At 40.3% G+C, this 225,015-nt stretch overlaps 1 protein-coding gene and 1 long non-coding RNA gene across 2 annotated transcripts; one reads left to right on the top strand and one right to left on the bottom strand.

Moving 5' to 3' along the window:
- Window positions 1–16,158: 16,158 nt before the first annotated feature.
- Window positions 16,159–18,065, bottom strand: LOC148102430 (uncharacterized). The gene is made up of 3 exons (XR_015719173.1): window positions 18,007–18,065; window positions 17,017–17,190; window positions 16,159–16,688 (listed from the first exon to the last, which is right to left on the bottom strand). It is a non-coding gene; the product is annotated as an uncharacterized LOC148102430 (long non-coding RNA).
- Window positions 18,066–32,195: 14,130 nt separating this feature from the next.
- LOC102785341 (voltage-dependent T-type calcium channel subunit alpha-1I-like) lies at window positions 32,196–213,028 on the top strand. The gene is made up of 36 exons (XM_087841530.1): window positions 32,196–32,302; window positions 35,833–35,966; window positions 66,535–66,632; window positions 78,914–79,073; window positions 92,004–92,346; window positions 93,694–93,786; window positions 105,284–105,623; window positions 105,705–106,105; window positions 118,221–118,372; window positions 120,546–120,731; window positions 121,827–121,944; window positions 122,917–123,072; window positions 126,664–126,751; window positions 129,565–129,731; window positions 135,049–135,119; window positions 135,381–135,879; window positions 137,882–137,982; window positions 139,768–139,891; window positions 141,057–141,125; window positions 148,855–149,033; window positions 151,488–151,614; window positions 152,131–152,256; window positions 153,015–153,104; window positions 155,746–155,938; window positions 158,023–158,174; window positions 160,807–160,916; window positions 164,614–164,747; window positions 170,756–170,826; window positions 174,970–175,048; window positions 175,333–175,454; window positions 176,565–177,014; window positions 190,661–190,801; window positions 196,942–197,076; window positions 204,625–204,799; window positions 207,544–207,761; window positions 209,422–213,028. Exons 1-36 carry the CDS (start codon window positions 32,210–32,212, stop codon window positions 210,082–210,084), a joined length of 6,558 nt encoding a protein of 2,185 aa, XP_087697656.1. The 5' UTR covers window positions 32,196–32,209; the 3' UTR covers window positions 210,085–213,028.
- The last annotated feature ends 11,987 nt before the right edge of the window (window positions 213,029–225,015 follow it).

The following is a 225,015-nucleotide window of genomic DNA, read 5'->3' as shown; positions in this document are numbered from 1 at the left end:
GTTACGGATGAGCTTCCCAATTCCCTTCCACTTTCTCCCTTTTTTTTCATTCACCTTAATACATACAAACTTGTGCCAGACATTTCTACTTTTTTCTATATTTACATCTTAACAGTAAAGTGGAATACAAACCCCCGCCCTGTAATAACTCCACGGCCGAGCCGTCCACGGTTTCATGCTTTTTAGCATCTTTATTATCACAGTTGCTGTTCTACAATCGGCTGCAGCTTTCCAGCTCGCAGTCACACACACTAACAACAACATCAGGGCCTAGTTCAATCTACTTAAGTGGTTGAGGCGTGATTGCCCATACCGTCCAGGTCTCTTTGGGGTTGTGTGAGGACAAACAAAACCTCCCAAATCAAACACATGGAGCTTCTTGGTGTGGTGACCCCTTGTGAAGAAGGGAGCAGCTTCTTTTAGTGTCTTTCTAACTAAAGCAAACAGTAGAGCTGGAGACTGTCTTGTCAGAGGGAACAAAAATGACTCATATTCTTCCTGTTTGGGACATGCTACACTTGTTTTTAAAAAATCATTGGGATGACGGTGCTGAAGCTGCCCACGGTTGTGATAATTTAACGTTGTGATAATTTAAAAGAAAACAACAACAACATTATTATCTTTCTTTATCCCTGTTGTTTCTTCTACATAATTACTGCTTTTTCTTGTGGTGCCCCACATTAGTTTTTTCCTCTCTCTTTCACTTGCTGTCTTACCATGTGTCTCTTTGGCTCTCCCCCTTGCTCTCACAGCCACAGCTCTTATGCTAATGCCAGTATTAATTATTATGCTAATGTGTCTCTTAATCACTATGCTAATGTCCCTGTACCTACCTGTCAAACTGGTGCTAACGCTGCATGCAAGGGTCTGTCTTTTCCTGCTTTCTCCAACTCCCTCCATCGCCTTGAATCTTCTTTTACATTTTTTATGTATTTAATCAGTCTTTAAATGTCTTTGCATTTGGTGGAAGTAGTTCATATTTCATATAGTTAGATTATTTGTCTCACCTTCGCTGCTTTCCCACTGAGCTTTTAAATGCGACTCTTCCTCCACTTTTCCTCCTTCTCTCACTGTTGTTTTCAGTTTCTTAGACACAACATTGCTGATGCTGTCCACAGGCTAAAAAATGCGCTCCTCCATATTCGCACCCATTTCATCTCATGAGACTTAAACACATTATATATCACTTCTTTGTTTCTTCTTTATCCCCCATTCATTTATTTGTGCTGCCAGATGCTCGTGGAGTGCAGTCAGCTTCTTCAGCCAGTAGGCGTGAACCATGTCAGGGCCTGGTGCTGTCCAACTCTTCATACTGGAGACCCTTTCTTTGATGTCTGCCACTGTGATGGTTACTGGACCCTGTTCAGGGAGGTTGCTGTGGTCTGCCCTCAGATCCACTAGCGTCCTTTTCCCGTATGCTCTTCCAGTATTGTTCCAGCTCCAGCCTTGGTGGTGCTGTTCTCATATTGTTCCCGTTTCCAAGGACTGCAACTCTGATAGTTGGCTAACCTCCCTCCGTGCTACCTTGATCTTAGCCTCTCCATGGAGGGTACTGCCCCTTGTGGCTGTTCAACTGGTAGCCAAGCATCTCACTGATCACTGCTGCCGTATTGTAGATCAGCTTGTTAGTCTCAGTAATGGTGGCTGTGGGTATCGTCCGTAGTGCTGCATTAACATCATCTAGCAGACCTTCTGAGGGTACTTGCGATCGTGGCTCAAGAGTTGGGTGTTCGTCTTGTAATCGGAAGGTTCCCAGTTCGAGCCCTGGCTCAGACAGTCTCAGTCGTTGTGTCCTTGGGCAAGACACTTCACCTACCGCCTACTGGTGTTGGCCAGAAGGGCCGATGGTGCGATATGGCAGCCTCGCTTCTGCCCCAGGGCAACTGTGGCTACAACTGTAGCTTGCCTCCACCAGTTTGTGAATGTGTGTGTGAATGGGTGGATGACTGGGTGTGTAAAGTGCTTTGGGGTCCCTAGGGGGGACTAGTAAAAGCGCTATACAAATACAGGCCATTTACCATTTACTTCATGTAGTGTTGGTAACCAGACCCCTTACTGGATACAGACACCCCAGGTGGGAATCCAACTTGTGCTCAACTGCACTATGCTATCCAGCTGCATATAATTTGGGAAAAGGTTTCAAAAATATATATATTTTACACACACACCATCTTTCAGCTCTGGCAGATCGCCTTTCATTCACAAGACAATTTGTGCTTTGGCAGAAGCTGCAATCCATTGAATGGTTAACCTTTTTCATAGTTAACCATACTGTTACATAAGTATAACTTAGTTCGAGCCAGCACTGGCAATGACATGGACAAATGAGATGGCTTAATGAAATGTCTAAAGGGCCAAAGAACAGAGCAAAAGTATTCTTTAGTTTAATGAACTTGATTCTCAGTGGTGTGAGTAGAGGATAAAATGTGGGAGAGAGACAGAGAGATATAAAATTCATTTGAAATTGGTAACCCTGAGCAGAAGCATATTCACACTGTCTAATTGACTTTAAATTAATGGCACAAAGTTTAGCATTTCGATCATTACTGTAACTGTGATGGCAGCCCTTTGGTTTTTATAGTGCATGCCATTGGGATGGATATACTGAGATGTCAGTTTGGTTGTTTGATGAACTGCACTCTAAATTACCACTGTTCTTTGAGCATAAATTAATACAAAGGGTAACTTTGTTACAGAGGGTGGCAAAGTAGAAAATGTATCTCAAATGAATGCCTTCATGGTTACAGGATTTTGGTGAGAGAACACTGGACTCCTTGTCTGTGACGGATATATAGAACGATGGCGGGCTCAAATTAGTCATGATACAGATGAAAATTAGAATCATTACAACACACTGGACAGTTATAAATCTGTTGCAAATACAAACATATTAAAAAAATGTTAAGAGATAAGATTAATGCCTTTTGCTGATATTTTCAAGCTAGTTTTCTTCAGACTCACAGGCGTTAGAATATCAGCGTGTAGCCTTCATTGGGTAGGAGCTCAGAAACCTTGGGTAGACAAGGACAGTACAGGGAACAGGATAAATCATTTAAGACATACCTGAATCAACCCTGCGCCTGATTTGGCAATAAATCATACCAATTAAGTGAAGCATCTTGAAGGACCAATATACAACTAATCTGCAGTTTTTAAACGTGTTCATGTCAATTTACTGCAACATTTGAATCAATTCCCTATCATTTGTTCTCTGCAGGCCACACAGTTCCTTTATCACGCTTGGCCCCTGTATTGTCTCATAGGTGAAGGAGAGCTGAGCAAAAACAGTTCTGTTCATCCCCATTTACTTTTCTTGGCTTGAGATTTCACCTACCTCAGCACCATTCCATGGATCAATTTTATGCTATTTTGGGCATAGCCTCTTTGAGATCAAGGGTCCTCTGTGGTGTAGCCTAGCAAATTCAATGCTGGATACCATGCTGTGTTTCAGCTGCTTGTTCAGAGGTGATCAATAATTCTACAGTCACACTGAGTTCTCTCTGACCTTGATTAAACATGAATCTTGATCTTATTCTTATACTTATACTGATAATTTATGGCAAAGGGGTGGGATTTAATAAGTGCTTACTTCTTCCCACTCCCTTTCAACATGTAAATTAATCAGAACGTTTTTTCTTTTTGTATAGTATTTTTTTCTTTCTTATTTTCTTTTCTAAATGTATTTGTATATTGTTCACATGTTGAAATAAATTACCAATCAAATCAATTCTTTTGATCACTATCCGCAAGTTAGTATATCGGCATCCATATTACTGCAAAACGCACTTTTCTTCACCAAATTTGGTGATACTCTCAAAAAGACAGTGTTATCCATTGTCGGGCTTTTTATACTGATTTCGTAGCAAAGATAACTTAAATAAATATTTGTCGATATTGCATAGATATGTATCAAAATTGAACTAAACATAGAAGTTTAACTTCTAAAAGTCGCATCATGCTGAGATATTGAGCCCCACAGATTTACTCATAGATCCTCACTGTGTGTTTTAATCCTCTTTGCATTTACCCCCTCTGCTCCAGACAGCCCCTTGCTGTTGATGCAATGTATTGCTGCACTGCTGTCATGCTGGTAGCTGCCAATATGCATTACTGTCAGAACAGCATCATCTGCTGAGCTCACAGACACTGAATTAACACACTTGCTCCCGTAGAGAGATGCCTAGGGGGTGTGCCACAGTTTTTGTGTGTGAGTGTGTGTGTGTTGACAGGTGTGGGATCATTCAAGGTGAGCTGAGGCCTTCAAAGTAACACAAAACCAGTGATTAGCACTCCAGGGTTTGTATGTAATGCTAGTTGAATATGTATGTGGGTGCCTATATCAGTGTTTCAGTATTACTATTATCACCTCTGTTGTTTTCCATTTTGTTTCCTCCTCCTCCATCCTTTCATCCCTCGCTTTTGCTTTCCCGCACTTCACAGCAATCTGTGTCGCCATGGTGATGTATAGAAGTCAGGTGGTTTGACCTGTGCTGGTTATGAGATCCCTCAGACTTGCGTGTGTGTGTTTGCATTTAATTATTTAGAACAGCCAGTCTGTCTATTATCAGAGGGAAAAATAATCTGAAATTAAGCTTTAAGATGACATAAGTTTATCAAAAAGCTGGTTTTGAGTGCTTTTCTATGGATGTTGCATAATGCAGTACTTGCAGCACCACAACCCCCAGAAAACAAGAAAAACAAACACAAAGTATTAAAACAAACAAAACATAGTTGTCTAGAACTCAGTACTCTTAGGCCACTTCAGCTTCAGATTCGATGTTCAGAGCCACCTTCATCTACAACTTGAAGTAATCATTTTCTGTATGACTTCATTAGTTTCTCACATTATTATGAAATTGTGGCTCAGTCTTCTTCTGATCATTGACGTTTGGTATTTAGTTATGTACAGCTTCCTTCCACACCCTTTCCATCTGGACGTTGGGCCACTGTAACATCTTGCTTCTTTTCTTCTTCAGGCATTCTGTTGAAGATCTGCTGCTGTGCTTGGACTCATTGTCCTGTTTCATGACACAATTTGAGCCAAGCTTTAGCTGTTGGACAGATTGGCTCACATTTGACTTTGGAATACTTTAGTATACAGAGAAGGTTGACTCGAACACTACATGGTGCCCAAGTCCTCTTGGTCCAAAACAAATCCAAATTATCACCTGTTGGGTCTGTGCTTCAGCAGGCCCACTAGTTCAGACTTATTCCCGTGAAGAAAGCACGACAGAACAGCGATCGATTGGTTTTACTTGCTAGCAAGGGAAGGCCGGACGGACCCTCAGAACAGCACTCTGACCTCGACCTCAGAAGACGCCGTCCTCGGCTCCCTCTGCAGCCTTTTTATTGAACACAGTTACAGTTTACACAACCACCACCCATCGTAAAACCCCATGTGGTGTGTCAGGCACTGTATTTGTGTGTATGCATGTGCGAGAGTGTGTGTGTGTGTGTGTGTGTGTGTGTGTGTGTGTGTGTGTGTGTATGCACGTGAGTGAGTGGTCATGTCCAAATTCATGGGCTGCATCCTCCTGAGGCCGCATTTGTAGACCGATTACGTCACAGCGACGCGCCGAAGGCTGTCCAAATTCGTAGACTCCGACAAATGCAGCCGACAAATGCGTCCTCCTTTTCCCCGAATTTGAAGGATGGGTCAGGTGTGTCCTTCGTGGCCTACCATATCCCAGAATTCATAGCGCGGCACAGCCAAACTCCAGTTTCCAACAATGGCGGCCGCTACTAAGTTTTAAAATTACTCCTACTAATCCTTCTGGGTCACAAAATAAACTTTTAACATATTTTTAGGCGAGAAAGTAGCGGTGTAAACTTCAAATATCTGCTCGGTTTATCACGATATCGCATATTTGCAAAAGTGCTTCGACGTTTTCGGAGACGTCTGTTACCCACCAATAGCAAGCCGGGAGCTCGAGGGTCACTGAAGCCGCAGAGAACGGCACAACTCCCGGCACATCATTTTCAGATCACCGCGAACTTTCGCTACTCGGGTTAAACGTAATATATAAGTCACTTAGACAACCTAAAAATGTTATTGTTGGGCTTTTTTCAGTGTTTTGTTTGTTCGTGAGTCAATCGGTTTGGCTGAGATTAAAGTTATTTGATTAGATTAGATAAAATAAAACTTTATTAAGCCCCCGGGTGGGTTCCTCCTTGGTTTTTACACAGCTGACTAAACGTCAAACAGAAAACTAATTAAACAGAAGTATGAGACGGTCGAGAATTTAGGCCAGTGTCCTGTTATATTTTAGATAGCAAGGAGCAGACGGCTGAGTTTATTAAACTCCACCGAGACAGCGGTGACGCTAATCAGAAGGCTAGACCGTCCAATTTCCCCAGCCGTTTACTTCCGACCTAGCCGACCTTCTGAGGACCCGGCCCACGTAGACCGCGAAGGCCGGGTCCTCAGGAGGATGCAGCCCATGAATTTGGACACGACCAGCGTGTGTGGATGGGGGTGCATTTGTGTGACTTCCTGCTGAGAATGTGCCTACACTATAGCCCCCCTCACCATTCAACAGGCTGGGGAGGAGAACAGAAACAGAAGAATGTCTTTGATCCGACAGTTTAAGGCAAAGCTTACAAATTTAAGTACAATATTGGCAACATTTAACAATTTCAACCTAACATCACCCCTCAACCACCGTGCTTGGTAGCTGGTATGAGGTGATTATGCTGATAATTTGGATTTGGTTGTTGTCAAATGTGGTTCTCATGTTCAGAGGTCATTGTTCCAGAAGTGGAAATAGAAAAACGGCTCTTGGGCTTTTTTTTTCTAGTATATTTGTCTCCACTGACATGCTTTTCAGGGATATGATATTCAGAATGCTAAAATGAGTCACCAAACTTACTCAGCCTGCTTAAGTGAACTCTATGTGGGAAACACTGAGGTTGCCCTCTTGTGCAGTCCTGTCATTGCTTCCAGGACTGCTGGTGTAGTATATGCGTGGAGCCCTTCCTACAAGTCCAGTTCTGACCACTTGAAGCTTGGACATGCTGTGACATTTACAGAGTGTTGTTCCTCATTCTCCTGATGCCTCAGGATATTACAGAAGTTGGCAGTGTTGACAGTCCCAGGAGATGGATTCACACTGCATAACCTTGTCAATATCACAAAAATGATGAGCATGCTCCTGTTTTTGCTCCTGACCTGATGCAATTTCTTCTAGCTTGCATTCTGTGGCCTCTTTCACTTGAAAGTAGTTTTTTCTCTCTACTTCTGACTCACTACAGAATCTCCAGACTTAGGATCTGAGGCAGTATTTTATTACTAGACAAGGGACGACAACCAAATAAAAATCAGGTAATTCACTTATTGGATGTTCTGCTTGTCAGAAAATTTATACCTTTGGCTTATTGTCAGCAACCAGACTGTAGTTCATCTAGTTTATCTAACTTGGGCCAATCAAGTTTTTTCTCTCTAACATTGATCCATCCCTCAGCTGCCTGTTCTATTGTGGTTTGAGAAGAAAGCACTTGCTATTGCATTAAAAAATCTGGCGTTCCATCAGGTGCCTTGTGAGCAATTATATTGTATGACTTGCCAAAAAAAGTAAAAAGTTTCTAAATATTTCATATATGATAATAATTGCTAACAAACACCAATAGGGAGGAGCAATTAACAAATACAGGGTTTTCTAGTGTCATCATTGAAACCACTGCATCAAAATCATTTATTTATTATTTTAACACATATGCTGCAAAATGCTCCTAATGAAGGCTGTCAACACTTTAGAGGGTTGCCATTTCGGTTGCTTTACTTCAGCCACTAACACGCCAGTGAATATTCACCAGTCTGCCCTAATATGAGGGCTTTATTAAATATGAACACAGCTTTGTAGGACTGTGACCACACATGTCACAGACCCTGCTACCAACTTGGGAGTCATTTACGACAAACCCTGCAACATGTAGATTAAAATAGCAAATTTAGGCGCTATTATGTTTTCCACCAAACATATCAAGCAAATGTTATACAGTGACACAAGAACATTATTGTGGAGAAGATCTATGCCATACTCATCCTAAGAAACACTTTATTGCTGGATTTGCAGGAAACAAGAATACAGGGAACTTAAACAAGGCAGTTACTTAGTACTAGTTAGGAAGTACTGAACAGATAGGACACACAGCGTAGAGGGAGAGCTCAACAAAGGACAGAAGGAAATGTAGACAATATATGCAGTGGAAGGAGATTAAGGGAAGGGGCGACACATGAACACACAGCTGAACTAAATCACAACCAGTGTTGGGAAAGTTACTTTTAAAATGTATTATTCCACTACAGATTACAGAATACATGCTCCAAAATGTATTTTGTAATGTATTCCGTTAAGTTACTCAATGAGAGCAATGTATTCTAAATACTTTGGATTACTTAATATATTATCATGCTTTTTGCAACTACACGAGTGTACTATTGCTGTGTGATTTATTACTATTTATTACTATTACTGAAGGTTACCAATACCAACTAGATTTTTAAATCTTAATATAAAATGAGTAATAGTAACTTTTTGCAGCGATCTCGTATAGAAAACTATTCCGCGCGTATAAACAGGTCCGCGGCTCCAAACCGTAGTAAAGGGACTTCTGACTAATACGTCGGGTTTCGTGTCAGGCTCGTAGCTGAAAACTAGCTTTACTTTGTTGTCTGGGTCAACTTTGCTAGCGAGAGACAGAGAGAGGCGTTGAAAGGCTGCTTCAACATAACTTATTGTTTTGGAGGAAAACACGAACACGGTGTACAGCCGAGTCTTAATAGCTTACTTACAACTGGGCTCATCAGGCACTGTTTTTGGCTGCAGTGGTTATTATTATATTTACATGCTTCCATCTCCCATTTCTGCTCGGTGACAGCTCGTACTTTTCCACTCTTTTTCTCCCTCCTCGCTCACAGACACATAACAGGTATGACAGTCCATTCTCCCTGCAGCACGGACTACACTGCCCATGAAGCTACATTCTTTAGGGCTATACCTGTAACACTCTGCCTATTGCCTTCATATTAAATAATTTTTTGAATAATTTTTAAAAATATTTCATCACGTCATTATGCGGGCTGCAAGTAGAGGTGACATGGCCCGCGAGATTGAGACACAGACGTTAGAGCCTCTTAATGCGTGTTTTGTTTGGGTTTCCACCGGCGTGGAATTACCAAAAATAGAAAGGGAACAGCCTAAAATATGAAACAAGAAAATACCACCTGTAATCCCTTAATTTCAACAAAGTAACTGTATTATGAACACCACCTTTTTAAATGGTAACTGTAACGGGATACAGTTACTCATATTTTGTATTTTAAATACGTAAAGCCGGTACATGTATTCTGTTACTCCCCAACACTGATCACAACTAACAAAACTGAACATTGCACACACAAGACAGGAGACTATCAAAATAAAATAGGCTGTAACACACACACACCGAGAATTTGTCGATGAGATTGGGGATAACCAGACATGGAGAGAGAACAGGAGTAAACACAGAAGATTATGGGAATTGACTATGTGCACGTTAGCATATGTTACTTCCGGTGCAGAAACTCCTGTGGGGAGTTTTGTTTCCGGTGTCGTATTCGTGCCTGGTTTACGGTCCAAAACAAGTTAAGCAAACGAATGAATGAAGCAGCGATTTACATTTCTATAGATGTCTTGGGCATTTACCCAATATATCTGTAAATGATGTTCATCGACTTGTCGATATTTTTTCCCCGCGCCTCAGAGCAAAAGAGAAAATGGATTCAAATGTTATATTTCTCAGCTGTCCCTCGTTTATCGCGGGTGTTATGTTCTAAAAATAACCAGCGATAAGTGAAATCAAGTAGCCAATTTTATTTTTTGACGGTGCAAAACGTTTCGTGGACATTGTGGACATACAGTACTGCACTTCAGAGTCACACTGCTAGCGATCGATGCAGCGTCAGGGAGAAGATTGTCTGCAGCGATCAGGACGCAGGACACAATGTGATGTAAAAAAAATAATAAGCACGCAAACTTGCACTAAAAATTTTGCAAAACAGCGAGGTGAAAGGTGAACCGCGTTATTAGCGAGGGACCACTGTAATTTTTAAGGTAAGTCACAACATACCCTTCATACATACCTTCATTCATACATAGAAACCGTTACCAGCAATCATTCATTTTTTGTGTGGCTTTTTTCACGGTTTGTTTACATGCTGTGTGAGTGTGTACTTGACTAGCTGATCTCGACATAATGGGGAAACATCTGGTTTGACTATTCTTCACCTGTAGTTTGAATGCTGAACATTTGCCTGTTTAAATCACAAGACCAGTCACTGTACAGAGATGTGCTTCTGAATGTGGACGATGTGTCTTCTGCTGCAGTAATGCAGTTCTGCTTGTGTTGAGTGATGTAAACAACTGATCGATCTCTTTAAACGTCAAAATTGATCATTCGATTTTTTTATGACACAACAGGGGCAGTACCCGTGGATTGGCAGACCGGGGTGGTGGTCCCCATCTTTAAGAAGGGGGACTGGAGGGTGTGTTCCAACTACAGGGGGATCACACTCCTCAGCCTCCCCGGGAAAGTCTATGCCAGGGTGCTGGAAAGGAGAGTTCGTCCGCTAGTCGAACCTCTGATGCAGGAGGAACAATGCGGTTTTCGTCCTGGTCGCGGAACACTGGACCAGCTCTTCATCCTCTCGAGGATACTTGAGGGTGCATGGGAGTTTGCCCAACCAGTCTACATGTGTTTTGTGGACTTGGAGAAGGCATTCGACCGTGTCCCTCGGGGTGTCCTGTGGGAGGTGTTGCGGGAGTATGGGGTGTCTGGCCCATTGCTACGGGCCATTCGATCCCTATACAACCGTTGCAAGAGCTTGGTTCGCATTGCCGGCAATAAGTCGGACTCGTTCCCGGTGGGTGATGGGCTCCGCCAGGGCTGCCCTTTGTCACCGGTTCTGTTCATAATTTTTATGGACAGGATTTCTAGGCGCAGCCAAGTGGCGGAGGGCTTTCGCTTTGGTGGCCTCAGGATCTCATCTCTGATTTTTGCGGATGATGTGGTTCTGTTGGCTTCATCGGGTGAGGGCCTCCAGCTCGCACTGGAGCGGTTCGCAGCCGAGTGTGAAGCAGCGGGAATGAGGATCAGCACCTCCAAATCTGAGGCCATGGTTCTCAGCCGGAAAAGGGTGGAGTGCCCACTCCGGGTCGGGGATGAGGTCCTGCCCCAAGTGGAGGAGTTCAAGTATCTCGGGGTCTTGTTCGCGAGTGATGGGAGAAGGGAGCCGGAGATCGACAGACGGATTGGGGCTGCAGCTGCAGTAATGCAGACGCTGCACCGGTCCGTCGTGGTGAAGAGGGAGCTGAGTGTAAAAGCGAAGCTCTCAATTTACCGGTCGATCTACGTCCCTACCCTCACCTATGGCCACGAGCTGTGGGTAGTGACCGAAAGGACGAGATCGCGGATACAAGCGGTGGAAATGAGCTTCCTCCGAAGGGTGGCTGGCATCTCCCTTAGAGATAGGGTGAGAAGTTCGGCCATCCGGGAGGGGCTCAGAGTAGAGCCGCTGCTTCTCCACATCAAAAGGAGCCAGCTGAGGTGGTTTGGGCATCTGGTAAGGATGCCCCCTGGGCGCCTCCTGGGTGAGGTGTTCCAGGCATGTCCCACCGGGAGGAGGCCCCGGGGCAGACCCAGGACACGCTGGAGAGATTATATCTCTCGGCTGGCCTGGGAACGCCTTGGTGTTCCCCCGGATGAGCTGGAGGAGGTGGCTGGGGAGAGGGAGGTCTGGGCCTCTTTGCTTAGGCTGCTGCCCCCGCGACCCGGCCCCGGATAAAGCGGATGAAGATGGATGGAACAGTGGTGAGTGTTCCCACCTTCTGCTCTTTGTAACTTAACGCGATCTTTCTGTTTTCGAGTTTTGGACATGATTTTGGAGTATATCTTCGCAGTAGCGATTGGCTGCAAAGTAAAGCTACCAAAAATGTACAACCCCACATCCGGTCTCAAACCAGGAAGTTAGCATTTTCTCGTGCACAGGGTCAATAGGAAAGGGGTAAATACAGGGACAGGGCTGCAGACCAGTGTTGCCAACTTAGCGACTTTGTCGCTATATTTAGTGAGTTTTCAGACCCCCTAGCGACTTTTTTTCTTAAAAAAGTCGCTAAAAAAAGACGTGAAAGACATTACAAAAAACAATAATTGCTAAAAGAAATTTAATTTGTAGTTCTAAATAAATTCTAAATGCATTTAGGACGTTTTTTGCTCACTTTATGTCTCGTCCACGATGTTATTTCTCTCTCCAGCAGCATACGTTACAAATACATTAGCATGACCAATTATGCAAATTAGGTGATGACGTCATTTAGCGACTTCTAGCGACTTTTAGGACAACCAATAGCGATTTTCCTTACTGAGGAGTTGGCAACACTGCTGCAGACAGCAAACATAGAACATAGAGAGAACATAAAGAGATGAGACAGACACAGGGACATGACCAGGGAGACAGAAAGGATAACAAAACAGATAGGCAAGACTAGGACAGACTGGACATGAAAGGAACAAACATAAACAAACCTGAAATCAGCTATTATAAGTAGAAAACTTACAAAGTGTAGAAATTAATATATTCAGAAACTAAAACAAACTTATACTTTCAAAGTGACAAATAGCAAAACCAAAAATCAAAATACGGGGTCAAAACCCAGGGATCCTAACATTTTTGTAGACAAAATAAGTTGGTGTGGTTTATTTTCTGAACCTTAGTTTTTAATTTATGAAAAATGTATTAGGTAAAAAAAAAAAAGTTGATATACTGCCAAATAAGCACAGAGTCAAAAACTGAGACACTCAAATGAAACAGTTCTTCCAAGTTTGGTAAATAGCAGTCATTAGCCCGTCATTAACACTGTCCTCCAATGATTGCTATCTGCACGCTGCTATCTTGGAAACTGTTGACTGGCATGTGCTAATGTGTTAATGTGTTGCATTTGTGTGCACACGTTTATGTTTTTGTTGTGCTGTGGACTGAAATAGAAAGCCTCTTTACCCCACTCAAAGTGACACTTGTCCCTACAGACGGCACACTCTGTTCCTCTTGTTAAGATAATGAATATTAATGTGTCACCTTGTTATGTCTCAGCCAAATTATGATGGCAAACAAAAGCAAAATGCAGAGCGTTTTCAAACACTCATTCTGACGCCCTACAGCTAATTGATCTCCATACATAAGCTGATGTTAGAGTGATGCTCGCAGACAGAGACGGCGAGAAAATACACCACTCGAAAAAAAAAAGAAAGAACTTGAACCGCTTTAGGTTTGATTTTTTAAATTTTGAATCCAGCTGTCAGCGAGGCGATGGATTTTATTTCCACTGACTCTGTTTATGTTATGTTCTGTCTCCATCTTCCAATCGATATCAGTAGATATTTTCAACTTGAATATTTCATTTATCAATATGTGATGTGTTCCCATAACTCTTCTGAGACTACATACGTATGTATATCTAAAGGGCCAAGGAGGACAAGATGTTTAGTGAAAATTAATGAAGAAATGTGGGTTGTAGGCAGTGTGGGCGAGATGAGTTATGTTAAACACTAATTAAAAAATGAAATGACAATCTATTCAACTTGGATATGGCAATAAAAGCAGACATCATACTCCTCTTAAAAATAATTTATAAGATAATTTGTAGATACGATTTTGCAGTGACATTTTGGCATCTTATTTTAATCGAATGTTTTCCGTTAATGGATTCAGCAGCGCAAAGAAATAATTGCAAACAAACCACTAAACTGTGGTTTGTTTAAGGGCTTTCTTATTGTGTTGTGTCTGATTCTGTTGTCCTTGAAGTTGTTAGACTGAACAAGCGTATGGAGGACCACAAGAGCCACGCGCATCGAAATAAAAAATCCTGTGCTTAATTGTAGAATAAAATCTGCATTTGTAAATTCATTTTTGAATTCCAATTTAATAAACTGATTTTTAAAATGCTTTTTAAGTCTTCATTTCAAAAAACATTTTCGAATTGCACTTTAATAAACTGCATTTCAAAAACCTTTTTCGAATTGCACTTTAATAAACTGCATTTCAAAAATCTTTTTCGAATTGCACTTTAATAAACTTCATTTCAAAAACCTTTTTCGAATTGCACTTTAATAAACTTCATTTCAAAAACCTTTTTCGAATTGCACTTTAATAAACTTCATTTCAAAAACCTTTTTTGAATTGCACTTTAATAAACTGCATTTCAAAAACCTTTTTTGAATTGCACTTTAATAAACTGCATTTCAAAAACCTTTTTCGAATTGCACTTTAATAAACTGCATTTCAAAAATCTTTTTTGAATTGCACTTTAATAAACTGCATTTCAAAATCCATTTCCCTTTCCTGTTCGCTCAGGGATTAACATGTGGATTAGCATTTGGATTAGCAGTTGGATTAACAACTTCATTTTAAAAAACCTGCTGCTATTCAAATGAGCCACACCGTGGGATGTAAGGAGCTCTCTGATTGGTTGGTCAGACACAGGCTGTCTGCCAGCCTGGATGTTTCTAGCTCATAGCTTCGCCCTGCTAAGAAGCCTGTGTGCTTGTACAAAGGCCGTTCGACCTCGGGATTTACACTCGGCTCGACACGGATATGTGAAGAATGAAGGGACCCTGCAGCGAAACGGAGAGCCCAACCTCTCACTGAGTGCCTGTTTACAAAGTCTGACCACCTGTGAAGGTAACGTGCTAACGTGGCTAACGCTAGCATCACCGCACGTAGCCCCATTATTTTAAGATCATCTTAGCTTATGAAAGTTTTACGTCGCAGCTGTACGAGCTAGCTACGTGTTTTGTAAGCTGCTGTGCTCTTCACAAATAAAGCTGGAAGCAGCTCAAACTATTAGAACCAGCACTGAGGCCTGTTACATTTATACAGTGTTAGAGCAACAGCTGCAGCCTACAGCCTTTAAACTAGCGATTAAAATGCTGACAGTAAACTCGTCAGTCCAGATGTTACCACATTACTTTGTGATACTTGTGAGTTAAAACAACTGAAACAGGCTGATTAAAATAACAGCTTTCAGTTCTCTCATTCCTTATATAAAGACTGGAGATCACACTACTGATTTCAGTTCATTTAATATGTGAGTGCACAGATTCATTCAACTGGACAGAAATGATGATCAAAAGTTGTATATATGATGAATTCATCAAATCCCAGCCTCTAACACAATGCGCTGAATCTTAGCTTTGAATGTCCAGTATATTCTAATCAGTGCAATCTAAGCATTCACTGAACCTACAGTATCTACACCTGTGTGGCAAATGTGTGGTAAAGCTACAGATAATGAAATGTAATTATTAATACACTATACGTCATGAGAAACGAAAGCTGAAATTGATTCAGTTTAGTACTTTTCTCTGTATGCTCTGTGATCATAAAGGCCTTAAATTCTGTGATATATACTGTAAATGATTTTCACAGAGGTCTTAAAGTACTTAAATCACTGCTGATAGTCTGGTTGTTTATATTTTCACATTTTTGTGTCTGTAGGGCTGTTTGATGACGATTTGGACTCCTCTGGGAGATGAGGACACACCCACACCTGTTCCATACTGCAGCCATTGATGGTGTTACAGCTCTGAGTCAGCTTTGGGCCATCAGACGCACACACTGGAAAACCAGCACCTGGACTTCATGCAGGAGAGACGGCCTCAGTGATGATGGACTCTGCATCGTCTATTTTACCTCCTAATCTCTTTCTCTTTAACACACAATTAAAATCTTAGTGAGGAAGTCTCTAACTTGTACACATTTGTACTTTTACTTGTTTTATTAGTTATTTTTAAGAAGAGTAAAGTTATTCACAAAGTTTTTATTCTTCTGTATTTATTCTTTTGTATCATGTACCACAGTCATACTGAACTATACAGACCTGGTGAATTGGAGAAAAAAAAAATCATATATGAATGAATCATTCAGCTTCAGCAGTATTTCTATTCATCTTATGAATTCCAGTCTAATGTCAATTCACTGTTTGAGTTCAGTCTTGGTCTTAAACTCCAGAGAATACCACCTGGTTCAATTTTTTCATCTGATTATTGGGAAAACTGTTTTCTTCTGAGAGATGCTGCTAGAGCTGAAATAGAGCCCAAAAAAACAACAAAGTTTAGTGCCTCTGGATTTTCCATGGAAAATTGTTTTATCACTCACTCAGGTGACTTCTCCAGTGTCACGGATGAGTGATGAAAATATCTCCCACTGGAAACCATTGTGTCCAGTTAAAGTCAATCGACTTTTTCAAGGAGAGTTGTTAGATGCTGTGCTCATGAGGACAATGGGTTTTAAACTTGCAGCACAACACAAAGCTGAAATACTGGATCAACGATCAAAACAGATTGAGCAGAATTAGGTCAAAATGTAATATCCTCATATGATGACACATCACACATGATCCAGCATTGTTCTAAGAATGCAAACTTTCTTATTGGAAGTTTCCACAGCTGCCAGAAAGGGACAGATTTCTGGCTGGTCTTAATGAGTGGTCGTTGCTCTCTTGTTTTCTCTGGAATTGCTGCACGGAGGATGTAACACCCATGATAAGCACTGAGGTGTATGTCCTTGTCAGAAATGAGCAATGCTCAGCTTCCAGGTAAGGAGAAGTCGAACCAGAAGATATTCAAATGCATCTCTCCACAGCTGCTGATGAATTCTACAAAAAACAAAGTTTGTTAAAAACATTTGCAGGTGAATCACCACTGATTTATCAATGACATCCATTTACTCAAAAATTACTGACAAGTGGACAACTAGAATATATAGTTTATAATTTCAACATTGTACTGTAAAAAATGGAGCTTTATATGACAAATGTGTGGTGCTTGTGGAATTTTTAACAAGGACCCTACAAAACTTTACAGTACTCATGCTGCCACACTTCTGATGGCTAGGTGTGCAGTTCCTGCTTTAAATGCATTCACTTTTAAGATTAAGAAATCTAAGTGATAATAGGCCAGAAATGTTTGAACTTGCTTATGAACCTAAAATCACTGAGGCCGTCTCTCCTGCATGAAGTCCAGGTGCTGGTTTTCCAGTGTGTGCGTCTGATGGCCCAAAGCTGACTCAGAGCCGTAACACCATCAATGGCTGCAGTATGGAACAGGTGTGGGTGTGTCCTCATCTCCCAGAGGAGTCCAAATTGTCATCAAACAGCCCTACAGACACAAAAATGTGAAAATATAAACAACCAGACTATCAGCAGTGATTTAAGTACTTTAAGACCTCTGTGAAAATCATTTACAGTATATATCACAGAATTTAAGGCCTTTATGATCACAGAGCATACAGAGAAAAGTACTAAACTGAATCAATTTCAGCTTTCGTTTCTCATGACGTATAGTGTATTAATAATTACATTTCATTATCTGTAGCTTTACCACACATTTGCCACACAGGTGTAGATACTGTAGGTTCAGTGAATGCTTAGATTGCACTGATTAGAATATACTGGACATTCAAAGCTAAGATTCAGCGCACTGTGTTAGAGGCTGGGATTTGATGAATTCATCATATATACAACTTTCGATCATCATTTCTGTCCAGTTGAATGAATCTGTGCACTCACATATTAAATGAACTGAAATCAGTAGTGTGATCTCCAGTCTTTATATAAGGAATGAGAGAACTGAAAGCTGTTATTTTAATCAGCCTGTTTCAGTTGTTTTAACTCACAAGTATCACAAAGTAATGTGGTAACATCTGGACTGACGAGTTTACTGTCAGCATTTTAATCGCTAGTTTAAAGGCTGTAGGCTGCAGCCGTTGCTCTAACACTGTATAAATGTAACAGGCCTCAGTGCTGGTTCTAATAGTTTGAGCTGCTTCCAGCTTTATTTGTGAAGAGCACAGCAGCTTACAAAACACGTAGCTAGCTCGTACAGCTGCGACGTAAAACTTTCATAAGCTAAGATGATCTTAAAATAACGGGGCTACGTGCGGTGATGCTAGCGTTAGCCACGTTAGCACGTTACCTTCACAGGTGGTCAGACTTTGTAAACAGGCACTCAGTGAGAGGTTGGGCTCTCCGTTTCGCTGCAGGGTCACTTCATTCTTCACATATCCTTGTCGAGCCGAGTGTAAATCCCGAGGTCGAACGGCCTTTGTACAAGCACACAGGCTTCTTAGCAGGGCGAAGCTATGAGCTAGAAAAATCCAGGCTGGCAGACAGCCTGTGTCTGACCAACCAATCAGAGAGCTCCTTACATCCCACGGTGTGGCTCATTTGAATAGCAGCAGGATTTTTAAAATGAAGTTGTTAATCCAACTGCTAATCCAAATGCTAATCCACATGTTAATCCCTGAGCGAACAGGAAAGGGAAATGGATTTTGAAATGCAGTTTATTAAAGTGCAATTCGAAAAAGGTTTTTGAAATGCAGTTTATTAAAGTGCAATTCGAAAAAGGTTTTTGAAATGAAGTTTATTAAAGTGCAATTCGAAAAAGATTTTTGAAATGAAGTTTATTAAAGTGCAATTCGAAAAAGGTTTTTGAAATGAAGTTTATTAAAGTGCAATTCGAAAAAGGTTTTTGAAATGAAGTTTATTAAAGTGCAATTCAAAAAAGATTTTTGAAATGAAGTTTATTAAAGTGCAATTCGAAAAAGATTTTTGAAATGAAGTTTATTAAAGTGCAATTCAAAAAAGATTTTTGAAATGAAGTTTATTAAAGTGCAATTCGAAAAAGGTTTTTGAAATGAAGTTTATTAAAGTGCAATTCGAAAATGTTTTTTGAAATGAAGACTTAAAAAGCATTTTAAAAATCAGTTTATTAAATTGGAATTCAAAAATGAATTTACAAATGCAGATTTTATTCTACAATTCATTAATCAAGCACAGGATTTTTTATTTCGATGCGCGTGGCTCTTGTGGTCCTCCATACAAGCGTGCCTTGTTTGGAACTGTTGCCATTAAAAAGACTCTTCTCTGTAAAACCAACACAGTTCAGATTTGCAAAGTTGCATCTGAACAAAACACAAGACAAATGAGATGAAAATGAGATGTTTGGTCATAATGCACAGCACCCAAAAACTGGGAAATCCTCTGGATTCCAAAGGATTCTAGGGCAGCGGTCACCAACCTGTTTTGCGCCACGGACCAATTTGATGTCAGACAGTATTTTCACAGACCGGCCTTTAAGGTGTCGTGGATAAATACAACAAAACAAAATGATAAGGCAAAAAGGCAAAAACTGTGGTATTTTGTAAATATAATAATAAATGTGAATTCACTGTGTAGCTTAGCAGTGTCCTCCTGAAATGCCCCAACAACATTGAGAGTAACATCCTCCTCTCTGCCCCTTAATACTCTCTGGTCGCTATGGTAATGCATAAATATTTATTTCAAAATAAGACACACAACTACAACACAGGAAAAGACCCAGGGAAACCAGTTAATGCTAAAAACCCTGAAAACCATAAATTTCACCCCCGAGCCTCAACTCTCGTGGCCCAGTACCAAACTACTCACAGACTGGTACCGGTTGGGGACTGCTGTTCTAGAGTCAAGTATGAGGCCATTTGCTCGACAATTAAAGCTTAGCCCAATTTGTGTAATGCAACTTAACAATGCAAAATTGACAAATGCCGAAAAAGGAAAACAATCAGAGTACTGCAATTAACCAGCCATAGTCCAGACCTCAACGCAACTGAAATGCTGCAGCATATCCTTAGGAGAGCTGCGAATCAACACGTAGACCCAGACCTCAAAGGACTGAAGGAATGTTGGAGGAAAAAAAGTGTGTGCACCAATTCTCCCACCATGATGAGGGAGACTGAAAGTCATATATAACATGATTAATCCAAGTTATCACTACTAGAGATGGTTCTACAAGCTAGGCGTGCTTAGTTTTTCACTGGTCCGCCCTCGGAGAACTTTATTTTTCCACCGGACTGTAGATGACAAAAAGAACAGAAAGCATTTTAATAACTGGATTATAGTAAACCAGTGGCCTTCTGTCAGGGCAAGGCAGGCAAGCAGTACCCAGTTATAAAACGGCACTAAAATTCTGTCATCTTAAACATGCATTCTTTACATTACTGCCATCCTGTGGCCACGATTCGCTATAGTCTGTGGAAGCAGGCTAACTCTGCTTGACTACCTATCAAAATGCTATCTGTGCATAGATTTTGATAGGTGTGTCTGTTTCTCATTAACAACGGCTGTAGCTGTAAAGCCTTGACTATAGCATGCGCGCTGGAGATCAGCTGACAGATACCTAATGGAAGACAAGTATAGCTCCGCTTTCACTGTAGAAATAGATCTAGTACAAGCAAATAAACAAGTCTTGTGTAATTTATAATTTTGAATGATACGTTTTTTCTTGCTAAATAACTTTGTTTTGATTAAATGTACTGATCTTAACCACCTTTTTTGCTAATATACTGCCATCATTTTACTACATACAGTTAACCATGTCACACTGCTCAAGCGTTTTAATAGCGCTGTGATTTAAAAAAAAAAAGTGATAAATATATTTAATTTACTTTTTTACATCAAGGTGTAGCCTTTTTCTCCTGAGCTAATGTAAAGCTATTTTCAGAGACGGTGTTCCCCACAGGCCAGACGCTTGAATCATAGTTATATAAAATATGATGCATTACAGTAGATTACATGTAAAATAGCCCATTTAAAATGAACTCATCCAGCAGCAATATTCATCCATATAACACTGATAGTGAACAATTTTCTGCAATATATTTACTTTTGATCCTTTATGTAGACTTTGGCCATAATACAGTTTTATGTATAGTGACGTGTTGTTGTAATGTTTTATTACTGCTTTTGCTAAACTATTAATCCTAAAAATAAATTTAAGCAATCATAGCCGTCAGCTAAAGATACTTCTGGCTTCTCCCTTGCCTGAAGGGGTCGCCACAGCAAGTGTTTGATTTGCCAGTGTTTTACCCTGTATGCCATCTCTGGCACAACTACCTGGAATTGAACCAACAACCCTTGTTTTGCCCAGCAAATATGTTAATACCATACAACACCACATAGAGTGCAGTAACCTGCAGGAGGCTGTCGGCTCGTATAAAAGACAGGAAAAAACAGTATTTTTTATTCTGGTCTTATTTGTTCTTTTAAACAGTGATGTCATCGACTCAAAACTTAAAACACTTCAAAGTCACTGCATGCCACTTTGCTAAACTTGTAATGCCATTATTCAGTCACATATTCAGTAATGCGCATACATTCTGATATTTGTATATACATCTATTTATTCTTATAAATCTCACATTCACACACTTATGTTTCTTGTATTTTGCACACCTCTGTTGCTTGTGAAGCTTGCACACAAGAATTTCACTCACATGTGCTGTACCAATGTGCCAGCACATGTGATGTGACAATAAAAGTGATTTGATTTGATTAATCAAAGTTTCAACAATTTAATAACAAAAATTGAGGAATTGTTTCATATTTTTAAAATTTTATTGATATCCTGATTTTAGCGAACTAGCCGTGCTGAGTTACTTGGTAGAAAGTACACCAGCCCTGCTACTGTTCTCTGTTCATTTCACATTCGCTATGAGAGAGTGTGTGTCTGTTATTTCCTTTAACTGGTAGACATCTCCAGTATTTTTAGCTCAATCAGTAGTTGCATTACGCAGTTGAGGGTCAGATTTTTTTTTCCATTAGTTACACAAGCCTGGCAACACTGGAGGACGGAAATAGCATGCAACAGTGGTTGTGGGCAGAAGAGGAAACCTACCTACACACTTAACACCCATATCATATTACCATCATACTACACCAGAAGAAAGCAAGGGAGTGGATGAGAGGAGGAACAAAAAGGAAAGCACAGAAAATCCCACTGCATGGTCCCAGTCAGGAACTGTGTGTGCTTGTTTGTGTCTCCCTGTTTTAACTGTACACTGAGTATTTTCTTGTTGCTTCCATTCCCCATATCTGGCCATCGCTGCAGAATGATACATTAGTTGGCAGCTGTTAAAAACCAGCAGAACTTCACCTGTCTGACCTCCACCCCTTTCCAGCTAAATGACTCACAGTAGACTGACAATTTCGCCACACTATAGATTCTGTGTGGACAAAGTTTGAGACCTGTCATATAAAGTGTGTTCAGTCTTAAGTGGTATCTTCTCACACAAGCAAGAGTGATAACACCTTATTAAGCCAAACCGTAGTCTTGTCAGATGAAATGCAACTAACTTAGACTTCCATTAACAAACTTTGGATCCTCAATTAAGATGTCAAATAATGGAACAAGGATTTAATTGGCCAGAGATCGTGTTATTCACGATATAAACGCATACGCACAAACCCACACACGACGTGCAAATATACGCACACACAACAGAGGGTTCCTAATGTTTTTGTAGGCGCTGGTTGCCACAGCAACAGGGCAGAGCTTATCTTAAGGAATCGTATGGCAGCTGTGCATTGGACAGAGGGGAGGGAAAAAAGTGGGAGGCACAGACAGAAAGAGACGTCAGATATTTCTGAAGGTGTAAAGTTCAAGTATAATTCTTTTAATCTTTTTATCGGTCTGTTAGTAGAAGAAAGTTGGCCTCACAAAGGTTACTCCTAATTTGGAAGAAAACAGTTTCTATTAAATTTCAGCATCTGTGCAGCTGCAGCTTTTACCTGATTCCTCATTGTAGTCATTAATTTTAAGACAAAACCTCCCACTGAGCTAGAGATGAAAGTTATTACACTTACAAATGCATGATAATTCAGCAATATAAATTACTTGGAGTAATATGATTTCGTACTCAATAATTCCAGCAACGTTCTATTACTTATCACGTATTTTTTATTGTTTTATTATATACTTCATAATCATATAATGAGAATTTTGGTTCTTTTTCCAGGGTGGAATGACTGTACAGCAAACATCGTTAATCACTTTAAAAAAGTACCAAAAATAATTGGTTAAATGTTCCTTAACAAGTTGCACCTTGATCAGATTGCATTCATAGCCATCAAGCTTCTAGCATACTCTTGGCTGGATGTTTGACCTCTCTTCTCGACACAATAGGGTTGAGGTCCTGGCTTTGGGAAAGCCACTTTCTGAAGCTTAATGTTGGCCTGCTTTATCATTTCTAAAACCAGGTTTATGTGTGACGGTCATCAACTGACTCTTGGAACCCAGTTGTTAGTTATTTTCAATCATGTAGCTGTTGATTTGACTTAACCTCCTAAGACCCGAACTCTTCCACTGCATGCATTTTTTATTTCTCTTTGATATTTGGCCATATTTGGGCCCGATGAATGTAAAAACAAAGAATTACCAGATTTTTTTTTTTTTTACATTATTTTAGTTTTTATGAAAAATAAGAGCCACATATGAGGATATTTGTTTAAAATTTTGATAGAACAGTAGCAGTATAATGTCCTCATAAGTGGATATCAAGCCCTTGTAGAGCAAAATTGAGTATTTTGGTCTAAATAACCCAAAATGTGATGTCCACATATGTGGACGCCAGGTCCTAGGAGGTTAAAGATGAAGAATTTAGAGGAAGTCCTTCTTCTTCATTATTCCATTCACTTTGTGAATTTATCACTAGTAAAACGCATGATTCTACCATCACCAAACAGCTCAATCTTTCTCTTGTCTGACCATAAAACCTTTCTTCTGAAGGCATTTGGCTTGTCTATATGGACAGCTGTTAATTTCAGTGGATCTTGAAGGTGTTGATTTTGGAGGAGGGGCTTCTTTCATAGTTGACAACCTGTCAGTCCTGCCTAAACTGATGCTTTTACGTAAACTCGGTAAATGTAATAACCATATCACCAACAGAATCCATAGTTTGTCCCACAGGGTGGTTGGCTCAGCTGTGATTCACTGATTCACAATATGTGAATCATTCTATTTCAAAGCTTACTGAAGCAATGCAAAAAACAAACAAACACATGAACAAATAGTAGCCTCCTGAACTATTAACGTTCAAAACTGTACAGATCTACTCTTGGCATGAATACTTAAAAATTCAAACCTATAATCGACAGAAGGCACGAGCAGAATCAGTGCTGTGTGTTGGCATGAACAGCTCGTATATCACACTTTAGTCAGACATCTCACTGAAATATTATGTTTACAGCAACATAATACAATAACTGTTTGTCATCCAAGTTCCAATCTCATCATATATAAAGGTTTCACAGTAATAAGTACGTATTCCCCAGAGTCTACAAGTGGATGGAGTGGTGAAGTCATCGAAACAGCATGCGCTGAATCCAAATAAGATCCCAAGTCTGACAAAAGTAGTGAATACAATGCTTTGTGAGACATTAGGTACCTGTTGTCATATCTGCAACGTGCTTTCAGTTTACACAGTGTTGTGTTTAATAGAATGAATCAGGATGTCTGTATTCTTTTATCAAGGCATCATGAATCCACCATGTCATGTCATGTCATTCAGTCTCTCACAGGGCAGAATGTTAATGAGCAATAAGAGCTTCATTGAATTAGCTGATAAGTAAATATTGTGCCTTTATGTGTCTGTGTTTCTGTGTGGAAATGCTCACTCCTCTGACCTGACAGCTGAAGGAAAAGAGAAGCTGACATGAGATGCTGTGAAGCATTACCATGTGATATCCCATGACATTTACTGCTGTCCAGCACACACACTGATATACCATCACACACAAACACACTTCGTTCTCCCTCTTTCCAGCCAGCTGTACTAGATCGAGGAACCCCCGATGGAAAATTCCAGGAAAGAAGAGACCTGCCAATGTCTGTGGATATTATGCAGTGAAAGAGGAGCACATGTGGAGAGTAAAAGGAGGAGAGTGAGTGAGTGAATGAAAAGGTGAGATGTAAAACTAGGAGCAAAAGAGCCACAAACAAGCTTGTGAAAATGTTTCTGTAGTTGTAGAATAAGTGGCTGTTCTGTATGTGCTCTATAAACACCTAGTGTTTATACACTTTCTGCTTTAAATCATTCGGGGTTTTTTTCCAGTCTATAGCTCCTTTGTCTTTTGTCCTGTTTTTCTCCCCTCACCACTTACTGTAGCATTGCATATGGCTACCCCTCCCTGAGCCTGGATCTGTTGGAGGTTTCTTGTTAAGAGACAGTTTTTCCTTCCCACTGTCACCAAGTGCATGCTAACAGGAGGTCTGATTGTTGGGGTTTCTCTGTAATATTGTAGGTTGACAGTTATTGTGTTTTGGCGCTACAGTTGACCCCGGGTTGTCGCGGGGGGGTTACCTTCCTCAGAGTGCTGAGGAAGGTAACCTGAAAAAACATACATTTTAGATGAGGGGAAAAAGAGCCTATAAATGCCCATTTTTATAGTTTAAACTTTTAAAAAAAATATGTCTTAGGGCTTTAAGAAGAATAAAATGAAAATCAATGACAACACTCAGGAAAACACTAAACTTAGCTATGCACAGCAAACTTTTATGATGTGCTCTTGGATTGGTTGCTTTCAAACCTTGACCTCTGAGTACAGGGATATTTCACCATCCAAAGCTGTGCTTTCCTTTAAAAGAAATTGCAGAGAATAGTTACGGTTCCTGTGAAATTGCTGGTTTACTGCAAGCAATTATTAGTTAGGTTCTAAAGTAAAAAAAACAACAACTGAGACTGAGAAATCTTGCGGGGGTGTGCTTATATAAATAAAATTGAATTGAACTGAACTGTATCCCAAATGTGATGAGAGCAGCACAGTTTGCATCACATAAGCATTTTAAGCAACAGGATTTCCCTTTTTGAGCCTACTAAACAACTTGGCAGATATCAGACTTTGATATCAATCTAGAATAACAGATTTAAAAAAGCAAACAAAAAAGAGAAAAAAACATCTGTTGTGTATTTCCTACTACCATCGAATGGTTTGAAGAGTTTATTTCACCACAGTACAGTTCTGAAATGTCTTAAAAAAACTATTCTGAACTAAATTAGTTTAATTCAGTTCATTTAAAGCAATTACTTCTTACTTTTCTGAAATATTCTCAACTTTCTCGCTGCGAATGAAATTAAATATTAGTCATACTGTAGCATGGGGGCGGGATCCTGTGAAGTTGGTGGGAGTCTTCGTCTTTATTACTGGGGTTTTCTTAATCTGCAGGAATGTAGACTTGTGTGGACGGGATTTCATGACAAATTAACTTTTACCAACCTGTCAGCACCTGTTTGGCTTTAGTGAGAAATGGCTAAGGAGAACTCCCACAGTTTTGCATGACTGTCTAATTACAGGACTTAAAGTTACAGCAATCTTTTTGCAACTCCGTTGTGTGCATTGTTCAGGGCTTAATAGTACACAGTGGAATATGTGAAGATAGACTAAAACAAACTTTTCTGACATTCAAAAATAAGATCTGTGCTATTTCTGGGGGTAAGCAGTTGTGAATATATTAATGATGAACATGCTGTCCTAAACGCAGCGTCACGTAACTATATCGCCGCTCTGTTTCTCAGAAGTTGTTGAACTAATCCACTATTTTAAACTCCACACCTCCAGAACCTCCAGAGATTCTTGTTTAGTGTCAGTTTTTCCATGAATCTAAATATCCAGCCTCTGTTTTAAAGCACAATCATTCTGTATTGAAGCTTTTTTATGAGGCAGAATATTTTATGTGGAAAGTGATGTTTGTGGCATATGAAAGAAAACCAACTTAAAGACACCAAGTTACAAAATGAAATAACCTCCCCATAAACCCACCTCTTTCTCCTCTTTATTTCCCTTTTTCTCTCCATCCTTTTGTGCCAGTTTACTTCATTTGATAGTCGATTGGTTTCCATGGAAACCAGAGGTCGTTTGCCTCCTGCGTGTCTCTTTGGGAACAATAAAAACAAGCGAGGAAAGCAAGAGAGAGAGAAGGCAGAGAGACACTGAGGAATGGGTAGACAGAGTGACGCCATGCAGTGAGGTATTAAGAATTCATTTATCCCCCGCTGCCGCACACTTTCTGCCTCTAAGCTCTTTCCAGCTCTGTCACGCTGATGCTTTTGGCACATCCAAATCTTCTCGGTAATGGTCTCCAGTGCCACTGCATTTTTATCTGGCCTTTTAAAAGAATCTTAGATTTGTTTCCTCCTGGCTGTATGATGTACTCTGCGTGTTTGGAAGAATGTAAACGGTTTAAGGGGCTGAAGACAGTCGATTTAATCAGTCAGTCTCAGAAGGACTATTTTGCAAGTAAATGCAAAATAGTGCAAAACTGGGGTGGCTGTAGCTCAAGTGGCAGAGCAGGTCAGCCACTAATCAGAAGATCGGTGGTTCGATCCCACGCTGCCTCCTGGCTGCATGCCAAATATCCTTGGGCAAGATACTAACCCCATGTTTGCCTACTGGTGGTGGTCAGAGGGCCCGGTGGCGCCTGTGTCCGGCAGCCTCGCCTCTGTCAGTGCGCCCCAGGGTGGCTGTGGCTACAACGTAGCTTGCCAGTGTGTGAATGGGTGAATGACTGAATGTAGTGTAAAGCGCTTTGGGGTCCTCAGAGACTGAGTAAAGTGCTATACAAATGCAGGCCATTTACCATTTATTTTGCAAGTGTTTCAAAATGAACTGATCAAGGACGCCTTTAATTTATAGGCTTAAACATTTCCATCCTTTTAACAGTAAACATGAAAGCACCTTCAAGTATGACCAGGCCATATGAGGACAATTCTATTTCACTTTTGTTTGTTTTTTTTAGTTTTTGCGATATCACGATGCGCAATATATATCGCAATATGTTTAAATAACCTGTTTAACCATTAGTGTTATATTTAACCACACGGAGTATATTCGATATATCGCCCATCCCTGTCTTCGAGCCAGTCAGTTGACAAGCACTGGGTAAGCATGTTAGTGTAATCACCTACTGTACAGTGCACATAATTGTGCTGTGTAATTGTACCTCCAGATCTTTTAATGGTGCTGTTTAGTGACCTGCATTGAATTACTGTAGGCGTTATAAGGAGCTTCTACTAGTGAGTGACAGCCGCTGGATGAATGCGAAGCAGACCTGTGCTGAAAGCAGCAGACGCTACTTTACAATTACTCCTGAAGAACCAAAAAAAATGAAGGTTAAAAAATTCAGAAGGTGAAAGAGTTCTAGGAAACTATTTCAGAGTTAATCTTCGAACACCCGGTCTGTAATAGAGCTTTGCGCTTTGAATTTCACCTCATTTTCCTTCCAGTGTTGATGTGCGTGTGCATGTCTGCGTGAGAGAGTAAAAAAAGATGGAGCCTCCTCCAAGGCACCTACACTAATTGACTCATTTTTCAGAAGTGGCGAGAGATAGACAGACACTCACACATTGTTAAAGGCAGCTCGTGTATAGGCGGAGTGAATTAGAAGCTAACTGGAAAGCTGGGCACTCCAGCAACACGCTACAGAATGCCTTTAGGAGTGAAAATGACCCCAGGATAATCCTAATCGTATTAGTCCAAAAGCTGCCATCATTACTTAGTGCGAGGAAAGAAGAAATGCTGACCTGCAATTTTGTCCAGCTATGCCTGGAAAGGCAGTCGTGTTTTGCTGTGGATTCACAGACACTGCCTGGAGGTTCTCACATAGGCTCAGTGACACCTGAGGATGATATCTCTGTCCTCATTAGGAAGGGCTAGCTACACAAAAAGCTGAAGTGGTAAAAGTGTGTGTGTGTCTCTGTATGTGTGTGCGTGCGCTTGTAGAATGGTGAAATAACTGGGTTATTTGTTTCGTTACTGCATTTCCAATTGATTTTACTACACCTCATCAATTATATTGATCCAAATATTGATAGCATCAATACCAACGCTGATATTATTATTGGATCGTGATAGGATTAATACTTCTAACTTCAGGATGCAGCTCACTGAGATGTATTAAATTCCAAATGTCAAAATGTTGCTGTGTTAACTCATCACAGTGATTTACTGGTCATTAAAATGTGTTCAGAATTTGAAAATTGATAATAATTCATCCCATAACTCATGACACACTGCTCTCCCCTACATACGCTGCCTACATGTTAAGCGTATTGATGCTGTTATCATACTGATCAGCATGCAGCAAAAGTTACAAAGCTCTATACAGAAAAGGGAAAAAAGTAAATGGAATGGGAAAACACAGAGGGGTCCATTAATCAGAGATATAATTATTAGTTCATGTTCAGAAGTAATCAGAATTCTAAAAGCAATACTTAACAAGTCGTCTCTGTTTACCCTGTAATGACCTGGAATTTCAAGGATGGATGGACGGATTTCCAGTTTCCAGTTAAAAATGTGAAATCTCTTGTTGAAAAAAAATTATAAAAGGATGAAGTTTGTTTTTTTTAATCCCTTTAACTTTTTACAATAATCTTATTATATTTGTTAGGCTTTTAAATTGTAAGAAGAGAAGGATTAAATTAGATTATCTTCAAAACAATCAAAGAAAACAGTTCAGTTGATACGGGAGTATGTGTTTGATTTATGACAATCGAGTAAATGTTAAACATCCACATACACTGTGAAGATCATCAAGTATTTTTTATGTATTTTCAAGCAAGTAGTGCATAAAGAGTGATTGAATCACAAAAGACCTAACCTATTACTGAGCCATTCTAATTGGTAGACACGGTACAAAGTTTGTATGTAATACTTGCCGTCATGTTGGAACGCATAATTTCAAATGTTTCTATTTATTTCCATATTAACAATGTAAAAATGACACATGCACATATAAGTGCCTATTTGTTACGCTGTTGTTGCTTTCAGCCCTGGCTATGCATATAATACTCAGAACTTTGCATACAGTTATTCAAATATCATTTTTTCTGTGTAACTCAATTTTAAAAAGCTGTCATGAAGTTAATTGATCCATGCATTTGATGGTCTATGACAGATCTTTCCTCTTAACCATGTGTCACGTCTGCTTTGCAGCTGTTAGCCTGTTGGATGTCGATAATAAACATGCCACCCTGCGGTGAAAATTTCTCTTTGCATGATCCCTGTCAGCTGACGCGTATTGACTTAATGTTTAATTTAATGTGAAAGCTAATGTGCCCAAGTGTGTGTGTGTGTACATGAATCTGTGCTAAAGTGTGGGCGGGTGATTTGAGTGTTATGTGTTTGAACCTGTTGGTTATTTTGCACGTGCATATGTGTGCGGCTTTCCGCTCATATGTGTTTGGAGAAGTGGGTGTTTGTGTGTGGCTCTCTGTCTTTGTGTTTATGTGTATGCATGTGTTTTGCCCACTCAAAGCCTATCTTTATCCATCCTGCGATATCTAAAGTGGTCCATCTTCTTGTGGGAAGGTTCAGGCAGGGCCAAGACGAGCGTGTTGAGAAGTTAATGTTTTCAGGAGACTCTCTGTGAGTCTTGCTGAAGCTGCACCTGTCCTGCTGACTGTGTATGTCAAGCTGCACGGGGAGTGTTTCAGCTTCCTTTTCTGTATAGCCTCCGGGAGCGATTGGACCTCCTGGGCTATTACAGCACATCGTCCTTCACATACTTGTTAGCTGATCATTGCATTCCCTCCACGAACACACGGTGAATAAATTTTGAATCACTTCCTCTTGCTCTTTCTTTGCCAATACAGTTTGATTTTTCCTCTTCATCCCGCTCCATTTAACTTTTCTCAGAACGAGTGTTGTTCAGGTTTTGGTTCACTCAAAATATTCAGCATCGTCACACATTTTCTGACATTTGCTATGCAGGATTTTGATTACTCACGTCATAGAGGATTTTCCTATTAGAAACCACTGAAACAGTAGGGCTCCAGCATCTTGCTGGCAGACAGTAGATGGTGCCGTTCAGTTCTATGAAATGTCTCTGCAGCATCTGATGCATCTCATTTGTCTTTGTGATTTAGATGGCTTTGGGGTGCATAAGTGAGTGTCAGCAGAGCGATGAAGTTAAATAAGAAAAGTGCATTTTTCTTAGAGTGTTTCATAGATATCGCGCATTACACTTTCTAATACTACCGCAGTCTCCTGTGTCAGTGAGGATTAACTTTTATGGAGTGATCAAAGAAAAGCTATGGCAGGTTTTTAAAATTGGATTTTCTTCTTCTTCTGTTATTGCCATAGTTTTCATAGCAGTTATAAAAAATAATGCCGACTCTGAGAACCCATCATAGAATATAAAAGCACTCTGCAGATATAAGAATGTTGGTTAAAAAAAAAACTATGGTAGGAATTGACTGCTGTTCTGTAACAGAAGATGGACTGAATTATAAATTATACTACATTTGCACATTTTGCATCTTGTACGTCTTCGTCCTGTCTCGTCTACAATATCATGACAATAACTTGAACCTGGTATTCAATACCTACTGCACTATCCATTTTGTATTGTTTCTGTCCTGTCTTTGTTTATTGTACAGTTATTGTACAGTTAACATTATAGTATTTCATAGTATTGTATAGTTAGTAATTAGTACCATTTTATCCCTTAATTTTACTGAAATTTTGCACATTATTTATTTGTAATTCCTAGTTTTAAATCTCTTGGAGATATGTTTTTTATATTCTTATAATTACATCAAGGGGTGCTTGGGTGAAGCAGCATTTCGGTACACGGTAAACTGTTGTATTGACAATAAAGCTCTTGTTCAGGGGTTCAGCTGCTGTCCTGCAGTTTTTAGATGTGTCCTTGATCCAACACAGCAGATTTAAATGGCTGAGGTACCTCCTCAACAAGTCTTGAAGTTCTCCAGAGGCCTGGTAATGAACTAATCATTTGATTCAGGTGTGTTGACCCAGGGTGGGATTTAAAACCTGCAGGACACCGGCCTTCGAGGCCTGGAGTTCGAGACCCCTGGTTTAGACCATATACCTCCTTTCCAGTCAGAAGCTGAACATGCTATTAGCCATTTAAAGCCTGAACCATGAAATGATTGCTGGAAAATTCTATTTTTTAAAATGGAGTGCTTATTAAACCTTTTGGCATTTTAAAAAATGTTTGGCTTTTCTGGGCAATTTGTTGGTTAAAAATTTATTCTGCAATTTATTTGTGTTTTTTTAGGGGGGAAAATCACACTGATCATGTAAAAGTAAAAACAAGTCATGTATGTACATGACACACTCGGCGTTAAGAGGTTAGTAGCTGGAGAACTGAGTTAGCAGAAAGGGTTACTTTTGTTATTTGTTTCTATTCTCTCATCATTTTTTAAATGAGGCATCTTCATAGAGTTTCTTTTGTTTAAAGTACGAACGACCCATTTTCCCTTCACTGGAACATAAAGTCTTGGCTTTCCCTTTGTGAGGAGTTCTCCTTAACCAGATGTGTGTCTACATGGTTCGAACGTGTGAGTATGATGGTGATCCTGTTGAACTGCGTTACCCTGGGAATGTACCAGCCCTGTGAGAACATCGACTGCTCCTCAGACCGATGCCAGATACTACAGGTACAACACAAACGTGCTCGAAATCCACCCCTAGCTTGTAGCAACATCCCATATAGTCTCAAAGGAACTGCATGTGTGCTCTTAACAGTGCCTTGTGTGTGTGCTGTTTTGTTTTTATGCAATTATTTCATATGAATTCTACTTCCTATGGACACATGAACATGTGATTCTGATAAAAATATGTTTGATCCCATAGATGTCTGTTAAGCAAAGCAATACAGACTCTTTTCTTTTGCTGCTTGGAGACGAGTTGTGTTTAGATGCATAGTCTCTCTCATGAGGTCCATTCTGAGCCAGGAAAATCCCTCTGATAACATAAATATTCCTTTTAAAGTGTTGTATGAGCTAGCAGGTGTTGAGGGACCTTTTTAAAGGGTCCTAAAAGTCAAAGGGACCAGTTAGACTGGTTTATGTTCTGTATATTTGATTAGAATCTCGACATACACGGTCATAGTGCAGAAAAGAAGATAGAAACACACACTGATACATCCAAACTCAGCTTCCCAACCTTACCTCATTTGCCCATCGTGCTCTTCTTCCCTCCATGCTGGGCACTGTAACTGCTTGCACTGACTCACTGCTAGCTTGCGGTCTTTATGCTGCAGCGAGCATGACTCTGTCATGTATGGCACCTCTGCAGCTTCACTTATCATTTGGCAGGACACCGAATCCCTTCTCACTTATGTCAAAGGTGGCTCGAGTGGGTATAACATCTGTGCTAGAGCCTGCGCACATATGCCTTCCGTCTGCCGGGGCAAAGAGCTTGCTGAATCACACGCAATGCACACGAGGCACTGCGCACATCATATAGCATAGCAGCAAACGTAGACGCACACAGTAGATTGATTCAAGTGTCTGTGGGGGGGTGGGGGGTTGTTGAGTTGGATCTAATAGAATTTCTCCTCCAAGTATCTATAGACCCTTTTCAGTATGAGCATGGATTAGTGGGCTACAGCCCCGCAGTCAATACGCTGCTCTCAGAAAATCTACTGTTCAATAACACGATCTCCATGCTGGCTCAGCAGCGAAATCTATAAGCTCTAACAAATGTGGGCTGAGAGACCTTTGGAGGCTTAGGAGGCCACTAGCAGACATTGTTGGATGATGGATGAGTGCAAGTCCATTGTTGTGCAAAAGTCTTGAGCTAACTCTCCTCTCTTTGGAATTTGCTTCCAAGGAGCAGAGTTTCTTCTGGTTTGGGGTAATAATTCTCCAGGTTTTCTGAAGTGTTTCAAAGTTTTTATTGTACCTGACCATTTCCAGAGGAATGTGTTTTGTTTGTTAGCCCACTTAACACTGACTGAATCGTTCAACGTTAAAGAGTTGAATAAGGTTCATTTATAAATGGTGTCATCTTTGCATCATTCTGCTCTTTAGCACATCCATTGCTCAGAACTGTTAATAAAACTATATGGGATTTTTTTAAACAATTCTAACAGTGTCTCAGACTGACAGTGCTCTCCAGTCGGTGGGTCCCAACCTTTGGTTCCTTGTGAAATATCTCCGTATCTAATTCACAGTTTTCCATGATATTGGCCTATTTTCGTAAAGCTTCTTAGTCACTCTAAGGCTACGTCCACACGTACACGGGTATTTTTGAAAATGCAGATTTTTCTATTCGCTTGGGCCTTTCATCCACACGTAAACAGCGTTATCGATCACTGAAAATGGAGATTTTTAAAAACTCCTGCCAGGGTGGAGATTTTCGAAAACTCGGTTTTTGCGTTTAAGTGTGGACGAGGAAACTGGGGATTTACTCACGCAGCATCAGCATCACCATTTGCTAAAGTCTGCCTTGGGTTAGCAAACTTTACCGAAGGTAGCACCTCATCCATCTTTCCAGCAAAGGTCAAGGTTGGAAAGCCCTCATTAGTAAGCTGGTCTGGCATACCTGCACTAAATAGGATGCATGTTTTCAGCAGCAAACAAGTCAAGAAACAAAGATCCACCTTAATGGTTCAGATTTGGATCACATCGCTTGCAGTACGTCGCTCTGAAAATCAAATTACAGGCAACACCGAGCGTGTCAGTTTGTCTCTAATCTCCCAGTATGAACAGAAAGGAGCTCCAGCTAATCTAGGCTTTTTGCACACAACAACAGTTGCATCGATCGACGAGCTGAATTCTTGGATTTGTTTAAGTGTGTTTTTCTTTTTTTTTAATTAGATGCTTGATAAAAGCTATGTGAGGTGTGAGGATTTCGACGTGAGGCTTACCTCTGATTACTGCGCAGAATAATTGTTTTCCATTACTTTACCTTTTAAGCAAACCTGTTGATTTGAGCTTGACGGCATTTGGATGATGTCATGGAAGAAGCGTCTTTGCTGCCATCAGTTTGCTTTTCACACAAAACATCATCAAAAGTCTTACTGTGTGCAGACAAACAGTCTGCCTCATTCATCAGGAAATCTGTTAAATTTGTGCTTGTACATTTGGCATGTTACATTTAAAAGAAATATGTATAATGGATCTTTAGAGCTGTTGCTAAAGCGAACCAAAAAACAACAAAATTCATTGATATTGAGTTTTACTGCCTGTTATGGTAAAAGTCATGGACCTGGAACCAATTAATGGAGGATTGTAGAAGAAGTGATAAATCATTTAGCACAAAATGAATAGATGAGTTTATTCAGTTGTAGACATAAAGCCTAAAAGGGTCTACGGCCACTCAGAAGATCTAAAAACTGTGTTTATAATTTGTGTCAAAATAAATCTAGTTGGAACCTTAACTTCAATTTTTCTACATGTAGTGTTGATAAACCGTATTTTCCACACTATAAGGCGCACTTAAGATCCTTAAATTTTCTCAAAAAACGACAGTGTGCCGTATGCATGAATTCTGGTTTCTTACTGACCTTGAACCGATTTTATGTGGACACGGCGCTCAAACATCTGTCAAAAAATGTTTTAGTACGATTTTGGTAAGCAAGAAGCTGCACCGCTTGATGGATTGTGGGAGCAGCTACTGTAGTCAGGAGGCTCGTGGAGTGATCTGGGTCCAAAACTCCGTCTGTTCAGGTCTCAAAGTCAAACGAACACTGCGACATCACTGAGAGTTAAAAACTGCCTAAATTCTTTCATCTTTAATAAAATGATCAGTGCTGCTGCTTCACCAGGTGTAACAAATAAGTTTAACATGCAGGCATCCATGAAAACAGAATTTCTTAAATTTAATAATTGCGAGGCCTTTTCACAGATGTGATTTCCTTTTCACAGACATGCATCATTTATTTAATGTAATCAGTTTTTCAGTGGTAAACCTGTAAAGAAATGACGATTCTCCTGGTCGCCGTTTCCATGAAACTTAAAAAACAAGCAAAAAAAATAGATAAATTGTGAGTTCAAACGATGATTAAAGTCAGTTAGTTTCACTTTTGCGCGCTACATTTAACCGACGTCTCTCTCTGTGATCTTTTTGTTTCCATCCCAACAATGATTCATCGTTCCTGCTGCCAAAAGCAGCCAGAAATGACATTTTTCCTTATGTTTTCCCTTATTAACACCTCGTATCTCTGTTTCTTTTCTGTCAGGCCTTCGATGCGTTCATCTATATCTTCTTTGCTATGGAGATGGTTGTAAAAATGATCGCTCTGGGGATCTTTGGTCGACGCTGTTACCTCGGGGACACGTGGAACAGGCTGGATTTCTTTATCGTCATGGCAGGGTGAGGACCTTCTGTTCCATTTATCTGACTCCTCTTTCCACATCAGGAGACTCACACGGGTGGGAGCGCTGAAGGGTTTTCTCCCAAACACATGTCTTGACAGCTATAACATCAACAACAAAAACAAATAAATAAAATGTAAAAAAATAATAAAGGGAAAGTATGAACTCATGCATTGTGGGTCAGTGTAATGCTAATTAAATACAGCCAAAGGGCTACACTTAAACATTAGCTGATTCTTTCTCAGTAATTTGTTCACTGTTCCTCTTCGGTCTGCTAATATAACTTGTAAATGTTTCATTCCACATTTAAACTGGAGCTCTCACACAGAGAGTGTTTGAATTATTCGAAAGTTCAAATATTTAATTATGATCAATTCTGTTTCGCTTCTGTTTAAAGGCCAGGTTCCAAATCCCTTTTTGGCTCATCCTTTTTTGTCTTCCTCTACAATCCCACAATCCACTGTGCTGCGATGCGTAGCCAATCAAGTCGGTGTTACAAATGTAACATGGCAGTGGGTATTAACGTGTGGATAGTAACTGGCTCTCACTTGGGACGTGACTGGCAGTAACACAGTGATGATGCGATTCAGCTGAGCTAATCATCTCAATGGAACTTATTGAATGAGCTGAAATTACCCAGCCACAAATTCTGTTTGTGTCAGGGTTACTGATGTCTCGAAGGGATACCTTTAAATGGTAAAAAAAAGGTATGAAATATTTTTCTTTAGACAAAGTCAGCCATTAAATGTGTGTGCGCTTTTTTTGTTAACTCTGCTGAGCTTTTGTGCAACTAAGGGATTACCGACTCCTGATGCTAATCCTAACCCACTCCAGTGTACCAAGTATAATTTTGTTCACTTGTCTCATTAGTAGTGATTTCCCACTCTCTGCAGCTTAGTAAAATCCCTTGTTATGACCATCTATAATGTTTCTCTTTTAATCGCAGTGAATTGCTCAGTTTCTTGGAGCACTGGTGGTAGAGGTGGGCCAGTCGATCCAGTAGTATTGATACCAACACTGATATTGGTATCGGATCAATACTAACGTGAAAGGATCGATACTTTGTGTCTGTCCTCTAAGTTCATGATGTCTTGCACCCTGATGAACCTTTTTGGATGTATACCCTGTAGCACATTTCAGTAACAGAAGTTGACCCAAAGTGCTTTAAAGACAGGAACATTTACAGTGGGGCAAAAAAGTATTTAGTCAGCCACCGATTGTGCAAGTTCCAACACTTAAAATGATGACAGAGGTCAGTAATTTGCACCAGAGGTACACTTCAACTGTGAGAGACAGAATGTGAAAAAAAAATCCATGAACTCACATGGTAGGATTTGTAAAGAATTTATTCGTAAATCAGGGTGGAAAATAAGTATTTGGTCACCTCAAACAAGGAAAATCCCTGGCTCTCACAGACCTGTAACGTCTTCTGTAAGAAGCTTTTCTGTCCCCCACTCGTTACCTGTATGAATGGCACCTGTTTGACCTCATCATCTGTATAAAAGACACCTGTCCACAGCCTCAACCAGTCAGACTCCAAACTCCGCCATGGCCAAGACCAAAGAGCTTTCGAAGGACACCAGGAAAAGAATTGTAGACCTGCACCAGACTGGGAAGAGTGAATCTACAATAGGCAAGCAGCTTGGTGTGAAAAAATCAACTGTGGGAGCAATCATCAGAAAATGGAAGACATACAAGACCACTGATAATCTCCCTCGATCTGGGGCTCCACGCAAGATCTCATCCCGTGGGGTCAAAATGATCATGAGAACGGTGAGCAAAGATCCCAGAACCACACGGGGGGACCTGGTGAATGACCTGCAGAGAGCTGGGACCAAAGTAACAAAGGTCACCATCAGTAACACACTACAACGGCAGGGAATCAAATCCCGCAGTGCCAGACGTGTTCCGCTGCTGAAGCCAGTGCATGTCCAGGCCCGTCTGAAGTTTGCCAGAGAGCACATGGATGATACAGCAGAGGATTGGGAGAATGTCATGTGGTCAGAAGAAACCAAAGTAGAACTTTTTGGTATAAACTCAACTCGTCGTGTTTGGAGGAAGAAGAATACTGAGTTGGATCCCAAGAACACCATACCTACTGTGAAGCATGGGGGTGGAAACATCATGCTATGGGGCTGTTTTTCTGCCAAGGGGACAGGACGACTGATCCGTGTTAAGGACAGAATGAATGGGGCCAAGTATCGTGAGATTTTGAGCCAAAACCTCCTTCCATCAGTGAGAACTTTGAAGATGAAACGAGGCTGGGTCTTCCAACATGACAATGATCCAAAACACACCGCCCGGGCAACAAAGGAGTGGCTCCGTAAGAAGCATTTGAAAGTCCTGGAGTGGCCTAGCCAGTCTCCAGACCTCAACCCCATAGAAAATCTGTGGCGGGAGTTGAAAGTCCGTGTTGCTCGGCGACAGCCCCAAAACATCACTGCTCTTGAGAAGATCTGCATGGAGGAATGGGCCAAAATACCAGCTACTGTGTGTGCAAACCTGGTAAAGACCTATAGTAAACGTTTGACCTCTGTTATTGCCAACAAAGGTTATGTTACAAAGTATTGAGTTGTATTTTTGTTATTGACCAAATACTTATTTTCCACCCTGATTTACGAATAAATTCTTTACAAATCCTACCATGTGAATTCATGGATTTTTTTTTCACATTCTGTCTCTCACAGTTGAAGTGTACCTCTGGTGCAAATTACTGACCTCTGTCATCATTTTAAGTGGGGGAACTTGCGCAATCGGTGGCTGACTAAATACTTTTTTGCCCCACTGTATATTTTACATCTCCAAAAAAACCCAGTTTAAAATATACACGAGAAGCTTAAAAGTTTGGTTTGTGATTGTGTTCAGAATTTGCAAATTGATGATGATGAATCACGAATGACACATTGTTCTCTCCTACATAAGCTGCCTTTACAGGTTAAAAATGTTGGTATTTCTATCGGCAATACAGGCTCTGTATTTACTTGGTAACAGATTTATACCAAAATTTGCAGTGTCGCACAATACTAGTAGGTTGTGGTTGGGGGCGTTTTGTTTTGTTTTTCTAATTATTTAATGTCTTTTTATTAATATGATCTGACTGAAATGCCAATTTTAGAATAAAAGTTTGCATTTGAAAGGACATGACAAGGACACTGCTTGTCTGAAAGTCACAGTTTGTAATGTTAACGTTGTCGCCTCTGTCAAAAATATTAAGGATGTTTTTAAAATCTGGTTCATTTAGTTAATTTGGTCTAGAACTGTGGAAGGGCTGTTGCATTTTACCTCTGGTCTGCTTCACACCAAACATTTAAGTGTGGTTATTATTTTCACCTATTAAAGGGTAATGAACAGTTTTTAAACACAAGGCAAGTAGCTGATTGGCTAGTCAGTGCTGTCGTATGATGAACAGAGTCAGAGCACATGGTGCAACAGCAGGAACTATAATGTTGCTGTACTTTTATGGTTTTAGAATTTAGCCACAAAGAGCTTGTAATGTCTACACTGCAAGTGCAGCTCATATTTAGAGAACAATGGTTGACGGAGACCAAATAGTGACATCTGTTGTTAAAGACGGATACGATAACGGCCAAAATGAAAATTATGATTATTTTGGACATTAGTGAGATCATGATTATTTATCTCAGTTATTGGTTGATTTGTTGAATTGTGCGTAAACATGACACTGCTTTGTTGTGCAAATCTTTGCACCAAAAGAAAATCAGCCCTGCTTTTTCACCTAAAGTCGGTGAAACTCATACAATAAAAATAAAAATAAAGGCAAATACAAAAATTAATTTTCTGCATTACTTTCACTTTCTACATTATGCTACACTCCTGTTAATTAAACCACCTCTCCACACAGAAGCCCTGATCACCTGGTCTCTTAGAAGCAAAATATAAAATCTCTCTCTCTCTTTTTCCCCTCTTTGTCATGTTGTATACAGCACAGCTATTGGAAAAGTAATTGCTTGAGGGGATAATATGGCTTTTGTCCAGTGACTATTTTTCCTGAAGCCTTTGCTACTGAGAGTATTTAGTGCATACTTATCTTTGGCCATTATGTTGGTGATTTCAGTACATCTTTGTGAGATGGATCAATATGCGGACGTGCCACACGGGCTCGCATTTGTGGAGTTCTGTGCTGATGTTGGGTAATTCCTGTTAGCAGCCATTGCATTGGTTTTCTTGGACTTGTGTTTGTAGTGTGCTTTCAGGTGGTAGGATAGCTCCAAACAATGAACGGTATTCCGAAGGACAAGCTCTTCCCCTTCAGCCGTATCTGTATCTGTCTTTTAATTTAGCATTAGTAGGACAGACTACAGCAGCAAACATGGTGCATAGTGCAGGTAACAGCTGTGATCGGCACATATAGTGCAGGCACATTGTCAGGCAGCGACTTAGGAACCAACTTGATGTGATGAAGCACACATTGTCACTATTGATCTATTGCGTTCATTTAATCATGGGAAGAATTGTGCAGATCTGTTTTCAGATATATAAAATAATATCTGCTTATTTCCTGACACAGTGGGACATAATGGTTTCTAAGTGACTGATGCTGTGATACATATTAAAAAATTGCTTTTAATAAACAGCTGTAGGTCAGGAGGTGGAACGTGGTTGTATACTAGCTAAAAGGTTGGTGGTTCAATCCCTGTTTTCTTGGGCAAGATATTAAAGCTAAAGATGCTCCCAGTATGAGTGTGAGTGCGTGTATGAAGGTTAGGAAGCACTTCGATAAAGAAACAGTCCTTGAATTAATATGTTTGTGTGTGTGTGTGGTAGAAAACCCTTTGAGTGCTCAGTCAGTTTACCATTTAATAACACGCTCAGATTTAATAGCTGTTACGCTATTCCATTTATGCTAAACTCACATCAGCGCTTGCATCTAAAGTTTCTATTGAGCAAAGCAAGATCTTTGTTTTCAGTTCAGCAGTTATAAGGCTCCGGCTCACATTTGACTTTATCAGTTCAAGTTACCATCAGTTAAATATGGGTTTGCTTACATTATTTCAGACAGTACAAACTTATACATTTGTTTCTGTATACACACAGAAAGACAAGCAGTTTATTTTTTTTACTGCATCTTTTACTGAGGCCGGGCTACGAAAACATACTATTACAAAATTGAGAAAAATCAAAACTCGGACAACATCGAAGCAACCAAGCAAACAAGGAAATTGACATAACACAAAATCCACTTGAGAGAATATTTACAAGGACAACTTCAAAGTTTCATAAATCAGTAACCTTCAGTATGTTATTAAGGTTAATTAACAACCAAAAAGAGGAGAAATGTGTCCTGGCCTGTAATGCAGCTATCCAAAGGAAAGAACAGCTGTTCCTGAGTGACAGGAGATTACAGCGGTAAATACAGAGTTTACCCAGCATGGCTTAGTATTTAAAAAAATAAATTAAAATAACAACCAGGCCAGGAAACTATACTAAAAATCGATAAATACTGGACATTTTATCACAAAAAGGAAACAAAAGACACGACATATGATGTTTATTAGTGCATCATTCTCCCAGATTTCAGGAATAATAATATTGGAGCCTAACATCGGAGTCTCTCAGACTCGCAGTTTCACTGGCAGTGTGAGTGGAAGGCAAGAAATTAGAGTTCATGGCAGAATAAGGAATAAAATAAGCTTTGGCAAGAAGAACGTTTCCAAAGCTGGAGTGCCACGCTATCACTTAGCACGTAAGAATTAAAGTAATTAACATGGTTTGAAGCAATTAAGTTGTATCCTATTATTTTTATGTTCTCAGGATTTGTAAATATACCATTAGTTTGCTGCATACTGCCTCCATGATCATTCCCATTCAAAAACAGAAACAGGTTTCATCCACAAACCTTAAGCTTTTGACAGATGCCTTAAGGGTGGAAAATGTCCAAACATCAAAACTAGATTTGACATCCTTGTTGCTGACCAACAAAAACACAATCATGTATCTGGGTAACCAATGTTTTTAGGGAGTGGAATGAATAGAAACACAACACTCACAGTGCTGAAATATGTTAAAATCAATGACTTTGTAGACATTGACAGATTGTATTAACATTAGTCTGTGTTCTTTTTCCAAAAACCAAGAACTTAGCGTTTATACTAACCGGTTAAATTAGCTGGAACCATGCCGTTGTCTGTAAGTTGGGGCCACTGCGTTTAGAGGCTGGAAATCAGCAAAGCAGCTCTGAAACATCTGCTTACTGCTGAATTTCACTGTGTAATCCACAAAGAGCAGCAGTTCACAACCTGTACTGGAGCTCGCATTAGAAATGATTGTGAGTTGTGATTCTTTTCTCCACGATTAGTCGTAGGGATTCCCCAACTGCAGAGTCTAATCCTAACCCTCTACAATGTAGGTATAGACTTGTACTTCAATGAGTACTTTTTAGTTTCTTACTAAGAATACATTTCATAGCCTGTACTTTTTAACATTTACTTGAGTAAAGACACTGCATTAGCACTTCAACTTTTAGTTGAGTATTTCAAACACAGTTATATTATACTTAAATGAAGCTACATCATTTCCTCAAATATTAATAAAGTAGCATTCTGATTCTGATAAAGAATGTCTGTATTTTTGGCACCACTGGCCACAGAACACTGAAGTATGCTTAATTACACTTTCCTGTCCACAGGGTGGTACATTCTAAATTACAGTATTCACACGGTACCAATGCTATATAATTAAGGATGCAGACTCCAAACTCTAAAAGTCCTCACTTCAGTAGATCCAGTCACTAAATAGGAAGTTTTCACAAAGGTATATAGCAGCTAGGTGCCCCTAACAGCTGCACGTGATTAAGTGTGATCAGAAATCTTGGCACTTTGCTGATCTGAAGCATTCAGGCCTCACAGTGGACCTGGTGCCGAATGTGACGAAACAGCAAACAAACAACAAACTGTTTGAAAAAAAAAAGGAAGAATCAAGGTTCCTGTGACCCAGTCAAAGTACAAATCTCAACGGGACTAAAATGATTTGGTGGGACCTTAAGAGATCTGCGAATAAATGAATGGCCGCCAGTGGGCCATAATTTTTGCATAGCGATGTGAGAGACTTATAAAGTCTTACAGGGAAGGATTCTTTCAACTTATTGCTGAGAAAGTGCTTCTACAAATTACTGAATCATGGGCTGTACTTGGTTTTTCCCAGGACCGCATGGAGTCCTGTTAAAAGTTTCTGTTTCACATCACTTTTGTAAAATGGGTTCCATCAGTTTGTCAGCTCCATTATGAGTAACTGTACCTGTTAGTCATACTTTGACAAGCTTCTCAAAATGTTACAATGAGTTAGGGCTGCGCGATTAATCGTTAGAAAATCGCGATCTCAATTCATACTTATGTGCGATCTCATTTCCAAATGACAACGATTTAAAAAAAAAAAAAAAAAAAAAAAAGACAACGACGATTGTACCGCATTTTGATCCGGGACGTAATCTGCATGAAAACAAGCACTCACTCTTCCTGCTCAACAAATGACAAGGGCGGAGCCTTATACCGCGTGATACAGAACCTGTGCCGTGTGATGCTAAAATTGGCAGGGAAAAAACAACGGAGAGCACGTCAGGGCTGACGAGGAAGTGACTGGAGAAAATCCGTCCCGGTCAACCACCCAAACATCAATAACGGGAACCTTATACAGCGCTTCCCTATACCCGTCGAACTTACGCAGGCACAAAGAAATTACGGAGGCTATTACTTATCACCTGACCGAAGATATGGCTCCATCAACACTGTGCAAAACGAGGGATTTAGGAAAATGATCAACACCCTAGACAAACGCTACACAGTGCCGTCCCGCAACTATTTTTCTATTGTTGCACTACCTGCTCTATACACGCAGTGTCGAGCAACGGTGGAGACGGAATTTCAAGCAGTACAACATTTTGCGGCAACGACAAAATGTGAGACATTTGTTGTTTTTATGTTCAGTCTCAACTGTTACGAAGTTGATGTGCAGTTAATAAATGCAATAAATATTTATATTAGAAAAGAAAATCGTGAGAGAAATCGTGATCTCAATTCTAAGCCAAAAAAAATCGTGATTCTCATTGTATGCAAAATCGTGCAGCCCTACAATGAGTACAGACCAGCTGTAAAAAAAATAGTTTTAAAACTAAGTAACCTGTACCTATACCCACTGCCTTTCTTATATTTTTTTGTTTCTGTGGGTCCCGAATTCTTTTTTTGTGACCGTCTTTATTTTTTAAAAGTCTTTCTCAAAAAATTAATAATCCAAAGAGCAAATGATTCAAAATACAAAAGATTTGTACAAAACAACAAAAAAGGTAATGTTGGAATCCATGCTTATATCGTTGAAAGTTACTATTACTAATGCATCCCAGTCTTCCTACTTACTTAATGTACTTTAGTTACACTATTATAGGAATTGTAAGTATTTTTTTTTTTTTTACAAATAATTGAAGATATTGTGCTCACTAATACTTTAAATTGCTAAATTCAGTCAAATTGCAGCTTTCTGCAATAAAGTTTCCTTTTGTTGCTTTTTAATTTCCTCTGCATTCATCCTCTCCTTTTTTGATTTTCACTTTCAGAGAATTGGGCCAATTTTTCATTCACTTTCACTGAAATAGTTTCTCCAGATTTTCCAGCTTTACAGTCACTGGCCCCGAGGCTACAGAAGATCCTACTTCCACCATCGAGCTTCCTTTTAATATTTGATCTAGTCCTTTTTTCCTCAAATCCCAAAAAAAAAATCAGCACACATGTTTTTCCTCATCATCATTTCTTTGCATCAGCCCGCAATGTTCATGCATGCATGGCATGGAAGAGATACTGCCATCATCACCAATTACTCCCTAGTCGTGCGTCCACCACATGCAGCGTGCTTAGCGACGAGGAGGAGGGGGGGCGTGATAAAACGTTGCACCCCTGGGAGCTAGTTTACTGCAAACACAAACAGTAGGCGAGCTGCAGGGAAGGGATTAGGAGCAGTGTGAGGCTCACACCAGGCTCAGCTTAGCTTGCCTTTAGAGCTGAACCCTGCACACAGTTAGTGAGGGAATATTGTGCTACATGTTTTTGTGTGTTGACTGCTCTTGGATTTGGTAGATGCCAAAATTTGTTTTTTATAAACTCTCTTTAATAACCCCTTGCTCCAACTACATGCCTCCATTAGTGATGTGAAAGGCTGCAGACAATCATCTTGTGTAAAAGATGTATTTTTATGATGTTCTGTACATTGATATAAAGCTAAAGAATAAGCTCCTCAAACACAAAATAGACTCTTAAAAGTGTCTAAAGTTAAGCTTGCAAACCTTTCTTCACTTGTAAAAACCAGTTGGCAGGCTTTGAAGGGCAAGTTGATAATAGATTGATTTGTGCACATGCATGCAGTGATGCCTCTTCTTTCACTCCTACTATGCCACATTTAAAACCTATTACTGTATATAATAGTGCTGAATACAGTGAAGTTTATGAAGCTAGCGTTGGTTTTTAGTCATTTGTCCATTCATCCTTATTCTTTGAGGCCTGGCAGAGCTGAAGTGGTGATGGAAGTCTGCGTATTAAGAGCACTGTATTTTATTTTTCAGTCTATCTGCTGAGAGACAGGAGAAGAAAATTAGCCAATAGCTAAATTTGGCACATTGTGTTTATTCTGATTAGGCTGGCTGATTAGAGGAATGGTTTATTTGAAGAGTTTTAGTCAGGATAGTGCAGAAATAGTACTGGTGAAGGTTATGATGTCGTGGCCTGATAGATTTGTGCATAGTGGGAGTCTTTTTCACACATAAACGTTAGTCATGGACAGTGTTGGGGAGTAACGGAATACATGTACCGTCGTTACGTATTTAAAATACAAAATATGAGTAACTGTATTCCGTTACAGTTACCGTTTAAAAAGGTGGTATTTAGAATACAGTTACTTTGTTGAAATAAATGGATTACACGGCGGTACTTCCCTGTTTCATATTGTGGCGGGTCAGGACTGTTTGGGTTTTGTTTGACAGCTACGTTCTGTTGTTCCAGGCGGTAGCGTTATGGTTGCCATGGTTACAGGGTACCGCTCTCTCTCTGCGTGTTTCCTGGGTGAGAGAGGCCTTTTTGTTGTTGTTGTGCTAAGCTAATAGGCAGAATGCTACAGGTATAGCTCTAAAGAATGTAGCATCATAGGCAGTGTAGTCCGTGCTGCAGGGAGAATGGACTGCCATACACGTTATGTGTCTGTGAGCGACGGAGGGAGAAAAGGGAGAGTGGAAAAGTACGAGCTGTCATGAGCAAAAACGGGAGCTGGAAGCATGTAAATATAATAATAACCACTGCAGAGGAGAGAAGAGTGCCTGACGAGCCCAGTTGTAAGTAAGCTATTAAGACTCGACTGTATGCTTTGTTCGTGTTTTCCTCCGAAACAATAAGTTCTGTTGAAGCAGCCTTTCAACGCCTTTCTCTGTCTCTCGCTAGCAAAGTTGACCCAGACAACAAAGTAAAGCTAGTTTTCGGCTACGAGCCCGACACGGAACCCACCGTATTAGCCAGAGGTCCTTTACTACGGTTCAGAGCCGCGGACCTTCAGTAACAGTAATAAATCACAGCAATAGTATATTCACGTAGTTGTAAAAAGCATGATAATATATTAAGTAATCCAAAGTATTCAGAATACGTTACTCTCATTGAGTAACGTAACGGAATACGTTACAGAATACATTTTGGGGCATGTATTCTGTAATCTGTAATGGAATACATTTTAAAAGTAACCTTCCCAACACTGGTCATGGATTATCTAATCCATACTTCCCTTAGGCAGTAGTTTTCCTTTTTCATTGCTATGCAGATGAAACCTAAATTTATCTCTAAAACCAGATAAAATAAATCAGTTGCCATCATGGAGATTTTTGTTCTCTGCTGTTAAATTCTGAGTTTATTGGAGTTTATTTGGCACTTTTTCTTCTTCATGTATGCTGTATAGTGTTTTATAGTTCATACCTGACAAGTTTTGTTGTTCAGTGTCCTTGTTTCTTGTTCTTGCTACCTGTGTAATGTGAGTTTAGTGTTTATATTTTGATCCCTTGCGTTGTAGTCTAGCTTTCCCAGCATCCTTTTGTGTTTTGTCAAGTCCCCAACTCTGTCAGTTACTTGCATTTGGTTATCTTTTCCCATCTTTTTTGTCTTGTGTTTGGTTTCAATTCCTTTAAAAGTTAATTTATTAGTTTCGGCTCCGTCTTTCCACTCTAGTGTGTCATCTATACCTAATTGCTTTCTATATCTATTTAAAGCCTCAAGTCGTCTTTGTTCCTTGTTGAGTTGTACTGTGTTCTCGCTTTGCTCATGTCAAGTGTGGTTCCCTGCATTGTTTTCACTCAAATCTCAGATCTTAAGTGTGGTGATAAAACATAGCTTGGCTCTTGGTGGCAGTAATAAAATTTCTTCCAATGAGTGACGCTGATCCTAATTCGTTGCAACGCTGCATTATTCCATTTGCCTAAAGCAGAGTGGACAGCGAGCGTTTGAGAGAATAAAAGAAATACACACTAAAGCAAATTAATGCATTAGCATTATACAAGGTTGTCTTTTCCTGTCTTTGCTGACTTAATGGCATCTGTCTCGTGTCTATTGTTCAGCATTAAAGCTTTTTTCCACCCACATGAGGAATGTGTTTGTCTGTAGAAAACTGAAGCTGGGTACATACCTCACAAATGTCAGACTGATCATGATTGTGATTTGAGTGTATTGACTGATTCGGCTGAGCTTGATTGGGTGTTTTCCAGGTTTAGTTGATGTTAGCAGTTGACAGGTTAAGGAATTGAGTGTGTGGTTTAAGTGTAAAATAATTTTTCTCCTCCTCAACTTAGCCCTCATTAATCAAGCTGGTGTTAGGGTCCCTGGGTCGTCGACCCAGTGTTTTGTGTTTTTGGTTCTTTGATTTTGTTATTTCATTATATTCTAGCTTTGCTTTATGGGTTTAAGGATTATTCTTAGTTTAGGTTCTCTGGGTGGGGTTTGGTTAGAGTTTTAGTGTTCTGGTTTTCTGTCTGTGTTCCATAGTTGCTGTCTCCCCTGTCTGCAGTATCCCCACGTCCAGTCAGTGTCTGTGTCTGCCCTGGTCTCACGTCTCTGTTCCCTTTGTTATAGTGCTTGCCTGTGAGTCTGTGTTTTGTTTCCTGTTTTACTTTGAAAGTCCATGTCTCATGTTAATGCGTCTGCTTTTGCTTCCCCTTGTCTCGTTAGGCCTGATTTGCCCCAGCTGTGTTTCCCTCCTGTTGCCCATTCCCTGATTGCTCCCTCTATGTATTTAAGCCCTGTGTTTCAGTTTGTCAGTGTTGCGATCTACTCTTATCTAGCTGTGTGTTTTGTCTGCCCGTGTAAGTTATTTGGATTCTTACTTTTGTTCTGTTTGAGTTCAGCATTAAAGCTGTTTGAGTTTACGTTTGTCTCTGGAGTCTGCACTTTGGGTCCTTTTCCTGCCTGCAAACAGCCGTCACATAACAGCTGGAGTTTCTAACCAAAATTGTTTAGATTTCTGCTTTAAATGTAACTGGATTACTAAAGCTGTAATTTTCTCCATCGCGGCCCATGTAAGAGAGGTGAAGTGTATGCTTCAGTGTGTGCGTATCCTTCTGCGATAATGTGTTTTTTAGGGAATAATGTTAGAGAGGTTATCGGTGAACGCAGGCTGAGCTTTGCACCTCCTCTCTCAGGATACATTTAGTCTCTCAGCCCCATGTCCTCTATCTGTCTCCAGCAGTCAGCCAAGGAAGCATGACAGGAGGTAAAAAACATGCTGTGTTTTGAGGATACGACAAGGGGAAAAAGAAGAGATATCAAAGCTAAATGTCAGGGTTCATAAACTTACACATTTTACACTTTAAAAGCATTTCTTTAAAACCCATCAGAGGAATGACAACCAGGAATTTACATTATGTTTCTCAGGCTCTTGCAGGTTTACTTGACTGTTGTTCCAAACTTAGTTGAAATGCTACTGTCAAGTCATCAGTTTGCTAATTGCTCAGTAGTGTGACTGTTGCTCAAGCTACAGATGTTTGCATGATTATCTCCTGATGTAAAAAGCTGCACACTTTCACTTGCTAAGACATTAGCCCTAGAAGTTTTAATGAGCCTATGTTCCAACTGACTGCCAAACTGCTTAGAGTTTGTCTGGTCTTTAAGGTAGAACTGGAAGATTAGTTTCTATAACTTTATGTGGTCTGATGTTTCACTTACACTGGACATGGCTGAGTTGTGGTGGTTCCTTGCCAATAACACCACTAACAGTTAATGGTGGAATATCTTAATGGTGGGGCGACCGTGGCTCAGGGGGTTGGGAAGCGTATCTGTAACCGGAAGGTTGCCGGTTTGATCCCTGGGCTCTCTGTCCTGGTCGTTGTGTCCTTGGGCAAGACATTTTACCCTACCGCCTACTAGAGATGGCACGATACCACTTTTTTATGACCGATACCGATATCATAAATTTGGATATCTGCCGATACCGATATAATTCCGATATAGTGTGTTTTTTAATCAATAAAACTTTTTTTAATATCTTGCTGCATTTTGTATAAGTTTATACTCAAGTTTAAATAAATAACAACACTAAAGCTATTCTGTTATACCTGTATGTAAAAAATACACTGCGCCCAAAACATTTCATAGTTCAGCAACACTGATCAATCTAATAAACTTAAACCTGCTCCATCCTCCCTATTCTGGTATTTTAAGAGTACTTAGCAGAAATATTAAGCAACCTAACTAATAGGGTTGCAAACTCCCAGCAAAAAAAAAAAAAATAGGGAACCACCCCACACCCTCCACCTCATGATGCTTAATCGATGTAATCAAATTTAATTTGATGCAGGGGGAAAATGCACAGAAATAAATAATTTTTCAAGAATAATTAAATAGATTCAACATCTTTCTTCAACAGAATTGCAGACTGCACAGATGGTATCTTCCCAAAGGAAAAAGTACTATAACTTACTAGGGTATATTAGACTTAACAGTTATTATATACAGTAATGGACTTCTATATATTTTACATCAGATTAAAACTTTGGGTGTAAGATTCAGATAATTATTTATTAAAAGCTAGACATTTTAAATGAGAATAAGAAAGAGAAGTATGTCTTTGTGCCCCCTTTTCCCTGTTCATGCCCTATCGGCCCCCCTGGCTAAACTTTGCTAGATCCGCCCCTGCACAGTTACCAGCCGTCAGCTACGTAGAAAACGATCCTGGTGTAGAAAGTAATATTAAATAAATTGTAACAACAGCTTATCAAGCTTAATAGTGCTGCTGTTGTTCAGCCGCTGGTTTCCTCTTTCTGGTGAGAAGTGGGCCAAAAACTAAGAAGAGAGACGTGTTCGCGACAGAAAAGCCGATCAGCTGATCATTAAGCAGTTTCCCGATTGAAGTAGCAGCAGGAGAGAGAGAGAGAGAGAGGCAGTCGCTCCATATATCTGTTGTTAAGCTTAACGTGGGAATGCTTTACAGACATTCAGAGATGAACTTACACACTTTCTTTACTTCTCTCTGGGATAACTTCCTTGGAGATGAAATGCTGGTTTGGTAGAGAGGCTACAAATACACACAGCCGCTCTATCACGTGATGCATACTGCTGTGATGTGCTATGGTTATGAGCCGAGTTACGCCGTGTAGCAAGTTTTGTGAGGTGCTTTTTTGATATTTAATGGATCGGATTACATTTTTTATTTCTCACCGATATCCGATCCAGTAATTTGGGTCAGTATCGGACCGATACCGATACGTAATATCGGATCGGTCCATCTCTACCGCCTACTGGTGTTGGCCAGAGGGGCCGATGGCGCGACTGACAGCCTCGCCTCTGTCAGTCTGCCCCAGGGCAGCTGTGGCTACAACCGTAGCTTGCCTCCACCAGTGTGTGAATGCAAGAGTGAATGAATAGTGGCATTGTAAAGCACTTTGGGTGCCTTGAAAAGCTCTATATAAATCCAATCCATTATTGTATCTAACAGGGAAGGAATTTCACAACCTGAGTTGCATCCTAATATATTACCACTCAAATTCGGTAGACCCTTTCCTGGCACGGTGCATGGCTATGTGCTTGATTTTATGCTGTTATGCAATTGGACGAAAACACCTAAATTCAAAGATTAGGAGGTGTGGCACAATACTTTTGTCCATATAGTGGACAAACCGCGCTGAATGAGCTTGTGAGGCCCCAAGGCTGGATTTTGTGTTTCCTACCTGTTGCAGTTTAGAGACTTCTCATAACCACCATACTGTGAAAGCAATCTGTACAACATAGCTATTTCATATGGTCAATAAAATGTATAATGTCTGTCTTACATAATAACACTAAAATAACACTTACATCTAGACAACATATTTGCTGTTGTTTATATGGTTTAGTGGTTGGTTTTAGTTGAAGGACTCTTCTTCTCAGGAGCTCCTGAGATACTTGCATCAGTCTCCATCTACAGTGACAGCTGTGTCACGATGGTCAGATTATACTTGTCTAAACAAAGTTTCCCATTCTTTGATCTTGCCATCTGTTTCTCACACTTCACATATTACAAATATGTGAAGCTTTTTTTTTGTACGCAGTAGATTTAGAAACTGTGTAACAAGCGTATGTTTGCATTATACATCAGCCGTCTCCCCTGTGACATACACTGAAAGGTGGCAAACCGTACACTGGTAAGCACAGCAGATGGGAGGCCATAATTGATTCTTTTTTGCATTAACATGACTATATTTATACATATAGTCATGCCATATATATCACATGTTCGCCCTCTCGTTTGACTGAAATATGAGCTGTCCACTGTTAACTTTTCTCTCTTAAAAATGACTTAGCTTTTTTTTTTTTTACAGTTACATAAACACAATAAAAACTTTATGATGTGATAGAACATCATGTCACCCAAGGAAGCAAGCATCTATTCTTCTAGTACAACAATCCATCAGTAAATCCAAAGACCGGCAAAGGTATAGCGTTCGGTGTTGTTGAAAGAATTTCAAAGTGAAAGTGCTGCAGAGAGATACTCATTCATCTATGTGTGCTTTTTGTTGTTGTTCATTTCTTCTTACAAGGATATTTCTATGGATGCAAACATGAGTCAGGTGGCTTAGTAATAGAAAAACCAGCAAGTATAAAGCAAAAAGCTGTTGGGTTGTGAGGTTCCATTAATCAGATAAAACTCATTGCAGACATCTACCAGACTGGGATATGTTGAGTTTGGAAGATGGGTTTAAGCTTTATGCCATGTCTCTTTTGAGCTGTGATGGGTTACATTGTGAGTGATTTTGCCAGGGCACTGTTATTTATTTATGTTTTAGTGTACAGCTCACACCGATGGAAAGAGATTCACCATAATCATTAAAACTCAAATCGCTTTTATCTGTATTATCAATATGTGTGCTTCCTACATTATATTTACCCGGTACAGCGTGCAAGCTTGAGCAGCTTTAGATGTTTAGATTCTTTTTCACCACACAGTATCATCAGGGAGGCGTCTAATCCCAAATCCTTTCTGCAGCATGACCCCAAACATAGAGCTAAAGTCATGAAGAACGATGTTCAGCATCAAGAAGTCCTGCGACAGATGGCCTGTCCCCCGCAGAGGCTTTATCTCCACATCATGGAGTCAGTCTGGGATTACATGAAGTGACGCAGGAACAGTTTTGGCAATGAACTGTCGCAATAAACAAGACCAGTTGATTGTTATTATTATTGTTGTTGTTGTCGCTGCTGTATTCATGTACGTAAGCTAACTGAAAGTCTTACTTTGGTGATGGTTGTTCTAATTAACATTAATATAACTAAGTTCAAAATCAATCATTTCTCTTTGATATCAGTTTGATTTCAGGGTAATCAGAATGTTTCTATTTCTAAATTGAAGGCTGCTGAGGAACAAAAATAATCTAGTTACTCTGTTCATGTTCATGCTGTTATGATCATATAATCAAGGCTTTGGCAATCCTGTGAAACAGTCTATTCCTCTTTACTGAATCTGCCTTCATGCTCTGCAGAGAAATAATTAGTATTTCTATGGTGGGACTCAAACATGAGGTGAACAGTCACTTGTTACAGAAATTATACATTCATTTATTTAGCATCTTTAGCTTGCTTCGCTAAGATATAGCTAGAATAAGGAGGTACGTAAGATCTTGTATGATCTTGCTTTAAACTTGACCTGAAAACTATCAAGAACTAGGTGGGACTTTGATGAGACATTCCAAAGCCAAAGGGGTGAAGGTGAACAGCTGAATGTGAGACTTAAACACCAAAACGTATTCCAGGCACAAAAAACTAGTTCATAAAGTTTAGACACCATAAATGACTTGGTTAGCTTTAGGTACCAACAGTATTTGGTTAGAGTTGGTCCCTGAAACTACTCAGAATGTTGTAAAATGATTGTTTTGTGAGTTTTCTAAACCCATATTTTATCCACAGTAGAACATGGAAATCTTTTTTGAGCCGTGCTTTATTGTTTCCTAGAATTGAACATTTTCTCAGTTTGAGGATTTTATTTAGTTCTGTGCTCTGTTGTGAAGAAAATATGGTTTTTCTGTTTTTATTGACACAACGTTTTTTTGTTTTTTTTTAAAAAATATGGTTGGAATTTACATTCGAAATGCTCTCACTCTGAGTAAAAACTGTATCAATGTTGCCACAGACTCAGCATATCATAGCATGAATTCCAAATATCCCACAGAATGAGAATGTACTGGAAAAAACCCCCACCATGGTCCTATAACTTAAGAGTCAAAGCTCTCATATACTGAGCACTATTACCTAGTTGCAGCCCATTAGTCAATAAAAGTGTTTTTTTTAAAGAATTAAGAAACAAAAGCAGCTATCTTTTATTTATTTTTAACACAAAGTATACATTGCAGCTTCTATTTTGTACCAATCATATAATAGACTAAGAAAAGCACACAAAGAAAATGACACAAGCTCAAATTAACATCAAATAATGTCATATGATATGACCTGACATAATTCAGTACATGTGCAATCTTTTCAGTGTACAAACAGGGGTACTGCTCTATACGTATTTTAATCAGGCACTTTCACATTAACACTGCACAGCTGGTGCTACAGGTGTCGTCAGATCAGTATACTGTAATTAGTTTAATTTGGAAATGATGGATGTGATTAGTGAGCTAATGATCCTCAATAGCTTTTGACACAAAGAGTACAGTAAATGAATCGTGTGAATCTTGTATCACAGAGCATCAACCCTCTAAACAGACATATGTATGTTCAGAGCTGATAGCATATCATTAATATATTTATAGTTTATGCTTTACAGTTGACTTTACTTTCATTTTACTGCTTCTGGACTGACATATTTAAATCCATAAGTATCATATGTTTCATGCATTTCGAGTGACCTATGTTTGCACAACTCTTTGTGGGGTTGAGTGAACAAACCTGTGCACAACTTTTCAGTCAACTGGTACTAAGAAGCAAAATATACAGAACCAGGTCAATGACTCTGTACACATTGACAGTTTTTGTAGTTTTGCCTCTGTGCAGCACCACAGTGGATTTTAAATCAAACAAGATGTAAGTGAAGTGCAGACCTTAAGCTTTAATCCAAGGGGTTTAACAAAAGTGTTTCACAGTTCTAATGATTTCAACACAAAGTCCTCCATTTTCACAGGTTGAATTGTAATTGGACAAATTAACTTAATTTTAAGTATAAGGATTATTTTTAATACTTGGATGAATATTTTTGTAATCAATAGAGTCTAGGTCACCCGATTTCACCCGATGTTGTGTTTCCTTCCTTGAGATACTCTGTCAGGCCTTCAGTTGTTGCTTGTTTGTGGCTCTCCCTGCCTTCAGTTTTCTCTTCAGTAACTGAAAAGCAAGCTCTACACGGTAGAGATCAGATGGCTGATTTAAGAAAGAACATTTCTTTGCCTTGAGAAACTCGTGGGCTGCTTTTGCAGCATGCTTGGGGTCATTATATATTTCCACTGTGACGTGCTGTCTGATCGGCTTTGCAGCATTTGGATGAATCTGAGCAGAGAGTGTCGGTCTGTACACTTCAGACAGCATCCTGCCGTCAATAAACTCTAATGACCTGCTTACATGGGCAGCCATACACTGAAAAAAAGGCCATGTTGGATTTACTTGATTCAATAGTGGACATTGGTTGCACACAAATGATTTGCTTTGGCAGAAACTTAAACAATTGAGTTCAATCAACACAACTTTTTCATATTCAGTAAACCTGTGCATTTTGTGTTCATAAAACGCGATTGAAACATGTTTAGAAGAAGTAAGTTGAGCTCTTGGAATATTTTAATTCTTTCATTTTATTTCACCGCTATTCAATAACTTTTACCCCAGTACTACTTGGCCACTTAAATACTACATGTTGTCTTCATATTACATAATGTTCAACAAAGTCTACAGTTTGGTTACCATAAATATTCAATGGATCTACAACAACTACCATCCTCCTACACTCAAAAAAATAACTCTTCAAATGAACATAAAAAAATCATGGAAAGAATTTCCACGTGATTAAATTGCTTTATTTTAGCACTATGCAATTCTGTTACTCCAACTTAATGCACTCAAGTTGGACCAACTTAATTAAAGATTGATGAATCAATGTATTTACTGCATTTTGATCCAATATATTTTAATAGTGTTGATCCAACTTAAAGAGTTTTGTTCCAACTCAATTCAGTAGGTTTTCTCCAACTAATTTACTAAATTTGGTCCCAGCTTAAGTTAATTGAGTTGAACCAACTCATACAAATTAAGTTATTCCAACACAAGTCTTTAATGCTAAAAGAAAGCAATTTAATCACGTGGAAATTCTTTCCATGATTATTTTAAGTTAATTTAAAGAGTAATTTTTTGGAGCCTTTAACAAAGTCTAGAGTCTAGTTAACATACATTTCACTATTACATCTAAAAGGTAAATAAAAATTTGTCACACACATCTTTTTGTTTTCTCCAATTTATTGAATTTATAGCAAATTTCACATAACGTATAAAGAATACATAAAATGCAAGTGCAAGTTACATAACAGAAAAATAGTAGTGGACAAAGCAGAAAGTTAACCTGTTAAAACAATTTTTTTTAACAACAATGAATGGCTGAATCAGGTGATTTTCTGATGACCAGTACAACTACTTTGAAGGTCAACAAATGCACTTTCAAAAAAGAAAGAGCACCAATTTTGTGTTTTCTCAAAATCAATAAAAAATGCATGGTATCATCTATCTGCAATTATTTTAGGTTCATGGTCCAGATACATGGTGTAGCTGTTGTAATGGGAACATTTCTCAACGAGAAAATAGTGTTTTGAGAACCTGTACTTTGTGTGCTGTTGGATAGTTCGTGTGCATCTAATTCCATAAGAATCTTCTGCAGGACCTCAAAGGTGTACCTGAGATCCAGAGGGTAGCTCAGGTTCAGTGAATAGACCAGGTCAAGCAACATTCTCACTGCAAAAACTACATTGCCCAACTCACCCATCACTTCGACCCCCTCTAGAACAATCATAACATCCTGAGGGTCATCGCCAGGCTCCGCACCCTCTGACCGAATGACAGATTCCAAAGACTGTCTCTGCTATGGCAGTGGCGATGCTTTTTATCAACTTCCTGTGACAATAAAAAAAAAAAAAAGATAAGGATTTCTCACTAATGTCCATTGCAAACAGTTTTAAAAGTACATATCTGTTTTACATTAATGTAAAATACCTAAAAGCTTTTTTCATTCAAGCTTTATAATAATGTAAATGTAATCAAAAATGACTGCCCAATATTTTTCCTGACTCAAGAGAAGTTCATTCAATACCTCAACAATGAGTTGTGATAGGGTTGGCTGTGGCACAGGAGGTAGAGCAAGTTGTCTACTGGTTTACTCCCTGGCTTCTCTAATCTGATACTAAAACTATCAATGGGTAACATACTGAACCCCAAGTTGCTCCTGATACATCCATTGAAGTGTAAATGTTACATAAAAATCTATGAATGTGTGTATGAATGAGGTTATTATAATGATATTATAATAAGGTTAGTATAAAACACTCAAGAATGGTGCGTGTAGTATCAAGTGAGAAACATAAAGCTCTTACTTTTCCTATTTTAAAAGGTATTTTTTACAGCCACCGGTAATTTACAGGAAACCCCATCCCCTGAAACTTTTTGTATGTAGTTCAAGCTTATCTTTGATCATCTCCTTAGTTAAGGACACAGGCAAGTTAACATACCAGATAATCCTTCACCAGCTTCTCAGGATCTTCATTCAGGTACACGCAAAGGCGATGTATTCTCTTCTGATTTCAACAGCATCAGTCTTTATACACAGAGGAAGAAAAAAAACAAATATATACGGAAATCCATCTTAACGACCTAGCAGTGGGATTAAAGAACTTTTAGTTGAATTACCAGGAATTTGTGAGAAATACAGAGGCTATTGTTTTACAGTCTTAATCTTTTCAAATAGTATTTATGCATTTTAGACAAGTCTGTCATTTTAATATTGTTTTTTACTTTGTGTATTAATTTAATCATGCCATACCTCCAATTAAAGAAAGTTTAGATGATGTGTACATAAAATCAGAATGCAATGTTTTCTTGGTCTCAAAACTATATGTCACTTACAAATGAATATATTAAACTTTTAACATGGGAATGTGATAATTTTTAAGAAAAATATTAGCTCACCTTGAATTTGATGAACTGGCCTGCCAGCTCTCCAGACCTTTCACCACCTGATAAGATTAAACATTTATTATCTTTACAGGAGGGAACTGCAAGTCTCCAAGTTTATTAAGTAGAAAAATATTTAATTTAAAAAAAATTAAAAAACAGGAAAACAAATCTGTTCATGTTTTGTCTTTCCTCCTCAGTGTACTAAAACACATAAATTGTTAAATAAACCACTGTCCATCAGTTGCAACTTACAAACTTACAAATTTCAACAACCCACACGTAAAATGTAAATTTATCACAACAGTCTCTGTGGTAGAGCCAAACTAGCTTATGTGCAGAGGTTAAGTTATAAACAATATCTATATTTGGAGTAGCTAAGTCTTTCATATTAGGCTATCATGCTAGCATGACATTGTGCTATATTCTTGCACTAATGTGTTAGCTAGCTAGAATGGCATAAACAAACAGATATTAAAAAAACAAAACAAATGTGAATAAATAGAACTTAAAAGAATCGACGAACTAATGATACCTATGTGCAAAAAGTATTTTCATCAAGATGGATGAAGATAGATTCACTCTTACCTTTCCAAGATGACCGAGAAGCAAACCATGTGCTTTCCTGCCTCCTGTTGTTTAAAATCTCGTGTGATCTTGTGATATCGCGAGTCTTTAAGGCAGCTAACCACTCTTGTTAGATTTTATCATATCATATCAACAAGAATAAATTTAAAAGGTGCTAAGTTGGTAAATTTCATGTAGATCTTATATGATTTGATTACGTTCACCTTAGAAACATAAATTCATTGTGTTCAAATTACATGTTAGAGTCTTGTAAATGCAATAACCACCAAATTTCACTTTTTTGAGTGTATCTTTATCCTGGTTGCAGGGAAATAACCCTGGAGTGATAGGTTACAAGACAGGGTACACCCTGGACAACTCACAAGTCTATCACAAACAACCATTTGCACTTACATTGACAGGTAATTTAGAATCACCAATTCACCTAACCTAACTCTAACAACTGCATGACTTTTAACTGTGGGAAGAAACCAGAATACCCAGAGAGAAACCAGTGCAAACTAGCCAGATTGTGGATTTGAACCCAAGATCTTCTTACTGTGAAGCAACAGCACTAACCACCATACCACCAATCCAGACTTAACAAAAGTAGGAAAGCTATGATTTCAAGGCTGAATTTTTTTGTAGGTTTTTGTTCTTGACAGGTTAAACCACAATAAATAGCAATAGCATACACGTGGTGTGTGTGTAGTTGTCTGCCTCTTATAACTCCAGTGATTTTCCTGTAGTTTATCATCTCGTGCGATCTTGTCAATTTCATGAGTTCAGCAACTAACCACTCTTCCTAGATTGTATCAGGTCATCTCAACAAGAACAAATGAAGTTGTTGAATTTCATACAGATCCTTCATGATTTAATTACGTTCATAGAAACATGAAATTATTGTTTAAATTACAAGTTAGACTTTTTTAATGTAACAACCACCCAATTTACTTTTTTCGGTATACCAAACAAAGTAGAGGTGGCTGCTCGACTTGACTGAGATGGATGCCTTCCTGAAACCACGATCCAAAGCACGCGAGACTGAAATCCCGTGCAGAAAGTTATTGACTTACTTCACTCGAACATGATATGAACAATTTAATCTAGCCTCTCTGCATATCATGTAGTTTCTACACTATATAGTTACACTTAACTTTAAAGCATGAGGCACTTATGTTAAATACACGCAAGATGCTTACGTAAATCCAAGAGTTGGCCAATCCCTTTTTGTCAGTGTACACGACCATGCCATTTCATTGCCTTCACCCTGCTGTCTTTTCTGCTTCAGATCATGATCCATTCCTTTTAAAGACTCTTTTTGAAAGTCTTTGGACAGTCTTTGGCTCTAGGTGTTTTCTGACAAACTCTAATCTGAACCTCCTGCCTACCTGCCTAAACCCTCTATATTTAAATTCTTGATGGTGCTTATTAATTGAAGGACTTGACAGTGATACATCACCTACTCAGGACTTTTCTTGACTTGACTACATGTTGTGAAGTTGTTTTTTGTTTTTTGCACAAATCCATTTTATGCATTTATTATGGTTTCATTTGCTTTGCAAAAGTAATATAAAATGCAAGTCCACCACTTAATGCCAGATTTAGTGAGTGAACAGGCCTCACTAAATGCAACACTTTTGTTGAACTAAAGCTGACGGTTGACACTTTAGTCGCACCTTGTTTGCCCAATTTAACATCTACCGATTTAACAGGCAACTCTACAAAAGAAGTACAAATGGTCCAAAAACATATGTAAAGCTAACTGTATCCTGAAGTGTATGAAGGTGTTAAACTTGGTTGAGTCAACACATGCTAACTTGTGCTAAACGAAGACATTAGCTTCTAATTTTAGATTTGCCAACTAAGTGTTTTTGCGCGAAATGTAACGTGTGAGACGTCTAACTGGAAAGAAAAACCAGTGAGAAATGGGTAATGTGTCCGCAAACAGCTTCAGCAGACAGCTGGCTTTTATCTTTGACAAGATATTCACATGTCTGAGCATATAACACACACATACGGACATGTGCGTGAGCATCTGTACTCTACTTGAGATGTAACAGTAGCTTATTAGAGCTCTGACGCCACATGGCACACTGTGGGAATGTGAGAAAGGAAAATAACGTGCGCACCGAGAAAGTGCACACACACACACACACACTGACGATGGAACAAAACTGATGAAGAGCAAACAAAGAGGAGTGGAGAGACAAACTAAGTGACACAAGAGGAAGAGACTGAGGAGAGACTTCACGAGGTGGATTGTTAGCAGAAAGGATCAAAGTAAAGGGCAGGAGGGAAAAGGTAAAGAAAGTGGAGTAAATTACAGCATTTGTAAATGGACGTGTCTGTTTTGTGCTCACGTCTGTGCGCTCCTCTATCTTTTTTGACTTGCAAACCACTTCTGGGACTAAAAATCTACTGCATCCATTAGTCTCATTTTAATAATTGATGCCATCTTACCCAGAAGGAGTTTGGCCTGGACTGTTGGCATAAAATGAGACATTTAGCATGTTCCGGTAATTGCCATATTAGTTTATCCTTGCCTATTAGACCATTGTACATTCAGTGAAATGTACAATTTCTGTTGAGCTGCGTTGCTGCTGTCCAAGGCGATCTACTGCCTGCATCACCAATTATAATTAATTATAGAGTTCTGCTTATATATGTTATACATGTTTCTTATGACTGTAACACGGGGAAAAAGAACTGTTGCTGAACTGCTGTTGATGCTGGTGTGCTGTAATATATGTCCATGAAGGAAACAGCTCTGAAACATAGTTGCTATACTACATGTGACTCGTGCAGGGTTACCTGCATGTACACGATATATTGCAGACTTTGACAAAATGCAGAAACTCATACAGAATTCAGTCAGTCTTAAGAGCTTTTTTCACACCTTGGCTCATCGGATTCAATTCATGTGAGTTAGCTTTGAGACACAATAGCTAACCCAAAAGATTGGCACTTACAAGATGCATACAGACAAGCAATGCTTGACAAAATGCTGTCAAAGAACAGAATGCTTAAATTTCACTTAGCAAGCATGTGTTGGCTTACTTTCTCCTGCCAGAACACCCATGATTTCTGACAAGTGTACAACTTGTCTTATTTGACGTAAAACACAAAACTAAGCTGTTAAAATCCAAATACTATGCAATTAAATATAGTAGATAACAATATACAGAAGTATTGAGTGGAGAAACCCTGACACCTTCTTAGAATAGGTCTTCCTTTTTAGGTTTCATATCTTGGGACTCTGTAACATCATGAATGAACTCTGTACTGTTGTTACAGTCAGTCCTATTTTTAAAGACGTGTTACTTAACACCACAAAATTACCCTAAATCATCCTTGATTGCTGTGCAGCGTTCTAACGTGTGCTTCTTAAATTATCTCCAATATTCGCAGACTTCCCCTCCGAACGAGAGGGAAAGCCTGAAGAAAATCACTCCCACTGTTCCACTCTGATGCCTCCTGAGAGAGTATTCCCCAATGCTAACTTAAACAGCAGAGACAGAGCACGTTTCTGAAGAGAAGAGAGACACCAAAAAACACAGAAAAATGGAATAAGAAATATGTTTAAGATTCGGTTAAAAAAATCCACATTCCCCCATCCAAGGCCAAACTTGGATGGGGGAATAACTAGAACAAAAGTAATCTAGTTACTCCACTGAAATATTCATGAAGCTATTTGGTTGGCGAGCGGTCCTAACTCAAACACAGACAGACACTAAATTTAGTTTGACTTGTGTGAGTGTATGCAAAGGTTTTGTGTGTCAGAGAGTGATGGCCAGTGTGTGCCTGTGTGTGCCTGTGTGTGCCTGTGTGTGTGTGTGCTACGAGTAAGAGTGCATGTGGATTCACAGCTTATGTAACTACATACTTCAGGACTGTGCGTGCGTGAGTGTGTTTCACTGTGCAAATGAAGTGTGTGGCCCAGTCTGATGACTTAACACAGCTTTACGAGAGCCAAGAATCTGCCCCGGGCATTTTCTCTACTTAGTGTGTGACTGTGTGTGTGTGTGATTTTATTTGGGTGTCAGACTGACTATACAAATGCTCAGTGTTGAAAAACCTAGGGTATACAGGCATAACGTTTACGTGTGTGTCTGTGTGTGAATTTCTATTGTCTGTTGTCTCTGGATATCATTCGTTGCACACGTACGATTGTTTGCCTGTATCTCACTCTCTTGTGTAACCACATGTGTGTGCCTTATCGGAAATTGCTGCAAAAAATTGCTGGAAAATGACAGATCACTATTATGTCCCCCACACCCCACTAGGGTTGGGTATCGTTTAGGTTTTATCCGATACCAGTACCAAACCGGTACTTTTGAAACGGTGCCAGTGCTTAAACGGTGCTCAAACCGGTGCTTAAAGAATGGAGAACACAAACTTTGTCCAAAAACCTCTCATGTTCAGCTGTTTTTTTGTAAAAAGATAACAATGTTAGCCTTTTCTGCAGCTATAGGGCATATATGGTATCACTCTTGGCTGGAAGCAGTGCTTAAACAATGGAAAAGACACAAACTTTGTCCAATAACCTCTCATGTTTAGCTGTTTTCCACTGGTCATTTTAGCCTTTTTGGCCAGGGTGAAGGGAGTATCTGCCATCAAACAAGAAGACAGCCGCATGTAACTACGACAGTGTTTGCTAGTTCACCTTACGTGCATTAATTTAATAACGTGGTTAGCCTACTCAACGCAAATTACACACGAACAACATTAAGTTACTCACGCAGAGAAGAACGGCTGCTGCTCCCATCATCATCCGTCATCATTTCTGCTACACTGGCAGGGCTGGGGGCCAGGACTCTCCTCTTCGGGTCGATAACAGGCACCACACCTGCAGTAGATGTGCTCGGTGTGAGGTCCTGCTGCAAGCTATCAAATACGATGCATTTCTAGGCTTTTAAAAAAACGCTATGCGTCGCCAGGTGTTTCATCAGATTTGAGGAGTTACCTACTTTGACAGTATCACAGTATCAGCTTAAAGCACTTGTTGCAGGCTGCTGAGTTTGCATCTTTTGCTGTGAAGTACAGCCAGACATTTGACCGCTTCGCTTTGGGCGTTTTTAATCTGTAGCTCTGCTCTAAAAGAACGTTCGTACCTGGACCCGCCTACTATCCTCGGAAAGGTAAAATGATTGGCTAGAATCCAAAGTGTGTCACAGCTCAGGAAAAAAAAGCACCGAAATAAAGCACCGAAATGTGCGCTGCTTTTCGGTCTGGTTACTACCGTTTATGTCAGAACTGGTACCCATCCCTACACCCCACACAATGTACACACTGAGACTCATGCCTTGTCAACACGCTGGAGCACAGTGATTAAAATAGCAGCTGTAGACATGAAACACTAAGTCCAGTTCATTTTGTCCCTTCTTTCCCACACGGTGCTAGCCATACTGTTAGGGTACATCTTACCATTACTCACACACAACAACAACAGCAGGCTAGGATGTGCCCACAGTGTGCAGACGATTATTTTTGATCATTTTCTTGAAAGAAAACAAAGACCCCCAGTTCAGACCTTATACCCCCACTGAATGACTGTTATCAGTCCCATGCAGATCACAGGTAGGTGGCCTCCACCTCCTCCCAGTGGGTAGTTCCTTCGTCCTTCGTTGTTTTCTCATAAACAGCAACATAATATATCCACCAGACATTTAACGAATGCACATGAGTTAGGCAGTTTTTGTTTGGGTATTTTGTTGAGGAGGAGTAGACTCAGTTTTTGCTTTTCCTTGAAATCTCTGTTAACTTTTGTTTTTCATGTATTTATTTTTTGGAGTAATTGGATGGGGTTAGGAAAAGATTGCGGTTTTGCCATATGGGGTAACACAAAAGCAAACTACAGCCACTATACACATTACAAAAAGATAGGGTAGTTAATAAGGTTGGACATCTGGAGCACATAGACTCTTTATTTTCAAGCTGAAAAACATTGAAATTTATGGATCTGGTAAGATTTAAATGACAGCATCGAGGAGTATGTGCTTAGCAATCTGTGGGGTGAGGATCTGAAAATATGCACAACATAAATCATTTATAACATATAAAGCAGGGTGTTAAATATTTATATGGTTGTACTGCACAATAAACACTGATACTTGTATATAATGACATATTTTAAAAAGCAATACCTCTGAAGAGGTGTAGTTAAATAATTACACCAGTACGTGTATATGAAATGGTCAGCATTTTTTCCCCGTGTCGATATGATGGCTTTCACTGATTTGTTTCTTTTCATTTTTGTTAGCACTCGTTCGTTATATGTTTGAAATAAAGATTTGATCAAGTGTTTATTCTGCTCCACTCCCCCCACGGGAAAATCCCCTGACAAATTGGATCACCAGCATGTGGTCCCACATAGATGCGCTTGTCTCCGAGTAGTTTGTGAACTCTGACCGTTATTTTCTTGGTCAGCGTGTTTTACGAGAGTATTTTTGCCTGATTTGTGCAGGGAGCTGACGCAGTCCTCCGCCGCCACCTGTCACTCGCCAAGGTTATGGTAATATAATGGCAACAAGAGAGATTCGTATTTCACGGCTCACCGGGTTAGATCCGTACCTAACGGATGCAATCAAGCGTGGGCAGAGGTTTGGTCACCGGAGAGAAGTTTGGTCGCTGGACCGCAAAGAATAAAAACAAACTGTTTTGCTCACTAGGTTCACCTTTGACCTAATGTGGGCTGAATGTGTCAATTTGAAAGCTCTGACCTGGTCAAGCTTTCCAGGCTTTAGGATGATAATTTTCCCCAGCTCGACATTTGATAGAAGTCAGCAGCGCTTACAGTTCTCTAATCCTGGCAGGACATCCAGGTTAGATCATTACAGTTTGAAACTTGTTTGAATTTTCCAACTTTAAGACCTCGCAAACATTTCAAACTGGGACACTCCCTCTGGAGCATCACTACATTCCTGCACTACCGTCAGTTTTCCGGTTATTGCACAGTCGTGCGTTAAAGGCTCTCCTCCAGGTGTGCAGGTCGAGAGGTCGAAAGTGAAAAATGTAATCTGGCTCTTTAATCACTTGAGAAAGCACCTGCTAGGCTCTCTGACTTATCCTTGAAACGAGGATGTTATCACGGAGCTTGAATATCTTAGCAGGAGCAGAATATTTGTGTCAAATACCTGAAACTTGCCTTAGTTTCTTTTACCACGCTCTCCTGCGTCTTGATAAGAGTCCACCCCCCCACCCCCACCCTTTCTCAGCCAAAGAGCAGCTTCCTTCTATTCAGTCAGGTGTATGCATATTGCTCTCTTCTCCCTGCTTCTCTGTTCCCAGCATTGTAATTATCTCAAACACTTGATAAAACCCTCAGGCTCTCTCTTTCTTCCTCTCTCAATCTCGCTTTATTGCCTTCATTATAATGCACTTAATCAACCCTTGGTGCTTTCCTCACGTTGGTTTCTGACCTATCCGTCACTTTCTCACGTTTTTTTCACCCCTGCCATCTCTTGCTTTCTGTCCTCTGCCCCCCACCCCCACGCACTCCATTCCTCAGGCAAAAATATATTTTCCAAGTGATGAATTTGTTAGGAACAGGTGAAATAGCAAAATTCTCGATCTTTTCTTCACCTTTCTCCGTCTCTTTTATGCCGTACCTAGTTTAACTCCAAGCCTGTTTACTTCCTCCACCTCCAGTCTTTGCTCCCTCGCCAGGCTCCGCTTTCATCTCAGGTGGTTGCACGTTTAATCTCGCGCACTTCATGCTTGTGTACACCTGCCAACCAACCGGTACGCACTTTGATGCATTCGCTATGTGTGCTAAAAGGTGTAACCAGTTTCCGGGGATGCTGAAGGTTTTCAGCCGTGGCTTAACATCTTTCTCCACCTCAGTCAAAAAACACAAAAAGTCTGTTTTTTACTGCTGGAGCAGGAATCTGCAACCTCTCCATGTTTAAAAAAAGGTATAAAGACTCCTACATTCATTATTATTATTAATGTTCGTCTGCAAACTAATGAATGTCTGTTTTGTAATTTCCAACACCGTTAAGATAATATTACAGTATTCCACTGACCCCGTTCTTTCTTTAAATGTCTTCCATTATTAGATACACATATTCCAGCTCATTAATTCATATTAGGCTCCGCACAGCAGGTGTCCAGCTGTGCGAGGATGTGAACAATCTTCTGTTTAGGCTTTTTTAATATTAAAAGCCCTGAAAGGAGGAGAACATTAAATCAACTTTAGCTGGAATTTCAGATGAAACGGCTTTTCTGTGAGGATCAGAGACTTTTTGCGGGGGGATTTTCGGTTGGTCTTGCAGCTGTAGAACTGCAGCTGTTTTGGGAATGTTGTAGTGTGGATTTTTAGTGTGTGTTTAATTTGGATGCTTTTTTTTCCCCATTTTCCAGGATGGTCGAGTACTCTCTGGACCTGCAGAACGTCAACTTCACGGCCATCAGAACAGTGAGGGTGCTGCGGCCACTCAAAGCAATTAACAGGGTGCCAAGTAAGTTGAGTCCAATAGACTGTGAACACATGATAGGCAGCCATGGCTGTATCTCCATCACTATTTTACACAAAAAGCTCTCACAACTCTTCTCCTCAACTACTCATTTCACTCTGGAAACAAACAAATTGTCGGATGACATCCATTCATGTTTTGCCATCTGTGGCTCTTATTCAGCACCATGGACAGCGGCCTGGTGAAGAAGGCTGCCCAGTAGCTGGAAAGTGTTAAACATGAGTCACTGAGCCAAAAATACCTTAACGGGGAACATGTTTGGGAGAACAAGCTATTTACTATTTATTAGCTACATTGATTAGGGCAACAATAAATTTTTACCAGTCAATAGCTTTCAAAAAAACATGACATGACATGAAAAAGGAGATGTATGGTTGGATCCCACTCCAGCTAAGTAGTGGTTATATTTAGATTTGAGAGTAAAGTTATCTGCTAAGGTTAGCAAGCGTAGGCATTAGGGCTGCGCGATTAATTGTTAGAAAATCGCGATCTCGATTCATACTTATGTGCGATCTCATTTCCAAATGACAACGATTAAAAAAAAAAAAAAAAAGACGATGACGATTGTACTGCATTTTGATCCGGGACATAATCTGCATGAAAACAAGCGCTCACTCTTCCTGCTCAACAAATGACAAGGGCGGAGCCTTATACCACGTGATACAGAAGCTGGCTGCTAAAATTGGCAGGAAAAAACAACGGAGAGCACGTCAGGGCTGACGAGAAAAAGACTGGAGAAAATCCGTCCCGGTCAACCACCCAAACATCAATAACGGGAACCTTATACAGCGCTTCCCCATACACGTCGAACTTACGCAGGCACAAAGAAATTACGGAGGCTATTACTTATCACCTGACCAAAGATATGGCTCCACCAACACTGTGCAAAACGAGGGATTTAGGAAAATGATCAACACCCTAGACAAACGCTACACAGTGCCGTCCCGCAACTATTTTTCTATTGTTGCACTACCTGCTCTATACACGCAGTGTCGAGTAACAGTACAACATTTTGCGGCAACGACAAAATGTGAGACATTTGTTGATTTTATGTTTATTTATTGTTTTTATGTTCAGTCTCAACTGTTACGAAGTTGATGTGCCGTTAATAAATGCAATAAATATTTATATTAGAAAAGAAAATTGTGAGAGAATCGTGATCTCAATTCTAAGCCAAAAAATCGTGATTCTCATTTTATGCAAAATCGTGCAGCCCTAGTAGGCATCCATAAACTGTACCCGTGTATTTTCAACACATTAAAGCATTACCTGTTATTTGGTTGTAAGACTAATAATGATACTAGGATGTGAGTCACCACAACTGGAGCACAGACTTGTTGGATTGGCTGTATTTCACAACAGGTCACAGCATTTGCCACACAAATCAGTTAAATTCCTCTAAAAGGCAACAAGAGCACCAACAAGGTGATGGTAGGGAAAACTCTCTATATAACACTGTCAGTGTACATGGTCTCCAAGGTTTGTGGCACAGATATTTATAAAAGCTCAAGGGAAGCTATCACATACTTTGATTTGAAACCCACTCTTTCTTCGGTTATAACTCATTAGTTTGTTTTGCCATGCGACCTCTACTTCATTGTTCATTCATCATCGTTCATTCAACATGCCCTGAATGTTTAAATAAAACACAGCTTCTGGGTGGGTGCGTTCGTCGCACACACCAAATCCTGCAGCGCTGAACACGTGCCACACCATTCTTCATTCTGGAGCAAATGAGCTACATGAGAGCAACAAAACTGCAACTGTGGCCCCATATATACAACACAAACCAGCCAAACGCCTCATTGTCTTGGCTGTAACTGTGCCATTTGGATCGTTTACCTGTTGTCTACGCAGCCAGGCCTTGCTGCACTACCTTTGAGAAGATGTCTCGTGCATTTTGAAACAGATTTGGACAACTGCATAAAGCAACGAAATAGAAGAGACGATTCCAAAAGGAGGGTGGGGTCATGTTTCATCTTTGTTTAGCTATTGGACAGCATAATAATATCTGCCTGTAAGTGCTTTCATCCTGTATGGAATTCGATTCCCGAGGACACCAAGTGTGCATGGCTATTTAAAATCCTAAAAAGTAATTTCATCCACACTCAGCTGTGCTAATCCCCCTCCCAGTCAAAGTCCTCAGCAACCCAACCCGTCAGGAAATCACCAGACATCACTGAAGTATTTTGAGTTACTAACCTTGTCACTTTGACTCTAAAAGTGCTGCTTAGTCCTTCTTGATGAGAGTAATCAGTTTGCTGCCGGTTGCTTCTGTGTCTAAATTGTGCCTAGCAGGCAATCATTTTCAGAAGCTATGAGTACTCTCTAAGTCAGATATGCTGGTGCTTGAAGTTAATGTTGTTCTGCTTCCTTTGTAATTGCTAAACCTCCCACTGCTCATAAATCTGCAACACAAACCATGCAATTAGTTTTTTTTCTTTAGTAAAAACAGGTGTAACCATCTTGGTTTGTTACTGAGAATGTATGTTGATTTCTATATTTGTCACCTAATATACATGAACATGAATAAGTCATTGCCACTCATTTTTAGTTATGACTATAGTTGTTTGATGTCTTTCTCCATCCTTCGCCCTCTCTCTCTGTCCTTTTGTCTGTCTTACTATATCACTTGAGGTAAAAAGGAGTTCTTAAATATCCCATTATTTTCTTTTTATCTTCTTTTCTCTGTGATCTCTCTGTCATGTCTCTGCTCTTAGCTCTTCCTTTATCACAATGTTCAGTCAGTTTCCTCCTCCTCAGTCAGTAGAGCGAGATCCCGTCTCACACCTCAGTCATTCCCCTTCCTCCTGCTCCTTCCGCTCTTCTTGCCTCCTCCTGTCATGTACTGTCTATTCTTTTCCATCATTTATACCTCCCTTTCTCCAAAAGCAGAAGTATGTCTTGTCCTTACATGTCTTTGGAAGCATTGTAAAACCCTGGGATTGCACAATAACCACCTTTGTTAAACTGAAACATGAAACGACAGAAATGTCAGTGAAAATCTAAGGCTGTCAATGTTAACGCTTTAACGTGGATTAATGCATCGTCACGATTAACGCGATTAAAATTTCCAACGCAATTAACCCACCTGAAGCACAGAATGACTCAGAATCCGTGAAATGTCCCTGTCAATTCATTTCGGGCAGCTTGTTCAAAGTTTATCCATTCTGCACTCCAGATGGGTTCATTGCGTTAAAAATTTGAATTGCGTCAATTGTGAAGCTGGATTAATCCAAGTTAACGCGTCAACGATGACAGAAAAAACAGATCCTTTGATCTCTTTTAAAAAGGTTTCACAGCAGGAACAACATAATCACAACTACTCTGTTATTTATGTGTGTTACAACTTTGTCTCCATGTTGGAATTGTTTGAGGTCATGGCTTAATTTTAATGACCCTGCTTTTGGCATCTTCCAAATTTTCTAAATTTTATGTTGATTTTAGTCCCAAGACATGGATGGATGGATGTTGACTTTTCTTAGAATAAGACTGAATAAGGCTATTCCAAATGGAATGAAAAGGAAATGGAAATGAAAAATAAGAAAACAAAACAACCATAAATCTAACATAGAGGTTGCTAAAAAGGGACCAAAGAAAAGTTAGAAAGAAAAATAATTTCAGGATGCGCTCTTAGAGAGTGGGTCTCTAAGGCTACGTTCACACTGCAGGTCTTAATGCTCAATTCCGATTTTTTGATCAAATCCGATTTTTTTGTCTGCTCGTTCACACTACAAATAAAATGTGACAGCAAACGCGCTCTAGTGTGAACCCTCAAAGCGGCCCGCATGCGCAAAAGAAGATGTCACACACAACGCGCTCTGTTTAGACCCAGAGCAAACAATATTGTTTGACTGATGGCCATTAATATAAAGACTTCGGACTTTACGTTTCCCAATTTTTGCTTTAAGTTATTTTGTTATTTACATAATAATGTAAATGACCTAATAATGATCCTTATTGCTGTTTCAGAGAGGACGGGGCTTCAAAGGATAGTTGCAGATTTCTGTCAGAATCTGCAGATTATACAGTACAAATAAAATGTTCACGTTTCTCCAACGTTGTCTTCCCAACAGTTTCACCGGATGGCCAGGAAGCGTTTGCGATGTCTTCTCGGGCGCTGATAATTGGCGTCTGTCTTGTGTCAGTGACGTAAAAGACGGATTTAATGCGACTTGACCGTTCACACAGCAGTCGCTTTCTGAAACATCAGATATGTATCGGATTCAGTACCACATACGAAAGTGACCCAGATCTGATTTGAAAATATCGGATTTGTGCCGTTCACACTGTCACACCATGATCGGATATGGGTCGCGTAGGGTCAAAAAAAATAGGATCTGATGCGCTTTCGCCTGCAGTGTGAACGTAGCCTAAGGCAAACTACCTCACTTGGTTGGCCTTTGCAAGTAATACTCTCTGTGTTTTCAGAGATACTGTATTAGTGAGTCCATAACTAGTGTTAGCTCACTAACAGCAAAATGAACTATTGTGTAAAATCTATTTCAAGTGTGTTAAAACTACAACTATGATGATTTCCTGACTATAATTATATTCTTATTATTGAAGTCCTGAAAATGAAAGTCTCTGACCTTTACAAAATTGTAAATTATAAACTAAACCATTTTTCCCGATCTACAATCAAGTTGTTCCTGACCTAAACAAACCTTACCCAAAGCACAGTCCCAGCAGGCAATTTTTTAAGAGTTTTGGGAGCTGCTGACAACACTGTTGTTCTTCCAACAGAGACGTCAACTCAGAGAACACTGTATTCTACCAGAAATGACTCAGACGTGTGTCAGAACACAATGATTCTTCTTTTTAATCAACGTCGGTGTCTGCGCCGGCTGTGCACAGTCATGCAATGAAGCTTCTTCATACATGTCACTTTTTCTTCCATCCATCAATCCACATTACTTTTTTGTTTTCTTTTTAAAATATTAACCACAGCCAAAGTCTTTGTCAGTTCTGTCTCAGTTTTTTTAGATTTATAGACATGGTGGATGTTATGAGTCACTGACACTAAAAATACAGTTTTTATGTGGAAGAACTTGTTGTTTCATGCCCATACTAAAAGTTGTCAACTTTGCACTTCCGCCCAACAAATTAAATGTCTTAAAATGACACATAAAGTTCCAAGCTTGATGTTTTGGTTTACCAAAGTTTGTGTTCTGAACTTTCATTGCATCCCTTAATGGCTAGCAGTCTGTTTGTGCAGGGTGGACTTAATTTGCCCGTGAATGCGTTTTTTGCTCTGTTGGCAGGGAACACAAACAATGATGAGTCACTGAAGTCTAAACCATGTTTGCAGCTGTAATCTGACATTTCTGTGAGCAGAGGGGACTTTTCTGTTCACTGAGCTTCTTTCTCTCTGTCACTCCAAAACAAAACAAAAATAAAAATAAAATAAAAAAAAAAAAAAAAGCAAATTGGTTCTTTCATGGTGAAATGTCTAGTTTGGACACAAAAAGAAAAGAGGCGGTATAGAAAAGTAACCCGACACTTTATACAATGTAGAGGATGTCAGAAAAATAAATCCCCTCACATCAGATTGATGCTCTTCTTGTGGTTTATTCTCCACCGTTTCAATAAGAACACTGCATTTGGGTTAAGCAAGGATAGGAAAGAAAGACAGGCAGGTGAGAGGAGAGGACAAAAAAGGCAGCGAGAGAGATAAATGAAGGAGGGAAGAGGGGATTATCCAGCTCCATAAAGGATAGTCGAAGATGGACGAGAGGAAGAGAGGGATGATGAGAGGAGAGATGCGGGGGGACTCAGATGAGCAGGCTATTATGATGATAGATACAGCTGAGGAAGTGCGAGCGATGGAGGGAGTTGCTGGAAGAATAAAGATAAAAACGAGGCAAGGGACGTGGAAGACAGGCACCTGGAGAGGGGAAGATAACATGAGAAAAGGGAGGTGATTACATAGAAAAGGAGAAGAAACAAAATTACCAACCCACTCGTTTTCAATAATTATAATGTAAAATGTTTTCTACAAAGTCTACATTTCTTCGGCAGGTAGAATTAGTAGGTGAGCAAACAGGGAGGTAAACAATATCCTAATAGCTCAGTCTGAAACCTGCACAATAACATGTCTTATGTCTGCGTTTGGATGGGTCAAAATGTATAATCATTTATAAATTATAATAATTTCATTTTGGGGAAAATATTTGAATATGATTGCATTTTACTGTTCATAAAGGTGGAAAAAAATCTCAATTTTTATTATACTTATCCCAGTAACATTTGTTTTTCTTGGTTGAATTGAGTCATTAAATTAAAGCCCAAGAAAATAAGACTTCTTATTACGTGCAGTATTTACTAAACTAAAGGTTATTCTTTGTTTAACCTGCAGCTGAATCATGAAAAGAGTAGCATCTATATGGAAAGTTTATATGGAAAGTTCAAATGTTTCAGTTGCTAACTGGTGGCTGTTCTTGTTAGTGGCACATAAACACCTGCAAGAGTCTGTGATTGGCTAACAGAGGTAAAATTACAGGCAGGATAAGCAGCGCATGTAAGCAAAAGTTGGCTATCAGCACAGTAGCCATGAACAGATGGACTCTCTTGAAAAAATATTTTTTGTAGTGGACAGATATACTTTACTTTAATTCAATTCAATATCAGTTCAGGTCAGTTCAGTTGAATTTATATAGCACCAAATCATAACAAGGCACCTCAAGGATCTTTATCTTGTACGGTAAAAACCCTACAAGTAGAGAGAAAACCCCCAAAATCAGATGGCCTTCTATGAGCAAGTACTTGGTGACAGTACTCACTTTTAACAGAAAGCAGACAAATAAAAGAGTTTTCCAGTTTCCATTTCCAAGCCCAAGAGTCAGACGTTCAAATGAATTGAAACTGTGTCTCGGTCTGGTTGATTTATAGGCTGCAGTAAAAGATTGCTTCCACTCCTCCTCCTCAACCTGTGCTTCGAGGATTGTGACAATTAGTATGACCTGATTCATGTCAACTAACATATTCATCCTCCCATCATTTACTAACAGGGACTTAGAGAGCCCTAATGTTTAATAATCCATATTTGACTCCAGAGCTTTATTTGTCATTAGACAAGACAGGAAGTGGTCAGTGGACAGCAGGCGACTTTGGGAGTTGGCTGCTATCCAGACTATCCAGCAAATCAGAAGATAGAATATATATTACTACTTTTTCTGTGGCTAAACATTTTATATTAACTTTTGATTATATGTGCAAGGATAGATCTGTGTCTGTGAAGGTTCTCAGTCACCCGGGTCATTGTAATCTAAGGAGCTGGAAAGAAAAGCGTCTGAATTTCTTTAAGTTTCCTTCTTTCAGACAAAAACTGGTTGATCCCACAGAAAAAAACTCCCAAACACAAACTTAACATAGTGTATGCTGTACAGTGTAGCGAGGAATGCTCAGACCTCTAAATCACCTCTACATCGGTGAGACCAAACAGCCACTTCATAAACGCATGGCACATAGAAGAGCCACGTCGACCAGGACACGACTCGGCTGTCCATCTTCATCTAAAGGACAAAGGTCGCTCCTTCGAGGACACCAATGTTCACATTTTTGGACAGAGAAGACAGATGATTTGAAAGAAGAGAGAAAGAAGCCATCTATGTCCACTGTGAACGACCATCTTTGAACAGACGTGGTGGTTTACGACACCAACTGTTTGCCATCTATAACCCAGTGTTGAGATCCCTTCCCAGACGCCTTAACGCCCACTCACATCCTGGGCCATTTCACCTCAGTAAATCACATGATAGGGTGGGGCTAGATTTCACAGTGGGTTCTCCCGAAACCTTAGCTGATTGTGACATACACCAAGTCCAGATGTTTTTCTTTCCCAGCTCCTTATGTTAGATCTACTACTTTTCATAGCTACAACCAATATGGAGGAACTCATATTACTTACAAAGGGGAATTTCTATCAGCCTCAGGGAAACTTTGGGTTTTCTTCTAATTGGCACAAATGTGCGTGGTCTTTGTACACATAGACTTTAATTAACATCAGCAAGTTAATATTTTTGTTACCACACATAAAAGCTTCCAGCATAATTTCAGCCTTTCCCTAACTCTTTATTATGTTTTTCAGTTCACTTTTTTAAATAAAAAAATTTATAAGATGTTGAAAGCACAGCATATTTTCAGTAGATTGAATAGATCTATTAATGCTCAAGTATTGGCAACACAATTGTCAACATTAACATTAAAGCATCAAGTTATTTTGTCAAGCACCAGCAACACTATCCAAAGAGTGAGAAGGCCAAGTTGTAACAGTGCCAGCATCGGCTGCCAAAAGCCAGTTATTTGACTCATTTTTATTTGTTGGATGATAAAGATGCAGTTCTGTGCTTTGAATAAAGACTATTTACCGGAAAGCTCTTCGCTCCACATTGTTGGCTTTATGAGTGCAGACACACCAGTAAATGCATATGTTGTGCAGGCAGTACACGAAATGTCACAAAAGTGCAACCAACACAAAGCCACTTTTGTGTACACACACTTTCAGGCACATAGTAACTAAGCGGACACTCTCGGAGGACGATGTGAGAACTGAACAGAGGAGTCACTTAATGGCGCTAATGGAAATTATCCATGTCGGGTTCCCACTGGTCACAGCTTAAAGGACTGGGCCTGTTTACTACATTACCCTCAACCCCTCTGGGAGACATCGTATTAGCTGCCAGGGTAACGGCCATCAGAGTATTCTATGTTGTTCCCTTTTCATTTACATTCTACTTGATTCAAATCATTAAAACTATGAAGGAAACACTGGTCCTTCAGTGTAGTCAAAACTTGTGTGTCTAGAACAAGTCCACTATTTTATTTTAGAATTTTTGTTATTTTGTATGTCTCGTTGTACATGTGACACATTCTCCTCTTTTCCTTTTAATTAGTTAACTGTTTTAAATGTTAATATATTCACATCAGGGTGCCTTATTTGATATTGCAGTGTTTTAAGCTTCTAGCAACTTCAAACAGACTTAATCAAACTGAAATGGGACGTCTGTTTCAATTTGCTCAAAGAAAATCAGATTCTCTGATTTTAGTTTGACTGCAGAATGTGCTTATAGTAACTTCATTTAAATAGCATTTTTCAGGGGTAGCTAAAGTCATTAATTACAAAGGCCAAAGAAAACCTTTTATTTTAAAAAAAGAAACATCTTATCAAACACCTTGTTGTCTGGTTGAGAGGAGAATGCTTGAATTTTTGAAGAATTCAGTACCCACAAATCATCAATTATTGACATCAAAAAACCAAACTCAGCCCAGACAGTTGTTCACCAAAGGTCATGTGTTGTGTTTAAACCCAAAGGATAAAAAGAGAAGGAGATTATATATATATATATATATATATATATATATATATTCCCACCAAAGCTAAAATCTCACCCGTTAAAAGGGGGATTTCAATTCTCATTAGAAATTAATAATATTTTCCATGTGTGACTTACCACTTCCTGCAGCTCTAAAGAAGATTTTATACAAGAAGATAAAACAAATTGAACTTTGTATCCATCACTAATAGGGAAGATTCTTTCATGGTCAGACAGAAAATATACATCAGATTCAAAACACAGCCTTATTTTAAAGGGAAATATCACCTTTACTGTAAATACACGGGTCAAGTTTCCAAGTCTTCTGCTTGTGTACAGCTGCACGCCTCCAGTGTATGTATTCATCAAGTAAGACATCCTTTTTACTACGTTATGTAATGAGACCCCTGGAAGAGGATCTATGGATGGGCTTCCCCCTGACTAATCACTTAAATGTTGTATCAATCTTCAATCCATTTTACAGATACAATTTAACCCATAGTTTAGTTTCCCCAAGTGTTTAGCCCCAAAGTAATTGGCTGTGGGATTACAATTAGTGAGGAGATTAGTGATTGATTAGCTAATTATGATAATACGACGGCTTATATAGAAATGGATGTGTAAATTTCTGCACCAACTAAAGAGTGGGAGGGATGGCAGAGAATGCTTTAAGACAGGGAAAGCGATAGGTGAGACGAGGATTTGGAGTCTGTGTGCACTAATTATACAGATCCAAAGATTTTTGTGTGTTTGTGCACGTCTTCCATTTTCCAGTGGAGCATAGGGGTATGTTGCTCATCCAATTTTAAAGCAGAACACAGAATTATCACAGTCAGCAGTGCAGCCTCTTATAAAGAGCTTAGTTTTCAAAATATAACAAAGTTAACAAGGTTTTGGTAACTGAATGACACTTTAAGCTGGCATCATTAGATCTTTTTCTAGAAAGTTGGAGATTGCTTAACCTCTGTTAGAATGAAACATTATAGTGAGAAACTGTTTGATTAGTTCTTACCAACCTTTTCGTTCCCACACTGTTGCTGTGCTTCCTAAAATGCTTCAGTCATACAGTACGGTGCAAACGCCTTGATTTTGTGATCAGTAATTTATTGGGATTTGGGTTAAAGTAAGGGTGTGTGGAATTCTAACGAGCATGAAAATCAATATTTGGTATGATCGCCTGAACTCTCTTATGCAAGATATCTTGTAATTTCCTTAAGTCACATACCTGTGGAGGCATGGAGATATCCAGGAGAGAGGGGAGTCGACTTATCGACAAGAGTGTTTAACACAAGCTGGGAGAGTGAGAGAATGCCTGAGGAACGGAGAAGAGGTGTACTGATACCAGAGGGATAAAGCTGATGAGCCATACACCGAAGCTGAGCGGGAAAGAGTTGTTGAAGTTTGTTGACAACAGGCGAAGAAGACAGATGATGATCAGTGAGCAGCAGTATGGCTTCGTAGCACTACAGATGTTTACTTTGAGTGTTAATAGAGAAATATAGAGACCATCAGAAGGAGCTGCACTGTGTTTTTGGAGCTGTGGCACTGCACGAGGAAGACATGAGTGGCAGAGAGGTATGTGAAGGTGGTGGGACATTTACAAGAACAACAAGACAGAGCTGAGGTATGAGGTGACAGATGAGGTCACGGTAGGGGTGGGATTACATCAGGGATCGGCTCTGAACCCCTTCTTGTTTGCGTTGGTGATGGACCGGTTGGCATATCAAGTCGGGCAGGAGTCTGCGTGGGTATGATGTTTGCAGATGACATTTTGTTGTGGGAGTAGGGGGCAGGTGGAAGAGAGCCTGGAGAGGTGGAGGTATGCTCTGGAGAGAAGATGAATGAAAGTCAGTAGAAACAAGACTGAATAAATGAGTGTGAATGAGAGGGAGACAGGTGTAACAATAAAGCTGCAAGGAGCAGAGGTGGTGAAGGTGTGCATGAGTTTAAATACCTGGGATCAGCCAAGCAATAAACAGAGTGTGCAAGAGAGGTGAAGGAGGGAGTGCAGGCAGGTTGGACTGAGGGGAAAAGAGGTTAATTGTAACAGAAGGATAGCAGTACTTGTCCAGTGTCCTTAAGTTTTTTAAAGACACAGTACAATGCTCACATGTGGCAAGTTTGCAGCTTACTTTGTTTGGGAATCACCTTGTTGGTTACTTGGTTGATAGTCCAAAAATACAAATTTATGCCAACATGTGTTATCTTTGGCATTTCTTTACAGGTCAGCTGAAAACATAGAAACAAATGATGTGGTTTTACAACAAGCTGTCAAAAACAAAGGTGGTTAAGGACACAATTTGTATGGACGTTTTTGCTGAGTTGTCTATCGTGAACAGAAACAACATGGGTTCATGCCCTGAGCTGCACTAAAAGTGGTCAGACACAAGGACTGGACTAAAAATGAGCAGCCAATGTCCAAAGAAATTCTTTGAAAGACTTTTGCAAGGTTTGAGATGAAAAATAATCTCTTGACTGTGAACAAAAAGGTTGTTTTGTGGGTTTTTTTTTTTTTACTGTTTTATTTAAGTCAAATAGGGATTTGGGGCAAGAGTAAAGTCGTTACTAGTAAATCAATAACAGAACTGCATCTATGCTTTCCAAGCTCGTAATGCTTTGTAGTGCTAATATTGCTGCTGTTCAGCTCACAACAGTTCACTAATTAAGGTCGGTTTATTACTGTATATGCATAAGTCAGTTTGATTCGGTGCTCTCCTGCTGGTGTGTAATTACTTATAGGTATTTTTTCTCTTCATGCTGCAAATATAAAATTAGTAAATGATTCCTCCTCTTTCCTCGTGTGTGCTGTTCTTTACCTGTACACAATTTTCCTATAAAGCTTCGTAGCAAGTGTATGGGAACGCCATTGCTCCGTTTAGATCATAAAGTAAAGTCAGCCATAGAGCTGTGCGGGATGTGTCATCACATAAGTATTTGTCTGTCTCTCTCCAGGCATGCGTATCCTGGTGAACCTGCTGCTCGACACGCTGCCCATGCTGGGTAACGTCCTTCTCCTCTGCTTTTTCGTCTTCTTCATCTTCGGCATCATAGGAGTGCAGCTGTGGGCGGGGCTGCTGAGAAACCGCTGCTACCCCGAGGAGAACTTCACACTGTGAGTCACCGCCTGCTCCGTCTGAGTGTGGAAAAGAGTGTGAGACCATCTAATGCACATTCTGTCTTCTTGAACATTAATCTCTCTGACAGGGCGTGTGTGAGTCTGACGTCTACACACTGTCACCTCTGTGTGTGTTTCTTTATTACGGTAATTGCGTCAATGATGTAACTTCTTGAATAGCACATGAATCAAAATACACACAGTACCCGCAATGTATATGTGTGTCCGTTTCTGTATGTGTAAATAGGTCTGTCACCTCTCCTCTCATTACCTGCCCTCCCTCTGCGTGACTCTAGAAGATTAATTACATCATCTATTCAATTCACTCACATTTCCATAGTGTGAGATTAAGCCTCCCTCTGGCCCCGTCTCTCAAGTGCTAATATAATGAGGCTGATGGCAAACTAAAATTTGCACAAAGCAAATATCATTACCTCATAATCAAATCTGCCACTTAATTAAAAAGCTGACACTCTTCTTCACTGCAACCTTTCTCTCTAACCCATTTTCTGCCAAGTCATCAAGATTATATCAGCGTTTCTGCAATAAACTGCAGAGACGTAGGATCGAGAAATTCCAGGTACTGTAGCTTAAACATGTTTGGCAAAATGAAATAGGTGGAGAAGGGGTGACTGAACGTAACTTTTTTAGGTTTCACAATGCTGTAATATTCAAATTCAAGGTTATAGAAGCATCTCTAAAGACTTCAGATTCCAACACACAACCACAATTCACAGAGATCGTCTATAAATGGAAGAAATTCAAAATCATGTTCACCTTCCACAGAAACGATCGACCAACAGAGATCACACAAGAGTGTGACATGTACTAGTCAATCCCAAACAACAAGACCACATTTGAACTTATTGGTTTAACCTCCTAGGACCCGAACTCTTCCACAGCATGCATTTTAATTTCTCTTTGATATTTGGGCATATTGGGGCCCGATGAATGTAAAAACAAAGAATTACCAGATTTTTTTTTTTTTACCTAATTTTTGTTTTTAAGAAAAATAAGAGCCACATATGAGGATATTCGTTTATAATTTTGATAGAACAGTAGCCGTATAATGCCCTTGTAAGTGGATATCGGGCCCTTGTAGAGCAAAATTGAGTATTTTGGTCTAAATAACGCAAAATGTGATGTCCACATATGTGGACGCCAGGTCCTAGGAGGTTAAATAAGATGTATTCTGTTTGAGGAAATAACACCAGTTGTCATGGAGCACTGAAATGAGATGAGATGAGATAGCCTTTATTTGTCAGTTGCAGGTCTTTTGCCCACAACCAAGATGACAGACCTTGCCCGACCGTACATAAAATACACAAACATCACATTGGGGAGACAGGTCAGGCTAGGTAGCAAGGAAAAAAAACATCGAAATGTGTAACACAGAAGGATAATACAGGAATGCACAGATATCAACACACCATAGCACAATAAACACAGACAAGCAACATGGGAAAGAGTTCCAGTGTGTACATCTGATCTGGGACCGCTGCAATCTTTCGACTGCGCCTCCAACTGACCCAATGTCCACATCAGAGGGGAGGTAAGCGTTGGAGGTGGCGTTGGATCCGGGGTAGGGAGGGTGATGCGTCAGTGAGTGCTTATCAGTATCAGTATATGTATGTGTGTGCGTGTCCATAGTTCAGCTGAGACAGTGTCCTTCGCCCTGCCAGGCTAAGTAAACAGTCTTCCAGCCAACCCAGGTGGCCTTGCATGGAAAGGGAAGGAACAGACTAAACACAGTCGTTATCAGGGTGTTTTGTTCAGCTCCGGCCTTGCAGCTGGCGCCGAGAGGGTATCCGCATGAAGTGATGGTATTTTTTACTTTAGTGCGAACAGCTCATATGAATTTCAAAGCAGTTCTACAGTCCAACACTGGTCTCTCAATCTCCTGTTGGAGAGCCGCGAGCTTCGCCATACTTGCGTTCTGTGATGTTGTCATTTCTTGTGCTCAAGGAGCCAATTTCTGAGAACTCACGGCAGTGTGCCTCCCCGAGATGTCATCCAATTTTGCGCCCAGAGATGTTATTCCGGGCTAGCCCTTCCGAGATGTATCCAGTCTGCAGTCAGAGATCTTATTCTGAGTATTCACAGCAGCCGTAGCCTCTCCAAGATCTTATCCGTGCTGACTCAATGAGCCCATTTTGAGAAACTCACACCTCTCCCATCATTCCAATCCCAGCGGGCAGCCTTGTTGGGGTTTGAACAGCCGGTTCTGCTTTCTTAATTCTTCGATAAGTCAGGGCCAAGCCAGCTCCAATCAGCCAGAACCCTGTTACCATGGTTCCGAATAGGTAGATATCTTCAGCACTCAGGCTCACCCAAGCCCAGACTTCTCGTTGAGAAAGGGGTGTCAATTGCATTTAGGGACCAGTTGATCCAATCCATAATTCCTCTTTTAGGTTTTAGAGAACAGACTGTGAGAGAATGTTCCAGGGAAAATACAAAAAAACCCACGAGACTAGACAAGGACATAAGCAGGGAAGATAAGGGAGAGGAGAAAAAGTGCGTCCACCTCCTCCGAGAGCCAAAGAAGAAGATGAAATCTGAGTTATACTAGAAAATGCTGAAGGAAATTTTTAGGACATGTGCCATGGGCAAGACAACAATTCTTAGCATATAAGTTGCACTTCAAAATCAAGTGTTAAAGTACAATATAGTTAAAGTTACAGTGTCTAAAATCTTACCATTAGATGTCAGTAGATTGCAGTCAACTGAAGTCTGTTCTTACCATTCCTAATTCTCACAGTAATTTTCTCACATTACTCACAAATAACTCTGTCCACCATTAATCTGTAGTGATGCTAGGCTGTAAGTCAGCTGTTTACATCAGCTGTCAATATTCTGGGTGTCCACATCTATTTACTGTAGATTTACTGTAGGAGGCTGTAACACTTTGTGAAAGGAAAGTGATGCTGAGGTTAGCTGTTGAGGATATCTTGAACTTTTCTGTCAGTAAGTGCTGCTGTTACCACTTGTTAGCTGCTGTTGGCATCTGTTAGTAGGTGTTAGCCTCTGTTCGCTGCTATTAGATGGTGTTAAACTGTCTTTGAAGTAGATCTAGCATTGCTGGTATGACATTTAGTGAATAAACTCTCATGTGAGAATGTAATCAAACTGTTTATCAGAGGGACAGCATAATGTTAGCTGCTGTTAGCTGTTGTTCAGACTTATTCTTGTTCTACTGACAAGTAATTGCAGCGATATCACGTTGTCACTTTTGTTAATGTTTTCACTTCTTAGGTGAAGGGGACCTTTCTCAGGTGAGAAATTACAGGTGTGATCTTTCATATCTTGAGAGTGAAGGTGCAGGCACGAATTCAAATTTGCCTCCAGTGCACATAAACACTTTCTCTTCTTCCCCATCTTTGGAGTAATAGATATGTGGCCGGTCTCTAGCCACATACATACATATTCATCACAGCCACTATATTCAAGGTGGTGAATAGCAAAAGACTGACTGTAACTGAACTTCAGAGTGACCGAGTCCAATTTTTGGCCTTTAACCAGCAGAAATCTCAAAGGAGATGAAGCAGTATAATTCCAGTAAAGTTATGAATCTGAAATCGGGAATGGGAGAGAAAGCTTATAAATACATTGCTTGCAAATATATAAACAAAATGACTGTGTATGTTGTGACAAATCACCCCCTGCTCTTTGCACCCTTATTCATATACTCATTCCTCTACTTTTTAAAAATCCAAACAAATATTAGAAAGGGTGCAAGAAGAAAACAAATAAAAAACTAAGAACTGATACATGCACACACCTCCTACCTGTACAGAGTACTGTATCTGAATTTCAGAAAAGGTCTAACCTTTAGGTGGACTGTGCCTTTATCCTTTTGCTGTTTTTTAGTTAACCTCTCTTACTATGGCGTTATTTTTGTGCCACTATTCTGAGCGCACGTAAAAACAAATTGCAGGTGCAAGTGTTGCATTTTGAGGAGAAATTTATTTTGAGCAAAGAAAAGCTAAATTTGAGTGAACAAAATTCATTGCTGCTTGCAAAAAATGTATTTCAGTGTTTGCTATTATCCACACACACTCAATAGCAGCCCCTGTCGCTCAGTTTTTGCATTTGCGCTCGCAATGTGTTGCTTGCGCGCTCAACATTTCTGCCTGTGCGTGCTCAACTCTTTCTGTACACCGTTATATTTGTGCCACAAAACCAGCCAATCACAGACTTGGATGCAAAGAAAAATCTGATTGGCTGTTTTGGTCTCCAATCAGCTCAAAATGATGAAATGCAATATCCCAGAATCCATTTCGTCCAAAACTCAAACGAGGCAGTGGCGGAAGAACACAGAGTGGCGGAGTTTGAAATATTACTCTTTCTGGGTCACAAAATAAACTTTTAAGATATTTTCATGCGAGAATGGTGCTGTGTAAACTTCAAATACCTGCTCGATTTATCAAGACATCACATATTTGCATAAGTGCTCTAACGTTTTCGGAGATGCCTGCACGCAATTTGTTTTTACGTGCGCTCAGAATAGTGGCACAAAAATAACGCCATATCTTACCTGTATAGTTTAATAGTATTGCACAGTTTATTGTATTTTTCGCATATACTTTTCATGAGTACTGTTCCGTGTCCCAGTGGCTGTGGGGTGTTTATTTTTGTTGGCGGTATCAGAAACTCAATTACTCTTCTGTCATGTTGCTTTAGTGAAGTGCAAATGCTTTGTAGTTCATTCTCTGCTCATGGAGTACTACTTGCTTTTTTGTATTTCTGGGCATTAGACTGTGTAATGCATGTGTCTGTGAATAGCAGCATAAACACCAGCTGTCACTTATATGTCAGCAACCTTCAGCTTCTACCCAAAATAAAAAGTTTGGTGATTTGAAAAAGCTTGACTTTCTTTAATTCAGCAATTTCACAGTTCTCATGCAAAAATGTTTAATAGTTTAATGATTTTAATCATGTGTCTTTTTAGTGTAATTTCTTGAGACTCACATGCAGACTTGATTTTATTTTTCTTTTACACTTTCCATTTGGGTAGATTTAAAAAGAGATCAGAATTAGGTTTAAGACATGCAAATGCATGGAGCAAGCATCCTCTCCATTTAATGCCACATCTGAGAACATCTGGCTGTGGTGCCATAGCATTTGTTCCAAACATTCAGGACCCTCTGTTTAAGTCACTGGACTACATCACATGTTGAAAAATGATTTTCGAGTGGTACAGAGTGCATTTACATGTGAGGGTGATGGGCACCGGGGCAGTTTGTTCTGTTCATCTGATGTGAAGGTCAAACAGCAGTCTTACAATGGTAACCTAGGCTATTGTCAGTATATTTTAATGCCTTTTGTTTTTGATAGTTGTTGTTATTTTAGAAAATTGATACTACTAATACTAGTAAGGAATATTCTTTAAATGTCATACTTTTTCTAGTTGTGAGAACCTCAAAAACAACATTTTGTGTGTTTGGCTCAAGATTTCTAATATGTGTTGTTTTAAAGTTGAATTTTAATTGGAGGCCAAATTGCCTAAAATTAATCTTAAATGCATTGGAATATTGTTAAAATCAGCTGTAAAGTATTTAAAATCAGTTAATTGTGCCTAAGTTTGTAAGCAGTTGTTGATTTCTTCCTTTCCAGTGGAAATAGCTCCCAGTTTGGCTTCAGGAGTCAGACACCGTCTCTACTTTAAAGATTTGAGTTAAAATCTATCTTTTGATTTATTTAATAGGCTTAATTCAGCAACTCTGAACCATTCCTTATTTATGTTGCTATTGAGGTTTTTCTCTTGATGTCATGCAACGTTTGTCATGCAAGTGTTGTCCCTTTGACATGATATAACCACCGGTTACTAGGGAAAAATGTGTGTTCCATGATTGGTTGGTAGTGATTCCTGGAGGTTGCGAGGTGAAAATGATTGCAAAGAAAGTGCTGTACCAAAAACTCCTGATGAGTGACAGACTGCCAGGATTGCCTGTACTGTTACTCCCTCAGCTGATGGGTGGGAGGCATGAAGATCTAAGTTGGTAATTAATGTGATGCGATGTAGGAGCTTCAAATTGATATCATAGGTGAAGTTGCTAAAAATATTGAAAGACTTTGATTCTCACTGACCTCAACTTCAAGGTTAGAGGTCATGTTTTCTGAAATTCTTGTCAATGCAATAACTAGTGGACAAGGCAACGTAGAAGATTCAAATTGATACCATAGGTGCAGTTACTAAAAATCACTGAGTTTGAAACTCAGTGATCTTGACTTTAATGTCAAGGTCAGAGTTCAAGGTTTCTGAAAATCTTCTGAATGTAATAACTCAAAAACACGGTGACCAAGGAGTTTGAAACTGACACCATAGGTGTGTGTACTACGAGGGAGGAAGCAAAACTGAGCACACTATACACAAGAAGAGCAACTACCAAAATAAAACAGGAAACATGACACACAGATTAAGATGCGGACTTGACACCGGAACTGGGGAAGAACAGACATGAGAACATAACTGACTGGATGTGAACATGGAAAACAAGGCACAGTAACAAAACCTAAAGACCAGAAACCACAAAATACTAAAGATGAAAAACACAAATGAAAAACACTAAATGAGACGAAATGCAAAAACCAGGAAACACAAACACTGGGTTCCTAGATCCAGGACACCTTGAGCTGAACTGCCATTATACTTAATTAGTTGAAATGAATTAGATCCTTTTTGTTCACTTTTTATATTGTCATGATATTTTTGTGATTTAAATGTTATCTCTTAATATTAATACTGTCTCGGAACGCTTGTATAGAAAAGAATGATAAAATAAAGTGGCCCAAAGGTAAAAAATGACCTAATACCAGCTGGCTTTTATTCATTATCTGCTCACTTGTATTTTTCACAGCAAAATTAAGAGATTTTAATAGTCAGCGCTTCTTAATTAGTCATAAATTATGACAGTTCATTTTCCCTGGAAGGAAATAGCAAATCAGAATTAGAAGCTTAAAGCTAAACAGGTGTTGTTTGTTCCTAACCATGTCTATGATTAAGAGTACAGCTAATACCACTGTGCAAACACAGAGCTCAGACAATAACTGGGATTCTGTTAGCGGTAAAGAAATGCCTGGGGAGACCAGATCTGAGGCCAAGCATTTGATTGGGCCAGTTTGGCTGCACAGAGTGGGCTGGACGACAGTTCGCACTTAGAAGCCCGGAAAGAAAATAATGATCTGATGAGAGGCTGTGGGGTAGGTCATCACCATAGTAACCAATTCTGAGATGAAATGGAGAGGGGATGTAATCATGGGATGCCCTGATCTCCCTGAGTAAATCTCAATAATGTCATCCAATTTTGGTAAAACATTCGCACAGGTACTCTTTTTCCACCCTTTTTTTGTCAACGAGCTGATGTAAACAGCGTGTGACGGTTGTAATTCACACTGCCAGGTTTCCAGAAACAAGAGCAAGAGGTATGAAACAGCTGCTTTAGCTGGTGCCTTTGCTGTCAGGAGTCCAACATCTCTTCAGCTGTGAAATGACTGCTGTCTGTCTGACACTCTCTGGTGACGAACATAATCACCTCGGTATACAGGATCACAAAGCTGATGTCCAAACTGATAATGAGCGAGGCTGTGATATCGGCTGTCAGTGGATGTTGGCTCAGTCGTGCACAGAGGTTGGGACTTGTGGATGGTTGGCTGTCTGTCACATTTTTCTCATATTTACTTGTTCTTCTCATACCTCCCAGTAAGGACTGTGAAAAGGATGAACAACACATGGGTCTATCTGGGAACACATGCTCATTTGTGCAGACAATACACTGCACATTTACATCCCTAAGAGGAACATGAGCATGGAAATACCCCCAGAAACTAATGTCTCTGGAGTGAGATGTCCAGAGAGAGTCAGTGAGATACTTCATATCAGTTTTATTTATATAATGGCAAATCACAATAGCACTAGCTTCAGGGTGCTGTATATTGTAAGATAAAGACCCTACAATAATATGGAGAGAGCCCCAACAATCAAACGACCCCCTTTGAGGAAGGACTTGCGAACAGTGGGAAGGAAAAACTTCCTTTTAATAGGAAGAAACCTCCAGACTCAGGGAGGGGCAGCCATCCTCTGACCAGTTGGGGATGAGGGAAGTAAGACAGGACAAAAGTAGGGATGGGTATCGTTTAGGTTTTATCCGATACCAGTACCAAACCGGTACTTTTGAAACGGTGCCGGTGCTTAAACGGTGCTCGAACCGGTGCTTAAAGAATGGAGAACACAAAATTGGTCCAAAAACCTCTCATGTTCAGCTGTTTTTTTGTAAAAAGATAACAATGTTAGCCTTTTCTGCAGCTATAGAGCATATATGGTATCACTCTGGGCTGGAAGCAGTGCTTAAACAATGGAAAAAACACCAATTTTGTCTAAAAACCTCTCATGTTTAGCTGTTTCCCATTTTTTCTTTGGTCATTTTAGCTTTTTTGGCCAGGGTGAAGGAAGTATCTGCCATCAAACAAGAAAACAGCCGCATGTAACTACGACGGTGTTTGCTAGTTCACCTTACATGCATTAATGTAATAACGTGGTTAGCCTACTCAACGTTGCTGCCATCATCATCCATCATCATTTCTGCTACACTGGCAGGGCTAGGGGCCAGGACTCTTGTCTTCGGGTTCTTGGGAGATGTTGCTAACTCCGGGTCCGATAACAGGCACCACACCCACAGTAGATGTGCTCGGTGTGAGGGCTCGCAGCAAGGTGTCAAATAAGGCGCATTTCTCGGCTTTTAACAAAATGCTATACGTCGCCAGGTGTTTCATCAGATTCGAGGTGTGACCTCCTTTGCACAGTATCACAGAATCAGCTTGAAGTACTTGTTGCAAGTTGCTGAGTTTGCATCTTTTGCTGTGAAGTACAGCCAGAATTTTGACCGCTTCGCCTTGGGCATTTTTAATCTGTAGCTCTGCTCTAAAAGAATGTACGTACCTGGGCCCGCCTACTATCCTTGGAAAGGTAAAATGATTGGCTAGAATCCAAAGTGTATGACATCTGAGGGGAAAAAAAGCACCGAAATGTGCGCTGCTTTTCGGTCTGGTTACTACCGTTTATGTCAGAACCGGTACCATCATGGCACCGGATACCGGTACCCATCCCTAGACAAAAGACACTGTCTCAATGCTGGTTTCATGTGAAACTAGTGTGCTAGTTTCATTGATTAATATTTTTGAGTGAGATAAAGCTGCCTCTTTTGTACTTTTAGATATCTAGCATGCATTTTCTTAGTTAAATAAACTAAACATTTTAAGTTATGTGAGGAGCACACAGCATAACAGGGAATTCAGCAGAAATGACACAATATTTGCTGTCCACTGACAAATCAATCGTTCTGATAGACAGCTTCAACATTCCTGTGCTACGATGTGTAAATGCATGGTATAAGTATATTTTGGTAACACTATATTGGGTACAGATTTATTGCGTTATTATCCAAGACAATATGAGGTGGCTAATATCTACTGATGATCTGATATTTGCTTAGGAGCATGCTAAAAGGATTTTCTGAACCTCTGCTGGTAAACCAGAGACTCTACAGTAAACTGAAGCTAAACTGAAACAAAGTTTAGCTTAAAACACATTAACAACGTTCAGTGGAAGGGCATAAGTGGTTAATACCTACCAGAGCTACTGTCTTAGCTTCAGACATTTGGGTTAAAAAATACCTGTTTCAACTAGAATCCGTGCACATGGACGAAAACCTGGTGAAAAATATCCAGTGTTATGCTGCAAACCTGCTGTTTCAGTTCATGTTTTTTGGCTTGTTAATAGCTTCTGTTGAGCCTGCAGTACGCAGGGACAGAGTCAGTGGAAGCAATACAAAGACCTACGAATACACAGAGTGTGTTAGACAGAGGGCACTTACTATGCTGCTTCTATTGAGTCATCATGAATAACAGGTCAATTGTAATTGCTAACCAGTATGTCGTTCTCTGGTCTGCCTTCTAAACAGCAACCCTTCCTCACACTGAAATAAAATCACACACAGCTTCGCTCTTTTTTTCAGCCTCTATCTTTTCATTTTCCTAATATTGCCAAAACGATCACATTTACTCTCTTCCTCCTCATGTTTGGTTTATTGTCTTCTCTTTTCATCATTTCAGCTTTACTTCTTTGTCAACTGCTTTTGTATCGTGTGTCTTACATTCTCTTGGTTTCATTAAACACAGACCTTTCTTTGACGCAGCTAATCAAGTCATAAATTGAGAAGTCGCATCAGCGTTCTATAACAGGCAGAGCAGACGGTCACGCTGAACCAGACAGCAGCCTGCTGCACAACACCAGCGCCAGACCGCATTAGCTTTTCTTTTAAAGTCTGCTTATCTAACGTCGTCTTGTCTGCATCTTCCTCATCTTGTCATGCACCCTGCTGGACGAGCTACCAAATTCAAATTAACTGAGGAACAAATGTGCTGCTGATGTCAGTTTGCAGGCTAGATCATGAATAACATGTTTAGATCATGAAAGGTGGTCGAAACATGGCCACAGTTTGGTCTGGTTAGGTCCTTTTTTATTAGTGACAGTAGCTGCTTGTGGACCACTAACAACATGCTGTCCCCACATTACACGTAGGCACTGTTTAGTACTTTGTATCTTTCCTTCATATCACTCAGAGGTATTAAGAGTATTGAGGTCATACAAATATTAATATATTACTCCCAGAAGAAAGTAATATATTACACTAGCCATTTACTTTTGCATTACTCTGTAACATAGACATATAAATAACACTCAGGTTATAAGCGCTGTGTTAGCGTGAAGAGATGTTTGAAGTTAAGTTTGCTGATCATAGCAAGAGGCGCGTTTAATGCAAGCTTGAAAGAAACCTTAGTAATGCAATGAATGGCATAATTGAAACTGTAATGTGATAAATGCGACTGTCGTACTCAAAATTGTAATCTGATTACCGTGCTTTTTTAAAGTTCTTGTACTTGTTTTTAAATCTGTAATCTCTTTGTGAACTTTGTGAACCCTGGTTTTGCTTTATAAATAAAGCTGGTGTGGTATGGTGCTTTGTTAGATTATATCCAGCACTGGTCATTGACATAATCCTTGCGCTGGCTGAGATAATAGAATAGAATAGAATTCAACTTTATTGTCATTGCACATGTCACAGGTACAGGGCAACAAAATGCAGTTTGCATCCATCCAGAAGTGCTTTAGCCATGATATAGATATATTACAATATATATTAGCAATAATATAGGAGTATGTTACAGAAATGGGTCTATTGTTTCTCCAAAAACTTTTTTCACGTCTATGACGGCGCATTTTGTTTTTTGCTTGTCTGGCTGTCTCGCTAAATCAGGAACTCTTTGAAAGAATTTCTTAAAATTTTGCACTTGAAGTCAAAGCAAAACTGATTCGATTTTAATTAAAGTCAAGGACACAGTTCCACACAAATGTTCAACGAGATAAAACAATACAGTGATGAAACTAGTGCATATTTTTTATGTGTAGACAGGCATGCATGTTTGCGAAGCACCACAACCACAATGGTGATTCTAGTTTCTTCCTTTTAAAAGGTACTTTCAGCTGCTCCCTTCACAAGGGGTTGCCGCAGTAGGTTGCTCCACAGTTTTGATTTGCTAGCTTTTTAAGCCCGATGCCCTTCCTGATGCAACCACCGGGGGATTTGTACTTCCTCCTGACATCAAACCAGCAATCTCTCGCTTCTTACGTATGTGTAAACTCTCCACTATTCGGTTTCGCCTATTTAAAAAAAGTATTTGCACTACATTATAAAATCCCGTCATACTCCTTGACAAAAATGGAGTTTAACACTTTAAAAGTCACGCTTTAGAAGGTGACACAAAATAAACTTGTCAGTCAAAAGATTTTCAGCGAAAAGCACTATAAATCACACTGCTGTGAAATGTTTTTAACAGGTTTGAGTCAGGCTTTGAACACATTGTTAAAATTCTGTTTGCATAGAAGACTTTAAAGCCTCCAATATTTTTGTGTTTCTGTAGTTTGCGAAACACGAAAAGAAAAAATCCAAAAGGAAAATTTCACATTCAGTGTGAGAAACACGCAGATCGCTGGACTGAACAGCGAGTCTGACGGTTTGTTCTCGGGCTGCCTTTGTAGCCAGTACATGATCAATCTTGCATCAAGAAAAATGTTCGTCACACGGAAACGGTGCGCTGACAACGGCTGTCAAACAGAGTCAGACCGCAGACTGTCAGCTAGATGTGTCAGGGTTAAAATGTCTCCATCACTACCCACCCTGCCTCTGTGTCTGTGTGCGTACGTCTGCTTGTGGTGTATTTCTCTCACTTTTACTGTTACACACATAATCATCTCTCTCTATCTCTGTCCTTTCATCCACTCATCTCTCCACTTGTGAGCACTCATATAACAAACTTAAATGCACCATTACACAGGAAGCTTTGATCTAGGCTCGTGTGCATCTCTTTGCATGCCACTATACTTGTAAAGAAACAGATGGATGAGAATGGCAAGGTTAGAGAGGATTTTGTTTTCTTCTTATCTGATCATTTATTAGATATTTATTAGATATCTTCATTAAAAAAAATACCTCAAAATGTTGCAAAATTCTCTTTCACCCATATAATATAATATGACTTCTGTTCTGCCTGGTTTAATTGCGAGACTTTGTTGATGAAACACACTATTCCTGTCTATAATACACACATTTTATGCTGATTTTACTATGACTGGATGTTTAAAACTGGATGTCTGACTCTGACAAGCAGATTTTTTCACCATTTGATTCATAAATATTTAAGACTGATTTCAGATTGTCTTTCTTCTGTATTTTTTCTTCAGTTTTTTCCTTCTCCCTCTTTTTTTGACCCATTTTAAAGTGTACTTATCATTTTTAACATTACGCTGTACAAGGAAATGCTTTGTTTTTAGGATACTGTTGTAATCATCGTCTCCTTCCTCGACTCTTCCAGCAGTAGCGGAGTCAGTCTCCCTCGGCCTTACTACATGGCTGATGAGGATGACGAGCGTCCTTTTATCTGCTCCCTTCCTGTTGACAATGGCATCATGTCTTGCTCCGATGTGCCGGCCCGCCGAGAAGGAGGCAAGACGTGCTGCCTGGACAAAGATGACATCCTGTATCGCCAGTCCATCGGTCTGAGCCCCGAGCCCCTGGCCAACGGCAGCGTCAGTGTAGCAGGGCTCTGTGTGAACTGGAACCAGTACTACACCAGGTGTCATACTGGGTACAGCAACCCCCACAAAGGAGCCATCAACTTTGACAACATTGCCTTTGCCTGGATTGTCATCTTTCAGGTGAGTTTTTTTGTTTTTAACCTGAGGCTGTACAAGTAAATCGAGTAATTAAAACACTGTTTAACTGTGTGATGATTCATCCTCTGTCATTTTTATAATTCATGATATCTGATGCTGTTAAATAATACAAGGGATACATATCCAGGTGGCAGTGAGTTGGAGTGATTAGCAATGTTGCCTCACCAAAATCAGGGTACTGGGTTTAAATTAGGCTGGGTGGGGGTTTATATATGGACTTCAGATGTCAGTGAAGGTTCTCCAGCTTCTCCCACAGGTTTAAAAATGTGTGGGTTTAGGTATTTAGGTAACTGATGATTGACCTCCTGCCATCCTGCCTCCAACCGTGTCACAGCTGAGATGGACCCCTGCAACCATGATTTGGCTAAGCAGAGGAGGATGCAACGATTATAATGCATATAAATACAAATAGATATAAATGAAAATAATGGAACTAATTATATTCTGTTCAAAAACAACGGCAGCAAAAATAACCAAGAAAACATTCAGAGTATTACATCAACACACTGAAACATACTGATGGCTGTGAAAGAGCTGATACCAGTTACCTCCCTGCCATTGTTTTCTTGGTCACATCTATATCTGAGCAGGAGTAATGAATTCAATTTAATCTACCTTACTTTTTAGAAATAAAAACTTGGGGAAAAAGTCTGTATGCTTTTTCTTAACAATTCACTCTCTTTCCCAGCTTAGTGCAAAGACCGGAAACAGAGAAGCTTGCATAGCTCTATCCAAACATAACAACACCTAATCAGCACTTGAATCAACATGTTTAAACTAGATTAAAATAGATTAATATCAAGTTGTAAAAACACATTGTCTCCATTTTACAGGGTTGGGTTGGGTTGTAGTGGGAGTGGATACTTCACTCTGCCTATCAAGGAGGCTCCTGACTACTTCCAGCAAGAATAACCCTGTTTAACATTTACAAATCATCATGTTTGCATTTAGAGCATACTGTATATACGTTTGTGAGCATTTGTGATGGATCATGGCACCCCAACCGGTCGCAGCAGGTGGCCGCCTGGTCCTGCTGGAGGTTTCTTCCTGTTAAAAGGGAGTTTTTCCTTTCACTGTTGCCAAAGTGCTTGCTGAAAGGGGGTCATATGATTATTGGGGTTTTCTCTGTTTTCTTTGTATTATTGTAAGGTCTTTTTATACAATATAAAGCACCTTGAGGCAACTGTTGTTGTAATTTGGTGCTATATAAATAAAGCTGAACTGATACCTTCAGATAGAGACCAGCCAGATGCTTCTTCTGGTTTCCAGTTTCCATTCAGTAATAAAAAACTAAATAACCGATACTGTCAAATGTCTTTCTGTTTGTAGGTGATCACTCTGGAGGGCTGGGTGGAGATCATGTACTACGTGATGGATGCTCATTCATTCTATAACTTCATCTACTTCATCCTGCTTATAATTGTAAGTAAGACATGGCTTTACTCGTATTTACGACAACAGAGTAAATGTGGACACGTTAGTGTCAGTGCTCAGGTGCTTCAGCATTTGCTTTAAGGAAACTTGCTTAAAATGTACTTGTTGAGGTTAATTGCTGATGTATTTGATTTTTGTGAGCATGATATATGACTGTGTTAAGATACCTTCCTTCTTTTTATACGACACACACACACACACACACACACACACACACACACACACACACACACACACACAGCTGTCAGTGACACAGTTGAAAGCTGAGCTGAAGAATCCATCATTTTTTCTGATAAAGTACTTTTTAATTTCAATCCTTTTGTTTCCCTCTGTGTATGTGTGCCGCAGTATATTCATGCTTTTTGTGTGTGAGCATTGGTGCATGTTGGTGCAATATATTTCTTCTTAGCCTGTCTCGTGTGTGTGTGTGTGTGTGTGTGTGAGTATTTGAAAGTCCCGACTACTTCCCCAACCCAGGGGCTGTCTTGTCTTTTTATTATACTTTTAATTGCCTGCCTTCAGATTCAGACAGGAGCTTTTCCTCTTTTCCAGTTTCCTCTTCGAGCCAGTGCGCCTTTCATTCTTTACCTCTTAATTTATTTTAAGATTACTTTCTACATCCTTCTATCGCCTTAAATCTGCCAATCTCTTCAAGCTGCACCCTGTGTTTCTTACCTTGTCCTGTCATAGATCAGTCCATGACTCAGTTTATTCTACCACTACCCCTCTCTACTTCATCCATCTTTCCTCACTCATTCCCTCTTTTTTTTTAACCTGCTTGCAACTATCCTTTCTTTTTCTGTTTTTTAAATCTCCTCCTCCTTTTAATACTCACCTGCTGCTTTCATTCGCTCTCCTCTTTCTCACTGATACTGGGCAATATTCATGTATCGGTCACTCTACTTGTTCTCATTTATGTAGAAACACACAGCCGAAAATTGCCTCACTACATCCAATTTGTGATGTAATGGTTGCCTTTTCAAAAAAATAATATATATATATAACTGATGAAGAGTGGAAGGAGGATGAAAGGAAGGAAGGAAATAACCAAAGGCTGGAGTGAGGGTTAGTAGATGATGAAATGTGAGAGAAGGGGCGGTGGGTGGATGAGGGCTGGGAGTTGTTAGACAGATGGAGTTGAGGTGTGGAAAGTGAGGAGAAGGACTGCGAGCAAGCTTAAGAGAGCAAGTGATGAAGGGGGAAGGAAGTGAAGGAAGGATGGGAAGAGGGTGGATGGATCGGCGACAGGGGGAGCAGGACTAGATGGACTAGAATGTCAGCATGAAATCAGAGAGAGGATTGGGGGACGGGCGAGAGGAAGCAACCACATGTTGGTGTCTCTCTTTGATCTTAGGTGAAATCCAGATAATTAGAGTGAGTCCCTCAGGGCTCACGTGTTGAGGGAGATCACAGTACAAGGTTTAACAGTGTGTCATATGACATGTCTGTCTGTCCCTCACCAGTGGAAATTAACATGACAAACTGCACAGCTCAGCTCAGAAATAGGAAGTTTAGTGAAAACACTACATAGAATATATAGAAAAAATACTCCAGTGAACTCTTAAGCAACATAAGCAAATATCATTCATACATGCAGTCCCGTGAAAAATGCCCCCCTGATTTGGTGGCGTGTAGAAGCATCCTTTAGCAGCAGTCATTATGAAGCAGTTGTTTTCTGTGTGACTTTGGCAGTCTCTCATGTCGTCGTGGGGGATTTTGGTCCGCTTTTCTGAAAACATTGCATCGTTGTGGTGCGCAAGCATTCATTTGTTCACAGCTCTCTTAAAGTCTAGACTTTGGACCTCTGCAACATCTTGATTCTTTTTTTCAGCCGTTCTGTTGTAGATTTAAGGTTTTAGCTGTTTGGCAGATGGCCTTAAATTTGACTTTAGAATACTTTGGTGTACAGAGACAAAAGAAGCCCAAATCATCTACACTGATTTTGTCCGTCTAAATGAAATGATTCAATTAGTCTTGTAATTTGTTCAGAAGCAGCTTTGCAAACCTAAGCTGTGCTGTCATAAACTTTAACATTTAATATTCTGGAAAGACTTACATAAGATGTGGCCTACTTCATATAGTGAATCATATAAGGTTTATATGATTTACTCATGAAAGTGGCCACTTTCTCATTACTTTCATATATTGTTTTAGTAAGTATCCAAAACATACACCTTTCATTTATATCATTTTTCAAGGGATCTTATATCTGTTTTCACTCTTGTATGCGTCTCATACAAGTTTCACACAAGACAGACAAACTTTATAAGATTTATATATATCTTTTCCATAGACTACAGGCTCGTAGAGTCTAAGATGTAGCTCAGATGGGTGTTTTGCATTTCGTACCTTGTGGTAAATTTGTTGGTATATCTTAAAAACATTGTGCATTATGTTTAAAACACCCCTGAATAGTCCAGACTTAAAAATTGCCAAAACCTCTGCTCTTATAGAGGTGGTCACACTTTCTAATGATTAACCAATCAAGTTGCTTTGTTTAGCAGCTCCTGACTCTTAATGGAAGCAGCATGAGTGTACAAAGGATGTGAAAACTTTTCATACGAGTGTATATTAGAGATATATTAGACTTATTTGTATCTGAGTCTAACATATTGGTTTTCTCTTAGTTGGTATTATTCTAAGCAGCATCTATTTAGAAGCAAACCTACAACTCAGGAGCTATCTTGGGTTGAATCCAGACTGTTATTTTGCAAGTTTTAAATTAATTAATGTCTTAATTTACGTATTTTTTTTCTTCCCCATTGGAAGTTATGCTCTTATTTTCCATGTATTCAGCATAGCTTCTGCAGCAGTTGTGAACCTCTGCTATGTGCATGTGACATCACGACATCATATTTATTTAACAGCTTTCCAGTTTCAACTGTTCATTGTCTCTTTGGGGCCAGTATTCAGTTTTTATTAGGCTGACATGTAAAGTGTAATAATTGTCACTTAAAACTGTAGTATTAGTACATTAGTGCAGTAACATATTAATATTTTATAGCACGTCAACCTGCTAATGTGCCTGTTGCTTTATAACAGTCAGTTCAATTTAGTTCAGTCCAGTTCACTTTAAAACAGTCGACTCAAGGTGCTTTATATTGTAAGGTTGTCAAGAGATTTATTCTAAAGACACTTCTTCAGCTAAGAATCTAAAGGTAGAAACACACAGACGCTGCAGCATTTACTTGCAAGGGAATGATCACAGAACGCTCACACCAGAGTGGGGGCCCTGTGATGTGCTCTCTGTTCTTGCACTTGTCTTTATTTATATACAAAAGTAATACAACAGTGAATACGTCTATTCATAGGCAGAGGAATGTTAGTGTGTAGGGAGTGAAGATAAGAGTGGTTCAGGTGTATGTGTGTGTGTTATGAGATTCAGAAGGACGCGGCCCCTCTTCTTGTTAGGGAGCGCAGATAAGTGTCCAGCTCTCCTCTTCCTGGCAGGAGTGAAATAATAACAGCTTGTTCAGCTGTTATCGCTGTGAGAAAGAATTTATAAAACAGTCTTGTAGTGGACAACAGTCTAAGTCATAAAAAGGTCATCATGCAGTATTCTATCATATGCAAACTTATATCATTAAAAGCTTATACTGACTAATAAGTACAATTTTATATTGACAAAGGTAAAGGATTATAATAATAGAGAGAAACCCCCAACAATATGATGACCTCCTGTCACCCATTGCTTGGCAACAGGGGTAAAGAAAAACTCCCTTTTAACAGGAAGAAACCTCCAGCAGAACCATGGTCAGGGAGGGGCGGACATCTGCTGCGACCAGTTAGGGGTAAGGGGAGAAAGACAGGATAAAAACACGCTGTGGAAGAGAGCCAGAGATTAATAATAACAAATGATTAAATGGAAACATGGAAAGGAAAAAGAAGTGAGTAAAGAGTGAAAAACACTCATCATGGGAAGTCCCCAGCAGGCCGGGCCTATTACACCGTAATAACAGAAGCATTAAGGGTCTTCTGATCCGGCCATGACTCTAAATGCACAAACTAGTTAATAATGTTAATAATAAGTTCTTATGCTGTTTCACACGCACACTGTAACCCTAAACTTTCCTCACCAGTACCTGGGGAAGCCGTATGTGAGAAATGAATTAACAGTCAGGCTCAGACAAGAAAGGCTTTTTACCCTGACAGCTCCATGTGATCTTTAATTCAACTGTGTAAAAATACAACCTGAGATGCTCCAGACAATTCCCAACGAGCTAATGGGTGTTATTGCTCCTGTCTCTTTTACATTCTGTCTCGGTACAGTAGTGCCCTCTTGTAACTTTAAAACCCCTATTAAAAAGAAAATTGAAAACTTGACCATCATCAAATGTTGTAACACAATTAACTTCACTGCTGGGACTGAAACTAAAATTCCTCCTTGCTTGTCCTCTTATGGATATACCAAAGCATAAATGCATCAAATATGATCTAAATGAGGATGCAAATCTCCATTAATTAAAGTTTCTCAAGATGAACGTGTTGTAATTCATCATGTTGTTGACTAAGCATCTCTGCTTGATTTTGCTCCCTGGATTTGTTGCATATGTCTTCCCTAGGGTTGGGTATCGTTTAGGTTTTATCCGATACCAGTAACAAACCGGTACTTTTGAAACGGTGCCGGTGCTTAAACGGTGCTCAAACCGGTGCTCAAACCGGTGCTTAAAGAATGGAGAACACAAAATTGGTCCAAAAACCTCTCATGTTCAGCTGTTTTTTGTAAAAAGATAACAATGTTAGCCTTTTCTGCAGATATAGGGGATTTATGGTATCACTCTTGGCTGGAAGCAGTGCTTAATCAATGGAAAAAACAAACTTTGTCCAAAAACCTGTCATGTTTAACTGTTTCCCACTTTTTCTTTGGTCATTTTAGCCTTTTTGGCCAGGGTGAAGGGAGCATCTGCCATCAAACAAGAAGACAGCCGCATGTAGCTATGATGATGTTTGCTAGTTCACCTTACATGCATTAATTTAATAACGTGGTTAGCCTACTCAACATAAATTACACACGGACAACATTAACCTCCTAGGCCCTGCCGTCCACATATGCGGACATCACATTTTGGGTTATTTAGACCAAAATACTCAATTTTGCTCTACAAGGGCCTGATATCCACTTATGGACCCACTCCGGGTCCGATAACAGGCACCACACCTGCAGTAGATGTGCTCGGTGTGAGGTCTCGCAGCAAGCTATCAAATACGGCGCATTTCTCGGCTTTTAACAAAATGCTATACGTCGCCAGGTGTTTCATCATATTCAAGGTGTTATCTCCTTTGCACAGTATCAGCTTAAAGCACTTGTTGCAGGCTGCTGAGTTTGCATCTTTTGCTGTGAAGTACAGCCAGACTTTGACTGCTTCGCCTTGGGCATTTTTAATCTGTAGCTCTCCGGTATCGATACCGGTACCCATCCCTAGTCTTCCCCCATAGAGAAAAGATTTAACTGCCAGTCTCTTGTTGGCTTTGTTTCGGCATGTTTCAAGGCTTGTTTCACAAACAGGCTTAGTGGAGGAAAGTGATTTACTATTTACATGTTAAAAGTTCTGCTCACATCGCAGGCATCTCGTCTCCCTGGGAAACAGATGAGGAGACTTTTCATCATTCTTTCTTTAATGCTGCATGACACCATGTGCTGAGAGAAGGAATGCAGCAAGCAACAGCAATCGAGACCGAGAAAGAGAGAGGTGCCAGCAAACGAGAGAGATATAAGTTCAGGTTGCGTTTAGATGCTTTGACGATTTCACTCACGTAACATGCATGCAGATTAAGTGTGCAAAATTGAATTGAACTGAGAGTGAGTACAAGTGAGTGCTAGAAGGAAGCTAGATGAAAACAGCCGTGAGAGAGAGAGATAGAGACCGAGTGACAGATGGAGAGACAGATGAAAAAAGTGAGATAAAGATGGAGAGAGTTAGAGAGATGCTTTGCAGTGATTACCATCATGTAGAGCAGTTTAGACAAGAGGACTCAGTGGAATTAAAGGCTTTGCATGGAAGATAGTTTGGCCCTGTGGAATTAAGCTTTAACATCTACAAATGCCATCCTCAACCTGTTTTGTTGCAAAACTGTAAAGCGTAGTAATCCTCCTGATTTGACACTTTTTAATCTCACCTTCTGCGTTCGTTTATACCTGCTGTTAACATCGAGCTCGTTTGCATATATGGACATGTGCCACAACACAACAAGAGAGGATGTCCTGTTACTGTATATTTTTAAGGAAAGTCCACAGAGTCATCAGCAAAACGTAGTTAAAATATTGTGTTTTTAGCAAAGGATAGGAGGAATCCACCAAAATCTGGGCTAAAAACATAGTTTGTAACGCCCACATATGCATATTGTGAGTTTAAAACAGTGTACATCATTTAATATACCTCATCTGTGTACCCTCTTCTTCTAACAGATACTTTCAGTGTCTGCAATAATCTGCTTCAGTCCACGCGCGTCCTGGCGATCCCTTTCGCATAAAAGAAAGCAAGAGACTGGTTGTTATATGTCATAACATATAATAATAATAATAATAATAATAACTTTATTTATAAAGCGCTTTCAAACAAAGTGCTGTACAACTATTTGAAACTAAAAAGATTAAAAAAATAAAAAAAATTAAAATAAAAGCGATACATAGCAATACAGGTAAAAGACACAATACAAGTTAAAAACAGTAAAAATTTAAAAACTAAAAGCCATAGAATTAAGACTTGTAAGATAAGGTGAACAAATGTGTCTTCAGCTTAGTTTTAAAAACCTCCACAGAGCATGCCTGCCTAACATCTTGAGGGAGGTTGTTCCACAGAAATGGGGCACGAAAAGAAAAAGCACACTCTCCAATTGTCTTTTTTCTGGCTCTAGGAACCTTTAGAAGGCCAGAGTCCTGAGATCAGAGAGCACAGGATGGAACGTAAAGATGTAAAAGGTTGGAGAGGTATGAAGATGCCAGTCCATTTAAAGCCTTGTAGGTGAGCAGCAGGACCTTAAAATCTGCTCGAACCTGACAAGGTAGCCAATGAAGAGAGTTTAGTACAGGGCTAATGTGCTCAAATTTCCCAGTTCTTGTTAAAATGCGAGCAGCTGCATTTTGCACCATCTGTAGACCTCTAAAACTTTTCTTTGGTAGCCCAGAAAGAAGAGCATTACAATAATCAATACGTGAAGACACAAATGCATGGACAAGAACCTCTGCAGTGTCGCTTGACAAAACTTGTCTGATTCTGGCTATGTTCCTCAAATGATGAAAGGCTCAAATATGCTCATGATATGCTCAAAAACAATAACTCCAGAGTTCAGCGCTACATTTCTGAATCACAATTGGACCTGAACGCCTTGCAGAAGTTGCTTTATTACACATCACAGCTTTTTTATCGTCGTGTTTGTTTTTCTGAAACCATTTGTGTGTGTTTACTTCCTGGGCACTGGAACTATCATTATGAGGTCCACAGAGATGTTGATGCAGAAAACCCCTCAAAGAGCCTCAAAAAACCTTGATACAAACAAATAATAAAAAGATTAATTTGTTTCAATATGAGAAGTTTAATAATCTGTCAAATATGACGCAATGCATTAATAAACACAAGTGACCAGTTAGCAGTTAGCAGATTCTGCAATTCTGCAGTGTGCAGGGTTGCACTCTGTGCACAGATTCATCCAAATGCTGCAAGCCTGATCTGATGAAGCTTTACAGTACAAATGCATAATGAGCCAAAGAAAACAGCCTCAGCTAATATGGACTTCACCATTTTTGTTGGTGGTCATTTGATTGTGTTCTTTTCGGGGATATCACTAAAAAAGAGTCTTTTTAGCACTGGCTTGATCTCGGTTAACACTGTGTCTTTAGCAACAGTACTACACATCTGAATATCGTTACTATTTAATCATTAGATTTGTCTGTCTGCACGTTGGTACTCGGTGTGCAGTGTGTGCTGGAACAATTGCAAACTGCACCATTAGAAAACTGCACTGTACCGAAAGTCCATTTTGCTGTGGCTACCATTTGGACTGAAAAAAGCACAAAACCCAAATAATAAATGTGATGCACTCCCAAAATAATGCCCTAAAAAAGGTTTACAAGCCTTTCACATGGTCTTGTTTTTTTGTCGAAAAATTTGTAGATTTTTGCAGCTTTCTTGTTTAGAAGGCAGCATAATTATTTCTTTCACTATTCTTCACACACTAGTTGCCTCTCACACCTAGCTGCTCTGCTGCAAACTCTAAAAGTGCACACACCGAGACACACAGACTAATCTAATTGTATTTCAGCCATTCCAGCAGAGTGTGAGCATAAATATTTGATGGGATCAGCGAGGGTGCTGAGCGGGTGCTGGGACCCACTGCCTCCCTTTTAGTACGCGAGTCCAGTGAACTGGCATGAACCAGTCTGACCACAAATCTCTGCTTTCAATCAATGAAAAGGCAGTCTCTACACTAAAACGGACACACACGTACATTCTGCTTTCTCCGTAGTCTTTGTCGCAGTGGTTTAGTGAGGTTATGAGGCTTACAATCTTTATTGATCACAGCCTGCAGAGCACTAGGCTTCATTTCCCTCCCCACCTTCTTGCTTTCCTCCTGTTTTCATTCCACACCAGCTTAGCGTTTCTTGGTGACCTTGACCTATTTTGTCATCTCCTTTTTTCCCCTTTTTTTCTTTAAATCTGTTTTACCAGTTGTGTCTCATGGAAAATGAGCCTAAAACATCTAAATAAAAGTGTCAACAGTGGCTGAATGATATCAGTGGTTAAGCAGGAAAACACAACCTAAAGTTTTAGTTAAAGGAGTGACGGTAAAAGAAACCTTTTTTTCCCTGGACTGACCTTTCTGCTCTCAGTTTTTCATGTATCACACCAGATATGTGTTTCATTATGAATCATGCCTTACAATGTTCAATGCCAGTTTTCAGTTGGGGGTAGACACCTTTTCCTAACAGTCTCAATACGCCTACAAGCATTTTATATATTGTGCTGTAGCTGTATGGAGGTAAGTTTGGTAGTTAGCCGACTGCTGAAAACACAAACATCTTAAGAGATTCCAAGTCAAGGTTAAACTAAGCTGAATATTCTGTTACCAGTTTTCTCCATAAACACCAGACTCTACTATTGTAAGTTCAGAAGATGTAAGTTTAGCCACAATACACCTCATCAGACTTCATGAACTCTCCTGTGATATTGTGTCTGCCTTTAGAACATGTTATGTCTTAGTATCAAGATTTTTCATTCCTATGTTCTGTCCTTGCATACTGTTCGGGTCATATCTGACATATTTTGACATTCAACAGCAGTAAAAAAAAATCTCTGAATGTTAAATATATATTCTTTGATGAGTTTGACGCATAAAAGTAAAAGAGATGCACTGGGGGAAAATGACACTGTAAGTTAATGCTAATGAAGAATGCACATGTTCAGTTGGGTTTGAACATGTTAGGGAAGAAGATGACCTAATCTGAAGACGGAGATGATTCCAGAGTAAACTGTGTGGTCACAATTGCTCCATAATATGGATGAATAAATGTGTAAACTTATTATTATTATTGCAGAAAACCCAAATTACAGAAAAAGTCTCTTTGCCGGGAAGATTCTGGCCCCCGGCTGCATGTTTGACACCCCTGTGCTTGAGGGTAACTCATCACAGGCTGGAGAGCTACACCTGGAATCACAAGCAGCTGTTTAAAAATATACTGAGAGCTAACTGAGATTAAAAGAGATCATAACAGGGGTTGGGTGGGGCTGGTCCCACATATGCAAGTTGTCCTAGCAGTGCTCTATAAGTGCAGAAACTAGTTTTCAACAAGCAGTTTTTTATTGCCATTTGTTGTAAATGTGTTTGTATAATAATAATAATAATAATAATACATTTTATTTATGAGCACCTTTCAAGTCACCCAAGGACACTACAATAGGATAAAACACTTAGTAAAACAGAATAAGAACAATAAAACAAAAGCACAAGATAAAATTAACAAACAGTGGATTCATAGTGAATATGCAGATTTGAACAGATGAGTTTTGAGTTGGGATTTAAACTGGAGGAGAGAACCAATGTTTCTTATTTCTGGGGGCAGAGCAGCTGAAAGCTCTGCTTCCCATGGTGGTGAGGCGGAAGGAAGGTACAGCAAGCTGGATAGAAGAAGAAGAACGAAGTGAACGGGCAGAACAGGTGGTGGTTAACAGGTCAGAAAGGTAAGGAGGAGCGAGGTCATGAATGGCCTTGAAGGTGAGCAGAAGAAGTTTGAATATTATCTGGAATTTCACAGGGAGCCAGTGAAGTTCCTGAAGAACAGGGGTGATGTGTTGGTAGGAGGGGGTTCTTGTGATAATGCGAGCAGCAGAGTTCTGAACCAGTTGAAGCTTATGGAGGGATTTATGGGGGAGACCATGCAAACGAGAATTGCAGTAGTCAATACGGGAGGTAACAAGACTGTGGACAAGAATGGACGTAGACTGGGTGGAAAGAGAAGGAAGCAATCTGTTAATGTTACGTAGATGGAAGTAGGCAGAACGGGGGAGATTATTGATGTGAGATTTATAGGAAAGTGAACTGTCTATGATTATTATTAATTATTATTATTATTATTATTATTATTATTATTATTATTAGTGTTAAATGATGTTGAACTGATACTGATACATGGTAGTTTTGCGGATTTTTTTGTGATAGAGCAGTGATGGTGATGATGGTGTTTAATAGTTGTAATAATTACATGTTTATATGAATAAAGTATCAGCATTACCAGAATGTTGTTGTCATTTTCATGCCTTAGGGTGAAAAAGGATAAGATACTGTGTAATTGTAGTTTTTGTTCTCAACAAATCAGTGTTGTAAAACCTAAAGATAGATAGATAATGCTCGTCTCATGTGATCATAGGTTTTTCTAAAAGAAAGTTGCTAATTATTGCAGCTACAACAGCATCAAGCCACCTAATATGTTAGCTCTCCTCTCTTAGTCATTGCTTGGTTTGCTGGTTGTAATACTAAAATGCTGGAAAAAAAGAAGCATTTTCAGGATGGCGCTGGAGCAGATTTGTTTGTGAACATATTGTATAATGTGTTATGTCTGGAGTTGTCCAGCCAAGTGGACTAACAAGCTAGAGGTAAGAACTACACTGCTCTGGCATAAGGCCATCATGCTGAGAGTTTTGTATTCAGCGTTATTAGCTGGCAGAAGCTGTCGACTAACAGACCAAATTAGGGCTCTCCAGTTTCATGCTGGAGATTCCAACTGTTGCAGATCATTATATTTAAGAATGATTTATTACCTTTTTATTGGATGGGAGTGTTTTAGGATTAATAATAGGCCTTTAAAAGGGTTCTTTTATTACGGATAAACAGACAAAAGCCCTGTGAAAATAATTACATCTCATTAGTTTGGATTCTCACAAGTAAACACTTTTTCAGCACTGGGCGGCGTGGGGAGGAGCGCGTGACAGTCAAGCAACACGCAGCTTTAAATTTTGTTTATATGATGTCCGCATGCCTGTCATCCTCCCAGGTCGGTTCCTTCTTCATGATCAACCTGTGCCTCGTGGTCATTGCCACCCAGTTCTCAGAGACCAAGCAGCGGGAGCATCAGCTGATGCAGGAGCAGCGAGCTCGGTGTTCATCCTCCTCCACCCTGGCCAGTGAACCTGGGGACTGCTACGAAGAGCTCTTCCAGCTGGTCTGCCATTTCCTCCGAAAGGCGAGGAGGCAAACTGTCGCCCTTTTTAACACCCTCCGGGGGAAACCTCGTGGCTTTCATGGTGTTGGAAGAGGAAGAGGAGGCGGGGAAGGAAGGGAGAGGAAGGCCAATGGACGTGAAGGACGTGACAGAAGAGCGGGGTTAAGACATGGTACGTAACTGTAAGAAAGTAGTATTTATCTATTTGATTTATATGATCAGCCTTTAATCTCTCCATCTTGCATTTTGTAAGGCCCGCCATGTCCCCATCACAACAAACTAGGCCATGCCTCATCCGCTGAGCCCGTGGCCCTCACTGCCGCCTCCGCCACAGACGGCTGCCCTCAGTGCGCGGCAGCGCTGGCGCTCTCTGACGGGGTGGGACCAGTTCGAAATGCAGCGAGTGACGAAACAGAAGAGGGAACTGTGGAGGAATCAGACAGGGATGGTGTACAGTCCGGTACTAAAGGGAAGGACAAACAAGGCCATGAAGGTGCAGAGTCCTGTTGTAGTCCGAAGAAGGGATGCAAGGAGCTGTGGTACGAGATCAGGATGAAACTGTGGGGCATCGTGGAGAGCAAGTATTTTAACCGAGGCATCATGATCGCCATTTTGATCAACACCATCAGCATGGGCATTGAGCACCACGAGCAGGTACAATTAGCTTTTTACATTTGTTCATGTTTCCTTATCCACTCCCCTCATTTATTTCATTATTTGGGAAATCTTTCATTGTTTAATTAAATATTTAAATATCTTAATTATCCCTCTCTGTCTTTCATATATTTGAGGGTTATGCACTGGTGTGCAAAAGTTGTCAGACAGTACTCATTTATTCATGTTGCTTTATACTATGTTCCCATTTCTTTATTATTAGATTCAGGTAAAGATAACACAGTTTTACAGGCATGAAGTATAACTTTTGCACCAACAGCGTGATTTCCAAACAGTTATTAGTTGCAAACTTGACATATCTCAGCACGGTGTGTCCTTTTGAAGAATTTAGGAAACTGGACATGGAGACGACAAAAGTTGACAGGACTACAAATCTATCTACAGCAGATGAACAGTATCTGAAAGTCACGCCCTTAAGAAATTGGGGAAAAAAGACCTGAGAGATGCAACTGGCCCTTCAGGTGGTCCATCTATTGTTCGCTGATGCCTCATCATAAATAGTCTGAGGTGGAAAGGTGACAAGGAGCCATTTTCAAGGAATGGAAACAGGAAGAAAAGATGGAAGTGTGTTGTGTATAGGTTTTCAGTCATCCAGGTTATGGTGGTCTTTATGTTTGCATGAGCTAAAGTCTTTAAAAAAAGGCGTGGGTGATACCTTCACCCTGTGTGACTCACATGGTCAACAATCCTCAGGACACTTTCCAAATAAGACAGCCCACACTAGGGGTTAAATAGCGCTCTTGAAGGTTCTGATAAAGTTTCGTAGATGAGAGCTGAAGCGTTTTTGCAAATATAAAAAAGTCGAGATGCCTTCTTTGTCAAGCCTTTAACACTGAGGTATGACAAATTACACAAGAGCAATGGGTCTTATGAAGTGATGAATCTATGTTTGATTCAAATTGTCATCAGCATTGTTCGCATCAGTGGGTCAGGAGAGACGTACAACACATACTTGCACATACTTCCCACTTTCCTATTAAAATGTAAAGATATAATGGGTGACTCAAGACTTTTGCACAGTACTGTATATAGATTTTTTGTTTCTATCAGCACGGACACTTAAATACTGTCAGCAAACAATTCAACAATAATAACTTTACAATCATTTATAACTTGGACAATTTTTGATGACTTCTAGAATTGCACAACAAAGTTATTTGTTAACATTTGTGTTTGTAACTGTTGTGTACGTATCATTTGACTGTTACGTTAGATGCTGTTGAGACGTTAGATGCACGTGCTGCAGATTTTCTCAGTAAGAGTTGTTATAGAAAGTAAAGACAGCCATGTTGGCTCCTTTGTAGATTACAAAGTCGCTTCTACCTCGTTCCTGTCATTGCCCTGCATGTCCACACTCCTGCAGTGTAAAGCTTTTCTCCCATTCGTACAGCTGTTGGCTTAATTTCGTCTTTATAGTGTGCTCCTCCAGTTTATGCAACAGATTGCATCTCGGATCATGACATCACATTATACGAGCGTGAACTTTTGTTTGGATCGCACTGATTAAACTCTCTCCAAGCAATGAAAATAAGGCACTTCCTGTTCTTTTTTAACTTTCACTGATTTTTCTTCTTTTCTTCTTCTTTCCTCTCTTTTTCTGATGCTCGGCTTTGTGAACTCTTTTTTTTTCCCCTATCAATATTTCTTGCTTTCGCTATACCATCGCCCACTCACGCCTGCCACCGCCGCAGTGGTGGGTCGTCTCTCATCTCAGGGGCTGCTAAAAATAGAGGCAGAACGAGAGAGGCAGAGAGAGAGAGAGTGTTTGCTGCTTCAATGGTGAGGAAATAGTGAGCTGAAATGTCTGTGGTTCCACTGCCTGTTTAGCAAACTGAAGTCATGCCTCCCTCTGTTTGAACAGTGAGTATCAGAGGCTTGATCTGCCTCATCACTGTGATTTTCCACCTGTAGAGAAGGGAGGTGCTTACACCTGTCCAAGGTTTTGTTGTTGCTCGGGGTGGTTTTTTTTTAAATATCCGACAGCCACTACGGCAGGAGACCAGATGTTATTCGGACAGTGTAATGTCCAAATGTCATCCTTTGATGCTATCAGTTCTGTAAATATGTGTTGTATAGGCTGTTTATAAATTCTATCAGAACATTCTAGGAATTCACAGACACTGAGAATGGAGAGGGAGAAAAAATGAGAATTAAGAACTAACAAAAGGGTATATTTCTAATAAAAAGGCTAAACAGGGGGCCATAAATGGGGTGGTTGCTATCTTATAGAGCAGGGGTGGGCAATCTCAGTCCACGAGGGCCAGTGTCCCTGCAGGTTTTAGATGTGTCCTCGAACCAACACAGCGGATTTAAATGGCTAAATTAGCTCCTCAACATGTCCTGAAGTTCTCCAGAGGCCTGGTAACGAACTAATCATGTGATTCAGGTGTGTTGACCCAAGGTGAGATCTAAAACCTGCAGGGACACCGGCCCTCGTGGACTGAGATTGCCCACCCCTGTTATAGACCATGTGAGAAGATAAGATAAGATAAGATAACCTTTATTAGTCCCACACGTGGGAAATTTGTTTTGTCACAGCAGGAAGTGGACAGTGCAAAAGTTATGAAGCAAAAATTAGAATACAATAAGAATAAATACAGTACACAACTGTACAGAATAGAATAAAATAAAATACTATATACAGTAGAATAAAATAGAATAAAATATACAATAAGATAAAAATAGAATACAAATGCTATATACAACTGAGTAAAAATACAACGATGCCAGAAAAGATTATTGCACATTAGTGTTATTGCACATGTGTGGATGTGTTTGATCAGTTAAAGTCTTTGTTGTGGAGTCTGACAGCAGTGGGGAGGAAAGACCTGCGAAATCTCTCCGTCCCACATAGCGGGTGCTGCAGCCACTGAAGGAGCTGCTCAGTGCTGTCAGAGTCTCCTGCATGGGGTGGGAGATGTTGTCCAACAGGGATGACAGCTTAGCCGCCATTCTCCTGTCACTCACCACCTCCACTGTGTCCAGAGGGCAATCTAGAACAGAGCTGGCCCTTCGGATCAGCCTGTTCAGTCTCTTCCTGTCCCCGGCAGAGATGTTGCCACCCCAGCAGACCACACCATAAAAGGTGGCTGAGGCCACCACAGAGTCATAGAAGGTCTTCAGGAGTGGGCCCTCCACTCCAAAAGACCTGAGTCTCTGCAGCAGGTACAGTCTGCTCTGCCCTTTCCTGTAGAGGGCGTCTGAGTTATGAGTCCAGTCCAGTCTGTTGTTCAGATGAACACCAAGGTACCTGTAGCTGTCCACAGCTTCAATGTCCATACCTTGGATGTTCAGTGGTTGCAGTGGAGAATGCTTGTGCCTGTGGAAGTCTACCACCAGCTCCTTGGTTTTACTGGCGTTGATCTGGAGGTAGTTCAGCTGGCACCAGTCCACAAAGTCTTGAGTCAGTCCTCTGTACTCCTTGTCGTCCCCATCAGTGATGAGGCCGACTAGACAAGAAGAAGATGTGTTTGCCTGGATGACATCTTCATTCAGGCACCCTTGTTGATGAATTTTTGATTTTTCATTTCCGTTGTATTTATATAGCCCTTTAAATCACAACAGGCAGCTCAAGGCTGTTTATATTGTAGTGTAAAGACCCAACAATCAGATCACCCCCTATGAGCAAGCACGTGGACAGTAGGAAGGAAAAACTCCCTTCTAACAGGAAGAAACCTCCAGCAAAACCAGGCTCAGGTTGGGGCAGGCATTTGCCATGACCGGTTGGGGGTGAGGAAAAGAAAACAGAAGGTTGGATCTTTGTCCAAAGTTGACATGCAATCTGTTTTAGTGCCAGTCCTCCATCAGCTCGTGGCATGTTGTCCTCTTTGTCTCTTGCACCACCTTTAAATCTCCTCATCTTTAGTTCTTTTGGCCTCAGATAGCAATGTTTAATACTCAAGCTCAGCGAGGAACAGAATTTTCAGCTGTTTTGGCCAGCTGTCATCACCGAGGTTTGTGGTGTGGAAAGCCTCTCAACAGAGCAGATTTGAATCTTTTTGCTGGCAGCTTTTCTTGACAAACAGTATCATCCTTAGTATGTGGTCTTGGGGACTTGGTAGTAAAACTGACAGGTTGTGCCTCTCGCTTCTAATCACTGTTAGTTCATGTGGACACCCTGTTCCTTTCATGATGGCCAGGATCCCGTCATCTTCCAGCCGCAAATTCAACCTTCCTCCTCTTTTGTGCCAGAGAACAAAGTAAAAGGCCTTTATCTACATAACGACGTATATATAGTAATTAGAATAGCGAGTCACTGCCCGGATTTGGCACTTGCAGATGATTCAGCCCTTTCACTCTCTTTCTTGTGGGCCAGGATTTGGGATGGAAGATGCCAGAGAAGGAAGCAGTGAGATAACCTCTGTGGCCCATCTCAGCTGAAACTCTCCATTATTTGTTCCCTTTGTGCAGTAGGACAGGTAGGCTAAGTTCACCTGGGACACTCCACTGGAGTAAAGTGGTGACTCGGGCATCTATTCCAGAAAGTGTTTGTTTGAAAGTGCCAAGCTCACTTTCTTGTTTTGCATCATTGCGGGTAGAAAACCTGAAGCTTTTCTTGTGTGTGACTGTTTTGGACTGACAGAGAATTAACTGAGGAACTGACTGTGAAACTAAATACAATGAACAAAGAACACACGACTCCTTCAAAATAAAACAGGAAACATGAGACAGACATGATAATACAAACTTGATAACATAAGACACGCAGCATGAAACACAAAGGGTGAGGGAAACTTAAATACAGGGGAAGAAAACACAAGGAGTCTAATAACCAGATGAACTTCGCTAATCTAATGAACTTAAACATAAACAACATCCAAATAAACTAAAACTTAAAACGCTGGGTCAACAGACCCAGGAACATGACAGTATTATAAATTGCATTAGGTTTGTTTTCAATCAGTGTCCAGGGTGTTCGGTCTTAAATGTGCAAACACTCTTTGTGTACTTCGCATTTAAAATGAATCGGCCTTACATGTCAGGGAAACCTGGCCGGCACCCCAGAAGAAGACTCCCTTGTTGAGCGTCCTTGGCTAAGCAAACCATCACGATACCACTGCCAAATCTTTTACCCACCAGTGTACGCACCCAATAATGTCAGTCCATCTACTTTTTTAGCCAGTTAATATCCACCGCTGAGCTTGATGAACGGCCCAAGTGAGATAACACATCAGAGAATAATAACTGCTATTTGAGAATTAATGATGCATCAGCATGATAGACGGGGGAATGATGAGGGAGGGGGGTGCATAGCACTGCTATATGATATATGTTATTTAAATTGTTATTAATTATTTCAATCAATCAATCAATCTTTATTTATAAAGCACTTTTCATACAAAAAGAAAATGTAGCACAAAGTGCTTTACATGGTTAAAAGCAGCCCCCCCCCCTCCCCCCCCCCCCACACACACACACACACACACACACGCACACGCACACACTTAAAAAGTAAAATTGGACTGGGTACGCATGAGCCAAGTGAGGAAACACTATCATGGGGAGCCGTCTGCACCGGAAGCCGGTCACAGACCGCAGCCTCCAGGCTGGGCACACAGCAGGAGGGAGGCAAAGAAGCCCCCCAGCCAGGCTGAGAGGACCCCCAGAGCCCCAGCAGCCACGGTCGATCACAGCCCCGGTGCAGAGAGCGCCCTCTGAGGAAACACTGGAGATATGACCTAATAAGAGTATATACTGGGTAAAAAGATAAAATAAATAAGAACGGGATACAATATAAATATAATTATAAATATAAATAGAGTAAGAAGATTAAAAAATGAATAAGAATAAAATCAATAAATATTAGGTAAAACCTAAATTTAAGACAACACAAGGTCCTGGATTAGTGACAGGCCCCACATGTCAGTCTGAAAAACGTACTCACATTTCTGACCAACTTGGTAACTAGAAGAGCTTATTGTAGCCAGTAATGTTATATTTAGCTCCAGCCCGGTAAACAAGAATAATACTAGAATACTAGAATAATAAATAAGTTACTTTGTCCATGCCATCTCTGCAGATTTCACTCAAATTGATCCTTTTTTTCAACAAACCTGAAATTTAAAATCCTGTTTACACATGAGCTAAATGCAATTCCAATTGCAGTTCCACAATTGATGATTTATCAAGTCAGACTGCTGCAGGGTGTCCTCCGATGTCTGTCTGTAGCAGATGTGGGTGAGGTCAAGCTTGCAGAGAATGCATGCTGGTATTCTTAGTAAAGGGAATTATTAATGAATCACCCTCCATGCAATGCAGAAAAGATACATAAATTGAAAAAGACACCCCAAAAAGCATATTTAATAAATGTAATAAATCATGTTTTCAGGGACCCTGTGTCTTATTAAGAGGAGATGAGCTCTTTCTGGCTCCCCTGTAGTTCGCACCGTGCTGAAATGGCATTCCTGATCCCTGAGAATGCAACCACTGCTACTCCGGCATCATCAGATTGGATCCTTTCTGTTTGCCTTTAATTCTAACATTCAGGCAAAGACAGACAATCATAGAGCAGCGCTGTTTGATCTCTGTCCGTAAACTTCTGAATTATTAAATAAAGTAATTACCAAGAGAAAACACATGTTGGTATCTTGAGATAACGAGACAAATGAAAGATCATTGTGGCCATGGATGTTTTTAGCTTCTCTACTTTAGTTCATGAAAGTGGGCCCGAGAATAGATGCGGTCTTAATAATACAGTACATAATAATACAGAGCATTTGGAAAGTGTTAACAGAGTTTCAGTTGTTCTACATTTTTCCATGTTACAACCAATGTTCCCTCAAATTGTTCATGTGTCTGAGCGAACACACAAACTTCCTGATCGGTCCCTTGGACCACTGTGAGCACCAGCAGACGTGTGCACTCTGGTCACGCCAGCATCGAATCCATCCAAGTTACATGGTTTATTAAAAGAATCAAATTGCAGTATTTACATGTCTGTTAGAATACTTTTAATGAAGTGCTTTAGCCCACTTATAATGACAATTACAAAAATCTTGTACTTGTCACTTGTACTGTGTAGTATGTTAACGCTATTGAAAGTCTAAATATTTAATTTTAATTATGGCAAAACATGAACTGCCAACCAAACCAAGCCAGCTATAAACTCCAATTTTGAAAGCACACTTCACACTTTTACTTTAAAGCTCTGACTTGTATTATGAGTGTGAGCCAGAGTGTGAAGCTCCTGGTGTGCACTGCCTGAGAGGTTCGTACTGAGGTCTGGGAGAGATTCCTGTAAAGGTCCTCTGTTCTGGTGCAAGGGTGCTCTGGAAGAAATGAGACATGTAGACCTTTTAGAGATAAAATTTTGTCATGATAAAATAAAACTTTCCCATTTTGCACAAGGACATGTGTGCTGTAGCAAAAGCATGTGGTTCTGTGAAAATTCCATTAACTCTGTAAAATATTTAATTACACAGTAACATTTCTGCTACTCATAGTAATAGCATTTAATGATTATTGACCATTATAGATGAAAATTCTTATAAATGACACTAGGGCTGCCACGATTAGTCGACTAGTCACGATTACGTCGACTATCAAAATCGTCGACGACTGATTTAATTGAAGCTTTGTAAGATCACAAAAGACAGGAATAAGTAGTAGGATTTAAGAGTGTAATAACGGACTGAAACAGAAGATGGCAGCACTGCATGTACAAGGATGCCAGCTGGTGTTAAACCCCGAAGAAGAAGAAGAATTCATAGCGCAGCCCAGCTCAGTTTCCAACAATGGCGGCAGCTAGTTAGTTTTAATATTACTCTTATTATTCTTTCTGGGTCACAAAATAAACGTTTAACATATTTTCAGGCGAGAATGTAACTGTATAAACCTCAAATATCTGCTCAGTTTATCAAGACACCACATATTTTCAAAAGCTCTCCGACGTTTTCGAAGACGTCTGTTACCCCCTAGCTCGATAGCTAGCCGGGGGCAAGGCTCACTAGAGCCGTGAGAACACCGGACTCCCGGCAAGTTGTTTTCAAACCCACTGCTGTCTTTCGCTACTCAGGTTAAATATATATAAGTCACTTAGATAACTTCAAAATGTTATTGTTTGGCTTTTTTTTTTTTTTGTATTTTATTTGTTCCTGAGTAAATCGGTTTGGCTGATATTAAAGTTATAGTTTTTCCACAGCTGAATAAACGTCAAGCAGACAACTGATTATCAGAAGTGTGAGATGCTTGAGAGTATACAGTGTCCTGTTATATTTTAGATAGCAAGGAGTTTATTAAACTTCACCAAAACAATCTGCAAATTTCATTAAAATTTAATAAACTATCATCTTGTCTTTATTTTTAGTTAGCACATACCTTAAACACTTAAAGCTGTAAGCTAATGACAGTTATATGAGAGCAGATGCATGCTGCTGCAATAAGCTGTACATTTTATGTCTAATGGATGCATGATCTGATTAGTCAACTAATCGCAAAAATAATCAGTGAGTAGTCAACTATCAAAATAATCGTTTGTGGCAGCCCTAAATTACACTAGAATAAGCACAAAACTGATTAAGAACTTAAATTTCACCTAAATGTTTCCGTCTGTCGTCACATCTCCAATGGGTGTACATGTTGTCATTAGCGTGTCTTCACTCCTCATCAGCCACACTGTTTTGCTAGCTAAAACACCAGCCGGCACTGCTGGCTGACTTCTGGCATGGTAAGTGGTATGTCATCCAGATATGGGTGAGGCCTGGTGTAGATGGCACTGTCTATGTGATGGCATGCCACATCTGGCCCGATTGTGGTTTGGTGTATGTGGCCCAGGCTCATAGAAAACAGGTCTGGCCCAGATCCAGCATCAAGCTAGCACTTCTGACTGACTGGTGTCATGGCAGGGTGTATGTCAACCAGATGTGGGTCAGGTTTGGCAATGATGGCACTATTTATGTTCTTATTTTCCTATTTTAGTTAGAAGATCCAAATGTCATGTTGCAATACTATACTGCTATGGTAGCCAACGTTTCAGATGCAGGTTTGACAGGTTTGTGAGTTTACACTTTATCCAAAACCTAGTGAGGGTTTACTCATATTTACCACCGGGGGGTTGTAGCTCAGGAGGTACAGCGGGTCGCCTACTGAAGGTTAGTGGTTCGATCCCTGGCTCCTCCAGTCTGCATGTCAGGAGTGTGAATGTGTGTGAATGTAGTTAGGAAGCACTCAGTTTAGAGAAAGTGTGTGATTGGGTGAATGTGGCATGTTGTATAGAGCATTTTGAGTAATTCGCGAGAGGCGAGGAGAGGAGAGTAATCCTGGCGCCTCTGTCAGTGCGCCCCAGGGTGGCTGTGGCTACAGTGTAGCTTGCCATCACCGGTGTGTGAGTGTGTGTGTGAATGGGTGGATGACTGGATGTGTAAAAGCACTTTGGGGTCCTTAGGGACTAGTAAAGCGCTATACGAATACACGCCATTTTAGAAAAGCGCTATATAAGAATCAGTCCATTCACAGTCTGAACAGTTTTGTCATGTTACTTTTGCACTATTATGCTCCGGCACATGTTGTTATTACATGGCTTGATTAAGGTACACATTAGGCTGACATCTGGGGCCAGAGCTGAAACTGTTCTGGCACAGCACAGTGTGTCTGCAACTGGCCCGTGTGTTGGTTGCCTCTGGCAAACCTGATCTGGGCCACCAAACAGCCGTCCTTCTTTGCGGTATGTGGGCCATGTGTAAGCACATTGTGTGGGCCAGATCCGGTCCATACCAATGTCGCTATGTGGAAATGTGCTGTTTACTGGGGAGTGACTTCTGGCCACTGTACCATACAAGACTTAAGATTGTTGTCCAGTTGGATATTTTGAGATCAAGTCACTGGATGGTGAACTCTAGGAAAAGTCTGAGGGCTTCCAAATTTCTCCTATTCACAGATGATGGAGACCGCTGTGCTCGTTGATTCATATCATTGATTCTCAGATAATGGAGATTCTCTGAAGTTCAGTCGTTCTGAGTTCAGATCTCAGATCTCAGATCAGAGTACTTCTTCAGATGTTATTTATGCAGAATTGACCAGCTCATTTCAACAAGAAGAACCCACTAAGAGCTGGACAAATTAGATTAGGATGGCACACACAGGCCTAAAGACGATGGGAGTCAGCAGCACCATCTGACAAAGCTAATTGCGTATAAGCATCCAATTTATGTGCGTCTCTCTTTTTAAGCCAAAATCAGAAAGAAGTTCAATAGGCTGCAAGAATTTGTGATGCACTGAGTTATTGCATGACCTCATTTAGTTGAAGATTCAAGGACAAGTGCTTTGGTATTTTGCCATTTCAAATAAATTGGCTCAAATGGTGAAAATTTCCTTTCTTTTTACCCTCTTGTTTGTTGCATTATTTGCTAAGAAAGTTACTACTACGAACCTTGGTCTAACTGCAGTGTATGATTGATTTGAACACCTTTCCTTGACAAATTTAGATTTGACTGCCTGATTACAGGTATTTTTAGAGCCCAAGTGAATTCTGCTTACTTTTCTAAGTCAACCTGGAAGTCCTCAGTATGATAGAAAATCCCTGCTTTTCTAATTTGATTCCATGTATCAGCTAACAAAAAATCTCAAGTCTTTAGATCTGTTCCCAGGTCTGCAGTAATGAGACAGCAGTAATGGATCTCCAGGGACTGCCAGCACTGTTTGGCTGGTCGGGACACTGATGGGCATACATCATTAGCCCATGTTTTCACACTGCAAACAGCCATTAGGGGTGACAAACACACACAGTATATAGGGGTAACAAAAAGCTGCACACATGCGCACAGACATGTAAATATGATAAACACAGTGCTCATTGATTCTGGGATGTTGAAATGTCATTGCTGAAGTTGCAGAGGAGCTCTGTGGAATAGAGATGTGCTGGAAATCACGAGTGTGCCAGATTTAGTGCTTTGCATGTGTGTCTGTGTGTATATATATGGCTGTTCTTCATCGTATTGAACAAATCTATACAAAAAGCCAGAAAGAGAGAGATGTGTTCAAATGAAATAGAACAACATTAGACGACAAACAAATGTGTGTATATATATATATATATATATATATATATAGATAGATAGATAGATAGATAGATAGATGTTGCAACGGCATATGGAGGATTGAAAATGAAATAAATAAAACAACAAAAAAGAAATAACCAAATGATTGTGCTAGTGTGTTAATATGTTGACTTATTATGATTAATTATGGCTAGTGCAGTTACTATGATGGTAAACTGACAACTGAAGACCAAAAAGATACTATATATGAAATCTGAGCTCTTAAAGGCATTTTTTGGATATAAATGTGGTCTTTCAGCAGTCTTCAGTGTGGACTGAGTAAATTCTGTTTCTATAATTAATATCTGCAAAATGTATTGATGAGCTTTATAATTGGCTTAACTGTTGCCTGCTGCTGTTTGGGATTGGTGCAGACAGCAGATTACAGACTATTTGAACATGCCGACTATATTTTATTGATTGTCAAACAAACTGAGACCTTCAGAAGAGAGCTCTTTATTATCTTTAAACCTTTTCTAATCAAGCATAATCACACTTTCTTTTTAGCTAGTAACTAGGAGCTTGACTGTTTTGAATGTCTCTGCCTGTCATCCTTATACACAGGGGTGCACATAAGTGGTCGCAGGTGCGCATTCACTCTCAAAATAATAGACGCGCACCAGATAAGAAGTTGCAACGCGCGTTTGCGTACATAAGATTTTCTGGAGGAGGACAGACATTTGTTTAGAGCTCTTAAAGATGTCGAAGAAGCTCCTTTAAGCAATTACGTTGGTGTTCCTCCACCTCCAAAGAAATGTCAGGAGTCTGAACCGCAGAAGAAGCGCATATTCTCGGAAAAGTGGTTGCAGGAGGTGAGCTGGTTTCAAACAAATGATGACCGTGCAGAGATGTGGTACAGAATATGCCGTGAAAATCCCACGCTAGCGGACAAAAACAGTGCCTTTTATAAGTACGCGAACGCGCGTTGCAACTTCTTATCTGGTGCGCGTCTTTTATTTTGACAGCGAATGCGCACCTGCGGACCACTTATGTGCACCCTGCTTATATACCTCTCTTTCATTTCTAATTTCTCTTCCTTTTATTTGTCTCTATGCTAACAGCCAGAGGAGCTCACCAATGTTCTGGAGATCTGCAACATCGTCTTTACAAGCATGTTCTCCTTGGAGATGATCCTCAAGCTCACAGCTTTTGGCTCTTTCAACTACCTGAGAAACCCTTACAACGTCTTTGATGGAATCATTGTCATCATAAGGTACCAAAACACTGATCGCAGTTGTTACGTACAGCTTTTAAAGGTTACCCTTATGCGTGGACAGCCATAGATATGTCAGAGCTAAATCACACAAAGCTAAAGGTAATTTTAGAGTTTGAATGTCCTCAATAGCACAAGAAGACGCAAGTAGGCTTCGGAGAGTAAAAAAAACAGTTTCTAATATAGTAACTGATGTCATTTAGATATCGGCTTTTTTTTTCATTTGTCCAGACGATTCTGGAAAGAGAGCCTGCAGTTTAATTATTCATACTTTGTCAATTTGTCACGTGCGTTCTATCTTGTTCAAATGTACCACCTGTATGGATTTAGATGCCAAAGCGTCAGAAAGCGGCAAACAGATTGTGTCTTTTGTTTTGTGTGCCTGGAAGCTTCAGGTGAGTGGCAGTGCCTTTGATCTGCTGGCGTTTTTTCCCCCCATTTCATCTGGTTAGGCGCCTTTGTGTGTGATCCCCATTATAACCCCGAGATCAAATACACATCAAAGCAACTAAAACTGAACAAGATCAAATGTGCAACCCATCACAGAAGATACACGGTGATTGAACATATCTGCATCTGTCTTCTTATCTCTTGCCCCGCTACCCATTTCCATCTCTTTTTCTATCTGAACGTCCTCAGCTATTTATACTGAGCTGCTATGCAAGGGTCCCTATTCGGTCTTTGTCAATTCAAAGCCAACGCTATTTTGATGTGCTGAGTGAGGCCTTTGAAAGCTACCAACCCGAGGAGACGTGTTTCTTTAAAGGCATATTTTTCACGAGAGAACGGCTCTCTGTTCCCGTTAAATATCCGTCAGAATGAGAAAGAAAATAGAAAGCAAAACTTCAGCCATCACGTTTTGTGAACTCATGTACAAATAAAAGCTTTTAGAGCTTCACTTGCGATCTCAAGAACCTTGGTAACCTGCTAGTGGACAAATTAATTACTTGAAGATTAAAAAGTGACCACAAATTTAACACGGATCAGTTACTACACTTGAGTTGATGGGAAAAGAAATGAGAAATTAGAATCAGTACTGATTCCCTTAAAGGTTAGGGACTTGAAGGAGATGAAGATTAACATTTTTGGCCTTGTGCTGCAGCAATAATTATCTGCAATATTACTTGAAAAAATGATCTTGAGCAATATTTCTCCAGTCTTTCAGAAGGTCTTCCAAAATCTTCCTTTGGCCATTGGATTCAAGATTTTCAATTCATTGCATGTACGGGGTTTGCAGGAGAACTAAAGTACGGTTTCTCTCTCGGTCTAGTATAGAAAGAGATAATTATGAAAAGATAAAAGGGAATATAAAATAAATCAAGCCTATATGCATTAGTGCAGTAGTGCAAATACAATAGCAAAGATGTGTTGTGTTGAGTCCTTGTGTGCGACCAGCTAAGATAAACCTCTTGAATGTGTTACAGTCGAGTGCTAGTGTGTGTTGAAAATGGACGCTTTCTCATTGATTTTCAATGCAGTCCTTGTACTTGACTATTTTCAGAGGAATTTTGTTAAGGCACTTAACATTGACCTTTGAATCATTCATGCTTTAAAATAAGGCACCTAATGCAAGTGATGAACCAGGGCTGTGTGTGCACACGACGGACTACAGAGCGAAGAAGCAGTTAGAAGTTGTTTTTTTAGGCATAAAATATGTTCACATTTCTTTAGTTCCCATGAGCCAAAATGTTTCAGACAGTTTTTTCTACTCTTTGCCGTGTGTGATGTCAGTGAGAGTGGATATTCATCATATGGTTATCTCAGGCAGAGCAGGTGTAGTTGCAATTATAGCCACTGTTGAAACGTGTTTGCAAGAAATGAGCAAAATACAAAACAAAACAATTATTCTTCGTCCTCATAGACTCGCAGTAAAACATAAGTCCTATTAAAAATATTTATATTAACTATTAGAAAAAAGATTTGTTTATTTATATAATTAATTGAGGAAAATATGCTCTGTATGAACTGAATGCATCATGAAATTTAAATTTTTTATTGTAGTTATGTAATACAACCAAAATGTAAATGTTATTGTAGTTACGTGTAAAAGTACTTAAAAGCTAGCACTTTGGGCATTTTTTCTTTTATGCTTTATGTACATATGTAAGTGTTTTTTTATGTACATGCTATGTTAAAATGGACATTTAGCAGCATTTTGTGCTTCACCCCTCAGTGTGTGTGAGATCATCGGCCAGTCGGACGGTGGTTTGTCTGTTTTGAGGACCTTCAGGCTGCTGAGGGTGCTGAAACTGGTGAGGTTCATGCCAGCTCTCAGGAGACAGCTGGTGGTCCTGATGAAGACCATGGACAACGTGGCCACCTTCTGCATGCTACTAATGCTCTTCATCTTCATCTTTAGGTAAGGTGTACACACTGTGTGATCATAACAAAAGAAGAAGAATGTAAACGGCTCGTTTGATCCGTTTCTTTCAACTGTGTTTTTAGTTGGTGTCAGGAACAGTACTGTGAGACAGATCTCTGTTTACCCTCTACTTTCATGGTGTGGCACGTATTGGCTTTAGATCTGCACAGCTGCTTACCAGCAACCAGCACAGAGGGTCACAACATTCCACAGCAGCTATTAACCCTGGGTACAAAATAACAAGCAGACCCTTGATGGTTAGATTTTAACAAGCATACACTTAAGTGAGTAGAGCAACAAGGGCACATTTGTGATGCTCAAGCACTGCCACAGAACTGCTTTGAGAGTTAAAAGGTCCTTTAGTGGGTGTTCAGTGTACACAGTATTTGTTGTCTTTATTTATATACTGTTTACAGATTTGCATGCCACTCACGTCCCTGTAATTTTGTGTGAGGAAAATGACCCTGAGATCTCAGTGTGCTTTAAAAAATCCTCTGTGTGTCTGTTCAGACTCATATACAGGGTTAATGTAAAAGGAAGTAATTGTTAAATTAGATGTTATTTTGCATACAGTGTTAAAAAAAAAGTAATTAGACAACTTCATTTTTAACAGCAAATTTAAAACTTTTCTTTATAACGCCACATTTAATACCCATAATGGCAACGTGAATGCTTTTTTCCTTCAGAAATGTTACTAAATGAAACGTTTGAGACTGTTGGTGAATGTTTAGTTTGGTACTTTACATTTTACATGGTCACTGGAGCGGATTAGATCTCATGTAGCCGTTCCCCAGCGTCCGACAGCACTCAGGCATTTACAGCCATCTAATTTATTTCAGCTCGGAAAGTCACACAGTACAAAACAAATGATGACACTTAAAAATGCATAAATAAATAAAACTGAATTTACACAGTTAGGAACTGTTAGGATACAGATACAGCTTAATCATCTGAAGCTTCTTTGTGTGTGATTCTAAAAAAGACGATTGTATTTGTATCATGCTTCAATGGATTTAACAAAGATCTGCATTTAATTATTAGTCAGGTACATCAGATGACCCCATGTATGTTGTGTGGTATATTGTATTGCAGTATCCTTGGGATGCACATTTTTGGATGCAAATTCAGTCTTAAGACGGAGACGGGAGACACCGTACCAGACAGGAAGAACTTTGATTCCTTGCTGTGGGCCATTGTCACCGTTTTTCAGGTATTCAACATATCATAGCTTTGATTTATATGAGCACAACATGCCTCAAACTACAGTCACACTAGGGTCTTTAAACAGGGTCAGGTTGACAACTACATGCCATCACTTTGTGATAATTCATCAGTTAACTGTGATAAATCCAAGCAAATCACAAACATTTTGCTGTCTGCTTACACAAAACTTCACATTGAAACAGTCACATCAACGTTTTAAATTCAGAGTACAGCCAGAACCTGATATATTTAAAACAGAAACTCTGAAATGTTTCTACAAATAGTGACGTAGTTGCTGCCGGGAAGAAGTTTCTTGCTGTTGGCAAAGTTAGCAACCAGTTGAGTTGACTCCCTCAAAGAGATGTAGTGGTGACTGACTAAAATTGGTTGCAAACGGGGATCCAGTGCAGTCACCTTGCAACCCAAAGTGGTCACCCATAGCTTAACCCTTTTATCCATGAGTTATGACAACCTGGATATTTTTATTCATCTTTAGGCATGAAAAAACCACAGGCATGAATTTTGAACTTCATTTTTTAAACATGTACTTTTCAAAGAGTTTTTTACACGTCCACTTAGGTGGACAACGCTGGCTGCCCAGTGGGTGGCAGGGTATGGAGTGACACATCAGTGTCCAATGTAGTGGTTTATGTGCAAGTATACCATCAACACTGACACAAATACAAGAAAGCAGCCTTCAGTGGAATAGCTGTCCACTGTAGTGACCACTATGCGTGAGAGGGTTAAGGGTGCTGCATCCTCAACCTCTGGCCAACCAGCTGGTCACCGTAACTACTTCCAGTTGGTCAGTAAAAGTGAAAAAATTCTGTTTAACCAACCAGCCAAATTGTTTTATTGGTCACAAGGATGTTGCAGTTCTATTTTTACTCTAGCCTGACTAGAGTTGTTTAGCGTTTAACAATCAGTCGGTCCTTTTTCTGTTACTAACCTCCTACATCTGTCTATGCAAATCTCAAAGATTCTGACCCAAGAGGACTGGAACGCAGTTTTGTACAATGGTATGGCGGCGACCTCACCGCTTGCTGCTCTGTACTTTGTGGCCCTCATGACATTTGGAAACTACGTCCTCTTCAACCTGCTGGTCGCCATCCTGGTTGAAGGCTTTCAGGCGGAGGTAAGGAGTATAGGTCAACCCGATGCTGACTGCTGCCACATTTCAAACTGCACGATGTAAGCTTGTTAATCTTTTAATTGTTACTCATCTAAAATTATTCATCCAATTCTGTGTTCATCAGTAGTGAAATATTTCTAATTATTATTGTTGTATTGGCCTCTAGCAGCCACCAGAGAAACTTTTATTAGTTTAAATAAGTCCAAATTATACCATGACTCAATGGAATAATCGTATAAATTGATGGAGGAGCACTTAGCTTACAGATATTTGGAAACATCCACCAAATAAGTGCCACATCTCTAATATCGTAAAAAGCACGGCCTCGTAAGCTGTTTGGCCGCCTGTGATTTAGATGCATTTCCAAACTTTGGCACTTCTCCTCTATTTAACCCGATGCTTGCACTCCCTGCAGAGTAATCTCTTGTGTGGTCCACTGATATCAGTCTGTCTGTGTCTCTCAAACTGAAGAATTTAACCTTTGGCAAAGACCTTGACAGCTAAAATAAACCGAGCTGTTGCCCTCTGTTGATTTCCATAATCACTGAATTGAGCAGATTTACATGTTTCCAGCATGTCTACACGGTCAACAGTGTTTTTCAGCCATCCATCTTATGGCATTTGACAAAATGGATTAAATTCTATTTAAATCAGACTGTCTGCACAGTCCATGTAACATATGTAATGTATTGCTTCCATTTGAACACAGCTCAAAATGTATTTTTGGGCTTTAAGTCTGTTTTTTTCCGTTTTATGCATACAGCTGCAATGACTGTGTATTGAGCTGCCAAAACTCGGGTGACCTACAATCTAATGCGCCTCAAGTGCAGTATGGATATTATGCCGCATCATCTTTTATCATTCCTGTTACATAATCAACTCAGCAGAGGGGCTTTGTATGCTAGCTTCTTTACATAAATGTGTAAAACCTCATATATACAGTTTTAAAGTTGACTGTATCATCAGTCAGGCAAGGATAGACAAACGTTACACACATAATGTTCAGAGTATTTGCTCTGTGCACTAAATATGGTGACTTCTATCAACATTAAAGCCATTACATCCATTAAAAACGTATTTCCTGCAATACTTCTTTTGAATGTCCAACTGTTATCACAGTACAAGCAGGAACTGAAATGATGTTCAGTGGGCGAAACAAATATTTGACACGCTGATAAAGAAAGAAATAATCTGTGTTTTTTTGGTAGGTTAATTTTAATGGAAAGACACCAAATTTCAATCAAAAATCCAGAAAATACACATTAGTTTTAAATTGATTTACACACCACTGAGTGAAATAAATCTTTAAACCAAAAGATGACTTAGCGCTTGATGGAGAAACCCTTGTTGGTAAGCAGAGGCGTATGATGTTTCTTATAGTTTTTCAAAAGATTTTTTACTTGTAGGCCTCGAAAGCCTATACTGGTGTTTTTATAAGTCATGTTTGACTCTATACTTTTCTGAATAGTTTCTGGGATGCTTAGAACTCGGATTGCACTGCTGGAAATAGTTTATTGTGCATGCTGTTTTCTTTCCAAATTTGCATCATAGGATTGTTTTTCGTTTTTCGTGCAGTGTAAAAAATTGGTGTATCTCAAAAATAAAACTATGAAGACACTCAAAATAAATTTCCTGTTGTTGTAAACTATTTTTTTGCAACTTTCTTGTATTTAAAGTTTTGAGGGATAAACCTCTTAAATTTCTCCAAGTAGAAATATATGTAAAAAAAACCAAAAACGATTTTCAATTTTGTAGTTTATTGCACTTTTTTGCAATTAGTGTAGTTACTATGGACATAATGCATACATATTATTAAAATATGGGCTATAACAGTTGTATTGATGTATAGCAACTTGAAATGCTCCCAAAAATGGCACTACAGCATGTAAAAATATAAAGTAAGCTCTGGCGGCTTTGGTCTATGGTAGGTCTTAAAGGGTTAATTTTCTTCACCTTTGTTGCCTCGGTTGTATGTTTTGTGTTATCGTCATGTTGGAAGACCAATCAATGATCCATCTTCAGGATGGAAGAAAGGAGAGCAGAGGGAGGGAAGGAGGTTCTCATCCAAGACTTTATAGTACATGGCCCCATCGATTGGCCCCTCAATACGGTGAAGTTGTCCTGTATCTATACCGGCCCCGAGGCATAGTTTTCATCTTTGTGCTTGACTGTGGGGTAGGCCTTCGTTATGTCATTCTCAGCATTTTTCTTCCTCTGAAGATGGCGGGTCAAGTTTATGCCAAAGAGCTCAATCTTGCATCAAGCTCCAGACTGAGGAAGGTTGATGGTCATTTCATATTTCTTCCATGTCTGACTAATCGTACCAGCAGCTGTCAGCTTCAAGCTTCTTGCTGAAGGTCTTGTAGCCCGCTCCAGCCTGGTGCAGCTCCACAATTTTGTCCCCGATGTCCTTTGACAGCTCTTTGGTCTTGCCCGTGGTGGAGCAGAGGCTAAAATGGAAGGAATTGACTCTGTGGACAGCTGTGCTTTATACACATAAGTTGAGATCAGGAGTGTCTGTAATTCATTGATTAATGATTACTTGATTGTAATACGTGTGCCACATGGACACACAGCTAAAGAGGGAGCCAGAAGTATAAATAAAACTGAATTGAATTGAAATGAGAATTCTGGCTTGGTTGTAGGGGATCAAATACGTATTTCACTGAGTGACAAATGTCTAAATCTTTGGTTGATATTCTGTCTCTTTTCATTAAAACCAAACTACAGTGAAAATTCAGACTGTGCATTTGTTTGTAGGTGAGCAAACTTGAGGTTTGAGAACATGAGGATCTAAATATAGTAAAAGAAATGAAAATCCAACAAAAATCAAGTTTAAAATATGTTTTCTGCTGTAGAAAAAACGAGTGATGATATATATTATAGTATTGGTCCTACATAATAATAATTAAATACAGCAGAATTTCTGAAGCCATCCCTCTCAGTGGAAAACACTGCAGAAATGATGCTGTCAATCTGCCCTCAGCTGTCAAACGATGTCAGATGATATCATTGGAAAATTGTAGTGTGGTTGAGTAACCCAGTTGAGTTTTCATACACAGATCAAAGCATTACCATATTCATGGCATGTAGCTATGATGTGTGAGTTGGGAGGGAAACATTGACACAAATCACGCGGCTCTTGATTGATCTTTCTGAAATGCCAAAACAAAACCCTGCCATCAGTCATTCAGTCTGTCTCTCTTCCTGCCTTTTATTCTCTCCTTTTCTCCTCCAGCTCTCTCCCCTTCCTCCACTCATCTGTTCTGGGTCTACAACTGCGACACACTAGGGATTATTGAGCCAATTTACTCCCTCAGTGAAGACTGTAGGGGAAATCCCATTGGTCTTAACCAAGTCTGAGAGGACTCCTGGAGTAGTGTGTCAGTACTTTGAGGGTTTTACAGACTTATCCTTGAGGAGGGGCGTCGATCTAAGATTGTCTGATAGTATGTTTCAATACGTCTGATAGCTGTTGTGAGGGAGCACTGTTTTGCCCTGGAGATTAAAGGTCTGGCGTATGACAAAAAAAAGTCTGTGACAAAAAATCTTTTAGACCACGAGTCCTGTCTGATAGATTTTTTTTATCTACAGGGTGATGCAAATCGTTCATATTCAGATGATGATCACTCCTCCTCCAACTTTGACGAGAGTGAAAAACGCGACTCCATCAAGTTGTCTGGTAAGAGTAACATCCAAGCTTTCTGATTACACTCAGCTGCCATGTTATTAGCACCGCTCAGCTAAAAAAGGCCTGGAATAAGATCGACATGCATGAGGTCAGAATGTTTGGTTTTGTTAAAAATGTTTATTTTTAAGGATTTAATGCTAATACCTCAATTCACATACTGCATCATTTATCTCAAAATGGAACAACATGCTCGAGAATCTGCCTGCTCATCGAATTTTAGCTCTTTGTTTTTCACTGAGGCTTATCCAAATGTGCTCAACTCAAACTAAGACGGAAGCGTTTGCCAAAAGCTTAAAAACTTGTAAAATTGCAGAAAATAGCCGGTAGTCAACAAAGATGAATGGGATCTGTCTATATCCAGCCTCACAGTAAAATTGTTGAAGCAGTACAGACTTCCTTAACAGATCCAACAAACAATGCAGTTCAGAGAGGATTAAATATGAGTTCAGAGGCTGGAGGATCGCTTTTATACCATCTGAGTGGGCTAAGGCTGCACGGAAGATCTGGTCTCTGCACTGCGGTGTAAGCAAAAAGGGAAGCTTGTAGACTCCGTCTTCATAGATGGGAAAAATGCAAGATTAAAAAAGTATACCTCTATCATAGAGGTATACTTTTTCTTTGTTTGGCTTCAGCCTGTTCATATGGATACATCAAGTTTTCTAATGCATCTGTTTCCTGTTTGTCTGTCCCTGTCTGTCCATCCATCCAACCAGTTCCTATGAATCTATATAACTCTTGAAAACTCATTAAAAGTTCAGTGTACCACTGTCGTAGGCTCCGATGATTCATAAATGTCACTAAAGAGGGTTTATAAAAAGACATGAGATAGTTTTCCATCACAGGGAAACAAAAGCTCCAGAGCAGTGCTAACAACGTAGCCACGTCATCAACCACTAAAGACTATTTTTGTCATGGTCCCGGGTCATTTTGGCCCAGCCGTTTAAGTTTCCTTTGTTTGTTGTCATTTTTTGCATTATGTTAAGGATTATCTTGGTTTCCTACATTATTCTGTCCATTGTTGTGTATTAGATTTCCCCTGTGTTGTTGCCTTCTGTGTCTCCCCCTGGGTGTCTGCGTTTACATGGTTGTGTGAGTTCTTGTGCCATCTTGTTTTCCCCAGCCTGTCATGTCTGCCTCTCTCCCTCGTGCTCCTCATGTTCTCTCTCCCTCTCCAGTCTGTGTACTTCCTGTTTTACTTTGATAGTCTCCGTCTGTGTCCGTCATGTTGTGTTGCTCTTCCTCCGTCTCATTATTATCATTATTCGTGTCAGCTGTGTTCCCTGTGTGCTCCTCGTTTTCTGTGTATTTATGTCAGGCTATGTTCACACGTACCCGGGTATTTTTGAAAACGCAGATTTTTCTATGCGTTTGCACCTTTCATCCACACGTAAACGGCATTTTCGGTCACTGAAAACGGAGATTTTAAAAACTCCGGCCAGGGTGGATATTTTTGAAAACTCAGTTTTTGCATTTACGTGTGGACGAGAAAAACGCAGAAAACGCAGCGTCAAAGGTGTGCGCCTTTTTTGACGTCACACTGTGCGCCACGTTATTGTTTCGGTGAAATGAATTTCTACAATACTGTTACTGTTAATTGTTCTCTCTGCAGTGTTTAAATGCTTACATATACACACACAGTTACTGTCCCTCCACACATACGACTCAGTTCTGCTTCTATGCCCCATCTTTGTTTACTATTTCCCACCGAGGCTTCTAGACTTCTGATTGGCCAACATTTCTACAGGTTAGGAATATAGCGCCACCTGTTGCTTTGGCATGTTCCTAGCAGCGTTTTCCTTCATTTCTGCCTTTACGCGTGGACGGGATTATTTTTTAAAACGAAAACGGAAAATCTCAGTTTTCAAAAATACCCATGTACGTGTGGACGTAGCCTCAGAGTCTCCCGCAGTTTCGCGGTGTGTCGCGTCGTCCCTCGTGGTTGTGTGGAATTCTCTGTGTGTTTCTCGAGTGTTTAGCTAACTAGTTTTTCCCAGCTTAGTTTTGTATTGTTTGTTTCCCCTTCTGTAAATAAAGCTGTTTTTGAGTTACGTCCCATTTCTGTGAGTCTGCTTCTGGGTCCTCTCCTGCCTGCACGCAGCCATTTTCATGACAATTTTGCTTTGGGATCACAACACAGACCTAGCTAAATGTGCAGGTGCCAGTTAAAAGCTAATCAGTAGAATTTACCACACTTGTGTTCAGACTGGGCCTTCATTTTTAACCCAGCTGTGCACCTGCAAATTGAATATGAATATGCCTCCAAAACCACCCCTATATCACCCATAACCAACTTAAGAGTGTTGATAGTAACTTTCTAACTTATTTAGGACAGGGTTGGAGCACAAATCAGAGCCTATTTGTAACATCTGCTATTATCCCCAGCAGTTTATAAAGAGATCAAATTAATATTGAGCAGAACTAAGTTCAGCTTGTTGGTTACAGCCGTCACAGTAGTACCAGTATCTCATGTTGCCTTGTAGGGAAATGAATGAAATTAATTTAGGCTTTCTCCAGACACTCATATGATTTTTACCCTCCATTTTTTCTTTATTATTATTTTTTTGTTATGTGTCTCCATCCCTGGAGGTTTTCAAATGGAAATTTAGTAAATGTAAGGCACCCAGAGACAGCTTGAAAAGAAATGTGTGGGAAATTGCAGTCTTATGACTGAATCCCAGAAATCAACTGAAATTGGATATGAGAATAGCTTCTCACGTCTTAGCAGTCAGGCATTAAACTATGACTGAGGGAAGTTTGGATTGCTATCACAACACTTTTAACCCATCTGCTATTTTCCATTCCAGACCCGAGGATCTGCACCCTGACACCAAACGGCCACCTGGAGCTGGGTGCCCTTTCAGCACCCAGGGGATCCTACTCCTCGGAGAGGCGGAGCTTCACCATGGAGTCTAGAAAGAGCAGCGTTATGAGCCTGGGCAAGAGCAGCCTGGAGAGACGCTCCCTCTCCCTGGTACTTTATCACACTGTCATACCACAGACGGCCGTGCACACACGTAAACACAACTTCTCAGCCTATTCACAACAAATCATGTGTACTTTATGGTTTACCTTGCCTCCGAGCACTTTTCAACCATTCCTGTTATGACTCTATGAGCTGTTTGCGGCTTTATACAATGACAAATATGTTTCCCTCTTTAGCAGAACGCCTTGGTGTCAAGTTTATATTTAGAGTCGACGATGTCTTTTTACAGATTTTAAACTGGCCCAAAATATGCAATCCATCACTGTGAATGTGTAGTTCAATTCATTTGAAATGTATTTCATTATGTCAGGTTACGGACACAGATGCTTGTAATGAATATTAAAATACTGACTATAATATAATGTAATATAATATAATATAATATAATAATACTGAGATGTCTCGGTTCACCCTGTATAATGACATTATTCTATGTATGTATATGTCTGGATGAACCTTATTTCCTCCTTAACAGGTGGACCAGGGTGAATGAAACTTTGCATGACCGTCATCATTCATTCAGCAATTAATAACATTTACATGTTTTTAAAAAGATTATTATAAATTCCGCTTCCCTTCATTTTCATAGATCTAATGTTCAGTATTTCAGTATTGATGTTAGGCTCTCCGTTTTCATCTCTTTCACATGTCATGTTTTGCATGAGTCACCCATCTGTAAGTATGATGCACATGTTAACACTCCACTCCCCACCCCTTTAAGGAGATCATCCCTTGACCGTGGATGCTATTTTTAGATTGATCTTGAAGTCCTTTTCTGAGCACTTCAAGGATCAAGGATGAATGATCTTAATTAACCCCGAGGGGCAATTTGTTGTACGGTCAGCAGAAACCACAAAAGCATCAAGCCAACAATAAAATCATGATAATTATACCACTAAGAACACACTAAATAATACGTCCAGAATAAAATAGCACCATTAAAAACAATTATTTATTTAAAAGAATAATAGCAGCTGAGCCAAATGAGACCCGGCCTGCAGGCTAGCAAGCAGCTTGAACTACTTGGATGATGTTGGCTGGGAGTGACTGGGCCTAACCTAACCTTACACAAGAGAGGGAGGTCATTCAGGGTCACACCTTCCAGTCCGTTCTTGGTTTTGAGGTTTAGTGACTTGTGCCGCCTGACCAACCAGAATCTAAAAAATGAGAATAAAACAAACTCAGAGATTCTGCCGACATAACAACCACGAAGCTCGCAATAAAAGTACATGTGTTGGTCAGCTTTTCTTTAGACAGCATCCACCTGAAGCTCAAATGGTGGAAAGGTGTTTACTCTGCTGTACAAACGCCATCTCTTTAGTTTCTGATGCATTCGTGTCCAAGAAGGACAGCTTACCCACTCTGTGAAATCCCCCACTGCAGGGTCATCACAACTCGGAAGAGACGCAGTGCCTGTTTTGTCTGCAAACTTAACAAATATGGCCCACCGTGTATTGGATTTGACCTCTTTTGGTAAAGAGCAAGAAAATAAAAAGAGGCAAAAGAACTCTAGTGTGTCAAAATAGCAACTCTTGAACTTTAATTTCATTTTTTGGAAGTTGAAAGGATCTAAATCTGGCCACGAGGGCACATGATGAACGATGTCAGTGTGCTGTTAGCAGGGGGCGCACGCCATAGCGGGGCTCATTTTTTTTGCCAAATGTTCATCCTCAAATGACTGAGCACAACAGGAGAACTCAGTACTGAGTGCTTGAATGTTGAAAAGGTATTAGGAGCAATAACCTTTCTAACAGGTCACAGTTAGGGCTGGATCAGGTGAACCTTAGTCATGCTGCTTCCCATGATTGCACTGAGCACTTCCTGTCTTTTGCAGCACTAGTTTTGTCCTCTTTAATTTTCACGCTGTCTCTGTGTTCTCTTTTTGTTGTTTCTCATCCCTTTCCCCCTCACCACCCGAGACAATATTAAGTGGCTCCAGACAACCGCTGCTGTGAATTGGCTCTATATCGATAAAATTGAACTGAATTGAAATGAATTGAATTCACTGTGCACAACCCCTTGAAAGTCAATAAACCAGTGTGCATGCTGCTTGCACTCTTGACCTGATGTATCTGAAGCACCAATAGTAATAGCATCCATGCTGCAAGCAGACTTTATGACCACACCTCATGCAGTAGGCACATTCTTGCAAATATTATTATATGGCATCTGACATTATATTTCATAGCACTCTTTTGCTATTTATTCATGGGTGGCATTTATGTGTGAAAAAAGCTTGCAATTATTGCTAATAAACGACAATTTATTTGCATCGTACAGTAAACATTCAGTAATATATATAGGCCAAATGCTCCTGGTGCGACCTAGATCTCGGCTCAAGACCAGAGGTGACCGCGCATTCGCCGCTGTCGCACCCTACCTCTGGAATAACCTCCCTCTAGGTATTCGGGCGTCTGATTCAATTCAATCTTTTAAATCTCGATTAAAAACGTATTTGTTTAGCCTTGCTTTCCCCGCCTCCGAGAGCCCGCATTTTTGGTGTACTGTAAGTTATCTTTTTCGCTTTATTAATAATTATAATGTTTTAACCTTCAGCCTTTCGGGTTGTGCCTACTATGCCTGGTGTATTATTGGTTAGCTATGTAACTCGCCTGTTAGTATATTTTATTTGTATTTTATGTTTTCTATTTGTATTTATTATTGCTCTAACTGTGAAGCACTGTGGTTTTTTAAATGTGCTGTATAAATAAAATTGTATTGTATAGAGGTGGGAATCACCATACATCCCACGATACGATATTATCACAATACTTAACACACGATACGATATTGTTGCAATTTTTAAAAATATTTTGCGATATTCAGATTCTGTACATAAAGGTAAACTTTATCAATATTCATTTTATCTAATATCAAAGTCTCGCACTCAGTCTTTCTCTCATTTCAGTTTTATTGTTGACAAACTGAACGGTTTGTATTACAGTCTAGTCCAACTTAACTGAACGCAACCATCTGGTACAATTATAGCTATTCTGAACTATGCAATTTATGAAAACTATGCAGCCCATTCAGCAACTGAAGAATTTGAAAGTAAATTAAAACAAAATATAATTTTACATTAAATAAAAAAGTTTTAAACTTAATTAAAATAAAACATGTCTTATAAGTAAACTGTCATGTTTTTTGCTGCCATAAAAAAAGTTAAACACATTTGGACAGTGAAGGAATGTCAGGATTCTTGCTCAGAAAAAGGATCAACATGCTCTGAAGTCAGAGCACAAAAACCTTTTTTGTAGCAAAATATCGATTTCTGCTGTCCCTGTATCGATAAATTATTAGCAAACAAAATATCACGATACTACACAGTATCGATTTTTTCCCCCACCCCTAGTATTGTATATAGTGTACATAAATCCACAGCAGGAATTCCCCTATTGTTGTGTCCACTGAACCAGAACTGAAGAAAAACTGAAACAGTTCTACAAGGGCTGGCTCGGCATACAGTTGCCATGGTAACTTCTATTAATTGACTGTTCCCTTCTTCTGTTCATCCGCAGAGAAACTGTGGGAGAAAGAAGGGAAAAAAGGCGACAGGGAGAAGTAGAGGGGAGGAAAAAAAAGACGGAACAGAGAGAGAGATGGTGATGGAGACAAACAGGAAGGATGATTCAGTAATAAAAAAAAAAAAGAGGGCAGTGAAAACATGTGAGATGAAAGTCTGTGGTTTAGCAACCGCAGAGGTTACGATGTTAAACACGGTGGGTGTGCGAGATCCACTTCACTGTGAAGTCTCCTCCTCTTCTCTCAGAGCACTCCAGGTTTATTGATATCAGTAGGCACCGGTTACATCACTCAACTAATAAGCGTTCGAGAGAGCTGTGTATAAATTTTGTGTTTTTGGTTGAAGTTTTGTGAGGAACCACTTTTTATCTATTTTCTTCCCCCATGAAATGACACTCAGACTATGAGATGATGTGTTTGTCGGCTGTGATTGAAATTCATCACTCTAACGTTGCATATTGCTAAAAAAGAATGAGCCTCAACACGAACGTTCCTGTAGAGTGTTTGCATGTTGTTTAACTGTGGCGTAGATGTTTGTAATCTAATGTGTGTGATATAAATGTATTGTTCATGAGGTTATTTGTTTGCTTTGATGACAACTATCTATAGCCAGTGACCTTTAGATCAGATTTACATCGCAGAAAGTTGTAACTGCTACGATATGCTTGCAAGTGAAGGCAGCAGCTGTTGTCTGTCACTCGCCGCTTCCCTTCGGCGATCTGCAGTGCAGCTCTGTGTGGACTCAAGTGTTACTTAACATTTAGCTTTCATGCTTCGCTACAGTTTATTTAGAGGACGATGCATAGATTCTCTGGCTCGGGTTTTGATTGGCAACATGTACATTTCCGAGGGTAAAACATATAATTAGAACCATCAGGCTCAGAGGATTAGACATGCGGAAACAAAAAGAACTGTTGGTGTTCCTTTAAGTGGAACTGGCACTCTGGGGTTTGTATATTAAAGTAGATGACAACCTGCAGTGCACTGCAATCCTATTTTTAAAAAGCTCAATAGATACTCCGTTTGTTCAGCTGTTTTATATTTGTTGTTTAATTTGTGGATAATTGACATACACTAACAGCCACGCTCTTGTTTCCGTTCCGTTTTCCTTTTAACCAGTGTTTTAGTGACATTAGTCTGTGGCTGGAATACTGTAACCCCCGAGGGGTCTAGGCGGTGAGGGGGAAGTAACAAAAGGTGTCCGGGTCAGAAAAAGGAGTCAAGGAGGCAAAAGGGTTAAATTAAAGAGTTTTATTAAAGTAGCTCAACTAAAAGAGACGGACAAGCCGCTATCACCATTTAAGAAAACAAACAAAACTCAGGCGTTGGTCAATAAAGTCACACGTAAGCCAAAAAGAAAGAGAGCAGCTCACTAGCTGCAAACACCACAAACACACACAGCTCACCAGCTGTAACCACTCACATGGCACTCTGGCCCAGAGCTCACCTTTCCCTGGGCTTAAATCTCCTTGATTACTGCTGAGAGTCAGCTGCACAAAAGGGAAAGTTGGCACCTCAGGCAAACGAGGTGGTGGGACACGCCCACACAGGCACCTTCAGGAGGAGGCCCTGCTAGGGCCGTAACAGTGCCGAAAAAGTCAAATCACTCTAGCGGTGATACAATCATCCATTGAATTAAAAATATTAAATTCTAGGAGTGAACAATTTTTTAGGACTTTTTTATTTGTCATTGCTAATTTTGGGGTGTTTGGGTCTTTGACACCTCACTGAGAGACATTCAGTGGATCAGAAACTTCTCTGAAATGCTGCGTTTCTGTTTTAGCACCACAGTCGCAGTTCCAACTACCACAACTGGGGGCGTCCGTTCCCTCCGCAGTCTGGATGGAGTCGCAGGTACACAGTTAAATTCAGTTGCAACCACTGATTCCAGCTGTTGCCTTAATGAACTTCCAGAACCATTAAGCCGTAATTACCTCCTTGGAAACATCAGAAATTTGATGTTATTTTATTTTCCTATTAGCTTCGAGTCTAAATGCTTAGCACATAAAACAGTATTGATCGCCTTCTGTTGATACAGTTCTACTGACATTTTACAAACCGTTCATGAATATGTATGACCTTTTAATTGTACCTTTAATCACTTGTGCTCTGCAGGTCTAGCTCAAACAGCCTAGGTCGAAGGAGCTATGGGTTCAGCGGATTTCCTCCAGTGGGAGGCAGCCTCCGCTTGCACAGCACCCGCTCGCCCCACTCCTACACCTATGCGCCAGAGCAGGAGTCCCTTCTTTCCCACCCAGCCCACTCCCATCATCCTCTGCCCCCTCATCATCCACCTCCGCCCCCATTTTTCCTCTCCAGGCATTTTGCTGCAAGGAGAGATCGGCGGGCTCTTTCCCTCGAACTCCCTGAATTGTTTCGGGCAGGTGGACAGCCGCCAGGCCTTCCTCCCATCCACCCAGACGCTGGCAAAAGGAGTGGGTCTGGAGCGGGGGGCTCCATTACAGGAGGGTCTGTGGCCGGCAGCGGTTTAGGAGTGGATCACCGGGACTGTAATGGCAAGGCACCAGGTCCCCACACTCAGCTTATGGTTGAGGTTTTCCCTCAAGTCAATGCACGCAAGGACAGAACAGACCTTGATGAAGAAACAGACTATGTAAGTGGTTTACTACCAACTCTCTGAAGCGCAGTGGTTCATTTACTGTGATCGATTTTCAATGATAAGCAGCAGGTTCTTGTTATAGCTGTATTGATAAACAGGAATAACCATAGAAACTCCCTTAATTCTTCTTTATCTCATTATTACTCAGAAATCCAGGCATTAGGGAAGATGCATGGTTGTTGGTGAAGGAAAGATCTAGCTAAATGGCAAACTGTAGACTGTAATGATATGAGGTGACTATAGTAACTTTTTTCCAACTTCTGTTGTGCTCCAGTATTTATAATATTGTCATGTTAGTGGATGGGTCAAGTTCAGAAACAGCAGCTCATGGTGCTGAACCCATCATTAGCACTTTAACCATCTAACTTCAACGTTTGCTGCTTAGTTCACACAAACTTTAAGATAATATGGTGCTGTGGAGGTAAGCATCAACGACACAGAGCTCTCAGTTCTCACTCCTTCTTTATTCGTCTCCAACATCAACTGCACATATCGCGCCACAAAACACAGGAACACACTTCCTCAACACTGGGTGTGAGTGGAGCCTTCTAGTGGTCCACCACACATGCCCCCCCGAACACCCAGCAGAACTAGTCCAGGACCCGGGGCTTAAGCAAACGGCCGGAACGGCTGAACCGGGGGGGTGGGGAACTGACAGAGGGCAACCCAGCCCGGGAGCGAGGCTGGCATTGGCGGTCAGAAAAAGCTGCAGACGACTCGGACTCCGTTGATTTTGGGTCGAAAAAACAAAATCCATCAGCCCGGTGGCAGGTGGGCGGCCGCGGCGAGGGGCCTGGGCCGGGACCACCTGATCCTCTTGCATAACATGTGCAGACTTAAGTCTGTCAACAGAGACAACCTCCTGCCGACCGCCAAAGTCCAAAATAAAATGTTTGTTGCCTGGTTTAAGAACCCTGTATGGCCCGTCATATGGTGGACGCAGCGGAGTCCTATGAGCATCGTGCCTGACGAAAACGAAACGAGCAGAGTCCAACGAACTCGGAACAAAAGTGTCAGGCAGGCAGTGGTGCACATGACCAGGAACAGGAAATGAGTCTCTTGGGGGGCGAAAAGGCAACAAAGAGGTATTGAAACATGGGGGTGGGCTCTCAGGTAAGAATTCCCCGGGGACCCGGAGAGGCTGGCCGAGGACCAGTTCAGCCGGGGAAACCCCGAGGTCTTCTTTAACCGCGCTACGCAATCCCAGCAAAACCCACGGAAGACGGTCGACCCAGTCGCCACCTGTTAAGGAAGCCCGGTGCGCGGCCTTAAGTGACCGGTGAAACCATTCGCACATCCCGTTAGCTTGCGGGTGGTATGCTGTGGTGCGGTGGACCTTGATCCCCAGGCCGTCAGCCATAGCAGACCAAAGCTCAGAAACAAACTGGGGGCCCCTGTCCGAGGTAATGTCAGCAGGGGGGCTGAAACGTGAAACCCACGTTGACAAAAATGCCCTGGCCACCGTCACCGCTGTCGTGGACACCAGGGGTACCACCTCGGGCCACCTGGTCGTGCGGTCCACCACAGTGCCACTTTATTTTGGTAATGCTATAGGTGGTGCAGAAGGTGTCAGGTAGAGATGAGAAACGAAGGAGTCGAGAATGTGTTTGTTGTTGTTGTTTCTGCAGTGAAATAAGAGAGGGCCTTTGGGGCTTTGCTCAGTGATGCTGCTTGTGGTTGATAAATAGAGATTCTTTATATAAATCGAGGTTTTCCCAAAATACCCTGATTATACTGAAAACCAAAACAAGACATAAATCAACATTATTTTAGGATTTGGTGCAGGAATTTGTGGCAGCAGTGACTTTGCACTTACTGCTACTTTGTCTACAAACACACTGAAGCCATCTCAGAGAGAGTAATTCATGTATTCTACTTTGGTTGATATTCCTGATAGAATAAGGCAAAAATTCTGACCAGAAAAGTATCAATATTCTAATAATTCAGAGATTCAATGCTAATTCTACTTCTGTATTTTCCCTCCTCTCCAATGAAGAGTTTGTGCTTCCGTATCCAGAAGATGATGGAGGTGTATAAGCCAGACTGGTGTGAAACCAGAGAGGAATGGTCAGTCTACATGTTCTCCCCTCAGAATAAGTGAGTGCAACACAGATTTAAGTGCAAATTCAAATCTAATGACAAGGTTGTTTGCATGTGCTGCCAAACCAGTGTCGGTCACGCAGATCGAACGCTGTCCTGATGATGTGTTTTTTTTTCAGTTTTTTATATTTAAACTGAGAAAAGAAATCTCCCCAAATGAACTTCTTTAAATGACTGTAGAATTCAAAACATTCTGTATGTGGGCTTTGAAATGTACAACAAATGCAACCTTTTAGCGAGAGACATACAAAGAGACAAGCATGTCTCTTAATGTGCTAATACTTGTAATTGTTTGCTCTGGCAAAGTGGTTTTACCAAGGCTCTATGGAGACAAAGAGGGTGTGGGGAAAAAGGCTCATCAAGCAAGACCAATGGCCCTGAAAAATAAACGTCTGCGAATGTTTTCAGCTCTAGCTGGATAATGTGGAAGAACAACAAGATGCATAGCCAGAGTGTTGTTTCCACAGAGAAAACTCCTGGTTTCTGGTTTCACAAATAGCTTGTTAAAGTGATGTCGCCGTGTTATTCTCCTCCTAAAGCATTTCTTTTTTCTGAAGACAGAGCGGTAGTCTGGGCTGTGTTTTCCGTCAGAATTCAATTCATCGCCGGTAGAAACTTCCCTGAAAGCAACATGAAAGAAAAATCACTCAGTCTTCCACTCGCTCACTCACTCGATTCCCTGCGTGCTGATAGCCACTTAAGGGAAGCCGGGCCCCAGGGCTGTGTTTTGGCATCCTGGCAGGTGCCATCTGTCAAGCAAAGGCTACGTGTGTATGTGTGTGAGGATGGCGTCAGACCGTATCGCCGGTAAAGTCTTGTTGCTTGGTTGTACATGTGTTTGGATGACTTTGCATATGTCCGTGTGGGAGCGTGTAAGCGTGTGTATGTGTGTGAGTGCATATGTGTTGTCAAGATCATTTGTGTTCGCTCTAACAAGCAATAGAGGCAAACATACTGAAGGAGAAAGAAACCAACATTAAAAGTTGTGTCTCAGGTAGGGTAAGTGCTTACGCCAACGCAGCCGCTGGTGATGATCAATACCGGGGGGACAGAGTTGCCAGATTTGAATCAATAGATAAAGAGACAGAGTTGCCAGGTCTTGAGGAAAAGCATTCAGATTAGCACATCGATCTCCTCGCCAAGAGCACGAGTGCAGCAGTCGGTGTATTCAGTTCCCATCAGAGCATGCAGATGACGTGAGATTGGGTGTTTTCTTTACTGGTTCTAAAGCTGACAGTTTGACAACCCGGCACCCTTCCTGTACCCTTTTTGTCTTGCAAATACTTGTCAAACAAATGTGCAGTGCAAGTCCCCTGAATACTGGTCAGGCTAATTAAACAACTGCTAGTACTCAAGATACTGAAGATATAACAAGTGAACTAGTGCTAAATAACTACTATAAAGTCTGGTAACTCCTGGTATTTTCCCCCAGATCATGAGGCCAAACTTATTTTTTTACTTTGTTCTTCATTCTAGTTTCATTCACGCTAATATATCTACATAAAAAATAACCTACACTGGTTAATAAGATCCGTAGTAGTTGGAAGGAACTTTGCAGCTTTTTATGAGGGTTAAGATGTTGACCAATGAAAAAAACCCCAGATGATTTCAATGTGATGAAATTGTGTTATGGATGAGTTCTCTTGCTAGATTTGCATCACATGAAATACTGCAAAAAGATAAAATTGTGTTTTCTTTCACTCATAAAATAATTTCCTTTGGGATTTCTTATATGTGACATATGTTAACAAAGGAACACAAACTTTTCTTTCCTTTTGTTAGGTTCAGACTGCTCTGCCAATCTATTATTGCCCATAAACTCTTTGACTACGTGGTGCTGGCCTTCATATTCCTCAATTGCATCACAGTGGCTCTGGAGAGGCCAAAGATTCTTCAAGGTAGCCTGGTAAGAGGAATCGCTTTGAATTCATGTTGGATATTTCAAAATACTACTACTCAACATGTACTAAACAGAGCAAGAAGCATGCTGTGTATGTGTGTGTCTGTAGATTTATATGTGCATGTGGTTGTTTCATTTTAATGGAGAGAGACAGATCAACCAAAAATGCAGAAAAAGATACTTTACATAGAAATTCTTAAACGATTTGCATGTCATTGAGTGAAAGAAGTATTTGATCCCAGAACAAAACATGACTTGTGCTTGGTGGAGAGACGTTGTTAGCAAGCACAGCAGTAACACATTTCTTGTAGTTGGTCACCAGATTTGAAGCATCTGAGGATGGCCCACTCCTCTTTACAGAACTCTCTAAATCATTTAGGTTTTTGACCTTAGCGTGCTGCTTCTTTGTTGCTGGGGTGGTGTGTTTTAGGTCATGCTGGAAGATCTATCTACAGTCTAGCGTTAATGTTGTGGCTGAGAGCAGCCAGTTCTCATCCAGGATTTTATGGCACTTGGACCCTCAGTGCAGTGAAATCATTTTGTACCCTTATCAGAAAAACAGGCCCAAAGCATAATGATTCCTCCTCCGTGCTTCACCATAGGGATGTGTAACTTTATGTAGTGTGGGACTTAGGGTTAGGGTTCCATTGAAATGAAACCGTCATAAAAATGAGAGACTGCTCGCTTACAAATAAAGCAGGGGAATTGTTACCATCCAGGTAAAAAATACCTTTCACTCCTTCGTTGACAATAAGCATTTAAATATAGAAGAATCAGTATCAGAATCCCTCTTACTTTAAGTTCTTACTGCATTCTGGCCTCAAGCCACCTCCTATAATTAAGCAACACTGAATTATTGAACAGTGAGCCCTTTGCAAGGAAAGTGATCAAGTGAAATGAAAACTTTCGAATTAAAGTACAGCAACTCTTACTTGTTTGGCATTTAATTTTGATTGAATGTTAACAAAACCCTGACTAATGCGATCAGTGACAAACATTGATTCGCTCGTGTCCTTCTTAAAAGCTTCTCACTCAAGCCAAAGTCATCATTTCTGAAACGGCTTTTTCTGGCTTTAATCTGCCACCTCTGCTTTGTCTCTCTTAATCATTCTCTTCTTTTCTAATAAATCAAACAGTTTCTCCTTGATTTTTTGTGCCCCTTTTGTTGCAGGAAAGACTGTTTCTTACCATTTCCAACTACATCTTTACTGCCATCTTCGTTGGGGAGATGACTCTCAAGGTAAAATCCCTTTTGCTCTTTTATGCCTTCCTTACATATCTCGGTTTCCTTCTTTGACATCCTATCCAGTCTCTCCTCTTTCTTTCAGTCCATCTCTATTATTCTGCTTGTCTTTCCCTCTTCCTGAAATCTTCTCGTCTCCTTTCTCACCAAAATCATTCGTCTTTCATCTCATTTCCATGCTACTGTCCACCTTGTATTCTTTTTTAAAACATTTGTCTCATCTGTGGATTCTTTCTTCTACTTTTGTCTTAAAAAATCAATCTTTACCTTCCTTTCCTACCTCTTTCTGCAACCTACGTATTAATCAGTTGCACATGCCCCATTAGCGATGCACATCCAGATAATGAAGTTAGTTAGAAGGCTATCACTCTTAAGCTATCCTTTAGCTGCTCCTGGCCTTCCAATCAACCAGTGCACATACGCATTATCTTTTTAATCCACTGATCTGCTGTCCAGAAGACATGGCATCATCCATTATTGAGGCCCATGTGTCTTCAGGCCTTTTCCGCAATGGTAGAAATCCTGTAGTGATTTATTTATTACCAGGGATAAAGAGGGCATGTGCAGCACAATGATGTGGAGATCATCTCATTGCTGTAGCAGCGCAGAGTTCACATGTGCACATTTATGCAGCTGCCCCAGATTGAGCTGCACTCGCTGTTATGTGTCGTACATCTTCAAGTTTTTTTCTTTCTTTTTTTAACTTCCATTCCTTCGTTCAAATCTCCACTCTTCAGTTTCTTTATCTTCTGTGTGACATTCATTTGATTAATTTCAAATTCAGGGCCTTCCTTTGTAATTTAATTAGTGGAGCTTTATTTTTGTCTTTCCATGTGCTGCTTATTTGTACTCTCAAATGTGTTATGAGCTTGCTCATTTTCCTTTTCCAAATACTTTGAAATACTAATGAAGACAGCTGCTGTTCTGGCAGCATGTGAAATCTTCACGTTGCACATGTCGCCAGAACAGCCTGGCTGCACCTTGGAACACCATTTTTCCCAAATAGATCTTCCATCTTTTAGTGTTTTGATGATGGAGAGGCGAGTGTTGCCTCTCACGGATAGCATATGTGTTTAACAGTGTTTGTTTACACTACATAGCACAATGACTGAAAAATAAGAGTTATGTAGACAAGTTTGGCTTTATTTTGCATTTGGATTTTCTGTAATCCATTCAGGGTCAGATAGATAGATAGATAGATATTGTAAGGTAGACCTATAATAATACATACAGAGAAAAACCCAACAATCATATGACCCCCTATGAGCAAGCACTTTGACGACACTGGGAAGGAAAAACTCCCTTTTAAAAGGAAGAAACCTCCGGCAGAACCAGGCTCAGGGAGGGGCGGCCATCTGCTGCGACCGGTTGGGGTGAGAGAAGGAAGACAGGATAAAAGACATGCTGTGGAGGAGAGACAGAGATTAATAACAGATATGATTCAATGCAGAGAGGTCTGTTAACACAGCAGTCCCCAACCTTTTTTGCACCATGGACTGGTTTATTTCCAACAATATTTTCACTAACCTTTAAGGTGTGGCAGATAAATACAACAAAATAAGTACCTGTACCAAAAAAAAGAAGATTTATTCATAACACATGGAAAAAGACCCAGGGAAACCGAGTTAACATTAAAAACGATAAAAAAAATAACTCCGCAAAAACATAAATTTCACACACGAGCCTCAACTCTCCCGGTACCAAAGACTCACGGACCGGGATCGCTGTATTAACACATAGTGAGTGAGAAAGGTGATTGAAGAAGAAATACTCAGTACTCAGGTTTGACTGCTAGAGTTTGTCTTTTGCCCTTTGGATTGTCATAAATCAGGGAACTAGTCTCTGAAGATCACATAACATTATTGTTCAGCTGCCGCACAGCAAGGAGGTCCTGAGTTCAATTCCAACATCAGGCCGGGGTCTTTCTGTGTGGAGTTTGCATGTTCTCCCCGTGTTTGTGTGGGTTCCCTCCGGGTACTCCGGCTTCCTCCCACCGTCCAAAGACATGCAACTTGTGGGGATAGGTTAATTGGGTAATCCAAATTACCTCTAGGTGTGAATGTGCGAGTGAATGTGAGTGTGACTGACAGACTGGCGACCTGTCCAGGGTGTACCCCGCCTCTCGCCCTATGACAGCTGGGATAGGCACCAGCGCCCCCCGCGACCCTGACAAAGGATAAGCGGAAGCGAATGGATGTATTTGTTGGATACATAAGATTTATTTCAGATGTAGTTTGTATTCCTTGATGTATGTGTAGCAGTGTTTATTCTGTCTGAGCACATAGTTTACTTTAAGAAAATGAAAGTGAGAAGAACAACACAAACACTTTTCCACATCGTCTTGGCGCATGGCCATTTATAACAGCTATGAACTATAACTATAAGCGTCACCATATTGAGCAGACCTGTGTTTACTTATCTCAGCAGACAAACCTGCCTTTTACAGACTTATTTATTCAGTTGCATTCCCATATAGTGTAAATGCTGTTTATTGTTTTGTCGCTCTGGTTAAACTGTTTGTTCCTGCCAGCGTTGGATGGGTGACGTCTGATTGTTATGGAAATCTTTGGGGAAAGTCTTCACCTCCGTCTTCTTTCCTCTTTTGACAGTTTTTTTCTGTCTTTGCATTTCCGTTAATGCTTACTTAGAGGGAAAAAAAGATTTCCTGTAGTGCTGTTTGCTTTTTCTTTTTATAATTATTTGAGCAAAACGTCACATTAGACTGTCTTGTCCTTTTCTGTCTCACCCTCCTGTCATCTTTTCTCCGTTTCTCTTTCCCACCCCTCCTGTTGCTGTCTAATCTGTTGTTTCAGTCTGGTCAGTCTGATCTCTCTCAGAGGAGCTCTAATTAAGCAACCACACTAATTACAGTTTCTTTTTCTAAACACGCCCCATCACACACGCGACCCGCTCTCATCTCCTGTCCGCACGCATACTCACACACTTGCGCACAGCCCATACATGAGTAGTAGCAATCAGTGTAAACACTGTTACCTGCACACGGCGAGCCTGACCTTGAACATCAGACTCTGATTAGAAACAGGGGTACATCTGTTATCTTTCGCCCTCCCAGTTCCTGTCCCTATCTCGCATACACACACACACACACAGAGGACTGTGTTTTCATTACTCCAGGAAGGATTTATGACACTGACATCGTTTTTTTAAAAAACCTTACCTTTAATATAAATTGTGCTTGCATAACTAATCCCTTCTTTAACCCAGTGTAAGAATCAGCTGTAATTCTGTAAACTACTATAGGAATGATTTATTTTTATATATTCAATTTAAAGTCACTGCGTTTTTGTTTTGTTTTTCTCATTGCAACGGTTCATATTTCTTACAATTTCCCCTTTTGATTGATTTTTCTTTTTTTTCTTTTATTTATTTTTTGCTTCTCCCAGCACATCCAGCTCTGAGGCCATCATGAACTGAACAGCATCAAGCTTCAAGCTGATGCTACACATTAGCAATTTTTTTTCTTTCAGAGCCGCTTCGTAACACTTTCTTAGCAGCTCACTAACAAAGGCTGAAAGAAACTCTGTCAAAACAGGCAGACTTCTTAGCTCTAAGTAGCATTACTCAGCAAGTTTTTCTGAGCTATATCCTGACATAAGACTCTCTATATGTCTCTATCTCAAGTCTAGGCACAATGAATGCCATTTACTAAAGTGCTCTCCAGCATCTTTACAGCATTTGCTTGTCAGAACTCCTTCCATTAGGACTCTTAAGTTGTTCTTCTTTTTGGTAGCAGCAGACTAATGTTAGCGCCAAACATCCTTCAGTTTGAAAGGTGGACTGAGACATGCACAGCCAGGAAGGATTAAAGGCAATTTCAGGTTCATTTCAACTTGCTATTTTTCCCATTAATGTAGCAATTATTGTGTTCCTGTGGGTCTTTGCACTCTACACCCCCATCACTGAAAATTCAGAGAAACGAGGAGTTGCACAAAACAGCATGTGAGCGTTCTGTATCAGGGGACCTGAGTACTATTTCCCCCAAAAAATGTTTTTTTTTTAAATAAATAAATAAAGCTTCAGAAAAACTGGAAATAAGTCATTTAACTTGTTAATGTGCGCTGGCACATGACTTCAATTTGAAGGGCCAAGTCAGGAAAAGTATTTCTAAAAGAAGACTGTATTCAGTGGGATGGCTCTGGGGAACTCCTCATTGTTTCACGTACACTTGTGGAAAGCCTAAGAGAGCGCAAGAACAGAGCAGGCAGCAGTGTCTCTGTCAAACACTCCATTAGAGGAGGAGCTGGTTTGCAGTATGGGACGGCTAAAGTGTGAAATAGTGTACTAAAACTATGCTCAGCTTATCATTATGGTTAAAGTATTTTGTGTTTTTACTGTGGCTCAAATCCAAGTTTGGTCTAAATAGAGTTATTAAGGCCATGACAGGCTAATACAGCTGTTAGATCCCAGTTACCCCAGTACTGAAACTCCAGACCGGCTCTCTGTTTAAAGGGTTTCTGATTCTGTGAGTGTCAGCACAGAAAATGTGCACTGGGGGCTTCATGACCCGGGTTTCTGTGTGTGAGCAGCTCCTGTAGGTGTGATCAGAGCTTCCTTTTTAAACAATCCATTTAAAAAACGCTGTAGCAACAATTACAGCGTTTTCAGCTAAATTTCAATTGAAATTTGAGTGTAAATAAGAAATGAATTTACTGTAAAGCTGTGAGCTGGATAACAGCCGTGAGAGGAGACAAGTATGCTTTGACAATAAACCTACTATCATTTTTATTATCGTATTTAATCTGCTTAATGGCAGGTCCACAGCACTCCAGTAGTCCCACGGGGGCCTCAGTGTTGCTGGCTGCTATTAATACTACAACAGTTGTTTTGTAATTCTCAAAGCATTAACATAGACCGAGCACAGAGGACATGACCAACTTATTGCTGTACATATCTCATCTGTGTTAATCCCCAAAATATATATTCACAGTCATGATTTACACCACGTTAGCTGAAGGACGGGCTTCCTATATTTTTATTTAGTGTGTTTCTTGTTTTGTTTTTCTCATTTGAGTTTGTGTAATGGTGAATTTTAAAGGTGCCAATTAGGGCTCTGGTTTCACTCAGTGGTTAAGCAGGTGACCACATGCCACAAGGCCAAGTCCAGCAGCCCAGGTCTTATAAAAGTGAGAAAAAGCCCTAAAAATGAACTAAAAAGAGATGAAGCTGCATGTAATGTACTGATGTGACTAGGGATGGGTATCGTTTAGGTTTTATCTGATACCAGTACCAAACCGGTACTTTTGAAACGGTGCCGGTGCTTAAACGATGCTTGAACCGGTGCTTAAACAATGGAAAAAAAACAAACTTTGTCCAAAAACCTCTCATGTTTAACTGTTTTCCACTTTTTCTTTGGTCATTTTAGCCTTTTTGGCCAGGGTGAAGGGAGTATCTGCCATCAAACAAGAAGACAGCCGCATGTAGCTATGATGATGTTTGCTAGTTCACCTTACATGCATTAATGTAATACCGTGGTTAGCCTACTCAACGTAAATTACACACGAACAACATTAAGCTACTCACGCAGAGAAGAACAGCTGCTGCTGCCATCATCATCCTCATCATTTCTGCTACACTGGCAGGGCTAGGGGCCAGGACTCTCCTCTTCGGGTTTTTGGGGGATGTTGCTAACTCCGGGTCCGATAACAGGCACCACACCCGCAGTAGATGTGTACGGTGTGAGGTCTCGCAGCAAGCTATCAAATACAGTGCATTTCTTGGCTTTTAAAAAAAACGCTATGCGTCGCCAGGTGTTTCATCAGATTCGAGGTGTTTCCTCCTTTGCACAGTATCACCTTAAAGCACTTGTTGCAGGCTGCTGAGTTTGCATCTTTTGCTGTGAACTACAGCCAGACTTTTGCCCGCCTCGCTTTGGGCATTTTTATCTGTAGCTCTGCTCTAAAAGAACGTACGTACCTGGACCCGCCTACTATCCTCGGAAAGGTAAAATGATTGGCTAGAATCCAAAGTGTATGACATCTCAGGAAAAAACAGCACCGAAATGTGCGCTGCTTTTCGGTCTGGTTACTACCGTTTATGTCAGAACCGGTGCCATCGTGGCACCGGATACCGGTACCCATCCCTAGATGTGATGCTCCAGCCAAAACAGAATAGAATAATCCTTTAATTGTCCCACAAGGGGAAATTTGGGTGTAACAGCAGCAAGAAAGACACATATACAAAGAAACAGTACACAAGACACAGAACAGAAACATACACAATTTTTACATATTGTGTATGTAAAAGTAACAAGTAATAATAATAACAAATAATAAGTAATAACAAGTAATAATTAAAGGATTCTTGTTGGACACAGCTATGATAGGCTGGTGGTGTAAAACTGTCAAACTACCATTTTTTTTGTCCTGAGTGACACTAAGTTTCTTCTTCTTCTTTTTTAAACGTATTTATTTATTTATTTTGAGGCAGAAAATGATGCCACCACAAAAATGCCAGAAATTTAAAGTCCTGGTGAAGCCACTTGAGCCTGGCTTTAAAAGTGACCCATTCTTCACAGCTAATAGTGGCAAAAACAGCACCGACTGACCAGAAAAAATGTTTGTAAGCGCCGATAACTTGATGTGGTGTGGACACATATTGACAGCTGAGATAAGCAGCCGGAGTTGTTTGTCCTACAGTGATCAACGTAGTAAAACAGTAAAATAAATGCTCTGCCTGAAAGACTTTACTTGATACAGAATATAGTGAAAAAACGTTCCGGAATCCGGCTCCAGTGATATTTTCTGCGTCTTGCATGTTTTGCTGTGAAATGACAGCAACACCAAAGTTGCTCCATCCCATGAAAGCTTTTGACAGGTGTCAAATGATGTGGCTTACACCCATCTGCCACGCAACTTTTCTTTGAAAGTCAACTCTTTTTTTCTCCCCCAAACTTTCCAAATGTCTTTTTGAGCCACTTCAGGGGCTTTTCACTTGTGCCCTTATGTCTGTCTTTCATTCCACCAGCTGTTAGTTTTCACACAGTTTATTCAAGATTCTTGATCTTCCCCACCCACCTCACTCATTTCTTTTCTTTGTAGTTCAGGAGTTTTTCCACGACTGTGAGTTCCCATCTCGCTGTAACTAGAAGTTGATAGAACAATCAACCAGAAAAAACAACTGCATACCTCGTCATACCTCTATTTTGACGAACATCTCTTGTTTATGTTTGGGCTTCTGTGTCCGCGCAGTTAAAGCCGCAATGTGGAAGTGCCTGACATAAGAAGCTTTGGCCAGACTGCTGAAGTAGCACATTGCACTGTCAGCAGTGCAGACTACTCTACATCTAAATGAAATTGTAAACTGTTTTCCTCAAGTTTTATTCATAGACTTTTGCTCCAGTCACAGTGGTCAGCAAGATTCAGTGTCGACATGAAAGCTGATTAACGGCACAAACAAATAGGGTTTTCTTTTCATTATGGAATCTTTATCCTACTCCTATTTTGAAGTATGCTCATGATTTCTGCCTGGTCTTCTTTTAATAACTGCCTTTTATTTCTTTCCTTGTGTCCCTTCTAACCATAGTTTCGCTTATATACCAACTGCTTTATTTTTTTAAGTCTCTTCTCCTGTCCAATATGAAATGAAATACCTGTTTGAGAAGCTAAGTAAGCAATTTGAATATCAAAGAGCGTGTGTGCCTGTGTACATCTGCTCACTTCTGCATTTTCTCATCATTTCCTCATCATTTCTCCCTTCATCTCCCCAGGTGGTGTCTATGGGTCTGTATTTGGGGGAAACTGCCTATCTGAGAAGCAGCTGGAACATTCTAGATGGTTTCTTGGTCTTCGTGTCTCTGATTGACATCGTAGTGTCCATGGCGGGTGGGGCTAAGATCCTCGGGGTTCTCCGTGTGCTCAGGTTGCTCAGGACACTCCGTCCTCTCAGGTTTGAAGGACTTTCAGTCATTTGTTCACATTTCCCCTCTGCATGCCCCATCAAGATGGTTTCTAAAAAGGAAAAGGACAGTTTAGGAAAATATTTGCAATATGAAGATCAATAATACTCACTTAGCTTAGTTAGCTTATGATTAGGTAGCTTTACCTGAAACATTAAACCTGATCAACATTGTTCATAAAAAGGGACTGTATCTAGGAACGGTTGTGAGACCATTTCCAAATAATTTGGAATCATTTCCATCACCCAGTCACACAAGCACTTTTCCATCATTTTACTGCAAGAACGATTCACCACGAGGAAGCAGTGTGAGAAAGCTGCAAAAAAACAAGAGCTACATCTCAGACTCAGGACTGAGAAATGCTATAAAAAGAGTGGGAAAAAAATCCTAATTAGTGATCTGAGAAACTGATAAAGTAAGAGGTACAACACAAATGCTGCAGCAAGGGGGACTCAGGGCGACAGGTCCGAGGGGAGATATCATCACCCCCATCTGAGATTGGTTATCAAGTCCCAGTTGTCCCAAGGGTGGCGGAGAATGACCGAGCTAAGATCCTGTGGGATTTCCAGATACAGATGGACAAATTGGTGATGGCTAACCAGACATAGTAGTGGTGCACAACAGAAGAACATGGCCGTAGTGAAAGACGTAGCTATACTGAATGACAACAACATCAGGAAGAAGGAACACAAGAAGCTGGAGAAATACGAAGGGCCCAGAGAAGAGCTGGAGAAGATGTGGAATGTAAAGGTAACAGTGCAGTCCTAGGAATATATATATATATATTATATATATATATATATATATATGTTAACTGCAGTAGTGCAGTTAACGCACCTGGAGTGCAGAATGACTCGAAATCCCTGAAATGTTCCTGTAAACGAGTTACCTTCGCACATGTGCAAATGGGCAGTTGATCTGGTAGTGACGGGCAGCTGAACCAATCAACTAAATTTGGAAGATGATAAATGCACATTGCAAAGCATGTGAGCTGAATGTAGGTAAGTATATACTTACCTATTAGTATATAGGTTTATTAAACCTATATACTAATAGGTAATTTGGGGGGGGCTGTAGCTCAGGTGGTAGAGCAGGTCAGCTACTAACAGTCAGACTAAACAGTTTAGAAAAAGTGCTTGTGTGATTGGGTGAATGAATTAGTTGTATAAAACACTTTGAGTGCTCAGAGTAGAAAAGCGCTATAAAAGAACCAGTTCATTTACCATTTAAAAAGTTGTATTTCACAGAGAACCTGTGCTAAAAGATTGAAGAAAACTATTAAAATTCTCTTTGAATGTAAGCATACTTTCTTTGTGTTTTTTCTCCATTTACTTCATTATATTGCATTAATGTCAGTTACAAGCTTAAATATAAAGTTGAAAAAATGGCTATTGATCAAGTAATTGCGATTAATCGCGATTAATTACAGAAAATTGAAAAATTTTAGTTATTTTTTTTAATCTATTGACAGCACTAATATGTATCAGAGAGAGAGAGAAGATTTGGCTATTATTCATGATTAATAATAATAATAATAATAATGGATTGCATTTTATAGCGCTTTTCGGGACCCCTCAAAGCGCTTTACAATACCACTATTCATTCACTCTCACATTCATACACTGGTGAAGGTTAAGATTCATGCACAAGTGTAACTCATCACTAATTCACTTTATCAAAGACCCTGGCATGAATTCAGTTCCTTCTGAACTTGCTCATATTTGCAAACCATAAAACAGTTAATGTATCAGCCGTAGCACTCTGGACAACACAGGTGCAGTCATTCTCACACAGGACAGTGGATTAATGAAACGGCCTCCCCCTATCAGCAGTAAAGTGTTCTACTGTTACCACTGAAATAAACTGTCTCTCTCTGACTGCTCTCCACACCTCCGTGCAGATTCATATATTAGGACGGATGATAAATAAAAGTGAAGTCAAGTGTTTTATAAATGGATCTGTAATTCTGAACATGGAAAAGTGGTGCACAGTGCAGGAATCAACTTCAGCAGCTGATGTTTGCTAGAATGTCAGATTAATGGCAGCATCTCAGTGAAACTGTTGGATAGCTTCATGGATAACCAGATAAACAGACTAAGATATTAATGGCTTCTCCATAATTATCCCCGGATCCTGAGAAAACCGAAATTATCTCCTTGGGAGAAATTAAATTGAGAAATCAGACCTTTATTCTTGTTTTAATTTTCTTTTGTCAGCTGGTGAGTTAAATTAATCTGTTTTCTTGAGATAACAAAATAGGTTATTGGCAGTTTTTGGGATGCCAGCATAAAGAAAAGTGACTGAAATGACCGCAGTGTTTTAGACAAAAGCTCTGAAGTCACGTTGTTCTTTTTCTTTTTACTTTCGCTTCTAAAAGATGCTGTTTGTTGTTTTTCCTCCTTCATTCTTCATCTTTCCATCCTCTCCACCTGTTTGTCCTACAGGGTGATCAGCAGAGCTCCAGGACTGAAGCTGGTGGTTGAGACCCTAATCACGTCCCTCAAGCCCATCGGCAACATTGTCCTCATCTGCTGTGCCTTTTTCATCATCTTTGGCATCCTTGGTGTTCAGGTAAACGTATTTGTGTCCAAGTCCAAGTTGCCCTCCACCTAACATCTTCTGCCTTGCTTTTTTTTTTTTTTTAAATCAGTCAGGGAATATCATCACAAAATCTAGTTTATCTTTTTAACTCTACAAGCAAGTTTGCAAGTATGGAAAATGTACAGCTGGCTCTTTTATATTTTCATATTTTCTTTTGCACCTGGTTGTCAATCCCACCCTGCTATTGCACACTTCATTTCATGTCATTCTCTCTGCATCTGCTGTTATGTATTCTTTTACCCACATCCCTCTTTGATGTTCAGTGTGAGTGAGAGTTAAAAACGTCTTTTCTCGGGAGGAAAACCACAATGTTGATATCAAGCGCTCATGGAGTCGTCAATAAAGCTCCATCTATGCACTAGTTACAAACACTAATTGTGAAATGACTTCAAAAACCGAGTGAAAGAAGTGGCTATGGGTTTTTTTTCATTGCTCTGTCGTGATTTATCTTCATCTGCCTCTGCCTGTGTCTGTTTTCCTTCAAAGCTTTTCAAAGGAAAGTTCTACTACTGTGTGGGTCTCGATGTGAAGAATATCACCAATAAATCTGACTGCCTGGCTGCCAACTATCGATGGGTTCACCACAAATACAACTTTGACAACCTTGGACAGGTACGAGATAGAATACAGTGCATGCTTGGCATCCTGGCAGGGCTGTTATTACCCTAGAAGTACACACAAACAATACCGCACACGGAGACACTGTACTACGCTGTCGATCCTTTAAATGGTCTTAAAGCTGGAGAAAAAGCGACAGTTTGATTCGTGAATGCGAAAAAAGAAATGTAAAGTGCCTTTTGCCCACAATAGAAGAGATGGTTTTCAGTTAGCTACAACATCCCATCGTACAACAAAAAGAGGTGGAGAATAACAGAGGAAGGACTCACACGGCTGACAATGCTAATTAATGTTTTTAATATTGTACCACTGATGTCTATTACATAATAGCAGTTCATGTTTGTTGCTCTGAGCACTTGGCGATTAAAGTACTTTGCTTCATGTCTGTGGTTTGATCCACTAACATCTTTTCTTTGTCTTTTTTTTTTTTTAAATAAATGCCAGCTGTTAGATGTAGCCCGTTATACTATTAGTATTTTGTTTGGATGGGTCTAAATCAGGGGTCTGCAACTCCAGTTCTCGAGAGCTACGGTCCTGCAGCTTTTAGATGCATCCCTACTCCACCACAGTGAATCAAATGATCGAATCATGAATGCAATCAAGTTTGGCAAAGGCCTGGTAACAAGCCATTCATTTGATTCAGGTGCATTGGAACAAGGATACATCTAAAAGCTGCAGGACCGTAGCTCTCGAGGACTGGAGTTGCAGACCCCTGCTTTGTTTATTCATGCTGTTGCTTGTGTGCCTTTCAGGCTCTTATGTCCCTGTTTGTGCTGGCATCAAAAGATGGCTGGGTCAACATCATGTACCATGGACTAGATGCAGTGGGAATTGACCAGCAGGTAATAAATAATATTACCGTAAATACCTATGCTCATGCTTGTGGTTATAGTAAAAAGAAACTCTTCTCACACCTAATGATGATCAGTTAGATGTGTTTGATTTGCAGCACCTTGCTGCTACTTATCGTCTTAATTCCCATGGAAGCAGAAAGGCTGTGCTTGTTTCAGCATTTTGAAATACTTTTATTTCACTTGTATTGATGATGAGATGAGATGAGATAGCCTTTATTTGTCAGTTGCAGGTCTTTTGCCCACAACCGAGATGACAGACCTTGCCGACCGTACATACAATACACAAACATCACATTGGGGAGACAGGTCAGGCTAGGTAGCGAGGAAAAAAAAACATCGAAATGTGTAACACAGAAGGATAATACAGGGATGCACAGATATCAACACACCATAGCACAATAAACACAGACAGCAACATGGGAAAGAGTTCCAGTGTGTACATATTATACCATATGTATGTCTCATGACATACATATGGTATATCAGGTTTTGCAGTTCACCTGACATTGTATTTACCTAATTTCAATGATCACATTTATTTTATTATCTCCAGATACTTAAAACCTTTGAATAATTAAAACCTTTTTCTATCTATCTGTCTGTCAGTCAGTCAGGTCCACTGTTCAGTGGTAGTAACCTAAGCAGAGTTTACCCAAATCTCCATCTATATACTCAAACCTCTTTGAGGGAATCCCACATTTCTTTAACAGATGGGATATAAAATTCCTCCTCTGGTCTTCTGAATATTCAACACAGTTGGATGTTCCCAGATCTCTTCCACAGGGACGTGTCTTAGTGTCGTCTGTTCATATCATTGCAATACTACAAATGTTTCCTGTAGGAGCAGCACCTTCTACATCGCCTTCTCCCAAATACCCGTTCTGGATTTTATCATTGGAATCATATTTAACCCTTTCACACATAGTGGTCACTACAGTGGACAGCTATTCAAAGGCTGCTTTCTTGTATTTGTGTCAGTGTTGATGGTATACCTGCACATAAACCACTACATTGGACACTGATGTGTCACTCCATACCAAATTCATAAGTCAAAACGTATGATGTCCACCTAAGTCGACATGTAACAAACTCTTTAAAAAGTACATGTTTAAAAAAATTAGGTTCAAAAATATTTTTTCATGCTTAAAGATGAATAAAAATACTAACCAGATTGAGGTTGTCATGCATGAAACGGTTAAATGGGACGGCCCAGTCCTCTGAGATCCCTTTGTTAGTATATTTTATTTGAAGAGCTTTGCTCCTATGTCCCTATTATGCTGTTTTTAAGTGCACTGCCTATGTCTTTAGTATAATGCAAATACCCTTTTTAAATTTAATTAACCCACACTCCCTCCAATGAATGTTATGTGAGCTGAATGTAGTTCATAACTAGTTTCACGTTACAGTTTAAAATTATGATTGAAGGTGAGGGTTGAGCTATAATTGGAATGTGAAATTAGGAGCTTTGCTTGAATGCTCTATCAGAGATACTATAGTTATCTAATGGAAGCTAAAAACAATCACACCTGAGGCCAGTCACGATCTTAAAAATGTATCTTTGCTTCCTAAATTGGAGAACACGCTGCTTACTGTCCCCTTAACCCCACAAATAATATACACAGACGACAACAGCATCCAATAACGTGATGCAAATTAGTCTTCTATAGTTGCTACAAAGTGAACGCGTTCCTTGTAGAATTGGTTTATTTGAAAATCTATTAGAGAATCTATTAAAAAGAGTGGGCATTATTCTGGATGATTCAGTTTCCTCGCCTCAGGGAGAAACCTCACTGCAGTCCAACATGGCTCTGAATGACTAATCCCATTTACACTCCACCCAGTGCTTTCAGCTCTCAGCGCTCCCCCAAATTGAAAATCTGACTCTCATCTCCGGCTTTATTGTCACTGAACTTCAGAGTTTTTTTTCCTTATTTTTTGTTTTGTTTTCTAATGACTCTCTCCCAAAAACTACCTCCACATCCAATCAACCCACGTTGTCTCCATTCTCTGCCTATTCCTCGGTTTACTGTCATCCTTTGAGATTGCTGACAGTCCCCAGATTTTCAAACTGTACTGAATTTGGACACAGAGTGTCAGATGTATTATTTTCTCTCAAAACGAGTTGAATAGATGTGTAACCCTAAACATGTAGAACAGTGTCAAACTTATCCTGGAAGTGATTCTCAGCGATCACCATATTTCATGTACATACCAGCTAAAACAACATCTGGACATCAACAACTAACCTTTCCATTTTCAGATGTTAATCAGGTCACATATAGCACATAGCAGGAAATAGTCTGTTTTGAATACTGCTGTAAGCTTTATGTAGTGATTTAAGAAACTGTCTGGTGACACACAAGAGCCCTACTTGATAAAGGTGAATGCACCAGATTATTAGCTGAGTGTTTTGCCCATCAACACATCACACAAACTCAAAAGGAAAGAAAAAAGTCAGAAAAGTTCAGGGTTTGAGTACATCTGTGAAAAGGGCTTTAAACTTTCCATACATAGTATTTGTTTTTATTGAGATTAAACTTTACTGTACTTTGAGCTCACCCTTGGATTATTTATGTTTTCCTATTTTTGTCTACCTTTTTCTAATGTTACATTTCCCTGTGTCCTCTAGCCGTTGACCAACAACAACCCGTGGATGCTGCTCTACTTCATCTCCTTTTTGCTGATCGTCAGCTTCTTCGTCCTTAACATGTTTGTGGGTGTGGTCGTGGAGAACTTCCACAAATGTCGGCAGCACCAGGAGGTGGAGGAGGCCAGAAGACGTGAGGAGAAACGCCAGCGTCGCATGGAGAAGAAAAGGAGAAGTAAGATCCAGAGAACAGGAAGAAGCTGAAGGGTGAACGTGGGATACGCAGGAGTTGGGAGGGAGCTGAGTGCCTGAAGCACTGTAAAGATTGAGGGGAAAATAATTAATAAAGAAAAGCAGAAAGATGAGACGGAAAATTTAACGAAATAAAAAAGAAAGTAAAAAAGGACGGTTTTAAAAAATCAAGTCATGTTGAAAAAAACATGGATGGAAGGAGGAGGACTGATGAGATCCAAAAATCTATTGGGAGAGGAACAAAGACTGAGTGTACAGAAGAATAAAGAGAAAATCTAGCAAAGAGATGCAAACGGTATACAGTCTATTATATAAAAAATGCTCACCTCTTCTCTCATACTTCCAATTTCAGAAATCTTATATACAGTATATGTTTAACTTAATAGATGCAATCTTTTAAAGTATCCACTCTTTGGGTAAAATCCACATGGCATATGCCCAAGACTTCTAATTTGATCTTTTATATTACACATGATAATATGACGTTGAATGAGTCATTTTTTCAACTCATTTAAAGCTACTTAACCTCTCTCACACATTTATCAAATTCTCTCTTTATATAAGCACAGAGTTTATCTCAGTGTCTGACTTTTCTTCAGCTGCTCTGAGCGTCATTATTCTTTCCCTCTTTTGGAATAAATTCACTACTGTGTAAAAGCCTTGAGTCGACTTTATTTCTCTATATTTTGTTAGGAAACTGGGAAATAGACATAGTGATTTAGCAAAATCATCTGCAAACATCGATGGAAATATATTATATGAGGCAAAAAAAGAGTTGAAAGTCAATATTTGGTAGGACCGTCTTTATTCGTCCACAACGCCTAAACTTTCTTACGAAAGCCTTCTTGTACTTTCTTGTAGTAGACTTTAAAAACTTTTATTTGGTCTCAGGGCCTCAGAACTCAAACCTAGGCTGTTGCCCCCTGACCATCCACACCAATTGAGCAAAACCGGTAGACCTTAAGATGGTGCCACACTGCTTTAATAATGTTGGGGTGTGGGCTCTGGGGAGGCCAATCCATGACTGATAGTGTTCCATTTTTTTCTTTCTATCCAGCATTATAGCAGTATGTTTGGCACCACTTCCTGAAAATTTAAGCCATTGGTAAACAGGAACCCTCCAGATAGTATTGCATGGTGGAACAATGTATATACTGACAACAACAATTTGAACCAAAGGTTTCAAATTTGGATTCTTCACTCCAGAAGAGCTGTTGCCACTTATTTGCAGTGCAGTTCTTGTGTAATTTAGCATGCCTCAGACATTTTCTCCCCGTTTCCCCTCCTTAAGAGTAACTTTTTGACAGCCAGCCCACCACTGAGACCATTTCTGATGGGACTTTGGTAACTTTGGCAAGTAGATCTTATGTCTTGTGTCAGGTCTTGGCTGGACATGACTTCGAGATGCAGTTCAACTGCTACAGCGTGCCATCTCTTCCTCTGTCCCTGTCAAACTGTATAATTTGCTGTCATTTCAAAAGAAATTGGAACAAATTAATGTTTTTCTGACAAAGTAGCAAAGTGTCTAAAGGCACATTTTAAAATGGGTTCTCAGTTTATGTTATATGTAGAAGCAGTCCTTGGGGTAGGTGCCTGTTTTATGCTTGAATCATTTATAGGTCAGTGTTAAGCGGCTCGACAAAAATAAAAAAAAAACAAAACTACTACTGTACTATAAATGAGTGAAAAAGCAGCCAATGTCCAAATAAAATCTCTAAAAGATCCTCAGCCTGAAGAAAACCTCATAACCACTTAAAAATATAGCCTAGATCCTTGGAAGCAAAGTATTAAGAAGGAGTAACTCAAGACTTTGTGTACAGTACTGTAACCAATGAAATGAATCCTGATCTCTTTGAATACTTCATGGTTTTATTCACTGTTTGTTTAATGAAACATTTTGTCTGTATATTTTCTCTTTTGGTTTTTTGCCATTTTTTTGTCATTCACTTTATTCTACATTTTTCTAATTTGTCTTTCACTCCCATTTTGTTTTCCTTCTGTCTTTTTTCCTTCTCATTCATTGACCCTAAACCCTAATTGTCTTATTGTTTTTCTTCCTCTATCCAGAGGCACAGAAGCTGCCCTACTATGCATCCTATGGTCCTACACGCCTGGCTATCCATGCTCTGTGTACCAGCCACTACCTGGACCTGGTCATCACCTTCATTATCTGCATTAATGTCATCACCATGTCTCTGGAGCACTACAACCAACCACAGGTGACAGCCTTGCTTGAGGAGGATAGAGCGATGCTTCGAACAAATCTGCTGTTTCTTTCTCAGTCTCACCAAATCTTCTGAGTAGGTGTTGATGGTTAAAAGTTGCCATTTCCTGAGGCAAGTGACCAGCCCGCTGCTCTGAATCAGCAATAAATACTGCCAAAAACTAAAGCATGTATTGAAGTGCTGGAATATAAACAATCGGCAGATTGGAGCAAATGTAAAATGATTTTCAGGTGGGAAAAAAGCCTTTTTAGCAGGAAAGTATTCAAGTACGGTGTTCAATAAAGTGGCTAAAAAGTAAGAAAAAGCTCTTCAAGTGTTTAATGGATGGTAACAGTTGACTTTTTTTATGCCATGTTCTTGCTACCCTAATGAAATAGCATAATCAATTGGTTTAACATATGATCACTAAGGAGGAAATGAAACTACCAGAGCAACCCACTCAAATCAGTCAGGATCTTTCCCTGTGGTGTTGCCCCCACTGTTTCCTCTCACATTTCTGACCTGTGGCATGTAGGCTGTATACGACTTGGTGTTCGGTCTCAGTGTTGAGCTGAAAATATTCTTATCTTGAGAGACAATTGTGGCAAACATATAAGGTATTAGCCACTTACATAGCTGTACACAGACAGCCCACGGAGCTCATTATTTTCAGTTGACTGTGTGAATTGCCATTGACATCCAAAGGCTATCGCCCACACATGTGAGGCTATCGTCAAAGACCTGCAGGGTTTATGGCTACATAACACTTGACTGAAGCCCTTTGGAAATAAAGGAAAGAAATGTAGCTGAAATGGTATTATAAAGGCTGCTTAAAGTGGAAAAGTTAAAAACACTGGCCTTTGACTTAACTCGTTTAACAATGAAAATAATTACATTTTTGTCTTCAGAGCAGAACTGCTGTAAAAATGAATGGTTTTGTAAGAGCTTTAACAGTAAAAGTAATCTGACAAAAACACATTTTGAAAAAGATCTATATTATAAAATAAGTTATAATGGTTACATTTTTTTTCTTTATCTGAACCTGAACAAACAAAATTGTTCCTAGTCCTATAAAACTATGGACAGTTAGTTTTGCCTGGTATAAAAACACAAAACAGGGAAGAAACTCTCCCCAGCCTCTTTTTCATCATCCAGGTCATCATAGTCTAAGGAGCTTGGAAAGAAAGGGTCTCGACTTCTTTAAGTTTCTTGAAGACATTTCACCTCTCATCCGAGAAGCTGTACAGTGTAGCGAGGAATGCTCAGACCTCTACATCGGAGAGACCAAACAGCCACTTCATAAATGCACGGCACAGCATAGAGGAGCCACCTCGACAAGACAAGACTCGGCTTTTCCATCTGCATCTAAAGGTCACTCTTTCGAGCACGCCAATGTGTAGACGCCTTAACGCCCACTCACATCCTGGGCCATTTGACCTCAGGAAATCACATGATAGAGTGGGGCAAGGTTTTGCATTGGGCTCAAAAACCCAAAACCTTGGCTGATTCTGACCTATTTTTACACCTTGGCCTTGGTGATTAGGTACAGGATCAATAGGGAGTCCATGACCCTCTTTGGGGACAGTCCCATAGGGCTTACAATCTGTGACTCTCCACCAGTTGCTCTTAAAACTGAAGAAGCTTCTCAAATGAGAAGAAATTTCAAGAAATCCAGACGCTTTTCTTTCCAAGTTCCTTAGACATCCTAAAACGCTTAACCTTATAGATTAACACGACTAATTCTGAAATCCTTCAGGTATTTTCTGGTCTTGATCATCTGTGTTTTAAGATGTGATTTTGTAGCACTGTGGCGACCAGAGAGGGCAGATGGCCAATAGCATTCGCTGATTTCAAATAACTTATGGGTAAAATAAATAAATAAAGGAGGTGCTGAATTAAACTTCTGTCAACTTCAACACAATTGACTGAAGCAACCACCAATGAGAGGACAGGAAATCATCTGCCCTGAAAATACGTTACCTAGACAAGCAGAAACATCCTCTAGCAACCAATTGTCAGCATGAAGGGATGCACAATGACCAACTCTCTCTCTGTTTGGTCTCAACTTTAAAACTAGTACTAAAAGTATTTTACCATAAGTCAGAAATCTACAAAGATCATTTAAAATAGCGTCATTAAAGTCGTTAAAGTCCAAACATCTGTTTGAAAATGGCAAATTTCTACTACCTCTCAACACACGCTTTGTTAATATGTAATTAGACTTGTTGTGGATAATCTGGTTTAATTATGTGCACTTAACATTACTAATGTTTGACTTGTGTAGCCCTTTTTTTTGTCTGACTCATTAATACCAGCGTAGTAGAAAAAGTGCTCTCCGTTTCTCCCTAGAGTGTGACATAATTTAGCTGTCTGTCTCAATTAAGCTCTCCTCTATTAAAAGAAATTTGTTGGCAAGTGCAAATGTTGCTGACTCTGGCAAAACGGATTCACTGAACAACAATTCTCAGAACTTGCTGTGTTATTTGCTTCATTCTTCAGTGAACTGATAAAAAGACAGTTTTAGTGGCGTGAAAAAAGATAACAAATGTGTTTGTAATAGGTCACGGAAGAGGTGATATTAACTGTCTGCTGTTGTTGTCTCAGTTCTAACCTCTCTGTCCATCTTTCATCTCTCTTACTCTCCCAGTCTCTGGAGACTGCATTAAAGTACTGCAACTACTTCTTCACGTCCACGTTCGTGATCGAGGCCTCTCTCAAACTGGTAGCTTTTGGCTTTCGGCGCTTCTTCAAGGACAGGTACAGTCCCGGCTGCACTAAATCTTTGAAGCATGCAAAACTGATCAAATCTGTTATAGTATTGGCCCACGGCACCAGCAGCAAGTTAATCCTTGTACAGTCCACATTCTGGTATTATATACCACGGCCTTATCTCTTATATTTCTTCCTAATAGAGAAGCAGCTGCTTGCTGTGGCCAGCTAAGCTCTGAGAGACGACAGGAAAAAAATACAAGATCACAGATTCAAGGGCAAAACTTACACACACAGATTACTTTGTGATTATGTCTTCCTGCACTCTTATACCTTCTTATAAATTGAATCATCTATTAAATGATTTGTCGTTAGTGAAAGCCGCCGTTTTTCCCCACCATGTTTGACTACAATGGCCGTGATGGACATCTCCCTGTCGACTAATTGTGTTTTACGTATTTGTCTAGAGACCGACTATATATGTAAAACACCAAAGGGGAAGGAGAAGTTATAGGTGTTTGCATGCAATGGAGTGACATGCAACTTCCGACTCAAGATATGAAGCATCACACCTATGTTTTATCTGTAGAGGAGTCCCTTTCACCAAAGAAACGAAAACGTGAAGGAAAGAGACAACGTACCCAGCAACTTCATCAAATATCATCCTCTTCCTCCTCTCAAGTCAGACAAACATGCTTATTTATTCCCAATATTGTTGCAGTCAGTTATTGTCTGCAAATTAGATATGCAACACTCCCGTCTCCGTACAGCTACCAGCTATTGTTAGTGTCCTAAAAATTACGCTTTCTCTCTGATACACATTTTCATTACGTTCTCGCATCATATGAGAGTTTATTCACGTAAATGTCTCAAGAGTTCAACAAGTCAGACAGTTTCACCAGCACCTGCTAATAGCAGCTAACCCTGTTAAGTCTAATTGTTGAATGTTGTCATTGGGCTTCTTAAATTTGTAAGTTTGAGCCATTCCTTTGATCCTGACCACCTCTCCAGCCACTCTGTGCTGGGGGAGGATTTATTGTAGATGCATCCTATCTGGAAGATCTGTTTCTTCTGTTGTAAGCTTCCTGCTTTTATGACCCTTTTGGTCAGCAGGAGGTCACACACACACACACACACACATTCTCACATGACACATACACATTCTTGCACATGTATATACGTGCCTACACATACACACACATAGTGCCTTGTCTTAGAACCATTGGGGGGTTTTACAGAGGGAGGTGCTTGGGCTGTGATGTGTATTGTAACAGTTTGTCAATAAATAGCTGCTCTTGGAAGGATTTTGGGCATGAGACAGGTTAGGAGCGTGAGCTCCAAGAGCTGGTTCTTGACCAAAAACTTCCCTCGCTAGCGAGTGAAAAACCGGTTGAAGATGTTCTGTTATGTCTTGTTTTCTTCATGATGAATAAGTCTCTAAACTAGCGGGGCTTGTGGAAACACAGACCCAACAAACCCCAGCTAACAGTGGCTAACAGAAGCAGAAACAGACAGAAACATTCTGCATATCCTCAGGAACCCACCTCAGTATGTCTGTGATTGGCCATAAGTCGGCTTCTTTGACTCACTGACTCAGATCAGACTCCTTTCACAAAGTTTTACAGCCTCTTCCAGAGTAAATAGACGTTTCTCACCCTGCATTGACAGCTGAGGTAAACAGTGGACTCACAGCACTCTACTGAAACTCTGGGGAGAATCAGGTCCAAACAGTCGCAGAAACATGCTAACCAGCTGTGGTCATTATGAGTACACTCCAAATTGAATGTTTTTGCTCTCACTTGGCTGAAACATGACAAAAACATGTTTTTCCTACCGGAGTATACACTTGAATTAGGAACACAGAACTCAGTTTACTGCTATCTACTGACATCTAGTAGTAGAATTTTTATACATTGTACCTTTAAGAAAGATTGTTTATGTTTGGCCCTAACTTTTGCCAGAAATTGTCAATCCACAAAAAAACAGCCTACAGTGAATGTAAATAGGGACTGTAACATGTATCATACAAAGAGCATAATATGCAATCTTAAAAAAGGTGAAGAAGACGATTTTTAGAGAATGCTTGCTTTCTTATTCCACGTGTTTCAAGTTCTGCACTTCTGTTCAGGTTGTTTATTTTCTCTTCAGGCTTTTGTGCCTAATTAGAACCACAAAGAGCTAAATCCTGCTTTAGATATCATTGGCAGGTATTTCCTGTGTGAGAATGCAGTGCCGGTGAGCCTGCTAGTATATTAACAGCATACACTATGAAGTTGCTAAGAGACATGGTTAGATCTATGGACAGATGGATGGTGACAAAAATGTGTTGTTTAAATATAACCAACCGACTATGCCAGCACTGTGTAAAGAAAATAAGCTCCAAGCCCCTTTTACACAAGTTTTTGATGATGTCATCGGTCAATTTTATGGCGAATGTTTAATTTAAAAACACGATCCAACTGTGCAGGTACAGAAAGTCTTGAATTTTTAACTCGTTTCCATATCTTCACCCAGCGTCATAGCAATCCTGCAGGGGCTCTTCTCTCAGTTACACATACAAGACCGTGGAGCAGCTGTGAGAGTGTTGGCGAATATTATTCGACCCTACTATGTAGATTTATTATTGCTGCTTCCGATCCATTTCAAGAACTGTGCTGGAGAAAATTGCTATTGGTTATTTCTGCCCCTCTTGCTTTCAAAATTACTTCTTCCGACCTATTTTAATGTCCATCTTTCTATGTGTCTCAGTTTTAGTTAGTCACGGTATTTCTTCTAGTGTGCATTGCATTTCATGGCTCTCTTTCTCTATGTCCTTCCTCTCTCTTCTTTTGCAGCACCTTTGCCTTTTTCTGTCTTCACCCTTGTGTGCCTTTTCAGGAGCCCCTGGGTTTATTAGGCAACCCTGTTTTGAGTGTGTTTACACTGTGTGAGTCTGTCTGTGTGCCGCTTCTTGTTGTTCTGGCACTGAGATATTGTCTAGCGTGAAACGCAGTGGGGAAACATTCCCCCGGGCAATAATTTTGCTGTAACCTGAGTTAAAAGTGAAGGAAACGTTGCTACATTTAAAAAAAATAAGGGGGGAATGTATATTTAAGGGAGTGCACATGTCTTTTAAAGTAAGAAAGGTCAGGTCTCTTTCTTATATAAGGGTTTTAAAGGTTCTTTCATAATATAGTTACTCAACAATAATATAACTGAAGAATGTCCTCTTTATATTTGTTGTCTGATGAGATTATGCGATGCTTGTTTCAGAATTAGCATTACAATATGAAGTTCGCATCAAAACTTTGACAAAAATATAAAAATCCACATTATTTATTTAACTTCACATTCATGAATTTTCCCACATGAGCCGTTTAGTAACTCTTTTTTGACCAATAAAATGACAACAGGCTACATAAATGACTCAGCAGATATTGTTTCTTAGTCCAAGTTGTATTCAAACTCTTATTCTACTATTATTATAAATATTCATAGCTGGAGCAGGCCTTAGGGTAATGGTGAGCTGTTACCAATTCTTCTGCCAAGTCAGTTGTGCGAGAGTCAAGCCAATTATGCACAAATGTGATGTAGAACATTAATATTCATTGGGAAATTAACATGACACCGACCGTGATGTGTGCAGTCATGAAATCCTGAGCAATTCATCCTCGTTCTCCTTTTTTTTAAGACTCACATTATATTCCGTCGGGTTCGGTATTTTTCCGGTATGTTGAAAAGTTGTTGTGCGTGTCTGTGTGTGTAGGTGGAACCAGTTGGATTTGGCCATTGTGCTGTTGTCAGTGATGGGCATCACTCTGGAAGAGATTGAGATCAATGCCTCGCTCCCCATCAACCCCACCATCATCAGGATCATGAGGGTGCTCAGGATAGCACGAGGTATACCACAACCCACAGACGCACACGTCTTTAACCCTACATCCTTCCCATGGTGTTTTCTTATGCCTGAAACTTCATCTTACTTTACTTCTTTTATTATTTTATATTTTTCTACATGTGCTTGGCCCTTACCCGTTTCCTAATTTACCATTTTTCCAGAGAAAAGTAGTCAGAGATTTTGTTTGTTTTGTCTCTGTTTCAGTTTTCTGTAGCTGTTGTTTGAGCTATAGTGTGCCCAGCTGTTCTTTAATATCACCCAGCAGTAAAGATAAATTAAAAGTCATGCATATTTCCACATCACTAATTTCAGTTTAGTTCTCACAAAATGATTGTGTTCATTATTTTTGTAAATGAAGCTTTTGAAAATGAAATCAGAGGAGCCTAAAGAAGCTTAGCAGGTGTAATCTCTCATGTCCTGTAAGCTTTTTATGTTAAATATTACAGACATTTTGTTTTTGTTTTTGTTTGATTTAACTTGTGGAAGTGATAAATGTTTCTTTATGTGTTTAATTCAATCTATGAAACAGCATTTAGGGAGCCTTCAAACTTACCACTGAACAAAGACACATGGATAACGGTGACTAGTTGTGTTGACTGCTTGAAGAATTTTAGACTGGCCTACTGACTGACTGAGTAACTTGAAAAAGAGGCTCACTGAGGTTGACATCAGTATCCATATATCACTGAGATAGGGGTGGGCGATATAAATGATATACGATAGAAACGATATAAATTTGGCCAACGATAGAGATTTTGACTATATCGCTATATCGCGATAGCGCATGTTGATGATGTCATCAAGCTGCGTCTGTTTTGGTCGAAAGCATCGCAGCGGCTAAAACTATTATCATCTGCAAATTATGCCTCCATTTCCGTAACATTGATTCATTAATGTTGAATTCTCTCGCAGCTGCTCTGTTCCCATGTTGTTGCAGTATATTAATAACTAACCTTGTATTGTGGATGAATAATCTCAGTTGTTCTCCTGACTGAAGTTTGGCCCGTGTATAGCATCCTGCTATGCGATTGCATTTGTCCCTGACCACCAGAATCCCTCACGTTAACTTTTATCGAGTGGAAAAAAGTTGGCGTTCATCCTCCAGCTTCACTGTGCTAATGTTATGCTAACATAGCTGTGTCGCTAGCAATCACGTAGCACAACATTATATACCAGGTAGTCCAACTTCAGTAACCCTACAAACGCCACTGCTGTTTAGTTTTCTGTCTTCATTTATGTTGGAAGTGGTAGCAGAGCTGTACGTTTTAATTAGTTTCAAAAATCTCTCAGTCAGAACATGGTATGTCATGTTTAGGTGAAAACTAGCGAGCTAACTTCCTGTTAACTTCTAACTTCGTGAAATTTAATAAATTCTGTTTTCATGGATGCATGGATGTAAAACGTAATTGTTACACTTGATAAAGCAGCAACGCTGATGATTTTATTAAAGATGAAAGAATTTAGACCGTTTTTAACTGTTAGTGTTCGTTTGACTTTGGGACCTGAAGGGGACGGAGTTTTGGACTCCACGAAGCTCCTCACTACGGCAGCCGTAATGCTCTGACAATCCATCAAGCATTGCGGCTTACCAAAGTTGTACTAAAACATTTTTTAACAGATTTCAGCACGTCCAAATCGGTTCGAGGTCAGTAAGCACAACCAGAATTCATACATAAGGCACACTCTCGATTTTTGAGAAAATTAAAGGATTTTAAGTGTGGAAAATACGTTATACAGAAGAAAAGAATATATCGTGATATATATCGTTACCGCACATGCTTCAAATTATATGGCGATATGAATTTTAGGCCATATTGCCCAGCCCTACACTGAGATTTGCTCTCGTTTTAAACTTGACTGTCATTTTGCATCTGTGCTCTAATAAATCTGGGGAAATTGAAGGACTAGTTCTTTGGGCTGTCCTCTTAACTTCACACTGAGGGGGATAAAGGCTAATTACATCAATCTCACTTAATCCTCGCCCTCTCTTACCATCACCCTCTGCCCTCCATAATTCTGTTCAGGGACCTCTGGACCCATGGGTAATATGCTACACTAAACAGCAGCCAGTGGTAATTAAGAAGCAAGTGGGGTATTTGATGATGAGTGTGAGGGCTACTGGTGACTTTTAGTCTTTCTTCTCTTAACATTTTTGCCACTGTGTATGAATGTTAACTAATTTGTGACTGTGGGAGAGAATATTAAAATGTTCCACAGTCGTTTCATACAAGTGGATTAATTCCAACTCGCTAGTGGGATAATACAATAGAATATTCATCCGACTGTTTTGTTGTATGTTGGCAGTTAATGTTAGTTTTTCTCTAAAACTGTCCAGTACAATGAAATGTTACAGCGACATTAAAAGAAAAATATTATTGTTCATTTTGAGATTAAACTTTCAGAGTAAATTCAAAATGTGGAGATGAAATTTGTCGTTTCAAGTCAAATAACTGCCACAGGGTTTATGCCGTCTACTAAATGCCTGTGTAGAAACCGCATGATCAGCTGTCTTATTGTGTCTTGTTGTAAATCATAGTGTGACCATTAGTAATCTGCCCATTGATGTTTCATTTCATTGTTTCATTTTGCGCAAATCTGGCCAGATTTCTGTGGTCTTTCCTACTGACTATATGCATCTTTCTGTCCTTATATTTGTCACCACACAGTGTTTATGTGCTAAAAAAGAAAGAATTTATTTGTACTAAAACCAATTCTAAAGTACAATTTAACCAACTCATCTAATAAAACATTGTAATTATTTTCAAATTGTGACTTTGACTTTATTCTCAAAATGAATAATAACATGTTTTTTTCTTATTGTGGCCCTAATACTCCTTCAAAGTCCAAGGACTGCATTTGAACAAATAAAATCTCATTTAATGTTTTTAGCATGACCCAGTATAATAATAATCTACCCCACAATATAATGACCGTGCTTGTGAATTATTAGCTGGCAGGAATGCTAGCTTTTCCCTTGAACTAATGGTGTTAGCCTCAGTTTTTCAGTGTTATAAACTCTTTGTAGGCTTGACATTTTTAATGAACCAGATAGACACATTCAAAACAGTCAGTGAACAAACAACTCTACCTGCTAGTGATGGGTCGTTCGCGAACGAAATGGCTCTTAGAGCCGACTCTTTGAAGTGAACGACGCGAGCCGGCTCCTTATTGGGAGCCGTGAGGGTTTTTTTTTTCTTTCTCTCACCCTCTCTCTCGCCCTTTTTTCCGCTAAACTCCGCATGCGCGCCTGTACTTTGCACTGGGCAGAGGGGGGAGGGGCGTTAGTTACACTTGCAGTAGCTCAGGAACAGAGCCAGAGAGAAAGAGAGCGAGGGACAACAACGTCACATTAGAAAGGTATAGTAATCATCCACTATTTTCAGTTGCAGATTATAAAGGATTCAGAAATCATGCGGGCCCATATGACAGAGAATGTGCATCTTCTTTTTGTTATAATATTTTAATTTATATTTAATTGTGTTGTGGTTTGCAGTGTTTTGTGTTGTTTCACGTTAAATTTGTTTAAAAGGAAAAAGCTGAAAATTTAAATAGTTAAAAGTTCAAAATGTAAATAGTTGTTTTTTGTATTATATGATTTATTTATTACATTTTATGTGGAGTGAATAAATAAAGTATATTTACGGTGGCCCTTAGAGACAAAGCACGTACAAACTCCAAAACACGTACAAACTCCTAAGCATGTACAAACTCCAAAACACGTAAAAACTCCAAAACATGTAAAAACTCAGAAGCACGTACAAACTCCAAAACACATAAAAACTCAGAAGCACGTACAAACTCCAAAACACGTAAAAACTCAGAATCACGTACAAACTCAGAATCACGTACAAAAGACAACAGAAGTGCTCCAGGATGCTAGGGCGCAGTGTTGAGCTTTTGTTACCTAGTGGCTACACAAGCCACTAGGTAACAGTGGCTGGCTTGTGGCTACACAAGCCAGGAACTATCAACTGGCTTGTGTAGCCAGTTGACTACCACACACCAAATCCTACCACACCGGATTTGGTGTGTGGTAGTAACAGGTAAATGAACTTTTTTTAAAAATTATTTGAATAAATATGAGTGCTTGTCTATAAATACACAAACAATACACAGATGCTTTCAATTGTGTAATTTAAGTGATCTGGGTAGCTCTGCTTTGGAAGTTCAGTAAACGCTAGAAATGTGTTTTGGAGTTTGTACGTGCTTTTTGGAGTTTGTATATGCTTTAGAGTTTGTACGTGCTTTGTCTCTAGGGGCCATATATAAACATATATAAATAAAACCACTTTTTTTACATTAGTAATTCCGTTTCTGCATAATTTTATATTATTGTTAATGATTAAATAATTAAAGCAACAAAACAACCTGAAGAGCCGGTTCGGAGCCGAAAGAGCCGGCTCTTTTTAGTGAGCCGAGCCGGAAGAGCCGGATCTCTAAAAAGAGCCGGAAATCCCATCACTACTACCTGCTAGACTTTGAGTGTAGCTAGCTAGCTGCTACTCCAAAATAGTCAACAGGTATATCGAAATGAGAAGGCTATTATTTGTGTTCATTTTATATTTTGTATAAAAATAAAACCCAGAGAAGTGAAAAAAGAAAAAGGATGACAAATGCAACCATTAATTTGGAAGTGTAGCACATTTAGCCTCAGAAGCAGCTGTCTCCCAGAGAAACTTTTTCCTATAACTTGGAAAACAAACAAAAACAAATACTGGAAATAAAATACTGTAACTATGCAAATATGCTCAAATTTATATATAATTTAAAAACTATATAAGTTACATGGTTTTTTACACAGAACCTTAACCCTTATAGCAAGTACTCAGTTTTTAGCTAAGTATTTACTGTTGTCTGATTCTTAGCTAACTCTGGACGAGCTGCAGTAAAGACAAGGGAAACCAGTCTATCCAAGCCACGTTCAGACTCATTTAAATTCCCTTTCTGTCTCACTCTGATGCTGGACTTGAAGTTCAGCAGGTTGTTTCAACCACACCTATCAGCCTAAACACTTAAAGTTGCCAACATGTGGTTGGTTGATTAGATATTTATGCTAGCAAGCAGTTGAACTGTTGTCCCTAACAAAGTGGCCAATGAGGATATATAGTGTTACTGAGCAGTCATAATATCAACCACAGAGCTATAATTTATATCCTACAGATACCAAATTAGATGTAATATGAAACCTGACATTAAAATAATGTACAGCCATGCTTTTTTACGAACTGTAGCATTGCTGAGGCTAATTTCCAACCAGGTGCCAAAACCTCACTGTCATACTTCATTAGACAGAAGTCCTCCTTCAGAACTGTAGACGTTTAATTGCAGTACCAGATCTTACAGGACAGTCCCAGTGGTCAAAATATAGTCAAAGTTATTAAAATGATTGGCAAACAGCATTTTTTTTAAAAATGTGATCCCATGATCGAGCATTAAAGACTCTAAAATGTTTTCAGCAAATAAAGGCAGCAACTGCCTGTAAGTAAAGCTGTTGGCTGTATGTTTTGGTGAAAAGGTTATTAAGAGTTGTTCTCTTCATGGGCTGTATCCACCGCTTTCACCCTCTCTTTGTCACGCACTGTGTATCTTCACTAAGAACTGTGAAGAGCAGCCCATCTCCCACGAGGTTATATTGTTCCTTGCTGTTCTCTGTGAGAATACTCTCATGTTTTCCTCTGGCTCCAGTAATTACCAGGTTCCTCCAGAAATTGGACATCTGGGAATTGTCGAAGGTCGTTTATGATGAGCTGGGAAACCTGTTCCATGTATTGATCGTTTACTGTCTCTCTTTCTCTCTCTGCCCACACCTTATGTATCTATCTTGACTTTTCTCCTCCATCCCTCTGGTGTATTAAGTCTTTCTGTCTTTGGTATTACTTCCCTTCACTCTGTAGGTGTTGTTGGTTGTTTATTACCGCAACACGTAGGTCAAGTATCACGTACAGACACAGACTTATGCAGTTTTACCCATGGCTATAGTTTTCTCTCACCCTATGTGATCTCTCTTCAGTGTTGAAGTTGCTGAAAATGGCAACGGGGATGAGAGCTCTTCTTGACACCGTGGTCCAAGCTCTGCCTCAGGTATGAGTCATCACGCACACACACACACACACACACACACACACCAGAGCTTATCTCAAGAGCACCCAGGAGTTAATTAACATTTGTGAAATGATAAATGACCAGAGTCGATAAACGCTCTCTGAGAATAAGAACTTTTAAAAAGTCAGGTTATTAGAAATATTTTAGCCCTTAATCTTATGACTTGGTAAATTTCCATGGCTGCTCTAATTTATTCAGGAATTTAAAAAAAACACAGACACACACCCGCAGCAATAAGTTAAGATTTCTTCTTTTTTTTTTCATTCTTACCGCCGTTAATGAGAACAGAGCAGCAAATGTGCTCTGCTCCCCTGTTGCACTGAAAGACTCTTGGTCTCAAGCCTTTGCTGATATTAATGGATGGTTTTGTGGAATCTGAGGGGACACACAGAAACTGTAGAGCGACTATTTTAGCTGGGGATGTTTAATAACTTATTAGGAGTTCAGTAATCTTCAGATATTTTACCAGCACCGTACTCCAGTCACACTCTGCTCTTTTGGGACTCAACACAGGTTTGTAATTTTGCTTCTAAACACCACCACAGTCAGTTCAAACTGAAATGATCTACATTTGCCTGAAGTGCAGACTTTAAGGTTTAATTCATGGCGTTTAACAAAACTACTTAACCCTGCAGGAATTACAGCAGGTTTTATACCCACACTCTCCCATTTTCAGAGGCTCAAACGTAAACGGACAAACTAAAATCACTTTAGATTTATGGATTATTATTATTTTTTGTCCTTTTTTGATCCTTTTCCTGTGGTTGCTTTCAGTCTCTCTGCTTTAAGTTTTGTCTTCATTCAGAAAAAATCATGCTCTGTTGGGTTGAAATCAAGTGACGGTCTTTGCTTTAATATCTCATTTTTCTGTCATGACAATTCTTGGGTTGCTTTTGCTTTCACCTCTTACCCATGTGTGAAGCTGAGCAGAGGGTGTAGCCAATCAGTTATCACTTCTATCACAAACTGTTTTACTCCTTCCACATAATTTTCTTTTCCAATCATTTTGATACAAATTAGTCTTCATCAAAGATTTTTCTCTAAAACTGGGCGTCGCCTTCAGATGTTTTTAGTCAAGTCTAATCTGACCTAATCTCACCTTGTTGTAAATCCCCACGATTTCATCTGTATTTCTATGTATTTCATCTCTAGCTTGTAGACTTGATAGACTTGATGACAATGACAATGACAAAGGGTTTTTTCTTAACCACGACTATAATTTACAGTTATCGATTTTATCTTTTTTCAATGGTCTTTTGGTGTTGCCACATTTTTTCCTTTTTAAGATTCATTTTGGTTTTTTAGCCAAATCATGGCCTCTTTTTCTGGCATCATCATGTTTTGGAACCTCAGATTGAGACTTCCATTTAGCAGCTACCTTTTATCTAATACATTTGTCATAGAATATCAAGTGAACAGGATTTCTTTGACCATTAAACTGCTTGTCAGTCACTGTGCAGTTCATTTGGAGCCTCTGAAAATGAGCGACTAATGGATAAAATTGCTGCAATTTCTAAACTGTTAATATATGAATTGCCTTTTTAAAACCCGTTGAATTAAAAATGAAAGTTTGCACTTCAGTCACATCTTAAATCCACTGTGGTGGAGTACAGAGGCAAAATTACAAAAAAAAGCTTATGGATCTAAACATGGGTCATATTTAACGAGATATGCAGAAAATCCTAAAATGTGTAAAGTGTCAAGGTTTTTTTTTTTTTTAAATTTGGTCAAACTAGAGGGGAAAGAAAGCTGTGATGTATTGGGACTGTCAACTCTTGGAAACATATCCTTATTAGAGGCATTTCTAATGGAGTGAGTCAGCAGCAAGAAGTTCATTCTGCTGTCGGTCTGTTTTTTTCTCCTGGGTGTCTGGGAGGATTTTTGTCTCCCTGATGTTTGGATTGCAAAATTTGTCCACATATATAAATTATAGTCACAGAGAATGTCTCTGCTTCAGTAAGCCTCACATTTATAAATGCAAGCTCTTTCATTTTCAGTTTCACAAAATTGACATGAACACACACAAACTCAAGGTTTCATTGGTAAATAGTAAATGAAATATTGTTAAATTCAAAATGCTGGCAGATATTAATTTAATGCCATTGTTATTTTTAAGTGTCCAATAAAAAAAGGCATAAAAAAGCCAAATTATCAGCTGTTCTCTAAAAAAACAATAACAGTTGAGCCTTCACTGTGATGCATTATAAATAGCATACTACTGTGTATTTATAGATTAGTAAAAATGGGAAGAAAGCATTAAATCATATAGATCCTGGAAGTGTTCCAGAATCATTTCATCTATATTTCTTCTTTTTCACAGGTCGTTTCATGATAGATTTATTGCCACGGTGCTATGACACAAAAGCCATTAGTTGATCGTTTGTTACTGCAACTCTGTGCAGAGCAAATGAAGCATGTAATTGGCATTGTCTATACGATATAGCAGCAGGCTCTGTTGTTAAATAAGTTCATTTTGCAGCATCTGCACATTTTTCATGAGGTCAAGTTTACCTTTTGTAAAGTGAGCACGTAACAAGCCAGAACATCAACGTTTTCTTCTGTAGAGCACGTCTTCACTGAAGCCAGAAGAAAGATAAATCTAGCTTAATAGCAAGTATGCACAGTTATGCTTGTACAGTAGAAAAATAAAATACATGAGTGTGCTGTGACCTTTTTTTTCTGGTCTACCTAGAAATTGTCTCAGAATTTCTCTCAGTTGCACCAATTGGCATCCCTCTGCTAGGCACCAAAAAATATACAGTGGTTTTAAAAATGCCTATATAAGAAGAAGTAGTGTCTTGTGACCTTTTCTGCTTGTGTTTTAAATGCGTCTCAAATACACGTTCTTTGCTTAAGGACAGAGAACAGTAGGAGGGTTGTGCTCCATGGTTTAGCGATGTCTTTGTCCTTAATGGTCTGTGTCTGTAAAAAAAACAAATCATCCTGCTTGTTTTCAGTTGGGATTTGAAGTGGGTGGCCTTGACCATATGCCAGTGTTTCTCATATCACATTATGGAGAAAGAATTTACCCTGAAGAAAAAAATGTTCCTCCCAATGGCACCAACAACATTTTCAGGACACACTTTTAAAATGTAGTAGATGGCTTTAGATTTTAGATTTGTTTACCGGAAACCAAAAGATGTACACGACACAGGATGCTCCAACTTCAGCTACCTTGTTGATTATTGTGTTGCTTCCTTATCTGGGACTCTCCACCATTTGACCTTAGAACTGAAGAAGCCTCTCGGATGAGAGGTGAAACGTCTTCAAGTAACTTAAAGAAGTCCAGACGCTTTTCTTTGCAAGCTCCTTTGACTACGATGACCTGGATGACTGAGAACCTTCACAGACATGTTGCTTCCTTAGCATTCAGCTATCTGTTTCACATTGTGTAGCAACACTGTTCCTGAAGTTTGCTTTCAGTTCTCTGCTCAAGGAATCCAAAGAAATCAGATGGGTTTAAGTTGCAAGCTGCAGACTGCTTCAGGCCGAGGCATGGATGTTTTTTACATCTATCATAAACCATCAACATGCAGGGTGAGAAGAACGCTCTCCTCAGGCGTTGCCTAACCGCTCCTCTGTAGTGTATATACATTCATTTCCGCTTATCTCCTTCTCTCATTATATGCAGTCCTCCACTGTGATCTCACCTCCTGTAAAAACTAAAACACATTGTATGCTATCCCCAGCTTCTCTCAGTTCATTTGAGTGTCTAATAGAATCCTACATTCCCCTATTTAAAAGCACCCCACTGCCTTCCCTGTGAAGTGACTTAGCTAATGGTGTGATGCTAGTGCCTACTACTGCACCCACAGGGGCTCTTTATCCATCTACATCTACACTGTGACCATCTACATCGACCGATTCACACACGTTACAGTGTCACCCAGAAATGTGCAATACAATGACGATGCTGCGTAAACCTGGCTTGCAACTATTTCTGAGCCAATGAAATTCTTACCGTTATCTCTGAACTCTGACAGGGGAAATAGGAGGAGGAGTTGGAAACTCCTGAGTCAGTTTGTACAGTGGCTGAGCCCCCCCTCACCTAACTGTGGAGGTCCACGTGATTCGATTCCACAAATGAATATAACAAATGAATGCTTTTTCTTTATGTTCCAGGTGGGGAACTTGGGCCTACTCTTCATGTTGCTGTTTTTCATCTATGCTGCTCTGGGTGTGGAGCTGTTTGGAGAACTAGGTGGGTCTTTCAGACACCACTTTTGTTCCAACTAAAGGCTTTTTGGAGCATGTTTATCAAAGATAATTAGATATCTGTAAAAACACTGCAATAAAAAACGCAGCATACAAGGAATGTTTGGATTTGCCTTTTTTACCTGGATTCATCTCCATTTTTACCACCTGCTCTTTTGTTATGTCTCACTCTATGGACAGACACAAAAGAAAGATATTGACTGAGCCACGATTCACTCTTTACCATGTCTTGCTCATTTTGTTTTCTTTCCACTTGATGTTTGGTCTCAGTGTGTAATGCTGACTACCCCTGTGAAGGAATGAGCCGCCATGCTACCTTTGAAAACTTTGGAATGGCCTTCCTTACGCTCTTCCAGGTTTCAACTGGCGACAACTGGAATGGCATCATGAAGGTACTTTTGTTCTTCATCCTCATTTCATCATTTTGGGCTGGGTTATCTAATGGACCTAAATGATTGTTTTTCACTCCGCTTTACCTCACCTTGTCCCCAGTGGCAGTGTTGGACAGATTTTTTTAGATGTTGGACTGGTTGGCTGATCGTATATAAGCTACTCCAACCTCAGCAGAGAAAGAGGACGAGAAGCAGAATTATAATTGAAGGTCATTAGTTCAATGTGGCAGGAATAAGGCACGGCGGGTCCAGGGATCAGCGTTTTGTGTCATTTTATTTACAACACCTCACACACACCACCACCACAGGACCCAGTACAATATTTAAGTCGGCGGGGCGTGATTGCGGATGCCGTACAGGTGCGCCCGCCTCCTCTGCACGGCACCGCAGGCCACGCCCCGCCACATTCAAATCTGTGGACTAGACCGTATTTAGGTTGGGGAAATGAGTGCGTAAAGATGGGGACATCCTTTAGCAAAGATGATCCTGAAGATGTAAATGTGCACTCAGAGTCTACAGAGGATGAATGAAGATTCAAATTCACATTCATTCAAAAGTGACTATTTCATCTGCCTCTTCAATTTCATCTGTCACTTCAATCTTACTCTCCAATCACACCCAAGTACCCCGAGTACCTGGAGCTCTTAAAATTTTATAACAGCTCATATCCAGCTGTTAATCAGTGCTGATTAGGCTCTCTAAAAAGTGACTGTGGCTGAAAAGCAGATTTCTGGAAGTGTGAAAGTTTGACACTGTGTCATGTTAAAACTAAAGAGTATTAATCGATTGATTGGTAAATAATGGAAATGAAACTGGGCAATATGGTCACATTTTCTAAGCCCAACTCTGATTTAAAATAATTATTTCTAGCAAATATTTTGTGTGTTTACTACATATAAAATCTTCCTTATTTGACTCATCTTTTCCTCTTCCCCTTTTCTTTTCCCTACTTTCCTGCTATCTAGCTTTATCTGCCGAATCCTCGCTATTTTTCCATTTTACCACTCACTCTTTCTCTGCTCATTTACTGCCTTTTCATGTGTTTGACACTTCATTCCTGTCTCCTTGCTCAACCCTTTAAAACTCTCTCAATACCCTTTTATCCATTAGGACACCCTGAGAGAGTGCCCGCCCGATCGTCCAGGAACCGACTACGGCTGTCATGCCGGACTGCAGTTCATCTCCCCGATGTATTTCGTGTCCTTCGTGCTCACAGCTCAGTTCGTACTGATAAACGTGGTGGTTGCCGTGCTGATGAAACATCTGGACGATTCCAACAAGGAGGCACAGGAGGATGCCGAGATGGATGCAGAGATTGAATTGGAGTTGGCCCAGGGAGGCCTGTGCTGCATGATGGGAGGCATCGGAGCCATCGCTGGGGCCACCGTTGCCACTGCGAGCGGGGCGGGCGTGGGCGGCGGAGTGTCTGGCGCAATTACAGCGGGAACAGTCGGAGGCCCAAGTAGCGGATTGATGGCACCACTTCGAGATGGAGGAGGAGGGAGCGCTACTCATGAGGGACACACTCACCCTCGATGTCGCCTCTACTCCCCTGCACAGGTGAGTGGACTTTCAAATATTCAAGAGAGTAATTACTGCTGAACAGAGAGCTCTTGGGTTGGGTTCTGCATGCTGGCTATGTCAAAATCACACTCATCTTTTAGAAAAACAAAATAGTTTTGTAAACCTGTTTATACCTTTTTTTACGCAAATCATGGCAGTGGAAAAAATAATTATAAATACTCATTTGTTGAAACCAGAGGTCAGCAACCTGCGGCTTCCAAGCCACAGGCAGCTCTTTAGCCGCTAAAAAGCTGCATGTGGCTTGGAAGCCATGGGTTAGGCTTAGGGTTAACTGTAACTCAATTACATATATGTATATGTATTCATTCAACCTCTACCAGTTACAGCCGTCACAAAATGATATTGAAACCTGTGGTTGTAAGGATTTGACAGACACCGTTAGTCTGCACAACTCTTGACTGCAAAGTCCGTCGAGCACGATGACTCATCAGCCGCTAAATAGCTCATTCAACAACACAACAGGATTGCCTATCTGAGTTACAGTGTAGAGCCAGTTTGCATAGTCACGGCCCAAAATGTGTTTACTTCTGTCCATTAAGGTAACATATACTACTCCTTTGCCCAGAGCAAGGAAAAAAAACACACTAGTTTCTGCCATTGTAATAAACCAGTAATGCAATCGGAGTAATTATCATTAAGTGGCATTTTCAGGGTTTGCTTTTTGATTGCTTTTTTTCTATGCTTTTCAAGGTAAATGGTAAATGTCCTGTATTTGTATAGCGCTTTACTTAGTCCCTATGGACCCCAAAGCGTTTTACACTACATTCAGTCATCCACCCATTGTATTGTAGCCACATTGTACATTGTAGCCACAGCTGCCCTGGGGCGCACTGACAGAGGCCAGGCTGCCGGACACTGGCGCCACCGGGCCCTCTGACCACCACCATAACTAAATTTTCAGAACTAAAGAAAGCTATTTGTACATGACTGGTTGGGCTTCTAACCCATGTCCTTGCCAACATATACTAGTGTTAGCAGTTCTTCAATTAAAAACGTCTTTCAGCTGCTCCTTAGCGGTTAATGGACTGGCTCATATATCTACTCTCCTTAAGCACTCAAAGCAATTCATACAACATACCTCATTCACACAAGCAGTTTTTTATGCTTAAGTGCTTGCTGTCTAACATTCACAGACATTCACTCTGCAATGAATGGATCAGAGAGTAACTTGGGTTCAGTATCTCGCCCAAGGATATTTGGCATGCAGACTGCAGCGGCCAATAAATCGAATCACCAACCTTTCAATTAGTAGATGACCTGCTCTAGCTGAGGGGTCACAAGTGGGCATCATCACAGCACTTATTTGACTTTTTCACCAGATGTCCCTTAGTGTCCCCTCCCAGACTCAAAGCAGGAATCTTTCACATGTTAGGCAACTGAAGCCACTTCATCAATTAATGAAGGATAAAGGTTATCAAATCACAAAATACTCATCAGAGTATAAATTAAGTTAACAGTCGATCATCTGAGTAATATGCAATGTCACTCAAACCTCAAGTTTGAAAAGCATGAGCCATTGGAAAGCCCTTTTACCTCTTTTGGTGAAATGAAAGTGACAACAAGTGAATTGGAGAAGCAACAACAAGACAAGCCCCAAAAGGGGAATGGTTAGGCAGGTGGTGGCCACAGACCACTTTTCTCTCCTCCCTCCTCCTTCCTCACTGACTTCTATTTCTAGTTTTGCTTTATTGTCACTGTTGGTCACTTGAGACCTGCAGCCCATTCAACATGCACCTATTGCACATCTGCACACGCCTGTGAAATGAATTCACATTTTGCTCCCTAATGAGAGAGACTGATAACTGACTTTGTGTACGTTTTTAAACGGCGTAGTTGAAAATACCCTTTTACATTGTTCAGGTTTTTTTTATTTGCTGATCACTTATTGCTTCATAAAACATAAGAAAAGTAGAAAAGAATATCCCATTTTTGTAGAAACTGCTGTAGATCTTCTGTCACACAGTCAAAAACACCCACGTTATTTGCTTTTCTTTAAAATACAGAGAAGAGGCAAATTTTACTCTTAATTTTTATTTAATTTGTTCATTCAGAGAGAACAGTCCTCAGCCATCCCAACAATGGACTGTTCTCTCTGTTGAGGTCAGGAAAGCGATACTGCTCCCTGAAGACCAACACAGAGACACTGAGGAGGAGCTTCTTCCCGCAGGCGATACGGTCTCTCAATCACACCACCACATAGTACTGACCCACACATATAGTTCTTACACACACACTGGACATTCTGGACATTTGCTTACACTAGTGGCCACTGCATAACTACACTGCGTGGTCATCTAATCGAATCACTTTATCACAAGTCACTTAAATAAATCACTTTAAGCATATTTGCACTGCACAAGACACTTACACATGTGGATTGCACAACCCTGGATATTATATTTCTCATACCATTTAGTACTTGTACAGCTGCTGTTATTGTTCTATATTTCTTCATATATTCTTATATATTTCTATATTGTGTATTTGTGTATTGTGTTGTACAGTTATTTTATTTTTAACTTTAATTTTTATATTTTATTCCTTCCTAGCTAAATGTACCCTTCATTTTGATTTTCATATTTATTTCCTATCCTATTCGTAGTTTTTTTTTCTTTAGATCACGAGCAGTTGTCTAAGCATTTCACTGCATATCGTACTGTGTATGTGACAAATAAAATTTGAATTTGAATTTCATTCATAAAGTGATAGTTGCAGCTCTAACTTGAGCCTGGCTCATATTAAAAGTACTCAAACAGGCTGTGAATATATGATGAACTGTACACGATTTGCATGTTTATTCTGGTTATTTCAAGACTTCATTAATTTAATCTACAGTGGCAGTTGGTACCGCGAGTATCCGTCAGGCTCAGTGGGACTGCACAGCAGCTGGAGTTGTTTTTATTCATGAAACACCGCTGCCCTACTTGTGTGCATACAAGGTGTTAGAGGTGGCTTTTACACCCACACATAAAGATATATTAAAGCACATAAATCACAAAACTGAGATGTATACTGAGAACTGCTGCGCACATGTGTAAATATATTAAATGGCCACCATCTTTACCAAAAAACACCAGCAATGGTGGGAAAAGGATGCCAGTCAGTAGACGCCACACTTCTAATCCCACTGAAACTGTTGCACCTCCAGACGAGAACAGGTATTTTTAGACGTGTGCCTGCTGGAGCAGAAAGAAAGACACATGTAAATAAGCAAAGGTGGCAACAAACAAAGAGGGAGGGAAACAAACAAAGGAAAAATAGAACAACTATGTGGAAAAACTGAGACGGGCTGGGGAGGGAGAAGGAGCACTAGCAGTTTGGGAAGGTGAGGGAGTGAGCAGAGAAGTGATTGTTGCATCAAGTGATTGAGCAAACGCTTGAATGAAGGGTGACTGTGTTTGACACATTGAATAATTGTGTGGAGGAACTAAAGGTCTGTTTGCATCCCGCAAGAATCTGCTGGAGTGTTTACTTCTGAGCTTAACTAATTTGTTTGGACTGGTGGCAGCAGCTCCAAGTGAGTAAACTGCAAGGTGGCTCATTAGAAATGATTAGAAGTGACCCTGTAAACACAGACACTGTTGTTGGCATCGATGCCAGCTGTTCTTAAAAAAGAAACAAGAACCCTAAACAGAGCTATTACCCACCTGAATGCTAGGCTGTCCTATTCTCTGAGAACACACAAGCAGATTTCCAAATGATTATGCAGAATAGAGTTATTAGTACAGGAAGCTTTCTGGAAGAGCACTATGGACCCTCGCCAGGCTCCTGATGTTAATCTTTTTTGTTTCATTTATTTGTTTTATTTTATTAATCATGTTCTTATCAGAGTAGTTATTATGGTAGAGCAGACAGGGGGGGAAGGCCAGGTTGGTGAGGGACGAATTCTTAATACAGCCATTCACACTGACTACATCATTTTACTAGATTAATTTGCATCCAGTGAAATTATAAATGAGATGTTTGTTTGTTTGTTTGTTTAAGTAAATAGAGCACCAATCAGACCAATAGACCAATCACAATACTGCATTTGCCAACGAGTGTGCTTGTAGCTCAAACTGCATTTTGTTAAAGAAAACACAATGATATGGAAATCGTAAAATAATAACTTATTTATTTATTTGTTTTGTATGAAAACGGTAAGTAGACAGCTTTAACTTCCGGGTCAAACCATGAAATTCCCCCTGCTCCTGACATCTCATGACAATCGGATGAACCCACAATCTCAGTTTCTTCCTTTTCTTGTTTAGAACCACATCATCAGCACTTGATGTCAACTTTTTTTTTTGACATGACAAGTTGGGATCTGAAAAATTCAAAATTTCCGTGTTTAATGACCTTTATAAGAATATACATTTGGACATTTTTGTAATTTTGGTAAAAAAAAAAAAAAAAAAAAAAAAAAAAAAGATTGTGAAAATGTTGAATTAGTCAAGTGGATGTGGGCAAACAGTGGCTCATTCAGTAACGGGAAGACTGGTATCAGTCCCCGGTCCCTCTAGAAGCCCCAGAACTGTCCCCGATAAGTCACTGTAGCATGAAGTTGTGTGTGGACGTCAAATATATGAAGTCAGTGTGTCTCACACTGAATGAATGGGTGATTTGGTCGTGTAATGCAGAGTGCTCTGAGTGGTCAATAAGACTGAAAAGCACTATGTAAATTGGATCCATTAACTGTTTTGTTCAGTCCTAATGTAAAATACTGATTATAGAAGCTTTTAACTTAAGATTGCTTAGTGACTGTGCCATTAAATCTAATTAACTGTATATAGTAACTAAACTTTCACTCCCAGCACATTGTGCTCTTTTACTTCTTTTTTTTTGCTGCCTTTAGCATAATGAACCCTTTAAGTTCTTTCTTGCTGAGGCTAAAAAAGACTTAAAACTAGATTAAAGAGTGAACCCAGATGCACTGCATTGCTAAAAAATGCAACTTTTATACAGGGACAGTCTCATTTTACTCATTTTTATTAACTTGTTCACCATGATTATAAGTTTTATTATGTCTAATATGTCACTATAAGATTTTTTCTTCTTTCTCCTGTTGACATTAAGCACAGATTACTTTTAATAACTCATGTCCCCCAGCTTGTACCAATAATCAACCCTGCAGGTATGATGCATCTCATTCCTTTTGACGATCCTTACAGATACTGGAATCAGATTACTTTTTGGGCGCTGTGTGGACCTAATTAACCTAAGTAATCTTCTGTACTTTGGCTCATCTGAAAGGAAATGAACATTGTCACCCATCTGAAGAATGACATTGAATCAAAGGGTAAGCAATCAGAGCCGAGGGAGCGGTGGCAGAGACTGACTTGAATGAGGGTGGGAATGGTTAAAGACACAGTGAGCTTGTGAGTGGGTGGCGTGCTCCACCACAGTCTCATTGTGCTTATAGCTCATTGTCTGTCAGCCTAATGTTATTTTTAACCAGAAACGCAGTAAAAGATGGATGAAACGGGAAAGGGGAGGAACTCTTTTCATGAGCCTTTTTTTAGCTGCACTGTATTATTAATCTTTATTCTGATTAGCAGGGAAACAGCTTTTTTAAAAAGAAATTAGATCAAAAGCACCAAGTAAGGGCCTGTTCTTATGTGTATTTATATTGCCACATTCTTTGCAATCAAAAATGCAGTCACAGCAAATATGACTGAAATAAAACAACTGTATTTTGCCAGTAAGACATTTTTAAGCAATATTTATTAAGTATAAAACCATAAATTAAAGTTCAGAAACCCAAATCGGGCCTCATTCACACCGGCTTAGAGACTGGTCGCAGCAATCATATCATGAGAGAAAAGTGTGTATTCCTGATTGGAAATTATGGAAGCTGTTGGCCGTCATTACTGGCTAAAGCCTCTGTTATGCACACCTAGAGACCTGTGAATGACATCCTGGCAACGACCAGTTGCTAGCTTCATGGAATGGATTGCCATGGCTGAACAGCTGCATCCAAGCCTTACGCAATGCAAAGTGTCAGATGCAGTGGTGTAAAGCACACCACCACTAGACGCTAGAGCAGTAATGAGTCACACTGACTGATCTTCTCTGAGCAGAAATCCTAATCTCAAGAACGACTCTGGGTTTAGTAGTTGGGAACGGTACTTGTCTAACTGCAAGGTGCTAAGTGTAAAGTTTGGTGGAGGAGGGATTATGGTGTGAGGTTGCTTTTCATGAGTTAGGCTCAGCCTTCAACATACCTAGACATTTTGGTCAATTTCATGCTCCCAACTTTGTGGGAACAGTTTGCACATGGCCGCTTCCTGTTCCAGTGCGGTCATGTTGGAAAACTATGAAGACTACAAAGAACCATGCTTAAATTTTCGTCAAGATGAAAAAGATTTGTATCGTGACCAGTGCCAAAAAGGTTCTTTTCTTATTGCTATACGAAATGATCTCCTTATATAAAAATGCATGATTTTCATAAAAGGAAATGTTTTTAGATGAAATGATGGTGGTGGCACGGTGGTTAGCACCCTTGCCGCACAGCAAGAAGGTCCTGAGTTCAATTCTACCATCAGGCCGGGGTCTTTCTCTGTGGAGTTTGCATGTTCTCCCCGTGTTTGCGTGGGTTCTCTCCGGGCACTCCGGCTTCCTCCCACTGTCCAAAGACATGCACTTAGTGGGGATAGGTTAATTGATTAATCCAAATTGCCCATAGGTGTGATTGTGCGAGTGAATGTGAGTGCAAATGGCTGTCTGTCTCTGTATGTTGGCCCCGCGACAGACTGGTGACCTGTCCAGGGTGTACCCCGCCTCTCGCCCTATGACAGCTGGGATAGGCTCCGGCGCCCCCCCCCGACCCTGAAAAGGATACGTGGACGCGAATGGATGGATGGATATGTCTTTAGATGAAATGATAACATACAATACAATAACATCCTCTTAACACCGTCTGGGCCCAGATCATAGTGTGAGCATGGTTTAAATTAGGTTCTGAAGCTTTATTTCTTTTCACACTGTTATTTCTGGCCTTTGTAATTAAAAAGCTATTAATGCATTTCTGTAAAATGTAAATGAAATCAAATAATGGTAACCAGGCAGTTATTATTTATCACCCCATAAAAGTGTTTTTCACTCTTGGAGCTGCTGACTTTCCCTTTCCGGGGCCCTGTGAGATTCATACTGACTAATTACAACCCAGCGTGCATCCACTTAATGACAATTGATTGCCTTTTTTTTCTCCCAAATGTTTTGTTTTCAAATCACCATGAACATCTAGTAATGGAGCCATTACAAAGTCAGGTCTTTCTGAGAGCATGAATAATGCAACAGTAAAATAATATTGTTCTGGCTTTTTTTAAAGTGTTTTATTAGATATTATCCCAGTCCAAACACTCTACTCTTTATGTGAAGTTTTAGCACATCTTGCATGGCTGTAGTCTTCCCTGCATGTAGGCTGTAAGGTAAGGCTGGGATTCTGCACAAGAGCTGTTGATTTTTATCATTATTGGTACATAACACCACAGAGACAGGCAGAAGAAATTTGCAGTGATGCAGCATTATTTCTTTTATGGACTCTCTTCATGTGAGCTGTACATCAATTTCCTAAATACCCAACTGTCTCCACAGGGAGCCTAGAGTCTTTCAGACAGCGCTGAGAATCTAACCAGTGATTCTGTGACCATTCAGCATGTATGCAGTGATAAGACTGAAATACATTTTAATGAGCATTGTGTTTCTCTTGGCTTGTTTTCCCTCTTCTGTTGTATTTTTTTTCATTAGCCTTATCTGTAGGGGAATATACCATATGGGTCTACTAACTGCTGATATGTGTTCTTGTTGGTAGGCACTCTACTGTGTAAGCTCTCACTGTGTTGTTGCTATTTGCAGCAGAACTAAAAATATTAAATAAATAGGGCTGCAGCACTCCAATGCCTCTCTTTCTTTTCTTTTTTTTCGCCTGTCCCGTTTGGTTCTTTTGCCATCAGAATTATTGTCTAAAGGCAAAGAAAGATTCTCAACGGATTTACTTTACCAAATGGACCATCCCAGCCTTGTCGTATTGGTCTATTTGATTCACCTTTGCTTTTATTGTTTATTTTATTTTATTTTCACTCGCTACACACGGGACAGACATGACTGGGGTAAAGAAAGGGGAGAACGAAAGAGGGAAAGAAAAACGGTGGGGAAGAGGGACGGGGATAAAGGGCAAAAAACAAAAACCAACAAAACAAACAGACAAAAAATACATATATCAATCACCTGGATCACCTGTTGAGAAAGAAAAAAAGCAATATAATAAACAACATCATAAGATGACCTATGTGAATATAACAGTAACACTAAATATTGAATATTATTGTGCAGCACGTAGGATCAACAGCACACAGTGTGCTTTGAGGTAGGAGCCAAAAAGGGTGTAGTTTGTGTGTGTGAGCACCCGTGTGTACACCTGTGAGCATGAGCGCGCTTGTTTTTAAAAGGTTCCTTCATGTAATGATCTGTTCGAGGATGTGGGGAGCCACAGCCCCGTCCTCCAGGGCATGAAGCAGGTATGGAGGAGATCCAGGCTCCACACATCCAGAGGCCCCAAAAGCACCAGAGACCAAGGAAGACCAACGGAGGGGCAACCGTGCCACTCTCCCGGAAAGAGCTGAGGAGCCCCAAATGAGAGGGGGTTGCAGTGACGGGCCTGTGAGCTCCGCCGGCAGCCAGCTGTGCCAGAGTGACCGAGGCCCAGGCCGAGAGGCCGAGGGTACCCCCCGAAGGGGCCCGAGCGAGCCCCAGGCTCCAGGCCCCAACAAGCAGCCACCGGTGCGTACCTGGACGCCCATCCCCAGACACCAAAAACCACCAATGCACCGATGTCTAAGGGCGTATGCCACTGGCAGGGGGAGTGGTGGGGGTAGATAGGCCTCCATACCTTGGTGGGCCTGAGATGTCCCTAGAGAAGTGGTGTCTGATACCCAACCTGACATATAGACACAGACAAACAGGCACACACAGATACGAAAATTCCCACCCTCATGCTCTCATATGCAAATACTAGCACTAACCCAACGTGGAGAAAGACATAAATAGACACTGTACACACAATCACACTCCCCAAGCGTACTCTATACCCCAGGTCTAGGTACCCTTGCCCCTAGAGGGGGAAACTGCACCCAGACCCAGGTAGTGTTACCCTTTTCCCTGGGGTGGAGAGAAGCAGACCGCCCCGACTCTGCAGCAGCAGGGAGGCCCCACATTCCAGACCCCAATCAGATGGCCAACTCCTCCCGCCCCAACAGGCAACAGGTGAAGACTCCAAACCTCCCTCGTACACCCTGATGGTCATCTGGATGCCGTGTAGCGTGCCCACCCCCAAGGTCTTATATGTATGTGTTATGAGAGGGTGAGTAATGTGAATGTCTAAGTTGTGGGACATAATTGAGGCACAGGCAGCCAGAAGGGGACAGAGGAGGGGATGCCTCCCCTGCATCCTGGTGACACAACTTTACCCTAAGGCCCTGCATGTGTGGGTGATTGTGGTGGAGCAGGAAGAGGGAGGCAGCTGGAGATGGGGAGGGAAGGAAGGGAGGGGCAAGTGACCCCTCCCTGGGGCCAGCTCCCCCGCTGACCCCAGTAGGCACCCACATACTCTGCAACCCACCACGGCAAGGGGGCCCCACAGAGCCCGGGACAGCCCACTCGACCCCACCACAGAGAAAACTGCACCCACCCCGTCATCTACTCATCTTCAAGACTACACAAGACAATAGACACCCAGGCTGAGTTCTTCCTCCACCTCTCCAATATCTCTCCCCCACCTGCAGAGTGAGTTCCTGGAGAGAGGAGACCTCCTGCAAGATGTAACAGCCTCCCCCACCAGTTGAAGAGCCCCACAGGTGGCTCGATGCACTGGTGGCACCCCGCGCCAGGGCTGAGCCCCCATACACCCACCCGCCCAGGACCCAAGCCCCCAAGGCCCAGCCAGGCCCCCGGCCCAGCCAGGCCCCCGGCCCAGGGACGGGGCACCCCCAGAACCCCATGCCCATGCCCACCCAGGGGCAGCCAGGCTACCAGGTCAACCCACGTCTGTGAGCACAGACCCTCCCCTAGCCCCGCTGCACGCAGCCACGAGGAAACCATCACCTACCATGACCGCAACCCCGGGTTGAGCCCTCCAAAGCCCCTTAATTGAATAGTTTAATTCAAGCCTCAATCACACAGGTGTAGAAACTAATTCCCTAAGCAGTATAGCAAGTGGTTGCTGCAGGTTGTGCAACAACCACTCGCTGGGCCAACATCTGGCTGTCCCAGATGTTGGCCCAGCCTTTATCACTTCAAGGTTTAGGAGTCCCAAAAGGTTGATTGTGTTTATCTGGACGTAACATTTTAAGTAGGAGAAACATTTCATCACTCATCCAAGTGACTTCTTCAGTCTCGGCTAACTGCAAGTTCCCCCAACCTTATAAACAGTACATTTGCATAATGACTGAAACTACCCACTGAATGAACAATGGGCTGTGAGGTCAGTTCCTTAATCATTGATATGCAAACTGTGAGACCATTGCTCAACAACCAGTGATCAAAGCCCATTGATCAGTGGTTTGAGTGAGTCACAAAATGTTTCTCTCACTGAAAACGCTACGTCCAGATGAACAGAATCAACCTTTTGGGATTTACGTACCTGGATGATTGAGCATGCATCAAGACAAGGTTTAGGAGTGTTTATGGGAAACTTTGACTATTCCTAAGAAGCACATTTGTGAGGTCAGATACTGATGATGGACCAGAAGGCGTGGCTTGCAGTTTACACACTGTTAGAATGATCAAAAAGCTGACTTGGGTTAGAAGAAATGGATCTGAGTGTAATGCACAGAATCTAAAGAAGGTTGCACTAAGTCCTGTTCAGACTGGATTTCTGGATGAAAGAATATACAGAGAACATAGAAAGACATTGAGTCAAACAGCATCATGGGCAGCATTTACCACAACCAAGCACCCCAGCTGAGCCAATCAATCAGACTGCCTTACCCCTTGCTGCGCATCTGTCAGCACATGAAACAATGTGTATGTGTTGTTCACAGTATATCAGTGGGTGCTGCCAAAGACTGACAATCAGCTGCGGTTCACCTCTTCACCTCACACCCTTTATCAGGTACTCCTATATGAAGAGAAATGGGAACAAAAAGCAGGTCCTGGAGGGAACGGGTAGTCTTGAACTTCGGACATGCAGTAAGGGGTAAGGAGACTTCGGGGTTCAGGGCTAAGAGTGAGAAAGTGAGTAGTACCCTGGGAAACAAGACAAAGTGAGAGAAATAATATTTAAAAGACAGAAAAACAAAGGAGGAGATGCAAAAGAACAAGTTGTTTTTCACAGATTTAAACAGGATTGTGTTCATCAAAGGGAGAAACCTCTGAATAAAGAGACATTTATTTTTTAGTCTATCATCAAGGGTGTAATCAGTAGCAGAAAAGGCCAAGCCAGTGTTGGACGGACCTTAAACCTGCTTTTTTTTTTTAAATGCCCATGTCCTCTGGCTGCAAACGAAGATCTGTTTGAATAGAAATTAATGAGAAAATTACCCTACTGACCTCAGTAAAACTTTTACTATTGAAGTTACAGCCTCATTTGCCGGTTTTAGATTTTGTAACAATCCTCATTACTTTAATGATTATGGCTCTTCTTCTGCTTCTTTCGGTTGCTTCCTTTATGGGTCACCACAGCAGATCATCTGCCTCCATCTCATCTTATGCTGACCATCCTCTTCTGTCACACCAACCCTCGGCATGGCCTCCTTCAATTCAATAATGAATCTTCTCTGTGGTCTTTCTCTTTTCCTCTTGCCTGGCAGCTCAATTTTCAAGACCCTTTGTTCAGTATATTCACTATCCCAGCTCTGCCTTGCCTCTCTAACTTTGTCTTCACCTGTTCCACCTGAGCTCTCCCTCCGATGTGCTCTTTTCTAATCTTGCCCAATCGGGCCACTCCCAATGAAAATCCAAACATCTTCAACTCTGCCACCATCTCAGCCTCCTGGCCTTTTCTTAGTGCCATCGTCTCCAAACCATACATCATTGCAGGTCTCACTACCATTTGTAAACCTTCGTTTTCACTCTTGCTGCTCTCCTTCTGTCACAAATCATCCCTGACCCTCGGCTCCACCCACTCCACGCTGCCTCCGATCGCTTGTGGACTGTTACTTTGAACGGTTGATTCCAGGCATTCGAGCTCATCTCTCGTCGCAATCTCTACTGCTTGCATTAAACATATGAAGAAAGCAGGCATATACACCTTAAAAACCGAGAAAAAATAACTTTGTTTTTATTACATTTTTTTTAATCAGCTTTCAATAATTACATCATACTGTCTAAAAATCTGTTAAATACTCAAAATTTTGGGAAAGTGAGAAAAGTGGGAATTTTAAGCCAACTAAAGCTCTCATAAAGTAGAGCATTGTTATATTAAAGGGATTATGTAATTCATCTTATAATAGTGACATTCATCTGCCCCTTTGGCTCAGAGCAAGGCGGGAAAAAGTCACACATCTCTGTCTGTAACCTGCCAGCAGCAGCTGAAAATAACACCAGCTTCAGTAAATGGTGGTTAATTAAACAACACACCAAAGGATGGAGCTACTTTAAGCTAATCTATTGATTTTTTAAAAAGTCAGTAACAGCTTTTTATTATCTAAAAAGCTGGAAGCAAACGTAAGGTAAAGGCTGAATTTGCCTGACAGGAAGTGACTGAGTGACTTGAGTCTTGAAAAATTAAAAGATGGCGATTCAACAGGAAGTCTGACAATAGAAAAGAGCACAGCCAGATGTTGAGTTAACTTGACACAAAGACAGATGTTTGCAGTATTTGTAGTAGTTACTGACAAGGATGTTTTTTAATTATTTAAATTAATGAAGAGTGATGAAAAAGGTTAGATGTTATCTATCTATATTAGATTTATCAAGTGGAAAATAATAGAGTAGTAGTTTTAAAAATGTGAATATTACTCACTCTTATCAAACTTATTAGTAATATTGTTTGTAGCCGTAATAGAAGATTGGAGAGTAGGAGTGATAGTGGAAGTACTATTTGCATTAGTATTACTATTTGTTTATTTATACACAAAAGTGCCAAAAGTACAGACATGCACTTAAGTAGAAGTACAGATACTAGTGCTGAAAACTACATGTGATCAGCTGTCCTGGGCCACCGCTCTGAGGTTTACTGCTGTTTCTGGACGTACACAACTGATTTAACAAGATGTGAGCGGATGTTTTTTAAGTGTTCGTAGTTGATTTCCATCCTCTACACTGACAGTACACTATTTATTCTGTCTTTGTAATAAACAGTTTTTAGTTGGTATGAAGATCGAATTCAGTGAATCAATCTAAGCATCATCAGCTCAACTTCAAATGTATCTATGCTACACTTGATGTAAGCTAACGCTGACCATGAAGCCACCGTGCACCAGTTCTTTACTTTAAATCCATCACATTTGTTTAAAAATATATTCCTGTTTGTTCAAAAAGGGAGTAAAAGTACAAAGTGGTAGAAAAACCCTACTCAAGTAAAGTACAGATACCTGAAATTTATACTTAACTACAATAGCAAAGTATTTGTATTCGTTACTTCGTTCCCATCTCTGATTATGCATGCCAAATATCAGTGCTGTATTTGTGTGTCTGCATTGCAGGAGAGCCAGTGGCTGGACAGCGTCTCTCTGCTGATTAAGGACTCGTTAGAAGGAGACCTGATCGACAATCTCTCCGGTTCAGTTTTTCACCACTACGGCTCTCCTCCTATCTGCAAAGACTGCAAGAGTCATCCTCAAGAGGTTATCAGCGCTCCACACACACAGACACTCACAAAGCACAACCCTAAACATCTGCTGCCTTCATTTCAAATTTACAAGTCAGTAATAAAGTGCCACTACATCAATTATACAGATGCATATATTCTAAACACTACTAATGCACACACATACAGTGCATATGCAGTATAATGTATTCAGCAGCAAATAAACTGCTGAGCATGTCTTCATTTCACATCCCACACACATTCACAAATTGGTGAATGTGGCACACTGACTCCTTGTTTCATATAAGTATTTTCCCAGATGTGCAGTAAGGGGCTCTAGATATACTATTACAGTGGTTCCCAAATTTTTTTTGGTAGGCCCCCCTTTGTTTTACAAGAAAAATGTGATTATTCATTGTCATCTTTAACACTAAGGAATTAAAGTAGGAAAAAAACTTTGCATTAGCTGCTTTTATATAAAACACATCATAAATGTAAGTTATGTTTGTCCGAGTGAGATCCCAGCAAGGTTCAAGGAATACAACTTACATATTTTTGTAGTTCTGTATATACAGATTACACGGTGTGTTTGCACTGCAGTGTAATCAAAACATAGTACTATACTGCATTAGGATTTTCATGGCTAGAAGTACAGCTGAAACTATGTTCAGAATGTCAATCTTTTAGATCATGTGCTCATGAAAAACTGAGAAAATCCATTTTTTATTCCTAAAAGGACTTTTTTTAAATACTGTATTCAATAAATATGTATTGTATGCACTTTAAAATGTATTTTCTATTATCCAGTTTTTATCTGATTTAATCTCATTGAAAATAAAATCAAACACAGTTCTTGCAAAATGTAATTTGCTTTAAAGATAGAGCGGGGCTGTGTTTATTACTATAGGGCCTTGTATTAATTTCTGTTGTCTGTAAGGATATTCTTGACATTTTCCCCCCTTGTATAATCATGCCCAAAGGATATACATGGCACCACCAAAATGATGTATGAGTGAGTGAACTCGTCCTGAGTTTTCCTGTAATAGCCATAGCTGTGAAAATCATCAATCACACATGAGAACAAACACCAGTTTCAGCTGAGGTTATTCTTTGTATTTGATATATATAATCTGCAGGGTATGAGTTTCATTTCATGCAAGTGTGTACATGTGTACATGTATGTATGCGTGTAAGAGTGTAAGTCATTGTGTAAGTCACAGTGGTGTGACGCCTGTGTGCTTTAGATACTGTTTCTACATTTCACTCATATCCAAGTCACCTTTATACTAAAAACTGTATATAAAAGATGGGCACAACCACTGTGACATTACTCATGGGTTTGTGGATATTTTAAGGGCAGTATTGACTGACAATGACTTTTTTTGTTTTTGTTTTGTTTTTTTCACTGAGAAGCTAACATTAGCTGGCAGCATTCCATGCTAGTCGGTTCTCATACATGCCAACCCTCCCGATTTTTCCGGGAGAATCCCGAATTTCAGTGCCCCTCCCGTAAATCTCCCGGACCCACCATTCTCCCGAATTTCTCCTGATTTTCCACCCGGACAACAAAAATAAAAAACTATATGCCAGAATTCATAGCGCGGCCCAGCCAATTGAAGTTTCCAACAATGGCGGCAGCTAGCAGCTACTTAGTTTTAATATTACTCATATTCAAGGGCGTAGATTTGGCATGGACGGAAGGGACATGTCCCCACCAATATCCAGCGATTATTGAATTATCCCCACCAATAATTTGATCTGTTCGAGTAAAGAAAAACAAAACCGATAGGAAGGAAAAAAAAACGATCTGTCAACGTCTCATTCACGTAGCGGTGCAGAAAGAGTTAAATTACGTTCTCTAGTGGAGTCCTACCTCATGTGACAAATATGGCCAATGTGATTGGCTGTGCCTTTCAGTGACCTCTGTTTAGTTTTAGCAGTGGCAAGCCTGCGCTGCAAGGAGGATGGCAGCAAAAAAGAAGAACCTGGATATAAGAAAGTATTTTTCAAAGAAACCTAAAGCCAAGTTCACTCATAAAATGTGTCCGTCATAATAACGGTACAGGCTATGCTACGCTACGCTATACATGCCAACCCTCCCGATTTTTTTCTGGGAGAATCCCGAATTTCAGTGCCCCTCCCGATAATCTCCCGGAGCCACCATTCTCCCGAATTTCTTCCGTTTCTTCTGGACAACAAAATTGAAAAACCATGTCTCAGATTGGCCCAGCCAATTCCAGTTTCCAACAATTGCTAACACTACTGCAGCTACTTAGTTTTAGTATTACTCTTATTACTCTTTCTGTGTCGCAAAATAAATATTTAACATATTTTCAGGCGAGAATGTAGCTGTGTAAACTTTAAATTGTCACGGCGGGGTGCGCCGGTGTGAGGAAAGAGGTAGACCCAGATGCAGACACGGTGGAGACAAAATGTAGTTTCAAAAATAAAGCGAGCCTTTATTGGCTGATTGCAGAAGAAAAACAAGGAACTAGGGAAACTAAGGAGGCTATGAACACTGTGTTAACAAAAAGGCTGTAACACTCAGTGAAAAACTATGACAAACTATGAACACTGAGTAAACTAGAAAACACAGAGAAACAATGGAGTAAACCTATGAAAACTGTGGTGAGGTTAACAGACGATCTGACACTGAGTGGAACACACAGACTAAATACACATAAGGAATGATCAAAGGAAGTAAAATCACATGGGGAAAACAGCTGACAACAATTAACATTAGAGATGGACCGATCCGATATTACGTATCGGTATCGGTCCGATACTGACCCAAATTACTGGATCGGATATCGGCGAGAAATAAAAAATGTAATCCGATCCATTAAATATCAAAAAAGCACCTCACAAAACTTGCTACACGGCGTAACTCGGCTCATAACCGTAGCACGTGGCAGCAGTGTGCATCACGTGATAGAGCGGCTGTGTGTATTTGTAGCCTAGCTAGCAAACCAGCATTTCATCTCCGGGGAAGTTATCCCAGAGAGAAGTAAAGCAAGTGTGTAAGTTCATCTCTGAATGTCTGTAAAGCATTCCCACGTTAAGCTTAACAACAGATATATGGAGGGACTGCCTCTCTCTCTCTCTCTCTCCTGCTGCTACTTCAATCGTGAAACTGCTTAATGATCAGCTGATCAGCTTTTCTGTCGTGAGTCCGTCTCTCTTCTTTGTTTTTGGCCCACTTCTCACCAGAAAGAGGAAACCAGCGGCTGAACAACAGCAGCACGTTTAAGCTTGATAAGCTGTTGTTAGAATTTATTTAATATTACTTTCTACACCAGGATCCTTTTCTACGTAGCTGACGGCTGGTAACTGTGCAGGGGCGGATCTAGCAAAGTTTAGCCAGGAGGGCCGATAGGGCATGAACAGGGAAAAGGGGGAACAAAGACATACTTTTCTTTCTTATTCTCATTTAAAATGTCTAGCTTTTAATAAATAATTATCTGAATCTTACACCCAAAGTTTTAATCTGATGTAAAATATATAGAAGTCCATTACTGTATATAGTAACTGTTAAGTCTAATATACCCTAGTAAGCTATAGTACTTTTTCCTTTGGGAAGGTACCATCTGTGCAGTCTGCAATTCTGTTGAAGAAAGATGTTGAATCTATTTAATTATTCTTGAAAAATAATTTATTTCTGTGCATTTTCCCCCTGCATCAAATTAAATTTGATTACATCGATTAAGCGTCATGAGGAGGAGGGTGGTTCCCTATTTTTTCTTTTGCTGGGAGTTTGCAACCCTATTAGTTAGGTTGCTTAATATTTCTGCTAAGTACTCTTTAAAACACCAGTATAGGGAGGATGGAGCAGGTTTAAGTTTATTCGATTGATCAGTGTTGCTGAACTATGAAATATTTTGGGTGCAGTGTATTTTTTACATACAGGTGTAACAGAATAGCTTTAGTGTTGTTATTTATTTGAACTTGCGTATGAACTTATACAAAATGCAGCAAGATATAAAAAAAAATGTTTTATTGATTAAAAAACACACTATGTCGGATTCATATCGGTATCGGCAGATATCCAAATTTATGATATCGGTATCGGTATCGGACATAAAAAAGTGGTATCGTGCCATCTCTAATTAACATAATGACAGGACAGATGAAACAAACATAATAAACACAAAACACAAAGCTCTTTCAAAATAAAATAGGAAACATAAGGAGACTTATAACTAGGAGCCAACTATAGAATGTAACTAGATAAACCGAAATGAAACTAGACTAAAAAGAATAACAAAAACGCCAAGAAACTCAGAATACTGGGTCACATGACCCAGGGCCATGACATAAATATCTGAGCCGGGGAGAACAGCAAGCTCCCAGCACATTTTAGGCTTTGGCCCACATCAGTCTAAAATTGTATGTAACCATGAATAACGTGTTACCATGTCCACCATGAGAGGACAGTATAGATGTCAAAAAAATATGCCAGCAGTTTACCTCAGTTAACGAGAGGAGAAGGCATGTGTGTGGCCCCTTCACATAGTGGACATTGGTTGTTGTGTGGGGCACCAGTAGTCCATGTCTGGTGCTGTAACAGTAGTTCATGTTTAGAATAAAAAATCCCAGCTCACTGATTTGATAGTGTGTCTAAAATGTTGCATAATTTTGCTGAGAGATCTTTTACTTTGTGGTAATCTTAGATGAGCAGTTTTATGGACAAAAATCACCAGATCATTCAGTGTTCCCTTAGTGCTAATGTATAAGAGATGTTGGTGTAACTGAAGAAATGTTGTTAAGTCCTTAAAGTCATATTCTTTTATTGTCATGACTGTATATGAAGCTATTTTTATTTTTGTATGATACCTGATTTATATGGAATATGGCTGAAGTAAACTAAAGCCTAAAATACTTAGTCATTTTTTTATAGTAACATTATATAATTCACATATAAAACTATGAATTGTAATTTTAAATGGTTTAAAAGCACGTAGAATACCATATGTAGGCAAGTATATTTCTCCTTTTTTTTTTTTATCAAGAAGCAAAGACAAAAAGGAAAAAAAAGAAACAGGGCAGAGTTCGGTGGTTGAATCATCCATCCCCACCAATGCCAAAACCAAATCTACACCCTTGCTCATATTACTCTTTCTGGGTCGCAAAATAAACTTTTAGCATATTTTCAGGCGAGAATGTAGCTGTGTAAACTTCAAATATCTGAGCCGGGGAGAACAGTGAACTCCCAGCACATTGTTTTCAAACCGCCGCGGTCTTTCGCTTCTCAGGTTAAACATGATATATATAAGTTGCTTAGATAACCTAAAACCTTTCAGTGTTTCATTTGTTCCTGAGTAAATTGGTTTGGCTGAGATTAAAGTTATTAGATTAGATTAGATTAGATTAGATTAGATTAAATTTAATTTAATTTAATTTTATTAATCCCTCGGGTGGGTTCCTCCGGGGTTTTCACCCAGCTGAATAAACGTCAAACAGAAAACTAATTAAACAGACGTGTGAGATGGTCGAGAATTTACGCCAGCGTCCGGTCATATTTAGATAGAAAGGAGCAGACGGCAGAGTTTCACTCCACCGAGAGAGCTCGTGACATAATTCTGAAGGCTAGACCATCACAGTCGCTCACTACCGGCCTACCCGGCTTTCGGAGGACGCGGCCCACTTATACCACGAAGGATGGGTCCTCAGGTGGATGCAGCCTCTGAATTTGGACAGCCCCGGCTCGGGGACAGTAATAACGGTGACATTTAACTTACTTTAAATAAATAATTTTAAATGAATAAACACTGTAAAGTTCAAGGTTTTTTGTATATGTATACCAACTCTCCCCCCCCCCCCCCCCCCCCCCACCCCCTTGAATGTCTCCCTAATTGTGAGGTCTCAAGGTTGGCAAGTATGTTTAGACTACCATGGAATGCTACAAGCTAATGTTAGCAATGCTAGAATTTCCAAAGCCTGTACGTACGGGGGGGCAACACAACAACAACTAAAGAAGTAAAAAATATTTAATCTAAACATTATAGGAGTCTACAGGGACAACATCGTGTCAGTTGAGGAATTACGGGGGGGGTTTGGAACCATGTGTGGTATCATTTCAGTCCCTGAAGTTGCTGCTGGCTTTCGGCTTCATCATTTCACATCCTGTTGTCAAATTTCAGCTTCAACATGATTGGCTACTGTGTATTTGTGGTACAGGTCCGACTGGCAGAGGTGGAGCAGGCATCGCTGATGTCAGAGCAGCTGTCCGACAAGTCATCATCTCCAGCTCTGCCTGATGACCTGAGTTTGGATGAAAACAGCAGCTACCAGCTGCTGGTCAGAGACAGCCAGGTATTCTCACACTTAATTCAGTTCAGTTCAATTCAATTCAATTTTATTTATATAGCGCCAAATCACAACAAATGTCGCCTCAAGGCGCTTCATAGATACAGAGAAAAGCCCAACAATCATATGACCCCCTATGAGCAAGCACTTTGGCGACAGTGGGAAGGAAAAACTCCCTTTTAACAGGAAGAAACCTCCGGCAGAACCAGGCTCAGGGAGGGGCGGCCATCTGCTGCGACCGGTTGGGGTGAGAGAAGGAAGACAGGATAAAAGACATGCTGTGGAAGAGAGACAGAGATTAATAACAGATATGATTCAATACAGAGAGGTCTATTAACACATAGTGAGTGAGAAAGGTGACTGGAAAGGAAAAACTCAATGCATCATGGGAATCCCCCGGCAGCCTACATCTATTGCAGCATAACTAAGGGAGGATTCAGGGTCACCTGGTCCAGCCCTAACTATATGCTTTAGCAAAAAGGAAAGTTTTAAGCCTAATCTTAAAAGTAGAGATAGTGTCTGTCTCCCAAATCCAAACTGGAAGCTGGTTCCACAGAAGAGGGGCCTGAAAACTGAAGGCTCTCCCTCCCATTCTACTTTTAAATACTCTAGGAACAACAAGTAGGCCTGCAGAGTGGGAGCGAAGTGCTCTAATAGGGTAATATGGTACTACAAGGTCATTAAGATAAGATGGGGCCTGATTATTTAAGACCTTGTATGTGAGGAGCAGGATTTTGAATTCAATTCTGGATTTAACAGGAAGCCAATGAAGGGAAGCCAAAACAGGAGAAATATGCTCTCTCTTTCTAGTCCCTGTCAGTACTCTTGCTGCAGCATTTTGGATTAACTGAAGGCTTTTCAGTGAGTTTTTTGGACATCCTGATAATAATGAATTGCAGTAGTCCAGCCTGGAAGTAATAAATGCATGAACTAGTTTTTCAGCGTCACTCTGAGACAGGATATTTCTAATTTTAGAGATGTTGCGCAAATGGAAGAACGCAGTCTTACATATTTGTTTAATATGTGCGTTGAAGGACATATCCTGGTCAAAAATGACTCCAAGGTTCCTCACAGTGTTACTGGAGGCCAAGGTAATGCCATCCAGAGTAAGAATCTGGTTAGATACCATATTTCTAAGCTTTTCAGCGCCGAGTACAATGACCTCAGTTTTATCTGAGTTAAGAAGCAGAAAGTTAGTGGCCATCCACGTCTTTATGTCTTTAAGACATTCCTGCAGTTTAACTAGTTGGTGTGTGTTATCTGGCTTTATGGACAGATAGAGCTGGGTGTCATCTGCATAGCAGTGAAAAAGTATGCTATGTCTTCTAATGATGCTGCCTAAGGGAAGCATGTATAATGTAAACAGAATTGGTCCTAGCACTGAACCCTGAGGAACTCCATAATTAACCTCAGTGTGTGAAGAGGACTCTCCATTTACATGCACAAATTGGAGTCTATTAGATAGATATGATACAAACCACTGCAGTGCAATACCTGTAATACCTACAGCATGTTCTAATCGCTCTAATAGGATATTATGGTCAACAGTATCAAATGCTGCACTAAGGTCTAGCAGGACAAGCACAGAGATGAGTCCACTGTCAGAGGCCATAAGAACATCATTTGTAACCTTCACTAAAGCTGTTTCTGTGCTGTGATGAACTCTGAAACCTGACTGAAACTCTTCAAATAAACCATTCCTCTGCAGATGATCTGTTAGCTGTTTGACAACTACTCTTTCAAGGATTTTTGATATGAAAGGAAGGTTGGAGATTGGCCTATAATTAGCTAAGACTGCTGGGTCTAGAGATGGCTTTTTGAGTAAAGGTTTAACTGCAGCCACCTTGAAGGCCTGTGGTACATAGCTGATTATTAGAGATAGGTTGATCATATATAAGATCGAAGAATTAATCAATGGCAGGACTTCTTTGAGCAGTTTTGTAGGAATGGGGTCTAAAAGACACGTTGATGGTTTGGAGGAAGTAATTATTGAAGTTAACTCAGAAAGATCGATTGGAGAAAAAGAGTCTAACTTAACATCAATGGAACTAAGAGTAGCTGTAGATAATATTAGATCTGTGGGATGATTATTGGTAATTTTTTCTCTAATGATAAAAATTTTATTTGTGAAGAAGTTCATGAAGTCATCACTAGTTAACGTTAAAGGGATGGTTGGCTCAAAAGAGCTCTGACTTTTTGTCAGCCTGGCTACAGTGCTGAAGAGAAACCTGGGGTTGTTCTTATTTTCTTCAATTAGTGATGAGTAGTAAGCTGTTCTGGCTTTGCGGAGGGCTTTCTTATAAAGCAACAAACTATTTCTCCAGGCTAAATGATGATCCTCTAAGTTTGTGACACGCCATTTCCTCTCCAGATTACGAGTCATCTGCTTTAGGGTACATGTTTGAGAATTATACCACGGGGTCAGGTACTTCTGATTAGAGACCTTAGTTTTCACCGGAGCTACAGTATCCAGAGTCGTACGTAGTGAGGAGGTGAAATTATTAACAAGATAATCGACCTCTGTTGGGGTAGCGTTCAGATAGCTGCTCTGCTCTATGTTGGTACAGGGCATTGACGATGATAACAGTGGCTGGATTATATTCTTAAACTTAGTTACAGCGCTTTCAGAAAGACATCTACTTTGATAAAGTCCACTCTCCACTGCTGCGTAATCAATTATTGTAAATGTAAATGTTATCAAGAAATGATCAGACAGGAGAGGGTTTTCAGGAAACACTGTTAACTGTTCAGTTTCTATGCCATATGTTAAAACAAGATCTAGAGTGTGATTAAAGTGGTGGGTGGGTTCTTTTACATTTTGAGAGAAACCAATTGAGTCTAACAACAGATTAAATGCCATGTTGAGGCTGTCATTTTTAGCATCAACATGGATGTTAAAATCACCCACAATAATTATTTTATCTGAGCTCAGAACTAAATCAGATATAAAGTCTGAGAAATCAGACAGAAACTCTGTGTAAGGCCCAGGTGGACGATAGATGATAACAAGTAAGACTGGTTTCTGAGTTTCACAGCTGGGGTGGACAATGTTAAGCATCAGGCTTTCAAATGAATTAAAAGTCTGTCTTGGTCTTTCATTAATTAATAGACTGGTGTGAAAAATTGCTGCCACACCACCCCCTCGACCTGTGCTTCGAGACTTCTGGTAGTTAGAATGACTCGGGGGTGTTGATTCATTTAAACTAACATAATCATCCTGTTGCAACCAGGTTTCTGTAAGGCAGAGTAAATCAATTTGTTGATCAATTATTAAGTCATGTACTAACAGAGACTTGGAGGAGAGAGACCTAATATTTAATAATCCACATTTCACTGTTTTACTCTTTGGTTCAGATGTGGATACTGTATTGTTCTTTCTTTGTAAATGTTTAAGTTGTTTGTTGCTGGTTTTTAGTTTGTTTTTTGTCTTTTTGGAAGCAGACACAGTCTCTATGGAGATGGGTTTTTGGGGGGGTAGCAGGAGGAGAGAAGCTGCAGAGAGGCGTGTAAGACTGAAATTCTGCTTCCTGGTCCCAACTCTGGATAGTCATGTTTTGGGGGGTTTAATAAATTTGTCGATATTTCTAGAAATGAGAGCTGCTCCATCCAAAGTGGGATGGATGCCATCTCTCCTAACAAGACCAGGTTTCCTCCAGAAGGTTTGCCAATTATCTATGAAGCCCACATAATTTCTGGGACACCACTCAGACAGCCAGCAATTTAAGGAGAACATGCGGCTAAACATGTCACTCCTGGTCTGATTGGGGAGGGGACCAGAGAAAACTACAGAGTCCGACATTGTTTTGGCAAAGTTACACACCGATTCAATATTGATTTTAGTGACCTCCGATTGGCGTAACCGGGTGTCATTACTGCCGACGTGAATTATGATTTTACTGAATTTACGTTTACCCTTAGCCAGCAGTTTTAAATTTCCTTCAATGTCGCCTGCTCTGGCCCCTGGAAGACAATTGACTATGGTTGCCGGTGTCTCTAGCTTCACATGTCTGAGAACAGAATCACCAATTACCAGAGTTTGACCCCCAGCGGGTGTGTCACCGAGTGGGGAAAAACGATTAGACACATGAACGGGTTGGTGGTGTACCTGGGGCTTCTGTTTAGGACTACGCTTCCTCCTCACCGTTACCCAGCCGTCTTTCCCCAGCTGCTTGGGATTTGCCAGGGAACAGCTAGCGGGGCCTACGCTATCTTCGGCTGCACCAGCTACAGGGGCCTGGCTAGCTAAGGGTGAGAGAAGGGTGCAAAGCCGAGTCTCCAGATCAGTAATCCTGGCCTCCAGAGCTGCAAATATGCTACATTTGTTACAGATATCATTACTGCTAAAGGAGGCCGAGGAATAACTAAACATCTGACACAATGAGCAAGAAAGTGCAGAAGGGACAGGTGAAGTAGCCATGGTGCTAACGGGTCGGCTACGAGCTAAGCTAGCGAAATAGTACAGAGACAGTGAGTGAATACTTTGGCTATAAATTAGGTAGTGAGTACACAGAAAGTGTGCTTCGGATGAAGCACGTGAAGATTATACTGTGAAAAAAAAAAAGAATGTATTTAAAAGTTGTTAATTAAACTGCTAAGCAAATAAGCTACTCAGAAACACCACTGTGTTTGAGCAGGAACAGGAAGCGATACTATACCACAGAGCGAGCGAACACCAAGTGACAGCGCCACCAACACATATGAACTTATTCTGTGCTTGCTCGCATCTCTCCCACTTGTATTACACACATGATACACAAGTGATACACAAACACACCAGTAGTGTGGTGACTAGTGATGGGATTTCCGGCTCTTTTTAGAGATCCGGCTCTTTTGGCTCCAAACTGGCTCTTCAGGTTGTTTTGTTGCTTTAATTATTTAATCATTAATAATAATATAAAATTATGCAGAAAAGGAATTACTAATGTAAAAAAAAAGTGGTTTTATTTATATATGTTTATATATGGCCCCTAGAGACAAAGCACGTACAAACTCTAAAGCATATACAAACTCCAAAAAGCACATACAAACTCCAAAACACATTTCTAGCGTTTACTGAACTTCCAAAACAGAGCTACCCAGATCACTTAAATTACACAATTGAAAGCATGTGTGTATTGTTTGTGTATTTATAGACAAGCACTCATATTTATTCAAATAATTTAAAAAAAAAGTTCATTTACCTGTTACTACCACACACTAAATCCGGTTGTTGATACTTCCTGGCTTGTGTAGCCACTAGGTAACAAAAGCTCAACACTGCGCCCAGCATCCTGGAGCACTTCTGTTGTCTTTTGTACTTGATTCTGAGTTTTTACGTGCTTCTGAGTTTTTACGTGTTTTGGAGTTTGTACGTGCTTTGTCTCTAAGGGCCACCATAAATATACTTTATTTATTCACTCCACATAAAATGTAATAAATAAATCATATAATACAAAAAACAACTATTTACATTTTAAATTTTTAACTATTTAAATTTTCAGCTTTTTCCTAACAAATTTAAAGTGAAACAACACAAAACACTGCAAACCACAACACAATTAAATATAAATTAAAATATTAAAACAAAAAGAAGATGCACATTCTCTGTCATATGGGCCTGCATGATTTCTGAATCCTTTATCATCTGCAACTGAAAATAGCGGATGATTACTATACCTTTCTAATGTGACGTTGTTGTCCCTCACTCTCTTTCTCTCTGGCTCTGTTCCTGTGCTACTGCGAGTGTAACTAACGCCCCTCCCCCCTCTGCCCAGCGCAAAGTACAGGCCACGCGTGCGGAGTTTAGCGGAAAAAAGGGCGAGAGAGAGGGTGAGAGAAAGAAAAAAAACCCTCACGGCTCCCAATAAGGAGCCGGCTCGCGTCGTTCACTTCAAAGAGCCGGCTCTAAGAGCCATTTCGTTCGCGAACGACCCATCACTAGTAATGACTCTTACAGGAAGTCAAGCTGAGACGGTTCCCTTTACATATTTTTGGGATTAACAGTACTGGTGAGCTCATTTCAAACTGTATACTCAGTTTAATCTAGAGTTATGCATTATATTCTCTAAAATCACATTTATAGTCTGCGTCTTGTGAGTTAATGTTAATGATCTCAGAAAAGCAAGCCTACATCTTGATTTTCAAAAGAAGCATATTAAAAAATATTCATAGCAAAAAAAGTTAAAAGGTGTGAGCACTGTGTTATCTATCAATGTGTACAGAGGATTAGAAATATTAATGAAAAGTGTGTTGACTGTTTAAAGTTTCTAGTATTTTCTTGCTAATCTAAAAGTGATAGCTGAGCCTGCACATGTTCAACTCGTCTGTTTTGATATGTCGACGTTTATTTCATGTCTCTTTTCTATCTTCAAGTTTATCCTTGTTATGGTGCTAAAGGAGTTATTTAAAATATTTTTCTTGGCCAAGGCGATCAGTAAGAAAAAACATCTGTTTGCTGATGCTAGCTCTGTTTTCCACATAAAGCCATCTCCAAGCAGAGAAAGCAGAGCGAGCAGCAGCTGCCATCAGTTTCCCATCACTGGAAGTTGTAATGTAAAGGATGGAGGAAAACAGGCAAGACGTTTTATGACAGAACACTGTTTGAGATGAAAGGAGAGAAGTTGCTTTCACTTTGATACTTTTTAATTGATGTCTGTGTTGAGATTTGACTGGGCAAGCACTGCCTGTTCTGCTTGTCCTGACGAAGCACCGATGCATCACATGTAGTTTGAGCTTTTTAAAAAAACTTTGACACGTTTTGAAGAATTCTATCAAAGAAGCACACCAGTGAAACCCACTGCCATGCTTTAAACATCAATAGTTGTATCCACTTTGTCAAAATTAGTAAGCCATCCTCTCCACATTTGAATATTTGAACAACTTTAAATACCTCTAACTGAAACAGCCTTGGCCAACCATGAAATTAACCCTGATAAGTGGGACAGAAATGAACATTAGCTCTAATCACTCATGCCTACACACACACAGGTAAAATCATGTCATCATAGCCCTTAGGTCTTGCTAATCATTATTAATGACTATTTACATTCTTTACTACCTTATTAAAACACATGCCTCCCACTGTGCTTTTGACATGGGCACATGGGAGTTTGTACGTATGTTTTCCTGTGTGTGTGTGAGTTCGTGAGCATGTCTTTTATATCTCCATCATCACACGAATGCTTCGCTCTCAGCTCACCGACGTTCCACCTGGTCTGTTTCATCACTGTGGCATTGAAGGCCAGCTCATTTGATCCAGTTTACAACCAACAACAGCAGCCAAGCAATTTGAAGCTTTGAAGCCTGCCGTTACTTTCTTTTTACCACCTCCAATTTTAATCAGACTCGTATAGATGGGACATGAAAAGGGAGCTTTTTGAAACTGAAAAACAAATGCTACTCAGATTTCCATTATGATAAGGTGAAATGAAACTCCTCAGTTTGGTGTCTCTCTTGCTCCAGTGAAAATCAGTGCACCTGGTTATTTGTTCTTTCTAGGTAATTTTTCCCCCTCTCCTCTTTCAGTCAATTTTCTCCTTTCAAATTCTGCTCTTATTTTCTTCATCTTTCTTTCAGAGGGGCAGCAGTGACTCCCGCAGTTCGGAGGAGTTGCCCAGACAGGCGGGTTACAGAGGGCTTCGTCCCTCCAGCTCAGGAAGCGAGGAGGGTGTCCAGGGGCTGTTTGAAGTGGGCATCCATCATCAGTGCAATCCTGCCTCACCGGAGCAGAAAAGCCCTGCACATGACAAAGGTACCGGCATAAACAAGATGACAGCGCAAGATCAAGGAAGCTGCATGTAGCTCATAGTGTCCTTCAAAGTGACTACATGTGTGACATACTCAGTGGCAAAATCTACTGTCTTCATGATTTCCAAAGTACTTAAAGTACACTGTACTGTATGTGTAGTTACAACTCATCACTTGTCAAATATTTGCCTTTATTTTCTGTATTTTTATCATTTTTTTCTGTATGTAATCTGTGGATTTGTTTTAAAAGTTTTATAAAATAACAAGAAGCAGCAACGCTGAGCTGCCTGTGAAGAGCTGCAGGCAACAAGATGCTCATCTCTAACTTTTCATTCCACCTGCTCCGTGCTATCGACCGCAAATTTGCTCATGCTGTTTACGCCGTGAAACAAGACCGCAGTACTTCATGGCGCGTTACAAAATTATTGACGGCTTCTTTAAAAATGTTCAACTTTGTGCAGCAGTGCTGTAAATAGATGAAGCAGTTACTCTGTAATTCTGACTGAGTAGCTGCACAACGGGAAGCACTGGGAATTCAGGGAGGTGCGCTTTTACATCACAGCAGAGCTTTTCAAAAAATATTTGTTCTTTTACACGTAAAGTGAAAAACACCTGGAGAGAGAGAAAGTGAGTAGTAATGCATCTCTACCACCAAAAAAGATCAAAGTTGCAAAAAAACCTTTCTGTTAATTTCTGTTAATAGTTTTCAATTATTAAATAAGAGACTGCCAAGCATATTCTAAAAAATAACCGTTCTGTAAATCCTACCTTTGTAGATTGTTTTTCATCCAAATGGTTCAATATAATCTTTCATACACTCAAAAACACAAAGCAAAAAATAAAGAGTAAAATCAACTGACATATGAGCTTCCTTTATCACACTTATCTGTGCTCTTTCTGACCCTCATTGATATCAACCACTATGATTTCAAAAGTAAGACTTTTTTTCCTCGACATCTCTCACATCCTGCATAGTTGATCGACTTCCACTGCAGTTAAAGAGGTGATCGATGAGGCCACCATAAGGCAGACAGATGTGCTAATGAATGACAAGTTAAGGTGCAATTCAACATTGAACACCTGTAACATAACTGCCATCACCAGAACAGACATACTAACTCAGGGGGTCCATTCCATTAATTATTAACCCTCTTACTTACTTATTTAAAATATTTATTCCTAAATGCTCAGATTGGGAGATGAAATGCTTTCACTCCACCTTTAATTTTTCCAAATATGTCTGTGATGTTTGGATGCTCAAGATCTAATGTGAAATAGAATCCCGTTACAACTTTAATTTGAAGATGATATATCCCTGTGAGAAACTCTCATCTATCTTGAAAATGTAAAAATTGTGTTTGCAGAACTTTGACCAATTTATCTATATACTTTATCTATATATAAAAATATATTAGTTTATTAAAGTGTGAAAGAGACATTTAATTGCTTCCTGATAGCTTTGAACTTTGAACAGTGCATTGTACTAATTGTATTAATGTCTTTTTGTTCGTTTTTCTTATAATAACACTTTTAATTAAGTAAGAAAAGCGGTGCCCTGAATGAGGTGTTCAGAATTTAATTTCCGAACAAAGATCACCATCAGATACTTAACCCCACATGGTGGTATTAGCAGAATGTACAATGAGGTGTGACATTCTGTCGTTTGGCCTGTTACCCTGTAGCTGAAATAATAGTTTCTTCTTCATTTAGATTAAGGACACGTTGAGCCATCAGATCACTAACTCGTAAAATGGTTGTGAAGATAAAATATAAAGTTTTGTCCACGTTAAGGTGGAAAAATTGAGCTATATTTAAATATATGTGATAATATATTTTAATTCTTTATACATCACTTTCTATGTTGACAATAGAAGAATAGTCTTTTGTAAGTTATAAGATTAGAGCTTCGACCAATTAATCACAAGTTTAACCTTGAAGACTTTGGTGGATAAAGCAAAGTTTTAATGGAATATTAACATGACCCTGCTCTACACGCCTACAAAATTTGATCAGAGTTCATTTAAAACTTCAAGCATGACAAAATGACGCACACGCATACAAAAGCTACCAAAAACATAACCTCCTTGGCTCAAGGTAGAAATCTTTTTGGGGGTCTTGCAGCGTAGCCAGTGAGTATCCAGGCCAAGACTTCCATTGGTCAGCGTTCACAAATGTCGATGTTCCAAACAAAAGCTTAGTAAAAGCTAAAGTGCAGGAAATGTCTGATGGTTTTAAGGTTGGACTTCAGTAAAAGGATTCTTTTGCTCTCCACTGTGATTTTTTGCATGCAGCCAAAACCTGCTACAGCATGATGAGTCATTATAGTAACAAAAGTTTCCTTCATTGCGTAAAAATTCTGCAATTGATGCGTCAACATTTGTTTATAGAGATTGTTTGCAATGTGGTGGAAACATAGCTCAGACGGTCTAAACATTCATTGAATATTTTGTCATTTTTCTGTGAGGAAGTAGTGATTGACTGGAACAAATCCTGACACTGCTGAGTAAGTGTGGGGAATCACTTTGGCTGACATCCTTATAAAGGAAACAAGGACAGGAAATCATACAGAAAAAGACTAAATCTATCCAGAGACAGAGAACAATTCCCGAGTATTCACAACTGCCTCTGTGGTGGTTTCCACTCCCGTCTCTGCAATAAAAGATGCAGAGAGAGAGGCAGACTTACAAAGTGATAGCAATATGAGCGTCAGTGCCACAGCTGGATTAAACTGCAGCCTTCCCTTTACAGATGATGATGATGGAGGAAGCTGCAGTGGAGGCGCTCGTGAAACGTCACCAGTGTTGCATCTACTGGCAGATTTCTTCCACCCAGCTGCTGCAGCTCATCCAAACAGTCCTGGAAACAGCGTAAGCCCAGGAGACAGACGGCCTTCCAGGTCGGCCTCCCCAGCCTCCTGGGCATCCCTCCGCTCACCCAGAGCCAACAGCAGGCCGTTGGGCTCCCAGGTATTACGAGCAGATGAATGGATTCGTTTGTGTCTGTATGGCTGGCTGGCTGAACAGACAACATCAGCATTGCTGTGCAAAACATCAGTGACACGATAGAACGCAGTATAAACGTGTCCTTTATGGCAATGCTCGGCAGTGTCATGCAGGGGTTTTTGAGAGGCAGACGTGTTTGTGAGCCTGAATGAGAACATCTGGGAACCGAAAACTGTAACACACATCACACCAGGGATGTCAAACTCATTTTACGTCGTGGGCCACATACGTCGAGTCCACACTGATCTTAACTGGGCCCCTTTCTGTCAGTGGAAAGATGTTTAACTACATGTTTCTTAAAGTTTTTGTTAATTCACAGAACTTCTCTGTTATTTAGCAGTTTATCTACGACTGAATTCCTTGAATTTAGCATGAATACATGACCCAATATGGGTCTTTATGAAGAGGTAAACAGCTTGTCAGTAGGCCAGATTGAAGTCTTTGCTAGGCTGACACCCCTGCCTTATATCATATAGTGACACTAGATATTGGCCCCATTGTTACAGCTGTGGGTGTAATAAACACTTGGAATCACTTTAGTTCATTAGAAATCAACTCTTGAGTAGGAGTGGCACAGTTAGATGTGACACAGCAGCCTCTTCTGAGATCTATCAGTCAGAATCTAATTACTGCGCGCCAAATCGTGAATATACACGTATCACCACCCTCCACTGAAGTCCTACTGTAGTGTGAGACTCCAGAGAGCTTATTTAGTCATAATTAAAGCCAGCCTCTCTTCCATACTGAATCCAACACCTCCCCTATGCTGGCTCCTACGTGAAACAAACTCGAAAGAAAGGGGGAGAAAAATAAAGCCCGTATTTTAGTTCTTGTTCCTTTTGTAACCATGGAGACAGATTTCTCTTTTCACCTCTACCTGTTTGGTTTGTTTAGCTCGTGCCTGAGTGGCTCTGTGATCCTCCGCTGCTACAGTAATGCTTTGCGGCGCTCAGCTAATTAGCCCGGCCAGCCCCGAGCCTGATACCGACTCGGCACTCGCTGTTGTGCTTGGCTCCCGCTCCTCACATTCTCCCGTGTCGCTTTTCTTCTGTTTTTCTTTTTCTCCTCTCCTGGGTGATCCTCTCTATCCCTCTTTGCTTTGCGTTCTCTCCCTGCCACTATGTTTCTGCTTTTTCGTAATCTCTTATTTTAGTACTGGCAGGATTAGAAATAATGACTAAATCCCTCCTGCATACAGACATAGTGGATTAAACCAACGCTTCCCCCAAACTCAGGGCGGGGTCCTTCAAGCAGGGGGAATTACAAGCGAGGAGGTGTCACGATTTCATATTATTAGGACTTCTCTGAAATTAGTTAACCGAGAATGAGTTCAAACCAATGTGTTGTCGTCCCGGGGCAGATTCTTCCTTTCCTGTTACACAACTGTCCTTAGGTACTGGTCACAGTAACATCAGCCAATAAGAGCTGGTTTTCTTTTCTTTATTGGTGTTTTACTTCAATTTTATCTAGGTAACAGTAGCTCCAGGAAATTCAGAATTTTCGGGATCTGAACTTGATGATGAGCTGGTCCTGATGTTTTCACACGGATTACATGTGTCCGATGTGTAAAGGCATTAAGCTGTAACTGTAAATTCGTGTGTGTTTTTGTTATCCTCTCTTCCAGCACCCGTCCCACAGTGACTCCTCTTTGGCCACAGGCAGTTCAGAGGGCAGCCTGCAGGCAACACTGGAAGAAGGGCTGAGCTTCAGCGTCTCCTCACCTCGATATCTGGATCTCCCCACACCCCACCTCTGCCCTGTCCCCAGCCACCCCTCGCAACGCCAGACACCGACTACAGGAGACCAGGGCTGCTCTTTACTAAAGAGACACAGTACTCCTTTGACCCTCCAAGCCGCCCGGAGGCACCAGAGGAGCCAGAGCAGCAGCAGAGGCGGCAGCACCAGCCCCGGTTGCCCCCAGCAGGACTCCATGGACCCGTCAGATGAGGATGTTGGCATGGGGACAAACCGGGATGACTGCCGTCAAACCTTCAGCAGCGAGCACCTGTCAGAAACACTGAACAGTCTCTCCCTTACGTCGCTGTTTACCCCGGACTCTTTGGCACCCCCGCTGGTGAAGAAATGCAACAGCACAGGGTCTCTGGACCTAACGAATCTGTCTGCCCGGAGTAAAGATGGCCACCACTTTCATGGCATACACGTCCATGGTTTCTTATCCAACCCCTTGACAGAGGGAATGGCAAGAGGTGAAGAGCAAGACATCACAGGCCTCAGCATGAAAAGCAGGCGTCAGACCGCAGACACATGCTCCAGGAAAAACAGATGAAACACTTGTTGCCTCTCTGTAGTGGAACTCTTTAACCATTTGCATTTCTGGACCTTGAACAGAACAGGGAGAGATTTTTAATACACGTCCTGTGAACCGGAATCTGAAATTCTCTCTTGTCTTTATTAAATCATTCGTTCTCTCTCTCTCTCTCTGTTTAGGATCAGTCATTTCTCAAAAGATTCCAGTCGCTTCTGAGTTTTGGCATCATTTCTCTTACACAGGATATACGATTGCTCTTTGCTAAGTCTTAACAATAATGTCAAGGAGCTCAGCTTTTTTGTTAACAGGACTGAGCCTTTGAGATGTGGCAGATCCTGGGTTTTATATTATAGCCATCTTGAGAGAATATTCAGAAAGCCATTACAGAGACAGCCCTGAAAATTGCAGTGATTTGTGAACATTACAAAGGCGGTGTTTTCTAGATGAAACTGTTAAGAAGTTCAATCCTCGATAAGGACCGGGTTCACTTTACTCGGCCTGAACCATTGTCCAAAAACCCTGTTGTCAAAATTGGACAGATGGCAAACTCGGAAGCTTCTTTTGAGGAAGAACTGAACTTTGTACAGTTTTCTTTTCGTGTTTTTTTGTAATGTCCATGGCTAATAGTAGCATCAACCTTTTTTTTTCTTTGGAAGATTTGGCGGGTGATGGAAAAGTTGTCTTTTGTTTTGTTTTTTCCAACTTCAACATTTTGAAGTTGCGTGAATGTACCCGCTTCTGTCTTCATTTGTGAGAAAGAGGGAGACCGAGACAAGCAATGAGCCTGGCTAGTCTGAACAGTGACAGATGGCCTCTTTGAAAAGAAGAAGACTGTGAATGCTGCTGAGAATGCGTGTGGGTAATTCATGGAAGCATTGGCCACTTTCAGAGTGGACTCTGTATTTTTTGCTTTCTGCACACCCATGAAAGGGCTAAAATGTATTTAAGTGTAGACCTGGGCCAAATACAATTGACAAATAATCTTTTGCTACTATACCTAACACCGTGTTTGACAATGGCACATCAACAACAACTCTGAAGCTAAAGTGAGCACTGACTTGGGAGACTGGAAGTTGGATGCTAAGTTAAATGTCTTTAAGACTTCCAAGCACCAGCTTCCTGCTGACCACTGAATCAGAGCCTATAGAAGTATACTGAGTCATACCAAAACAAAAGAAGATTTCCAAAAATTGAAGTTAATCTGATGGTTTATCTGATAAACTTTCAGGATGATAACTAAGTCCCAAAAGCCCCGTCTGTCTATACAAGTCACAGTGTCCCCAACAACACCCAGTTCCTGTTCTGGCCAGCATCCATATTAATGTTTTATATCCACATGATGCTCGTCTGCACAGTGAAAGTGTATGCCACATCCAGCTGATTGGCCTCCTACAGCTGGTGCTCGTTCACACTGCTGCTGCTCCTGGTTTGGATGCACAAACAACTGAAACATTGTGGAAAAACATGGTCAAGTAATATTAATGCGATGTTCCAGATGTACACCACACTCAAGTATACTGGTCGGGACTCCAGTGAACCTCATCAGTCATACTGCACTGTGTCCTGGGTGTGTGTATAAACGTTGGTAGTAAGTGTAGTGAGTGTGAACGTAGCAAAAAAAAAGAAAACTTTGAACTTTTGGCTGGCATAGGCTTGTTAAGTTGTACTTTGAACAAAGTGTCTATCTTTGGATCGGCTCTGCTTTTGTACCCGCAGCCTTAGCCCGCTGACACGCAGCAACCTCTTCAGTTCTATTATTGTCACGAGTACAGGCCCTTGTTTGAGTGCCCTGTGGCAGGGCTAATCACTAGGTTGGTAACACGTCAATAGACCGTCCCTCGTTTGAGTCAGCCAGAAGCACTCCTGTTTCAGTCTGAAACAAAAGAGCACCTATTGTCTTATACGTGCGTGCTGTTCTCTGGGCCGGGTCTCGGCATTTGAAGCAAACCAGACGAGATTTAACGCAGTCTTTAAATCCTTCCGCCTGTTTTAAATGTACCTGAGTCTCTCAGGAGTGGAGCAGGCTGCCTGGCATGTGCATGGGAAACACAAGGGATGGTTTCTTCTTAAAGAGTCGGTGTACAGATTAGCGGGAATTCAGCAAATGGAAATCACTGTTTTGTTTGCTGCTTTAAACCCACATGTTTATTTGACTCAGGTCTGCTTGAGTGTAGCAAGACAGTAGAAAAAAATATATACTATGACAAGCAATGTGGTCCACGTGGATGTAGTTTGAGCACATGTTTGTAATTTTATCAAATTGTGATGATCATCATAGAATAAATCCCGAGCAGGTAGACCTCAGGTGGACCTATATGCACCTCATGCATTGCATCATCACATATAACACACACACACACACATCCTGAAGCACATACACACACACGCATATCACACAAAGATGTCAGCGTCAAAACACTGCGGGACGCTTCTGTGGCTGTTTGAGAAGAGGCAGAAGAAACCTCGGTGTTTAATCTCTTTCTCTACTTTGTCTTCATTCCCCTCCTTACTCCCATCCAATCCTATTATCTCCTTTCCACAAGAAGCCAGAGTACTAAATGACTATTGACTACCCACCTCTAATCGAGATATGCAATATGCTACAGTAGATGTACAGTTAGATGTATGGGATTCATAGAGGGTAGGCAATATGGTGAGAGAAGATTATATTTATGAATTCATGTATTCGAATAAAATGTCACCAAGATTCAAAGGTCACTGAAAGGATGATGTATTCATGTATTCCAGCGTGTGTGTTCTCTCTTTTTTCCCTCCATCTCCTCTACACGGTTTTCTTTTTCCCAAATGCATGTAGGTTATTTTTGTTTTCCAAAATGTCATTCTAGTGTCATATAAAAGTGAGATAGCTTTTCAACAACCTCCGACTCCTGAAGTTGTTCTTTCGAAATGAGGTTTGAGTGAATTTTCTTTCTCTTTCTTCAAGGTTATGTCAGCGATTAATGCGAGCCTTTTTCACGCGTCGCTCTTTGTTTCGTCAGTCTGGGACTGTGCTCATAAGGATGATAATATCTGGAGAATGATCTAGCACGAGGTTTAACTGCATTTCTTTGTTTTGATTAACTTTATTTTGAACAACAAAACCTGATATTTGCATGTATTATAACTCATGCAGTACTAATACCACAAATGACCTGCTGTAAATGCTCTGCATGCACAACATATCTAAAAGATTTAGAAAGTCTTTTTGTTCTTTATCCCCAACTTTCCCATTGAATCTTGTGTGTTTGCATTAATCTCTCTGTTTATTTCTCTTTTGATTTTTACAATTTATGAAGCATTTTTGCTTCAGCGTGTGAGGGGGACCGTCGTTGAAAGCGTGTCACGGGGTCAACTGTTTGGTCTTTGTTGTTCAGCGTCATTGTGCCTTGTTCTCACACCTGTGGGTTGGTCAACTCACAATAGAAATGGGCGCTTCAGAGAGCTGACACGCTTACCTAATCCAGTTTAATAAATGTCTGTTTGTTGAGTCTTTCATTTATGTGCAATACTGTGCAAAACTTTTGAGCCACCCCTCAATTTTTCTTTCCCTTTTCATTTACAGTATATAAAGCCAAAACAGAGTCAGTATAATTCTAGAGTCAGTGTTGCCTAAGATCTCTTTAGAAAGCTTTCTTGTAATTCCTTTAAGTAGTCTTCAGGAATAGCTCTACATTATCCTTGAAAGACATTCAAAGCTCTTCTTTGGAGCTTTGAAGCGTTTGTTCCGTTCCAGTCAAGATGATCTCACGCTGCTTCGATCATTTTAAGGTCCAGAGACCAGGGGAGACCAGTCCAGGTATGCTTTTACTCCATTGGAAGTGTGTTTGGGTTCATTGTCAAAGCACATTGTCCTGTGCTAATCACATGCTTTCCAGATGAGATGACATTATCCTCAACACGGCTGCCTAAAATCCTGCCCCAAACCTCCACCACATGTTGCTGAAGGCTGTAGAGGCTCACTGTGCCTCTCTCCTGTTCTTCAGTTTGGCACTCATATTGACAATGATTCAACTTCAGATTCAGGCACATTGTCCTGCTGAAAGAGGCCACAGACATCAGGGAATACCGTTTCCATGAAAGCGCGTACATGATCTGCAACAATGCTTTGATAGGTGGCACGTGTCAGAGTAACATCCACGAGGTTGGCAGAACTCGAGGTTTCCCAGTAGAACATTGCCCAAAGCATCACAGCGCGTCCAACAGACTGCCTGATTGAGACCAGGCCCCCTTCTTCGTTGCTCTGCAGTCCATTGTTGGTGCTTCAGGTGGAAAACAGCATCACCATGGGTACCCTGACTTGTCTGCATTTGCAGCATCTTAAGAAACAAACTGTGATGCTTTCTGTAATCTGTCAGATCCAGCATTCACATTTTGGGCAGTTTGAGCTCCATTAGCTCGTCTATTGGATCAGACCACATGGGTCAGCCTTCGCTCCCCACCTGCACCAGTGAGCCTTGGCCGTTCATGACCCTTTTGCTGGTTTACCACTGTTCCTCTCTTGAATGACTTTTGATACACACTGGCCATCAAAGACCAGGAACACCCCAGTTTAGAGATGACCCAGTTGTCCAGGCATCACAGTTTGACATTTGTCAAATTCACTAAAATCGTTACGCTTGCCCATTTTTCTGCTTCGAGCTCATCCAACTTTGAGGACAAAAATGTTCAGTTGCTTCCTAACATATCCCACTCAGTAACTGGTGCCATGATAAAGAGATAATCAATAATGCTATCACTTCACTTCTGATCCTGATTTCTTTTTTTAATTTATGTATTTTTTGCATATAGGTCTTACCAGATCTTTTCTGTTCTGTTTTATTCTGAGGCTGTCTTGCACGCACAGCATGTTTATATCAATTTTCACTGACATTCAAGTCAGAGGACTGGCTGCCGCTCTAAAAGCTTTCACTTGCTTGTCTGACTGAAGCATTTGCATTTAGATGTTGCTTATATTTGGCAGACTCTCACTAAATCCCCCCAGATGTAAAAAAAAAAAAATCCCTAAATCCGTGCACGTCACATGTAGCGCTTGCGTACACACAAAGTGGAATATTTCTACCAGCATCATGTGGACACAGCACTTAGATATGATGCCCCATGTAACATTGTACCAGCTCTCCAATCACTGGGGATCGATTACCTGCAGACTTCAAGAGGTTCATGGTTATGTTCTTCATCTGCTTGTCACATGACAACCTTGTCACATGTCACAATTACTTTTTTCCACTTTAATTATAAAAACGTATAAATATTTAAAGAAGCCCACGTTTTACAGCCTCTTTGCTCCAGTGGGTTACATTTCATACGTTTGACTGCAAACAGCTGTTAAACGTATTCTCTGTATTCCCCTTATGTAACTCCCCATCCTTCCATCCATCCTCAGTTCAAATCCACATTAAGCACCTCCACTCTTTTCTCTGATGCCTCTCTCCGTTTCATCCTTATTTTCCTCTCAGATCTCGCTCAGGCCCAGGTCATTACAGCACAGAGCTGCCAACTCTGAAATAAATGTCATTAGTGAAATATATTTGACACAGCTTTCCTATCACATAAACCCCAGTGGAAATTAATGCTAACTCTATTTCCTGCTCATTTCTTGGTGGTGGGAGAACAAAGCAGCCAAACTTTTCTCATATACCAACAAACGTGGAGTAGAGCAAAACTAAGACGCACAACAATGTCTCTTTGGTCAGAAGAATAATGCGCTTACATTTGTGGGCATGGCTGGATTACAGCACCAAGGTGCTTTGGAGCAAAAGTGTGATATGGTCCTCGGAGTATGTTGTATGTTTCCTGTTTCCTACAGGTACAAAGAAAAGAAAAAAGAAAAGGGAGAAAGAAAGAGGGGAAGAAAAACAGCGGGGAAGAGGAACGGTGATAAAGGGCAAAAAACAAAAACCAACAAAACAAACAGACAAAAAATACAATATATCAATCACCTGGATCACCTGTTGAGAAAGAAAAAAGAGAGAAAAAAAAGAGAGCAATATAATAAACAACATCATGATGATCTATGTGAATATAACAGTAAATACTAAATATTAAATATTATTGTGCAGCACGTAAGATCGACAGCGCACAGTGTGCTTTGAGGTAGGAGCCAAAAAGGGTGTAGTTTGTGTGTGTGAGCACCCGTGTGTACACCTGTGAGCATGGACGTGCTTGTTTTTAAAAGGTTCCTTCATGTAATGATCTGCTAGAGGGTGTGGGGAGCCACAGCCCCGTCCTCCAGTGCATGAAGCAGGTATGGAGGAGATCAAAACTCCAGACATCTAGAGGCCCTCAGAACACAAGAGACCAAGGAAGACCAACAGAGGGGCAGCCACTGCCACTATCCCAGAAAGAGCTGAGGAGAGCCCCAGATGAGGGGTCACTCAGCAGCCGCGGAGCAGAAGCCAGGGGGGGTTGCAGTGACGTGCCCATGAGCTCCGCCGGCAGCCAGCTGCGCCACAGTGACCGAGGCCCAGGCCGAGGGCACCCCACCCCCGAAGAGGCCCAAGCGAGCCCCAGGCCCTGACAAGTAGCCACCAGGAGTGAGCCGGTGCGTACAACATCCAACCCGGCTTAAAAAGTATTTTTACTGTACACAATGATGGATGAAATGTTGTTAACCCCTTTAATTAGTATTGAAGGGTTAATCTGCTCTGAGGGACAAGTTTTATTCACGTGAACAAAACTGTGCAAGTGAATAGAAAATCTGAGTACATCATGGAGGAAGCATTGGAAAATGTTTAGCAGCTTTAATTTGAATGAATGAAAAGCTGGCTGGCTGCTTTTTGTGTCCCAATTTCAAGATCATTACCCCTCTTAGGTCTTAAATGGTGATAGGTGCTAACCCTAACTCTACCCTGCCCCTACGTTTTGAAGGAAAAACAGATTTTTGTCTGTTTTTCTTTGCGTGTCAACTAGAATAATGATGTTCTTGGTTTCCTGATTTCCAAGACATAATTTCATAAAAGCAAAAATCACATGCCATCATTTAAAGTTAAGATTTTACGTGAATTACAGTTTTTCTTTTTTGTCTTGCAGATGTCCATCCATCCATTTTCTTCCACTTACACGGGGCCGGGTTGCGGGGGCAGCAGCCCAAGCAGAGAAGCCCAGACCTCCCTCTCCCCAGCCACCTCCTCCAGCTTATCCAGGGGAATACCAAGGCGTTCCAGCCCAGAGATATAATCTCTCCAGCGTGTCCTGGGTCTACCTCGGGGCCTCCTCCTGGTGGGACATGCCTGGAAAACCTCACCCTTGCAGACGTTTACAATTTAAAGCGTGAAAGATGAAATGTTAGAGAAGCATACAGTATATGGACAAAAGCACTGAACCACCTACACATTACACACGCAGGACTACTCTTCTGCAGGATTTCTGCCCACTCATCCAGAAGAGCACATCCAACACTGCTGTTGGATTTGAGGGCCGGGCTCACAATCTCTGTTTTAGTTCATCCCAAAGGTGTTCAATGGGGCTGAAGTCTCTCCTTCTGGCTCTTGGTGGGCCAATCAAGTTCTTTCCAACAAAGAACTTGAAAAAAGCAAAAAACCTTTTGGTAAGCTTAAGCAGAAGCGGGGCTACAACATGAAAATATCACATCTCAGTGTGAAAAATTCATAAAAGCATCACAAAAATGTTTGTCCATACTGTAGCCATGAGGAGCTCTGGTCAGTTCGGCTATTATCATTACACTTATAAGAAATCCCAGCAGACTAATACATATAGCTGTGTTAATAAAAGCCATCTTTCTCATTTGTGATTAAAGCAAACTTCAAAAGTACAGCCAGTACGGGCACATGATTGGACGTTCTTTTGACAAGGACAGTAAGTGATGACGACAGGCGAAAGCCATCAAACATTAAAACCGGTCTTTTGCGCCGTCAGCGAAGCCAACATTTCTCATTCCATATTATTGCTTTGGTCCCAGGACATAAAAAGACTGCACTAGTTCAACAAAGTCACATCTCTGAGCAAAGTCAGTCTTATTTGTTATTCATGGAAGGCAGCCGCTACAGGCACACGAACTTTAAGGGGCCGCTTGTGTCCACACCAAGCCAACTCAGAATTAGTGCAACCCAGAAGTGCATGAAGCAGACCTCTCCTTGCACTCACACTCTTGGAGATCTCCAGGGACGGCTCTGCTTTATCAAACGCAGCAAGTAAACCTAATGTAAAAACCTAATAAACCATTAAACCAGTGTCAAACTGCTGCAACAGGAGTGATCTGACGCCAGGGAGGAATATATAGAAACAGCTGGGAGGGAGGATTTGATTCAGCTCAGTTCAATTCAATTTATATCGCATCAAAATCATAAAAACAGTCACCTCAAAGTGGTTTATACTGTACGGTAAAGACTCTAAAATAATAATAGATAGTTACTGATAGCTGAGACCAGGTGGAGCAGCATCTAGCACAGACTGAGGACACATGTCCACCCACTCTATTCCAAGATGTGAGAATTTCAAGCATGTGCTCTTTTTAATTCTCAGTTGTATGCAATAAACATAGGATGTATGTTTGGTAATTATCTCTCAATAAAGCTGTTTTCTTTGTTGGAGTTTGCCAGTACCACAGTGGGTCCAATTTATCTTCAGGCACAAGAAGTTATGATCATGTACTCCAAAGTCATTTTATCATAGTAAGCTTTACTATTTATTCGTTTTTATCCATCAGGAGATAAGTTGCTAATGCAGTCCAAGAGTACTCTTGTAGCTTTTATCTTCAGAATTTTCAAAGGCTGCTCCTGAAGCTGGATTTACAGTCTGAACCGCACGACTGTCCATCATCTCTATGAGGTTAGCTGTCAGTCGGAGCCAGTTCGAAAGATTTTTTCCACACCACATTTGGAAAATTGTTTTATTTATTGTAGAACAACCAGTCAGTAAACTGTTATTTTTTTACTGGAGAAGGCTATTCCTGTGTGAAAACATGGACAGTGCCCTTACTCTTAGACATCTTCCTTGGAAACAGTGGTAGTGTTTCGCTACACAAGTAAAGAGATGCAAACAGCCGAGTAAAAAACCAAACAAGAAGACAGCTAGGGAAGCTAGTTCACAAAGTTTCTAATGCTGTCCTAAGATCCAAAGTGGTTTTATATCCAATGTTATTCTGCTTAATTGTAGCATGGATACTGAACAGCAAACATTTTATGCAACTGGAAGCAACAACTGCAGTAAGGTATGAAATGAAGAGCTTTCCAGCTTCACAGCAATATAGCCAACTTTACACTGTTACATGCTGCAACCACACACTAGCAACAGCACTGTGTCCACAGAATAAAAGAGGGAGGGAGAGCTTGTGATGCCGCACAGTGGCTCTTGAAGCTCTATTTGAGGGCGCAAGATCAGCTATTTGGTGGTATCAGATTGCCAGTTTCGTGGTCTGGTTGTGTTACCACAGTAATCACAGTCAACCCTTATCTTTCTTCTGATTGTAAACAGTTGTAAACAGAATCGTTGCACAGCGCATGTGTGTTGCTACCATGTTCACAGTCAGACCTGTATAGAAGAAGGAAAAACATAATAGGGTCCCATTAAACGGTAGATGCCTTCCCCTCCCTGATGCTGTTTAAAGGGAGTTTTTCCTTCCCACTGTTGCCAAAGTGCTTTCTCATAGATGTTGGTCTGATTGTTGGGGGTTCTCTTTGTATTTTTATGCTCTTTACCTTACAGCTTGTTGTGACCGCTGTTGTAATTTGGCACAAAATAAATAACATTGAATTGAATTCATTTCAAATGAAAGCGATACAAACAGGGTTATGACTGTTAATGACTCAAACCTATTTCCATCTTCATATTTGCAGATGGGAAACTGTTTAATCAAAACATGATTTGCCTTTTTTTTTTTTTTTAAACAATCTCCTAGAAAAAAGCTGAACAGACCTTCAAACCTGACAGAGAGCTGGAAGGCAGCTCCCAGCTGCAGCAGCCTGCCAGATGTTGACCAGCTGATATGGTTGCAGAGCTTCATGGGTATTTTTTCTGTTGATCCTCCAAAATCTGTGTGTGTGTGCTGGGTTTCACAGCATACATTAAAACGTGTGTTCCTGCCACTTCAGAGGAGATCACCTGCAGTGGGTTTCACCTCCTAACTGGGATCTTGAATTAAAAAAAAAAAAAGTCTAATTAGCTGTTGTCACCATTAAACGTTAAATTTCACACGAGTCAGTAACAAGTGGTCTTACACACACAGTGTGAATGTCACTCCTCACAGACTCTAGGATGCCTCACTGACTCACCGAGTCAGGTCGGGCACTTGAGCAACCAGCTTAACTTCTGAAAGACTCAGGCTGCATAATGAGAATTAATTGCTTCAAATGCCCCTTGAAAATATTTTCCCCCAAAGAATAATTCAAAGACTCCAACACACCAGCTTATGTTCAAAGGCAGCTCCCATCCTGCCATCTGTGACTTTGCAGCTCCAGCATTGAATTAGAACATAACACGATAACCAAAAAATTACCCTCTTTTGAAAAATGTACCAGCTCTACACAGTGGAGTAACAAGAGTAGAATCACAAATTTAATTTGTTTTTGAATTCTGTCGTTATCATGTCAGAGAAGACAAAGACAGTGAAGGGGCCGGCAGTGGTAAGCACCGCTGTTATTTCTTCAGGGAAATACTGAGGTAGTTTTAACTATGGAGGAAAGAAGGCAAGTCACAGACGCATGTGTGACAAATCATGTGTGACCACTCTATAGAATTTACAGTGCAATAACAAGATAAGAAAGCTCTCAATTTAATTTGTATTTCCATTAAGAAAAGCATTTAACTGTCAGAGAGTGAACTTTCAGTCAAAGATAGCCAATTAATCAGTGAAACGGCTGCACGTGTGTTTCCTTCTCTGTCTGCTGTACAATAAGACGCCATCAAGAGCAAAAAAAGGAGAAGGCTGTACAGCGCGACATGCAATTACTACCCCTACACCCCCTATCTCTGGCTCAGGCTTAACTTAAAGCTCATAAACCAAAGCCACATTCAGCACGGTGTAGGCTGAGACAAAAGAAGAGGGTTCTTAAAATGAGCTCTGTGGAAGCGCCAAGCACGCGCGTGGACTGGCACTAAGGCTTCTTCCTTCTGCAGCCAACGTGGACTGGGAGACAATGGAAGAGTGATGGCCTCTGTATCTCTGCTGGCACAGGCAGATGCACCGACTCGTGCACGTATGGACACATTGCATGTGCTCGTACACTCTCACAGAGGCCGTCACACAAACCGACAGCTTTGCTCTTCTGTTTGTTTAGAGATTGTATTTACACATCGGTGTATACCTTGTAGCCGTGAATGCGATGATTGACACCCGCTTCTATTCATGTCAACCCATATGCATTTCTACCATCCACATAGATGCTTTTAGCATCGCAACGTGTGAGTAATGCTATGAAGAGTTGTAAAGTGTGGGTCTTTTGTTTATGTGCGCTGTCAGTTGATGGGAATTATGGTGAAAAACATTATTTTTGGACGTGTTCTTTCCTATTACAACAAAACAACAACCGAAGTTAAGAAAAGGAAATATTTCAAGATCAGTTACAGTATATAAGGAAATGCTTCACATTTAAGGTAATAAAACACAACATAGTAGTTTATGGTCAAATTTAGGGTGGCTCAGAGAGATCAAGCACATAACAACACAACAACTAACAGTTTAGAAAACAGAAAAATGCTACAAAAGCACACGAAGCAGAATGGAATCTGAATAAACCATGATGAAAATAGAAAATAAATGTTGTAAAAGCTTTAAAAAAAAAACAAAAAAAAAAAACCTCGAAAAACAAAAGAGAAGTGATTTTGGGGAGAGAATAGTAACGGAACAGCTTTGCCAGTGACAAGATAGGTAAGATAGCTAACAGCAATATGTGTGTCATGGTTTGTCTGCAGCAGGCAGGAGGAAGGACCCAAACGCAGGACTCACAACATGGGAGGATAACTGAAAACAGCAGCTTTATTGCTAGGAAATTGACGATGGCATAAACTCAGAAAAATAAACAAAAACCCTGAACATATTAACTATGGACTGAAACACTGGAAAACTAGAACTTAAGCTGGACCACAAGAAAACAAACCAGGAACCAAGAAGCTTGGACTCTAAACAGGAACACAAGGGACACACACAGCAGTGAGAGTGTACAACACAACAAAGGGCAAAGGAAAAACAGGGCTTAAATAATGAGTTAAGTAATGAGGGAACAGGAAACAGGAGGGAAACACAGCTGGGGCTAATCAAACATAATGAAACATAGTGGAAGTAAAACTAAATACACTGTGCACAGGAGAAGGACTATCAAAATAAAACAGGAAACAAGAGACATTCACAAAGATGCAGACTTAACACAGAGACAGAGCCATGGCTGACTGGGGAGACATGGAGACAAATGGGAAATGTGGAACAGGCTGAGTGGAAAGAAACAGGAACCTAAAGTCTAAGAACAAAGAATATAAATTAATCCACAACCACAAAACCCTGACAAAGTATCTACAGTCTTATTGTCCATCTGAAGGGAGGGAGAATGTAACTGGTTCCTTTTGTTTGTTTGTCTATTTGTTAGCAGTTTAGTTTAGTTTTTAATTAGTGCTGTCAGCGTTAATCTTGTTAAAATGACGCTAACGCCATAACCGCAGCAAATCTCCGTTAGCGAGTTAGCGCAGATCGCCCCGTGCGTAGGGCTACACAGCATCAACACGTTAGCGCGGTTAGCTTCGTTATCGTTGATGTGGTTATGGCGTTAACGTCATTTTAACGAGATTAACATCAACAACACTATTTTTAATATATAATTTTTACATTTTGTGTGATGATTGATACCAATAACAGCGTGGGCTGATTAATTTTGGTGAAAATCGGTCAAGGTCACACAAAATGTGAAAACCAATTAAAAACTCCATAATACCCACAATTCTTCATCAGTTGTCTTCAAACAAATCTTTTAACTTAAATGTTTTAACAATACACTAGGGGGTGAAGGACAGTAGACCTCGAAAAAAATCATTTCAGGAAACCATATCTAGTAATATATCACATGAAACGTCATTGATAGAACTGTAGAACACACTTTTTATTTTTTCAGTAGAATGCCCTACAACATCAACTGATTGATGCCAGCATGTTGTAATAAACACAACATAAAACATCAAAGTTTTAATACAGCTCTTGCCCTTCGGGGGAGTGGCGCTCTCTGAGTGTTCTTTCATGAATGATGTGATTAAAATACACATTAGCTGCATCTTTTTCTTGCTCACTGATGAATCTTCTGTTTCTTTTAAGCATGTCTCAGTTCAGTGTTTGATTTCTGCCACCTCGTCAGCTGGTCCGTCTCCAAAGACACTTGTGTTGTGTTTTGTGAGATTTTGCAGTTTTCTTAAGTTGCAGTGCAATTGCAGCTTTACAGAGTGACATCAAGTACAGTTCCAGTCTAACTTATTTCCAAGTCATATTATAGGAACAGTGTATACAGGGTGGGCCATTTATATGGATACACCGTAATAAAATGGGAATGGTTGGTGATATTAAAGTCCTGTTTGTGGCACATTAGTATATGTGAGGGGGCAAACTCCTCAAGATGGGTGGTGACCATAGTAGCCATTTAGAAGTCGGCCATCTTGGATACAACTTTTGTTTTTTCAATAGGAAGAGGGCCATGTGACACATCAAACATATTGGTAATGTCACAAGAAAAACAACGGTGTGCTTGGTTTCAACGTAACTTTATTCTTTCATGAGTTATTTACAAGTTTCTCTTTGTTACAGCCATTGACATGTTGAAGAGGTTAACACGTGAGGAGCGGATCGAAATTGTGTTGATATCTGGTGAACGCAGTAACCGGGTCATTGCAGCAGATTTCAATGCAAGACACCCTACGAGACCACCCACCTCCCATGCTACAGTTAGCAAACTGCTTGCTAAGTTTTTGTGAAACTGGTTCATCCATCCATCCATCCATCCATCCATCCATCCATCCATCTTCATCCGCTTCATCCGGGGCCGGGTCGCGGGGGCAGCAGCCTAAGCAAAGAGGCCCAGACCTCCCTCTCCCCAGCCACCTCCTCCAGCTCTTCCGGGGGAACACCAAGAAACTGGTTCAGTGTTTGCCAAAATGTGGACGCAAGCAAACTGTCACTAATGAAGAAACATCAGTGGCTGTCCTAGCTTCATTCAGCAAGAGCCCACAGCGTAGCACTCGCCGCATGTCACTGGAGAGTGGCATTATTCGAACATCCCTTCGGCGGATATTAGCTACTCACAAATGGCACCCTTACAAACTCCAGCTGCTGCAGCATCTCAATGAGGATGACCCAGATCGGTGCACAGAATTTGCAGAATGGGCAAAACAAAAATTGGAACAGGACCCTCAGTTCAAGATTTTGTTCAGTGATGAGGCAAACTTTTATGTGAATGGTGAAGTTAACAAACAAAACCACCGCTATTGGTCTAAAACTAACCCACATTGGATGGATCCCTCCAAGACTGTTGGACCAATAAAAGTGATGGTTTGGTGTGGTATATGGGGTACAACGATAGTGGGTCCATTCTTCATCAATGGAAACCTCAAGGCCACTGGATATTTGAAATTACTACATGATGATGTGTTTCCCTCTTTATGCACGGAAGCTGGCATGTTCCCTGAGATTTTCCAGCAAGATGGTGCACCACCACATTATGGGTGCCAGGTCCGAGCATTCCTAGATGAACAGTTTCCTGGAAAGTGGATTGGTCGTCGTGGGCCAGTTGAATGGCCCCCAAGGTCTCCCGATCTGACCCCCTTGGACTTTTATCTTTGGGGTCATTTGAAGGCAATTGTCTATGGTGTGAAGATACGAGATGTGCAGCACCTGAAACTACGGATACTGGATGCCTGTGCTGGCATTTCTCCTGCGGTGTTGCTATCAGTGTGTGAAGAGTGGGAGAAGAGGGTTGCATTGACAATCCAACACAATGGGCAGCACATTGAACACATTTTACA

This window comes from Neolamprologus brichardi, chromosome 6 (assembly GCF_056152115.1).
Source record: "Neolamprologus brichardi isolate AB-2024 chromosome 6, ASM5615211v1, whole genome shotgun sequence".
In the NCBI taxonomy this organism is placed as follows: Eukaryota; Metazoa; Chordata; class Actinopteri; order Cichliformes; family Cichlidae; genus Neolamprologus; species Neolamprologus brichardi.
The sequence above is the reverse complement of the archived record's forward strand: the minus strand, read 5'-3'. Positions and strand labels throughout refer to the sequence as shown.

Coding starts and splice junctions, on each gene's coding strand:
- LOC102785341 (XM_087841530.1), top strand. CDS start 32,210: ATGATGGTGATCCTGTTGAACTGCGTTACCCTGGGAATGTACCAGCCC. Junction 105,624..105,704: donor AAGAGCGGGGTTAAGACATG/GTACGTAACTGT, acceptor GCATTTTGTAAG/GCCCGCCATGTCCCCATCAC. Junction 177,015..190,660: donor GCCTCTACTCCCCTGCACAG/GTGAGTGGACTT, acceptor TCTGCATTGCAG/GAGAGCCAGTGGCTGGACAG.